Source organism: Tinamus guttatus, unplaced genomic scaffold, assembly GCF_059628265.1.
Source record: "Tinamus guttatus ecotype Peru unplaced genomic scaffold, ASM5962826v1 Tinamus_guttatus_pri_ptg000749l, whole genome shotgun sequence".
In the NCBI taxonomy this organism is placed as follows: Eukaryota; Metazoa; Chordata; class Aves; order Tinamiformes; family Tinamidae; genus Tinamus; species Tinamus guttatus.
Genome location: NW_028289283.1, coordinates 2307078 through 2595435, shown reverse-complemented (window position 1 = coordinate 2595435; position 288358 = coordinate 2307078). Strand labels below are relative to the sequence as shown.

At 41.7% G+C, this 288358-nt stretch overlaps 4 protein-coding genes across 5 annotated transcripts; 3 read left to right on the top strand and 1 right to left on the bottom strand.

Moving 5' to 3' along the window:
- Positions 1-25016: 25016 nt before the first annotated feature.
- On the top strand, positions 25017-59843 carry DUSP16 (dual specificity phosphatase 16). The gene is made up of 7 exons (XM_010214949.2): positions 25017-25132; positions 32183-32783; positions 33846-33984; positions 49516-49679; positions 55853-56012; positions 56693-56816; positions 58578-59843. The coding sequence occupies exons 2-7, from the start codon at positions 32553-32555 to the stop codon at positions 59749-59751; spliced, it is 1992 nt and encodes a 663-aa protein (XP_010213251.2). The 5' UTR covers positions 25017-25132; positions 32183-32552; the 3' UTR covers positions 59752-59843.
- An 11577-nt stretch (positions 59844-71420) lies between these two features.
- Positions 71421-136512, bottom strand: BORCS5 (BLOC-1 related complex subunit 5). The gene is made up of 4 exons (XM_088537376.1): positions 136451-136512; positions 136156-136299; positions 87515-87672; positions 71421-71655 (listed from the first exon to the last, which is right to left on the bottom strand). The coding sequence occupies exons 1-4, from the start codon at positions 136506-136508 to the stop codon at positions 71425-71427; spliced, it is 591 nt and encodes a 196-aa protein (XP_088393502.1). The 5' UTR covers positions 136509-136512; the 3' UTR covers positions 71421-71424.
- Positions 136513-139429: 2917 nt separating this feature from the next.
- Positions 139430-145395, top strand: MANSC1 (MANSC domain containing 1). The gene is made up of 3 exons (XM_010214957.2): positions 139430-139649; positions 140495-140635; positions 144211-145395. Exons 1-3 carry the CDS (start codon positions 139430-139432, stop codon positions 145152-145154), a joined length of 1305 nt encoding a protein of 434 aa, XP_010213259.2. The 3' UTR covers positions 145155-145395.
- Positions 145396-161905: 16510 nt separating this feature from the next.
- LRP6 (LDL receptor related protein 6) lies at positions 161906-276134 on the top strand. Of its 2 annotated transcripts, XM_088537360.1 has the most exons (23): positions 161906-162031; positions 176413-176806; positions 208021-208218; positions 220412-220608; positions 221331-221462; positions 230362-230758; positions 231280-231451; positions 245084-245300; positions 246850-247139; positions 248799-249025; positions 251119-251303; positions 253026-253352; positions 256656-256858; positions 258661-258872; positions 259051-259241; positions 263344-263553; positions 264950-265075; positions 266476-266712; positions 268372-268482; positions 270336-270566; positions 271731-271867; positions 273002-273099; positions 274863-276134. In XM_088537360.1, exons 1-23 carry the CDS (start codon positions 161977-161979, stop codon positions 275149-275151), a joined length of 4836 nt encoding a protein of 1611 aa, XP_088393486.1. In that variant the 5' UTR covers positions 161906-161976; the 3' UTR covers positions 275152-276134. The 2 variants fall into 2 exon arrangements, with proteins under 2 accessions (XP_088393486.1, XP_088393487.1); XM_088537361.1 differs by lacking the exon at positions 268372-268482.
- The last annotated feature ends 12224 nt before the right edge of the window (positions 276135-288358 follow it).

Below are 288358 nucleotides of genomic sequence, written 5' to 3'. Positions count from 1 at the left end.
TGACCTCTGGTTAGAAACCTGAGTTTGTCCTGTCGATTTGTCTCTTCAGATTAGTTGTTTGACTAAACAAATGACTAAAATTTTCTGCCTGTCTTGTAGTATTTTGTTGATGGTTTTGTACTGTATGCTCATGATGCTTTAAAAAGAAATATTGAGGAGCTCACTTTCTGGGTAATAGGGAAGTTACTGTGTCCCTAATACATTGAAGTGAATGATTCCCTTTCCCCAGTGGTTTCTTGCAGATTGCTTCCAGTTTTAGTGTAGTGACATGGAGATTTTCTGTAGAATATTTTAAATACCGCTACTTGGTATTTAAGAAGCTTATTTAAGGTGAGAGTTTTTTACTTCTCTGATTTATTTGGTGTCTGTTCTTGCAAGTGAAGAGTAATGCAGCTTTCTCTGTGGCTATTAGTTGCTTACATACATGGCCTCCGCTTTCTTCACAAATCCCAAGTCATGCCTGGGTGGCCTGGTGATGAGAATCAGAATGTCTATCTGGACTGAGGCCAGCAGTGCCACGGAGCAGGAGTTGGCCGTGTGAGGGAGAAGCACATGCACGGCCTCAGGCCGCTTCCTGGTGCTTATCTGATAGACCCCAACCTCAGTTCTTCTGCATCACTTACGTAAGGGCATTGCTGCACTGATGTCAAAGTTAGTTGAGATAAAACTGGCTCTGGAGGGTGAGGAAACAAGCCTGGAATCTGAAATGCCCTGTAGTACTACATGTTACTCTTGGTTGAAGAGTGCTGCCAGAACAGGGAAGTTACTATTACCACTTCTTTTTCTTGCCTTATGTGATCTCTAGATTGGTATTGGCCTCACAGATGCAAATACAAAATCTTCATCATAGTTACATAGTAACTTCCTATAACACCCAAAGGGAACCTGAAGTATGTGCGCAAGGTAAAGTTTGGCTTTGCAAGTTCTGCGTTTCTGTAGTTGTAATCAGAGCAGTTCTTGGTTTGCTTATGGATGTGGCCTCTTGACAGGTATCGTTCTGTCCAGTGGAGATCTTGTTGGCTACCAGTGAATTACTTTTCCTCAGCAATCAACAATGGTCTGAATCTCGGGTGTGCGGGTGGAGGACGAGATGGGAGCTGGGTGTGAGTTCAAGGCCTTGTGCTTCCTTTCGCTGCATTATGTGGTCTGCTGCTGAGCCAAGACTGACCTACTCAGAATTGGCTCTGGGAAGACTGGCGTCTTTCCACTTATGTCCCTATGAAATGCTCCTGCAGATGAAAAAACAGAATTTAGTAACTGGTCAGGATAGTAAAGAGGGGAAAGAGTGTTGTCTCAACAATAGGAGGTTTCCTGTAAGGATGCAGGGATGCTGGATGAGCTATTCTGAGACTGACTTTCCCTAACTTCTGTGCTGCTATTTTTCTAATCTTTTACTGTATAAAGCTATTGCATGATGGTGCATGAAGATGTGAAAGGAACTGTAGAACCAAGGCTCTTTACAAGGCCCAAGGAAGTTCATTATCTCTGCTGTTTGTCACATTATAAACCATATGTAGCCAGTGCAGATTCTCATGAGTCGTGTTACTGAATCTTACTCTGTGCCATACCAGTCTTTGGTCTGTTTTTCAGAAACCAAGAACAGTTCGTTGCACAGACGTCCTCAAACAGGTTTGCAATGTCAATTTTGACTCATGTTGTACACTTCTGTCAGTTGTTTAGTAAATCACGATATACAAGTGGATGTGCACAGAGATTTTTCATTATTTGAGAATAAACGTGATTGTTTTTCTTCCATAAGATATTTTTACATGCCATCCAAAGTGATAACCCTACTAAAATACTATAAAAATTTTCTTCATCAAATGGTAGGTACATTCCATAAAGCTATGGTTAGCAGGAAGCTGGGAAACAAGGCATCTAATGTTAAACAACCTGATTTCACTGTATTCCACTTGATTTGTACTATAATGATCTATGAAATGAGTCTGATTAACTAAATCATGGATCAAGGATTGGTGCCAATACTATATACGTGTGTGTGTATATTTTAAAGGCAGCCTTGACTTCTTGTCTTAATGCTTTCATGCTCCCAAAACATTGTGGGAGGCAAAAAAAGATGGGCCTGAGTGTATACTGGTAGCAACACGGGAATGAGAACATAAACCAGAGAGCATAAAATGAGGACAACAGAGACTAATTGTATGAAATTCCTTTTATGCACACGTTCTTGAGTTTGAATAACTAGTATGTATTCAGGCTGCTGGATTAAAAGGCTTTGGTTCTGCATGTATAGCATAGATGTTGCTCTCAAAATAGGAGAGCAGCTCTCCCTTCCCCCTCACTATTTCAGATGAAGTTGATTCTGTTCTGTGTTTTTCTCCGACTGAACTCTCAGTAAAGATGTTTAAGGGCTGAATAGTTCATAATGTTAGGGATATGAACACCACATTTTTAATAGCCTGGGTGTTGTTTTGGTTTCTTGATTGCTAGATGTGAGTAAGAATCATTCACCGTAGACTTTAAAGACTTGGACGCCATGCCAGGGCTTGGGTTTCTACCCAGTGATACAACTGCAAGATGGTGCTTGTAGGGGAGTGACTTTGTTGATAGTGCATATTTTGCTAGGCCTATTCAGTCCTGCATGGCCCTTAAACACAGGAGCCAACCGTTTTCCAAAATACATTCAAAGAGCCTAACGTACAATTGAGAGGGCTTCTTGCAAGAGGCCAACTCATTACTGAAACAAGATGGATTGTAAGCACTGAGAAAATATTTGCCTGAACAATGGGCATGAGATTCTTTTCCAGTTCATTATATTAATGCTATCTGGAGTAAGTATAACATTTATCATCTCTGATGGTTCCCACAAGCATTTGGTTACAGGTGGGAACCTGCCTAGCGCTTGGGGTTTATTTCTTTAAAAATTACACTTTAAGCACTGGGACTTGGCACATTCGCTTGCTTTCCAACTCTGCTATCCCTGATGGCTAAGTGGGAGTTCATTTGAACTCCAGCAAACTGGGAGAGATGGAGGGGGGAGGGATCTTTCTGCTAAGTTTCTCCTCCCTGCCCCATCATGCTCAGAAGTACCTTGCTAAAATTAGAGAATGTAGGTATATATCTCTTTCTTACTAGAAAAACTTGCAGAGCACCTAGAATAAAATTAATCTTGGTTTAAACAAAGAATTGCCTGTCTTCTCATAACTCAAAACTTTGCCAATTTTTGAGTGAGGAAGAAAAAAAATCCCACAAAAAGTCTATTGCTTATCTTAGTGTAGTGGTTTGACAGATGGTTAGTTCCAGATGAAACTGAAGTTACGCATCTGATTGAATCCAGGTTAGGAGGAGACAAATGCTGTTCCCACCTTCATTGGACTCCTTGTGCCTGCCTCAGGTTCCTGGCTATAAGACAGATGTGCTCCAAAACGAAGGCAGGCCATGGCCATGTCTCTTCCCATAGTCTGTATAGGGTTCAGCATTGATGGCAAGTCATTTCTTAAAGAAGAAGACCATGTAACTTCTTGCCCTTTCTGCCAAGGTAATCCTGTGTCATTTTAATTTCCTAAGAGCTCTTGAAAGGTAAATGCTCAAGCTTTATGCAGAGAGTGCTTTGAGGCCTTAGCTGAAGAGATGTAATCAGCAATGATTGTTTTCTAGGTTCATAATCACATATTTCCAGGAAAGCAGGGCAGCTGCAGGCGAATGGGCACAAAGTCTCTGTGAGGGCTGGGAAGATCTTCTGTCTCTGTGATATCCAAGCGAGCAGGAGACTTGGGCAAATTTAGACAGACTAGAAAACCTGCTAGTACTTGTATTTCCTTTTGACACCCTTCTTGTTTCTTTCTCTCTCTCTCTCTTTTTAAAATAACTTCTCATCTGGGTATGGATGGTATTTCCCACCCACCCAATCTCTCTTGTCAGGAGCGTCCACTCTCCTGTTTAGTCCCTCTCTAGTATAATTGGGAAAAAATTCAGTTTTCTCGGGGTTGACTTGCTGTCAGCATATTGTCAGCTTTCTATCTTCCAGTCTGCTTGTTAGATGATCCAGGCCTGGACATCATCCAGTTGACATAGCCAGTTTCCCCAGTGTGGTATATTTAGCCTACTTGCTGTGATTCCCACATGGACCTGTTTGAAGATGTCTGGTCACCTAGCCCAGACATGATTGTATGATTAGTTCATTCATTGCCTGTTTCCTCTCTTGCAGGGAATATTGCTAACTCCTTATATTGTTAACTCCTTCAGATCAAAAAGCGTAACATAGATGAGAGAGAACAATGATCCAAGTATTGTAATCATTTCAGAGATATTAGCCAGGACAGCAAAAAAGTCCAAAAAGTACTAATCCACATCATTGTGTATTTTAGCAAATTACTCTTGCCGCAAAGAGGTCCACATATTTTTGCCCACTCAGATTTATAGGACTCAATCTTTTTCTCTGTGTTTGAAGCTGTCTTGCAGGTGTGAGCGGTTCTGGAATGAGGAGATGGCTCGTATCTTTTTCCCGTGCTGTTTCATCTGTGGTTAAGCATACAGAAAAATGTGGAGGAAGCTTAGGCATTCTGCTCCCCTGGCAATCTTCTACAAGTACAAGCTGTCAGTGGCCATTGCCTTTAATGGACAAAAACATTACTGGCAATTCCTTTGTGCACTTTATTTAACGGCATAACAAGCAAGCACATTAGCTATTTTTATTCAAACAGCCAGACATAAGCCTGTATGGCAAACTGGCTATGAAATGTCTGCCTAACTAAGTGAAAATATGTCTGTTCTTTAAACCTAAATCTTTTTTTTTTCTTTTAGTTACAATATTTCAAGAGGGTTCAACCAAAAAATGTGTGATGTTTTTATCTGAGCTGTGGCAGAGATTTTTCAAGATTTCCACCTTAAAATGGGCAAATGTTCTCTTCAGCCCCTAGCTTTAGTCTACTCTTTCCAGACAACAGTAAAGCCTTAATACAATAGGAAAGGTGGTTGGAGAAGGGGGGAACTGATTCAGGTAGCAGGCTCAGTCCTTCTCCTTTCAGGAGGCTTCTGAGGTATCTCATCTCACCTGCTGCTTGGTGACAGGCACACAAAAATTGCTGAGTACAGTAAATGCTAGTTTAGAGGCAGTGTTTGGGGAATTTTTGAAAGCTGCCAAGTCCTTCCTCCTCCCCCTGCTCAGCTCAGCCCAAAAAAGGCTATCTGCTTTGGCAGGGATTGGATTGACAGATCTGGATTGACAGATAACTTAAAAAAAAAATCAAGGTGGCTTTGATAATTTAAGTCTTTAAATATTTCAAAACCAAGAATTTGTTACAGATTAACTTTGGGGCTGGTGAGAGGATGTTGAGGATTTAACTTTTTGTGTGCATACATGCTCAGTGAATAGCTGAATGCTAGTATTTGCATGTGTGGTTTCTGGTCCAGAGTCAGTAAAAAAAAAAGCTGTAAGTCTGCCATAGGCATTAAAAGTCCTAAAAAAAAAAAAAAAAAAAAAAAAAAAAGTCTTAAATCTCTGCCTTGCCAGACTTGGACCTCTCTGATATCTTGTAATAGCACATATTTTCACATCTTTGCTTAAACATAAAGGATATATATATATATATACATATATACATACATACATATATATAATGTGCTTATTTGCCCCCATCCAAATAAGACGTTTCTACCGAGAGCTTGATGTGTGACTGAACCAGTGGTGATGTTCTTCAGTACAGCCGAACATTTTTCTTGGGCAGCTGTTTATCACTTGTTTACCTGTTTTCTGGCAGTAAAGCTAAGACGTGCAGATGCAGCCTCCTCCTTGAAAGGTCTCTCCCTTTCAGACATCAACTGTTCTACATCAAAACACAGCTGGAGAGGTCTTCCTATGGATTGGAAATACCATCACTTTTTTGGAGGGGTAGAGGGGATAAGGGTCAAATGGATCAGCTGCCCTGGTTTATTATAAAGATAAGGTAATGCACAAATGACCACTGTTTTCATCCAGTAGTTAAAATAGGTTTCCTTAAATTTCCAGTTCTTCAGAATCGGTGCTGATTTGTGTTTAAACACTGAACTCGAAGTGCAGTGCAGACATCTTCTGATGTCTGTGGCCAGAGTCCTAACCCTTCTGCTTTTACTCAAAGTGTGGTGAAGTTGCACTAGAGAAGAAAAACATTCAGGCTCATCATTTTCTGCCACTCAGGTTTAAAATGTTCTGAAATCTGTGTGTTATTAGGGACAACTGTTTTCGCTGCTTATTAAAAGTACTAGAAGAAGGAGACTTGCATAAGGAATGTAAGTGGGGAGAGAATGAAGGAACAGGGACCAATGGAAAAGAAGAGGTACTGTTCCAGGAGAAACAGATCCTGTGGACCAGTATGGGGGAGAGAGGAAAAAAAGGTTGAGGCAAAAAAGATGAAAAGTATTTAGGAGAAAAAAAAAAATTCTACATTGGTTGTAAACCACAAGCCCTTTAAATCATAGGAAACGTAGTTCTAGGCTGACAACAGGATGGGAATGTTCCCTTTTGGCTAGCAGTGCTATGCTTGTACTAGTAGATAACAAAATAATTTTTTATTTTATTTTTGTGTGTGTGTGTGCATGTGTGTGTGGAAAAGGCGCTTGATAGGCCGTCTCAATAAAGACTAACAACAAGTCATAGGAAGTGCTGGGGAAGGTATGATTTCCAGTGAGTTCATAATAGTAAATACTGTTTGTGTATCTAGAAAGCATCATGTAAAGGTATTGCTGATAAACATTAATTTGTTTGAAAATTGTCTGGGGAGCATGCTCTTGTGCATTTTGCCATTCAAAGTGCTTATTTTGATTTATAGTTCATGCAATTGAAGATATATATTTAAATATATAAGTTAGGCTTGGAATACATGGAGGCAGTTTGAGAATATGTGTGTGTATATATGTATATTTTACCCCTATAGCTAGGCATTTAGAAATTCTTTATTTCAAAACATTGCCCTTCTCCATCTTGGAAGTGTAAAGGGTTCTGAGACTTAGGTCTTAGATTGCATGTTCCTGAGTCCTCGCAAAGATATGTTTCACTGCAACTGTCTAAACATTTCAGTTAGGATTTTCTATTTTTGTGTTTTTAGTAGTTTATTGTTAGAAGTTTTTAAATCAAGTATGTAGTTACTGTAGGTGAAAGAAGCTTTTATATTAAAAAGTAAGTTGGCAAATTTTGTGTTATATACTGTACATCAGTAGTGACTTGTGTTACTTCTAAAATATATCCCATTTTAGAGGTTGATGCTTTCTGCCTACCTTACAGGTACAAATTTACACACTTCTCCAGTGCCTGCTGTTTGTTTTCTAACATTTTTGGGTTATGTTGTGTGCTTCCATTGGAGTGAGTGCTCTATAAACATAACTGGTCAGTGTCCCAAGGAGCTTTAATTTAAACACACAAAGCAGAAGAACAGTAGTCTAAAGGGTATTGACAGGGTGTCTTTTTCCAGCTGTGCTAGTAGAAGAGGTTAGTGCCTCCAGCTGCTTGTCGCAGCCCGTTCACTCCCAGTTACTGCACTGAGTCTGCTGCTGAAATAGTTTCTCTGAATCTTCAGACTTTGGGTTAACTCAGAGAATTAACTCACAAGTTGTTCCTTTTGTCATTTGAGCTACCCTGTTTATCTTTTATTTGATGCAGACTTGAAGTCCCTTGTATGGATTGCTCCATAGGCTTTATTTGGGTGGTCATTCATTTCCGTAACAAGTCTTAAATTAAATACCGTTTTTGACCCATAAACAAGTCCTAGAAGTAAAATACTTTGTAGATCATTCTTTCTTTGTTCTGGATTCTGGCCAACTTGCTGTACTCTAACTAACCAAAAGAAATAGGTCCAGTGGCAAAAACAAAAGTGAAATGGTAAAACATCAGCTCTGCTGAAACTGGTGGAGCTCTATCAAGTTCCTTCAATGCAGTGTGTGTTTCTATGGCAGATAATACCAATAAAGTCAAATAAATATAGTCAAAGGACTATAAACAGGCTTAGTGGTTTACTAGCCAAGAGTGTTCCAACAACAAAAAAAATCTTGTCTTCAGAGTCTGGTCCCTTGCCTCATTTGTGGGCTTTCATAAGCCAGAGGGCTAGTGAGGGTATTCTTGGTGTTACCTGGAGCTTGTGGTGTGCATGTGCCCGTTGCCTCTCATGGCACTGAAAGGAGCTGCTGAGACTCGAGGAATTTCCTTTTGAGCTTGTTTTTCTGCTGAGGCAGCAAGGAGTGTGCTCATTATGTGGGCTTGTCCCCGGGAAGCTAGACTGGAACCATTTCACAGATTCAAGCTAGCAACCGAATAGCAACTTTTCATCTGTCGCTGTGCGCTCCAGTTGGATTAGAGTTGGTGTCTAGAGGTAAAAGAGCTCTGCGCTCTCCTTAAATAACTTGCTTGTGTGTGTGTGCTCTCACAGATTTAGGAGTTGTAGTTCTGAGCGGATGCCTGTCTTTTAAAACAGTGGCAGGATGCTGTACATATGTGTGCGCACACAAATACACTCTGTCTAGAACTGATCATATTGTATAAAGCATTCATTAATATTATTAGCTGTTTTATAGGATAAGAAAAGCAGTTTATTAGCTAGCCAAAAAAAAAAAAAAAGTCTTCCTGGGCTATGTCCATGTATCTCATGAATCAAGCAAAAAATGATCTTTGTGAAGTGTTTAGCTGTAACCACCAAAGCTATTTCCTATCTGAAGAAGGTGGATTAAAAAAATACTGAACACCAATTTTACCTCATTACCTGATCTTTTGAAAGAAATTGAAATGAAAATATAGTGCTTTTCATACTGGAGATAAAAAATATTTTAGAAAGGTTCTACTGCGCAGAGCTTTTGTCACTGCATGGCTTCTGCCATGATGGCTGTGTTGCAAGCACAAATGCATGCTTGGCACCCAGCATCCACACTTAGAGAGATGGTTTTGCAGGAGATGGTGTGTAGGGGAGATTGGAAACCAGAGCATCCTCCTGATGAAATTGCTGCCCTGACAGCATGTCAACACTGGTCTTGTTCCTGGTGACACTTTGTCATCTGAGGGCTTGTGGGAAGGAGGGAAGAGCCTCCTTCTGAGATCATGGAGGGGGGGTTTTTGCAGGCTCACATCACACTTCTATCTGTATAGACAAGTCAATAGAAGTCGCCTTCTGTTGACACAGCCTGCCAGTCAAGTGTATTAATTAGAAGTGGTTAATTTCAGATAACTTAGTCCAATATTGTTTCTAGCAACATAGACTTCCTATTTGTCCTTTTTTTTTTTTCCCCTTTATTGCTCTTCTGTTTGTGTTTTTTCCCTATCTCATCAGTGGTGGGAAATGTTTGTTTGAAATATAGTTGCAAATATTATTTTTTAGATTCTTTGAGACGTCATTATAGGCTACAGAATGGACAGTAGCAAGTCTACTTAAAGTTCCTTTAAACAGATAAAGACAATAGAGTTGCCAAGGTCAGAGGAACATGGGCGACTTTAACGGTGGGTCTGGGTGAGAGGGAGAGGGCTGGCTCTATGTCCACCTCTGTGTTTTGCCTATCAGTGTCATCAGGGCTTCCAGGGGGTGTGTGCCACTACTTTTAAACCAGGTTTCCTACTACTGAGGCTTATATTATATTGTATTTATATATAAAAATATAAAGTCACATGTTTTATGTTTTACAAACACTTTGTATCTATTTCGGAATAGCTCCCTTTAGTGAGCAGTTCTGTATTTCTGTTATCAACTCAGCCATTACATACTTTAATTCCCTCATAAACCTTGGGGATGTGGTGATATTTTGTTAGTTAATCAGTTTGTTTTATCTTCTCTTCTTTTGACACCTTGGTCCTTACAGTAGATCACTTTAGTCTAACTTGAGTTATTCTGATGTAAGCTTTCTGATCTTATGTCTTTGCTGTCTTAAAACTTTTTTTTCCCCCTATCTGTAGTGGCTTATTCTGCTTTTTGTTTCTTTTCCCAGCCTTGGATTCACATTTTTCTGGAATATACTCATTTAGCCTATGTAACCTCATGAAAATGTTACCATTTAAGCATAATGCCTCTTTTCTTCCAGGGCTTCCTGTTCCCATTCCTTGTGAAGTGGTATGTGTATACCCTCTGTAACTTTGAGACTCAGTTGGGAGCTGCTTAAGCATACAGCTTTTAATTTCCTCTCTTTTGCTTGAATTGAGAATCCTTTGGATTTTCTAAATCCCCATTTCTGAAATTTAAGAGTATGGTACTAGGTTTGATAGGGCTTTTTTCCATGAGCGTGGAGTTGCATTATGACCGCTACTGTTTAGTAGCGAGCCGTAATGTGAAAGGCGAACTGGCACTCTGACGTAAAACCAGTGTGTGGAGGAGCAGGGGGGAAGCTTGGTTCATTATTTTTTTTGTTTGTTTGTTTTTACCTGGAAAACACATAAAACAAGGAACTGAAAAATGGCCTTTGGCATTTTCTGTGACGGTTAAAAGACAAAATTTCAATTTAGGTTCTCATTTGTGAAATTTAAATTCCGCTTATAGTTTTGGTGTGGTATTCCCCTTACTTGCTTCTCTAAACTTAGCTGAGTGTACTGTCAGCTAAGTTAGCCCTCTTCCATAGTGACAGTGTGATTCCTTTTAGTTTGGAATTGCAAGAGACTGATATTTTAAAATTAAAGATATCAGTCTTAGTGATTTCTTCTTCCTTTCTGCTATTCTTCCCCTCCTCCCCACTGGCATATGCCTGCTTCTTGGAGATTTTTTTAATTTCCCCTAAGAAAAGACTCTTTTAATCATTCTTCATTGTCACTTCTGCATTTTTATATACAGAGCTTTTCAGCAGATCTCAAACAATTTCAAATGCCAGTGCCATTTTTCTCACTAAAGGAGAAAAGAAAGTTGGACTAATGAAGAGCTCTCCACTCCCACACCAGCTGTCTCTCCTTCAGTGGAGGAGCATAAGTCTTAATTATTTACTGATAGGTGTCTATTTTGAAAATATACTCTATCCAGAAACACATGCTGTGTCTGCAAGCCTAAAACTAGTCAGTATGAAACATTAAGAGAGAGCTTGCCATCAAAATACCCATTTCTTCCTTTCTGTTAAGGTCACTCATGTGCAATGGATTGATTAAGAAGTATGACTCTGGAAGTCAAAGAGCTTTAAGGGATAGCATCTTCTGCAAAATTCAGTGCTGTATTGAGGCCAAATTACCCCAAAAACATTTATAATGAAAATATACTAGAGTCCTGGGCCTTAGCTTGATTTTATCGAATACTTGGTAGAACTCCAAAGTGATAAATAACCCAGTTATTTTTTTTATGGGATACAAATCTTGTTTGCTTTGGCATCTAAAACTGAAATCGCAGCTTATTTTTATTAATATGCATTTTCAATTAGAGTATGCAGTAAGGCGGTTATTTGTTATAGAATCTAGCAAGCCAGTCCCAGACCAAGGGTTCTGCTGTCCTTAGTGGTTGCAGAGGTGGAGAGCAGCGGTGTTCCCCTAGGCAGTGCTGGTCAATACAACAAGCTGAAGTCTTAGTACTATGTGAGCTTTGTGGCAAAGAAATCTGCTTTTGAGGCAGAATTGCAAAGGTGTGCAAGGCAGGTTTAGTGAGGTAACATGAGAGGTTGCATAGGCGGAATGCAGAGATGTTTCACCTCAATGCAATAAATAGGTAATGAGAAGTTGGCAGCATGAGCTAACTGAAGGTAGGAGTCAAATTCTGAGCACTGAGTGAGGAATGACAAGAATAAGGGATAGGTCTTGGAAGTCTAGTTTTAAGCTGGACTTGATAAAAAGGAGGGAAGAGAGGAAGATGAGCAGGGAGCAACAAGCCTCTTCAAAGGGACAAGGCTTTGAAAATTACATTTGTGAAAATTACTGTTCTGAGTGGATCTGAACACAATTGTCAAGGGAAATGTTGCGCTACTAGTGAATGGAGACTATGTGTCTAGGTAAGCTTTTTTCTTCCATCTATGTTGTTCAACCTAGCTTAATGCTAAGCACGAAAATGGGCAGGATGCAGCTCTAGCTGTGATTTAGAGGTCTTGGGGGAAGTCCAAGGTAAGTTGGTGATATTTCTCCCAGTGAATGAGAAGGGAGGATGCATAGAGGGAGAATCTCTCAGCTTTTGAGTTTCATCAGGAGGAATTAGTCAGGACTTAAACATGAAGTGACCTGAATCTTAGGTGGAGCTGTTAGCTAGTGACGCATTTTTCTAGACCGGCAATTTGTTAATCCTGTCTTTCTTTTTTTGTTTTGTTTTGTTTGGTTTTATTTTCTTTCTCTCTCTCTCCCCTCATCATCATTTTTATTGCAATACAGTGGTAGTTAAAATCCAGAAAACAAAGTGGAAAAAAGTGTAGTAAAATGGTAAATTGTCTATCTTTTCAGTCACTTCTGTTAACAGCAAGTATTTATTTTTAATAACTGGCAAAAATTGGCATGCGGAAGCTGGCATCTTCAAAGTAAGTCTTGAAAGAGCCTTTCAGCAGTAACTTCTGGTGTTAATTACTGTCTTTCCACTCCTTCCCTCCAGCCTGTATTTCAAGCAGTGACCATTTCCTTAACATGGGATTGGATTTGGTATAGAGGTTGTGCAGATCTAAATTTTGAGACAGCTCTAAATTTTGAGACAACTACCAGGTCAAGTGAGGTGTCAGGCTGATGGGATTACTCATGTTGTCTGCAGACAGTCCCCCAAAGATAACTTAGATAAACTGGTTTCTGCTTTATCGGGCTGCATGCCTTTTACTACTGTTTTTAGTGTACAAACTTATTGAAATAGTATGCATTTGTGCATTCAACTGAGATTTGCTTTCAAAGTTTTTTTTTTTTTTTTTGAAAAGTCAAAGTTTTGTCAGTTTTTGAGAATTATCTCTGAATTTTCAGAGATATTGCATTCTTAAAAATCCACTGCTTACTGTAGTAGGTTTTAATTGAACTTTTTTACGGAATCCCACAAATTCATTCATTTCTTAAGGTGGGCATGAACTTCAAAATATTTAGCTACATGTATATGTTATATTTGAATAAAAAATTTAAAGCACCACTGATTATGTAACACAAATAAGGTAGCATAGTTACCAGCTTCTGCCTTCCAGGAGTCATCATTGCTTATTCTGTATGACTTAAGTGAAACCCGCAAAGCATGAAATGTGGCCCAGAGTTGCTCTTGTCCTTTATATATTCAACTTAATGTTTACTTAGTTGCTGTGAGACAATCAGAAGATGCCTGTCTAAGTAAACATGATGGCAGTGTTACACTCTGCCTCCTTGTACATTGGCAGCACTATTTGCAAGATTTGTACCATATTGGACACTTCACGACATTCCTATTTGGGGCACCAGTACTTCAGAGGGGGATTTTACAACTTTGCATCAAAAACTCTTGGTTGTGTTACAGCTAGACTCAGACATGGGACTTGTTCTTTAGAGGAACTTTCCCACAGACACACCTGAATGCATTTCAGTGTTGAAAAGACCAAGGGTTCGGTCGAGTACACTGGAAATCACCTTTAGCCTTTGGGGATAGGTAAGCAATCAGCAGGTTTTGGAAGGTTTGCCCATGTCAGCAAAGAAGTCATCCTTAGCTGGAGTTTTTTAGTTAGTCTGCTCTTTTGGGTTCATTTACCTTGAAAAGAAATGTTTTACATTAGTAAACTATTTACTTGAAGTCAATTGTTCACCAACTTTACGAATTTTGACTTATAAGAGTTTTGGATATATCTGTGGTTTTGTCGAAAGATAACTTTGCCAGAAGATATTTACCTAGACTGTCAGTAGCCTGAGAGCTGCTACTTTAAGTCTTGCTAACTATATAAATTGGTAGGTACAAAATACAGTGAAGGAGTATGCCATATTTTGCACACCTCTCTCTTTTTCTAAAGGTGACTGTGATCGTATTCTTGGATGTTCCTCTTGGAGCTTACAAAGTTTGTTCACTCTTCCCAGAAGAAACATGTCAAATGTCTTTAAGTAGCTAATGGAGAACAGAGTTGGGCTCTTCTGCGGCTATATGCTCTGGTTCTGGTAGTAAAGGTATTGCCTAAGTGTAGGCAGGAACAGAAACTTTTGTCCCTCAGCAGATCTGTGCCACTTACTGTCTGCTATCTGGAGTTGTGCTGTTTCTGCGGGGAGTCCTTTTTACATGCAAGAGGGGTTAAAGTACAGCAAGAGAAATGATGGTGCCTGCTGTTTTCTTACTTCCCCTCTACCCAACGTGGAGAAAGCGTGGCTCTGGAGTTGTCGCTAAGCTTCTTCCTGAAGAATACCTTCACTAATTGCATTTGTCTGTATAGAACAGCTTCATAAGTTTAGCAAAGCATGGCGAGTCCTTCCTGCTGTTAAGTTTCAGATTTTTCTTTTAATGATGAAGTTCTTCACATTGAGTATAGTCTGCATGCTGCAGGCCTCTGAAGTACAAACAGCAACAATCAGACAAGCAGCTCAGCACTAGTAAGAGAATATTTGGATGAAGGACTCATAGCCAAGCTCTTACCTTTTCCTCAAGACTTCCTTTAGTGGGAATGCAAAGCAGATGAGATCTTGGTTAGTAATTACTCACTGATTGAATAAGTACTGGGCCAAGGAACAGAACATGATTATGTAACCGGCGTCCATATTGTACTGCACATGAACAAGGAAGCTGGAATGAAATTGCATGAGCAGTCTTCACTTTGGTGCCTTTTAGCTTGGGTGTACATGACTCTATAGGGATTTGTTGGAAGGAGCTCTTAAAACATACCTTGTTTTATTTATTTTTTTTAACATTAAACTTACTAACAGCTGCTGACATCTAGCAGGAGGAACAAGGGTGCACTTTCAGCTGTGCCACTGGGATTTGTGGATCTGCAAGCTCCCACAATAAAAGTGCAGGATTTGTACCAGGATTTTTCCTTTTTCAGCAGCATTGTTTAAAGCTAGGGGTTCATAAATTCTGGGGCACAGCTGAAGGTTTTGTGGATAAAATCCAGTGGTCATGCTCATTGTTTTGAGGTACTGCTGTATTTCTCCTTCTCACTTTCAGTTACCCTAGTGTATTTATCATTCCACTTATACGAAACTTTTCCACCACTGCTGTCCTCAACAACTTTGCTGTGCGAGTGCTAAGTTTATTCTTAACTCCTTTTGCAGTCCTTGTGGCTGAGCAGGAGTAATAATACAAGCTTGAGAGATCATCATTTCTTTGGTGTTTGTTTCTGTGGTTGCACATAACAGCAAATGCAGAAGAAATCACTCTGAAAGTGGCAGTGAGTGGGGAGCAGTGAAGCTTGAGGTGTTGAGCCTCATCGTCTACACTGCACTGCGGAGTGCTTGTGGAGAGAGAGTCTAGGCCAGGTTTGGAAAGTCCTGCAGTCATGCCATGGGGTACAGCTGCACAAATAAACTCTCCTTCTTATTTAAGGCTAGTCTGAGCACAAAGTTGTTGGTTTAGTTCACAGCTAGCTGAACTAAACTCATCATTCAAAAGAGTCTTGGATTTGGGCATCTCTCCACTGCATGACAGGAAGCCTGTCCCTGCATTGAAGATGCTGAATGAAGATGCAAAGTCTTGGGAGAATTTAGCTGTCAGACACTTTTCTTCTTTTTTCTTTTTCTTTTTTTATTCTTTTTCTTTTTCTTTTTTTAAATAAAAAGCTTACTTTTCGAGCTAAAAAAATTAGATGCCATAGGCATAGCAAAAGGCATACCTTTAGATTTGGCAGGTGCATCAAAACCATTTCTCAAGAAGTTCTTATGTGCTTAGGCTTTCAAAAAAGTGCCAGAAGGCCGAATCTGGACAAAACTATGCTGATAGTGGTGATGGTGAGAACAAGATGAGGAAAATGTTTTAGTTCTGGATTGGCAGTGTTTTAGCTACAGCAGGCTGGATACATTGAGATTTAAGTCATGGATTTTATTTTGCCTGAACTAAAGCATTTTAAAACCTTGGTATTACTGAAATGCTTTGGGGCCTATGCTTGGCTTTTCCCAACTTGCAGGTTATGTATTGTTTAGTTTAATTATTCAAGTGTGTGCATAGGCACGTGTTGCTCTACCTTGACCCTCCTGTTGTTGCTGCAGAGGAAGAAGCCTGAAGGCTTGGTGGGAGGAGCGCTTTTCTGGCATTGCCTTGCTGGGGAAAGCAAGAAATGACCTTTGGCTCTGTGGCGTTTTCATGCTTTTCCTGCGCACTTTGACCGATGCTGTAATCCTGTCTCAGAAGGGCAATTTCAGGCAGAGATGAACTCTTTCTGGAAAAGATTTCCCACCTAAGTCTGCATAACTGAGATGCTTTTGGCATTTATTGCTAGAAACGGACTTCTCCTGATGTCATTTTGTCATTACTGGGTCTACTCTTGGTTCCATCTTACTGATGGTTCAAACCATCAGTCAGTTTTTTTTCACAGCCAAAATTTCCAGTGGAGATGCCAGGTTGGATATACCAATATAGAAGGAAAACTCTGGCAAACATTTATTTGAAGTTCAAGTAGAAATAAAATAATAAAAAAAAAGTAACAAACATCAAGTATATCTGTCACTATCATATAACAGCAGATGTATTTAATCTCACATCTGTGAATAGCAATTAAATGTTTGCTAGATAGTTACTCTTTTACAGTTGGATGCAATTCTTCTGAAGTCTACATCTCTTCCTTTGTCAGATAGCTGCAATTCAGTGTGGTGCAGAAGTTACTGTGATAAGTGTGCTTTTTTCTGATAGGAGGAAGCTCTTCTAACCATGCTAATAGTTTGTGCCGTAGCATTGTTCCATAAAAGATCGTAAACTATAGGTTTGAACATACTGACATAATAGTGATTAAAATTTTTTTTTTTATTGCACTAGTCATAAATTGCAGACATGGGGACAAAATGGTGTGGGAACAAGAGAAAAACTTCAGCAAGTTCTAAATGATTGCATTCCTTTTGCTTTTGTTCCACCTAAGTGTTTTGTGGCGGAGAGTTTCTATTATGGTTGCTTCAGCGGGAAGCAGACTTAACTGCAGTTAAAACGCCCCTAAATGTTAATTATAGATACCTAATGATGGATGCAAACTAAGTTGAACTGTGAGACTTAGGCTTCTTAACTAGCTTACAGGTGGTCATTTTCAGTAACTTCCATGGTATATTTAATTATCTTTATTAGTTATATTTAGGATGGCTTTACCCTTTTCCCACCTGAGGATGTGGGTTTTTTTGTTTCATTTTGTTTAGTTTTCCTGAAGTTAGAGAGCAGCTACATTTTAGGGGATGAGGAGGGGAATGAGGAGGTAGAGGAGAGGTAGGTGGCATCTTGAAGTAAGTCTCCAGTGGCCACAAATCTGCCCACCTGCTATGCCTGCCCCCTTGGCTTTGCTGCCTATCAAGGCATCCCACTGTCCCCTGAGAGACTGAACAGAAGGGATGAGAAATTGCTTTTAAAACCTGTTCTGTGTCTTTTTCAGTTTAGTTTTACTGCTGAGGCAGAACAAGCAACGTTTGTTCAAACACCTGCTTGACTTGAGTCTACTTAAAGATGCTTGCAGAAGCTTACTGAGGGATCCGAGGCTTGTTTGAAGGTTTTTGTCTGGCCACACTTATTGTCTCAATATCTTTGTGCCCACTAAGTTGTCAGCATTGCTAATGTTTAAAAAAAAAAATGCAAGTTCTGTGTCGGAAGTAATGAAGTCTGCAAAGAAATTTTTCCTTAACCTTCAAAGTTACACAGTGCGATTAGCTTGTTTTTTGAAGGGAGGTTGTGCTGGAAGCATTTCTGCATAAAGTTCTAGTTCAGTCGGATGCTTTCAGCATCAAAAGTTAACCAAGGTCAGGTAGAATACAAGGACATTTAGGATTTCTTTAGATCAGGTTAATGGGAAAAGATGGGTTGAAATCATTCAGAGCCCCCATTTCCCAGACCTTGCAACAAACAGTCCTTCTGGATGTTGTCTGAAGACGCTGAGGCCTAAAAAGATTACTTGAATAGCACCACATGTTCTTAAACTTCAAGTGAGTGATTTTCTTTTTTTTTTTTTTTTTTTGAAAGCAAATGCAGGGTTTGACAGGAAGCCAGTGCAACTCCCTTGAAGCTGGAGTGGCATGCCTGAGTCAGTGCGGCGTGAGCTAAGAGTCTGGCAGAGGCCCTGAGCACAAAGGAAGGCTCCAGGAGTCTCTCAGGAAGCCTGCGTGCAGCTAAATGTGGCATGTTTGAACATGAGACTGACATCATCATGAGTTCATAGCAGTGAAAGAACAAAGTATCAGCCACAAATTAGGCTGACCTGATTTTTAAGTCACTTCTAAAAACTTAATAGCATGGTGTGTTGCTTGTGCAAGCTGTTTATTTCCATCCCAGCTTTAATACTTAATTTAAACTGCAAGTTAACATGCCAAAATGTCTCGGGAGCTGTTCAGGAAAGTGCGTGTGTTGGGGGGAGAAATAAAGGGGGGTGCTACAGACTTCCTTCCTTGGCTCTTTTTCCATTCTGACCTCCATCTTCAAATAAAGGAAGTGATTAAGGACCACCCATCATATACCTTTATCCTTCAGAATCAGTTTCCTGGAGGTAAAAACTTAGGATTGCATACCAGGACCTCACTCACTCGTGTGTGCCTCTCACATATACAGTTCTTGATGTAACTGGAAGTCTGTCTAAATACTGGAACACTTGCCAGCAGTTTCAATAGGAATTTATTTGTAACAAATTTTATTATAAAGCTAATTGGACGTTACCTACAGAAGTGTCTATGTTTGTTGACAACAGTTGCTTCCACTGCATACCAAAGAAATAAAGGCATCTTGGAGTATGGAGCTCATTTATTGCTTCCTAAGCATTGATTATTTGTTTACTCCTGCTAAGTTTTTGTTTTGATCCATTTCTTCAGTTATTGCAGAAATATATTGAACTTTTTGAAGATGAGATTACTTTGACACAAATTAGTGCTTTTTCAGTTATTAAAGTACTATGTAAAAGAGCATTTAATCAAATAGAGAAGCATGAAATCTTGTTTATAGGTATATTTGGAACTGAACACTTTAAACAGTGTAATACAAATGAACTTAGGCAAATAGCTTTTGTTGCTCTCTGCTTTTCAAAATCCTCTAGAAACCCAACAAGGATGCTACAAAAATTTCCTGAAGACCCCAAATAACAACAGTAGAATCTCCTTCCCCTTTTTGGTGTTGAAAGTTCTTGTGATTGAAATGTTTTAACATCCTGATCCCTTTAAGCTCTTTCAAACTGAACATAATGGTGGTCATGTTTTGTCAGTTGCTTTTAAGAGGGATTAGTATATTTTGTGGTTATGTCACTCTTCCTCTACTTAAATGGTAATGTTTATAATGATGTAAGAGGCACAGCTGGGAAACATAAGTTACCCTCTGCTCTTTCCTTCTGTTGTAAAGATATATATGGCTTCTTTTTTTTCAGTTGTGTAGTTATCGTGCTAGAAATGTGGCTTTGGCACTGCTCCTGATCTTCTATAACATGGTTCAAATTCAAAGAAACACTTAGCATCCTTTGGGAAAGACATACCAGAACATAGTAAGTAGAGTATAGCTTAGTGAGCTACCATGACTTGAGCTGTTAATGCCGAACTGAATCCATGTTACTACTGACATGCCAATGAAACGAAAATTTTGTAAACATCTGAAATACAATGCAGGCTGTAAGAACGACCTTTGTGGCTAGAAATTACGTGTGAAAATGTTCTCTCTTCTGAGTGTCAGAACTATCTTATCAGAAGTGTGTGTGTCATGGTGAGAGGTTTGTGTCCTCGTCTGGGATCGATTTCTGGGCCAGCTACTTACCTCTTGACTAAGACTTGCATGCAGGTCAGCCGTTACTCCATGTCATAGTCATCACCCCTTCCTTCTCCATATGCCTCAGAATGGGATAGCTCTTTAGCAGGATTACTGCAGATGTCCAGTTTCAGCTGACAACTTGAATTATTCCAGCATGTTCATTGGGAGCTGTAGACTATATCACCCTGCATTTCCCTTCCCTCCCCTCACCCTCACCTCCTAAGATAGTCAGACTGTACTATCACGGTTGATTTAGCATTCTCTACCATGTACTACCATTAACTTGTTGCATAAGTGTAATTTACGGAAAAACACAGTTAAACTTAATTATATTGCTGAGTAGGAATGAGCTTACATAGAACCATAGAAACATTAAGGTTGGAAGGGAGTTCTAGAGATTATCTAGTCCAACCCTCCTGCACACACAGGGTCGCCTAGAGCACGTGGCACAGAGTGGCATCCAGGTGGGTTTTGAAGATCTCCAGAGAAGGAGATTCCACAACCTCTCTGGGCAGCCTGTTCCAGTGCTCTGTCACTGTTAAGAAATTTTTCCTTAAGTTCCTGTGGAACTTTTGGTGTTTCAGTTTGTGGCCATTACCTCTAGTTCTGTTGGTGGCCACCAGTGAAAAGAGGCCAGCACCATCCTCTACACCCCCTCTCTTGAGGTATTTATAGACACTGATTAGATCCCCTCTCAGCCTTCTCTTCTCCAGGCTGAACTCTCAGTCTCTCCTCATAGGGCAGATATTCCAGGCCCCTGAGCATCCTCATACCCCTGTGCTGGACTCTCCAATAGCTCCACATCCCTCTTGTACTGTGGGGCCCAGACCTGGACACAGTGCTCCAGATGTGGCCTCACCAGGGCTGAGTAGAGGGGCAGAATCCCCTCTCTTGACCTGCTGGAGATGCTGCTCTTAATGCACCCCAGGAACCCATTGGTCTTATTGGCCACAAGGGCACACTGCTGCCTCAACTTGTTGTCCACCATGATACCCAAGTCCTGCAGAGCTGCTCTCCAGAAGGTCAGTCCCCAGCCTGTACTGGTGTCTGAGGTTATTCCTCCCCAGGTGCAGGATCTTGCACTTGCCCTTGTTGAATTTCATGAGGTTTCTCCCTGCCCAGTTGTCCAGCCTGTCCAGGTCCCTCTGGATGGCAGCGCAGCCCTCTAGGGTATCAGCTACTCCTCCCAGTTTCGTATCATCAGCAAACTTGCTGAGGGAGCACTCTGTGCCTTCATCCAGGTCATTGATGAATAAATTGAACAGGACTGTCCCTGGGGGACACTGCTAGCTACAGGCCTCCAACTAGACTCAGCCCCATTTATCATCACCCTCTGAGCTCTGCCATCCAGCCAGTTGTTAATCCAGCTCAGCATCTGCTCATCTAACCCACACTGCTGGAGCTTGCCCAGGAGGATGCTGTGAGGGACAGTGTCAAAAGTCTTGCTGAAGTCCAGATATGTGTAATATCCACCACTCTCCCCTCATCTACCCAGCCATCCAGATCCATCATAGATGGATTCCATCATAGAAGGCTCTCAGGTTAGTCAAGCATGATTTCCCCTTGGTGAATCCATGCTCTTTACTCCTGAACACCTTCTTATCCTCCACGTTTGGAGACAACAGCCTGGATGAGCTGCTCCATGACTTTTCCAGGGATGGAGGTGAGGATGACTGGCCAGCAGTTGCCTGGGTCCTTCTTCTCACCGTTTTTGAAGACTGGCATGACATTGGCTTTCCTCCAGTCTTCTGACACCTCCCCCGTTCTCCAGGACCTTTCAAAGATGATTGGGAGTGGCTTAGCAATAACATCTGCCAGCTCCCACAGCACTCTCAGGTGAATCCCATCAGGGCCCATGGATTTATGGCTGTCAAGTTTCCCTAAGAGCTCTCTGACCCAATCTTCCTTTGCACAGGGAGGTAGAGGAACCTACCCTACATTTGTATTTAGGTGTCTTACAGGGCCCAGCATCCTTTCTGATCCTTCTGGAAGCCTGAGAGGGTAACTGCTATGGCAGGTCTCTTAAGGATCTCCTATGTGCTTTTATCACTATGCAGTATGCAATACTTAAAATATTAACTTGCCTTTGAACTTGCAGAGGGTTTTTTTGAATGAGCTTGGCAGTATGTATAATTAATGCTTCTTGAGCAAGTTTAAAAAAAAAATCTAGATTTTTCTCTATACAGCTGACAGGATGCGTATGCAGTGTAGTTCAGCACTGTATTTTCAGACAGAAGCAGGAAGAAACAAAGTATTAATGTTGACAGTTTAAAAAAAAAATTCCTTCCAAACTTTCTCATGCCCTGATGAGAACGGGTTGAATGTACTTGTTGCCTTCCGGGAGAACTCGTGTCATTTCCTCAAATGGGTGAAAAACCATTGCATTTTAACCCGCCACTGACCATGGAAGCAGTTTGCCTATCTCTATCCCTAAGGGAGATCATCTCTCTGTGATCTTTAGTCATCTGATTTAACTTTAGACAAGAATCATTTAAAAAGTCTGATGCAAGAAAGACACCCTTGCCTTGCCCAACAGCTATTCTGATTTGTTCCCATACTAAAATATCATTAGGATCCCCTGCCTTTAATGCATCCCTGTTGTATGAAGACTTCAGATTCCTCCTGTTTTCACTGTACAGTGATTACAAAACAGATCAAGGCTGCTTTTGTTGATGGGGGTATTTTTGTCTCCTTTATTTACAGACCCATATTATTTTATCACATCTCTCAGACCGTCTCTAATTTAAAGCCTGTCACTGGAGACTTTAGCTCTAAAGGTTAGCCACTACTTAGACTCTGAGGTCAACTTATCTTTTTTTTTTTTTTTTTTTTTTTTTCCTTCCTCCTCCTCTCATGCAAAGAAAAGTGACATGGACTGTTAGAATTACTCTGCTTACTTAGCATTTCTCTTTAGAGTTTTCCTCCTCATTTTACTCTTTTGTAGCAAAATGATGTCTATATAAAATGCACAAGTCGCTTTATTTTGCTCTGTGTAGCTGCAGAGCACTGTTAGCTGATTCAGTAGGCTCAGGCTGTATAGTAGATGGAAACCTGGATGCCATGAATGAGGCTGCTGCAAAAGGTTCCCTTTTATGAAGAGTAAGGAATTTTGAGAGCTTGGAGATTTATAAAGTTCAACCCTTCTGAGGTTTTATGTTTTGTGGCTTTTGGTCAAGTGCTAAAATGTACGTGCCAATAAGGAATTGCAGGTTTGGGATTTGCCCACTGTCACAACTAAATGTTGGATCTCCAGCATCGCATGCACAGGGACAAGATGATGATTGTGCTGTGTGTTTGCAAGATAGGGGCCATCTCCCAGGTTGAAGAAAGTTTGTGAATTACTATGTCCTGTGCTAGGGGCATAAGGACATACTTGGACTTCTGTGTGGTAGCTCTTCAGGCACTCTCAATGCAGAGTGTTTGTTAGGCTTGCTCACTCTGGCCAAACAAAGAGGCTTTGTGCCAGGTACCTCATAGAGCATGAAACTTTAGGTAGAGGAAAGGTGCTGTTGTGCTTGAAAGTTCAGTCTCCTCTTAGCTTCTTGCTTTTTGTTGTGGCACTGCTATATACAGCTGAGGAAGGGAGGAAGGGGTGCTCCCTGTGACCAGACTGGTTGGTTTCTTTAGCTGCAGTTTAGGGAAGGCCTTTACGCAAGAACAAAAAGAATGAGGCTTCCATTTCTAATTCTGGAGAACAAGAAAATCAAAAGGTATTTAAATAAGGCCCGGAGGAGTGCTTATTTGCCAGAAGTCAGGGGAAAAGTTTATATCCTTTTGTAATTTGACTTAATTGAAAGGATGTATATTTATTTTCTTGAAGTCAGCAAAAAAAATCCCGGGCTCTTAATGATGAAAGACTGCTGCCCACCCCACCCCTGTTCTTCCTTCTCCCAAGCATGAATTGCTCAAGTTTCCACTTTAAACTTGGGTGGCTCATTCATATTTCACTTAATTGTAATGTGGTATCCTCTGTTTCCCTCTCCCTTTAGCCATTTTAGCACCAAGTCTAAAAAGGAGGAGGAGAGATATAAAATGTTTCCGAAAATTACAGGAAATGTCTGTTCCTTTAGCAACGTTGCCAGGGAATTTCCAAATGTGCTTAATGCTTATGGCTGAACTTGTAGCGGCTCAGTCTTCAGTCATGAGTGGGTCTTGCTCAAAAAAATGACACTTCCAGTAAAATATGTTGAAGGGAAATAGGTGGTTTGTATCTTGTCTGGTCTTCAGAATGAGTTCCCCTAGGGCAAAATGGGTCTGGGCCTTGTTTGGTGTGTCCACCTCGGTGAGTAGACTCAGGTAGAAGACACTTCAGTTATCTACCTGAACCTCTCTAGTCCAGTATTGGGCTGCTTATGGTTGCAAGGGTTTTAAAGCCGTTACCCAAAGACAGTGAAGTAATTCCTGTATTTTTTTTTTCTTGGGAGATGACGTCAGTTTTGAGCCTGTTCGCTGACTTTCATGCTACGCTCTGCCCTCCTCGGGGTGGCTCTTCCCGCTTTGACACCCTCGGCCATGCCTGGATTGCGTCATGCGGGCCTGGCCCGGCTCGGCGGTGATGGTGACTTATGTTACAGTGACTAAGCAGAGTTGTCATCTCTTGATAGTGATGATTTGAATCTTGCTTAACTGCCTGGGGAACAGTTTGGAATTGACATTAATGTGCTTGTTTTTACTTCCCCGTATGAAGGTTATAATTTAATCTGTCTGTGCAGCAACGTGGTGCTTTGCATAGGGGCTGTACAGGTATGACTACATGCAGTCATCGGTAACGTGCAGTTTCCAGTGTTGTCTGAGGCCTATTTTCAGTCTGGGTAAAGGTGGGATCCGTAACCCAAAATGTTCTGTTTCATCAGCCTTTGCTCACTTCAAATGCAGCCATAAGCGGACTAACTTTTGGCCGACTCCTCTATCAATAGATACTGAAAACAACGTGTGAGGTCAGGTTTGCTTGAATTCGTGCACATATATCATCTGTAAATGTTAGTTAAAGATTAGCTTTCCATCAGGAGGGAGATGGGTCAAATTGTTTTCAAGGCTACTGTGCATGTGCATGTTTTTTGTGTTTTTTTTTCTGTCTTGACTCTTCAGCTTCTTCAGTTTTTTTTCTTTTTTTTTCTTTTTGTTTTATATATATCTAAACTTGAGTGGGAAAATACTTGCTGTATTTTTTTTCTTGTCTTTTAGCAAATGGGCATAATTATTTTCTGACTCCTTCCACTTGATTGAATGCTAGGATTTACAAATCTCTTCTCATCTAGATTTTCATATGTTTGAGGAAGTTTTACACTAAATGACTACACTGAAAGTGTGAAATCCATCTTCTGTTTTTTGACGTGAAATATTTTTTATTCTTTTTTCTCTTTTTTCCCCCCTGTATTTAGGTATTTCCTTCTCCTGGCCTCCATATGTGGATGACACTTTGTTCTGTTCAGCCTATTTAGAAGTTGACTTAAATGCAGGTGAGTAATTATTTTTGATATGAAACAATAATGAGTTAACATAAAAGTAATCCAGATTTTCCATTGCTTTGATTTAAAGATCATATGGAGAGAATGATCTTTAAAAAACCATTACAACTCTTCATGGTTTTCTAGTGTTGCCAGCATTAGGAAACTGCAAATGTTTTTGCTACAGATTTTTTTTTTCAAGTGGATTAGGTAAGAATTCATTCTACATGTCACACAGAGTGATATGCTGGGAATCTATATAAAAGTAAATACTTTCAAATGTAAAATCTTGTATGGGTGGAGAAGGGAGTTCTAGAATAAAGAGCTGTTAAGTATGGAGTGATGTAATGTATCAAGAGCCTATTCTAAAACTTCCCATGAGCTCACACTGTGGCAATCAGGTTTGTTTGCTATAATACGTAATTAACCTTTATTATTCCACAGTGAGTGTCAAATAGGTTGGCTTCTTGGTAAATGCAAGTAAGGATGACCTGGCTCATTGCTTCAAGTTAGTAATGGTGCACGAGTGAGATTTGCAAGAGCATTGCACATAGAGGGGTATATTGAGTAGGACACAATGGTCTTTTGGGCAGGAGAATAGGTTATCTAGTATGTGAACAGGCTATCTGTTTTTTCTAGTATCATTATTTATTACAGTAAACAGTATCAGACTGTTGTCTAAAAGGAAACTCCATCCATTCCTGCCTAGCACAGCTAACTGCATGATGATCAAAAGCATACTGAGAAATAGATGTAGAAGTAAATAAAGAGCTTAATCTAAACCAGGGCTGTATTTCTGCAGTTTGTTTGTGGAAGACTGATAAGATTTTTTTTTTCTGACCTTGTCTCCGCATGTCTTAGTTCTCAGATTGGTGAGCAGAGTGAAATTGGGTGACTTTTCTTTAGAAGAAGTAACCAGAATTAAGAAGCAATTAGTCAAGTAGAATAAAGTACAGCAGATCATGAACAGGAGACTCTCCCTCATTTCCCCCCTCCTCCCACAATGGATTATACTTGCCTTTATCATGAATGTACATTTTATAATCTAAAATATATGTAACCTAGTTTTGCAAAGCAGAGAAAATAACAGTATTCTGTTCCGGATGCATATGTAGGTCTAGAATGCAAATACACTGAAAATAGGGGAAGAAGGAGCAAGCAGTTTGATCATACAGAAAAGCATGGGAGAGCAGGGTAAAAATCTCAAAACTGTTTATCTTAAATACCATGTTCATGAAAGTGGTGCTTTCAAATAACATCAGAAGCTTTTGCTTTGCACGAGTTCCTCACTGATTTCCATCTTTGCATCAGTGTGGAGCATATGAGGGAGGGAGGAGGAAAGTCTGTTCTGCCATCCCCTATCCGACTTGAGGAAATGATGTGCTTGTGAGAATGACGATACGACACGAGTCATCAGGAAAGCCAGGAAACGCCCTCCTTTCCCTAGTCTGAGGAGGATGAACCTGATTCTTGTATCATCTTATGTACAAATGTACATCTTGTGTACAAATACCTGAGGGGATAATGTAAAGAGGATGGGGCCAAACTGTTTTTGGTGGTGGCCGGTGACAGAACAAGGGGTAATGGGTATAATTAAAGCACAGGAAGTTCCATCTCCATGTGAGGAAGGACTTCTTTACTGTGAGGGTGACAGAGCTCTGGAACAAGCTGCCCAGAGAGGTTGTGGAGTTGTCTTCTCTGGAGATCTTCCAAACCTGCCCGGATGCCACCCTGTGCCACGTGCTCTAGGTATCCCTGCTGGAGCAGGGGGGTTGAACTAGATGGTCTCTAGAGGCCCCTTCCAGCCTTAACCATTCTGTGATTCTGTGATCTTCTAAATCACAGGCATTTGTAATTTCACCCCGTGGTCTGCATAGTAGCACTAAGATAGAGGCTTCTTCTAACTTGGTCAATTTTCTTTTCGCAGATTTTACACTTTACGGTTGTTGACCTCTGGAATTTATTTGTTTTCTTGCTGAATTCGGGGAAAATTTTGCCATTTCTTACTTACTACAAATCGTATTTTGCGTACGCTCCGTAAGCACTATGCTATAACTACTGATGATGAGTAGCAACCTAAGGCAGGGATTAGCATTCTCTCTTCTTGATTGTCAGCCAGTCTCCCAGTAACTTTGGATGGCTATTATTTCAGATCTTTCTGAGGCTGGTGAGGGAATGTTTTAGGTAGGTGTTGAGTGGAGTAAGGTGGGTAGTGTGGAGTGTCTTACAGGAATCAGATTTTCTTCTGTGATCTTCAAGTTACGAGATCTCCTCTGCTGCAGGAGAGGTGAGGACCACATGCAGCTATGGTGGTGGGGCTAGTGCTGATAGTGGCACAGCTGCTGAACCACTGGCAGTTCCCAGCTCTGTTATACTAAAGCCAAATACTTCTTTGAAGGAGGTGATGTGCCAAGTTACATGCTGTCACTGCTGTTTAGGAGCTACAATCTGTATTTTAATTCAGCCCTTGGGGCTGTTCTTATTTTTTTTTATCCTTTCACTGTTGTCCACTCTGGGAGGCATCAAAGTGAACTGGATTGTGCAGAGGATACTGCTTGTCTGTATTTTTTTTTTGACTTCTTGTATGTGCATATGTTTGCCTGTTTAGCAAGTGGAAGAATGCATGATTTTTAGAATAATCTGTTTTTCAAGTGTCTCAGGATGGGTATCCAAAAGGCTCCCTTCAGACCTTCTAATGTTCAGATGCTGTGAAATATTTCTGGTGTTTTGCCACATAGCAGGGATGGATGTGGGAGCCTTGCTTTAAGGAACCTGACAAAGCAGCTGTTAGTGATGTAAGCAAAATTGCTTTGTGTTTATTACACCAAAGTTCAACTTCAAGGTTATTTTCTTACGTAAGCTAGAGATCTTTCAGAGATTGTAGCAAACTTTCTAGAAGCTCTTTGCTAGTTCCGTAAGCTGGAAGAACTGAAGCGTAATTCTGAGGGTTTTTAACGTGGATTCTTGTGAGATATACTTCTTCAGAAGTAATTTCTATAATCTGAGCCAGAGCCTGAGATGCCTAAAATCAAGATCCTCCTATGATATAAGGGAATAGCATGGACTCAAGTTGGTAGAAGTAGAAATTAAGGTTATATACAAAATGTGAATTATTTTGACTGAGGAATCAAACACAGGTATGATCTGGTACTTAGGTACCAGATTCTCCATTATGTGATTGTCTTTTCTTTTACATCCAAGTCATTTGTGGAATGGGGTAAGGATCCTTGAGGGGAAGAAAGAACCTGTAGTTCTGTGATATCATAAATATTAAAGAACCCAGTTTTGTTTGCCTGGAAGATGGCATGCAAACATATAGATAGAATTTTGGTTGTCTTGGTACTTTAAAGAACATGGAGAAACTCTAAAGATAATGGGCAGATTTAGTTTTACAGTAAATTAAAAGTTTATGTACACACACACGCACGCACACACAAAAATATATGAAGAAAAGTAGTAGCAAGCAGGGCCACAGGTTTCAATCATGCACAGTGAGGAAGAAGCCATGCGAAGCTGCATGTGGGTGACTTCATGCAGTGCTCTCGTAGCTGTGTTACGTTTTACTTTTCCCTAATGCTGATTTCGGTGTAGAACATCCTGTGGCTAAGCTGGTTTCCTAGCTTGAAGATCAGCAACATAATGGCCTCTTGGGCAAAGGGTTATATTGCATCACTTTGAAAGCTAATTGTCAAGTAGCACAGAAAGAAAAGCAATTGAAAAACTTCAGTTTTGCCTGCTTACAAACTTGGATTAGAAATGGAACACACATTTCAACACCTCATAGTAGTTGCCAAGAAAGGAAAGATACTTGAGTTAAAATCAGTGAATTTCTCAATTCCTTCATCTCTAGTTTCCACCTAAAGCAGCGGGCTGCTAATTTCTCTTGGGTAGGTGGGCTCCAAGGAAGAGTCTGAAAGCAGCAGGAGAAAACAAAACAAAAACTTTGTGGAATGCCTTTTTTTTTTTTTTTTTTTTACAGAAATGATCCACGTGAGGAGGGGAGGAACAAAATGTTTATCATTCACAATAACTGGAGATTATATTACTGTGAAATTTACTTTCCTGTCATGTGCAGAATGCTTTCATAAACTTAGTGTTGTGTTAGTACATAGTTAAATATTAAAGTAATGGTAATATTTGAAAGGGTTCTCACTGGTAGCCCACTTGTATGTCATTAAGAAACTTGTTCTTTCTCAACCACAATGTATGACTGGTTTGAGTTCTTTTGATGATCTCCTAGAAGAAACTTTTTTCATAAGAGAACAAAGGTCCAGGCAGCAAACAGAGGAGTTTGGAAGCTGTGAAATGTCCCAAAGTTAAAGTTGCAAATTAAATGTTACTATTATTTAGCTGCCTCTTATTTTAAAATTCTGTATTTTCTTGCTTCTCAGCTGATTTATTTTACTGTTGTTACTTGGACTTTAAGTCAGCAATTTACCCATCAAAACAGACTGTCAGTTCATGAACACACTGTCTAGCTCATAGAAGAGCCGAAGCCAATTCCCACTCTAGCCACTGGAAAAGTTTTCATTGATTTCAGTTGGCTTGGTATGTGGCAGCCTTTGCAAAAAGAGGAGTCAAAATTCATGGTGGACCATGTTAAGAGAAATAAACAATGCATTTTTCCTTTCTCTCACTGAAAGATATTCAACACGAACTATAAAGTTTTGACTTTTTTTCCATTATGTAACGATAAAATCTTTTGATACCTCCTAGCCTGTCTGCAGAGAGCCTGAGGATTGGGTACAATCACTGCCATTTGAGGCGAAACTTAGCCGCCTGTTAGGCTACATATCTAGGTGTAGAGGGCATATTCTTAATAGATTTGGTTAAAGACTGATATGTTGTTGTTTCTAATTTAAAGCAATATGTACTTCAGTACTATGTGTTTCCGTTTGGACAGGCTAAAAAACATGGTGGCTGCTAGCTGTACACCACAGTTCAGACAACCAGATTTTATTAACCCATTCTATCAACCCAATGGCTATTTGTATGAAACCTGGCATTCGTCTTGTGTTATTACTGAAACTCTGTTTTCTTCAGAACATGGAACAAGTTTGTTTTAATTTTGTTTTCTGAATTTTTTTAAGACTAATTGTTTCTGTTAAAGTGAGGCATATACTTTTTAAAATGAATTTAATTTATGGCTTTGTATATGTAAGTTTGTATAATTCATCTAATGAATAGAACACCTGCTGACCTGGGATTTCCAATTGCTAAACACAAGTGACTTGTTGCTGCAATAGGACTTTTAGTAAGTGATTTATAGATTAGCTGGAAGAGTTTTTCTAGTACCTAGAGGGTCAGGATGCATGCACTATTGCTGAGCAGAGTAGAGAAATGCTTCAATTCTTCTCACATTTGTAACTGAACCAATTACTCAGCATTGCAAGTAAAATATATGTTTTTTCAGATGAACCCTTTTACTGAATAGTTAAGGGTTATATGTGTTTTTTTTTTTGTTGTTGTTTTTTTTTTTTTTTCCTCCCCAACAGCTTTTAAGTATGTAACTTAAAACAGCTTCATCTTTGTACTTGAATGGCTGTTAAGTGTTCAGGAGGCTTGCTCTGTTTTGCTCATGTTTTAACTACCTTAAAGAAGAGTGTCAATCAACTGGACTTCTTTTTGTCACTCCTTTCCATACCAGCCTGCTTCAGTGGTCTGACAGTTGAGCTATTGCTTTGTACCATGCAATAAAAAGTGGAGGCAAGAAGATTGCTTGGGTTATAGGTTTAGATGGCACAGGCCAGAACTGACCAAGGCATTGCTTGAGTGTATATTTGGCTTCATACAAGAGGTGTGCTTCATAGTTTTGCTCACCTGAAATCACTTTCCAAGCAGGAAAAGGGGCCACTGTGAAACGTGAGCTTGAGAATGTGGCTCCTTGCTGAGGCAGCTTCATCGAGTGCTGCTCTGAGCCCTGACCGCTTGTCTATAAGCAGCATGCCACGTTAAGCAGGAGAGGGCCTCATTAAGCTTTCTCCTTCGGCACGCAGACACTAACTCGAATTCTGCCTTGGTTGAATAACAGTGCTCAGAAGGCTCTTTTGCTGGAGCCCATCACCAGGGCAGTTGAATGTGGAGCCCGTACTTGTTGCCGAGTTGTTCTCTGCAGCCTTATGGGGACTGCTGCAAGTATGCATGACTGAGCCAAGAGAACAAGTTTTGAGCAGTGGGAGCAAAGCATCTTTGACTCGTGATTCCTGTTGGATCTATAGCTGAAGCAGTAAATGTACTAAATTGCAGCTAGACTTCCTGGGGATGGAGCCCTATGGTGGTTCCTTTCTCAGGAGTGTTCCTCTAGAGATGTCTTCCATGCTGTCACTCTCTAATTTGACTGAAGGATAGTTTGCTTCTGGTATTATTTAGCATGAAAAGTGTAATGCCCCTCATATAACTGTCCTGGGTGGGCCAGGCTATGCATTTTGTAGTGTGTACGAGGCCCTGGTTTCATATCTGGTGATTAATCCAAATGAAATGTTTTTGCTCTGATGTAGCATCTTGTTCTTCTGGTTTTCTTCGATTGTGCTCCCAAAAGAGGGAGGTGGATATAAGATTTGTCTTTTGCTTTTGTGCAGTGTCAGTTCCCAGACATGCAGTGCTGCTTTATGAAATACTTTTCAAGTCATTAAATTTTTAAAAAAGTATCCTAACAAATTTTATAACTTTTTACTAATGCTGGCAGAGTGCAGAAACACATCCAATTAGTTTTGCTATTGAGAAGAATGCCATGATTTAGGGCAGTATCTCTTAATTATGTTCTAACAAAGTCTTGTGAAGAGGCAGAGTTAGTAGCAACAAAAGTCTGCAATTAAGACAGGGTATGTTGCCTGAAATCCAAGATAATTGTACAGGCAGGACTGTTGGAATAGATTCAGAGATTGTAGTTGCAAAAATTATCTCTTAGTCTTTCAGAATACCCATCAAAGGTGGGAAACTTGTCAGGGATATATTTATTTTATGGTACGGAGCACTGCGCGCGTAGTCACAAAGTTGCATATTTTGTGCTGCAAACTTTGACAGCCTCATCTGGTTCATGTTTTTGTCTTTCCCTTCTTCCAGGCTCTTAGTCCGGTGCAAAGCTGATGGGTGGGAGCAAAGGTAAAGAATGATGTAATGCAGTGGCAGCCAGAAAGCATCTTTTGTTTGAATTGTGAAATGGCCACTCCATAGTCATCTCCTGATGAATCAGATGTGAGGCGCTGCTTTGTGGAGCAAACCCTTTGTAACGGCACATGGACTGGAAGCAGGAGGAGACATTCAGCTGAAGAGCTCTTTCTGAAAATGGGCTTAACTTTTCTTTTGCCAGTCACTACCAGCATGACCTCATACACTTCTCGTACAATGGTGTGGCTAAGCCTTTGAGTACACAGCCATTACATCATCGCAGCAAATTAGAGAGGGAGGGGGCAAAAGAAGCCTCATTGTTGTCATGGCCGATGAGATGATCAGGACGCAGCTCATTGTTGCTGAGAAGTTGGTGGCTTTGCTAGAGAGCGGTACAGAAAAATTTCTCCTCATCGATAGCCGCCCCTTTGTGGAATACAATACGTCCCACATCTTGGATGCCATCAACATCAACTGCTCCAAGCTGATGAAGCGGAGGCTGCAGCAGGACAAAGTTTTGATTACAGAGCTCATTCAGCATTCAGCAAAACACAAGGTAGGAGTCATTTTCCTGTTATTTCATGCATTTGTTTTAAAGAGTGTCTGGAGAGCAATTTGTAATGATTTCCCTTAGGTAATTTGTTTTAAGAGAGAAAATTGCCGGATTTTTTTACCTGATGTAAGAGGCTGTCAGTTACTAGAAGGTTTATCTTTAGCATTCTTTGTCAAATAAGAGAGAGCAGCTACAGAGTAAGGTGTTGGGACTTTGAAATTACCCGGGCAGATCTTTGTTTGCGAGCCTTGTAAAGCACAGTCCCTTATATGTATGGAATTAATGCACTCAACATTCACCTTCTAAACTTTGAAGGAGTTTTAGGGGTCTGCAGTAGCAGGGATCATTCTGTAAGTGGTCATACAGTTTGGAAAGAAACTGGTAGCTCTATCAGTTCTGGCTGCTCTTTACTGTTTAAAATGCTTCTCATGTGAATAGCTTTGGTGGGGGTGGTTGTTTTCTTGTTTTGTAAGTGTTGCTAGTGAAAAGAAAATAACCAAATTCTTTAAACTTATCTGTGACTATTTTTAGTCAATTAATAGTTGGTTTTTAATGTCTTTAGATGACAAAAGTAATCTGCACATGGTACCTCTGCATTCAAAGGTTAAAAATACAGCCATTTGATTATTATCTGAACATACATTATACATACTTTTACAGATGGCTCAAGTACATATGGTTCTAGGTAGTTTAAGGTTCTCTTTAAACAAAAAGCTTAGAAGCAGAAACTGAAAGTGGACTTTCTTTTAACAGTTTAGGTTAGGGCAGGGGAACTAGCCCAAAGTAGTGACTTTTAAAAGTGATGTTACCCAATGACTGAAATGTACAGAGTACACTTCAACTTGGATCAGATAACAAGTTTTAAACTCTCAAAGGAATTAAAATTATTTGAGAGTATTAAGTATAAAATAAAAGCTGTTTTGCATGTAGCTAGGTAAGAAATACAGATTTCTAGAATATGATATAGAAACAGGTAGGAGCCCTTGGCCTGACTTCATGCAGCTGATAATGTGCTTCTAATCATCCTCCTCCTTCCTACCTTATTTTCAATGACTTGTATTTCAGATTGAAATTGATTGCAAGCAGGAAGTGGTGGTGTATGACCAAAGCTCTAAAGATGTGACCTCTCTCTCACCTGACTGCTTTCTTACTGTGCTTCTGGGCAAACTGGAGAAGAATTTCAGCTCTGTGTATCTGCTTTCAGGTATGATGTACCAAAAAAAAAAAATCTCTAAAAAGAAAGTGCTTTCGATATAATTGATGTGTACAAAACTTTGCAAAAAATGTTGGTGTAACTCTTGAGTTGTAGCTTACTTTTTCATTTGTTCTTTTATGGATATAGTTACATTCATAATACATACCACGGGTAGGAATTATATCTTACAGGGGACATTTTACACCTTTAGCGCTGTGTAAATGGAAACCGATCACTCCGTTTTTCTTTAGATGCATAGGTTTGCTGTTTTAGGGTTAAAAATCCTGTTAAGTGTAGTACTGTGCTCTTAAGCTTTATGAATACCAGGAATTGTTGCATACTCTAACAATAACAAAAACGATTCCCCCATACTTAAAGAAGCTATTTTGTATAATTACCTAAAGTTCATTTTTTTTTATGATACTCTATTTAGGACCTTCCCCATAGTCACACTTTTTTTTTTTTTTTTTTTCTTTGAATACCAGGTCAAAGCATCATTAGAAATTTAAGTTCTTGTAATATAGGATTTGTTAATGAGCGTTTTTGTTGTTTCTTCTGTCACAGAACAGTAGACTCAGTGCTCCTGAGAGGGAACAAGGAGGGGTGTGAAGTAAATCCAGAGCAGAAAGGCGAGGGGATGACGCATAGAAGTAGGAAATCATTGCAGTGACTGATTCAGTGATCTAAGGAAGCATGCACGTGTCTGACAACTGTGCGGAAAATCTCGCTGTCAAGAACTGAATGTCCAAAAAGGAGACAGAGGAGTCCTAAAACTTTGTTCGAATAAAGGGAGAGTCCACCGGGCATATCCCTGTGGGGTCTCTCAAATTGCTGGGGGATGCAGCCCCCCTTTTATCCTAATTTCCCGACCGAGGGACGCCCTCTCCTTTTCCCCATTGGCCAAGGTACTCAGAAGTTACAGCCTTCCTGGCCCACCTACACCAAACTCCGGCCTCCCGCCATCTGTTCTCACCTGAGCTCACCAACTCCTTTGTCCCCCTTGCTGAAGAATGTGGGGGAATTGCCCTATTTTCCTCCTTTGTAAAGGCTCCATCTCCTTGCAGATGGCTCTTTTTGTCCCATTCCCTCATGGCTACGCTCAGTCTCCCCTCCCTTTGTCCTGCTCTTCAGCCAAACTGTGGAGAAACCCCCTTATTGATGAATACAGAAACTTGAGCATTCTGCTCACAACTATTAAAACTACAGTCAGAGATGATGAGAAGAAGGGAAGTAACTTCAGAGAGATGCATCATTTCATCAGGAGAATTTCACTGAATTTTTAGGGACTTCAAATGAAGTGGCTTCAAAGGGAAGTGGTAGAGGTGGTTGTGTTACTGGGAGAATTTTCACAACTATTTTGAACGTGAGTGCAGTGAAGAAAAAAATAAAGAAAAGATTGCTGCGCATAGGTTATTTCATGCTGATATAAGCCATAGTTTTATAAAGTTTATAAAACTTACTATATATATAGCAAGCATATAGGCTAAACTATGGTAGGTAGGATTTTAATATGGCTGTGTTTGGTGCTTCTTTCTTTGCTATATTGGTAAGAGTTATGCTTGTGGACCGTAGACTGCAATCTAGGATGAAGTAGCTCTTCTTTCATTTGAGGTACGAAGTAAACATATAGTCTCTTGGCACAGTAAATACCGACTGAAAAAGTGATGAAATGTGTGATTAGTTCTCTATTAAAATTAAACTCTTATTTCATTATATTGTTATTTCATTTGAAAAAAAAAAAAAAACAGACGAATCAAAAAGAAATTCATGCCTCTTAAATGCTTTTATTGATCAGATGCCTGACTGATCTTCCTGATCTGCCCTGAGGGATGTTTGTGTGTGTGGTGGGGTTTTTTTCTTTTCTTTTCTTTTTTTTCTTTCTTTTCTTTTTTTTTTTAAATACCCTGGAGCAGATAGATCATAGCTCTTTGTGGTAATACAGACTATTTGCAGTTCCTTTTTCATGGTGGGAAGAGAAGCAGTCCTCTATAACTAAGATTTGGATCTCATGGAGGAGAGAGAAAGCCTGAGTAAGGCCAAGCAGAGGAGGGTAGCACAAATCTTCCCTCCCAGAATTGCCAGGGAAACATCATCCTTGGGAGGAGTTGGAAGAAAAAGGTTGCTCAATTTGTCAATGCTGCTGCTTTTCTGCAGTTTTAAGATTGGCTTATAGGAATCATGGCTTCGGTCCTCTTTTAGCTCCACTGGACTGCATGAAGATCATGTTCATAGTGTCACCATCCTCAGATTTAGGAGGGGGATAGTATCAGAAATGGAATATACCGCACTTCTGCATCATCTCGGCAAGCACCAGTTGTGTACCTCCTAATGGATGCTGGGAGAAAGTGTTACAGATTTTTTTTTCTTATATCTGTATATGGCAGTTGCCTGTTCAAGCCAAAATTGCAACTTAAAAACCCTATAAGATAAAAGTGCATATTAGCTAGCTGAGATTAATTTAGCCATGTGCAGATGGAGGATTAAGTAAGGTGTTAGCATAAGATAATGTGTTTAAAAACTCTCCTATAGAAAGGAAAATATTTACTTTCATATGTCAAATGCATTTCTCTTGACAGAGATTAGAGTTGAGAATTTTATCTTTTTTTGTTAAATAGCTAGGAATGGGGCAATTTCTGAACGCAAAAACAACTGCTAGTAACAGAAGAGAAATACAAGTGTTTACTCTTGTAAACAAAGACAGTGTTTACTCTTAAACTGTCATAGGTAAGTGTTTATTTCATGAAATACAGCCAGCTAAAATGAATTGTATTAAAGTAATTGGCATCAGCTATGCTCCTTCCACTTTGTAGTGTTTCCTTCTCTTATAATTCACTTCCTTCCTTATGTGAGAAAATTCTTTTTCACAATTCTTTTGGTTTTATTACATCTGTTAAAGAACTAGCTACTTAAAGAAGCAACCTCACAGAGGTGATAAATACATCTGCTGTTCTGTCACCAGTTGCAGTCTCAGCAGTGTTATTTTTCTTGCTTGTGTCTTGATTAAGGAGAAAAATCTTCATCTTCTTTTCTTGGAGTCATGTGGGGAGGGCCATCATGCAAGATTTTGACATATAAAACATTTCTTGGAGTTTGTTGATGTGCGACTATGGAAAATGAGATAAAATGTGTTGTCTCAGCAAGCTGATGGCAAACTCTCGTAAACATTTATGGCTCATAATGAGAGTAGGGGTCAATGCACTGAGCAGAAAGAGAAAAAAAACTTTGGATTTGAATATTCCCTAAGCCACTCAATGTGGTTTACTTAAAACAGTGACCTTAAATAAATGTTTTGGTATAGGAAAATATTTTTTGTTGAGATAGAATAAACAGCAATTAACAAATATCTGAAATTCCTGTATCTGTTCTTGCTGCTTCCTGGTATTACTGGGCATTTTGTGAGTTTTGTGGAGTTTTGTGTTGTTTTAATTACTGAGGTTGTGCACAAAGGTTTGCTCTAACCTGAATGTTGTTTTTCAGTGAGGTTACTAATGTAAAGACCTCAGAGGAACCCTTACCAATTAGTTTAAGCTTTTGATCTAACCTCATAGAAATACTTATAATCTGGTGGGGAATGTTCTCAGGAATTTAAGTATTTGTTTTGATTCTTAATTTTTAACGGTGTGCAAAATGCTGAAATGTGGGTACTGAAGGCTAATCCCCCTCTCATTTCCGTCATTCTGCTTACCCCACTCAGTTACACAAGCACAAGGGTTTGTCTTAAACCATTCTCTTCCACTATTTTGAGAATTAGATTTAGATCTAAAAAATATTTTTAAATTAGGTTTTTAGTTTGTTTTGTATGGGCGTGGGTGCTTTTTTTAAATTTGTGATGTGTCTGCTTGGTTTACAGAAACAGGAGATGCTACTGACGTTCTTGCTTAATGCCACAATATTATCAAGGCAGTAAATAGCAAGAGTCTTATTTAAATTATGTTCCGCTATGCCACTGGAAGTTACTCATTGTCTGCGTTACTAGTGCACTTATTTATCCCTACTTTTCCTGTTAATCAGACTTGTTCTTATAAGCTGGATATCCTCGCAATGGTTACCTTTCAAATGTTGCCTCTGATGTAGTGAAGGGTTATATTATGCTTTCTGTGCGGAGAAATCCTGCGAAATGGAAGGATTTCTGAAAAAGCAAGTAGATATCCTTACCTGTCACTCTATCCAACCTGAGTTTAAAAACTGCAATAGCCTAATAGAGAGACACGCTATTGGCAATGGACTGAAACCAAAGGCAGAATACTTCTTCTCATATGGACATGGAGCAATGGTAAATGTCTAAGGAGGATTAGATAAACATCCGAGTTGTGTAATGTAGGGTCATAGAAACAGTTTGAACTCTTTGTAAGAATTTCTTAAAGTACTGCAAAATATGGAGCGTGTTTTGCCAGCAAATAATAAAGGACACATTTTTCTTGTTTTGTCAGTCACTGAATTGCCACTTAGACTTAGTATAACTGGGTATTCAATGCCACTGAGAACAGTCAGTTGTTGTTGAGGAAGGGGAGTAAAATATACTAGAAGTTTTTGTGAGCTTCTAGAAGTCCCTGTACAATTTGACCGTCCGATGCTATACTCTGTTATGAATTTGTATGCAGTTGTGTTGTAATGACCCATGTCTTTCATCAAATAGTATGGGCCTGGTCTGTAGATGGAATCAGGGTTGGGTATACTTGCATCTTGTCTGTAGAAAACTTGTAGAAAGCAGTGTCCAAACACTGTTGGAAACAAAGGTGCCTTTCTTCAATGGGTGAAGCAAAGACTACTGGATAAGAAAGAGTGATCTTTCCTGCTCAGGTCTAATGACAGCTGTCTTGAAGAAATGGAAATGGAGCATAAACTACATAGTACACAGGTCAGCTCAACAGTTCTCAGGGTCGCTAATGGGGAAGTACAGTTCTTCTAGGTGGCTAGCATAAAACCTTCATTTGATTTGCAAGAACACTAAACACTGAAGTCAGTGAAGTTTTACAGAACCACCCTAAAGCCTTTTTTTGGGTGCAGTCATCATGGTCATGCAGTCACGGTGACTGTATTACCGGTGAGTTGTCACCTAATCTCTGCTGCACTTCTGCCTATGAGATATGAGCGATAATATGATGTAATGGGTTTCATCTTCTCAAGGTCTCAGAGCTCTCATTGAGCACAAAGGTACTGTGATAAGCAGAAAGACATAAATTATTAATTTCATATTCAGTGATAAATGCAGGTGACATACAGTAGACAATAAATGAAGTCTTTAACTGAGTAAGGATGGAAAACATAAAAAGCGAACAGGATGAGTTCTAGAGACCATGGCAAAAAATGGCCAAGCCACTACTTCCTTCTGTCCCAACCCTCACCTAGTAGAGAGTACTTGCAAAATGGAAAACTCACATGGAGGATAGAAAGAAGGAAATAAGCTGAAGAATTCTTCTACCAACTTATTTATGTTGGGATTTCTCTTAATTATATTTGAAACCATCTCTGTTCAAAGGACTCTTAAAAATATGTGCATCTCGAGAGTATGTTTGCCATTGTGTTGTCTCTACTTGCTCAAAGCAAAGCTAGATTACAAAAAAGTCCTATTGCGAGGAGCCACAGGGTGAAATTTTAAGAATATACTCTCCATGAGTGGATCTGGGCATTTCCACCTACCTTTGACATGAACAGGATTGTGGAACTTGAGATTTTCCCTACTTCTGCTTTCCCTAATTCCAAAGGCTAGTGTGTGCTGAAAGATGGCATGAGTTAGCTGTTTGTGCTGCCTGATAATTTCCTGTCTAACACCTTTTTATTTTGTTTTCTCCCTTATCCACCTCCACTTTTTAATGTTGGAGATGAACCTTAATAACCTTTGGTTGTGGCTGACTAAAGTTCTCTGCATTCTCTGTGTACAAGTATTTTGAGATCACCTCAGGGAGAAGAGCACATCTCCAAGCGGTGGTAGTTGATTACAATTTATTTGTGAGTTAGAGTTATTGAGTTAGCAGTAATTTGCTAGTTTAAATAATAAGAAATAAGCTATCAAAATATTCTACCAGTGCTCAGAGGGAGGAGGACAGTTGCATAACAATGCTGGTTTCCCTGATAATCTGAATGTGGACAGTGTTACCAGCAAGTCTGAAAGGAGAAAAAGTAAAAGCTTTGCATAGTGGCTGCAAGTCCTCCAAGTGATCTTGTAGCCTGTGGAGTTGAGCCTGTTACAGAAGGGCAAGGAAGGAGTTTTGCTTTGAAACTCCCTCTGTGAAAGCCTCCCTTTCTGTCAGCCTTGGTGAAAGAGAGCCTAGAAAAACTAGTACCCGTGGCTACAGCTGGCGCAGTGCGAATATCCTCCCACTCTTTGTACTTAGAGTGAGGTTTTGAGTGTTCATCTAGTGCCATGATTGTTTTAAGCACTTGAAAAATTGGAGAGGATGCTTTATTACTTTCATATGTGAATCCACTTGCTGCCTTCTGAGAGAAAGCAAAGTTTGACGAGTGTGATGCTCTCATAATACTTCTCCAACCAAAGAATAACTTTTGAACTTTGCTTTTGTTTTGGATACTTCTAGATGCTTATGAAACTTAATTGACTGGAATTATGACGAAGATATATATATATTTTTTTCTTTAGAGGCAGAAAGGGCAAGCGAATAACCAGGATGTTCTCTTTGCTTGCGTTTAGGTGACTCTTATTTGTAGAGGCCACTATTGCAATGAGGCTTGATCGATTCTCTTTTTTTCTTCTTTTCTTTATTTCTTCTTTCTTTTCCCCCTTGTTCCCTCCCTTGTTTGCCTAACTTCTCTATTAACCTTGTCTTAACCACAGACTGTAAGCTCTGCAGGGCAAGGAACTTGCTTTGCTCCCGTGCCACTTACTGAACGCTGCCGTAGTAAAGCCAGAGCTTTTGGGCTGAGCGGCGAGTCGCGGTGGCCGCGCTGAGAGGGGACGGGAGGCGAGCGCCAGGGGAGGCGCACGCTGCCTGCCGCAATGGCAGCAAGCCCAGGCGGGCTCTGCAGCCTGAGCTTGTGTAATGGAAAATGGCAAGCGGCCCTGTTCTGCGGAGCTGGAATGCATGAATTGTAACGGCCTGGGTAGGTCTGCAGCTCATTTAAACAGTCGAAACGTTGCGGATTCATAAAAACGCCCGTCGGGAAGCTTGCGGCCCTCCTGTGCTACAGCTGAGGGGAAAGTCTGTACTGCAGCTCCTAGATGCACATTTTATTGTGTCTCGGCAGAAAACGTGCAGTGGGAATATGATTGTGAAAGTGCAACAAAGCCACAGAATAGTGTCTGCTCCGAGACAAACATTAATGTTAGTGTTTTGTGTATCTTCTGTCTTTGTTGTAGTGTATTGTAAATTCAATTTTTGCATAGTTTTTGGTAATGATAGACAGGTTGTATGCCAGGCACTGATAAGCCTGTACAGTAACAAGTTCCCAATTGCTGGGAGCCAAGGTGGAGCTAAACATTAATGTGCTCCATTACGTTCCTTTAGTGAATACAGAAGGTTTGGTAAGGTTTACTTAAATGTACAGGCAGGACCTAAACTTTATGCCATAGAGCTAGTTGGAAATTTTGCAGGGTTTTGTTTGCTACTGGGATGCCAGTATGCTGTTCGTTAGTATATAGGCTATATAAAATGCATGAGTAATTGGTACCCTTAATGAAGAACTTAATTCTGGATTAAAAGCAGGAAGGGGTGAATCTTCTGTCAAACAAGCTTCAAAGTCTTCCTCAAAGTCTTCTACAATACTTTTCTAGTATATGCATGTCTTCTATGCCTTTTTGACTCATCACTTGGGTCCTAGACTCTTTCTACTCCCTGTCTCTGCTCTAAAATAATTGTGTTTGATGCTGACTTAACACTGATGAACTGTCAGACAATTAGGTCTTGTGGGAAAAGGAGTGGTCACTACTAGTCTGTTTTCAAGAAGAATTAATTGAGAGGAAAAGTAATTTCTCTCTTTGGCCTTTTCTAAATAGTCAGAATCCAAAGAGGAAGCAAAAAAGCGAAAGAAATTGATTTGAATGGCAATTAAGAAATGCCAGTTGGCAATGCCCAGTGTCCTGTGGATGACCAGTGTGTATGGACTTCTCTAGCAGCCTTTGTGGGTTGTGGCAAAACATACTCACTGTCTCTTCCATCTCCATCAGCAGCAAGAGGAGGAATTCTTGATGCATCTTCTGAGGCACACAGATCTGCAGGGCCAGCTGGATCGATTGGGACATTGTACAAAACACATTCATATGCTTATTTCAGCCTGCAAGTTTTGAGGAAGCTGTCTGAGTTGTCATGCTGTCTCTCTGTCTGCTGTCACCCACAAAGATTTGTAATCTTGTTGCTCAGTGTGGGTAAGGTTTGACCAAAGGAGTAACAAAATAAAATATGGTGGAAGTTCTGGCAAGTCCAGTGAAAGTAAGCGTTGGTACAGTGGAGATCCTCAAATTAGTGTGTCTCCATGAAAAATATTTCCAGGCTGATCTGAGCAGAGCAGTGGTGCTGTGTAGGCCTCAGCACTAGAAAAAGCCATTTCGACCTCACTCTAGCAGCCATTGGAGATTCCTGACCATGAGGCCGCCTCCAGTGTGATTTTTAAGTTCTGCTACCTCTGGAGTTAGTGGGCTTACCCTAAGCAAGGGTATTTTTACAAGCACAAAGATGCTGCTGTAGTCTTTACAGTGTGTCTCCATTGGTTTGAGAAGGTGGCAAAGTGCCTTATCTTGGTGTCCAACCTGTTTCCTTGTCTTTCTGAATCTCTTCTCTTTTCCCCTCTTTCTTGGCTTTGCTGCAGGTGCTTGACATGAAAGGCAGTTGTGTGGAGCTGTCTTCAGAGCCTCGTTTGACAGGCTCATAGGAAACTGACAGCTCTTCACATCACTTCATGTATTTTCTCAGCTTTCTTGTATTTGAAGTTGTATTTCATGGCTGCCTTTAAAAAGAAATGCTTTCAGGACAAATGCAATTTAAGTTAGTTCTTAGAAATGGAAGCAGTGCTGCTGGGATCTGTACAGGCACGAAGCTCTTTTATAGGAGTTGCATCCACATTTGGACAATTGTACTAGGAAAAAAAAAAGTTACACCTAATAGGAAGGGCCCCAATTCTCATATTTACCTTTCACTGCAGAGTTGTAGGGACATCAGCTGTCAGGGCATGAATTTCATGCCCTATCTCAATCCACCTTATCTGTGAAGTGTAGTCAAGTATCTACTCTTTTTTGTGCTTTGTCAATATGCACTTATTTGAGTTGTAAGAGAACAGCTAGCGTTAGGCAATTAAAGAGAAAACTTAGGGGTGCAGAGCTCTGAAAATATTTGAGAGTGCTAAGGAATTACAGGGTGGGCTGTTGCAATAGTAAGTTTATAAGGAATTTTAAAGGGATACTAGGATTGTCTAGCGATCAGTTTGTTCATATTTTAGAAGTACATGAAAATAGGATAAATATGTCTATGAGGGAACTGCTGTTATGCTAAACTTACATGCAAAGAAAAAAAAAAAAAAAAAAAGGCCCTAAGGCCATAAAGGCTGAAGACAATCTCAGAAGGACAGTAAGAGCAGATGATGACAGGCTGCTCTCTGCCCAGCACCCTGCAGAGGAGAAGGTGGAGAGCAGGCGAGCAAAGGAGTCCTGGGCTGGTGCATGGGCGGATGTCTGCAGGATGGGAGCAGGAATGTTCTTCTCCAAAAGCAGATGAAGTTTCCCAGGGCCAGACCTAAGAACCTCAAACTGAAGATGGACGACTTGTGCTCATGCGAGGAAAGACAGTATGTTGAGTGTGAATGAAGACCAACATTTGCATTTTGAAAATGGTATTTTTGTAGATTGGAGTTTCTGCTTAACTTTTGTATTCTTCCTCATACTAGATCTATATCACAAGTATTTGCATTTCCATAAGCCAGGGAAAAATGCTTTCATTTCTTAATCCAGAATCTCATCGGATATTTTCTGAAATCGTCATGTTTTATTGTTATTGGTTACATCTTTAGCATGCCCTGAACCCTCTGAAAGAAATATAAAGAGCAAAAGCAGGGGAGGGGAAAAATAAACCAGAAGAACATGGGATGGGCATAAGAAATATCAATTTTATATCCTGTTAGAGTGTTATTTATCTTGAATGGTTTACTGAGTGTTGGACATAACCAGAAAAACAGTATTTGCACTTTGTAGTTCTCTATGAAGTGTTCAGATCAAGGATTAAGGGCTTAAGCAGCCTTTTATTTGCAAAACCTCTCCAGTAGTTCATAGAGCTACTGGCCCCAAAACTATAGCATGGTGGTTGACAGCATCATGCAATACTCCAAGCCTGTTCCCATATAAAATAAAACAGATGAGCTAAAGTAATTTTTGTGGCTCTCTATTAATATTATTTCTCTTTATTAATTTAGAAATTGCCTCTGCTGGTGGTTAAACTAAATAGCCCTAAGGATCTACATCTGCAAGGATTCAGTTCCCCTAATGAAACATAGCTGTTCCCAAGTCAACAAAATTTCTTTGGCTGTCATTTGTTGCCACCTGATTCCAGCTTCTCTCCTTCTTCTATTCCTGCTGCTGACAAAGTTACTTGGGAGATTTATTTATACAGGGATTTATGCAATGAATCTATAAGGAAAAAAATAATAAATTTTAGTGTGGAAGTTTGTTGAAACTCTTTCATGTCTTCTGGGCTTGGCTCTCTTTTGTTTCCTGAGTTGGCTGGGAAGGGAGTTGAAACTTCTCCGGTGTCAAGACTCCTTTAATGATCATACCTTTATAATGATAATCCTAACACATGTATACTGTATTAGGAAACTATAGTGTTTTGATGAAAGGAAAGTGTGTAGGCGCCACTTTGTGGAACCATAGCAACAGGGTAATTGAGTAGGACACTGCATCTTGCCAAATTTCTGTTAATGGATGTGCAGGCTTGTAAGCCAGCAATGCAGGCTTGACTGTAAAGACCTAGGAGGTATTGGGTTTTCTGCCACACACAAGCATTTAGGCTGCAAACCTCTGACAGCTTTTGGCATCTTACCGTGATTTCATAGAAACGCTGTGTGAATCGTAGCTACATGAAGTGAGCAGAACAAGGCAGCACTAGAATGCAGTTTGTTAAACACACTGCAACCAAAGGCTGCCTGTCACTTGGTTAAAGCAAAAATCCTTTTACTGATCTTCATCCTAAGACTTTGCTCAAGCGAGAGCTGAGCTGCCTTGAAGCATTTGTGTCTTTGCAATCTGTTGAGGGACCATCTAAAATCAGAGCAAAGTTAAATTAGTGGATTTTTTTTTCAAAAATATACCAGACAAAACCAACTGAACATCTCCATCAATTTATTGCTGCCTTATTTTTATGGGGTGCGCGGGGCGGAAGTTAGACAAGGAAGTTTGAAATCACTTCTGTCTTGGTTACTTCAGTTTGCTCCCATCAGTTTGCACAGTAGTCATCATCCTCAAAGATTTTTTTTCCTTCAAACTTCTATAGGGCCTGTTATGCAAGGAAGTCAAACTCAGAGCAATGTTAACTACTTGCTGCCAGCTAAGGATTCACTGACTTTGCATCCATGCAGTTATGGTAGAAGCAGTTGTATGCTTAAAGGTGGGAAGTGAGATGCTTCTTCTATCCATATATTCCAAGATAATAGGTAGAAAATTTGCTGTAGGTTAAGTTACTGTGTATGCCTATGTGTGTGTGCATATATATATTTATGTTTATATGTTGTTGTCATATAAAAGGTACTGTGTAGCTGCTTGAACGTCGAGGCTTTTTAGAGATAATGGAATAATTGCAGTAGTGGAGACTGAAGAGTCTTCCGTTTAATTCATTGCTACTAGTTGGGTTCACTGAAAAGTAAAGGGTGATAAATTTCAAAAACATCCTTTAGGGTGAGGCAAATAGTTTTAAGCATAAGCATTTTTTTCAGATATATAAAAAATGTTTTTGTTTCCTCTTTCCTCTGTCATAACTTCCAAATAGATGAAAAGTGGTTTCATCCTGTTGAATGTCAAGACAGCTATTTCAGTCTAGCTTCATGGTGAAAAATAGGGAAAACCTGTGTGATTTCGTAAGCTATTTAGGAGAGAATCTTTCAGAGTTCTTTGTCGGTCATGTATTTCTAGTGCATGGCACATTTGGCAGTTGTGCTGATTGCTAAGGCTACAAAGAATAGCCTGTCAGATATTTTAAGCAGGGAGAGGATACCCTTCTGGTTGAGACACTCTTGGCTGCAAGATGTGGGGAAGATTTACTAGATCTTGCCTATCAAGGCCCTTAAATCCTATTAGGACTTAAGTGAAACTTTAATAAGCTGCTAGCTCAGTTTATGACCTGTAGATGTGTTTGCCACAGTTTTAATATGCTCTTGTGATTGATTGGCCGTTTGCAGAGGCTGGAATAGTAGTGGAGATAGGGTGTTTTTTGTGAACTAGCTGCAGAAGAAAAGCATACTTTTTCATACTAAAACTCCAATATTCCAACTGAGGTAGTTAAGGTGATTTAAAGATGAAATATCCCTTGGTACAAAGATGTTTTTCAAAAAATGAAATTCAAATCTAAACTGCTTTTAATGGTCAATTTTCTATTCTGTGTTCCCATCTGTACACCAAATAATTTTTCCAAATGCTTAAAGTTTGGTTTTGCGCACTGTCCGCTGCTTTTACGGCAAGGGAGTCCAGGTAGTCTTGAGTAGTTAAAGAACTTCTCTCCTAAGAGCTTCTTTGGATAGACTGTACCTTGCATAGACTCAGATCAGATCTCTATACAGAATCTGTATAGAGATCAAAGAAGCATGAAGTACGTGTGTGATTTCTTTTTCCTCTGCATATTCCAGTGCAGTCATTTATTGATGTATATCTATATAAATACCATCTAAGCATCTAAGCTTGACCCACTTGAAGGTTGCCCTGACAAAGCCCTAAAATATAAGACTACTCCTTATGCTTGCTATGATGGGGTATGATTTCTACCTGCTAAAACCTCAATTTTCTGAGATTCTTAGATTCTTTCTGCAGTATTCATGGAGAAATGAGTCCAGTCTGTAGGTAGCCGGGGAAAAATGTTTTTTATTCCTCCAACTTCGCCTGCCTCTTATGATAAAAGCACATAAGGAAAATCTGTTCTTTGCTTGTGCTGCCTTTTTGTAAGGAACTTGAGTAACTTTTCTATTTCCAGATATATCAGAGGCTCCAGAAAACAGACAAAAAGCTTCCCAAGAGATAAAGCATAGGCAAGCGAAATCAAAATAGCTTCTCAAGGAACTCTGGTGCCATATCTTATAATAAATATATTCAAGAGTCATGACCTGGCATGCAGTGACTAAGAATTCAGAGATAGTTTTCTGTAACAGAGGAACATAACGTTACTCAGTATCTTGGAGGATTTATCAAATGTATGGGAGAATTGATCTGAAAACTCTTTCTATCCCTTGATTAGTACAATGGAGAGCAGTCTCTGTGCCCCTGAGCAGTTCAACCACTGTAGAGCGGTGCTTATCACCTTTGGGACTCTCCCAGCAGCTTTTCGTGGGCTGGATATTCTCAGGATATTCTGGATGACAGCCTGTGCACAGAGGTGTTTGCTTGTGCTGCTGCCAGGGGTTCCTTGCCACAGTCCTGAACCAAACCGCACTTTTTGTTCAGGCAGCACAGGAATGCACTGAGTGGGGGAAAATAAGAATTCCTGTACAAATTTTGTTCCTCTTCCTGTTTGACTCTTGTCCCTCTGCTATGAATGTCTGCCCGTCTGCTTCTTTCCCTCCCAAGCATCTTCTGCTCTGTGCTGTTCTTCAAAAGTGAGTGGTTTGCAGTGGGAGGGTGTTTGATGGGTGCTTTGTGGTTGTGTCTTTTGAACAGGCTTTCCATTTTCCAGCTCTGTCTCCATGAGTCCTGGGCAGATGCTGCCGGCTCTGCCCTGCCTGCTGCGCACGCTGAATCTGCTCGTGGTGCTTCAACTTGCATGAACCTTAAACTGACTCAAGGCCTGCTTGTAGTACTGCGAACCGGGATCTATAAACTTAATATAGATTCTCCAGAGAATGACACCCCACAGCATTTTCTCTCTTTTTTTCCTAGCAGATTATAGAGTAAAAATGAATATAAAGAACTATATAGTTATGACATGAAGCCTGATATTAAAAAAAAAAATTCTTACAGCACATTTAAACTATTATCTCTTATGACCCAAAAGATGAGCATTGTCAGCTTTCTAAATTCACTTGTCTACCAGAATAAGGAAGAGTCTTTGTGAAAAAGACTATAACCAAAATGGCTGTTTGTGATGCTTTTATTTTTGAAACGTGCTCATTGGCTTTTCTGTTTATCAGAATGAATTGGGCTGTTCAGCAATTTGGTGGGAGTGAGGAGGAAAGGAAGCAAAATACCTAAAATGAGTGACAGAATATTTATATTTTATTTATATTTTTTCTGAATTTACCAAATCATACAAAATATCAAATACAAAGAATAGACATAATTCAGGCAAGGTCAGTGCAAGTCTTGACAAAACAGTGCATTATCTTATTGCTGAATAATTTTAATTCATGTCTTCAAACTATAATAATAGTAAACATAGGATTTGGCAGATTTAGCACATTAATACTTCATTTCCGTGATGATAAAAAAAGGTAGCTTGTTATGAACAGATTATAATGCCTCTTCCTTCACTTTAAAAGTGAGCAGGGGGATGGAATTTCTAGGTGAGAAAAAAGCCACAGACACTGATTTGTGCCTTTGACCCTTACTGACTGGCTATAACATGATGCAAATATTCAAAAAAAAAAAAAAAAAAGGGGGGGGGGGTAGAAAGCTTCAGTTTTTAGACTTTGTTTAACCTAAGTGCACGTTGATTGCTGGAGATTTCTTTGGTTTTGTCAGGAGAACTGTAGTTTGCCAGGGAAGTCCCAGTGGCCAGTCTTCAGCTCTTCCCAATTTCTTCTGTATTCCCCACATGGTGCCTCCTCTTTGCTTGAGGTGGAGACGCCTCGGCTTGGTGTGGTTTTGAAATGTAAAACCTCTTGGACTCTGTTTTATGTTAAAATGTATGAATTATTAAGCAGCATAGAAAATAATGATGTGGGATTCAAAAGCAAACATTAATCAGAATAACCACATGTATTGATGTTTTTACCAAGTTCAGTGACCATGACTTTTTCTTAATGCAGTAGCAACCACAGAAGACAATTATAGATTCAGTATAAAAGGAAAGAGGTGTTTAGAAAAAGAGTTTGTGGGGGAGAGCAGAAGGTGTGGGTGGGTTTGGTGTTCTGGGATTTTTTAACTTTCCCTTCCACATATGATCAAGCATGAAAAATTCTGAGGAAGGAAGAGAGTCAACGAGAGACAGAAAAATAAATGTCCAGGCAGAATGGGCAAACAAGGCAGGCTATGACCAATGTGACCGTCCTGCACAGTCGCGATGCATCTGGAAGAGGCGCCCGTGCACGGTGCACGTTCCCCTGCCAGGGCACCTGCACCGCTGCAGGGCGCTGGGCTCGCAGCCTTGCCTTTCCAGGCACTGAACACTTGCTTTTAAGCTCTGAGGTAGGCACCGGTGCCCTCAACGCTGCGTGTAAGTAAAATGCATGCTGTCTTTTTCACAGGTGGTTTTGCTGAGTTCTCCAGTTCGTTCCCTGGTCTCTGTGAAGGAAAATCCACCCTCGTCCCTACTTGCATTTCTCAGCCATGCCTACCTGTCTCCAACATTGGACCAACGCGAATTCTGCCTCATCTCTACCTTGGGTGTCAGCGAGATGTCCTCAACAAGGTGGGTGTTCTGAATGCTGTGTTGTTTACATGGATGAGCATGCAATTTCCACGTGCCTTCATGTCAAGGCATTTGTTTTACTGCATCATCACAGCTGCAAAACATTTAAAGTAGATACAGATGACAGTTTTTCATCGTTTATGCACAGCCAGCTCTGTGAGAACTAATGCCCATATAATGTCCCTATAATTAGTCTCTGTCGTGTAATCTGAAACTTGGTCTTGGAGAAGATATCGTCCTCCATAACCTACTAATGGAAACAAGCTATTAAATCTGCCATTACAGAAGATTGGGGTAGTTGCCTGAGTGTAGTTTTGGCTGGTTTGTTTTGGCAAGTGTTAAATGTTAACACAAATACGTAACCTTTAGGCTAATGTTAAATAAAACAAAGTTTGCTTGAAAGATTTTTTTTTCTTAAAAAAAAAAATCACTGGAAAAAGTACCTTAAATACCATGATGAGGGAGTATGGCAAACAAATATTTGTTCACCTAATGTTCAAATTTGGATAATCATTTGGGTATAATTTAAAATGAGCCTTTTGGGTATCACTATACTCAAAAAAACAAAACATTAAAAACAAAAGCAAAAAAATCCATTTACTGCTTCTAAATACATGCACATGTAATAATTTCTGTTCCTATTAAATAACCCATGTGGTGTATGAAAATAGAGGGCAAAGCCTTCAAGTATAGCACTTGCAAGGTGCTGGACCCTCAGTTATCAAAAAGAGTCAGTCTCAAATTGCTGTATGTCTGTATTCCTATGTGATTTGACAGGTATTTTCCTCCATAAGGAGAACAAGTCTTATATTGCTAAGAATCTGCATCTTAGATCACTTCTCAAGGGATTTTTTTTTCCATTTCTACTGCATGTGCCCTCTTGCCTCCTATTATTATTTGGGAGAGATATTTATTAGTTAAGCTTTCAACAGCTTTCATAAGCTGGTATTTAAACACACAGAGTGGGGCAGGGGGTAAGAGGGGCACAGAATTCTTCTCCCTAAAATGTTGCCTTTATTGCGTAATGTGTGTGAGGGTGTGTGTGTGTGTGTGTTTTTTTTTTTTTTTTAATCCAAATATAAACCTTAAGGTAGTTACTGTCTTAATAGACCTGAAATTGCATCAAATACATTTTCTTTACAATAATGATTTTCATGTATTTTTTTTTACTCCTCACTCCATTCCAGTAATGCCTTAATAGGCAATTTCTGGATTTTTCACAATTGTTTTAACGGTGTCTGTGATATGCAACTGATCTGCTGGAGAGGGGTTGCACTTTAACAGTGTTTGGAGGAAAAGCTGATAATATGGAAGGCAGTCAATAGTCCTTGTCTTTATTTCATACTTCAAAATCTCTCACATCTTTGTTGCCAGGTAACGAGTAAGAAATTTAGACTTGATTCGTTTACAATGGATGTCAGAGCAGCTTATTATCACAATGTGGTAATAAACTTGTGGTTCCAAGACAAAAGAAATGAGGAAATAAGTAAAAAAATAAAATCCTCTCTGTAAATAGTAGAATATTAGAAAGATGCTTTTTATTGCTGTTTGTTTTAATATGAGTGGAAAGTGCTATCCTTAGTCACAAGTGGTTGGTGGGGAGAGGCAGTGAGGATCCTTTACTCCCCTCCAGGGCCAAGGCAATCCCAAACTTCATTTGGGATGTGGCTGGAACTCCACGCTGTTGCTGCCCATTTGTTGTGGCTCCTAAGCAATGACTATTCCAAAGGGATGAAAGAGGCTTTTCACTCTACTGGCAGTAAATTGATGTCTATGAAAAGGATGTTATGCACAAGTACAGTGAGGAGAAGGATCCAAATTGTAGCTGTGGTCAGGAGTTTGATTACAGACACGGAGGAGTCCCTCAACACGACTGCTACTGGTAAGCCCCAAGTATGGCAGAGCAGGCTACAGGAAGAGTTCCCAACTGGTGACATCTCTCTTGCATCCTAATTTATAGTCATGATCTTATTTCAGCATTTATCAGGAAGCCTTGTAATTGTAGATAACTTGGAATTAATGTAGGATTCTTGGGAATGTACAGGTTCTGTACTTCGTCACATATTTTGAGGAGTTACGATCAAAGATTGCTGTTTCTGTTTTCCCTTGGAGAACCACAGAAATAATAGTCTATAATCCACAGAAAATGTAATCAGTTCTTATCTCCTGGTGTTATTCTTGATGGTCAATCTTTGGAAATTCTATCGCAAATAGTAAAGGACCACTTAGGTTTCTTATCTGTTTTAAGACAAATATGCATGTTATAATTTCAGAGCTGCTTGTCTCTCCTACCTTCTTTTCTCTTACTTTGAACCAATAGTGGACAATGCACTAATCTGAAAGTGCTACTTATTCACTACACTGAGATAAACCTTCATGTCTCAGTAACTACCTGATTCCTTCAGTTGGGGCGATTGCCTATGGAAAGTCTGAAATGGCTTCTGTCGTAAATTTTGGTTCCTTTACTAGCTTTAAAGAAACTGTGGGAACACTTAAAGATTCCTTAGAATTCACTTGATGAACTACTGGCAACTCCCAATTTCCTGTTATTAAACAGTTTCTTGATTCATCTCAATGTTGACTATAGCTAGAGGTCAGAAAGCTAGAATTTCTAAGGGCAGAGAGATGCTACCAGGTACCTCACCTTTTCCATTCCTCTCTGTTTCACACACTGTGCTTCTTGGGATGCCGGCATCCCCAGGTACTGGGGAAAGAAAGGAGGATTTCTCTCACTAGTAATAACAAAAAAAAATTTGGGAAGCACCAAATATTCAGGAGGACCAGAAGCAAATCTGAGTGATTTGCTCACCAAAGAGCAAGAAGATGTCCAAGAAGATGGTAAGCAGTTAAGTTTGCATGCTCTGGTTCAGTGGCCTTCTGCTTTTCCAGTTACTGGGGATGACTTCTGTTAAGATTAGAATGGGCTTTTTGTTCAAGTTCAGATTTTTTTTTTAATAACTTACTGGAATTTTTCAGAAAAAAACATCCCAAACTATAAAAGGTAGCTATGTATGTTGACCTTATGTTTTGCCTTCACGTGCTTTCTGTGGAATGCCCTTATTTTTCCTATTGACTGAATCTATTTTCTAAAACCTAAATGTCTGAAAAATATCTTGGCAAAAGAACTGTTCATCTGCAATACAGTTCAACCCACTACTGAAAGAGGTGGATTTTCAGTGTGGTTTATGAGGATGAGCTAATATTTTCAGGATCTCTGTAGGCTTATCTCTGAGTGCAGGGGCAGTGGGGGGTGATAAAATATTTGCCTTCCTGCAGGAAGGTCAGTATTCATGATCTTTCAGGAATATTAATGCCATTTGCCATTTATACCTCTGCTGATAACATTTTATTTATGAAACATATGCAAACGTGAATGTTCTACTTAATTTCCCTGGTGAAACTTTGATTACTTCCAAAAGCCTTAGGAGGTGCTTTATATTATTGCTTTGCAAATTTCTTTTTAAATACTTGGTCTTGAAATACCTATAATTTTTCAGTGTTTAGATACTAAAAACCTCAGGAAAGGTCTTCCCCCTTGCTCCCCCCCCCCTTTTTTTTCTCCCTTCCCTCCATGTGTTCTTCAATAATTTGGTGATCAGTAGTGCTGCTTTACCTAAAGGTGTATATTTGCAAAATGTGGACTTTTTTCACCTTTACCAGTTTTATTTTGCTCCATTTGGCTAATGAGTTGCTGCACTTTTGCAGTTGTTACTGTAATACTGTGATGGTTACCAATATCAAGAGGGCACTTGTTTTGACAGGAGATCTTTGATTTTCAGATTTGTGAAAGAAAGAGATGGACTATGTTTGACCTGTATGGGAGTGGCAGTGTCCTTTCTGAAAGAGAGCATAACAAAAAAAAAAAAAATTCAGTGTGGTGCTTACGGGCCGGAGTGCCTCTCCTACTTGTATTCCACATTTTGCGGCAGCATTTGAGCTGTAGAACTTTCTGCTTTGCTACTTAACTCTTTTTTTTTTTTTTTTCTTCTTCCCTCCCAGACCTGGATTTTATTTCCTGGAACAAAATAACATTTTAGGGTGAGGGTGCTATTAATTTTAAGATTAAACAAGTCATAAAATGTAAATAAGCTGACAAAAGAGCATTTACCTTCTTTTCCCAAAGTTGTTAGCATTAGGATTTCTGGATCTTCCTTCCATCATAATTCATTTCTTCCTCTTGGGTGCCTTACAATGAAGTCACTGTTATGGTTATTATATTAGTGTGCTGCACAGGGAATGATTGATACCTCAGAAGAGAAGGAATCATAACTTTTTTCTTTAGCCTTGCTCTCAAAGTCAAGCACTAACACATTTTTGGGTGTTTTTTTGGCTAGGAGATTTCAGACTTGGCGTCTGCAACCGTCCAATTCCCATTTGGACAATCAATTCCACATCAAAAATCTTACATAACTGTGGAATTGTGATGGTTGGACTGTGCAGCCCACCAGCACTTATGCTTAAAAAAAAAGGGGGGGGGGACAAAAAAAAAAAGGCTTTTCTATTCTTCTAAATGCATCAGCCTCTCTGCACCCCTTAGAGCTAATATGTGCTATAGTCTGAACAAATACGTGTTGTGGAGCTCTGCGTGATAGCAATGCCTGCGTTGCCAATAGTGGCGTTAGTGTGGCATGTACACCTAAGATTGTTCATGATTCTGCATGTGCTTCCTCATTTCTGCACTCAGGTTTTTTTCAGTGTATTAATCTGAAGTAGGCAATTATTTTACAGAAGTTGCTGTTGAGCAGTTTGGCTTACACTGCTTTTCAAGGCTAGGATGCAGAACAGGGAGGTGCGAGTGCTGCATACTGCTGATTTCCCTTGCACTCCTTGGATATAATGCGTCTAGCAATAGCCAGTTCCCTGCGTCAAGAACCCCTTTCTCAATACTTGCCCCTTTCTGGATAGCTCCAAGTACACCGGTGCTTCCTTACAGCACTCTGGTTTTCAACTGTAAAGGATTTTAAACTTTAAAGAGTGCATCAGGATATGGTAATGGCAGAGGTGAAGGAATAGGCTGTAAAAAGCACACGAGTCTGAAAGTGGCTTGAACTGGGGAGAGGCAAATGAAAGAGACTGAGGGGAAGTGGTGATGGAGGAACCTGACATTGGGCAGAGGAGCTAAGTGGGAGCATGATCAAGAAAATTAGTAGGGTAAGAAGGAGTAATGATGAGAATTTAATTTGTTGCATGTAGCTCTTTTTTGAACATTGCTGTGTTTTATATTTCTGATAATTTACTTGAAGAGTAATTGGTCACCTTTATGTGGAAAATGTATATACAGTAGGTTAAGGTGACCATGTCCTTAGGTACCTCTAAATGTGCTGGCGTGAGGAATTTTGAATGAAAGCTTGGAGAAGCTCATAAATATGGGGTGTGTTTTTGTCATCTGGAGCAAAGTCAACTCACAAGAAGAGATTCATGCAGACTCCCTATTTACAACTGCTGCTGAGAATCGTAGTAGTGCAGTAGGGCTGTTTTATACACAACCCTCTGCAGGTGAATATGGGGTAGGTCTCAATTATACTGACATGTGTATGTGCTCATCCTTTCTACACATACACTACAACAGAAGTGTGGTACACTCGTGTGCTTACAAAATGCTCGTTATTTAAATTGCTCTGGTTTGGACAAGACCGGAGTTCTGACTCTTTAGCTAAGTAGCTGTGGTCCACTTTGTCCTCTCCAAAACATCTTTACACTTGCAGGAAAAATAAATATGTGAAAGAATTAAGCATTTCACAAGTATATTTTTGTGCTGGTACTCAGGTCAGCAAACTACCTGTAGGAAGTGGTTGGGCATATTGTCATCTTGCCAGGTAAGGATTTTAAACCAAGGGAGGGAAACAAAAAACAAACCCAGCCTCTCTTGGAAATGATGATTCATGCGAAGAGAAGTTTGCCATTAATTCTCTTCATTGTTAGCTTTGTTTTTATGGACTCTGCAGTCTATATGTTATTTGGACACATTGAATATTCATTAAAAGTTGTTTGAAGACCCAAAAGCTTAGGGGTAATCTTTTTCAAAAGAGAATGTCATTAAAATAGCTAGAGCAATGGAAATATGAATTCCAGTTTAGTTTTTAGCTTTATCATTGGTTTTTCATTTGTGATTTCTTGTAACAGTTCAAGGTGTCATTTGATTTCTCTGGCCTTAACCTTTATCTTCTCCACAGGAGCTGATGCAGCAGAATGATATTGGCTACGTACTGAACGCCAGCAATACTTGTCCAAAGCCTGATTTTATTCCGGAGTCCCATTTCCTGAGAGTGCCTGTGAATGACAGCTTTTGTGAGAAAATTTTGCCTTGGTTGGATAAGTCAGTAGATTTTATAGGTAAGAATGAGATTGTCTCTCTCTAGCACTTTCTGATTTTTCATTTATGTGTTTGTCTCCTGGTTTAGCTGCAGGAGTCCTGAATGTTTTTTGAGTGGTGTGAAAGTATCATAAGGGTCTAGGTATATGACCACCATCAGTTTATAAGCACAGAAGCAGGAAGATTCTGTCATTGTGTGATCCAGCACTTCTGGAATAAAGACACTTTCTAGGAGTCCAACTGCACTTTCTGGCAGTCTGGGGAGATATCTGACACTCAGACATATAGACTGTGTTAGAAAATTACACATACGCAAATCTGGTCCTTAGCTTTGAGCAGTAAACAGAGAGATGAACTGGCTGAGTTGTTTCTAATTTATATGCAAGTAAGAGTAAGTATTTGTGATAGAACAGTTGGCTTTTCCAGGTATCTGTATGTGGCTGCTTACATGCATGTCAAAGTAAAGTAGGTGCAGTATGCTATAAATGCAGCGTATCCTGCAGCTGTACGTGTAGTAACACTATTTTCTTTAATTCAATAAAGAGAAAGTAAGTATCTTTGGTTTAAAGGTTCCATGAGATCCGCAATAGCGATAAATGTGGAATTTTAACAATTTTAAGAACAGTGGGTGGTTTTGCAAACTCTTCATCATGCTACAATGCTTCTTAGATTAACACTTGACAACTCCTTTGCTATATAGAAAAAGCAAAAGCATCGAATGGACGTGTGTTAGTGCACTGTTTGGCTGGAATATCGCGCTCTGCCACAATTGCTATTGCATATATCATGAAGAGAATGGATATGTCCTTAGATGAAGCTTACAGGTAAGGACAAAACTTCCATTCTCCCAAGACACTAATTCTTGCCTGTCATCTTGCTTTTAAGGTGAATGATAAATGATTTTATGAACAAGGGAAGAAGCAGACCCATTATTGTATCTTGTAGTCCATGACTTCCAGACAGTCTTGCTTTAAACATAGGTTTCTCCATAAACAAATTAGCTGTTGTATGCAGATATCACGCACCTAATGCTAGTTCTACACCTGCAGAATGCTGATGCTGCTCTCTGCTCTGAGTAGGCAAATATATGGGATTTAAACTGTAGTAATTGCTTTAGAAAATACATACAAATATATGCACATATACATATAAGTGTGTGTAGGTGGCGTGTAATAATGTGTACATGCACTTTAATGTATCTACACAAATGTGTGTATATGTGTGTGTATATATCTATTTATACATATAGCTGACTAAAATATAACACATGGGAATATCTTGCAAGCCCAAGAGAGAAAGAAATGGAAGGAGGATGAAAAAAGGACCTGAGGATATTTATAATCGGGCTTACAACAAATGCTAGACAGGATCTATTAACTTCAAGTTGGTAGTTGATAATGCTCTCAAAGAAGGGCCTTTTGGTGAAATGCTGTCTAGGAATTAAAAAAAAAAAGTTTTTTGATGGTAAACACAACCAAAAAATCTTGGAAAAAGAATATTTGTGACTAGCAGCTGTTTACAGCATCATGTTTTGCAAAACCAAAACAAAAACAATAAAAGTGTTTTAACCTCTCCAATTGCACTGTTTCTGTAGCTGGATTGTAAACACTTTGGTACATTTCAGGTAACTGGACTGCAATTTACTGTGACTTCTGTATTTCTCTAACAGACTGCTTTTAGTTCACATATTGCACTGTACTGCTTCTGGCTACTTCTTGCAGGGAGTTACAGGCTGATCGCCGTGGCTCATATGTCTCTATAGTACACATAGTTCAGAGGCAATTTGAAAAGTTGCACTGGAGCAGAGTGAGAAGAGTATCTTCCAGCTCTGCACTGTCTGCTACTGCTGCCTGTAAAACATTCATTATACAGGACAAAGGGCATGTGATGTTCTGTTTTATGGGGCATTTCCTTTAAGTTGAGGAATGACTATAACTATATCTGTGTAGGAAAAAGTGTGTGTATGTAATACCTGAACTGGAAACATCTCTCAATGCCTTTAAACATCTACACTCTATTGCTGGTAGTTGCTCACAACTTTGTCTGGTAGTTTCAACAGGTATAGTGACACAGGCTTAAATGAGAGGCATAGATGAAAACTCAGTTTTCATGCAGGAAATGACTGTATAGACAATGTAACTGCATTAATGGATATGGGTGAATAATGTGCAGTGGATTAGCTTGATTCACTGAAGAGACCATGTGATTTTGGGCTGCAGAGGTCTGGGGAATAGAGCTGTGAAGGACTGAACACTTCTTAAAAGACACATATAAGTGAATGGGTTAAAAGCAGTTGTTATTGATATAACATTGATATTGACACAGTGTCTTTTAAATTTTTGCATTACATCTTTTTATTAAATTCTAGTTTGTCTCTTAACCAAACCTGTCTCTTAACCTCTTTCTGCTCCCCCCTCACCAGCTGTAAGTTCCCTGTGCTTGGCTGAATCTGAATTCAACAATTCAGCTATCCTGACAAGTTAAAATTAGACCATTAAGCCATGGGTGCTTATTGTGAATATTATCTCAGATCTGAGCAGCAAGTTTTAAAAGTAATTCTTGTTTTGTTTTTTCACTCTTCTCAGATTTGTGAAAGAAAAAAGGCCAACCATTTCTCCTAACTTCAACTTTTTGGGCCAACTTTTGGACTTTGAGAAAAAGATTAAGGGCCCGAGCGGTCAGCCTGGGCATATTAGCAAGCTGAAACTTCTGCACTTGGAAAAAGGCAGCGAGCACGTCCTGGTGCCAGAAGGTGGGCAGAGCAGCCTCCCCAGCGGCCAGCTCTGCTTTACCTCTACCTCTGAGACTGTGGAGCAGAAGTCAGCGGGCTCCGGGAGCGTGCCGGGCACATGCCTGACGTCCTTGGAAGACACCCCGCTGCTGCAGGGCATAAACGGACTCCATGTGTCCCTAGATAAGGTAGAGGACAGCAACCGGCTGAAGCGCTCCTTTTCTTTGGATATCAAATCGGTGTCCTACTCAGCAAGCAGCAACTGTGTGACTGCATCCGTTCAGGGCTTTGCCTCCTCCGAAGACACCCTGGAGTACTACAAGCACACGACTGCTTTAGATGGTGGTAGCAAGCTGTGCCAGTTCTCCCCTGTCCAGGAGGTCTCGGAGCAGACACCAGAAAGCAGCCCCGATAAAGAAGATGCAAACCCCAGCAAGGAGCCACCGAGCCCCTGGCAGCCGGACAGCCAGAGCAAGCGGCCGCACCTGGGCAGGGCTGGCAGCGGTGCCGCACAGCGGCCGCTCCTCTACCCCCTGCACCGGAGCGGCAGCGTGGAAGACAACCACCGAACAAACTTCCTCTTCGGGCTCTCCACGAGTCAGCAGCACCTGGCCAAGTCCGCGGCAGGGCTGGGCCTCAAGGGCTGGCACTCGGACATCTTGGCTCCTCAGACCTCCGCCGCTTCCCTCACCAACAGCTGGTATTTTGCGACAGAGTCCTCGCACTTCTACTCTGCCTCTGCCATCTACGGGAGCAGCGCCGCTTACTCGGCTTACAGCTGCAGCCAGCTGCCCACGGGCGGCGAGCAAGGCTCTGCTGTGCGCCGGAGGCCCAAGCAGGGCGATCGAGGTGACTCCAGGCGGAGCTGGCACGAGGAAAGCTCCTTTGAAAAGCAGTTTAAGCGCAGGAGCTGCCAGATGGAGTTTGGGGAGGGCATCATGTCAGACAACAGATCCAGAGAGGAACTGGGGAAAGTAGGCAGTCAGTCGAGCTTTTCGGGCAGCATGGAAATTATCGAAGTATCTTGAAGTGACAGACTTGTGTGACTGTATTGAGTGGCTCCCACTCCAGGCTGCTCCCCCAGTGTTCGAGAGTTCCCGGTAAATCTGAAAAGAACAAATTTTATACGAAAGTGTGTGTGTGCACAGCATGGCGGGGTCGGGAGGGGAAATGTGGGGTTTCAGCATGAACACAGTGACTGGATGAACACAGCAAAGAAATGGCAAGTGAGCATCTGCATGAGGAGACCAGCTCTCTCTCCAAGCTGGTGGGCTTTCCCCCTCTCTTTTCCTGGAGAAGGGTAGAGCATTTCAAAAGTTTTCCCTGGCAGATGAAGCAATTATATGCAATGGATTGCACATCCTTTCAATGTTTCTCACGGGAAGCTGTCCGGTGTCAGAACATTTCTGTGGTTCCAATCAAAGCGAGTTTGCTTCTCTCCTCCCCATGCCCCAAGTCTTCACCAATGCACCTTAGCCCTGACACTGAGCCATCCTCTGGAGGGAGACCTTTCTCCTGCAATAAGGGAGATGGAGAGCGAGGCCAAAGGAAGTGGGGACTGGTTACAGCAAGGCTGGTCTGAAAATAGGGTTCAGACAACTGTAAATACTGGTGTAACTATTGTTCTAATGGGTAGGCTTTAGGTGATTTGCTAGAGAGCTGCTTCAGAGAAAAACCAGTACCTCAAAAATATAAAAAATAAACTTAGGGCTTTATGGCTGCCAGATGCTGGTAGTCAGTTCATAAGCAATGTGAACAAGTAACAACTAGCCACATCTGATGCATTTTTTTTTTAAGCTGTCTACGCACAATTTAGCAGTTTTTCTTAAAGACGACAAGTGAAAGAGACTTATAACTATTTTCCCCAGTCTTTTTAATTATAAAATAGGCAGGATTTGTATTTTTTGATATTGGGTTACTAAGTTGGCTTCTGGGAGAGGGGTAGCTTCTAAGCTGTAATGGAGTGGTTAATAATTAGGGCTATGTGCAAGGGATAAGCAGATGATTAGAGAAAAAAAAAAGGATTCTGCAGTTTTTTTTTTTTTAAACTAATTGACAATTTAGTGGATTAATTCTGAAGGGTTATTTTCTTCCTCTGAAATAAAGAGCAGGGCTTGGTGGGATGAGCAATAACATTAAGGAACTGCTCCGCTCGTACGGTTCCAGTCGCTGTATCCTAGAAGAGGGGAAGCCAGTATGCTCCCTGCCGGCACGTGCGGCTCCAGCGGAGTTGGCTCTGTCCCTGGCCGGAGCCTCAGTGTCCGCAGGTGCTGCAGCAGTCTGGCTGTGGCCCCTGCCCCTTCCTGGCCTGCCCGAGCCAGGGCCCTGCCGACTCTAGGGGGTGCCAATCCCGGAGGCAGCAGGGATGTTTTGCGGGGAGCAGCTACCCCCTTTTTTGCGTGGCGCCCTTGGTGGTGGAGCAGCTGCTTTCCCTCCAGCTCGCGATTCCGGTGGTACGGTGGCTGCCGCTCTTGCCGTTGCCGTGCGGTGCTGCGAGAGGCTGAGCGTCAGCGAAGAGCGGCACCAGCGCGCAGGCTGCGCGGGAGCTTCTTCCCAATGTGCGCACGGTGTGAGCAGGGCCTTAGGCCTCAGCGCTTTGTGCAGTTTCTGTGCAGGCAGCTGAAAATTATAAATCAACATGCTTACCCCGACCAACAGCTTTTAGGAAGAAAATACTGTCAGCGGAGGTTGCTGAACTGAATCCCTAGTTCAAGTCAGCAGCACTTTTTGTTTTTTTGTTTTTCTTTTTAAAACTGTAAATTTAGCTAGTTTCTGACTCAAATCTCAGGTTTTACTATATTGAAAAGTGGACAAGATTTTGTCCTTTTTTTTTTTTTTAATTTGTTTCGTGGCTAGTATGTGACTTAATTTCCTACGATGGACTGCTTAAAAGAGCACTGAAAGCTACAGCAGTGATTAACTTGATCCGAAGAAGTGCAAGAGATGCACAGAGAGGCAGCAAGAGGAGTAATTGAACCCAGAGGCTGTGTTCGTGATGTGCGTATGAAATGCCAGAAGAAGGGATAGTCTGGACCAGGGATAGGTTGACACCAAACTGTAAAGCATGTCAGGTCTTGGCTATCCATTAAACGTAGGGCCACTTGTCTATGTTTACATACCAAGTGAAAGTGATTACATTACAACCATTTTCAGCATATATACACACTGTGTGTGTGTATATACACATATAAACCATTTAGCAGTGCTCCTCTCAGCCAGATTTCAGTTAAAACCCATGTCTGTCTTTGATTTGAATTGGTTAATGGGCGAAAACCACACAATCCCTACAGGCAGGAACAGAATCTTCCTGGGTTTTGCGCTCCTTCATGTGTGTGTTCTTCCCCCTTCTCATGCGCATGCACGCTGTGTATGTAAATATACACACACACAAACGTGTATGTTTAGCTTTTGTTTGTTTAATCTTTTTCTGGGGAACTGAATTGTGGTCTTTGGGGTCCTCATGCTTTCCAACATGCTGCACTGTCACTGACAGAATGGGAGCTGAGGCTTGGCATGCCAGGGGCCAGGGTCCTGCAGGACGAGGCCTTACGCTCGGGTCCTGGGCAGGGCAGTACCCTGCTTCATTCCCGAACTAGTGTCCTGTGCCTGGGCTAATGCTGGAAATGGGTTTTAAACATTTGGAAAGCAAAGTGAGGATGAGAGGGGGAGAAACGTGTACATGTTCAATATGAATATAATGTTCTTCAGTGTATGGCAAGCTGGTTAAATGGTTCAGAGAGATGTGAGTTTCTCATCTTGTTGTGTCCCGAGCATTACCTGTATGTTATGATGAAATAAAATCAGACGTGGTACCTGTTTATATAGAAGAGCTGAGGAAAGGAGCCTCTTTGCTGGTGGCTGTGGAGCACGTGTCACCTGTCTGCAGCAGGACCCGCTTCCTGGGGGCCAGGTGGATTGTCCCTATGGTGTGTTATTTTCTGCAGATGTGCCTGCTTATGGGACTGCCCTTTTTTGCATTAACATTTTACAATTTCTCTTACTAAGGAGTGCAGCAGTACTGCTTCATTAAGTAGCAGTTGTATGGTTCCCACGTGCATAAATTGGTTTGCAAGACAGTTGTGCAAGTATTTCAAATTGCTTAACTTACCTGAGGTGAAAGGTGTGCCTGTCCTGCCTCTCAGACTTCTTATTTGAATGAGAGTTCAACTGCTGTTGCATATGTGGAACTCTCAGGGACCTTCTAATGCCCACAGTTACTCCTTCTGAAAATAGCTTTTCGAGGCTGAGTCTTCAGCTAGCAAAGCCCACACCTTTTGTTTGTGTAATGTCACCTTCAAACTTAGCTGCAGCAGTGGAAGCCCTAGGGAATTTTGAAGCATTACCCCAGAGTGGGAAATGCTGCTGTACAAGAGGCAGAAGGGTCTGATACTGCATGAGCTTCTCTTTTACAGACAAGAGTTGCTAGCTATAAAATAAAAAGCTTGCAGCCATCACACAGTGAAACAAGAACCAACACACTTCCCTCCCCTGCCCTTAAGTTCCCAAGAGGTCAGATGGCTCTTGTATGAAATCTTTGTCCTCTTTAAGATCATTGTCTTAAAGCACCTAATGCCCCCCTAGGCTTAACTTCTTCTCTGTCGTATGCTTGCCAGAACTTGTCCTGCTCTTTCCAGAGTGGCTCCTCTGTGGTCTCACCGCTGCCAGCAGGTACCTCTGAACAGAGACCTTCCAAATCATCGGGAGGCAACCACCTTGATGTGGTGATGAGTGGTCACAGGAACTTGTCATGTCCTGCTCATCGGCAGTTCTTTAGCTCTCCATGCTCTCAATTAAAAGCCTACATGGGAGGGGACAGAGAAGAGGGTAACTCCTTCCAGCACCTATTATGGTAGCTGCTTTTTGGTGAAAGTGGGAGTAATAGAGCAGAACAGTGGAAATGGATGAGTTCTTACTGACTGCATCCAGAGCTGTGAACTACTCCTTCCACTCTCACTCATGGCACAGGATTTACACAGGATTTGGTTACCAGTGAATGGTGGTTTCAAAAGCCCAGAGCAGGGGCCTGGTCTTCCTCCTAATAAAGCTGTTACTGCCTAGCTTTATTTTTTAAAATAAAGCAATAATAAGAATTTCTTTATAAGAACAAAGCTCAATTACCTAGGTCTTTTAATTAGATGGACATACCTTGACTAAAACCAAGTTATCCTGCATTTGTTCTAAAAGCAAAAATTCCTTTTAAGATAAAAGTGGAGTTGCTGAAGTACTGTTATGATATGATACTATCCAGAAGTACTCTTAGAAATACAGGAACACAGTTGAGAATTCTGCTAGAACTGTGTTCATAATGTATCAGCGTAGACCAACAACTAAGCGCTGTCCCTTTGAATGAAGCCTCTGGAGAACTGCATGGCCCTCAGGCCCAAATTGTTGCTCTAAGGCAAACTGAGCTGTTTCTGCAGCTCAGTCTTTGGTTATGCTGTGCTTGGAGAACATTAATAGGAGTTGCTATATAGAGAAAAGGGAGGTAGTTCTAACTTTCTGCAGTGCCACCTCCTCTGAGAGCTTCTGAAAAAATGTTGCTTTTCTAGCATGTAAAATGCTGTAAACCAGCCTTTGAGGCTGCTATTCTGCTTTGCAGAAGTGCTCACTGAATTGCAGATTTCAACTGCTATTTGTAAGGATCAGCACAAACCTGCACTGCTGAACAAATTCTGTGCCTTGTTTTAAGGGGAACCATGACCCTGGGCTATCACATCACTATTAAAAAAAAAAAAAAAACACCCTTACAGAGTAGCATTGCTTGTCAAGAAGCCCAGGTGCAGTGGGTGGAAGCACCATTCACCTCTTACCTTCCTGATGCTGGGAGAACAGCAGTCTGCTGCAGATAGGGTCATTTATCTTTCTCTAAGCCAGGAATTTTCTACGTTGATTGGAGTAACTTCTTACCTACAAGTAACAGTTCACAGAATGGTTAAGGTTGGAAAGGACCTATAGAAATCATCTAGTCCAACCCCCCTGCTCCAGCAGGGACACCTAGAACACGTGGCACAAGGTGGCATCCAGGCGGGTTTGGAAGATCTCCAGAGAAGGAAACTCCACCACCTCGCTGCGCAGCCTGTTCCAGGACTCTGTCACCATCACAGTAAAGAAGTTCTTCCTCATATGGAGGTGGAACTTCCTGTGTTTCAACTCGTACCCATTACCCCTTGTCCTGTTGCTGGCCGCCACAGAGAAGAGTTTGGCCTCATCCTCCCTACATTCTCCCCTCAGGTACTTATACATGTTGATTAGATCCCCTCTCAGTCTTCTTTAGGCTAAACAGGCCCAGTTGGCTTAGTCTTTCCTCATACGATAGATGCTCCAGTCCCTCAATCATCTTCATTGCTCTATGCTGGACCCTCTCTAGAAGCTCCATGTCCCTCTTGTACTGGGGAGCCCAGAACTGCACCCAATATTCCAGGTGCGGCCTCACCAGAGCTGAGCAGAGGGGCAGGTTCCCCTCCCTCAACCTGCTGGCAACACTCCTCCTCATGCAGACCAGGATCCCATTGGCCTTCTTGGCCACGAGGGCACACTGCTGCCTCATGGTTAACTTGTTGTCAACCAGGGCTCCCAAATCCCTCTCTGCAGAGCTGCTTTCCAGCAGGTCAACCCCTAATCTGTACTGGTGCCTGGGGTTATTCCTCCCCAGGTGCAGGATCCTGCACTTATCCTTGTTGAACCTCATGAGGTTCCTCTCTGCCCAACTCTCCAACCTCTCTAGGTCCCTCTGAATGGCAGCACAGCCCTCTGGAGTGTCAGCCACTCCTCCTCTTTTGGTGTCATCTGCAAACTTAATGAGGGTACCTCTGTGCCCTCGTCCAAGTCACTGATGAACAAGTTGAAGAGCACTGGGCCCACCACTGACCCCACTGGCCACAGGCCTCCAACTAAACTTGGCCTCATTTATCCCAACTATTCTAGGATGTTTTCAAAGCCAAGTAGGAACCAGCTCTGCTTATAGCAGTTGACCCATTCTCATTCTTTGGTTTCTTAAAAGAAAAACGTTGCTAGTGTCTTGCCAAAAGCTGACTGCTATTCAAATACCTCCTTGAATACTGCACCAGGACCCCCCACTCCCCTTCCTCCCCAGTAACCACAGGAATGATTACAGCATGATTTTTTTTCTTCTTTATTGGTAGTAGTAAAGCCAAAACAAATGACAATAAATATTTCAAGTCAGGTTTCCCTAAGCCAGGAGGGCACCTTAGCAGGGAACACAGGCCCTGCATTCAGCAAGCGCTGGTGGGATGATCTGCCACCTTGCCAAGAGGGAGAACACAGGGCTCATGAGGTGCTCTGCAAGCCACAGGGCAGTGAGCACCTGTCCATATTCAGCATCCCAAAACTGGGGCACCAAAGTCATTCTGCTTATAGATGCACGCTTGTTGGCTCAATACAAAAACTGATAGCTAGAATCCTCTCAAATCCACGCTGGTACAAGCATGTGCTCAAACAGGGCAGAATCATGTTTTTACAGCACTCTAACCATCATTTCTTTCTAAGGTCTCATTGCTGTCCTACAGTAGGACATATGTCCATCACACCCTCTCATTGCCTTCGCAGTTCCCCTATGCAGCCAGGAGTCATCCTCCAGCTGTTAAAAGACAAAGCTTTAAAGGGACAAAAGGGTTATCACTTTTCCTCAATATTAGGCTCCCGACATGAAGAGTTGCCCTTTGAGTGCCCACCCCTCTCTCTCGTGCCGCAGCAGGATTACCACTAGCTCAGGCACCCAGCTCTGGGTGCTCTGAGGAGACACATTTAACACCTTTAAACCTAAAAGCCAAGGGGCTCTGGGCATCTGCAAGAACCCTCACTACCGGGTCCATTATTTTCTGCATTAACCTAGAAATAATCAGGCTGTCCAATACGAGCTCAGGGAGACAGCCCCAACCGTGGTAGCTGAAAGCAAGCTAGCAAGAAGCAGAGAAGCACCAGAAGCCAGCGGAAAAGAAGTCCAGATCTGGCCAAAATGCAACCAGCCCTGTCCAGTGATGTGCAGAGGATCGGTGGGAGCAGCCACAAAAAAATGAAAAAAGGCTGTCACATTATTAGACAGAACAAGCCTTTTCCCAGCTCATTGCTCATTCTTGCAAGGCAGGGTTTGTTTGATTTTGTTTGTTTGTTCATTTTTGTTCGTTTTATTGGAAGGCCAGACTAGCTAAGCAGCACTAACCCCAGAAGGTATTTGCAGAGGGGGAGCCCATGGCCTTCTCGGTTGGCTGACACAGCTCAACTACCACCAGCGTCCACTCAGTGCAGCCCCTGTTCCAACACCGCCCTCTGCATCCTCATGCTCGCTCTCCTGCTGCGACGCCCGCCCCAGCTGCAGCTCCTCCCCACAGCTCACTGGTTTTGCTGGCCGTGTTTTCTCTCTTCGCCTTCGTTATGGCCAGGAGGTGACAAGCAGAGCAAAGAGCAGCAGCCAACTGAGCGCAGGTCCCACGCTGCCGCTGGCGAGGCCACCAGCATCACTGCGCACATTTTTTATTGTAAGCAAACTGAACAGGGGTACCAACCAGAATCGGGCCTGCATCCAAAAAAAACCCAATGTTTAGTAATTTCATGCTGGGACACACGTTTTCCTGCAGTCACAAGAAAAGGCAGGCCCAGAGGACCTGAGACAGGCCTTCCCCGAGCACAAAGATAGATTCGCTATAGCTGTGTCCAAAGGAGGGAAGCCGTTATGACCTCACATACTCTAAAAGCCACAACTAGGAGCTGACAGGGAGAAAACAAGCCAACCACCTTTAAGTATCTACAGGTCTATAGAAATGACAAGAAGAAGTGGTGTGCCATAAATGAAGCACGAGCATGGCTTTCAGTGGAGCTTGGAAAAGAGCATTATCAGCCATTTAATGGTGGAGATGTGGAACATACAGTACGTGCAGCTGAAAGCAGGGCCAGGGTGTGAACAGGCCGATAACCCAGACCGCAAGGAGTGCTCAGTCACCAGTACCTGCTCCCGCAGTGCAGGACGAGAGGCAAGTCAGAGCAGCACCTCGCGGGGACGCAGGCTGGTTACAAAAAACGGAGGAGGCTGGTTCATGCAGTGTGAAAATGCACACCTTGATTCCTTTTGCATAGAAGCTTACGGGAGAGGAAAGTATATTTAAAAATATTTAAATACAATGAATTCAAAATGCATATATTCAAGAAAGTCCTTTTTGTCCCACCACTAGATCTTCACAGAAATTGACCTGCAGCAAGGCTGGCACTTTAGCACCACATCAAAACACTAAATTACAAAACAAAACAAGAAAGCAACAAGCCAAAAAAGTGTGACCACCCAGCATAGAGTGCAGCAGAGCCCCAGAGGCAGCACAAAGGAGAAGGGCACAAGCAAGAACTACAGAGCACCAGAGCAGCTTGGGCCACTGAGAAAGAACAGCCCTGGGGACTCACCTTGTTCCCCAGCCCTTCAAGCACATTCCCTATTAGGAAGCCTCTTCTGCACTCCTATGCCAGATTTAGTTTCCATGTCACAAAGCAAAAAAAAGGGCAGAAGCAGTTCTTTTCACTGAGCCCTACCTGGGCATTCTCTGTTCTTAGCAAGCCGTCCTTCTGGCTGATGGATAGTGTGTTCACGAGAGAGGGAGAAACCCAAGGCCTTCTCCAACAGTGTCTGCTTGGAAAGGAAAATCTCCTCCCTCACTCCACAAATCTCGTGCTAGGCTGTGTGAAAGGGAGCCAAGCAACAGCCTCAGCTCGGGCATCGCCCGCAGCCAAGAGGTGTCCGCGGGCTGGCACGCGGAGCAAGGCGAGCGCGCAGCTGCCAAGCAAGGGAACTGCAGCTCAGCAACACACGCAGCGGGAAGCACTCGCCCTCGGCAAGCGGGCCAGAGGTAATAAAGCTTGTAACCAAGATTAAATAAAACTGTAAACCATCATTTGAGAAAGGATGAGAACTAGAGGGTTCATCATGTTACAGGACACAGAGAGTTTGTATCACCTGCTGAACCAAAGTAGGTGGCTGTGCACTTTGGAAGAGGCTGTCTTCAAGTTTCAGCGCTGATGATACCTAGTTTAGCTCTCCATTTTTTTGACAGCTTAGCCTCGCTGTTCAGATAGCTCCAGGTGGGATGCCCAGACTCCAGAAGTTTAAAGGAACATGCACTTTTTTTTTCACATTATCAGCCCAAGTCTAGGTGTTTCATTATATATAAGGAAGGACCTGATTTGTAGCCCTAGTCCTGCACATTTCAGATAGATAGATAGATAGGGTAGTATTATTCCCTTACCCTCATTAGCACTGCAAGGAGCAATGCTTTGATCTGACACTTAATATTAGGAGGCCAAATGCCTTGGGCTTTGCAGGAGCGAGCATCTGCAACCTAAACCATGCCTCAAGATCCAATATCAGGATCGTCCCACTAAGAAAAGCTTCCAGCACTGTGGGGCACGGGGTATCTATTATCACATTTGACAGAGATCGATGGCTGCGTGTTGCACGTTCTAAATTTCCAGACAGCACAATCTGGAAGAGAAGGACAGAAATGCCTCCAGCAGCTATTTAAAGTCACCAAATATTCTAGTGTGTCTGATGGCAAGGGGCAGAGGAGTATTTCATGGCAGATAACAGGAAGCCTTACAGCATGGTCATACACACTGCAGTGATTTTGTCTCAACAGTATTAAACTAGGTTTTCATGAGTTTGTAAGTCTTACACAAGCTTGAGACCTGCTTACAAAACAAGTGTGAAATACATAAGCAGGGATGGAAATCTGATTTGCACAGTGCTATGTCCTATACAACATAAGGATACGCAAACATACGCACGAACATAGTCGCAACTCCAGGGTGGACAACAGCGGAGAAGTAGGCCTATTCTGCTGCTTTTGCTAGAAGGTCTCCTGCTCTGGGCTTTACTGTATCTGAAGTACTGGGTTGTTCCTTCCCAGAAATCCTCCCAAAGGCTTCATTTCTGAGGGATTCATATTCAGAGGGTCCCAAAATCCAGTCGCTGCTACACTGCAAATAAATACAAACTTAAAAGTGGGCTGCAATTTGCATAATAAAACTCAATCTATCTATCATCTCGGCTACCCAGCCTTCAGTAACGCAGTGAAACAGAGGTGCCTGTCACTACCTGCCACCAGGCACCAGCCAACATGACCAAAATGCTACAGTGCTGTTATCTCCAAGTGCTCAGAGACGACCTCTCACTGAGCAAACACAGGTCCTAGGAGGTATTCGAGCAAGTCATCTTTGGCAAATCATCTAGCCTTGCACTGTGCTGGCAGGCGGGTGACACAGCCATCCTTCCAGCAGGGCCGCATGACCACGGCGGGCCCAGGCCATGGCAACATCTGCCTCACGAAGGGAAGCCCAGGGGTGCACTTCAGCCACATCAGCCAGCAGCAGGACCCTATGATTAACGAATACATGTGAGCCTCTGCTTGACCCAATGAGCCCGAGGCTCCTCACTTTTGGCTTCTTTCTGCCAGGGACAAGAACTGCCACACAATGGCAGCATGGGCTGATAAACACTTCATTTCTAGATCTGTGAATATTTTACAACACTGTGTAAAATACCCCGTTTTACACAGGCAGAAACCAAGCCTCAGGGAGGTGCTGCAAGTTACTCAGAGTTAGTAGAGCAGGGACAGACCTGGCAGCATAAGAGTTTGCCAAGGCCCTGGCCATGCAAATGGGCTGCCTGCCTTCCAACAGGCCCTCTGCTTGCAATAACGCAAGAACATCCTGCTGCTTTTGGAGCAATTTGCTCAGCACAAGGCCAAAGGGTTTCAGTCATCAAACATGGTGCTCAAGCAAACTCTCAGCGTGGCAGCAGCAAGGCCAACACACTGAGCCCAAAGAGCTTCAAGTCTCCAACTCCGCACACGGGGAGCTAAGGAAACAACTGCACCCCTCTGTATAGAAGACAGTACTGAGCAAACTGAAGCACCCTGAAAGAAACACCTCCAACCCACTTTTGGGGGACAAAGTGAACAGCTAGTGCCAGGGCCTGTGTGAACTGCTGTGAGGCGAGGGACACCGCTGCTCCCAGGGACGGGGCCGTTCCCGGGCCAGGGGAGAGAGAAGCTCCAAGGCCCGCTTAACAGCAGCAGACATACGTATTTGGAACAGTTATTCATTTACAGCCTCATAAATTAGTGAGCCCATAAAACCAGGAGCCTCGAGGAAGGAGATGCCAAAACTCTGCCATGCAAACCATGTTAATTATGATAATAGGCAGATTTTAATAAGCCAGTTCCTGGCTGTCACCCTGCCACCCATAAAATGTGCATATTTCCAAGGCCAGGAGATCTCAGAAATATCTGCCAGCCACCTAATTGTCTAAACCCCGCTGGCACAGAAAACATGCAAGAGGGCTCGTCACACCCGTAATCCCTCTGCGTTTTTCTAGTCAAAAGATCAGATGAAAGAACCCCTCCTCTGCAAAACCTGATCTAGTTTGAGGAATGAGACAACTGTTTCAGCACAGGCGGTGGTAACGGTGAAGGAGACAGCGGGGCAGGAGGAGGGAGACGCAAGAGCGCTCAGCTTCCTCCTCCAAGCGTCGGCACGAGGGAGCTCCTGGATTCCCGGCTGCGCAGCCCTGGCAGCTGACGCCGCTCCTGCTCTGGCGCCCTGGCGAGGAGTCAGGCTGCGTGCGCCCAACATCTGCGCGGCGCGCGCGGGAAGCCAGTCCGTGCGGAGCACTCGAGCGCGGGCAGCGAGGTCTGCTGGCTCGGCTAGGCCTTCAGCTCCCGTTCAGGTTTCATGCTGAAGGGCTCCAGCCGCTCGCTCTCTGGCAGCATGCTGTTCAGCCGCTCCATGAGCGGCACGGTCTGATCGATGCCCATCTGGATGCGGCGCAGGATGGCAGACATCTCGTTGACCTTCTGGATCTGCTCCGCATACTTGGCATACCTCTTCTGGCGCTCCTGCATGAAGCTGTACAGAGTTTCCACAGAGAGATCCATCTGTTTAAAAACAACAAACGGAGCGAGCTGTGTTAGGCCAACTGTTACCACAAGCCTTTCAGCACAATATCTTTCCTACAAATTTCCATGAAGCATGCTAGCAGCCCACAGGAACCCCTCTGCTGGCCCATGACCAGTTGGTCCTGAACATGAAACGGCATAATTCATAGCTGTTTGACGTGGAGGGTGCATGACCACCTAGCTCTACACCCGTACACTTAGTATTGACCTACTAATTCTTTATTTACAGGGGTTAGTGCCAACAAGCACTGGCAGGGATATCCTAATAAACCATAAGAATATCCGAACTCAGTGAAATGGTGCCTTCTCCCTAAAGCTGTACATTTTCAGTGGAGATTGTTCACCTGAAAGCATTAAATTCCACCTTACTTGCCAGGGCTAATTTCACTGGCTTAGCCAGGTTACATGGCAGCTAAGTTCCTGGTGTTACTGCCTTCCTCGTCTGGGAAATGCCTGCCTTGAAAAACCACAATACGTTACTAGTGTCCCTAATTTCCCTGAATCCTAAAAATAAAAGTGTTATGAGTGACCCCAGGAGAAACATTAAGTAAATCAGTCATACAATTAAACATGGTAAGTAGCAAAACACGGCCGGAGCACTATTACAATCACAGGAACTGCAGTTCCTGCCATTCCTGCCATTTCTGCCACCAAGCTGTGAGGATAACTTTTGTAATTCACAGTCTAACTTTCTCTTCTGCTGTATCTGTATATTCGAGGAGTTCATCTGATCCCTTAATACTTCACCCAAAACAAGCTCAGTCATTATTGCTTAAACTGTTCTGCACATTGGAAGATCAACCATACACCTTTTCACTCATAGCACTCTGTAAAAAAAAGAAAAAACACCTAAAACCCAGTTGCTACAGTTCTGTTGGCTATTCAAGCCCTGGTATTTCAGAGTTGCAGGCGCATGTCTGACTCCAAGCACACGGTGCTAGTGAAACAGGAGATTCTCCTCAGCCAAGGCAGGATGAGCGCTGGGGACCAACTCTCACTTCGGCAACAGTGGTGACCCAGCATGTGCCCAGGGAAGCAGCAGCCAAGGGAAGGGGAGAAACCACATGTTGGGTAGTTTTAGCCCTCTACCTCTTGTATTCCTCAGCATGTTTCCACATCTCTCCCATCACTCACCATACCAGAGGAAGAAGGTTTGTCACGAAGCAGCCCCCCATCAGGTCCTCAGAAAAAGAAAGCACGGGTCCCACCAGCATCACTGGTTTTAACTCACTAGCAGAGTCAACCCATTTGGTGGCTTGGGGAGGTGACAGCATCTATCATCAGGGACTTAAAACAGCAGAGCACGCTGACCCGATGTCATTGCACACTTTTACACACAGTGCACATGCGCACGTGTAATCGTGGCCCAGTGCTCAGTGGCTGGGGTCTGTATTAGGAGAGGATTCCCTGGAAAGGCGAAGGGCAAGGGGCTTCCCTCAGGGGAGGCTAAGAGCTTCCACGCTGTGGGGTGAAACCCCATCGCTGTCACCAGCAGGACAGCAACACCCAGAGAGAAATGGGGGGGCTGGCCTCTCTTTCCGGCTCCGAGGAAGGGGTAAATGCAAAAACAGTCATTAAGAAAATGCTTTATTGAGAAATGTATGTTTCAAACTGCATTAAAAACAAATACCCAAGTTTCTGCTGAACTGACATGGGGATTAGGAAGTTATTTTTTCCATCACCTCCATCAGAGGTGGATACAGGATCAATTAACCTTTTATTTCTTCTAGATTTTCTGTTCTTTCAGGCTGAAATCTTCCCTTTGGCCTCTGTGCTTTCCTGTGAATTCCTCCTTCTACACTTTCAGGCATGGAACAAAATAAAAACCATTGGAACAGGAAACTCCAAATAGAGTGGAAACAATTTAAGCTTACATAGGGGTTTCTATTAAAAACCTAGCTTAATAATTTAGTAGTTTGGCACTAGCTCTGCAAATTAGACTGTGTGAAAGCAGACCACCATCAGGTCTGCACAGGATGGAAGTAAATTCAATCCAGTACCTAAAAACATCCTACCTAATGAGAGACAGCAGCTGGAGTCCCTTCAAAAGTCAGCATGCCTCATGGAGCACAACAGAACAGGGACTGAAGCACAAGTCTGCCCTGGTTTTAAAGTTTTCTTCTACTGACAGGTTTTTTCGCATGGCCTCTCACTTCTATGCAAGAGGCAAATCTTTTATCTACCCAGCTCTGAAATAACAATAACAACAACAAATTTCCATCCCTATTCTCTCAGCATCAATCCTGCCTATTTGTTGACTCTTAGGCTCCTCGCAAACACGTGTGAACATGAGTAATGCCCACCTAGGAGAAGAACCCAGAGACGGTGACCTGCAAAAGGAAAAAGAAACGCAGAGTGGCCTTCCAAGCTCTTGGCTACTTTTGGATAAATTCACAGTGTCTGTAAAAAAAGCTGTCCCACAAAAAAAGGAAAAAAGAGAAAGCGGAGAAATGCGTTCTTGCAAGGGTTTCCCTATATCGAGTATTGAAGTTTGTCTGCCATGGAGGCCATGGCAACTGCACAGCTAGCAACCCTGGAAGCTGCGAGAAACACAGTTGAGTATCTGGGAGGAAAGGCCAATTTTTACTCAAACTGAATTTGCTCATTTTAAAAGGAGGAAAAAAAGAAAGAAAACCATGTGTTAAGACGGCCATGGCTTCCCTTTGCAGTGCCAATCCCTTTGCAGCTTTCCTTGAAACAGGTCTAAATATGCACTTAGCTCCTTCCTGCCTCCCCCCCATCCAAGTGAGCTCCCTCCAGTGCCAAACCTTGTGCTTTTGCCTCTCCAATTTCTCCAACACCCAGAACGGACCTTGAGTTTGCAGGACTCAGGGGGGTCAACCATAGACCCACACAGAGTCTAAAACCTGTCTTGCTGGAATCTGTGATGGACAGGGAATGCACATAGGAATCTGCTTAATCCCAGTACTGTTTAACTCCCTGCAGTGGCAATAAAAAACATCTGGAGGAATGGAGCTTACGCAAGAGCCGATTTGTTTGCATGCAGCCCACGATTTTTCAAGACATCTCAAAAGGACAAGACAGACGAGTCTGCCCTCCCAGATCAGCCCCCACCATTTCCCACCTCTAGGGACCAAGTCTACCAGAGCGCCTGCGCTAGGCCAAGGCTGAGGCCTCAGCCTTGCTGCCTGTCCCTGGCTGGAAAGCTCTCTGGGCAGCCTGGGTGGATTCACAGATATGGCAGCTCCTTTACCACCCTAACTTCAACTTGCAGATGCAAATGTTTGTTCAAGCCACTGTTTCTGCTCTGCTCGCCTGCGGCTTCCTACCAAGCTAGGCCAGCACAGTCACTAGCAGCTCCCCAGCGGGCAGGCCACCATTGTGTCCTCGCAAGCTGTGATGGACGTGGTGCTGCCCTGCCACCAGCCCCTCCAGGGTGCCACCCCCGCAGCAGCCAGCTTGCCTTGGAGTTCAAGAATTCCTCTTTCAAAATTGGTGGCAAGTAACCAGTTCACGGGTAGGGAAGACAAATTGAGAGACTCAAAGGCTGGAGCTGAAGCCTGTTAAAACTGAAGGGACAAGACCGAACCAGTAGAGTCAAGCATGGAGCTATCCAACCTGCTTAACAGACAAGATGAGAACTCTTGAATAGGTCTTGGAAAAAGGGAAATCTGTTCTTAGAGAAGGGGTGAGAGCACTTATTACACTTCCTATATTTTTTCCAAAGCAATTTGTCCTATCAAAGCACAAAACATGAGACTGGGCATCCTGAGATTAGAAGACAACACTTTTTTTCCCTCTTGCAATCTATGAAACATTTTTTCAACTTTCATTTCATGAATAAAATGTATTGAGAAAAAGGACAAACCTGAAACTCACCTTCCACCATAATACGTTTTTTTTTTCCCCCGGTCAGTGATATTCTGAAAAAGGATCCAAATTCTAAAACCAGGACTCCCCTATAGATCGACATAAGTGAGATAAGAATTCACGACTTATCCTCCTTATTTTGAGCATGAAATGACATCTAGCAGGCCTTCCTTTCTTCCCACGAAAACAGATTCATAATTACTTCCAACCACAGTGCAACTTCAGTAGATGCTTCCCCACCCAAACGGCTCCGCAGGGCCTGTCCGCGCTACACCAGGCACAGGCCGAACCAGCAAGGCCTTGGAAGCTCTCTGCCTTACACAGGCCCACTTGTAACCCGCTGACAAAGCACAAAAGCAACTGAGGGCACTTTCAGACAACTGCACACCATGCATTCTTGCATTTATTTTAGAATTCTTTTTCCCACACTGCCAAGCAGAATAAAGACATTAATTTAGCCCACCCAAGACTGAGGTCAGCACTGGACACTGCCCAGCTCTTCTTGAGGCCATGTTCAAAACAAACCCAATCTCTATACACACACACACACACACACACACACACACAGACCTCTTACCTAGTGCAATACTGCAATATTGCAGGACATCTGGCATGGACATGTTAGTGTCCTGAGCTCTGAGAAATAGAGGCCACATCTTTTCAGTTCAATGACTGGAACTGAAAACTGCAGCCAGACACATTTTCGGTAATTTCAGAATTAAAAGAGGTGCATGCAAACATCATCATAAATTCATCAAACTTGGAACCAGACGCATTGGCATTACTGACATCGGTAACAAACTGATACATAATCATAAGAAGATCCTCTGCCCACCCACCTTCTCCATTCCCTCCTTAAAAAATGGCACTGAGGCAAAAAGATGCTTTGCTTTTTTTTCCCCCCCATTCAGTAATTCAGCCTTCCAGAGCTCAGCTGGATGTCCACTCTTTTACTGTGGCTCTGTTCTAATCATTTCCTCCCATCCTCTATGGCTGTTGCTCAAAACCCACCACAATTAGGACATAATCCGCATTGCAGAAAGCTACAGCAGCACTCCTGGCACAAGTGACCTTTCCCTCCGCTATGTCAGGTGCCCAGTGGGGTTTCGATGAGCTCCTTCCAGCAGCTGTACAAAAGTCACATCTGAAAGTGCCAGGCAGGAACATGATTGCAAGGAACATTAGTCATCATGTGTTAGTGTGAAAATACTTCTCAATCAAAGCACTCAGAAATGAAGACAGCTCCTCTTTCTGTGCTGGCTGGAAACAAATGTACAAATGTGCTCAATGAATGGTTTTTTTTTTTTTTTTTTTTGCTTTTTATTCCCTCTCCTCTCTTGCTTTGATAATGTCACGCAAACCTAGCACACTAGATCGTGATGACTTCCTGATGATGGAAATATCCTCCGTTTCCTACTTCTCCCATGAGAAGTGACAAATTTACTGGATGAGCATCTTAGCTGGGACAGAAAACAGCAGAGAGGGCCAGGATCCCGCATCCAACTCCTCAGTATCAGCCACAAGTACAGCTCCTCTGCCAAGTAAAAAATTCCCTTTGTTTCTAAGTTTTGCTGATCACATCTAAGACTCAGCCCTGTACTAAAACACTCCCTTTTCTCCTTTGTCATTGCTCTGATCAACGGCCAAGGCATTACCTAGTCTGAGCACTGCACAGGTCGTGGCCACAGTACAGAACATGCACTAGTCATTTTAATGAATTTCAGTAACATCGACAGCTATGGCAGGGTCCAGCCAGTACAGCCACACAACCTCGTTTCAAAAGATGTACAGTAAATCCAAATCCATGCCTGGTCTCCTAGAGCTACAGCAGATATTCTATAGCGTAAGATGGGCTGCTGAGCCTGCAGCCCCAAATTTAATCTGTTTTGGGCTTTGAGTCGCACAAATTAATTCAGAATTTAAAAGAATAAGTAGGGTCATTCTTGAAATTAGCTATTCTACTTTTATGTAATCTTTTCCTCTATATTGCATTGTCATCCAGGCTGTTTTTGTAGCTACCCTGAATCCCAACTCTGCAGCCCTCTCTCCATCATGGCTGTTTCAAGGCTGCTCTGCTTGAGAGCTACCAGCATCCCTCTGCCAACTGGCAGCCCTCCAAACCTGAGTTAAGACTATCACTGTTACTAATAAAAGGATCCTAAATCTACGATCAAAACTGTACCTACCTCTCACCCAACACTGCTGAACAAGTAGACTTCCACGCACTTGAAAAAGCAGCACCCCACGTCACAGATGTAGAAAAGAGGGCCAGCAAAGCCTGATCACCTGGTGCTGCAGATACTACAACCAGCTCTCTAGCTTGAGTACATCCTGGGGATACATCACAGTTCTGTTCTACTGGACTTTTCTTACGAACCTTTCCCTTAACAGCACGGTAACAACCAGCCTTCCCTCCTGAGGCTCTCTTTTCTTCAGGTGTTGAGGTCTCTGTCAGATCAGCTTGCTGAATCAATCAGCAGCAGCACAGTCACCAAAGTGCCATCAAGCGCTGCCAGTTCCTCGCTCATAGCCTCCTATGTCAATCACTCACTGCTTTCACAGAATAAATACTTGCATCTAAAAACTAATTTCTGAGAAGTAAAAGTAATGTACAAAGATGCACCAGCACATTCCACCTAACAGCGCTGCCTTAAATCTACTTAGAAATAACAGGTTGTCCATAAAAAGGATCTCACATACTCAGTTATGATACACTCAGGAACTGCACTGGTGCTCATTTATTTCTTTCTGTGTGGAAATTAAGAGTCTGGTTTTGATCTCAAAGTTAAGAAAAAAAAAAAGGAAAAAGAAAAAGAAAAGGAAAGAAAAAGAAAAGGAAAAAGAAAAAAGAAAATGACAAAGTGGTATTGGTGGTATTTTTCACAGCTTCACACTTGAGACCTGATATTTGTATCCCTTCTTTTCCTATGTTCTACAAAAGGTCCTTCAAAAATCTGAATGTTTTGCCATATTTACTCAGGGTTAGACATTCTGCAAGCCACGAATGGAGTACAGAAAAATATTGCCTTAGGAGAAAGGCCTCTCAACCCACTGTACTCTGAAATGCCAGAGCTGAGTTTTAACTAGTTCCTACAGCTCAAGAAGGAAGCGGCAAAAAGTTACAACCATCTAGGACTCCCTCTTCTTTTTGTCTGGAGTACTGCAGGCATAAAGACGGGCTCAAGCATGGTGCTGCACTCAGCAAGTTAAACCCTCATCAGACCTCCTGCCACGTGCTGGACAGATGGGCTGTGCACACGCAAGTCTGAACTGTCCCTGCTGGAGCAGGGGGGTTGGACTAGATGATCTCTAGAGGTTCCTTCTGACCTCAACCATTCTGGAATTCTGTGAGAGACACTGAGGCACAAGCGCTGCTCAGCAGTCACAATGTGGGGATTTCTTGATGTCTGGCAGCCCACATGAAGCTTGTGCTATTTCCCTAACGCCCTCACTTCTTATACAAAACGTCCAAATCCAATTTCTTCTCCCCCTCAGGAATCTCAAATATATGACAGCTGTAACTGTAATACAAACTGATAATATAGAAGATTTTCAAAAATTTTTTTTGAAGCTCTATACTGGCTGTCTTGTGTCCAAACAGAACATGAAGGATAAGCAACCCACATCCTGAAGATGACAAGAAGTGGAGAAACACCTTAATTTCCAGAAGTGTCACCTTTAAAACCGACTCCTCCATTGTACTTCCATGCAACTGAAGCTCAAATGTCCCAGAGCTCCTCTGGAGGTCAACACAACTCCCAGAGTGCCTTTTGCTTCAGGAAGGCCCCAAGGAAATCTAAATGACAGCAAGATCTTCTGAAGCCACTGGCTGTAGATTACACTATGATTCCTAGTACGATATCAGAAGTATGCACCATCACCAAGGCCAACGACGCGGACAGGAGGTGGACAGGCAATCAGCTGCAACTCTAAGCCACTCCGAGTCTCCACCTTTATTGTATTGAGCCTTCAGGAAAGGCTGAATTCCCCTCTCTCCTTGTTCATGTCTACAAATAGCTCTCTAGAAGAAAATAAATGTCAAAAGGCATTTGAAAATTTACACCGTGACACAGCAGGACAGCTTTTAACTGAAAAAATAAGTAGTCCATCTTCAGTTCAATTGAAGTTTAGCAGAAGGCATCATCAATAATTAAATAGTATGGACTGGGTTAAACAAAAGGGAAGGATACAATCCAAGAATCATTTAAGACCTTAAAAAATTTATAAATTCTTTTATTGTATACTGCTGTTATACAAGTACATGCGCATCTTCCTCAGCTAAAATTGGTCTGATTTGAGATTTTATTTTTTGAATAACTTGCCAGTCTCAATAATTGTTCCTCAAATGGATCACTTCCTCTTCAGGTAAAAGGCATTTCTTGCCCACTACACCACAGTCCAGCATAGCTAATATTCTTGACTATAAGGTATCCTACTATACTGTATTCAGTGTCTAATACTAGGTCCCACAGGCAGAGATCACATCAGTTAGGAACAAGGTCCACAGCAACTAATTACCAACAAATTATAATTTTCATATATCCAGATTAGTGCTGAAATAACTGCTAATGGTATTCTCATATAGAAACACTCGTGGCCCAGTGTCATGCAAACATTAAAAAACAAATTCTATTCATCATAAACAGCAAGATGGACAGATTACTTGCATCGAGGCTTAGCAATTCTTTTAACATGAAATCATCTTTGCAGATCACATGTGATTTACATCCAAATGCTAATTTCAGGGTTGCTAACACAGGGTCAATCCCTGCCCCCAAACTACAACTCCAACTATTTGCAGATAGTATCAGCCGAGATATCTAAAATAAGTGTCAAACTGCTGAGCAGCTTTTAGTTAACATTCCAGAAAAACAAAACTAAACAAAAGCCTAAACAAAAGCGATAAAGACGAGACCTTGAAAATTTCAATTGAACAGTGAATCATCATGTTATCATTAAGGATGAAAGTCTGTAGATGACCCTTCCTGGCATTTTTAACCTGTGTGAACCCCAGACTAATTTAGAGAGACAGGTGATTCCATTTTTGGTCTTCTTCATGCATAGCCAAACAAGCAAAGCAGCCCCTGTTTGCTCCCAGAGGGTTTCCACTCGCCAGGCACCCTTCTGTGCTGTGAGCTCTCCTTCCTCCTACATGCCCATGAGCACTGTGCACAGCACTACTGCATGGGAGCTCTCCACAGCATTTTGGGGCCCAGGGCCTTTTTTGTTTTGTTTTGACCTGGGGTAACAGAGCTAAAATAAGATATTCAGGCAATCTCCCACAACTTAAACAGGCCCCGAAAGGAAACTGGACACTGTTTCTTCTTTCACGTCATAACTATAAGCTCCATTAACTAATATAGCTAAAAGAGTTAACATAAGGCTTAGTGTGCTAGACTTTCGAGTGCCTATGTGTTATAATAATGCAAATCTTTCTGGCTGTATGATATTTGCTTAAGATTTATTTTCTATCCTTTCTTGGAAATCTGATGGTGGAAAGGATTCCGTTTCAGACCTCATCTTTTCCCAAAAGACCATAAGGAACCAAAGCACAGAAAGCAAGAGACAGGAGAATGGTTAAACTGGTTTTGCACACATACTGTAGGAATGAGGAACTGCTTTTTAACGATGCCTGATGAAACGGTGTATGTTCATAAAACGGATTTCAGTCTAAACAATCTCTCTTCTTCCTTAATAACTGCAAGATCCCTTCATAAAGTTCATGTACAGAAGAGCACTGGCCATCTGCCTAGGGCATACACAGCAAGACATCTATTCTGTGCATTAAAATGGTGATTGCAAACCCACTTCAAAAGCAGATTTTCATTTTCATTTTGGCTGATTGAAACATCTCTCCACTACTCCCTGGCTCCAGCTACTAGTACACTGGGCTAGAGGAAGAAAAACAATATCAACTAAAGGACATGATTGCAGCTCCCAGCTCAACAACGCTGCACATTTATTTCTGCATGACCGTGCCTGCTCAGCTAAAATTCCTTTCTTTATAAATAACACTTCATCAGAGAAGAAAAGAGAAATAAAGAGCCTGATTGCCATGGCTGTCGTCAATCTCATAATTCCAAGCGTCTGAAGAATATATTTAATGCACCTAATTGCTCCATTCTCAGGACAGGTCTGCTGAAAACACGTTTCATAACTAGTTCTGGAGACAACAGCTCTGATACCCTGAAATACAATCACCTGCGGGGAAACTAACTAAATAAGGGCATCAAAAGTCCAACATTCAGAGTACTAAAAAGCAAGCTGACCTGAAAGAAGAACAGAAACACACCTCCACACTACTTACCATATCTTTAGTCCAGTCTCAGAAGGGAAGCTGGTCAACTGTGACCACAGCACTGCACAAATCCTATAGGGTCTGCAGCTCTCTTCTCAGGAGATTCGGAGCTAAGAAAAACAACTAACATCGTACATTATTCCATGCAAATCCTCTGTGCTTGCAGCACTTGCACATCCTGAGTCTAGCTGCTGCACAGAACTCCAGTCCCACGAAAACAAATATGCTCAAATACAATCCATCCAAAAATCTTAGTCAAAGCAGCCTTGTAAGACAGGCCATGTCTTTCCAAGGTTTCTGGCCCAACATTTATTCTTGTTGATCCACTTGCTTCTCACGCTTAGAGAGCTTTTTCCTTTACCTTCTACATACTTTGTCCTTAAATCCCCACTGTGGAATTTCTAACCTTGACAGGCTCTCCCTACCACTTCCTACTCCTCCAGCCTCTGGAAAAACAGGGTTCCAAAGCCAAATGGCCTACCCATTGCAAATCCATCCTCAGGATAGAGCAGTTCATGACCTTTATAGGCCACATTTTCCAGCACATCTTTCACTAGGTAAGAGGTCTATTCTAAAAAGAAGAGGCCACAGAAACAACGTGTTTGCAGTAAAAGTCAAAAAGCCACAAGGCATTCACAAAAATTAAATTAAAATTCCTAAGTCCACAAATTGCTGAGCATATTTTACTTGGAATGTGTGGTGACATGGATGGCCAAACAGAAGTTTATGAGCCTTAAATATATGGGACAAGTTGAAATGTGCTTGTATGTAAACACTTCTCAAAACTATTGGGAGACACTGGTGTATCCAGAGCTGCAAAAGGTATTTACTTGCCAAATTTTAAACTTAGCTACAAATTTTAAATCTTAACTACATATGAGAGAAATCACAGTAAAAAGTAATTACAATTACTTTTTGCAGCAAGCTGTTAAAAGAAATCCATGCACATACTATTCGAGAATATTTGTTCAATAAAATCAGCCATTACACTGAAAAACTGTAAGTATGAAAAAATCCATACACTGCAATTTGCTATGTGGCATGCCAGAAACTGACATGAATATATAGAGTCTAACAGTATTCTCCAAGCTTCATTTATTTCTTCCCTCTTACATCATACCTAATATTTAGTGCTGGTCAATGTTTATCTTCAAACGCATCTTCACAGAAACCCATTTTACAGATCACAACTGAGGCAGAGACTCCTGGTCAAGAGGGCCCACAACCCCCATAAACCCCGTCACAGCAGGACTTGCCCAACATTTTAAGCTGGTTATTACACAGACCTACAACACTGCCACAGCAGAGACAGAAATGGGATGCAGAGATTTAAGACCTTCTGTCTGCAGCCAGGATCCTAAATCCACCACAAAAGAAAACAAAACAACAAAAAATACTGCAATTCAGCCCTTTTCTTCTCTTGCAGACTTATACTGAAGAGATATACTGAGGAGATTTTGTGATTTGGGATCCAGTGCAACACTCGAATAAGCCGACCAAGGCTTGTTTGACCTCTGTTTAGTGTGCCAAGGTTCAGCAGTGATTTTTAGCCTTAAGTTATCACATCCTCTATAGCGTGCGGCAACTCTGCCACCATCATTAAACACTGTGCAATAGAAGCCCCAAAACGTAGGTAAGTTTAACCTGTTAACTAGCTATTACTGCTTTTTTTTTTAATCTTAGCATTGTGTAATGCATTAGCTATTTTCTTAATAGACATTTTTCTTAGTGTACACATATTAACAATCTCACCCCTAGATAAACCAGGTACTGATTCCAGATCCATCTGAACAGCGTGTTCACATATATCAACAGTAGGATGATTAATCCAAACTAAGAATTTTTTACCCTACAAAATATCAAAGGGCGGACATACCCAGAAAAGGCAAGACATAATCTTTTTCCTTGTAAATTGTCAAATGTAGTCAGATGCCATAAGCATGAATTAGCACACACAGATATCTCAAATTGCTGTTTGGTTGTTTTTCAAACAGATAAGGAAAGGAAAAAAAATATTTAATTGGTGCTGGAATTAATGCTGTATTGCAAAATATGGGGAGTCAGCTGCCAAAAAATAATACAAAACATAATATTTAATGCATATTAGTTATGTTTCCCTGAAAAGATTCAAGCACTTCCCTTTTTATGGCAGTTAAAGCAAAGACTATCATGGTAAAATCAATCTCTTCCAAAACTGGACAGTTCAGGTACAAGTAAGTGTAGCTGCCGAAGATAAACAGCTGGGCCAACAACCTTCCATCACACCTTCAATGCTTTCCCCTCCAAGGAAACGCTTGGTGAAAGACAGTTCTTGGAGACAGAGAACAGCCTAAGGAAGCTGGAAAGCACCAAGGCGCTTGGTTTAGCATACTCTGTGGCTCTGGCCACTGCAAGGCACTTCTGGCTACCCTTGGAAACAGGATAGAGAGCCAAGCCAGACTGCTGTCGTCCCCAAAGTATGGAAATGCACAGATGGGACTACTTAGCGCAGCTCTAGCAACCGCTGACATGCAAGGTCTTGCTCTCCTTAGATTATTCTCTTTTTAGTTTAGAACCGTGTTAAATTTAGGTTGTGAACTGATTTACAAACTACTCCAATCAGTAATTAGTTACCAAGAACCAATAAATTTGCAGCAGGACTGTGAATTTTGCCAAAAATGAGAATTTTTTTTCCTGGATTCATGTACAACAAGCACAAGATACTTGCCCTGGATCATTAGGTCATGGAAAAAAAAAAAAAAACCTAGCTGCAGTCAATGGCACTACAGCATACCATACAATAGGAGTGAAGATAGTGAAATTCTGTGATAGTGAACAGCCCTTAAATAAATAGCAGAAATGAAGGACCAACGTTTGGTAGGAAAGTTAAAAGCACTATTCCCTTGTTAACAGTTTTTAGAAGAAGAAAAAAAAATACTCCAGTATATCCAAGGTTAAAAAAAAAAAAAAGAGAAAAGAAACACTAGTAATTAAAGTGAGGATGAAAACACAGTAATTTACTCATTCTAGTTCATGCACACAGTATGCTTTTTGTAATACTCTCACATTCTTTTTCATATTCTTTTCATCCTTTACTCCTCACCAACAGTCAAAGTTTTGTCTACCCTGCAAAACTAAATCATTGCTGACAAATGGGCGCAGTCAAATACGATTTTCTTTGTCCACGCTTGCAGCTAGAGACCTACTTTGCTCCAGTTCAGCTACACCCTTTGTTGTCAACAACTGTCAACAGCGTTTCAATTTAATGCACTAAAGAGAGCCCAAACAATTCGGAAAGAATGATTTGAGCCGAGCGGGTCCCACCCAGCTACTCCAGAACACACACGCAGAACAACCACTGCAAGAAAAACATTTAAAAATTATTATGAAAATGAATAGTAAAAAACCACTAGATCTGGCAGCAGGATTCAAAGCATCTGAAGTTACTTAAGTGCTGTGACAAAAAAATAGGGGTGTACTTGACCAGTTGCCCAAGTTACAGACCATTTTTCCTTCACTTTGTTATGGAAGAGACAGTGATCAAGATGTCAGTGACAACATCAACGCGATACTACTATGTATTTTCTTTTCATGAAAAAATGTTAACTTTATGAACTGTTTGGAAAGACCATCACTGATTGGAATGGCAATCTGCCACGAGTCCAATAGGAAGCAAATCCAACTAATTAGGGCTGCACTTTTATAGAAAACCAATGGTAGACTCCACCATGACTTTAAATCATGCTGATATTCACTCTCACACTTTACGAGCCAAAAGAATTACAATCTGCTTGGATTAATGCCGTACACTGTCATTAGGTTGGCAATTAAATCCCATTTCTGAGATTGTGTGATCTGAGTCACCAACATCTGCAAACATCTTTACATCTTGTGCAATAGCTGGCCTCGGAGCTTCATACACCAAAGGAAAAAGGGGTCTTTTAATGGCTCCCATGTTACTTTGGAGTTACCACTTTATGGTGACAGCAGTTTCGCAAAACAGCCCATGAATCAAATTTATTGTCCAGTTTGTCAGGTGGGATTTCTTAACTCTAAGCCAATAAAACAACAACAAATCAAGGTCGCTCTTTATAGAGCGTGAGTAAAAATTAACCACCTGTTCAAATTTTTTTCTTTTGACTTTTAAAGGTATTTACTCTTAGACTATTGCCAAATGCAGCATTCACTGGTTCTTCAAGGCACCTGTGAACACCTAAGAAGCCACTCTGAAATATCATCTCCACTGGCACCAGTCTATCCTGACTTTAACAAACTGTTAGCCATTCTGTTGCTTACAAGATCACTAGTTATGCACACAAGAAAGTAGCAGGCTGACCATCCAAGGAATTTACTTCCTCCCCATGAGCATGACTGACTATTTATGCAGACCAGTGATTTTCAAATGATGGCGTTGTGGTAAAAACATAGTCCCTCCAGTCCACATAAAAACGTGTCCAGTAGACAAAGGTATTCTCTCACTGAAAATCTACTAGCTAGGCAGCAGCACAAGGCAAAAAAAAAAAAAAAACAGTGAAGAAATTATGGAAATCTTTCTCTCATAGGATTTGTCTTAAGTTCTCTGTGTCTGATCAGTAAAGTCAATGTACTCCATAGTAGCACAGGCAGATCTCTAAAAATAAATCAGGACTACAATATAGCCACAGAATGGGAAGAAACAACCCTGTAATATGCCTCTGGCAGAATAAGCCTGTCTTTCAGAGTGATAAACCACAACTCTTGTCTAAAGTGTTCAGAAGGGCACAACTCAAATAACCCAAATTCACACCCTAATTGTATATATATTCAACAAAGAGCTTGAATATCCAACTGTGTAGTTGGAATGACTACTAAACAACAGATCTTTGTATTTGATTATAACTTTATATTTGATTATAAGAGGAGACAAATTCAATTCCTCCTCCTCCTCAGTTGCTATCTTCCTCACTTTGTGGGGAACCATCCAACCATCTCTTCAACTACAGTCAGTCCCAGATCCTTTTTCCCAGCTGGCATTTTCAACCCTACTTGTGGTTCTTGTTTCTGATGACGACACCTTCTCTTCTCCGCTTCTCCCATAAGGCATATGGAATAAGGATTTGCTTGTTGTTTGCTTCCAATTGTTACTACAGACATTCAGGTCTATAATGTGATACGCTGTGTCCTGATATGGGCTAAATTTGAATCCTTTAGGCCTTCTAGAGGAGATGGAAAGCAAAAGTCGCATGGTCAGAGAAGAGCAGCTTGCTATGAGCTTAGAAACAAGGTCAAAGCTCCACAAATACATTAAAGCAAGAAACACTACTTTTGCTAGCTATAAACTATTTCTTTCTTTGAATTAAGCTGATGCTCTAATGATGCAGAATGAAATGTTAAGCATATAGTTGTAAACAAAGAACATTAAAAAAACTCAAGACATCTTTTCCTTCTTTAACAGTTACTTATGGTACTGAAGAGGTACTGAGGTACTAGAGGAACACGCCATGTTTAGAGTCAGGATCCAGAGATCATAACCAATAAATATACCATGCAAGAGCAACCACACTGAAGCCAGGAAGTATCTCTGCTTGAAATGCACACATACAGATTCTCTACGGGGTTTATTTTCAAGTAGAGTGCTACTGGCGACCCAAGGCCACCTACATCAAGCACTGGCATTCATAGATCCAAGACAGACACGTGGGGGCCCCTGAGCCCTTTCCCAGCAGGAATCACCCTCTCCATGGGCAGTACCTCCTTGATTCGCTTCACTAACGCATTCTGGTCAAAGGCGACTGCTTCCGCACACTGGTGAAGATGGTCTTGGTACCGGAGACAGAGCTGCAGCACCTGTTGGGGGTCCAGCTTCTCCAGCTTGGCGTTGGTCGGAGAGGTCTGCCCGCTGAGGAGTCCTGTAAGGCACAAGAAGGAAAGGTGTAAACCTGACTGCTTATACAGCTAAGCAACCCAGTCGCAAGCTGAGAGGCAGCGGACCAAATCCAGAAGGAAAGCTTTCAAAGAGGTCACTAAAAATTAATTCAAGATCGAGGACTACTGAATGGACTTAAGTGGTATAATAGGAGAGCGCAGGGAAGAGCAGGTATTGCAGACTTACGGATATTTTGGACTCACAGAAACAGTGCCAACAACACTTCGCCATACAGCTTGGCCCTCTTTTACAGAACTTAAACACAGACCCTAAAGGCAGTGCCATAATGTACAAGAGACTGGTTTTCAGTGATATGGTGCATAATGCATGTTCCTGTTCATGTTCTGTTTCTTCTCTTCACAAACTATTTTAAACTCTTAAAAATTAACGCCCTCCTCATTTAAATACTCATCAGAAGAGAAAGGTGCCAAGTTCTCCATTTCCCAAAGGCATGGAAATTGCACTATTTTTACTAGACTCACTTGGTCGCATCCATAGTTAAAAAACCATTAAAACCACACTGGTGCCCTAAAAGAAAGTTGAATAAGAAATGATATGCTAAAGAAAAAGTTAGGGTGAAGTGTCCATGCTTTGCCGGCCTTGCATTTTTTGAGACTTCAGAACACTTTCATATTTTAAGGTTTTCTGTTTAATCCCAAAGACTAAGAATGTACATTTCTTTAAATTAAGAATCTTACCTACTCACATGACTTCAGGCTTTACAAAAACACAAAGGTCTAAGACTTAAAATTGTGACACTGCAACATCTGAAGGAGCAAATGGCAAAATTGTCCAGAGAAATTTCTTCTGATCCTTCTCTGTCGCTTGCGTAGTGCAACTTGAGAGCCTTTACTGAGCTAAATTGCGTGTGTGTCATTCTGTCAATTTTCCCTACAGTATCTGGAAAAAAGCGATGCTAAATGCTAAGGCTATCCTTTTATGCTATTTTCATTTATTTATTTTCATTCTGCTTTCCTTAGAAGACCCTTTCTTGAAGACCTGCATTAGAAGACCTTTTTCTTGTTGGGATACCAGCTGTGACAAACAGCACATACATACAATTTTCTTTTTCCAAAACACCCATCCAGCTTTAAAAACTGAACATTGTTACTGCATGCATGTGCCTTTTGGGGATCTCAGTTTACTGACAGGAAAAGTCATTAAAGAGCAAGTCAGCATTGCACTAAGCAATTAAAAAAAGTAATAAATGTGAGGCATTTGGATTGGAAAAGTACTTCTAAGAACGCACTTCCCTGGGAAATGGAAACTATTTTGGATGGCCTACATGCCTATTGGAAGCTGCAAACAAACTGGGATCTTGCTTGCCAAGAGACTCATGAACAAGACTGAAACCAAGACTTAGATTCAGAATTATCTTAATTCGAGAAGGTTACATCTCTACAAAAAGATTCACAAATAGCAATTACAACAAAACTAGGACAATGTTACCTGCAAAGCGAGGTTGCTTTGAATCAGCTCAGCACTATTCTCTCAAGCTGCTCTCAGGGTTTTATGCAAAATAAAACCTTTCTTTCCTCATAAGGAAAGAAAAAAAGACTGCTTTGCTGACTTGTTGCCACCCCGGTGCCTCACCCGAGCCAAGAGGCCAGGGGAGAAACTAGACAATTTCCTAGGTGGTGTCCCAACCCTATGCTGGCAATAGTGCAATTATCTTCACATTACAGGAGGAGTCATCATTAATTAATTAATATTTAATTATATGTATTCTTTTTTTATATATAGATAAGAGATATATATACGTATATATCTTACATGTTCCAGGGCTTCCTCAGTTTAATAAATGAACTATTTGCAGATGGACTTGCTACTGCTACTTGTCAGAATAAATATAAGTAACATGGTCAACTTTTAATATCCTGGATGTTCACACAAGCAGTAGAAGTTCACCATACACCTGAGGCTGTCATACTGTTCCCACCCTGATCAAACACATCATACAACAAACCCACTAATTTTCTTTTATTACGAATCTCTCACCAAATTTCTCCAAAAGGAGAAAGAAATCAGAAACTATTTAGGAGACTTTTAATTCAGACCAAGGTGTATTAAGGCTAATTTAGGCCACCTATAAGAATTCGGAAACTAAATAGGTCAATAACTGTAAGAAGAGCTATAAATAAGTATGTCACTCAGAATTACATTACGTAAATTATATTATGCAAAGCTAGACTATAAAGAGTGTGTGATTCACTACCCAGAAAAACATGGGCTCAGGTGAAAGAAGGGAGACAGAAAATGGAATTTCCTTGCAGGAAGTTAGGGGATGAAATACAATCCAGTACGAATGTTTGCAAGAGTAGGACCAAAGAGCAGACGCTCTTGGAAGGCAGAGGATGTGGTGGTTTGGGTGATGCAGGAAAAAGAAGTCAAAGGAACTAGCTCAGGCTCAGAAGACTCAAGGTGACAATGTTAGGGGAAATTTTTTCTTAGAATTGCCATCTGTAAGGGAGGAAAAATTAAATGACGCAATAGCAGGAAAAAACACATGCAGCCTTTTACCTGACCATGACAAATTCCTTTCATCAACAAACTGATCCCCTGTTCTTCGTATACAGGGATTATCTTGCTATAGGATACATATTGTAAATATTAACATTTTATTAATATGTTAATTTTTTAACATATTGCAGATAGCAAATTAACATTTTATTAATGCATTTTACTTTTTAGCAAATCAGTAGCCTTGGTACAAGAAAGTGTGTGGCTACAGAATGTCCTCTTGAGCCTTTATGGTAGAGAGGCTTTGAACACACCGACTCCAGAGAGATTTTCCCAAGGGAGGACTGTAAGTCAGGGACGAGATATGCCAGACATTGAGGGCACACCATGCCAAGAACCCCAGCCCTCCTGCCTCCCATCTCTGAGCAGCTGCAGGCAATAAGCCCAGGTGGTTTAACACAACTCCTACGCCACAAGTGCTCACACTCCAGAGACACGAGGGTGCTTCTTGTCATCCCATGACAAACTTCAGGCCCAGAGGAAAAGACCAAAACCAAAAAGTAAGCCACACAAAAAGAACAAGAGATCAAAATGAGTACTGCTGGCATCCTGTGTTCTCATACTAATGGACAGTTGAGGAAATCATCAAAAAGCCTCTAGCAATTCAGTATTGAGAAAGTTTCATTTTTAGAGAAAGGGGATACCCAATCATTCAGAGTGATGGCTATCATTTAACATACTTCCTCTTCAAAATAACTACTTGCTTCTTAAAGCCTTGTCCCACCCTTTGAACTCCTCAGTAAACAGGGCCATCCTGAGTCCTGGGTCTACATGCAATTTGCAGGAGGATATGAGATCATATCTGTTGAAAGACTGACTTCATAAATATTTTGTTGCAAGTGCCAGAAAGGGGGAAGAGAGGGGTGGGGAAAGAGAGTCTGAGAGTTTCAGGCTTGCTCCTGCATCTGCCAGAACTTGACACTGGCCACCAGCACATCTCAAGAGTACACTAATCACCGAACTACTATCTCTTCACTAAGGAAAGGGTGTTCCTGTGATTCCAATTATATGGTTATTACATTTGCTTCTTCTTGAAGGGCTTGAAAGGCACAGTTTCACTCTCATAAAAGAAGAAAGCAGAAACTAAAGCTTCCAATCTCTTATTAAATGGAATATTCATTTTTCAAGCTGTTGACCTTCTTCCAAACAAGACAGATGACATTACATGCCTCCATTAGCAAGAGAAATGAGGATCTCACGTTTACTCTGGCTACATCAGTAAGCTGCATACTCTTGAAGGTGCTAATCAGCAACTGGGACAAACAGACAAGGATTCACATTTCATCTCCTAAGGGGTGGTTAACAGTATGTCATGCATAGAGAACTATCATATATCACTACAAGGTTAGCTGACCCACAGACTTAACAAATCTGTTATTGTTTCCATATTCCTTGGCAGAGCAGAGGCATGTTATAACCATTTTCCTCTTACTTAGTCATCTCCTTGCTGGTTCCAGGTCAATGTACACTTCCAACAAATCACATCCTACCAAGCAGAAGAAAGCTGATAGCTTAGAAAGCATTTTTATGACAACAAGGAAAGCTTTTAGAAAAAAATGCTATACTAATTTACATGCTTTTCTGATGCTACATACACAGTCATCAGCCATGGTCACGTTCAAGTGCTTAATAGATAATCCTGAAAATAACTGGTGCACCTTCCAACTTGAAAAACATTAACATTTGGTTTTGACTTACATATTTTCACTTTTCAAACCCCCTTTCCAGCAGTAACACAATACATTACAGAAAGAAAACCAAAAGGTCCACTGTTGTTAATTCACATATTGCAGATAGCAAAGCACATGATGGTGTGGATTTGTTATTTCTTTTAAGACCAGAAATGAAGCTGTCATCAACAAGCCATCATTTTGGTAGAATACAAGAGAGGACTTGAAAAGTAACTCTTTATTTAAGCAGACCAGAAGCTACCTTGCCCAGGCTACTGCTTCCAATATTTGACAAGAGCAGACAGTTAGAGAGGAATGCCTTTTCAAGTGCCTCCTGCATTCTTCCTGTCTCCAAAAATTATTAAAAATTTCAGAGGCAAAATACTGTGCTCGGTAGGTACCAATAGAGGTATGATACTTGAATTTCAGTAATCTCTTCTTAAAAGTGTACTTTTATCTTGACAGTATACTGTAGCAATGAACAATAATGCTTAAAATTTTGCATAACGTGAAAAATATTCCTTTACTGGTTTTATACTTGTTACTTTCAGTTCTTGTGCTACAGTAAACACCATTTTAAAGATTCCTATTGTGTATCTTTCAACATCTTTCCCAAGCTCAGGAATCCCACCATTGAGTCTCATCTCTCACAAAAGACTTAATTTCTCTGATTATCTCTAAACACCTTCAAAGAGCCCTAATTTGTGGCTTTACCTTCCATTTATTGGAAGTCAATTCTACAATGTATAACATTTCCATAGCTAATTATCCAGTTGTTTCTATAATACTTATCCATTTGCTGGACCTACCAATGGGTAACACCCCTTTTCAAGGGCTTGCTTTTTAAAGCATTCCATTTGTCATCACCTTTTCTCCTGAGAGCAAGCCAAAATGAAGCAACAGATTATAAACCATGATTAGCAGTAGCTCAGCAACTTTATAGGGGAGTTTCTGCTTCTGTTACCCATTTCTGGAGTTTTATTACTGTGTATGTTACCACTTCTTCTAAAACCTCTTCTGGGAACATTTCTCTTAGCTACCCTTTTAAAGAATGAACTGCTTCTTTTGTAGTGAATGTTAAGGAAATAATTCATTTTGCTTTCCTATAATTCTTCTCTGAAGATGACTCTGCAGACTCTTCAACAAGCTTATGGCAAATCTAAAAAGCTTTTATAAATGGTTTTTAGAAATATGTTCTTAAGGAAGTTGCATGCCAGTCTTCTTGTGAATTTATATTTTACACGCTGGAGTTTAAAGACTCTTATTATCCTAATAGGATATTATTGCCTTCTTTTTTTAAAGTTTTTTTTTTCTTTGCCTACTGCCTTCTTAATACTTCTTTCACTCCCAACCTTCAAAGCCACCTGTGCTGTCTGCCACTCACATTGTTTCAGCTGTTCCTAATTCTTCCTCTTACTAGTCTCTTCATTTTTATAAAACTCATCTTTGTGAAGTAAATGTAAGACACTTTTTTTCAGCTCTTCCACTTGTCACTGAATTTACATAGATTACGGTTGCTATTAATAAAACACCTTTGAATCATTTCCCTTACCCTTATTTAAGACAGCATTAGTTTTAGTTTAAAAAGCACTACTAGTGTTTCCCAAGTTTTCGGGCATTTTTCCTGTGTTCCAAAAGTATTTAAAAATGAACCACCCAACAATTTCCCTTGTTGAGCACTTCTAAAACTCTTGGGATAGAAATTAGCAAGACCAGCTAGCTATATAAACTGGGCTCTCCATGGCCACAGTTTAAGTGCTATAATGACATACACTTGTTTTTCTTACTGTGATTGCAATGGGAGAGTGTTTTGCCAGGCATCCCAAGTAAATAACGATTTGCAGAACAAGTAGGTGAGATAACATCCCTACAGACTGGGTCCTCTCTCCTGAGCTCCAATGTGCACAAATTCGGAGACAGCTACTTGCTAGCAGTGGAGATAGGGAAACTCATTTCCATATATTCTCCATGGAGGAGGACTTTAATATGACATAAAAAAAGAAAAGTTGTGCAGCATGTGACAGGAAGAGGCATTAAGATACCTCTAAATAGATAAGATAATCATAATTACAGGGTTCTTCCTAATTACATCTTTGAACTTTAATTGTACACTATGTTTCTTGTTCTTGAAAAAAGGGTGTACTTTCAGCAAAACCTAAAGAGAAAATCTGTATATATATATATATATATATATAAATACATATTATATATATTTAGAGCTGCAGTTAGGAGATGTCAAAAAGTGTATTTGGAAATTTGAGGCCATGCAGTCCTTAAGAAAAGGTCACACACCATGGACGCAGGCAAATGTTTATGCAGCAAGGTAAGACCTTCCATGTGCCATACTCCAAACGTTACAGCTTGAAAGGCAGCACAGTGACCCTTCTAAACATTACTCAACCTGAAAACCTCATTAGTAAAAACTCAACCATAAAGAAACTCAACTTTAAAAATATACATACGTATTTGCTATGCTTGCATCTTTATGCTTAAATGTGGGTCACTTTGTCTTTTTCAAGTCCGTTTATTTTCTGTAATAGGGCTTTTAAAATACTTTATAATAAAATATGTATTCAGTCAAGGACAACATTTGGCTTTGCCAACTGTGTATTTTCAATTGCTCTGCACTTTAATGAGGGAACACAATGACTGTAGGCAAACTGAACGGCTATTATGTGACTAAAGAGCATATTTTTATGGTGACAAGGAATGTTGGCTGCAGCGGCAGTTTTTCCCCTGCTTTGGAGGCTGTACCACATCATCTCTTACTTCTGCATGGGTGACAGATGGGCTAAAGACTCTTGGGTGCATCATTTAACAGGCAACCACTCTAGCCACAAAGCACAAATGCCCTCTCAGTATCACTGCTATGCCCCAGCCTCCTAATAGAATGTAAACTCTTGCTTACAAACTGAAGATGTTCCTCATGAAGATATAAAAAACACTCCGCTTTTGCTTCTGCATCATTTTGTCTTCTTTAACATGTAGTTTGCTATGATACTAAGACCAAAGAAAAACACGCTCACAGACCTCCACCTGTTAGGACCGTAGAACTTAGATAAGAAGAAACGGTGATTCCTGCACTAAAAAGATGTTTGTTTATTGCTATTTCTAACTTCCTATTGAACCTTACTTATATTTAGACACTCATCCTAACACTTTATTCCACCTCACAGGAGAGATATATAGACTATACATTATCAGTAATGCACACCCACAATTTTGTGCAACACCGAAGCTCTTTATTTCTCCAACATGATGGCTTTTGCCTTGCAGCTGGTATGAGTAGCCGTCTTAGCACAATGGAGCCTGATCTGGACTGGGACTTTGAATGCTGCTGCAAAACACAAATGTTTCAGTGATGCAAAGGATTTATAGCATTAAATTTCTCAGCTGCAAAGAAGCAAAACAAAAATGACTGGATGCTTCCCCATTTGAACACCCCCATGAACACCCAAAAGGGAGAAACAGTGAAAAGCCTGAGATTTCAATCCACAGTTATTTAGTTATGCCTCTTTGTGATTATGGGACTATTAAATGTTACACCTTGGAAAAGCCACGAGTGGTTGCCAGAAAACATGTCTACCGATAACTTTCTTTTGAGCCTCCAGGTAGGGGAAAAGTATGCAAGGTATTCTGCTAAAAAGCATACAGTTGTGCTTAGGCAGCTAAAAGTAGCCAAGATCCTGCCAACTTCACTTCCTCTCAGATATTCCTTACCTCTGAAGCAAAGCAGTAGTTCCTAAAGGGCTATTTTTGTCTCTGTAGCTGCTCTTCCCGCCACAGATCCAAATGTATAAAATTAAACCCAATATTAAAGAGAAAGCATAATTCACAGAAAAGGTGAGAGACAGTGGTTTTGGGGTGTATCATGGAACGAGCTGTATTTAATCTGCAGCAACATTGTTTTTGAAAACATATCAAGACAGACCTAAGGCCTGCCATCTTTTGGTTGTGCAAGCACATGAGAGCAGCAGGCCATAACTGGCCTCATTACCACAGGCACTACACAAATCTAAGGAGAGGTATCATTTAGTAAGTTGAAGAACTGAGATACCAAAGGATTAAGTGATTTATCTGAACCACAAGGAAATGTCTGTGCCCCAGCCTATTGACACAAGAACATCCCTCGCCCTCCTCACATAACAAATTCCAGCAGTGCTGGACAAGCCTCAATACAAGCCTCCTCACAGCATTTTACAGAGTCTCTCCCACAGAGGCATCTAGCAAAGGTACATTTTTGGAAGACAGCCAAAGCCAAGTTAGCAGTTTCTTCGCACTGTCCCTGACATGTGTGCCCCACACCAGGGAAGGTCCATCCTCACTTTCCCCACCACAAGCCAGCACTGGAGAGAACAAATCGAGTATTTTTCCCCTCCTCTAGGATAGCCAGGGCAATCAGCTCACCAGGAGATCAAAGACTAAAGCCAGCACAGGCAGGACCAAGGGGAAAAAGGAACATTTTAGCATCAGCAAGGTGTCCTTTCAGTTTTTGCTGCACTCAAGACATTGAGAGGATCCCACCTTTGCCGGACCTGTCTTCTTTGAAATAAACAGACCTTAACTACCTTTCACATCACTCTCCCACTGCAAAACCTGCAACATGGACATTTGCCAACACATTCCAAAAAAAAAAAAAAAAAAAAACAGTTTCCAGATGGAAAAAAAAAAGGGGACAGTCTAAGCAGAAAAATTCAATCTCTTAAAAAAATAACCTAGCACACTAAAACTGATCAAAATGATTCTGTTGCTAGCAATAAGCTAGTTTTCACCTTAAGCTAGCTCAAGTGTACAGGTATTTATATCCTTAGCACATACTATTATAAAAACAAAGAACAGTGTTTTGTGGCTTCCAGAGGAAAAGTGGCCTCTAAAGTCACCCGTAAGCACAAGGGCAGCCACACAACGCTGAGGCACGTTGGCTGTTCTGCAATAGCCTCCCTGCGTGCACACGCTTTACTCAGGTAGATTTGGTGGGGGAGGAGGACACTGTGCTGTTTTTACCATGAGGCAGAATGAGGCAACTACTACTGAGCACCTTCTTCAGCTATCATTTTCACAGTTATAAATTGCAATGCATTGCTACAATGTGCCATGAAGCAAGACGGACGAACAGACCACTTAGAGTGAGCAAGACCTGCACTTCATTTTCAACACATGGAGAAAACTGTTTTAAAAGCATCAGAGAAATTTTGAAGACTGCTTCCCTGAAAGAGTTCCTTGGAAATGACTATTAGGCTCTCTTGATAAAACCTTTTACTGATGATATATAATTGCAAATGAAGCACAACACTGTTCAGGCATAACCACCAATGGTTACATTCATGAAACACATGAATAAGCATGGTCGTATACCAAACAAAAACGTGCGCTTCTGATCTTTAGTGTATTATCAGAAACAAAGTACATGGACACTTACGATTTTTTTCTTTTCCTTGTAGCAGACTTCTGAATCAGAACAAAACACAGCAAGCTCCAGGCCTACACTCAGTTCCCACTGTCCTGACAAGCACTTCTGAAACTAGACCCTCAACTAAACCTGCAGCCCCAAACTTTTACGACATCTTGTGATGTCTGAGCCAATATACACTGCTATAGCAAAATAAACTCGTGGTTCACTAAACTGAAGTGCAAAAGGCCTCCAAACTGATCATCCAGCTTCATCATACCACCAAAAGGACTATCTGAGGTCCCGATGCCAATCCTGAACACAGCTGCTTGAACACTGATCTGTACACCAAGTTTAAGAGCACAGCAGGTCTCCACTGAAAATGTAACCTCAAGTCTGTGGGCTCCGTGGATTAGATATAGATATATTTGCAGCGTCACCACTAGCAACTGAACATACTTCACCACATCACACATGCAATCAAAAAAAAAAAAAAGTACACTCTTAATGATGACACCAGAGTTTTTTTTCAAATTTCTAAAAACACACTCTGTGTGTTATAGCATGTAACTTCTTAAGAGCTTTTAACAAACTGTGGTTGTCAGGTTTCTTTCTCTCCACACTTCACTCTACATTCCTGACCCTGCTTTTCCAAGCACTTCCCGGGCTTAGCCTTATTCATGCTTGGCTTGACGTGAATCAGTTTCTTTCCCTCAACCAGGGAGCCCTGCTCTGACTCCATTCTTCACCCTGTTTCACATATGCCCACTTCCTCCTCACTAGTCACAGCCTGCAGGTAACTCTCCAAGCTGCAGTATCCCAGAAATATTGGGGGTGATGAGGAGAAGAACAGGAGCATCAAGCTGGCCGCTTGCCTTCTCCTGGCTACTTGCCTCCCCTGGTTTTATTTGTGGCACAGAACTTAGTTTCTATGAGCTGTGAAAGTACCTCCAAATACTTTCTCCTTCTCCTTCCCCTTTCCAAGAGGGTCTCTTAAGAAGCATTACCTAACTTTGGCACTTTCTGGCCACAAGAACTAGACCAGTGATTTCTCTCTATGTGCACTCAGGAAAACTTAATAAATAACAAAAGGATCTGTGGATGCTACAGTTGGCATTTTCTGCCTCAAATTATTTTCTCAGCTGTAAATCTAATTTATCATTCAGCCATTTTGCTGGCAATGTGAGCAGCAACTTTGCAGGCTAATTTTAGTTTGGATCATACTTATTCCTCTATCTAGGTAGACCATTATTCATATACATAATGCTGTTATGATCCAAATCTATTAATTGCCTAAGCCTCCAATTTTTAAAATTCTGGATTTGGGCACTGCTGAAAGATGTCCTCTGATCTGCTTAACTTCAGCACAGCTGAACTACTCAGGAGTGGCAAAGCCCAGGAGGGGCAGACGAAACTTCAAGTGATACAACCCATAGCTATGAAACTCATAAAACACACTCTTCAGAGAAATTAAGTAGTTGCTTCTCACTCTTTTTTAGAACAAATTTCAGTAGACTACTTTGTTTATAAGGACAAGTGATTATTTACTACGAAATCCAACAGCAATAGAGGAAAGTTCTGTCCTCTACATCCTTCCCATTTACAGTGCAGCAAGATACCACCAGACTAACTTCTTTGTCTATGCCTGGTGTCAAAATCTAAACTCTCTCCCACTTGTATATGAATAGATGGATTTTGTTCCTATCTTCACAATTCAGGTTAATCAAGTTTAAGCAGTCTTTCTCAGTCTGCTTTTTACTTTTCCTCGTATCCATTAGAATTGATTTCAGATGCAAATCCAGTGATACAAAAGATGTCATCTTCCCTGCAGTATTAGTATCTAACTGGCTATTACTGTTCCCAGTATTGTATTGCAACATTATAAAGGTATTTTCCAAGGCTAGAAGGAAATATGGAGCTGACATTGGCACAAAACTATAATAAGCAAGCTCAGGATATTGCAATTTACTCAAAGGTTGAATTGGGGAGAGCAGGAGGAGACAACACAAAATTTACTTTTAAGAGTGGTTAAAAATATATTACTCAGTTGCATGTGGTTTATTAAGTCACCTAAAACATTCAATATCTACACAGAAATAAGTGGACTGTTGTGCTCTCTATTACTTCTATGTTTATTATTAGTTATCAAATACTGTCAAGTGTCAAAGGGCCTTGAAGAAAGACAAAGCACAACAGGGAATCCACTGCACCAAGTGTTTTAAAATCCCTGAAGGAAAAAAAAAATCCTACCATTATAAGCTAACTGTACTCACAAAAATCTTTGCAAGACAGTTCACGTGAAATAATGGCACAGATAACTCCCTCCCAGCCATTGCCCTTCCTCCTTTACTCATGTCTGGAAGTACCACTTTTCCCAGCTAGGCATGTAACAAGAAACACCCTGTTACATGCAAGCTTGGGAGTTCCTCAAGTCCTGGCTCCCCACATCCTAAGACAATGACTGCGGATCCCCGCGTGGCCATAAAGCCGGGATCCGCGTCTCTGAAGCGGCAGCGGGGGCTTCTGCATTCCAGCGCTGCCAAGCGCCTGCGTCACTCCCTTTGAGGTCACATAGACCCACAAAATAACAATTCAGTTCTCCTGCCATTTATTCTCCCCCCATTTTACAGTGCAGCTGTAAAAATATGCTCCCCTTCCCCGCTTTTTTAATAGTCTGCTGATGGTCTGCTCATACATAGCAATGAAGCTCTTTCCTAATTTTATCATGGAAAATAACAGTCATGTTACAGTAAAACTTCTTCCTCACCATAGCATTTCAAAATAGATACCTCTCCATGTATACACGCAGAGTGAAATTTTATTCCTCTTAAATCACACCTCTCTCAAGGCACTTACAAGGTTCTTTACAAGAATCAGCAGCCTCTATACCCTCTGCCAGAATGCCCCTTACTAACACAGAAAAGATCACTGTCCTTTAAAAGAAGCCACTCACAGAATCACATCTAACAGAGCTGATCTAATAGCGCTCTGTCACTGAACATGGAAATAAATTTCTTGCTTTTCCACCTCCCCTTCCCCGTACAGCCCAGGCCCCTTCCTTGGACTTCAGGTTCTCTCTGAGCTTCTCCACAAATTGGTTCAGCTCAGTAACCTACCTGAAAACCTCTAGCTAGCAAGTGAAACTGGCTCCTAACAGGGCCAGCCGGCCGTAGAAACAGCACAAAACACAGTTACTGGTATCATCTTCCTCCTGACCCTAGGAGACACATAGGCAGTTATCCTGGGACTGGGTCAGAGTCAGGAATGCAAAAGAACTACAAGAACCCCTAGGCTCAGAGCTACCTCACACCACCTTCCGACTGCACTAAGGAAAAAATATATGTCGTATGTCAGATGCCTACAGTGCCAGGACAATACCAGTTAATTATGCGTACATGAGGACATCTGTCAACTCCTTTTGCTCATAACACCAGAAAATATGCACAATTGCCAAAAATACTTAAAACATGGAGTTGCTCAATTGCTGAACATGTCATCTGGCATGATTTAAGAAAAAAAAAAAAACACCGTGACTTGACATACTACAATTGAAGCTTACTGCATCTCATTTACCTGGTGAGGGACCTGTGCAGCTCTCTCAAATATCTAAATAAATTAATAAATAAAAGCAGCCAAAACTCCCTTAACACAGGAAAAAGAAGGGAGTTTTTGCAAATTAATCCACAGCCTGTGCATCATCTCCTTCCACCTTGACACCCTGATAATGCAACTCGGTCCTCCAACAAACCCTTGCCTCCAGCAGCCCTCAGAAAGCAGTCCGACATAGGGGACTGGTAATGGGCAAGTAGTTCAGGAGCAAAATTCAAACTGAGGAACAAGAAGAAAACAGAGCTGTAAAAAATTTGTTCTATATTTATATTCATATACGCAGAAGTATAATTGCTCTTCCATCACCGTTCATTTACCATCTGAAAGTACAACTCTGTAGTTGATACAAACAGCAATTAATTCTGATATTCTCTGCGGACAGTTCCGACTTCAGATAAGAACTAAAATACCAGGAAGGGATGAGCCTTACATCCCCGTTGCCAGGCAAATATTCTCCTTTGTTACAAAAACGGGGTGGGGGGGAGGGAGGGTAGAACTACTTCCAAAAAGGTTTTAAAGACTATTCATGAAAAAAAAAGAAAAAAACAATCAGTGGGACCTATGCTTGCTGTTATTTTAAAATGCCAGAACTAAGAATGAGTTATTCTTCAATGCTTCAGAGATTTCTAGGCTTTTAATAACTGCACCATTTCTGTAAATTGCAGGCTCTCAGCATTCCTGTGAGTCACAAGCTAAGAGTTTTTCCTTCACAGACGGGTGAAGGTTTAAAGCAGAATAAGGCTCTGACGCTTGCAGGCACTCAGCACTGCCCTGGCAAGAGGCAAGGTGTCCTCTGCAGCCAACCACCTGGGGGTTTAGATCAGGCTCCTCGGGCATCGGCACTCGTGCAGGGAGGAAGCCCAGCGCTGCCCCCAAAATGGGGAGTGATGCACATGGGGTAAAGGATAGCTCCAATTGGCAGCGGCTTGAACTCCCCCAGAGCCCCCGGCTGGCGCTTCACTCTCACTTCACAGGCAACCAAGCACATGCAGATGCCAAAGGGGCAGCCCTGCTCTCCTCACACCACCTTCCCAACGGTGGCTCTGCTTTGGGGAAATACAAGGTAATTTAAAGTGACTTCCCTGCCAAGGAAAGAAGGAAAAGCTGCCTGACCTGAGCCGTACTGGGACACGGGTTCTGGCAGATTCTGGCACAACAGCCATAGCCTGTACTGCCTGTTGCAGCAGGTTGCCCATGTGTGCAGTCTGCAAGCTTGGCAACTTCAGTTTCAGAAAGCTCTTCTTCCCGTTATGATAATACTATACTACTACAAAATACTGAAGTTGTAAGAAGGGAAAGTCCAGGTCAAAGTGATTTCTAATTGCTACATCTAACACTGATTCACTGTAAGTGGAAGATGATGCTGACACCAGGTACTCTATTTTCTGGAGATGCTCTATATTTTCTTATGTCTCATACAAAAGTAATAGATTTTGCATGTTTAAAATGTGTTTGCATGTAAGTCTCATGCATAACATCAGCACAGCTTTGCACAAGCTATTAACCTGTTAACTTAAAGTAGGTATTCCAGATGCCTTTTTGATACAGGTCTTATATAAATGTTGCATCAACTCTTACAACCTGCACAGAAGTGAGGTTGTCAGAAGCGGATTTGAGAGAAGGGACACAGAAGGAGATGAACCAGATTTTTTTAAAGTAATAGAGGAATTTTTAATAGGCTTAGAATCTCTAGCTATGGAGACAATTAAAGTGCCGTAGGCTTTTTTGCCCCCACCCCCCCAAAAAGACTATTTCTTATTTTCACTAATACAAATAAATAGCAACATGTTGAATACATGAACATCTTCATTCCAACAAAAAAAAACTCTAAAAGTGATATGAAAACAAACCAACAACAAGCATATATATAGCTCATGGGTTAGGGGAGACAGATGACAAGAAAACTATAGAGAGCACATTAGCATCAGTATCCTGCAACAACATCCAACTCCTCTATGGTCTTGAAAATAAGAAAATTTAGAATAAGTTAAAACCTAAAAACTCACAGCACTCGATTCTTAAGGCTTTCTTCAAAATGCGTTAATATTTTAAATGTTTTCAAAAAATCCTGGGACCACCTGTGATTTTTTAATATACTCAGCACTAGTTAGTAAACACATAGCTATTTTTTTTCTTCTGACATTATTTAGAAGATGAATGTACTTGCAGCAACAGAAATGATTAATTTGATCCTGACCTGATTTGAATCTGATTTCATTTTAGGGAAGTAGAGCACAGAACAAGTCTGGCTGCTTCTTCTTCCCTCCTACAATGCCTTTATTTTTAGGTGACAACAACAACAAATTCAACAGCTTTTCTTTGTCCAGTCTACCCCAATCTTAGATGTGCTGTTCTTTGCCTACCCCTTGCGGCGAGGGATTTGGGAGTCCCGGCTGACAACAAGTTAACCATGAGGCATCAATGGGCCCTTGTGGCCAAGAAGGGCAATGGGCTCCTGGGCTGCATCAAGAGCAGCATTGCCAGCAGGTCAAGGGAGGGGATCCTGCCCTGTCCTCAGCCCTGGTGAGGCCACATTGTGAGTACTGTGTGCAGTTCTGGGCTCCCAGTACAAGAGGGACATGGAGATTCTGGAGGCGGCCAGCGTACAGCAACACAGATAATTAAGGGACTGCAGCATCTACCGTATGAGGAAAGACTAAGCGAGCTGGGCCTATTTAGCCTGAGGAGATCTGATCAGTATGTACTTGTGTACCTGAGGGGAGAGTGTGGGGAGGATGAGGCCAGTGACAGGACAAGGGGCAATGATATAAATTAAAACACAGGAAGTTCCATCTCCATGTGAGGAAGGACTTCTTTCCTGTGAGGGTGACAGAGCTCTGGAACAGGCTGCCCAGAGAGGCTGTGGAATCTCCTTCTCTGGAGATCTTCCAAACCTGCCCGGATGCCACCCTGTGCCACGTGCTCTAGGTGTCCCTGCTGGAGCAGGGGGGTTGGACTAGATGATCTCTAGAGGTCCCTTCCAACCTCAATCACTCTGTGATTCTGAGTTACTGTGGAAGAAGTCAGAAGTGTTCATATGTCTAGCAAGGTCTTTCACCTGATGAGCGCACTCAAATCTATTCAACCTACACCACATTAGCAGGACTTCTTTTTGAATGAGATACTGGGTGCCTATCAGGGAGTTATCAAATCAAAAAGTTTCTGGAGGACTGCATACACCTGAGGAAATTGTATACCCAGTAAGTCAAATGTAAAGCTTAGACCAACTACACTAATACAGTGGCTTTAAAAGTGAGATGACAAGAAATTGAGTTTTGGTGATAAAGGGATCTGTAGCATATGTACATTCCACTCCCCCCGCCCTAGCTGATCCAGTTTTAAAATCCTTTTGCACTCTAAAAAGTAAAGATCTGATATTCCCTGTGCTCAATATCCTAAAAGTCTGTTTTCTAGCTTTTAGAAGAGAGAAGCAGTATCACAACTATACTGCGCATGAGTTGGTAAGTGTACCAGTATGGACAGCCCTTAGATTAAATGCTACCCATTGCCTGTGTTCTTCTGTTTTTAGAAGAGCATATTCCTACAGCTCAAGAGAAAAATTGCTCTATCACAACATTCACTTGTATTCACTTTTCTGAAGAGCTTTCCAATGCTGCTCACTGGTCACATTCATCAGGCACTGGTAAATCTTCACTGTAGCGTGCTAGGTGGTAGAAGGCAGTCTTCACTGTTTCAGTGCCTTACATACATATATATATATATATATATATATATATATATATGTATATATATTTACCTCCAGTTAAAATCTTGCCCTGCTCAAATGATAAAATACAATCAAATTTTGAAAGAAGAGCAGGGAGAGGCTGAGGGGGCAAGGGGAGGTGCTGCTTTGCACTGGCCGGGCACTGAGGCTACCACAGGTCACAAGAGCTGAACTCCTTTATTCGAACCACAATTCCCATTTAAGCCAAGGGAGGTCGTGTTGAATAAGGACCACAAGAACGAGCAGTAGTACCCTGGCTGCTGGGAGCCAGGCAAATATTCTCCTCTCAAAGCAAATTACACAACGGCTGTCAGAAATCTGCAGCGGAGGAGGAGCCCCAAAGCATCCTTAACCTTTGTCTATTTATGTCCCAGCACTGAGACTCCCTCCAACAAAACAAACCAGGCTTTGAGATATTTTTATTAGTTAGATTTATGGCAAGCAGCTCACCCTTTCTCTTCCTCTGCCCCCTCCTCTCCCTCCCATCCGTCCTTTTCCCCTTGCCATGTTGTGCTGTTTGTGTGGAAAAAACCAAGCTGCTGCTCTTGCCAAGCGTGACATCAGCTCATTCTTATCCAGTGATGTCCAGCAGAATTGCACTCTGATAAACATTTGCTCAGTTTCGGAGCCCCGAGGTTACTGGCTGCGCTTTGTTTTCCTTGTCGCTCACTTTCTGACACTTGGCCATTCCTCATACGTTAACATCCCCACACGTCCCGGACCTGGAGCCGGAGCGAGGCAGTGAAAGGACATTCCACGGCGCTTACATGCTGCTCCCCCCACTTGGGAACAAGACTCTATTTGTCTCTTTATCAACAGCAAAAAGCTGATACTGTGGAGAAGCAAAGAAGAAAGTACAAAATAGGAACAAAGTACAGGCAAAAAGCAACGCAAGAGTCCAGACCTATGGATTTTTGACACTTATGTTCTTTGGCCTACGTATTTTCTAATGTCTTTCCTCCACACGCTCAGCAATCAGGAACACGCACGGCAGATGAAGGAGCAGATGTAGCGTCCCCTCCTTGCACAGCAGCCGCCTCCACCAAGACTCAGCAATGCTGCCTCCAGTTTGGCATCCATCTTGTCTCATGCTTCAGGACTCACTCCCAGCTGACAAAGCACCTCACATTCCTCCTCTCTTCTCTAATTTTTTTGTTGTTGTTGGTCCTCTCCTCATCAGCAACCACATTATTTTTGGAACAGAGACTATCCTTTTTCTCTCATGCTCTCTAGTGCTTTATCTACACTGACTGCTATCTGAAGTAGACACCAACCTGAATACAATCCATTGCTGTTTGTCCTGCCAAAGAGGAAGCCACAGTAGAACTACTAGAGTGAGAAGGATGGAGCATTTCAGCAAAGACAGGAGAGTTAGGTAGGAGTGAAGGAAGGGTCAGTAAATTGCACTGAAATGTCTAGTAACAAAGAAAGAATGAAAATAGCCACCTGTTACCCTATGATGGATCCCATCCATAAGTACAGGAAGCAGCAAGAAAAGTCTACAGAAACTTCAACTTACAGGCAGACGGACACATTGTGCTCTTCCCCAGGCCATCTGGGAGAGAGAAAAATTTATACAGTTCTCCAGCAGGAAAAAAAAGTGCTATAATTAGAACGAGATGTCTTGGTAGCATCGACTTACAGATTGCCTCTCTCCCAGGAAACTGGCCTTAAAGTCTCCTCTGGCACTCATGAAAAGGTTGAAACGGTCCTGAACAGTTTTGAAAAATAACATCCTTTTAGTTCAATATGCTTGAGAATGAGGGGCGATTACCATCAAAATGCAGGCAAAGAAGAAATCACTTTCAAATGTTAGCATTATCACATACCAACTATACTGGATCATTGTGAGTACTGAGAAAAATCTACATTTCCTACCATCACATCTAATGAAGCCTATAAGAAAACTGAAGATGATGATCTATTTAAAAAAATTATAGTAATCCATAGTCCAGGCAGGTCAGTCAACCTGTTCTCCAGTTCTTCAAAGGCACAACCAGCAGGCAAAGCTAATATCCCTTACATCCAGCTGTTCTGCAAAGTCACGAATGCTAATGATATCTGCTGCCACTGAGCTATCTGCAGCATCCTCTTGCAAAATAGCAAGCTGTTTCCTTGTGTGGATGCCAACTGCTTTTTATGCTTTCTTGATTGTTATTTCCTTTTTTTTTTTCCTCCCTTCGCCCCCCTTTCGAGGAGAAACTGTTTACATACAAGATATTTCTCAACCAAATAGTCTGGTTCTCTAAAGAGAACATAATAAAGGCTAGACGAGGAGTATGTTTGTAAACCCTGAGGAAGACAAACAGGCTCCCAAATACACTTTAAACAGCAAGATGTATTTTAAAACACAGTTTCCAATAGAAAAGACATCATCATAAAAGATGATCCTTTAGAAAGAAACTAGGAAAGAACTATGATGGGATCTAGCTCTTATTTACTCTTTAAATTACAGTACTTTTGAAAATGTAAATCATTTGTTAGCTAAGCTAACAAATAAGGTATTTATACAAAAGTCTAGTAGATTAGTTTATGTGCAACTTACAAGAAAGAGAGAACTGCAACAGGACAGCCACCTAAATGAACTGAAATTCTCCACTTGCCTTGCTTGACACAGATTGCCCTTAAGGTTGTCAATATCAGTTTTTCACAACTGAGCAGACTGAAAGATGCACAAAGACTATACATAGAAACAACACTACAAATCTATTATTGAACACAAAACACCATTCCAGGGAAGCAGTACTGCATTTAAAAAAAAAAAAAAAGGCAAAAACAATACATCAGTCCTTAACTAAGAGGACAAAAAAGAGATTTTTTTAAAGAAAATAAAGGAAACTTTTAGCACCAAATTCATTACAAGCATTTGCACTTAATCATATCTTAAAAATTCAGTGGTCAGTTTGGGTGAAAAGAAATGGGTAATTTTTTTTTTCATTGATTGTTCTTTTAACATCAATGTTAAAAGATGTTAAGGGGGAACAGTTTTTAGCTGCCACATAAGAACATATCTTCCATATGAAATTCTTCACAGCTGCATTCATATTAGGGCTGATTTTTTTCTAGGATACTGTAATTTATGATATTAACACATGCATTGCTAGCCTCCGGAAATGGGATGTTTGGTCACAGAAATACTGAGATGCAGAAATTCCCAACGACCTTGACTATAATTAACCATCTAATTATAGTGGCGTTTGGTCTACTAACACCTCTCTGGCAGTCTGGCTGTTTTGTCTCAACAGATAGACTGAACAGGAGAATTTGCCAGCGCTGCCCTTCCAACAAGATAAACCTGTGCAACAAGAGAGGCGACAGTTGGAGTATAGCAATTCATATACCTACGAACAAAACATTTTTTTTTTCAGAACAGGAAGAGAAAAAACATATAGTAGAGCTGTCTCAGGGGGTTATTTAGCTTAGCAGGAGCACTGATAACAAGGTATCTTATCAGAGGCTTTTGCTTTCAACAAAACCAATTACTATCAACTTAAGCAGAACAAGCCGAGATAAATGTGAAAAGAACATGCATAACCTTGAGGTTCACAATGCCTAATAATAAAGTTTGGATCATTTCCCATACTCCTCAGGAGAGGAAACTTTGTATAAATCAACAGTAATCAAAGGCAAGCACTTCTCCTAAGGGGATGGGAAGGGTTAGAATTCGATCTGATGATTTCAGCCAGTTGTCCTTGTGAGACTGAGACACGGGAAGGCTGGAGCTTGCAAAAGGCTGAGTTCTCAAAAGCAGATTGCAGACTTTTCCCTCCTATCGTTTTGACTTGTTTTCAAAGTATCAGCCCATACTTCGAAGGATTCTTGCAGACAAAGGAGAAGCTGAGCTACAGCTCACCAGCACAACTCCCTCTCCACCCCAAACCGCACTCAAGTGCCTCCATTCCCCTCCCTATTCTTTTGCAGCTTTCTCTGTCTGGTTTTAAGTCTCTTCTTTCCAGCAATATTTATCTGGATTTTTGAACTGGCAATAATTCAATAGCTATTTATGGATACGAGATTTTAAGCTTAGACATCCCCTAAATAAGCGATCTAGATGCACTTAAAGTGCATGCAGCAGAAGCAGGACTTCTGACATCCCCATAACATCCTCACAGACAAACTGAGGAGGTTCAGGCTAGGCAAGCAGTCAGCAAGATAGACTGCAAACTGGCTGAAATGCCAAGGCTCAGAGGACCATGATCAGCAGCACAGAGACAAGTCACTGGTGGTGGTACCCCAGGACTTCATACTGGAGACAATATTGTTTAACATCTTCATTAATGCCCTGGGTGATGGGACCAAATGCACCCTCAGAAAGTTTGAAGACAATGCAAAACTGGGAGAAGTAGCTGATACACCAGATTGTTGTGCTGCCATTCAGAGGGATCTCAACAGATTGGAGAGACAGGCAGCAAGGAACCTCAGGAACTGGACATGGATTCATGAGCTTCAAAGGGAAATGCCTAATAACCCTGCACCTGGGGAGGAAAAAACCCATGAACCAGTACAAGCTTGGGAGTCCTGGCTGATAAGTTAAACATGGGCCAGCAATGGGCCATTCTGGCAAAGATGATCCATAGTATCCTGGGCTGCATTAGGCAGAGTATGGCAAGCAGGTCAAGGGAAGCTCCTCTTCCTATCTGCTTAGGACTGGTGAGACATCTGCAGTGCTGGGTCCAGTCCTGGGCTTCCCAGTATGAGACACACACATGGATATACTGGGGCGAGTCCAGCAAAGGGTCACAAAGATGATCAGTGGCCTGGAGCATTCATCACAGGAGGAGAAGCTGAGAGAGCTGGGGCTCTGCAGCAGACATGACCTGAGAGCAGTACTTCTGTAATCCCTACTACCACCATGGACTGTTATAAGACTTGGAACTACTCTGCATGTTACCTCAGCCTCATGCCTACCTAATTTGGCAGAGCATAACTTGCTGAGAGCTCCCAGGTATCAGCAGCAGGACAGAACTTTTTAACTTACCCTCAGCTCTGTCTTAGTGCTTGCACCAAACTTTTATTCCCTTCGATTCATATAAAATAGCTAAGACTAGTCTGATTTAAAGAAGTACTCTGCCTTCTGGACTACGGCAGTGAGTGCCGGCACACATAAAATGCACATGTTTCTTATAACCTGAAGGAATGCTTCTGGATTATTCAGTCCAATCAAGTCTTTCAAATTCATTCACTGGGCCAAATTCCTTTCTTAGTTACTGAAAAGCGGAGCAACACCATTGTGCCTGGGATATGAGTCTTAGGCTATTGTAATTACTGTTGTGTGTGAACGTATGCACACACCCCACTTGCTTAGACTGAGAGCTACTTCCACAGCTGCACTGAAAGTTTCACAATATTTTGGGGTTTTGTTTGTTTTTAAACAGCATTAAAGTTATAGGACTTACATAGTTCTGCACTTCTGGACATCCTGGCTGCACAGATCTTGAAAACACATGTTCTTTGTATTAGAAAAAGGCAAATGAACATGTATTAAAAGCAAAACTCCTAAGTGCCTAAACAAAATTCCAAAAACTTAGGAAATCATAATTTTTGTGATTAGCACACAACCACATGACTCTTCAGTGCTTGGGGCAGATAAAAACAGCTGTCATTCATACAGAACTCTCCAATCCGCACCAAGATTTTTTTTCTTAGAGCTATCCGAGGTAAACAAAGGTGTTCAAATTTAGAATCCCCATGATACTCACACAAGGTCTTAAGAACCATCCATGACTACAGTTCAGAGCTGTAGTAGGCACATGTATTGCTCCCTCTGTCACGCAGTAGCTATCTACAACACTTCCCTCTGGTGCAACATCCGCCACTCAGCCACTTTTTGCAATAGTCATGCTGAGCTTATACTTCAAAGAGCAGCACCTTCCCCACTGCCTTCCCTCCTTCAAATTAAGCACCCGATGTTCCTCCCTGGTTCTTCAGACCAGAGCCATCCTAATCTCTAGACCAGAAAGCTACACTTTTTGGCTCACGTGTCCCAACCTCTACACACTTAGAGCACTCTACACTTCAAAACTATTTATCTCCCCTGCCTTCAGTCCTTAAGAAGGCACTCATTCATATTTCGTCAGGCTAATGCAATAAGAACGGACTTTGCAGGCTCCACCGTTTGGAGACCTGAGGAGCCTGATGGCTCTGAAGAGTTTAAACAGAGGAGGCCTCTGTATGTTTTTAAACAGCTGCCTCATCTCTCTGAAGTGGCTTGCTCAGTTGCAACTACATACTTAAAACACGCTGTCCTGTTGAAGCACATGGAACATGGTTAATTAGCAAGGCCTGCAGCTGAGTGTCTCCTTCAGGATTCACAGCAAGAGCATGAGTGCCATTGGAGAGGGGCGAGCTCTGCTCTGCCGGGCTCAGCACAGAACACACAGACAGCGAGCCCACACCTCACACTTTTTGTGGGTTTGCGGCCCACACCTCACACTTCACTTGACCACTAACAGGGGTTCCAAATACAGGAAACCACAATGCAGAAAAACTCTGGCTCTGGAGAAACTAAAAATGTTAAACACTTAAAAAAAATGTTAAAAACAGTTAAAACGGAAGATTACAGTGCAAACAAACTTTAAGTCATCTAGCACTCAGCATGGTTTATTGAAGATAACATTCCCTTTTCTTCAGGTCATCCAAACCAAAGCGATTTTTATAAATGGACACTTTCCTTGTAGACACATGCTGACTTCAACAGTCATTAAGATTTCATCCATCCACGGTGCTGCACATGCTGCAGTCCTCAAAGTTTCTTTCTATATGTTGTTCCCTAAAGAAAATTCTTGAAAATTGGAAAGAGCTTACCATACAAATTCCAAAACAATATGCTAATGCTAGAAAGAGAAAACATTACTGAGCACACCTTAATAATATCACTGCCTTTGTCTGCAACAGTTCTTTTTCCAGCAAACACAGACAATGAAGATATTCTCCTTTTCAATTTCATCCAAAAGCATTTGAATTAACCCATAGGACAGCTTTAAAATTCAGGCAGCAGTTTTAGCAGTTGTCTTTTATCTTAAAATTGGCAGCACTGGCCTCTAGTTGTAACCATAAATCAAATAACTAACCTCTGGGGGATGCGCGCAGTTCACTGAGGCTTGACAAGAGGCTCCAAGAAAGTTTCTTTTTTTCCCTCCCCCCGCCCCGCTTAAGGAGCTGTATTTTTTATTAAAAAAAAAAAAAAAGAAAAGAACACGGCATCCCAGCCTACACATTAAACCAATTTAAGTCAAATATGCTCCCCTACCCACCCTAAATACATCGGCCATGCCATCTTGACCTCTCTGCGTGGGACTCTTGTGGCTCGGTGAAAAGACAGTTCAGGGAACAGAGACGGGGAAAGCTTACCTTGCTTTTAGAAAAGGGAAGGAGAAGTAGGGGTAAGTTTTGTGTTGGCTCTGTTCCCTGCTGCCTGGCTGCACGAGAAGTGGGGATAACACAAGGGAGGAGGGGAAACAACACAGGCCTTCAACCAGCTTTAAGCTCAAACGGAAGTCAGCAATCCAGCTGGAAGGGTAGGAGATGAAACCTGCTGCACTTATGGCATTCCCCAAGAATCACTTCATTGCTTATGGTGCCTACAATGTGTAAGTGAGGCAAATGTATTTAAAAATAAAGCGCTTTGTGGAGAGGGGCTGGTCAACTTGTGATGTCCAGTAGAGTGTCCTGCACAAACCCAGGCTCCCGCCCGAGGAGCGGTGCAGCCCCAGCTCAGCAATGCACTCAGCAGCTCTACAGACAAACCCGGCCCTGCTTCCCCGGTTTGACGCGACCCTCCCTCGCCCTGCACTGCACGGTATAAAGCACATTAACACGGCGCTCCTCACAAAGGCGCCGTGGGAGCCCGCTTGGGAGCGGCACTGCTGCCCACGGGGCAGTGGAAGCATCGTCCTGCTGCAAGGCAATCTGCCCCAAAATGTTTCAAAGGAAGGTCACCCCACATCGCAAGCCAAACCTACAGGTGTGATATTCCCAGTCCCCAAAAGCCTGCAAGGGGATTATAGATAGCAACATGAACACGGAGCTGCCAAAGTAGACCTGCTTCATTTCTGCAACATTAAGAACCCGCAAATCAGACCAAGCACTGCAATCTAACCCGATACCTGAAAACCAGCACACACTCGAAAACATAACGTTTCCCTTCCCAAAACGTTGAGTAATCATTTATCCTGACAACTCCCTCTTTTCCTAGCTCCTACACAAACATCCAGCTCCTTTCTGAACCTTGCTAAAAATTCTTGGCCTTCTCAGTATCCTGTGGTCGCCTGTTCCAGAATATAATTGCAAATCCCAACTTGGGGCGCAGCCCCCACCTCCCAGCGCAGGCTCCCTCAGTCAAGCCCCGAGTCTGCTCCACCCATGCACAGATGACGAATGTTCCTGACGCTCCTTCTGAACACATCTGCTTCCAACCTCCATACCCATCCATCGGACCAGCAGGAACTGCAGAGGGATGCGAAGCAGCACGCCTATGGCAGCCTAATGTCCTGAGCAACGCTTCCAAAAGCCATTAATTCATTCTGCCAGCCAAAGAAAACACAGAGGCAGAAACCAGGAAAACTACATCAGAAAACAAAATACTCCAGCAATGAATAATAGCAGTGAGATGCTCTGTACTTAGGAGAACACACCTGAATTACGGACGTGTTCTCGTAACACTGTAGTCCCTAGAAAACAGACCGAATAGATCAGGCACATATGTACACTTGCATTATATCATCTCCCCCCTTGCATCCCATAGAGCAAGTAAGCCACACTGTACTGGCCAGTATCCAGAATGAAATCACATAGTCCGCTATCAGCGCTGTGAATTTATTTTTCCCGAAAACCCTGATGTCATAGCCTGAGAGCAATTATCAGCAAGGAGTTATTGATGTTAATGTCAAGTTGTGCAACCCCTCAAGAGGAGGAGGAATAGAAGAAATGGCCAAGAATGACAGGCTACTCAACGACTTAAAAAAAAAAAAAGTAATAATCTTTGATATCCAGAGAAGTCATAACCCAAAAAAGGTCTAATTTTATTCCACTAGAGACCTACTGTTGGGTCCAAATTTCTTACTGTACTTTGCTAGAAGAGAAAAATCAAGTAGCCTGGCTGAAATGATCAATATAGGCGTTGATTGCCCATAAAAGCAGCAAAAGCAGTATCTGAAAATTAGACCAATTTCACCCACTAAACACTACAATCAGACCTGAAGGACATGACTTCATCACAAGGGATGGATGCACGCCAGAGTTGCGAGCCAGATCAAGGGGGAGATGCACATGTCACTATGTGCCTGCTAGACCACAGCTAGCGAGGAGCTAGCCCCCGACAAGCGCCTGCCTCACCCCAAGAGGACTCCATCGGCCCCGGCATCTAAACCAAGTTGTCCTGTGAGCGACAGCACCACTTTGATGGTTGCCCGTTCATCAGCATGTCAGATGTACCACAAACCTGAGACACAGCCCACAACTAAGGAATGGCCAACATTGCCCATGGCACTGATCCCACAGGTACAGCCCAAGCCAAACACTTGGCTAGCACACGCCACACTTTTTGTCTTTGGGACTGCCTCACTTTAATACAACAGGGCTATAAAATTTCAGTGCAAATGTCATTTTGATAGGAATCAAACGCTCGTTTAAGAAAATGAGAGGAAAAAAAAAAAAAGGCAACACATTTCCTTATTTTACTTCTCCAAAACCTACATGAGGTGAGAGTTTGCTAGACATAGCCAAAAAGCAACCCTAGCAACAGTCCCATCAATCCTAAATGGAAGGGTGAATTTAAAATGTCTTGTGAACTCTTTTCCAGGCCTCCTCCCCATTTGGGAATTAAAAATTCAGCAATGTGCTGGACTGCTTCCTAGGTAACAGATAGGTTGTATCCACTTGCCTTCCAGAGATATCAGGAACCAATTATATAACCACTATTTATTAATATTTGAAGCAGAGAACAACAAAAAGTTAACTTTTAGACCAAGGTCTCTTATCGTAAATACTCACTGAAAAGAGACAGTCATTGAAGAAAAAGTTGGAGTGGTTTAAGATATTCCCATAATTATTTTTTTGCCCTTAATGGGTCCAGAAGCAGAGAGAAAGCAGAGCATACAAGTTCCCTTTATGTGCTTCAAAGCAGAGTTACCTCCTTTGCCTTCACCTGTGAAAGCTGCTAGGGAGCCAGTCCAACAGCCCAGGTCACTCAAAGAAAGTGGCTTCTCCCCTCATCTCCTCTGAGTTCCAGCTTAGGTGGTCCCATCGCTATCAGTACTCACACAGACCCTTCCACGAACCAATCCCACTTCCCAGCTCTACAGAAAACCCAGCTAACGCTTTCACTGCTTTCATCTTTGGTCCTGGTAGCAAGTTGGACCAGCCCACGGGTTCATCCAGAGCCATCACTGGGTCAGCAAGTAGGACCTTGCTGATTTCTCCCGAAAATACTATCAATTATTTGAAGCAAGTTCGTAGAGGGAAGTATCTCAAAAGGGATACAAACCTAAGGGCAAGATTTACCTCTAATAACATCTAAATAAAGCCAGAACTAAATTAGACAGAGCTAAGGAGCCTTGTTTTGCCGCTCTATTACACGCAACATGCTTCTAGATCAGCATCCACTAACACTTTATCTAATCTATTCCAAACACTTCAGAAAAAAAATCTTTAAGATGCTAACATCAAAAAAAAAGAAAAAGAAAAAGAAAGCAAAATCTTAAAGAACCTTAAAAAGCAGAGACCTGTGCTTTAATTTAAGGAACAGCCTCATCAATAACACCTTAAGTAGTCTTCTAACTCAAGCCTATAGCTACTGTCCCAAAATGGGGGGGGGGGCGTGTCTAAGGGGTAGGTAAACACAAATCTCTCAATTTTTGTTCTATAAAGCTGTTACCTACAGTATCCTCTTCAGAGCCTGTGATGAACTACAAAACAAGAACCTGCCATAGGCAAGTATAGTTAATGTCATGCCAACTCCCTCCAGGAGAGGGCTGTCTGGGACAAAGCAACCAACCGGTTTCTACATAACACAATCTCACCATACTTGCTTCCCTTTATAGTTCTGGAAATTATACACTTTTGGACAGAGATCTCCCCTATACTATTGCCATTTCACATAAGAATGGAAATATAAGCATCCCTCGACCTGAAGTGCTTCTAATTTTACTGTTTGTTAACTCCTGCATTCAGGCAATGAGTGTCTAAAATCTTGCTTCCTTTGGTGGATCATCCAACTGGGAATTTTTTTCCAGTGAAGACACTATTTTACCACATTTGCAAGGAACTGAGCAATAGAACTGAGGATCCATTATTACTTAATGTTAATAGATATAAATAGATACCCAAAAAGGCCATTTATGACAAAAAATACAGAAGAGTTAAAATTTTAGAAAACTCAGGTTTTATTCCAGGCGTTCATAAACCAAACAAATAACCCCAAACACAGCCAGGTATGAAATATATGAATCCAAAATATATGCAGGTATGCAGAAGTCTCATTATGCAGATTTGGAGAAAGTTTATTCCTTTTTCTTTTTTTAATAAGAAAAAAAAAAGAATTGGACTATAAACATGAAATAAGGCACTATTTTAAAATAATTTATTATATTTTCTGTGAAAAAATTAAACCTTTTTCTTTCAAACTTATCCTTGTGTTTCATGACTAACATATTTGCTGCAGGGAATTTCAGACTTCCTGATAACAGACACTCATGGCAGCAAACAGCATCTGAGCAAGGGCTCAGAGCAAAGTGCCACCATCCAGTTAAGTTTTCACCAGCAGGACTCGTGCTCCTCCCTGAAGTTACATGGAGTGCTTAAAGCAGATAATACAGTAGCAGGATAATTTTGTGACTGGAGATGCTACCTTATCCTACCATTACACAAAGTAAGAACCCCTGTAGGTCAAGACATACTATAGTTAAGACTTCCTCACAGGTTTTCCCTTGTGCTAAAAGAATTCAGCCCCCTTTCCCACTGCATCCCACCTCAGCTCTCCATTCCTTTTCTTTTCTTATTCTACCACAGGATAGCACAGTGCAACTAGCTAAAAGCAAGTGGGTAAACTCTCCGTCCTGTTTGCTGCTCCTCAGGATGCAGGATCAGCTTGATTGGCAAGTCACTCTTACTGTAGACACTCTCCTGGATATGTTGTATTAAATGAGAAGGATTGAAGAAAGATAAGGGGGACTGGGGGGATGGTACAAAAAGTAAATATTATATCTCAAATGAAAGCAGTCAAAGTGCACTGAAGAATGAATATACACACTCAATTTGCCCACAGAAAATGCTGGTTTGATAAGTGCTTTGGAGAAATATATCTTTCCAGTAGAAGTTCTAAAAGGAGAGTTATCTAAACACTTCACATCTGTTCATGTAATAAAGACGATTACACTGAAATCCAAAGACTTTTAACCAGCTATTTGAGGGAAGTAAAATCATTCTTATTATAATAACTACCCACAAGTACCAAGGAAGTACATGGTTTATAGCCTGACATACAAGCCTGAATAAAGAGGCTGAACCTTTGGGAACCAACATTGGGCTAAAACTTGTTTAATCCCATTCAAGACTTGGCTTCTTTAATGACTAGCATAGAATGAATAAAAATATTTAAACAGCTTGCCATTTAACTCCAAGAAGCAATGCGCTAACTATACTTATATGATGAAAATAAGAAGTGCACTGTGACATACTTAATTTACTATGCTTGAGGAGCCAGGAAAACAGATAACGTCTGATGCCTGAACAATCCCACCACTTCTAAGAAGCTTTTTTATGTTTTAAACCCAAAACTCAACCCAAGTTCCCTCTATCGCATGCAAGGGTGCATTTGCGGGCTCATTTTCTGAAGGATAAAAACTCAGGGAAGTTGGGTGGGCTACAGAGAGAGAGAAAAACCCCTAACAAGAGGTCACAGTTGCTTTGATACTAGGGGCACGCAGGCTGACAGAGACCTCAGTCAGAAAGACAGTAACCTGCCACAGCACAAGCCTCATTTAAAATATGACAGGGAAGCCTATAAATTAGGGAAATGAGAGAGAAGTTTCTGCATTTTTCCACCATGTGGTAAAATCTATTTCACTTTATGATATTCAGGACTTGAATAATATAATAACAGTCTTATCTAAATTTCTAGCTTTTGATAAGCTAGAAAAATAACTTATTCAGTTGGAAAATAAAGAGGCAATTCAATACAAGATAGTCTGTAATCTGCCCTCAGAAATGAGATCAGTAATTATGAAAAAAAAAAGGAGGAGTAGTAAAGATCTTGTTTTCTTGATTTTTCTGTTAAGAAGAGAAGCCGGGGCTGAGGGGGGATCCAAACCATCAAAATAGAGAGCATCAAAACAGTTTCTAAACAAAAAGTTCATGAACAGAGTAAGTGACTTATTTCTTTAACCGCAGTTCCTTCAAGACTGCTTTCCAAACAAGTGATTAATTCTGCTGCTTTCAAAAATAAAGCTCCAACCATTAGCTCAGTCTGTTTGGTTTACTCCCCCTTTGGAGAATAACTAAACCAAGCAGACAATCAGAGAGCAGAATACCAAATATTTGCACGCAGACCCGCAGAGGTGCAAGGTCATGGGTCAGAGCAAGACGGGAGAATCGCTGCTCCCGGCACTGCAGCGTTGCAGCCGCTGCATTAGGGCCACCCTCCTGTCCTGCTCGGCATTTCCAAAGCAGGGAGCTCAATTTCACAGGGCCTAGCACGTTTCAAGGGAAATACAAGCTACACAGCAAATTTTTTATTCATTATCTTCTCCACATTGAGTCCAAAACCTCACTTGGTAACATGCTTGCCTTAAAACCACCACGGTAAGTGTTTCATTAGCTCTGAAGTACCTTGCTGCTCAAGTTAGCTTGAATCAGCCCAGGGCTGGCTGTTTCAAGATGGAAATCTTTTTATGGAGATTTATGGAGAATGACTTAGTAACCACAATCCTAAATCTGCTTTGCACTCGAGCATTATTCGGTCGCACAAGGTTTCGGCTCCACAACCACTGAAGCTGATCTCAGCTGGCCCTGACGCGACCTCACTCCACATCTCAGGAGACTTCTCTCCCCACCAGCCCTGGTGCCTGCCTGATCCCACAACAAGCCGAATGACGTTCCCAGACTGCCAGGAGGTTTTTCTTTTTTATTTCCCAGATAAGTTTTCACCAGCTCAGCAAGCCAGGGCTAGATAAGCACCAGTGTAGGCACAAAGGTTAGCATGGAGCTGTCAGGGGAATGGGAATGGCACAGGGATGCAGCAGACTCCCGGCTATCGCTCCAGAATCACACAACCTGCAACACAGAGCTGGAAAACATATGCAAGTTCAAAATAACACATGCCAGTTCAAAATGACCTAGCAGCTCATTTAGAGCCTGTTGCCATAAGAACTGCTGCATTCCTTGGTTATGCCAATCACGCTGTCTTTCATCCTGAAACTGCATTTATAAGGAACAGATAATAGAGACGACTGCTGGTTAAAAATTACTTGATGCAAGATTGGAAAATCAACAGCTTCATTTTCTCCCATTTCCAAAAGTATATTTGAAGTGACAAAAGAAAGTGGAGGAACTGTCAAACAGTGACCTGTATGCACTACCCTTATGTTTTCCCATTGCACTTTGACCATGATGTTGCATATGAGCACAGCCTGTTTTCAGCCAGTTCACCTAACTGGTTTTCTGCTTCTCTATTTAGAGACCAGCCTTTTTCACATCAGTCATACTGCTGAGGTACCTGTGCCTGTATGTACAAAATCACTCTTGTTGACTCACGGCACAGTAAATATACTGCATATTAATTTAGATTTGAAAAATATGATGCATTCAAAATATTAAGCAAGAAATCTGCAACTCTGGACATTCTTTTCTGAGGTAGCAGTAATGTAGACAGGACACTTGGCTTTCCTTCCACAGGCAAAAATGTGGAAAATAAACCCACTTTCCTCACATTCGTGCCATACCCTTGCATTAACGGCTAGCTTGAGTCGCTACACTGTTCACCCATGAAAAGATTCAAACACTGACCCCAAAAGTAACTGGACTGAGATACTGCTACGGCATTGAAAGAAAGGAATGGGAAGTCTGAACGCAACACTCCAGCTCAATCATCAGCAGCCAAACCACAGATCATTAGACAGAAGAAACAATTTATGCATTGCTTGTTTGCTTTTACACTTTCTGGTCAGAATTTCCTATTTAAGACAAGTCTGTGTGTTCCCCTCAAAAAAAACTGTGATTTAGAGAAAGCCAATGCCAACATCACCAAAACACCATCCTTCCAGGCTCACTAAGCCCAGTATCTCCCTCTGCTGCTACAAAGGCTGAGGCATATTGGTAGGTTTAAAATAGCAGAATCAATGACTACATTTTTAAAAATGAGTCCAAATCCATTTTTGACAATGAAGAACTCCTGCCAGCCTCTGCATTTTAGGTCAGAACAATCTGGCTGTTTTCTGCATTTCAAGTCTATTAATTAAATTTTCTACAGTGCCACTAACTTCAGATAGATTTATTCATATGTTGATACTCATTAAACATCAGTGTTACAATACCCATTTTGGTACTCATTAAATCCCACACTTAATATAGTTGTAATGAAAACAACCTAACAAACGCATGACTTAAGTTTATAACAAGTACCCCTCAAGCCATTGCAAGTTTATAAATTTTAGCAAACTACATCTCCAAAATGCATCACATGCCTGTTTCAACGACCCATAAGAGTTGATTTCTCAGCAATTTTATATGTCTATAGAACATGCAGAACATGACCCCTTATGAACATAATTACTTCTTCCTAACTTTTCTTTTTAAATAGGTGGAGCACAAATCTAATTTGAGATCTGAATTAAAGTTTTGCAAGTATCAGGCTATTTTGCATAAAAGACATGTTCATGTGAATGCCAGAGTAGCAGATAATTTTTAACAGATCATGGAATGGCTGAGGTTGGAAGGGACCTCTAGGGATGATTTAGTCCAACCCCCCTGCTCAAGCAGGGACACCCAGAGCACGTGGCACAGTGCTCCAGGCATATATACATCCAGGCAGGTTTGGAAGCTCTCCAGAGAAGGAGACTCCACAGCACAAGATCTAAAATCCTGTTGTTCCAAGTAGTACCTGAGCAGCAACAACTTACCAGGTCACAGGGAACAGCTGTTTCTTCTACAGCAGAAGAAAACTTTGCTAATGAATTATCTTCATTTCTTGGCCACAAAGGTGCCAGCAGATGTTCCGATACCGAGGCAGCAGAGACAGAAAACTTGAGGGCTAAGCAAGGACAAATAGATGGCAGGCACTTTCGACTCCTAACCGGTGCAGGACAGCAAGGAGGTTGTGTATATGCATTAAGTTGCTCCACAAGCAGCAAGGTAGAATGAAAGACCAAATAAACCTGTGTGACACTTTATTCTTCTCTTTTTATTGGTCATTGGACAAGAAGATGAAAGTATTGCCTAACATCTACACAGCAATTTGTCCATGTCAGGATCACAGTTAGTTTAATTAGACTCATGGTGTGAAAAACCCATCTATCAAAACAGCCATCTGGACCCTTTAAATGATTACAGCTGGGAATCAATTTAATATGTGAACCAAACTAATTCATATCTCCTGTTGTCTTTATTGGGAAATTAAGCAAGTAAATGCCAACTGCCTGCAGTGAAGCTTATTCATACCACCCAGCATTCGTTACTGTGTTTTGTTTTGCTGGGGAGACCTCAAAGCATGAACAAAAAAATAGTAGTCTGTGGGTTTGTGCTTTTTTTTTTTTTTTTTTTTTTTAAAAAAAAAACTCCTGTGTAGTCAAATTCAGGCAATAGGCCAAACAGTCCACAGAAACCCAAGATGCAGCCAAGTTTCCTTCATCTTTGAAGCAAGGCCCTGCAGTGCAGCATGCACGAGGGCTGACTGGAGTGAATCCAGGCTGACACCTCGAGTCCCTGGACCTGCCTGCATTAGCAAAGAAGAGAGGCACAATCAACTCCATTTTAAAGCTCACCTGGGCTCTCAGCTCTAAATAGGATACAAAGCAGTGCAAAATTCATCTGCTTCCCTGATAAAGCAGTGGGTTTGTTTCTGCCACCAAGCACTCACACACCCAGGCACACTTCTGAGCTTGGGAATTATTTCAGATAACAACAAAAATATACACACACACACAGACACACACACACATATATATGCAAAGGTTCAAGAAAAGAAACAAAGCCTCTCATCTCAGCAACCAGGGTCCGCTTCCTCAGCTGCCTACCACGGAATATAGCAAGACAGATGGGCAACCAAGGAAATGTAGAACAGGGGAGAATTTCAACCCACTGCAATAAAAGCAGCTCAGACACTATCCACTCCAAGTCTCAAGTAATTCTGGAACTGGTGATAGCACCCCCAGACAGGAGATGAGAGAAACCAGCAGGGTTTGTCATCCTTATGTCATCTTGTTTATCCAAAGGTAAAAACACAAACATCTGTTCGCATTACCATCACCTACTTTCTGCTATTTTTATATCACAGAAGCAAACAAGATTTATTCTCATAGGAGGTAAATAAACCTGTATCACTTAAAGAGCAGCTACATCTCCTGTCTCTTCTATTTCTTATTAAAGATACAAATTCTCTTTACTCACATGAACTCAAAGGCCTAATGAGCTAAAGGAAAGTCAAAACCTCTTCTTCCTCCATCTAACTTTTCCCTTAAGTTTAAACTTCATTTTGCTGAGACAAGGATAAAAAGTGATACAACCGCAACCAATCTTCTGCTCAACATCCTTGTCAGCGGGCAGAACACTGAGACATTCATTCCTTGTGAAGAGATGTTATAAGCACGAAAACATCACCACCTTTCTGGCAATTTTATCTGTGGTTGATAACATAATAAAAAGAGTGGTTAAAAAAAAGGCTTTTTTTTTCTTAAAACTTGCAAAACGGGTCATCAGGATAACCTGCATTATCCCATTAATACCCTCCTCCTGTTTTTTAGAGGTCATCATATCCTCTCTTCGGGCTTACCCAGACAGAATAAAAGCAAAGGGCTACTCACTGACACACATGCACATTAACATTATTAGCTTTACTTATTAAGTGTCAGCTGATCACTATGACTTACACGGCCAAGCCGTAAGAAGATCAACGCTGTCCAGAAAGCTCTCTCTAGAAATCCCATTTACCTGCCACAACCACAAACATTATCTGCAGTGCAGCAAACTCCACGTCAGGTTCACACATGGGTTTACAGGATGTGCAATAGGCCACAGTACAGCTTGCACCAGGCCAGAGTTACAGCTGTAAAAATCTCCTGTGCTATAAGGATTGTCCATACGCACACATGTATATACATGCGCACACACACACGTATACATGTATATATACACACACGCTCTCTCCCAGCAGACTCCATGGTGGCAGAGCAACAGAAGCAGCAAAGCTCAGTATCCCTTGTGGAGGCCAGGTAAAAGCCAAGCCAGACTGCGGCCCTTTGGAAGAAGGGTTTTTCTGGGCTCTCTGTTGTCTTGATTTGAAACACGCCTTCCTCTCGGCTGGTGCACAGGCTCAGAAGGAGTTCATGCGAGCGGGGCGTTTCACAGACTCACAGAACGGCTGCAGTTGGAAGGGACCTCTAGAGATCACCTAGTCCAAGCCCCTGCTCAAGCAGGGACAAGCTTCCTCGAGCTCAGTGAGCTTCCTCCTTTCAAACAAGGAAGCTGAGACTCCAGCAATGTGACAGTCAGGCCCGAGCGCTGAAACAGCACGTGCTGCAGGGCACCTCACTTTGAGCAGCAGGGAGATGAAGGGGAGCAGGACACACAAGCCATTTTTTTGTGGTGTATCACTCAGGACAAGTTCAGGCAAGCATTAGAGCAACTTTAACCCTTGCCTACATGAGTGTTTTAATTTTGAAAAAGCAGTTATTTGCCAACTGGTTGTAGCTTCAAGTTTCTGGAAAGCTGCCAACACCTCCCTGAGCAAAGGGGTACTCTATAACAAAGCACAACTCCCAGGTGATGTCCAGTTGTTTTGGTACACACCTCCCATTAAGACATTGAAAGAGGTCACATAAACCCCTTGCAAAGCCAAAGGACTTTTGATGGCATTTTAAATTCCAGACAAGATGCCTTGGTGACATTTCCAGGGCAACAGAGATGAAGATTCAAGTAAAAACCCTTCCACTTTCCCTTCTGCATGTGTAAGACACAACTTGCAAATAAGTTAGCAACCATTGGACTTTATGCTGAGTAGACACACCTGACTGATACAACCATTTTCACCAAACACAAGTGTCCATCAAGCGGGAACAGCTTTGGGAAGAAGGAGGGGGAAAAGATCCTGCAATTCTAGTCCATCACTTAATATTTACATCAGCTGTTTCCTTCTTCCTCCTTTCTCATTTTACCTCTCTCTCTTCCCCATTAGTTAAAGGGTCTCAACTCATACTGCCTTGTGCACTGTGCCAGCACCAGCAGTTTGCAGGGCTGGCGCTGAACTGGAGGAAAGAGCCAACTGAGCCGATTTTTTTTTCCGGTTTTGTTTCCTTGGTTTTGTCTTTGGTTTTTTTTTGTTTTTATTTTGTTTTTTGAGGGCCGCTGGGGGAAAGCCTATTGTGCAAATCACCACACCTGTTTCTTGGGATGAGAACTCTTCAGCCTGCAGCACACCTCCTATCACAACAGGCCTGCCAGGAAAAGCCCTGCTAACTCCATGGGACAGATGAAGTGAGGCAAGGACCAGCAGGCATCACCAGGAACTGAACTCAAGGGCTTCCGTCTGAATTACTGCCAACTTATGCGTTCAGCATCCATACACTCTTAGAAAAGGCTTGCATCAACAAGTTGCATCAATAGCTGCAACTAAGCATAGTAAAAAAAAAGTACACATGTATTTTTGGAAGATCACAAAAAAGACTTCCAAAATACATTACCATTCCCTCATCCCCGACTTTTCAAACTTCCAGCCTGTGGTCACCTCTCCATTACCCACCACTGGGTCCAGCTTGCAAAAACGCTGCAGCTCCTGCTAGTACCAAATCAAGGCTACTAAGACCTAAGTCATTTCCTACAATTACTGTGGCAAGAACATAAACGTTAAACAGAAGCTTAAAGAGAAAGCAGTTTTCCATGCACTTCAAGTAAACTCTTGCAGCCATTTTCAAATCCAGTATATATATATATATATTTTTTTTTTTTGTATTGCAGTGACACCTGGTGGCAACTGCCTAGACCGTAGCCTTCAGTTCTGCACTTCACAGAGAATGGAAACAAAAACGTATCAGAGAACAGAGAAGCAAAGCTGCTGAGCTTGCTGAGGAGGTGCACGTCTTCCCCCCGCACAATGCCAGCAGAAAGTGCCTTTTTGCACCCTCCAGTGTCACCCTTTGATGTGCTGCCTTTCAGTCACCACCTGCAGCACTTACTTTTGCCTTTCAGCTGTTCACCATGTGAAAGGACAAACCAACATAGGCCTTCAGAACAGCTCACAGGGGCTCTCTGATACAACTGGCAAGGCAGGACATAATCCATGTGTGACATTTTGCATTTAATGCGCACATTGGTGCCAAACAGGGCACATGTCTTCCCTGAAGTTGTGTGCTACAGTAACACCTAGCAAGAAGACAGGTGAAAGAAAGGTAAAAGTATCCAGGAACTCATGTGACACGTAAATAAAACAAACTCGACCAAAAAAAACTTCATGAGCATCCAAGACATTGGTTCATATAAGGCACTTTTATCACCCCAGTGCCATGTGGGTTGAGCTCATGCATTACTACAGCATGCAATACATTCAATTTCCTACCAAAAATTACTAGTAGTAATTTTGTTTCTACTGCAAGTTGAAAGGAAGGATCTTGAGAAGATTACCCACACCTCAGAATTTGCAGTTGTGCATTTTCTGGCTTATGCATGCAAGTGTGCGACAGTCTAGCACATCATGATCAGGCTCACATGAAAAACAGAGCAGATGTTATAAAATTCACAATATGGCAGACTTCAGTGTTAAAGACAAATGAACCACAAAAACTCCTGCTTTTGTTTTTGTTAAACTTCCCTTGGAAAGAAATAAAGGCAGATCGATTCAAAACTTGAAGGTTTTATAACATTGATCGCACTGGACTGTTGCTGATTTCACTCACATCATTATACATAGAACACGATTAGACTAAGCTCCCACCATTGTAACAAGATTTAGGGATTGAGCAGACTTGTTTTTTTTTTTTTCACTTCTACCTTAATAATCTTACCTTTTTATAAATAATCTTACCTTTTTATAATTTATAATTATAAATCTCTTGGTTAGAAACAGTAGGGGCTACAATGCACATACATCTTTCTGGAATGTTTTTCTGTTAACAACGTCTGAAAGGGAAACTAAAGAGAGCAGAGCTTTTCCATGAGGGATTGCTATGGAAAATGTATAGCTAATCATACACAGGCAGTGGACATAAAAGTATCCACTTACCCTTTATCTTGACCACATTCTTGTAATTGGATCAGCACAGCAATATGTCAAGAACCCATAGCAAACATCAAGAACTGCGAGCTTTGACTGTTGGCACTTTACCTTGTGCTCTTGGTTAACATAATCTCCCTCAATAAATTGATTGGCCTTTACTGAAGTTTTCTGAACTGATAAACTTCCTATTTTGGAAGTGATGTGTGCTTCCAAAACCTAAGATTCAAAAGCAAGCCCAGCAACAAGCGTGACGCATTGTAGCAATGCCTATCAATCAGAACTAAATAACACAAAAAGGGAGGAAAGGGGCACCATCAAAACAAACTAGAATTAAACAAAGGTGTAAATCATGGGGATGAAAATTAGGGCATGCATTGGTAAGTACTTTAAGAAGCTTCTGTATGTTGTGCTAGCGTATAATAAACTATCTTTTACAGTATGGAAGAAAAAAATATTGAAAGAGATATATCCTGCCCCTGCACATACCTGAATGAACGAGATTTAGAAAGCATACTGTGCTCAGCAGCTATTTTCTGTCAGCAACCTCTGGCGGATGAGGACATCATGTTACAGGACCCTCAAAGAGGGACTTTGGACAATTTCTTTCTTTTATTTCTTCTGCGGGGGGAAGGTGGAGAGGGAAATGGGCATTCTGGGCTGCAGGGAACATCACAGAAGCATTTTAGACATCGTTACTTGCTGCTTGCTATTGACAGTTTCATCATTCCTACCGGAATTCATGCCAAAATGATCTTTGACATAACAGACTGATTCTCTTACACTTCCTTTAACTATTCAACACCACAACACAGGCAAAACTTCGTCAATGACCACTGATGAGGACAGAGGAGAAATCTGTCATATTTATAAGCAGAGAGAGATCCCTTAATAGGTTTTCTAATACATGATTAATGCTCGTATTTTCCTCCAACTAAGCAGGTATTTCTCATAAAGAAAAATTTTCCTTCAGAAACTGAGGCCTTTTCCCGTGCATCTCTGCCTGAACATGTCTATGCTGCTCATTGCCACAGTAACTAAAGACAGGGCCCCTGTCCCTGTGTTAGAGCTCCCCTCAGGAATCGCGTCACCATTTCCGACCCCATCGTTTCCCTCATCTATAATTCACTGCAGTCCCTGCTTGGGGACACAGCGCAAATGAGAAGATTAAAACCTGCCCAGATTTAGCTGGCTGGAAGCCATGGAGGACTCGGGTGCACTCTAGATGCTTTCCCAGCACAAGCTTGTCTTGCATCCTAGAAAGATTTGCCAGAGATGCTCCACTGGAGCACAGCAGCTCCTACAGCTAAGCACCCAGATCCCCGCTCCTAAACACTCTCCCAGTCGCTGGTGAGCACACTGCTTGGACAGAACTCAAATGTAGGCTCAGATCCTCTCAAGCAGTAAAAAGGAATCAGAGCAAGACTCGCATTCCTGGATAAATCTTCTAACCACTGAGGAACACACAGAAATAGGACATTGTTATTCTCCTTTTCTTTTCCAGATCTATTTTGAAAGGAAAGCTTCTGTCATGGAGCCTAGCAACTTCCTGGAATATAATTCCCTAACCTGTACTATTAGCTAATATTTCCCTAGACTGTAAATGGAACAAATGGCATTCAGTGTGACAAGGGAGAGAAGAGAGGATGCATCTTGGCCAGTAAGAAAGCTAAGGAGGAAGATGTGACCAAATCTATTTCACTTGGTTCCATGAGATCAGGACTCTGGATACCTAAATCTTTCCTGTCCCCTTACAAGCTGTTCCAAAAAGGAAAAAAAAATGTAAAGGAGTAGAGTTTTTTTTTTTTTTACATGAACTTGTATTAAGAAAATCATATAGGGATAAACAGTCCTTTCTAGCTGCCTAACGCAAACTCAGGTTTGCTGATAGTGGGAAACAACAGAAGCACAGGCACAGCAGTACAAACTTGACCTCTGCTTTGTCTTGTGAGGCATCTCAGTAGGCTCTTCTGCTCAAGACATCTCCCTTCAAACTATACTGAGAAAGTCTTGCTGTCCTCATACTGGACCTATCCTGCAAAATTTTCTGCCATATCAGCTTTGATCTTCTCACACTAGTCAAGTAAACTATAATCTTCAAAGCAAAAAGTTTAGCTTTATCTTTCCTGATAAAATAACGAAGCAACAAAAATATGCAGCACGTATAATAAGCAGCATGATAAAAAAAAAGAGATCTCAGTAAATTAATCTTAATCTGTTCACTTGTCTGATTAATCTTTGCTTCATGGATCCTTAAAAGTATTAGTGCTAAAAATGCTACTAAAGTGATCTCTTTCCAAGCTTAGCTCTTCCATCAGCAGCAGCATCTACAGGACACAAATCAACTTATATTGAGCCAGCCGATACAAAAACACCTAGTGCGATTACCTTGCACCCCAAAATTTTCATTTGGCCATAAACCACAAGATGCACACTAAGTCTGTTTGACAGGAAAAGAAATGATACGCACCACAAATGATGTGCAGAAGGCTGAATTCAAAGGTCTGCAGAGGTGCTACTTCTTCCCCATACGACAGGCCTGGGAATGCATCGAGCCTGAGGTAAGAGGCTCAGCAGGCCTTGTTTTTTTCTTCTCAGTGCTGTGGCTAAGGGGTTTCCGTGACAGAAGACGCACCGTGTATGAGACCCAACGCAACAGGCAATCTCAGCACGGGGCCCACACCAAAACTGCCCATCAGCAACAGCTGCCAGATCTGTATCTGCACATTGCCTCATGCACAGAAATGAGCCTACTCTCAGAGCTTACAGCAAACCAGCCCAAAACTGCCAGCAAGCACACCAAAAAACAAGCACGAGAATGTGATATACTGCTCAACAGAAATCAACAGCTGCAGCAATTAAATATCTAGCTTAAAACTGATTATTTTAACTAATATTTCCTTCACAGATAATGTAGAACATGAGGGGCCTGCTGAATTATTTCTACGTAATCACATGCCTACCTTCAGCTACCTCATGGCATTTACAAAGCATTCTGAGCCACTCAGCACCACCAACGCTTCCAAGGAAAGCTGCCTCCCTACTGGCAACTGTATCAGAACAGCTGCAGGTTCAACTCTCCAAATTAGAAGAGAAGGGCCAGGAAAATGGTGGCACAAATGACTGCCAGTATTTACAAAGAATTGCTTACCTCTCGTTTTATTAACTTGCTGAAGGGGGTGTTCTCGTTACCAACGTGTTGTTTGAAAAGTGCAAGAACACCCACCTAGAAGAACATCGCGGTCTTTCCAGCACCACTGCACAGAGAGCGGCCCCAAGAACTGCAGGACAGGACTTCAAACGAAGCACATCAGAAAAGTATTTACCACCAGGCTATTCAACCAAATCCAGAATGGTTATTAATCTTTTCTTTTACTGCACATACATCCAAACTCTTAATGCTTCAATGTATTACAGAAGAATAGGATAAAAAATTTAACTTCTTTGACCGTTAAAGGAAACAAATGTGCTTTACTCTTCTGGAAGCCAACAGGATTCCTGTAAAAATGAACAGTTTTCTAGTAACAAATGGTTCTGAATACATTATTTAAGGTACTTAATGAAGCTCGTATTTCAACAGAACTCAAAGCTTTCTGCAAAGGGAGTCTTCTTCAAGTTGTCTCAGTTTGAACCTTTTAGGACAAAGGCATCTAGAAGACACTTGCCAGTTATCTCGAAAATTTACAATCTCTATTTCAGACAATCTATTTTACGGTTCCTATGCAAATAGCATGAAAGGCATTCACAGATGAACCACTTTTATGTTACAATTCATAGGATTTTTACCAAGTTATATCTTTTAAAGTATATTAATGCTTTCAAAACTTAAGGTACAAATTAAAAAAAAAGTATCTCCATCTGTGAAAAGTAAATGCACCTTTCCTCGAATAAATCTCCCCTCACACAAAACAGGTCTGGGCAATATTAGCAAGAACTAATTTGGCCAAATGTTATATAAATTATCTGATTTTGTTAGTACTTTAATGGAAATACAGTCTGTAACTCCACAGCAACCTTAGCCAGACTAGTGTGAGCTGCTCTCCCTCTGTGCATTACACATTTTTTGCAACAGATCCAGCATTTTTCTGACCCCACACCGAGTTGTTTCAGTGTGCTAGCCCAGAAGACTAATCCAATGAAAGCAGAAAAGAATTGACTAGCTTTCTGCCAGTTTTAACATGCTGAAATAGCTCAGAAGGGAAGCAAAGGAGTGTTGAACCATGACAGCCAACTGTCAGATCAGCCCAAGGTGGAACCACAGCTTAGGGTGAGAGCAATGCTACAGCTAAAGAAAGGGAAAGAAAAAAGAAATATATATAACTGCATACCAGACTTTCCTTGTGTCAATTACATCCTATGGATGGAGGCCCATTTGTTTGCTCTCCCTTTGGTGGCACCATCACCTGTTTGTCCCTATGCTCAAGTTCAAGGAATTGAGTTTGCGCTACAAAAAGCCAAGTTTAAATTTCACACACATACACACTCAACCCAATGTCTTTTGGTTTAGTTTCCTGAAATGGCCCATCTTGGGTACAGACAAGAACCACGCTGACATGAGTGATGCAGCAGAAGCAGCACAGAGATTGGGGTTACTTTTTTTTGATAGAAGCTCACAGGTAAATTGCCTTTGATGCAAAATCAAAACACACCTCAGAACACCGTCACATATTCAGCACTACTTCCTTCTGCTGCCCAACTGGACATTCAATGACCATTCAATGATACTCAATACAGTAAGTACCAAATACAACAGGAAGCTGACAACCATTTTTGCAGTGTGGAAAACTGCTGTATGAAACAAACATAACTCCCTTTTTCATCTCTCTGCTGCACACAGCTCACGCAAGATGATGCCCTCTGGAAGAATCCAATACTTACTCTGTTTCCACAACACAAAATTATAATTTGTGTGTAAACACTCTTAAACGAACTTCTGGGAAGCTTAGTAACAATGTTTAATCCCTTATAGCACTCATCTCGTTCTAATTACCAGGAAAAATTCCACTGAGGGGGAGGTGGGAAGAAGAAAAAACAACTTCCATGTGTAAAAGACCACTTTTGCCTACAATTCTCAGAAGATGACTTGGATTTTTATACACAGCTGGTTACAACTTCACACAGCGAACACACTGTACAAATCCAGGACCCTGAACAGACCAAAACTTAATTTTCACACCAATGTCCCCATTAAATAGCATAAAGGAAAGAGACAGTATATCACATTTTTTCCATTGCATGAGCAAAGTGGCCTCTGTAGGAGACGCCCATAAGAAAAAAACATCACGACACACCAGGGAGAAGGTTGGAAACTTCCTCTGCTGCTCTCAGGAGTTTCAATTCCATACTTTTCTCCCAATTTCAAAAAAACAACTCTTGCTTCATCAAGTTGCAGTCAGAAGAAATACTTAACTTCCCCCCTCCAAGCATATAGCAGTCACTGGTGCATATCCGTCAGACTCTTACTGCCTGGGAATACTTTTTTATCCTGTCAGCTTGGATGAAATTGGGACCTCATATTTGTAAATGGCAAAACAAGCTTCCTCAAGCCCCCCATGTAGGGGGTACTCTCTTTACATGAACATAGCATTGGAAAAAAATATATATACACGCCAGTCAGAACCATCATACTAGATGCTGCACAAGCACGATGAGACATAGAAAACACACGTGAAAGGTTCAAACACTGGAATCAATAAAAGCTTAGACCTGGACCTCTCAAAGGCTCCGCATTAAGTGTGATCAGTCACCAACACAACAAATCATGCATAGCTGCAGCTGCACCTCTGAGGTGCATTTTTTGTTGCAAGTATCAAGAAAAATCTAACATGAAAGACATAACAAGCATGATACTGGTATTTTCTTACATGGTATATAAATACCACCAATTTTTCTGTGATCCAATTCTGTGATCCAATTGATCTTAGAAAGCTTAGCTCAAAATGGCTCTTTGACTCTTACATGCTTTGGCTTTTGAGATCTTCCAGTCCCTTCTAAGATCAAAAATAAACTGCCTTGGCTTTGCCTACTCCAGAAGAAACTGAAGACTAATGAAGCCCACATGCGATCATGACGTGAGCTTTTAAAGCTGGTAGACCATGAAACACAAGTTTTTTAGGATTAACTCCTAAAAAAAAAATATATCTAGTATTCTTCTTTATCCATCCCAAGAGCAGGATCTTTCATTTGAAGAATACAGAGAAAAGAAAGAAAGCCAATGTCACGCCAGTCTTCAAAAATGGCAAGGAAGATCCAGGCAACTACAGACCAGTGAGCCTCACCTCCATCCCTGGAAAAAGTCATGGAGCAGCTCATCCTGGCTGCTGTCTCCAAACATGTGGAGGATAAGAAGGTGTTCAGGAGTTAAGAGCATGGACTCACCAAGGTGAAATCATGCTTGACTAACATGAGAGCCTTCTATGATGGAATGACTGGCTGGGTAGATGAAGGGAGAGTGGTGGATATTATATATATCTGGACTTCAGCAAGACTTTTGACACTGTCCCTCTCAGCATCCTCCTGGGCAAGCTCCAGCAGTGTGGGTTAGATGAGTGGATGCTGAGGTGGATTAACAACTGGCTGGATGAGTCCAGAGGGTGGTGATCAGTGGTGCAGAGTCTAGCTGGAGGCCTGTAGCTAGCAGTGGCTGCCAGGGGTCAGTCCTTGGTCCAGTCCTGTTCAATTTATTCATCAATGACCTGGATGAAGGCACAGAGTGCTCCCTCAGCAAGTTTGCTGATGACACGAAACTGGGAGGAGTAGCTGATACCCCACAGGGCTGTGCTGCCATCCAGAGGGACCTCGGCAGACTGGACAACTGGGCAGTGAGAAACCTCATGAAGTTCAACAAGGCCAAGTGCAAGGTCCTGCACCTGGGGAGGACTAACCTCAGACACCAGTACAGGCTGGAGACTGACCTTCTGGAGAGCAGCTCTGCAGAGAGGGATTTGGGAGTCATGGTGGACTACAAGTTGGCCATGAGGCAGCAGTGTGCTTTTGTGGCCAAGAAGGCCAATGGGATCCTGGGGTGCATTAAGAAGAGCGTCTCCAGCAGGTCGAGGGAGGTGATCCTGCCCCTCTACTCAGCCCTAGTGAGGCCGCACCTGGAGTACTGCATCCAGGTCTGGGCTCCACAGTACAAGAGGGATGTGGAGCTGCTGGAGAGAGTCCAGCACAGGGCTACAAGGATGATCAGGGGCCTGGAACATCTGCCCTATGAGGAGAGGCTGAGGGAGCTGGACCTGTTCAGCCTGGAGAAGAGAAGGCTGAGAGGAGACCTGATCAGTGTCTATAAGTACCTCAAGGGAGGGAGTGAAGAGGATGGTGCTGGCCTCTTTTCAGTGGTGGCCACTGACAGAACTAGAGGTAATGGCCACAAACTGAAGCACCAAAAGTTCCACAGGAACTTAAGGAAAAATTTATTGACAATGAGGGTGACAGAGCACTGGAACAGGTTACCCAGAGAGGCTGTGGAGTCTCCTTCTCTGAGATTTTCAAATCCTGCTTGGACGCAGTCCTGTGCCACGTGCTCTAGTTGACCCTGTGTGTGCAGGGGGGTTGGACTAGATGACCTCTAGAGGTCCCTTCCATCCTTAACGATTCTATGATTTTATGATCAGTGCAAAACTGGATAGCTTCTCAAGCAGGACTGTGGCAGAGCTGGGCTGTCTCCAGGCTCAACATCCTCCACAGACCGTTCTGCTTTCTGCATAATGTTATGTATCAAAGTCTTGTGGAGCAAGCAGGGGTAAAGTATTGGAGACAGAGGAAGCAGCGCAAAGTCGACGCAATGGAGGATGTGATACCCTCCAGCAGTCACCAGATGTCATCATATCCCAAGAGACTGGTAAGGAAAGAGACTCCAATTAGAGCAACTAACAAGCAGAAAAAGCAGCTGCCCACAGCTACTCTGCTTCAGGCAGGAAGTAAGACCAGCAAAAGCAACTCTGTGACCTAGAGGACTTCCCCTCAAACAACTCCACAAAAGCATTTTTAGGACTAAAAGGCCTGGAGCAGTGATCTAAGGCAGTGCCCCCCAACCTTTTCACCTCAGCCAGAGTCCTGCTGCCACCCTGCCCTTCCTCATTTCGCACCTGCAGCCCAGTACCCCTGCTTCCCAGCCAGCCATGCAGGAACACTGCCACAAGGAGCTGGCAGCAGCCCCGCCGTCTCAGGCCCCCATGCGGATCTGGCTCTCCACGCTTGCCAGCCACGTGGAACTGAAACTCCTCGTCATCCCCCCTACACACATGCAGCAGGCCAGGGCCAGCTGCTGGTGACACTTCCCAATTTGTTCTCTCTGATGCCACCTAACCCAAGATCACTGCTGTGCCCTGCTCCCTCTTCCATCCCCCAGCACTGCTGTTCTCTCCTATTTACTCCCTTCACTGCTATCTGCCATCTACAGGTTGCTTCCATCAATTGCTTCCACTTCAGCACTTTGCACCAGTAAGGATCAGGGCTTTATTAAGGACAAGAGCTCCCTCAACTCCTTCAGATTTGGGTTGTAGTATTTATACCTCCAGCTACCACTGGTGAGGTCCTGGCTCAGCTCCCTGCTTTGTGAATTCAAACTCTGGCAAAGACAAGATTTACCCACTGTTTATTACCCAGCCTGCTGCTGAAACGAACATCACGCAAACATCAGTGGTCATTTAAAATAGCAGAAGTGGTGTCTGGAATAAATCCATTAAGTTTTTTCTTTCTTTCTTTTCAGACTGCAATGTCAATCTCTACAAGCAACACATACACTCCTTTGTCAAGGGAAGAACCAGTCCTATCCCCAAATATACCCAAATTTATGCCTTTCTCCTACTCTGTTCTTCACTCACCCTCCCCTCCCAGCTTTTCAGCTCTGTCTGTTAGAAGCAGCACTGCCAGTGCTCTAAATTCCTGTCTGGCCATACCAAATAAAATGTCAACTGCTTGGCTCATCAGTCTTTCTCATAGTGCCCACAAGTCCTATTGCTGCTCCAGCATCCTCATGCAATAGGCACATTAGGAAAAGGAAAAAAAGAAAAGGCACAAGAGAGACAAGAGTCCCTGTCTAAAAAGACAGCACCTAGCGATGCCCGTGGGGCAGGGCGGCTACCGTGCCTGCCCAGCAGCAGTGCAGGGGCAGCGACACCCCAGCCCCTGCCCATGCCAGCCCCAACAGCCTCTCCCAGAAGCAGGGGAGAGCCAGGCACGCTGTCCTCCCTCCTTGCTGCAGCAGCCACTCCATAAGACACGAGCAAGCAACACAGCCGACGAACACATGTGCAGTCAGCCTAAAACCTTCCCAAAACATGGGCTCATGGAGCGCCCATCATGCAGCGCGTGCACACTGGTGTGCACATGCACGCTGCTCCAAGGAGCAGCCTGCTCCTGAATCCCTTCCCTTCCTGCAGGCTGCTCCACACCCCAAAGGGGGCTATAGAGCTGCCAGAAACACGAGGGCTAGAGCCAAGCCACCGTGCATGAGCAACTTGGGTACTCTGCAGACGAGCCAATTGTGATTTACTGCTTCACTTGGAGCAGAGCAGGGACCACAACCAATGGAGCAGGGAATAAAAACTGGGAGCACAAGAGAGAGAGATGGACAGACAGACATGCAGGGGTAATTTAAGAGGATCACTGATGGGCCAACACCAGGCTTGAGGATGCTTCCCCACCCAAGCCTCACTTTCTATTTTTTTTCCTCCTTCCAAAACAAGGATAGAAACTGTTGCAAGTTGGACACCACAACAATAAATCTTGATTTCAAGCTTAACTGAAATCGTACATGCGCAGAGCCATGACTCTGGGGCAGTAACACATGGAGGCCTTGGAAAGCCTAGAGCAAAACTGGAGACTGCACAAGTCATAAGCGGCCTTTAACACTCCGACGTGGACAAGCCAGCACATGCAGGGCTGATCCAAGCCCACTGTAATGATCCTACCTCCCACAACGTTACCAACACCTCTGGGATAGCTCGCCAATCATTTAGAAAGGCCAGGCGTAATTATGGAAAACACAAAAGGAAGGAACGTTTGAAACAGGCATGGTGAGAGCAAAAATATGGACAGACACAACCTTCAGCTGGAAGCTGCGAATAACCAAAGCACGTGCTCCACCACCCATAAAGCGGGCCCTTAAATCCAGAGGGGGAATAAGCCCCTACCTTTTAAAAGGGGCTGGAAAGTTGGGATCTCCTGCAGCTTGATGACATCAGGATCGTTGCTCACGTTGCGGGAGGGCTGCGTTCCCGGCGCCACCACCACGATGTCGTCCATTTTCGCCCGCTGCTTGGCTGGCGAGGGAGATGCTGGAAGAAAACGGGAAAGAAAAACAACCGGACGGTTAAACTGAAACGACTCCACCAGCCTCCGACCCAAGCAGCAGGCAGCGCACGGAGCCGCCGCCGCTGCAGCCGCGCCCGGGCCCGCGGCGGCCCCGGCCCCGCGGCGCCGCCCGACCTGCGGCGCCCGCCTCGCCGAGGCGGCCCTCGCCCTCCGCGCTCTGCTCGGCCCCCATAGCGGCCCCGCGTCCCGCCGGGCCCGGCCGCCCGCGCACGGCGCTTCCGGCCGCGGCGGCGCCGGCTTCTGAGGCCGGGTCACGGCGAGGCAGCGCCCCGCCCATTTGGGGCGGGGATTCCCTTAACGGGGCGGGGATTTCCTAAAGAGCGGGGCTGCCTTAAAGGGGCGGGCTTGCCTTAGAGGAGGTGACGTCATCCCCCCTCGCCCGCCTTTGCTGCTCCCTGCGGGGTTTGAGTTTGAGGCAGGAACGGCGGGAGCTGCCGCCCAGGGGAGGGCCCCGGGGAGCAGCCCCCAGTGCAACGCGGCTCTGGGCCTTAAAATACTAGGTCTGAGCTTATTTCCTGCCAAGAAGAACAATCTTCGATAGTTTCAAAGCATTTTTTTTTTCTGGGAAAAGAAAATATTGCTTGCCAAATTCAGTTTACAGTCTTGAGCGCCGTATCTGCAAATATTCACACATTGATTTCACTCACTCCTATGAGCATTGTCAGTGGTTTTCCAGGCAGGACTTGCAGTGTGTATGGACATGATGTGTGTGGGAGGAGAATCTGAGCAGAGCTTCTCATGATGTCACTTGACATCATCCATCAGCCTCAAGACAAAAAAATAAAATTAGCTTCTTTGGATCAGCACAATTAACTTTGGTTACCTTCATTTCCACCCCTAGATAAGCCTTTGTACTATATACTTTGCTCCTCTCTGAGATGCTTTCTTTTACTGTTGTTGAAAATGTGACTTTGTGTATGCCATGACCCTTGTAAAACTTTTCAATTTACCTGTCAGTCAACATGTGTGTCAGTCACATGGAGTTTTATAGTTTAAAATGTTTCTAAAATAAAGGTGTATTATGTCAGTGGCATAAATGAAATACTTATTTTGCCTTTAATGCAGCCATCAAACTTAAGTCCTCTGTGGTGCCCCTTGTGCCTAAGTTTCTGTTCTTGAAACTACAGAGTATACAGTTGTAGATATATTTAAATGAGAATATATAAATCTAACACAATATTGCCAGGGTTCAGGCTATATAGGGGCCTTTTTGTAAGCTTCTTCCATCTCAGGAGATGGAGAGGGTCCTGCCCAGTTCACAGCCCAGGTAACTTGCGCTTGCCATAAATATTTTTTCCCATGGTTCATGCACTGTGTGATATGGATTTATGTGACATTTTTAAGTATTCACATTCTTTTACATTTTTAAAAATTATTTTTACAGAAAAAATAATTCCACCAGTTTATCAAGTTCACCAGAAATGGCTACCAAAATCACTCCTCCACAGCCCTAAGAAACAAAAGTAAACATTTTCACACACACACACAAACACACAAAGTGAGATCTTAATGTGCTCATACATTACCAGTAGCTGAAAACTTCAGAGAAGCAGCAAGAATGTAAAAAGCACAGCAAAGCCAAAATTGTCCATATAATGTGCAGTGAGATGGTGGCTTCTGCCCAGCACATGCATCCATACAAAGCCACCTCCTGGCTGCCTTAGCAAAGGAGACGCGCCAGGGCTGCACCCATTTCTTCAGGGGATCTCTGAGATGCCTCTGAAGAGCAAGAAACCTTATGGACATCCAGGAAATTGTGGCCCAGATGTCTGTCTGAGTGCCTCCCCTCCACTTACACAGCAGGTCTCTTCAAGAGACAGGACCAGCCGCCCTGTTTTCCTTACTCTAACCATTATAAAGCTACAATATGTAAAATAACCTGGTATCTCATCTTTTAATGGAGCACCCCCTAAAAGGAAAATTCCTGTCGCTTACAGGCAAATGCTACAGGTGGCTGGTGCTCCGCAAAGAGCAATATTAAACTTGCTGGACTAGGTCCATGACCTTGACACTATCAAGGTGATCAGAACATAGCTGTATGTGACACAGAGTGCCTTGTTCAGGCCTCAAGGAAGGAACATACTTATCAGTCCTTCATTCCCCACACCCCTTTACTCTGCAGGCCGCTTCTACACCTCAACACTGCCCTAAAAATAAATAAATAAAAATAAATAAAGGAATGGAACATTTCTAAGTAGAAAGCATTACTGAAGCAAGCAATTGAACTAAGGAGGTGCGGAAAAGCCTGTCGCTAATCTCAGTCCAAACGTACATAAAACTGGTCAGCAAACACCACGTGCTCCATTTGTCTGCGATGGTTTGCACAGACTGGCCCAGGTAGCAAAGTCGGTTCCTCTGCACAGATTGGCATGGGTGCACATTCACACACCGCCCAGCGCCGTGCGCACGGCGTACGTACACCGACTGCGTTCGGTGGAGCCTCAATAAGTGGGTGCAACCTGGGGAAGACGCACCAGATTAAGTACAAAATAAAGGAAGAAAGAAATCATAAATAAATAAATATATATTAATAGTTTTAGCAGAGTTGGGGTTTTTTTTTTTGTTTTGTTTTGTTTCTGTTTTGTTTTTTCTTTCGCTCTGCAGACGAAGAACCCCGCAGGGATCAGCTGCAAACGCCCTTCCCGCGGGGCCGCCTCCCGCAGCGGGGCCGGGGCTGGGAGCGGGGCCGGAACCGAGGCCGGAACCGAGGCCGGGGCCGGGAGCGGGGCGAGGGCCGGGGCCGCCTCCCGGCGGCGGCGGCGGCAGCAGCGGTGGCAGGTGCGCGGTGGCAGCGGGGCCCCGCTGCTCTACTCTGCTCTGCGCCCTCCGCCGCGTTTTCGCTGCAGGGCTTCAGCGAGGCAAAACGCCACCAAAGCGCCTCTCCACGCAGCCCCCGCTCCGTAACTTCTTCACAAAAAAAAAAAAAAAAAAGTGAAAAACAAGCTCGGCGGGTGCTTCCTATGCAGAAAGTTCCGGGACGCTCGTCTCAAACGCCTCTTTTCAGCCAAGGAGAGCTGGGCACCAGCGCTGTGGGAAGCTGTGTTGCCTCCACGAGGCCGAGCCGGACGTCTGTGAGCAGCCGCCGTGGCCACCATGGCTCTTGGGAGCTTCTGGTGGCCCAGCTACCTGCTGGTCATTGCCTGCCTGGCAGCGGCACCGTCCAGAAGTCAGGACTGCTCGGTGGAGAAAATGGACAACACCATCATCAACATAAACCTAGCGCTCTCCCAGGGCGTCAGGGGCACAGAGCCGGTTTACACCTCAAGCCCGGGAGCTTGCGTACGTGCTTGCTGCTCAGGAAAACCACTGCCAGGTAACGCTTTGTTCTTTGCTGCTCTCTGTTACTGCTTACGGAACACTTGGAATTTGTCCGGGCTTGTGCGGCTTCTCCACGAGAAGGCACAAGGCATTTCTGCATACCCCACACTGAAACATTAATCTGTTACCGGGAATATTAATTGCTTAGAGTATCAGCCAATGATGCAAGATGTTAATGCTGGACCCTGGAATGAAGAAACAGCTCCGATTTTTTTTTGAGGGCTAAAACCTCTCAGACGCCCACCCCGCAAGGTGTCTAACCACAGCTAGCAGCCGGACACACCACCAAGTAACTGGCACCGGGTGCTGCATTTAATTTCAGCCAGAAAAGGGAGCGTTTACCCTCCCCTGTGCCTGCTCGCTTTCATCGAGCCCTCAGAGCAGCGTGAGGTCCAGCAGCAAATAGAAACAACCGTTACCGAGCCAAGAGACTCCAGGGATGTGGTGGGAGAAGTGAACAAATAATCCCCCTCCCCAGAAGTAATAATGGGGAGGTTTTCCTGTCTATCTGGATTTACAAGCAACAAAGTACTACAGAAAGTGGTGCTGATGTGGTGGGATCTGCACACAGGCCTTACATGAGGGGTGGATAAGGGCTTAGACTCACCACCTCTTTCCCAGAGTCTGTTTGTACAGGAAGAGGAAGGGGTGACCCTTTGCATCCTGGCCTTGGGCCATTCTTTTGCCGTCCCCGTGCTGCCTTTCCTGGAGCAGTGTGATATACGAGCTGCTTTCCTCTTACTCACACCAGGAAAATTTTAAGTTAACAGGATATAGCCTATTATCAAGATGCTATAGAAGTTACTGCTGCTGAAACATGTACATATTATTTTTTTGCAGGAGACAAAAAGTGTAACCTGATGATTTTCGATGCTCGAAGGACAAGCACACATCCAAACTGCTATCTTTTTTATTGCCCTAGCGCAGCGGCCTGTCCAACGAAACCAGCAATGGGACTTGTGAGCTACAAGATAACTAGAGGTAAACCATACAAAAAAAAGCTAGGGATCCCCATGCTAGATGGCTTTTGCTCTCATGACTTCAGGAGCAAGCAGGTATTTGGGGGTTGCATTTTTAGCAAAAGCATATAAAAGAAGCACTGTAAAACCTGGAAAATGCTTTTCTTTTGCTTGCTGGACAGGAGTGTGTTCAGAGAGTGTTTGCACAGGCTCAGCTTCCAGCTAGAGTAACAACATCCCACCATTGGAAAGTTGCCATGCGTAGTTTTTACTTGCTTAAAACAAAAAGTTGCTTCTATTTTGATATTTTCTATTTGAGGAAAATTTCCTGTACATAGTGCTGACGAGTATTGCTGAAACAGATAGCAACATGGTGACCTTGTAGCTGTCTGCATATTTAAAGGGTTCACACGACTGATGAAGACCATGCATGTACAAGGAGAAACTCTGAGCAAATGTTCGGCAAGCCACAGAGCATTGCTGTGATGTTAGTAACTGGGAAAATTAATAATTGATTTCTGTTTCCAGTTAGGGAACCTGAAGCACAGATGCGAAGTGACTAAACTCAAAGTTTTATGGCATGTGGGCTGCACACTCCAAATTTTCTCTCTATCTGTGCTCTGGCAATTTGAATAGAAAGTCTCACTTGTTGTCTGACATCGACTTAAAACAGACCGGTTTGAACTCCTCAGTGAAGCAACTGAGAATTAGGCTGTCCTGCCAAGGGTACATAAGGTAGTTTTAGTGTGGCTGCTTGAGAGAGCAGGAATTTTGTATTTCCAGAGGCTGAACTTCTACTGAAAAAGTGCACTTTTCCTAGAGGAACTATGCATATAGCAACAGCAGGGATATGTAGAAGGATTATTTGCATAATGCTACCAAATAATTTTGTGCAGACACAATCGCACAGGAATTGGGCTAGTGCAGTGTGCAACAGGCGGGTTGCACACCTGTAAGGTTTTCATTACATTCTCTTTTCCCACCCCCCCAAATGCATACAGGGTCTGAAAAGACTCCATTGCCTGTGCTGTCTGTTTTGCATTTTGCATTTTTTGGCCTCTGTGAGCATTGAATCATGAAAAGATTATGCCAGCTTATTCACATTGTGTTCCTATAATAAACTTTCAAAGGTAGCTACCATGTGGTGTCAGTACTGACAACCCTTTCAAGCTTTGTTTTTTCAAATGAGAATATGCGTGTGGTTACACAGAAACCCAAACTAAAAGTGAGGACTACAGCTATTGGTCATAAAGAAAGCAACTTAAAATACCGAAGATATCAAGTAGTGACATTTTTTGTTTTTAACTATTCTTGCAGCCTGTTAACTAATGGAAACAACCTATGGCTTGTGAAGCAAGGCATATCCTGGTTCCTGTAGCAAAGAGCTCGAGCTGGAAAAGGAAGAGCATTTCTGGTTTCTGCTTTTGTGGAGCTTGGATTTTCCACCCTATTAAGTTAGCTAGGCAAGACCAGCAAATTCCCTCAAAGTATGCTAGTAGCATGGCCCTGCCTTGCACACCGCACTGCTGAGCAAGCACATCTGGGAGCTTGTAGTCTAACAGGGAGACAACAAATACCTTACGGTCCGTGCTTCATGCTGAAAACATAGGGTAGAGTTAGTTAATGCAGGCACTTACATTGGTCTGAATGCTGCAGAGCAGCAACGATGCTCAACTCCTGCATGGGATTTGTAGCTGCCAAGTGTTGTTACGCCTGTCTTGCAGAAAGAGATACAGAGTCCCGGGGAGAGGACTTGCCTTGTAATTTTTCTATTGAAATGTGCGACTTCAGCCTGGTCAGAGTGTCCATGGGAGAACCCTGGGAACAGGGAATGATCAACAGGTTGGGGGCTGGCTCGGTGGCAGTGACCGGACATTTCATTGCTGGTGCGGAAATGTGCTCTGCCTTTGTCCATATGGTTTCTCATTAGGTAAGGCCTGAGCAATTTGTTATTTCCTAAATCACTTCCTAAAATCAATATGGCTCTTCTAGAAGTCAGCCCTTGTGGTTGAAGCCCATTTAGGGTCTCGCGTTACTAACAAGGTGGTGCTTGGCCACAGGTTTATTATGAAAAGTGATGCCTCTGGTTCAAGTTAAATCACGATGCCTTTGTTTAAAGCACTTTTTTTTTTTTTTTCCCCTAGTGGAGTCAGAAGGCTCGAAAGTATATCGGAACAGTAGCCCAATAGGTTTCTCTCTATGTGTAGTAAAACTGAGAAGAATCCCTCCAGATATGAAAGAATTGCGAGCTGAAAATGAAGTGACTGAATATATCATGACTTTTTATTATTTCAATTCCATGAGAGTTAGCAAGCGTCTTTCAATAAAGCGAGGAGTGAGAGTCAGAACTGCTCAAGAACATGTCTCCTTTCAAAACTCCCTGTGGCAGCTAGACAATAACAGTATAAAATCCTGACATAGGATCTGTGCCAGCAGTCTTTCCAAGGACTTTTGGTCTATGGCAGGATTTATATTTGAAAAGCATGTTTTACCATGATCATGGAAAAACGGAACTCACTGCCAGGCTTTACCTGGCTTTTGGGAACTTGAGCAATATTTGTTTGCATTCACCATGCAAGACACTAAATCCTTGAATTATTTCAATTGCAATTGCATGTATCCTGTAGGGAAAACACTTTGCTGTGTGGTAAAAGCTCAACTAGCGATCTTAGGTCCTTCATTGGCCAACTATTTGATCAGAGATTTATTTTGTAAGTTGTACAGGCCTGGTTCACTGCCATGTAGTATATAAGCTGCAGGAATACAATCTATATTGTTGCAGTTGAGGAGGACTAATCTCATAGAAATTAGCAACTGTTCCTACTTTGTCTGTAAATAGATGTCTCAGGGATCTTATGTAGTATAATATCACAGTGCTAGTCGTGCATGGAACCAGAGTAGCGCACTTTTACATACTTATTCCAGGTGATCCTGAAGCTTGAGAGACTTCTCATCAAAGCACCCAGACTGCTACAGATGTCCCACATGGCTTTTGGCAAATCCCTTAGCTTCTCACCACTCAGTTCCCAGCTTGTAAAATGGACATATTATTGCTACCCTTGATCCTAAGACAATTCTTGCATGTGAATTAAATTATATCCAATAATCACAGATTGATATTACAAGAAAGGAGAGTATCTAATTATCTCGGTGGAAATGTGTAAGTCAAATGAATAAAAGTGATGTTTTATCTACTTCTTTATTGAATGAGTCTGAGAACTGATTAAAGGCAATGGGCCTACTCATTCTGCTTTTCACCTCCGAATACACACTTACACGTAGGCAGTATATTCATATTGCATAAAACTTGACTAAATTTGGATGATGGTTCTGCATGGGTGAATTACGTACAAAGCTGCAGTCAGTCTGATGTACCCAGGTCTGAAGCTGGGAGGTCTTATGTCATGGGCAGAATTTCAAGTCAGTCTGCATATTTTAAAATAAAGGACAATCTCAATGCCTCAGATTGACCAGCATTACTTTTTGGATTCCCTTTATATTCCTTTTACTAAGAAAAAAAAAATGATGAGAGTAAGCCTGTCATAGTCAAAAAATAGATTGAATAATTAAATACCAATATTTCCTTTCTGTTTCTAGACATCCAAGCTCTGGAGGATACAGCCTTCAGAAATGGATACTCTTTGTCTTTTGGTGCTGGAGACTTTACTTCTCGCAGTCCAGTGAGCCGTCTGAATCATGCCGCTGCTTTGCAACAATCTGATTTTCACCCAACACCTGAACTCCCAAACCATGTGGCCAAGCAGGTAGACAGTAGTGAATTTCCTACAGATTCACTTAAAATGCAAGGTCAAAAACATCCTGAAAGCTTCAACTCCACCCCATGGCAGAAAGTCAATAACTTGCTGCCTACAAAGGCATCCTTCTCTGTTCGAAGTGGAAATTTCTCAACTTCACTCTCCATGGCTCAGCCCAGTGGCCCTGAAGCCAGCAGTGCTCCTCTGCCTACAAGTGTCACCAGGCTGCAGTCCAGTACGAGCTCTCTGCCAGCTGCTGCTGCTAAACCTGGTGCTCTCACCACCACCACAGAGACCTTCCTGCCTAGAGCTGAACCTGGCAGACCAGCTGCCCGCACTGCTGCTACTCATGTTCCTTTTTCAAGTCCCAGGACTTCTACCCCTACAGCCAAATGGGTGACCACAAATGGCAGCACCGAGCCAAGGTGGAGAGGGGCAGCCACCCCTCGGACACCAGCAGCTGTCTCCTCCAGGGACAGCAGCCATGTCACCCTCCACTCTTCAGATCTCACTCTGCCTGGTAATGAGTCCCCCGGGGCTTTCCAAAACACCCATCAGAGTTTTGAGCCATCTGATTCACCAAGCTACTTGCTGGAGGGCCTTCTGAGGCAGGGGGATGTCATTCGTCTGGGAGAAAAAAACAGTCTTGTAGCAGCTTTATTTTTTGGGGTGATATTCCTGTTACTAGTTATTGCACTGACAGGGAAGAAAGTCCATGAATCACTTCAGAAGAGACGCTACACCAGGCTGGATTACTTGATCAATGGAATATATGCGGATGTGTGATGGGAAGGGGAGAGGGAAATGGGCAGGTAAGGGGAAACCTGCTTGTTGGTGAAAGGTCTGCTCTGAAACTGAGCAGTAGATGCTGGAATCTTGGAAGAGGATGTCTTCTGTTTTCCCTTGTGGCCACAAATGGGAAAGAAGCAAGTGATTTTGGTGGAAAACAGAACTGCTTTTTCTACACTGTGCTATAATATATAACATTTTGTGTATTACTAAATCTTAAAAATAAACACTCATATCCCAGGTAAACTAAGAAGTTATTTATTTTATGGAAAAAACTATCTAAGAGCTTAATCTGTACTCTGTGACAAGATTAGTGGAATGGAAGTACATCTAACATTGAGCACTTGTACAGCATATGAGCATTTTAGTGCTGTTTTGCCCCCAAATTCCGAAGTATTTCACAGAATTCTGGCAATATTTACTATATCTGTGGCCTTCAAGGTGTACTTGCCAGCAGAGTTTTGCGTCTGAATGGTTTGGGGTTCAAACAGTAAAAGTTGCACTCTATGTACCATACATTGCTTAACTCTCCTTAGTTATGTGAAGTTTATTGATCTTTTGTGCTTTCAGCTGCACACAACATGCCTTTGTCATAGCTATCCTTAGAATGACATGCCACAAATTTGTGTTTACCCTTTCCAAAGAGAAAGGTAAGACAATTATTTTTTTTCCAGCATATGTCAGAGAGGTTTTATCATATCGAAGTCTAGGAACCTGCAAACAAGCTCTTCTGTGGCAAAGGCCTGTCCAGGTGACTTGGCACCTGTATGAAAGAGAATCCATTCTAGCCAACCTAAATCTGTTACAGGTGAGACCCACCAGCTAATCACAGAGCAGAAACTCATGAAGGGGGCTTAGCAAAGACAGCAGCTTTTTCTTGGATAGAAGACACAATAGGTGTGGTCTCCAGTTTCCTAATGTCTGGAAGGACCAAAGGGTAGTGAGAAAGTTTGAAAGGCAATCTGTGCTCAAGGCTGCCTACCTCAGAGAAGCTTCCAACAGAAATAGATGTATGAGCCTGCAAAACTTGGACTTCTGCACTACCTTGCAGCTTTTGAAGAGCTACTAGCCTTGGTGGTGGGCTTGCTGTCCCTCCCAAGCAGCAGGGATCGCCCTTCTCTGACAGCACATCTTTTTTGTTTCTAGAGTCGTCTTCATGTGTCTGGCAACAATCAAACCTGCTATGAGTTTTCCCATCTCAGGCAAAGGAGATGAACAAAGATGTGTGTACACATCCACCATTTGCCATGCAGCTTCCTGTTCCATATTATTTGTGTTTTTTTCCCCCATCGCTACCCAGTCTAAATGTGTTTGCAGAATGCAAGACTAGCTATCAAAGCATCGGTGTGGCAGGCAGCATAATCACTGGCAAACCTGGGGACAGGGAAGGAAGGCTGCCTCCTGAATACAAGGAAATAATGTTATTACAAAATGTGAAGAGTAACTCATGTCCAAGAGGTTCTGAGATCTGTCAAGTTTAGTGTGGTGGCAAGTAGACGTGTTCCAAAAAGGGCCTGTGGGCCGTTTTTTTGAGAACTCCAACAATAACCTCATGCAGAAAATTTTCTGAAAATTCCATTATTCAAAGATCAAAGAAAAGTCATTGTTCCTTATGTCAAGAAGTTGAATTCTTACTCTATGTGGGCTGCAAATTGCTTTATAGATAGAAAAACAGCTGGTTTTCTACGTTGCTTAAGCCTTACAGTGCTTAAATGAGAACCATTCTGGGTAACTTCTTAAAAGTGAACAAAATAACAAAAGAAAAGTATCTCAAATTCAGTGTACTTTGTTTAACCTTCCTCCCCCCCCCCTTTTTTTTTATATAACTATTTCCATGGGTCTCTGGTCAGGGAATGTGAGGAGGGGAGGAAACATTTGGGGAAAATGAGTTAATAAAATGAAAAGTATTAGGTCCCGTTGTTGGCTGTAATGTTATAGGCACAGACCTGAGGTTCACTGTTTTTCTTTATAAAGAAAGGCAACTTAGAAACCTTGTACATTGCCTGGGCCAGCAGCTCACTACAGGAGAGGTGTTGGGGAACAACCCCGGAATCCTTATCACTTATTTCTACTGTAGTAACAGATTTGTTTTGAATCATAGAATAGAATCATAGAATCATAGAATGCTTAGGGTTGGAAGGGACCTCTAGAGATCATCTAGTCCAACCCCCCTGCATACGCAAGGACACCTAGAGCACGTGGCACAGGACTGCATCCAAGCGGGTTTTGAAGATCTCCAGAGAAGGAGACTCCACAACCTCTCCGGGCAGCCTGTTCCAGTGCTCTGTCACCCTCACTGTTAAGAAATTTTTCCTTAAGTTCCTATGGAATTTTTGATGTTTCAGTTTCCGGCCATTTCCTCTAGTCCTATCAGTGGCCACCACTGAAAAGAGACCATGACCGTCCTCTGCACTCCCTCCCTTGAGGTATTTATATACACTGATTAGATCCCCTCTCAGCCTTCTCTTCTCCAGGCTGAACAGGCCCAGCTCTCTCAGCCTCTCCTCGTAGGGCAGATGTTCCAGGCCCCTGATCATCCTTGTAGCCCTGCGCTGGACTCTCTCCAGCAGCTCCACATCCCTCTTGTACTGTGGAGCCCAGAACTGGACACAATACTCCAGATGCGGCCTCACCAGGGCTGAGTAGAGGGGCAGGATCACCTCCCTCGACCTGCTAGAGATGCTCTTCTTAATGCACCCCAGGATTCCATTGGCCTTCTTGGCCATGAGGGCACACTGCTGCCTCATGGTCAACTTATCATCCACCATGACACCCAGGTCTTTCTCTGCAGAGCTGCTCTCCACAAGGTCGGTCCCCAGCCTGTACTGGTGTCTGGGGTTATTCCTCCCCAGGTGCAGAACCTTGCACTTGGCCTTGTTGAATTGCATGAGGTTTTTCACCGCCCAGTTGTCCAGTCTGTCCAGGTCCCTCTGGATGGCAGCACAGCCCTCTGGGGTATCGGCTACTCCTCCCAGTTTCGTGTCATCAGCAAACTTGCTGAGGGAGCACTCTGTGCCTTCATCCAGGTCATTGATGAATAAATTGAACAGGACTGGACCAAGGACTGACCCCTGGGGGACCCCACTAGCCACAGGCCTCCAACTAGACTCTGCACCGCTGATCACCACTCTCTGGGCCCTGCCATCCAGCCAGTTCCTAATCCACCTCAGCATCCACTCATCTATCCCACACTGCTGGAGCTTGCCCAGGAGGATGTTGTGAGGGACGGTGTCAAAAGCCTTGGTGAAGTCGAGATAGACAACATCCACCACTCTCCCCTCGTCTATCCAGCCGGTCATTTCATCATAGAAGGCTATCAGGTTAGTCAGGCAAGATTTCCCCTTGGTGAATCCATGCTGACTACTCCTGAGCACCTTCTTGTCCTCCATGTGCCTGGAGACAACGGCCAGTATGAGCCGTTCCATTGCTTTTCTGGGGACGGAGGTGAGGCTCACTGGCCTGTAGTTGCCTGGGTCCTCCTTCTTGCTTTTTTTGAAGACTGGCGTGACATTGGCCTTCTTCCAGTCTTCCGGCACCTCCCCCGTTCTCCAGGATCTTTCAAAGATGATGGAGAGCGGCTTAGCTATGGCATCTGCCAGCTCCCGCAGCACTCTGGGGTGCATCCAGAGTGGAGGAGAGGCAGTATTAATTGATATGGTAGATCCAGAGTGGAGGAGAGGCAGTATTAATTGATATGGTAGAACACAGTAGAGAGACATTCAAGAGAAGGTTGGCACAAGGTTACTGACAGCATTCAGCATGTATTTGGCCAGTGTAGTTAAGAACACTCTCTTTAGACAACCAACCCATCCCGCATTGTGATTAAGAGGAGTATAGCAGTCAGAGAGCTGCATGTGTGCCACAGGTGATTTGGTGAGGAAGCTGAGCTGCTTGGCTTCTCACTATTTTTAAGTGAAAGAAATGAATTTAGATTTTCTTATATCAATCGTTTTTTATGCTGGAGCAAAGAAGGGCAGATACTAGGCAGGTGTACTGAAAAGCTTACCTTTTTATTGCCATCCTTAGGAGCATATGGGAAGTTATGTTACCTGTCTGGGTCTGGGTTCTGCAGGGGAATTTAAATACATTTGAACGCTAGAGGGCAACAAGAGTTTATTAAACAGAATCGAGAAGTTCGTGGATGTCAATTTATTCTTTTTTTAGCTATCTCAATTTTTAACTTTCCAAGCAAAATAATTTCTAAGAAAGCTGTCCTGTTCTTGGTGCAGGACACTTTTAAAGCTACCTACTATATCACATAGTGGTAGTGAACCAGTATAGAAAAAAAAAGTAAAACATTGAATGTATTATCTTTTGTATTTTAATAATGTTAAATCGGGATGTATTATGAGTTACATATTGACATTGTCATTTAACAAAGCAGGATAGAGAGATTTCCTATAGCCGTTCTTTGAACAATGATGCTAAGGGTATGTACTTTGGAGCTTACTTGTTTGTCTGGATTATGCTCTTGCAGTACGAAAGAGTAAAGATGTAAGATGTAGTAGCTGCAAAATAACCATCAAGTTTCTGTTACACTTTTCAATGCTGCTTATGTAAAATTGCAGTGCACTCTTCCGTTTTCCATTGCTTGTTCCTTTGGTTTCAAATGTGCCCCACACTCACTGATGGAAAGTGCACAAGCAGCAACAAACCTTTGCAGATAGTTCAGCAGCTGAGCAGATCTGTTTGTGTTAGGGAGAAAATTAGGTATAATCTTCCCACCCTAAAGTAAATAAAAATGTCTTATTTGTGACCTAAAACGAAAGAACAAATCATGTGCCATGATCATCAACCATTATGCTCTGATGACAGTCCATGCACTTTGGGCAGCTTTTTCTAAGCCTTTCCAGTTGTGTTATGGCACAAGACCAAAAGTTGATTCACTTTAATCACACAAAGATTGTAATAAATGCTGTAGCTGCTTGTTTCATGTTGTTGTTTTATTGTGTTGAGCAAACAACACGTGTAATATACGAAGTTATATAGACTGTCATGATCAAAACCGTTTTGTGGTGCTGCGCAGTAAGGCAAATGGCCCACATTTTACCATAACCAATGGAAACAATTATAAAGAAACTTAAAAAAATGCACCTGTACTTGAGGTGGGTGAGGAAAGAGCACATAACCCCGACCTCAAAGGACTGCAACACTTTAGACTTGCTTTTGCTCTTAGGCTTCTGCAGTTCTTCAGAATATCAAAGGACAAAACGTAAAACCACGGTTCGTTTTCCCCTTTATTCTTGATGGAGAGTTTATAAACAAATAATGAATGTATTTTTCACTTTCAGTGTAGCTATGCTGGATCTGTGTTTTCTGTATGTTATATTACCTGTCTTTGTGAAAAAATATCTGAGTTGTGCATTAACTCTTCTCTATTTCCTCCACCATACAAAGTATAATTTTCTTCATTATCAAAATAGGTTTAGATATTCAGTGCCTGGGAAGCTTTTAGGGCTTGGGTTAGGGGTTAGGGTTAGGGGTTAGGATTAGGGTTAGGGGTTAGGTGTTAGGGTTAGGGTTAGGTTTAGGGGTTAAGGTTAGGGTTAGGGTTAGTGTTAGGTTAGAGTTAGGGTTAGGGGTTAGGCTCAGGGTTAGGGTTAGTGTTTAGGGTTTAGGATTAGGGTTAGGGTTAGGGGTTAGGGTTAGGGGTTAGGGTTAGATTCGGGTTTGGGTTAGGGGTTATTGTTAGGGTTAGGGTTTAGGGTTAGGGTTTTAGGGTTTAGGGATCAAGGCTAGGGTTAGAGTTAGGAGTTAGGAGTTAGGGTTAGGGTTTTGTGGTTAGGGTTAGGGTTAGGATTAGGGTTAGAGGTAGGGTTAGGTTAGGGTTAGGGTTAGGGGTTATAGTTAATATTATGGTTAGGGTTAGGGTGTAGCGTTAGGGTTAGGTTTAGGGTTAGGGTTTAGGAGTTAGGGTTAGGGTTTAGGGTTAGGGGTTAGCGTTAAGGTTAGGGTTAGGGTTAGGGTTATGTTTAAGATTAGCTTTAGGGTTAGGTTTGGATTATGTTTAGGGTTAGGGGTTAGGGTTAGGTTTTATGCTTAGGGTTACGTTTTGGGTTAGGGTTAGAGTCAGGTTTGAGGGATAGGGGTAGGGTTAGGGTTAGGATTAGGGTTAGGATTTAGAGTTAGGGTTAGCTTTAGGGTTAGGATTAGGGTCTTTTTTTTTTTTTTTTTTTTTTTTGCTTCTAAAAAAAGAATTGAAAATTTCATCACACCAACAACAGAAGAAATACCCCATAGTTACTAGATTATCTGTGCACCACGTAGTTTCTCTAAGAAATTAGCAAGCAATTTACATCTAGAACCACTTCAAGCTGTGAGAGGTTAGACTGTCTGAGCCATAGGCATATTTTGAAATATTTGTAGTCCTCATGGAGACCGCAGAGGTGTTTTTTAAAAACACTAGGATTGTCAGGGTGGCTATTGCGCCTTCAAATCTCACTGAAATGAGTCTGCTGTTTAGTGGAGTTTTTGAGTCTCTGAGTAAACTTTCCTGTTTGCCTGTATGAAGGAGCCTTTTTTTTTCCCCACCTCTAAATCCAACTTCCACTGACCCTACGGAAATTCTCTTGTGCAGCCCAAATAATTTATGAATGAGATGGTGCCTTTATTTCAGTGGCCATGTGCTGCCAGCTTTGTGCATGCAGCTCACATATATGTCAGTGGGAGGTCCTTCTGCACGTGATTTATAGCTATAAGTCAAGTCCTCCCACTTAGTGGCTCATAGCTTTCAAAAACAATTGCCTTTTAGGATGACATGGCTTCTCAGCCCAGAGGTAAAATTTATGAAAGAATCTGAGGACAATTTTGCAGCTGCTTCTGATTATTTAACTATGACAATGTTTTCCTTGTTTTGTTTTGGGGCATGAAATAAGGAGTTCAAATGTTTTTCCATCATGTGATAACTCAGGCACTATTTCTGGAATGAATCCAGATTTGGCACATGCTATATGTTGCCCTTATTGAGCACTCTGCTTCAGAAAGGCCAAAAATAATTTGTTTGTGAGATAGAGTTTTAAACAAGTGAGAACAGCTCGTGCCATGCTGCTACTACTAAACTTAACCAGATACACATGTGGCTTTCCTACATGGACAAATACATAAAACGACAGCATATTCCATTCAAATGAAGACTGTAAAGGATTGCACCTTTTCAGAAGTGACAAATATTAACACTGAAATCTATCCATGTGTTTCATGTGGCAAAAGGCGCAAGCTTCTTGAGATGTGTGTTGGAGACTCCATCTCAAAGGTAATTCAAGTGCCTTGATGTTTTAGTTCCTTGCAGCTGCCAAAAACGGGTGTCACTAGTAACAGCAGACCAGGCAGTACTGATCCCATCAATTGCTAGCTAAAATTATTTCCAGGAACTCCATGTGCACAATAGCTGAAGAGCCACCACTGAACTGCATGTAGCCCACATGCAGTCCCAACACAGCTCACTTCCTCATGTCTGGAGTATCTCCCAGCTCTGTAAACACCACGGATGAAGGTTATCATGGACAGCAGAAGCCATAATCCTGCACAATGGCAAGTTACCATGCAGCAGTGTTAGTTCTTCACAGCAACTAACTCAAGATACTCAGCTGTGTGCTGACATCTACAGCCTAGCTGAGGCTATAGAAAGAACCTGGGCTTGAGAAGTGAGTTAAAAATTTGAGCTTGGGTTCTAGGGTAAAGTCTATAACTTTGTTATTGAACAAGATATTTTTTTCAGTTTAGTTGTTTTTTTTTTCTCTAGGCATGTGAAGGAAAAGAAGGTGATCAGGCAGGAGTAGTCAGCATGGATTCACCAAGGGGAAGTTGTGTTTGACCAACCTGATAGCCTTCTATGATGGGATGACTGGCTGGATGGATGAGGGGAAAGCCGTGGATGTTGTCTACCTTGACTTCAGCAAGGCTTTCCACACAGTCTCCCATAACATCCTAATGGGGAAGCTCAGGAAATGTGAGTTAGATGAGTGGAAAGTGGGGTGGATGGTGGCAGTGGTTGACAACTGGCTGGATGGCAGAGGCTCATGATAAATGGGGTCGAGTCTAGTTGGAGGCCTGTGGCCAGTGGTATCCCCCAGGGATCAGTACTGGGCCCAGTGCTGTTCAACTTCTTCACCAAGGACTTGGGTGAGGGCACAGAGTGCACCCTCAGCAAGCTTGCAGATGACACCAAACTGGGTGGAGTGCCATTCAGAGGGACCTAGAGAGGTTGGAGAGTTGGGCAGAGAGGAATCTCATGAGGTTCAACAAGGAACAAGTGCATGGTCCTGCACCTGGGGAGGAATAACCCCAGGCACCAGGACAGATTAGGGGGTTGATCTGCTGGAAAGCAGCTCCGCAGAGAGGGATTTGGGAACCCTGGTTGACAACAAGTTAACCATTAGGCAGCAGTGTGCCCTTGTGGCCAAGAAGGCCCATGGGATCCTGGCCTTCATGAGGAAGAGCGTTGCCAGCAGGTTGAGGGAGGGGAACCTGCCCCTCTCCTCAGCTCTGGTGAGGCGGCGCTAGATGACCTCTAGAGGTCCCTTCCAACTTCAACCACTCTGTGATTCTGTGATTTTTGCATGAGTGAATGTCAATTGTACCCCAGTTAGATACCCCTTTCATTGCATGTCTTTTTATGAACGAACTAAAGTAAGATAGGTCTCCCCAGGAATGATTTTGTGTATTTCTCATGTGTTTTTTTAATGTAAAATGTAACTGATTTTGTTTAAATCTTTAACTCACCTTAACAGCAAATTTTACCCTACCGTTATCATTTGTGACAGCTCCGTGTCTATCTTCTACCTTTATTTGTTGTGCAGCCCTCCAATTTTCTATCCAATCCTGCTCAAAATATAAGGTTTTACACAGGGAGTGAAAAGGGCAATTTTCCCTTAAATTTGTGGGGTTTTGTTTTCCTTTTGTTTTCAGAATTTTCTATTTAAAGCTGTAGAGTATTTTAAACTTAGACTATAATATTCTAAACTTTCCTTCTTATGAAATAGTGCCTATGTAACAGAGTAATTAATGGGCGATTCACACATCAAGGAGCCAGCACTGCTTTCTGCTCCTGAAAAGATCCTTCTGAAACTACTGAAATGAAAAATAATAGCTCAGAAAAAAGCAGACTTTGTTCTTTGTTTGTCTTAAAGAACCATGACAAAGGCTCCAACTACACTGTAGGCATGAGTCTAAAATGTTTTGTGTTCACTTAAGTATAAATCTTGGCACATTTCTAATGGACAGATCAATAAGAAGAACTGACAGATGCATAGTGAATACTATAAACTTCCCATGTGGGAACTGGGGGAGCTGCAGGGCACGGAATGAGCCCAATCATAATAGCTGTTCTGCTTGTACACTGCAATCAGATATGATTGCATATCTGATATGCAGGGGAGTAAACCGAGTACATAAAGCGAGAGCAAGTGTCAGCTGCACAAACCTTGCTGTATTGTAAATAAAACTACAGAAGGTGCAGAATGAGGGGTAGTGGACAAAGTAGAAGCAGCAAGTGAAAAACTGAATATGCATATATGAATGCCCTTCAAACGTCTCTTTTTTTCCTGTCCTTAAGCGCTTTGTATCTTTCACTCCCCTCGCCCTTTTGTCTTTTTTTAATATTGCAGCCAGGACACATTTTGATATACAGCGTTCACGACTTACTGCTTCCACAGTCTACCATAGGAAGCACATACCCTCAGTAATAACTCCTCCAGTTAAAGTGCCAAGATTCATAAACCACAAATGAAGATGGGCCTCTAAATTGGCATTTCTTTTTCATCTTGAAGCCTTACTTATTTAAAAAAGTGTTTGGTGAAAATAGCATTTTAAATGTATTGTTAAAAGAAAAGATCTCTTAATGTGCCAAGATTAAATGGGGATTTTGTTCTGCATAGCTCTTTTCAGATCATTCTAAAGGTTTTTACAACTGTAGCAAGGAAAAGAAAATCAGTAGAAGTTGCATTAACTGCGAAGCCTGACACTGGAAAAAGCATCGGAAGGAGCTTTATGAGACATGGCTGTTCAGATACTGTCTTTTAGGCAAAGATTCATGTGGCCAAGTACCATCTTAGTGGGCTTGGTTGGGGAGAGAGGGGAAGAAGGAAGGAAGAGAAATGGTTTGGATACCCTCTCTTTAATCACTTTTGTTCTTGAGAAGAAAAAATAGAATCTATTTATTACTCGACTAAATATGGTTGCTCTTTGAGAATATCTCTACAGCAGGCATAACTGCTGCAACAAATATACTGGGCAAGGCGGCATCTTTCTGTTGTTTGCCTTTGTCACCTACCTAAATTTAACTGCCAGCTGTATTGGAAGAGTCTTTATCGAAGTCCACAAGGAAAGGACTTTGGACACGACTTTGGACTTTGGACAAGAAAGGACTGTAAGGAAATTATTCAAAGAACTAATGAAGATGGAAAAAACAGCAAATGAGACTTCAGCCAAGGATAATAGCCTCTCCCACCCCCTCAGCACTCAAAGAAGGAGTTCCAGGTCGTAAGCTGTGGAAACCATTATAGACAGCTCAATCTTGAGGGCGTGCATTCACTCCCGCCATAAGAGGCAACACAATCAATGGGAGATGTTGTAGCTAGTGCCAATGGTGAGTTTGTGTGGAGCTTTCACTGCCATGTGCCTGCATTTCAGTATCTTTTGTAGGGGCATAAACTCAGTGCTTAGTGCTGCTGCCAGCTGATAGTGGGGCAGAGCAGAAAACACAGCACTGCATTTCCCCTCCAAGGGATCTGGTGCTCAAGCAGAGATCAGAATAACTCCAATAAATCAAAAAGCAACTAATTACACTAATTACAATAAAATTATGGGCTGAGCTGAAGGTTTTTTTGCGAAAAAGGGTGGATTATAGAATCTGACGCTACCAATTGTCTTAGGATTTCTTAGGTTATGCCCACTGAAATGTAAGCAGCACTACTTACATCTTCTAAATCAATATTTTGAGCAGTTGATGCTAAGATTTTAAAAAGCTAAAAGAAAAAAAAAAGTAGGGGTTTTCTCTTTGGAGGTATATCTCTTGAAGTGGTATCTTATTTTAAGCATTTTTAAGATTCTGAATTAAACTGGGGACATACACGTGTCCTATATGTTGTTCTTCTGGGGCTTGCAACATGCTTCCCAGAATAAAACATAAATCCTATAGAAGTTCTGAGTAGTTAAAGATGTTATTTTTTCAGTGACAAATCCCTGGTAATGATAGTATAATGAAAGATACATTCTTACTAAGAATGTATCTCCATTCTTATTTTTACTTGCTACCTATGAAAAAATTAAAAGGGCTTAAAAAAAGGAGGGGGGGGGTTGGTTTTCCTTGAAACATGAACTGGCCCAACATCTTCCATGTTTGTGAACTTACCACACAAACCTCTTAAACGGAGGATGGTTTCTTGATTAACCATTAGAGGGCACTCTTCTCTCCTCTGAAAAGGAAGCATACCAAAAGCCTCTTCAAGCTTTTCCAGCGTATTTTGAGGCCTTAATCTAAAGGTAAGCGAAACAAAGCCCAACAGAGACATAACTCTTGATGATCCATAGCTGCTTTCTTGAGAAGCTTAGTCTTTTGCCTGAATTGCAGGCTGAATTTTTGTATCTTCTTCCTAGAGTTCGAACTGGAGAGGATGATCCTCTTGTCCAAAACGCACCGTCATTCCAATGCACTGCAGTAGTATTGTATGCTAGCCCAGAAGTGGCCATTTCCAGCTGCAAATGAGCTCTTTCCGTGCATAGATGGTGTATTGCAATGTGTATGCTACATAAACTCTGAAAAGTGCTGCATGAAAGATGCTATGGGATTGCTAATTACTGTGACACAATGACTTACCTTTCTGGACCATAGGCCTAAATTCTAGTCATTAATCCCCATGACTAAAAGAGTATGAAGAGATGCACAATGTTTTACCAGGAACTAGTTTTCAGACTTCAAAGGCTACAGTACAAAGCATAATTGGTAAATATTATGGATGTGTATTGCAAAATGCTGAGCTCCATGAAAGAATTCTGAAAAGGAAGTATTTTAAAATTGTTGTTGCTTAAAAAGCATGCACGTTATGGTTAATAGAGCCCAGATGCTTGCTGTTTTTTGAAAATTTTAGCGAAGTAAAACAAAATAGTGTTTTGGTGCCTGACAGCCTGAAATGTGATCTTTTTTTAAAAGGATGTTTTAGCTGTATCAACCTAGCATTAAAGTACTTTACAAATTTTAGAACTGTAGCTTTCTCAAATGCCATTTTTATAATTCGGCTTTGAAATGTAGCCAAGGGTAAATATTCATAAGGAAAGCATTGGGTTTGCCCTGTGGTCTGGTGGGCAGTGCCAAATTAAAGTCAGAATCCTGCACAGTTCACGCTACAGCTGAAGAAGAGTATCCTGAGGCACTGCTGTTTCCAGCTCACTGCGAGATGGAAGACGAGAAAAGAAGCAGAAGGCAAATGGCCTGGCCTTGGACTCATCACTGGTGCCTGTCCAAACATTCCCCCAAAAGTGTAAAGAAAATGATCAATGCTTTGGGGCCATCTCTTTTCCATTTCCCTCAGGACATGTCGCTTGTCTCCTGCGGGAATAGCTTGCCTGGCTCAAGCAGCTTCTCCTCCATGAAGTTTGTGTTGTAAGCATTTGTTTAGCCTCAAATGCACAGATGTCACTCTGAGCATAAGGCAACATCTTCTAAGGATGGTAAAGGAGATGAGAAAGAAAGAATGGATAAGGAAAAAAATAAGATAGCAGTGAAGAGCAAGAAGAGGTGACGAGGTGTGATAAAAGTGAACTTCATGAGATATTTGATGGGAAAATTGCCACAGAAGTTGTGGGAGTGATAGTTTCTGCTGTGCATTGTCAGACTCTGGAGAAACCTGCAGATAAATGCGAAGGCAGATGAGGTCTCATGGCCTGGAGGAAACTTCTCTTACACAGAAATGACTATTGGGCCAACGAAATATGTTGGTAAGTTACCAAGCTACTTGAAAAAGTGTATGCATTGTATGCAAAAGTGTAGGCAAAAGTGTATTCATACAGTATGAGAGTGAAAGAGAGAGACAAAGTACCTGCACTTGGTATCGAACTTTAACAAGGAGTTAACAATCTGATACTTGGTTCCCTAAAAGGGGATACACTCTGGTGAGCCTCTGGTGAGTTCCTCTTGGAACAAAATAAACCTGTCAGGATCTTCAGCACTAAATGACGGTTAAGTTTCTTAGAACTGACCTTGTTTTGGGGAGGAGAGATTTTTGTTTATAAATACCAATTGGATTACCTAGGCAAAGCGGCAAGGTGATGATGCAGGAAGTCATCAACGAAGCTGTAACACAGACATCACTGGTGAAGTCATCACTATATCATATCCCATTTCCTCAACTACTGTGCTCCAGACTTTCCTACCGGGGGCAAGAGAGGACTTGAGCTGGAGTTTCAGCACGGAATCTTGGCCCTTTTGAAGTTGGTGAGAGTTTTGCCATGGACTTCAGTGGGACCAAGATTTCACCATGCCATGCCCATTAATTCTCATCAAGACATTCAGTGAGGGAGCTAATTATAACAGTGGTTTCTGTGATGTGGGCAGCCACAAATTCATTTGCTAAGCATCCATCTTCTACTAACAGCTTTTCCTCATTAGGGACTTTAGTCCTAGCCCTACAAAATCCCATTGCCTTCACTGGAACACAGGGCATAGTCCAAAGTTGTGGTCATTTGGGCAGTCACTGCTGGCTGAAGGAGCTCCATCTTCCATTCCTTGCTGTCCTGTGAGCTAACATGACTGCTAGTCCAGCTGCACTAGGAACCTAGCCCGGGAACTAATCTGAGTACAAAAAAATCCCTGCAAAAGCTTTTGTATCATTGAATCCTCCTCTGAGGCTGGAGGTAAGGGTATGCCTGTGCAGTAGATTTTGTAGATGGTCATTCAAAGGCTTCGATTGCTAAGCTGGGAGGTAAGGAATGCCTTACAGATTTCCTAGCTGTTGAAGCCTTTGACTGGATTTGAACTGGCAAACCACGATTTCTGTTTCTAAGGGTAATGAAAAAAATACTAATCAACAAGAAACTCTTTCTAACATAAAGCAGGCATTCTCTCTATTCCCACTTGCTTCATTCTGACTTCAAGCCCCAATAAAGGAACATATAAAATATCTCTGAGAAAGCCCATCTGCCAGGGGCATGTATGTGTGAGGTAATCTTGCCTTCCATCTTACTTCGTAAAAATATCAGTGGAGTTTATTCTGTGTGTATGAATTGGAACTAAAGATGAATGAGAGTGACTATATAGGCTTGGCCTCAAATCCTAAATATAGATGGGTAAACAGGTTTTAAGAAGGCTACATAGATTTGAATAGAAGTAGAAGCATTTGACTCTACAAAGACTGTGGGAAATAATGGATAGGCTGAGGTAGGGGAAGGCGATAATCATTAAATAACTTAGAGGAATGGACTATCATTAATGACTATCAGGAAAGGAAGATGTTTGAATTATACCAAAATGGTGAAATGCATGTATGAGAAGGATGGGAGCATATAAAGTTTGAATACTAAAAATAAAACCAGTCATCTTGGACAGCAGAGAAGATGTCTTCAACAGTGACAGCAAACAGGCGGGTGTTCAGGCTCCCAAGGGAGATAGCCGAGGCACCAGAATGTTTCCAGCAGAAACAGGTAAGATGCTAGAGAGAGTAGCATGTAGAAAAATGTTTTGTATGAGCAACATTATGACCTTGTAGTGTAAGCTGAAAAAAAATCACCCAACCCTCTTTGTTTTTAATCTGATTCCAATTAAACAGAGCAAGCAGAACATCGTTCCCTCCGCCAGTTTCTGCAACATCTAGTTGTGACACCAAGGGGAAGATGAGGGTTATCTACTGTATGGATGCATTTTTGCGTGGGAAGTCTTTACCCCTGAGCATCCATCTGGCTCTTGTTCGAGTTTGCTCAGCCTCCCAGCTGATACTGCAGTAAAGAGGGAAACTATTTCACCCAGCAGAGTCAAGGACAACATTTTGTAACGCAGACATGGCCTAAGGCAGATGCTGCTCTTCAGCTGCATTGTTTACACTCTCAAGATCTCCTTTTGCAACCTTGAAGACTGGAAATACACTTCTTTTTGCATATAATTTTGACTGTTACTCTTTTCCAGTAAAAGTCGAGTCTGGTATTATCACATGACTCCAGGAGCTATACAGCCTGATGGGAGAGTCAATCCACAGTGCCTGGACCTTTAATCTGACCCAGATGTTATCTCCTACTGTAATCAGAAGAAAAGCTATGAAAAAATATGTTCAACAGATATGAAATTAAAAGTTAAATGCCTCCATAAGTTTCTAATAACTCTAAAAATAATACAGGCCTTTGAATGTAAGGATTTCAAATTTTGCTTCAAGTTGTTCATGTTGCCTCATAGCTTTACGCTACTGAACAGTTGTCATATTCTGTGAGGGAGTGAGAACGTGGCATGTATACATTTAGATTTAGCAGTCCTTGTAGAAATCCTCATGTAGTCCGTAAACTGGAAGAAAAGCAAGAAAGATGGCATTTGTATTGCTTAGGAGGAAAGAACAAAATTTGTAAAGAGGGAAGCTTTTTTTCCCCATTAGGGCATGTTAGCAAGTCATAAACTTTTTTTTTTTTTTTTTTTTTTTTTAAGAGTGTGTTTAAATAAATACAGTTTGGGAAAAGATCAAGTTCTGCCAAAGCGTGGCACATTAGCTACACTGTGGTGTTCATTTTGCTCAGGTTGTAACTACTGCTCACATCGGCGTTAATGCCATTTGGTTTAATAAGGGGGAAGGGCGTAGGGAGAAAAAAAAAAAACCGCCCCAAAATGCTGCGAAATAAATCACGTGTCTGGACGTCCTTCGGTTAAGCAGCAAAGCAAAGCCCTACGGAGAGCGGAGCATGTCTTAAGCGCGGCTCTGGGCAAGACCAAGGTTGCCACTCCTGAAAGCGCAGGCAGTGGGGGGAACCCTCATAACTTAATTCTCCAGTGCCGCCTGCGGGGCACTGCTTTTTTTCTTGATACTTCAACATGACGCACCCCGCTGCGGGGTGCCCCTAACACTCCCGTTCCCCGGGAGAACTCCGGTGCGGGGCCGGGCACCCCGCGCCACCGCGGCCGCTTCCCCCCGGTTCCCACCGGGCCGGGCCGGGCCGCGCCGGGGTAGCCGCCCGGCCAAGCCCGTACACGGCAACCCCCGGTCCGGGCGGCCCCGCAGCGCCCACGGCCACCTGAGGGCGGCGGAGGAGGAGCCGCAGGGCGGCGGCGGGGCCCTTTGTCCTGCCGCCGCTCCGCGCCTGAAAGTAGTGCCGTCCCTCCCGGCGCCGGGGTTGTTGTTGCGAGAGCCGCATCGCACACGGGAAGAAAAAAAATAGAAAAAAAAAAAAGAAAGAAAGGAAAAAAAAAGAAAATAGAAAAAGATGAAGGGGAGGAGAAATGCTGCGGGCGGGAGGCGCGTCGGGGGAGGGGCGCGGGGCGGGGCGGCGCGGCCGCGGGGCGGCGCGGGGGCGGCCGGTATCCGTGCGCCTGTGCGCGCGGGGCGGGGCGCGGCGCTGCATGGGGGAGCGGCGGCGGCGGCGCTCGCGGCGAGGCGGCGGCGGCCGGGCCGGCATGGAGGGAAGCGGCCGCGGCAGCAGCGGCGGCAGCAGGAGCAGCAGCAGCAGCAGCGCGGCGGGGCAGCCGGCCTGCTAGGCGGCGGCGCAGGACGGTTTGCGCCGTTGCCCTTCCCCGCTCCCCCTCTCCTCCCGCTCCCCGCTGCCTGCTCGAAAGTATGAACTGGCCGCGGCGGGGCTGCCGCTCTCCTCCTCCTCCTCCGCCGCCGCGCCGCCGGTGAGAGGGGAGCGAGGGAAGATGGGCGCCGTCCTGCGCAGCCTGCTCGCCTGCAGTTTTTGTTCCCTCATGAGAGGTGAGCGGGGCGGCGGGCGGGGGGGAGGAGGGAGAGAGGGAGGGAAGGGGCGGGCAGGAAAAGTTGACGGGGCTGTTGCGAGGGGCCATGTTGTGCGGAGCCAGCCGGGAAAGGCCCCGGCGGCCGCCACGGGCGCCCTGCGCCGCCGCCCCGGCCCGGCCTTGCGCCGCGGCGGCCCCGGCGCCATCGCCTCGCGGGCGCCCTTGGCCTCGCCACCCGCAGACTGCCCCCAAGAGCCCCCCGAAACAGCCCCCCGCGCCCGGGGGCTCGTGCTCTGCCTGTCCGCCCGCCGAGGTCGCCCCCGTCGCCGGGGAGCAGCTCTCCCCCTGCCTGCCGGGGAAAGACCCTACTTCGTTATTTATCTTCTCTCCTTTTAGTTCTTTTCTCCCTGCGGGGAGCCCTACTGCACCCCGCCCCCCAGCCAAGTGGGGAAGTCCGTCTGTTTATTTCATTATTGCTATTATTAAAAAAAAAAAAAAAAAAAAAAAAAAAGGCAGTACTGCGCTGAACGCCGCCGCGGTGAGCGGCCCCGCTCGGCAGCGCGGGGCCTGCGGGAAGTTGGTGCCGCCGCGTCCCCCTACGGGGAGCCCCGCGCGCGCTGCTGCCCCTGCCCCGCTCGGGCACGGCCGCCGCTGCGGCGGGGGGGATCCCTGCGGAAAAACGGGAGCGTTTGTTCTGGTGCCGCGAGTAAACTTGAGAGCAGCGTCCGGTTCTCTTTTGTTTGCTGCTCTTGGGGTGAAAGTGGCCGTGGTGTTTGCATCCATCGTTTTGCAGTTTATTTGTATGTTTTTATTTCACACCAGATGGGGGAGATTATTAACTGTTAATACTTGCAGAAAACAGTCACCTTTTGATTTAAAAAATTAGTCTGTCACTGCCAACAGTCTGTTTTGAAAGCTGGAGGGAAGGTAGTTTGAGTTGAAGGAGCTGGTCTATAGCCAGTTGCTTAGGTCTCTAGAAAATATATATTTTTTCCTTTCCATAACTTTTTTTCCCCCCTCTTTTCCCCTATGCATCTGTTTGCCATATTGTATCCTGTTTGCAAAGATTCAAGTACACTTATTTAAATAGGCTGTGTAATATTTTGTAGTCCTCCTGTGACAGTGAAGACCAATTTTTGAAAAATTTGGTTGGTTCTGGACCATGGAGAAATCAGTGTTCCGATTAGTTCATTTTCTTGTATAGCGACTGTTCTCGTTCTTGATAAAACGTTCACCTGGCTCCAGCTTGGTGAACCACCTTAAGCTTAAGTTCAAATGACAGCTCCACGAGTTCCTGCACTCGTGTTGCTTGGTAAGCTGCCTGAAATCTCCCTCTTCTATTTGTGATGTGATAATAATCTATTTACCTATATCCATCTATATAATTTATATCTACCTATTCTAGGTAGATAATAAACTGCAGGAACAGCTGAACTCTGAAGAAACAGAAATCAAATTTTATTGCCTGCAATCCTCCCTAACAACATCTATACCAGCAGAATTGGTTTAAAGAAGTTTGCCTTGTAAGAGGTGTCAGCAGCTCCTTAATGAGGCAAAGGCAGCACCAGCATGAGTATGAATAAATCCATACACTAAAGTAGCGGTATAGTTACCAAGTTCACTATTTAGTTTGTGAGTTGAGTGTTATGAAGAGTTGGGAAGCGGCAAGCCAAGGTTTTGGAGACTGAAACCCAGAAAATGTCATCGCGTGTATCTGTGGATTGCAGCATCCACTGCTTAGAAAAGAGCCTCCCTGTTGTCGCTGACTTAGAAAAAGCAAATGGACAGAGGTGCACAGTAACTATGATCAGTAGGGTAAGGAAGTGGTGATAGATGTGTTTACCAATCTGGAAAGGATTAAAATGGATAACCTGGAAGTGCAGTGTCCTGTAAGCTTATAGGGATGTGGAGAAGTACCAGGCAGTTGCTGTGCAGAGACAGATGCGCAGCATAGGGCACCTTTCTACGAAAGCAGTCCAAGGATGGTGAGCCAGACTGTATAGCCACTTTCAGGGCAGATACCTGGATTTGTGAGGGCCAGAAGGTTAATGTCACTGCAGCCTGCTGGGAAGGCTCTGTAATTTCTTTCGGATTCCGGTTGCTGGAAGAAAAGGGGTCACTTCCCAGGAACCGCCAGGCCATCGTCACAGTCTGGCATCTCTAGCGCTCTCTTAGCCATGGTCTGACGTTGGGGATAGAGGTTTCTTCCCCTCCAAACAGGGCATGTGGGAGAAAGCTTGTCCTGCTTCCTGGCTGCTCTGCTGTGCTCGTCGTGGCAGCTGTGAGTCCTGTCGGGATCTCGCTGAATAACTGACGGCTGCAGAGAGGCCAGAGCTGTGACATCCTATCTGCCCGATACTTTGTAAGTGGGAAGCTGAGGTTTCATTTTTTTAAAAATACATGATAAATAGATGTTTTTTTCTTTTGCAAGTGTTCATGGTTTACTTTTCTTCCAGAAAGAACTCTCCAGTCAGGATGTGAGTGCAGCTTTGTTTTGTTTTGAAATGCTGATCATGCAAAGAGTGTGTGAAGTTGTTTGAATAGAATCTTACAAATTATATTTGTGCAGAGGAACTGAATGTTGCAGATCTCTGGGCTTAAGGTCAGTTTTTGAAGAAGTGAAAATGCCCACTTGGTATGGGCATTTAAGGGGCTCTTCTCAGCCCCTCAAGTGCTCAGAAGTTTGCTGTAATTTGTTGCTTTCATTAACTTGCTTTCAGTAAACAGACTGTCTTTCCCTTTTTTGTCCTTTTAGACGAGGACTGGTTTGTAGGTAGCTTAGAAGCACTTAATGGTCGAGATTTGCTAAGTTGTAAGCAGCCTGAAGTGTTTGTGCGTATTTTTCTGCTATATAATACTTGAGTATTAGCAATGAGACATGCAAATATTCTTTTTGTAATCATGGTGTGTTTTCTACCCAACCTCGAATCAACCATGTTTTATTTGTATTTCTGTTTCTACTCACAATCTACATGATTGCTAATTCATTTCTTCCTCTTCTGTCTCTCCATAAGTTATCTAAGATTAGTGTGATCTAAGGTGCTTTAATTAAATCCACAAGTACTTTCATAGGTTTTCCATTTGTCTCTGTAGTTTCACTGTCATCAGATTGACTAAACAATAAGTATTTTTTTTCTTTTTAAAAAATTAGGATATCAGAAGGCTTGATAGTGTTTGATGTGTCTGGGGGATGTGAATAAGGTGAAGTAGCATTTATGGAAAGATGTTCTGAAGGTATGTGGAAACTGTGGGTATATGGAATGGAGCTGCAGATCTCTAAACACACGTATATAAAGGTGATGGGCTCCTTATATCCTTCAGTTGGAGTTTTTTAAAGTTATCCGGCTGAAAAGCTGCTTATGTTCATAATGTTTTACAGAAATACTGCTTAAAGGGGTGTTAATCTTATTCAGATTTCATTTTTCCCCTGTGAATTGATTACCATCTGTTTTCCCTGAGTCACAGATAACAAGGGGATTTGCCTGGAATTTTCAGGATGGGTTAAGAAAGAGGGTTTTTTGCAGGAAGGTAGGGCAGGAACTAGTGCAGAGGAGCCTTTTAAACTGTCTGTCTTTGGGAACTGGAGAAATCTGATTCCTTTGTACATTTGTAATCCACCTTCATGATGTCGCGTCTCAAAAATGCCAGTTTCAAAAAAAATAACTGCTGTAGTGCACATAATATGAAGTTTACTTTTTAGTTTGAAATCAAGCAGGTCTCTCTCTCTCCCCCCCCCCCCTTTTTTTTTTTTTTTTTTTTTTTCTTGGGGAATGGGTAGGGGAAGAAAATGGGAAGAAGCGGCTCTCATCTGATCTGTCACCATTCCATCTCCTCTGCCAGTCTTCAGAGTTAAACACTGTGTTCTTTGTCCCCAGCATTTTTGGCCTCGTTAATTTCCTGGAGGATGCTTGCTAGTAGGGTTGCTTTCCTGGTGGCTTCATCAAGAGTCTGCTTCGTTGTAGGATGGGGCGAGCATGTGTCACTCTGGAGAGTCACCTGAAATGCAGCTGTTACTGCAGCTTTGCTGCATGCTGCTGCTCGTGGCTGAGCTGCTGCTGGGTCCCCTCTCTGTGCCTGGCAGAGCTCTCTGCTCCTCCTGGGAGACCCTTGCTCTTCACCTGCTTGACTGGAGGGAGGCTTGCTTGCTAAAGTGCTGCGTTGAAAGCAATTGCTGCTGGTGAAGAATTTATGTGAGTAAGGAATTATTACAAGTTCTTGCAAATATCAATAATATTTTTTTGCTCATATTAATGTAAAGCAACTGGCTTGTCCCCTTGCAGTTTAGCCATTGAAAGGCTGTAGTTCACAAATGTTGATTGCTGATATGGGAACATGATGTATACAATGGCAGGCAGTGACTGCTTACAGTTTTTCTGAGTCATTGTAGTGAAGGTCCTACTAGTGGGTAATTGCTCGTGACTGACTTTATTAGGTCAAATACATTAATTCTCCTCTAATAACAACTTTTGTTTATACAACTTATGCCTCACTTGTGCAGTCTGACCAGAGTTCCAAAATATACACCACTGTAAACAAAAAAGCTGCATGATTCTTTTGAAATGCAATTGTCCAAGGCTTGGAAAGAGAAAACATTGCATCTTTAATGCCTTTTGCATAAAGGCTGGGTATTGACACCCTAAATATTAAATAGCTTTTTCCTATTTATAGTTGGCAGACAGACTTACAAACTTGAAGAGACTTCATTTAGCTGTCCACATATTCTTTTACTGTATTTCTTTTATGAAGAGAGATTCACATTGTGGCAAGGTGCACTGTTTGCCTCACATGAGTAGAATTTGGTCGAATACAGTGATGCTGTAGAAATTATTTTGTCAGAGCTGTTGCTTCTTACCATCATGTTTGCCTGTGTTGGTTATGAAAGTCTATTTCCCCCCCTAGTTTTTGTGATTTACTGGCTAGAGGCATTTCTATTTCGGTGCAATTGGCATAGTCTCCCACCAGCTTCGAAATGCAGTCAAACCTACCAGTTTATGAATAGAATGTGAATATTGTTATATCTTCTTCTATTTGATTAATGATATACTTTTAAGATCGTACTATTCAAAGTGTAGTTTAAAAACATTAGTTTGGTTAGTAACTTTTGTTGTTGTGAAACAAAGTATTTAGAGAAAGAGAAACATATCAGTTCAAAAGATGAAATGCTTTTTGGGCTTGATGCTATTTCTCATTATTTATATGGAGAGAACAATAACAAATGTTTTTAATATAAACAGAGATGGAAAATGGCAACATTTGTGCAGATTTCTTAAGTATCTTGTTACAGGATCACATTACTAAATGGAGTTACTCCTTTGTGATATAATCAACATGGCAGAAATGGAATTATAATTATAATTCTGTTTGAGGGCCATGTGTGAGCCCTTGATGTCAGCTCTGAAAAGTAATATCCGAGACAGAAAATCTTAATCAGGTAGCGACATAATTTTGCTTAATCAAAAATCACTTGTTTTCGGTCCCTAGTCCGACACAGAATTATACTTTTCTCCTTTATATTTGTCCTTATTTTTTTTTCCCTCAGCCTGTTCCCAGAGGGAAAATGTACTTCATACATAACTCTTTATGCTTAGCAAACTTATCAATAATAAACATTCTCTTCTCTGTTATCAAATTCCAGGTTTCTAGACAGAGAATGTTTGCTGTAATTCTGGAAGTTAAGGTTGCGATAAAAGTAACAGAAGCATAAGGTGTCTTAGAATTTCAGATTCTTTTTCTTTAATTGTTCTGTCAAAGCAATGAATCAAATGCTTGCACTTGTATCATTAGTCTTAATTAAAACATTAGCTCTTTGCTGCAGAAATCCAAGAATTATTTTGTGTTGACATGGATTAATAGAGAAAGAGTAGGGGTATTAAAATTAGTAATGGGAGAAGAATAGGAGAAAATAATTTTTAGACCTTGTATTAGCTTCTATTATGTTCATCTGGAAAATCCGGTGGAAATATTAATTCAAAAAACAACAGTTAGACTTTCTAATATAGATATTAGTGAAGTTCATAAAATCATTAAGAGTTTAATTTTAATTACTAAATCAGGTTATATTTGATTTGAAAGAAACTGTCATTCACACTTTTCAAAGGATCATGTGTGAGTTTATGTGCATTTTTCATGTTTTACTGTGTGTCATATAAGCCTTTTAAAGCTATGTCATTAATGAGGCTGGAGTATAAATGTCTTTGATTAAAAATAATGCAGGAACAACAGCATTTCCAAAGTAAAAAGAAGTCCCAAAGCAAAAACAAATGTGTAGTGATCTTCTAAATTCTTGAAGTAGGTGTGTACCTTTTTCCTTACCCTTTGGCCTGGAAATAGCATTTATTAGATTAACTTATAGTAAATCATCTTAAGACTCAGTTTTCAAAACAATTTTAAACAAATACCTTTGGCTGATGGAAAGTTTGGTTTTAAGCTTGTACTTCAAGCACTTTGTTTCTGTTTTATGTAAATGATTTTTCTAGTTCAGTGTGCAAAGCTGTTGATAGTTGCCCTGTGTTTCGAGGACAGCTATGTTGCTATACAAGGAAACCATGAATTTGTATGGAACTATTTTTTCACTAGTAGGAGGTAGAACTTTCTTGATTCTCAGTAGTTGTAATGGGTCAACTCAAAAAGATGCTGTTCACTGGGCTTGATCTGGAAAGTATGCTGCAAAGAAATCATTGGGCAGCTCATCTGGTATTTGGGAGGGAGGGGAAAAATGAAGTGGGGATGAAAATGTGATGCGCTTCTGAGGCACTACTGCTGCTTCAAAATAATAAAAAACAAAACTTGCACCATAATGTCACAGCTGGTCAGTCCATGTGCTGACAGTATGTGTGTGTGTGGTGTTTTTTGGTGTGTGTGGTGTTTTTTTTTTTTTTTTTTTTTTTTTTTTTTGGAGTGAATGTGGGGTCACTTAGCCCTTCAGTTGGGATCCTCTGGGCTAAATTCTGAGTTCATGTTTCCTAACAATTTCTGAATAATTCTTTGTGCTCTAAAAAGCAACAATCAGAACAAACTGAACTGCTTTTCTTTTCCGTGAAGATACAGTGACTGGGCCTATTCTCATGTCTTGTCTGTCAGCACAGTTGGAGTCCCTCAGCTGCAGAAGGAGGTGAGCTGGCAGGGACAGCTGAGGGCAAACGCTCCTAACCATTCTGGGCTCAGACATTCGGGCAGTCCTTACAGTGACTGTCCTAGGAAGCCTAGGAACAAACTTCATAGCCTCCCTATTGCAGCTTGTCAGGGTGTGAGCAGTACCCAGGCTTTGGGTACTGGGTTACCTCTGACACAGCATCACAAAACTGTGCCCCTGTGCACTATTCAGGGAAAGGACATGAACTCCATTTGAGCTCCATAAGAAATCATGGTGTTGAAGGTGTGAAGGGGAGGTTGCCTTATGTCATCATGACTTCATGTTTGGATTGCAAAATGTTGGTGCTGTACACATGTAGAACACAAAGTGGTGTGGAATAGCAAACCAATTGTGCATGAGCAGAAGTGAGAGCTCAGGGGAAGTGTCAGGAACACAACTTGCCAGCAAAGGAGATGCTTTGAAGTTGCATGCTATCTTTGTTGTTAAATGATCTGTCCAGACTAAAACATAGGTGCTTCTAGTAAAACTAGGGAAGTATTACTGCCAATGTACATAGAATAGGTGATCTTCATCTACAGGACTGTGCATAGTTCTGACCACCTTTGGAGAGACTGGGAAGACCGACTTGAAGGAAGGTTAAGAGGACACTTGAGGAAGTGGAAAATCTAATGCTGAGATTTTTGTAGGCAAAAATATGGATCATGGTGGTACCTGGTCACATATGCCTATGAGCCTTCCCACTTTGCAGGGTCTGTTACTGTCCCAGTAAAGTGTGCTGTTCTGCTGGCAGGTCACCTCTGTTTTCCTTCTGCTTTGTGAAGCCCTCATGCAAGTAGTGAGATAGTAAGGGAATAGTGTTGTGGATGGTGGTGCAGAGCCTATCCATGTAGCATACCTCTCTGCTCAAGCTAGATAGCAGTCAGCAAGAGAGGTTCAGCAGACTGTTACAAAGATGTCAACTGCCTGTCAGTGTGGTGCCTCTTATCTCCACGAGGGTGCAATGGGGAGAATTTCAGGCAGGAGAGTCAGTGTCAGGGAAACGCGAATGGAGTGGCCTCTCTCTGTAAGGCGTTGTGAATGTGCTGCTGTGCATGGAGACTTGCTACAGCAGTTAGGAGGTGGCCTACGGTGGCTGGATGGCTGTGTTGCCGATCAAGGTGATGCCTGCTGCTCAGGAGGTCCCTTGCCTGAGTGCGCTGGGGTATGTGGCGTGCTTTGGCTGCCCTGTTCTGCCAGCCCCGTGGGCTTCGCGTGCCCACACCTGGCACTTCTATCCTTCACATGTGCAATTTTTTTTTTCTCTCATTTTCTTGACTTGCACCCTTCTGGTCTTTTAGGAAAGGATTTTTTTTTTCCATTATTCTGCAAGGTGATTTACTGCCCTTGTATCGGTTAGTCTGGGAGGATGCCTGGATTTTCTACAGCTCCTGGCTGGTCAAAGTTCTGCAAACTAACAGTAGAGTCTGAGCACGTAATCTACATACCATTGCTGCTGCTTGGTGCCTCTGCTTTTTCACTGATGTTTTGACTTATGTCATTCCCTGTCAATCCTGACCATCCCTGCAGACTTTGCTATTATCATCCGAACAGCTTTAGATTGTGGAAAGTTCTTTAGGTTAGCTAAAGAGGAAGGGTCCTCCATGACAAGCTTGGGCTGCTTCCTGCTTAATTGCTAAAGTCCAGGTTGCCTGCTGTGTCCTGCGAGTGTATTTGTGAGAACAGAGAAGTTCAGATAGAGGAGAGCTCTCCCTAGTGAAGGTGTAATGGGGGCTGATGTCAGTGCTGCTGCTGTTCGTTATTCTACCTGATTAAAAATTATATGGAAGAGACGGGGAAGTTGTGGCAGAGCACTCGGTGCAAAAACTCTGGCCTGCTGCTTGCTGAACTGAAACACCCATGTCATTCCTGAAGGTGGTGTGTTTTTTTTTTTTTTTTTTGGTGTGTGAGTTTGAAAATATGAACCATCCCTCTCTATGTCTCTTGGTCCTGGGTCTCTGCCTTTTGGGGAAGCTTTTGTTTTGTCTTTCATTGCAATGTGAAATCTTCTGATCAATACAATAATCTCCCGGACTCTTATTCCTGGTGTTGCCTCAGCCATCCACAACAGCCCTGCTTCATTACAGACGCTGCCTTCGTTTGTGTTTCTCCAGAGGAAGATGACGATGATTCTAGTTCTTATTGCAGTCTTTTTGCACCCCCACATTGCGGACAGGAGCCAAAACTTAAAACCCTGTACAAATCCCTTCTTCCTTATTCTTCTAAATTAAGGAACAAAACACAGGCATTCACAGAGGACAAATAGACAAAATTCCTTATCATGAGCAATGCTGAAGGAATTTGAAACCTGCGGAGTGAAAAGTCTTCTCCGCTGATCTGGACAGAGCCCATGTGTCAGCTGATAGTGGTGTGTTGGTCCCCCCTGCTCCCTGCGATGTTCTTGTGCAGGCTTTCTGTGGGCTGTGGGATATAAAAGGTTTTTCTGTAAAGAACAGTTGTGCAGAGGTTATAATTTTATAATTAATGGTCTTGTCTTTTTTTTTGGTTCATCTATCCCTGTTCACCTGTCCTCCTTACCTTGGGGGCTGGATGTAGGTGCATGTTACCCCACCAAGGCATTTTGCAAATCCCTTGCACTGATGGAGCCTTATCTAGGTTGGTGTGTCATGTTTTCAGTGCTGCATCTTCTCTTTTTTAGTTCTTGTGTTTGCTGCATAGTTGGAAACTTGGCAATATTGAATCACCTTTGACTGCTCCAGGTTCTTCATGAGCAGATGAAAAGTGGGGGAGTTTGTAGCTTGGTGAATACCTGCCTGTGGTCTTCCAGTTTAACAGACTCTGGGTTTTGTGGAATGGGCTTTCACAAGGATGTCACTTTTAGCACTTGGGCCCCATGTTAGTGGCTGGACCACACTGGGAGATGTTGGCACAAATGAGCTTGGCCACCTCTGTTCTCGTGGCTCCTCTTCCTCCATTAGAGGTTAGCAAGCCACTGTTTCTTGCCTTTGCTTGGTGTATCACTGCTTGTGTTGTGATGAACTGGTTCTAGGTGATGTTTGACTGAAAGCTACTTTTCTTTTCTCTTCTTTCTTTCTTCTTTTTCTGCTAATGTAGCTGTCTGCACTGTCTCACTGTGGTGTCAAGCAAGCACTCATGCAAAGTAGAGGTCAGGAACGTGCAGCTGAAGGTGGAGCCGGGGAGAAAGCAGTGTGTGGCTCCAGTTGCTTCTTGAGCAGATCCAACAGGCTGCCAGCAAAAGGGGGAGAGCTGCCCCTTTCCAGCTCCCTGCTGATCACCTCATGTTGGTTTTGGAGTTTGCTGGACTCGTTCTTGACTTTGACTCGCTAACCCCGTTGAACCTTTCACTGATGCAGTGATTTCAAATCAGCTTGAGGAATGGCCCTTAACTAAGCAAAGGGTAGAACTGCCCTGCCGGGGTTTGGAAATAAGATAAAAGGGAGGGGAAAAAATGGAAAGATGCTGAATTGCCTCAACCAGTCTGAATTCCTGCTCAGTGGAGAGAAGAGTGGGGGAGGGGAAAGAGAGAGACGGAGGCGAAAGAAAAAGAAAAAAAGTGCCTGTTGTAGGTAGCGCTGACCTCATGGCACCCAAAGGTGTCACAGAAAGTGGAAGGGACCAAGTTTGTGGGAAAAGCCTCTGGTTGTGATAGTCTCATTACAAAAAGGGTGTGATAAATTCTGCCAGTTTAAAGATGCCTTTTAATTTTTCAACTTTTCTTTTTATTCTAGTTCTGGTGAAATGATTTTATTCTTTATGTTGGATCATCCCTTTTAATCCCGTGGCTGCAACCTTTTAAATCTAGTATTAGATGTTTACAAATAAGATGTACAAAAAGAGACTAAACTAAAGTTTTAAGGAAGCAAGACTTGCTTGTCTTTGGGATTAGCATGTTTCAGTACTGGGGAGGGAGACGATTTTTAGCTAAGAAAAAAGATTAGAAAAGATTTTAGCTAAGAGCAGTATCTTGGTATAAGATGTAAAATTAGGTGGTAAGGAGTGAGATTTTGATTTGCAGCTCTAGAGGCAGAGGTAGGTCAAAAAGGCGAAGGTTGAATTTTGAGTCTGATAGGACTCAATATGAATATGGAAAGCACTATGTGATTAGCTACATTAAAAAGCGGGTTCAGTGACGGAAGCTCTGTGACTCGAACAACAGACTTTTGTGGTTGAAGTATGTTTAATTTTTTTCTTGTTGCTTATGTTTGCAAAGGAAACATTCTTGTTGGCTGATGTGAACAATGAGAACACTTTTATAGCTAAACATAGCTCTTAATCTGAGTTGAGCTCTTTGTAATTGGAAGAATAAACTGCATATTTGAACATGCATTATGGGTTTCATAATTTCGGGGTTTCTTTTTCTGCTAAAGATAGACATTTTTCTTTTATTTTTCAAAGTGTAGATATACTTTTCAGTGTGTTACGATTTGATGCAGTTGTTATTGTTTGTGATCTCTACAGAAATATAAGAGAATAGAGAGATCTGCTTTGGCTTCATAAAAGGGAGGAAAAGGCTGCATCTCCTGGTCCTATCAGAAATTCAAGTGAAACAGGTGCTTAGCTTTGAAGGAGTGTCTTTGGGATACCTTCCTGCAGGTGGTTAGAGTGGTGCATGATGTTATTTGAGAGCCATTCTTTTCAGGTCCTTTGGATTTTGGGTCCTACGTATCTCAGTCTTCCGCAACAATTTTCCTTTTGGAAAAAGATGCTTCTGTTTGATTCAAGCAAGTGGCAAAGACGATACTTGATAACAGTGCTGCTGGCTTCAGTCATTTGGCTTCATTGGCTATTAAAGCCTTTGTGATTTCTGGGAACGGTTGGAAAGGGTAAGGGAACAAACCTGTTTTTTATTATTTTGGTGCTGCGTGCTTGGTTCCTGAATGTCGCAACAAATTGGAGAGCTTCACGTCCTCGTCCACCAGGCCCGCGAATGTGCCGTGAGCCGCGGCTCTGAACGCGTCTGCGCACAGCTGCATCCTCGCTGGGCTGTGTCCAAGCCACCGCTGAAGACCCGTACCGCTTGGAGGCGGATGTTTTCTACAGTTAGGTGCGAGCTCTGGTGTGAGCGAACAACCTGTGCGAGGTGCTCGTGTTGGGCTTGGCAGTGTCCACGCGCTCAGGGGTGACGCTCGATGTGCTGGGTGTTCCCATCAGGCGTGTGCTGCAGATCCTGGTGCGCTCGGCCGCATGTTGTACGTAATAACGCAGCGCGCATCTGTGCCTGCACTTACCTTGTTCCTAATGCGGGGCTTGCTGTCTTGTTGGAGAGAGCTCTACCAGATGGCTGCACGCTTTCCTGTGCTGCACTCAGTGACACTGAGGTGGCTAGTAGGTGCCTTTTTCAGGTTACGCTTGTATGGGGGATTTTTGAAAGGAGGCAGTTACCTTACATATCTGTGGGGGGGCGGTTAATGTATATACACTGCTTTAACTTACTGATTTCTTTTCTTCTCTACATGCGCATTCTTTTTAAGCAACATGTAGTTAAAGAAATTCTACTGTGCTATGTCCTAAGTCTTTAGGAGGCGGGAAGTTAGGCAAGGCATTAAAAAAGTAAGATAATAAACCCATTTAATGAAAGGATCCTGCTCTATAATTTAGAGGTCTACTGCTTCTCTGTGGAAATAGGTTCTCTAAACTGATGTTTTTTGCACAGTCAAGAATTTTCTACACATTAAGGATATAAATTTAATGCAACAATGTGTCCCCTCTCCCTCCATGTCCCGTGCCCCCTAAATTACTAAGGTAACTTTCTATGGAAAGTCAGATGATCATCATAGATCACTTTACATTCAGAGTTTCTAAAAGTAGGCAAGCTAAACAGTTTAATTTTCCAAGGCAAGGGGAAAGGCTTCCAAGCACATATAGCAGCACTTGTTTAGCTGCAGGTAGGTTAAGGAGTATGCAATGTCTTTGGCACTTCCTAGTATGCATGCAGCAGTGTCTTTGAATAGCTTTCCAGTAAGTAGGGTAGTAGTCTGATCTCAGAATTGTGATTTTTTTTTTTTTTTTTTTTTAAAATGTGTGTATTTATTGTGCAATGGTATTTTTAATTTCATTACGAATCCCCCATATAAGAACTGTATCTTTTCTGTCAGCAAAGCCTATTGGTTCTCTAAATGTGGACCTTTCTGTTAGGACATGCTTCCCTCCTGTAGTGGATGTCCTGTAGTCCACCTGTAGTGGTGAATAAATTTGGAAGTCTTTTATTAAATTGCTGTGGTGATAGGTACGTGAGCGTTTGGCATGCCAGTCGCAATGTGTGTCTAGATGCTGCTGCTAGGCTTTACCACGGTAGTGTCCATGTAATCACAGTGAGAGACAGGCATGTGTTTTGACAGTGATTTTTAAAGGGATGTTTTTTTTTTTCTCCTTTTTAAAAACAAACAACCACCCACCCCTCACACACGCACGCTTTTTTGAAGTAGAAACATGGCTGGAATTTTCAGGATCTTATACCTTGCTGGTAGTTAAGGCGAGTTTAACAGGCACATTACATTTTTAAAGGTGTATTTTCAGGGTTAATATTAGTCATCTTATTGAGTGAGTCTTCATATATGTTATATATGAAAACTGCAGCGTGTGCAAATTGATAAAGCAGACTAAGACTGTGAACGTAAAGGCTTTGCATTAGGGAGCTAAACACAAGAGTGGGGGAGTTTCAAAGAACTCATTGTCCAGCTTTGTACTTTTATCCTTTTCTCCACCTCTTCATAGTGATGCTTTATAAAATATTGTTTATCTTGGGCTGTGTAGAGCATTTTGTGTTTTCTTGCTTTATATAAAAAATATCTAGGATGTATGACTTTAAAGAGTAACAATACAAGAATGTCTCTTGCAGCCTCATGTGAATTACGTTTTTATGAAGGTTTGTTGGGCATTTATTACTATATTCTAACAAAAAACCATTGCACTGATGGCCAACGCTGAAGGCTTAGAAAGCTGCTTTACCTTCATCTTTCAGACTCTTATTTAAGCATACAGAAAAGAGTCATTTGGGCCCTTCAAACCTCTGTTTTCTTTGTTCTCTTCCTTTTCCTTTTAATCTTATTTTAATAATGCACAGCCCAGAATAATGAGCTGCCCATTACAAAGTTACCATCTTCAGTTGTAGCGCTGTTGAAAAGCACTCACTTAAAGGCTTTCAGTCAAACTTCAAAATACCCCCATTTTCTTTGATTTCTTAGTTTAGTAGTTGCACAGTCGTGTTGTGGCAGCCCCTAAGTTGTACTTGATTGGCGCGGTGTTAATGTCTCCGTCTAACCCCCACCCCTGATTTCTCCCCTTTAAAGGCGCCCCGCTGCTGCTGTATGCGAACCGCCGCGATCTGCGCCTGGTGGACGCCACGAACGGCAGGGAGAACGCGACCGTTGTCGTGGGCGGCTTGGAGGATGCGGCGGCAGTGGACTTCATGTTCGCGCAGGGCTTGATCTACTGGAGTGATGTAAGCGAAGAGGCCATTAAGCGAACAGAGTTCAATAAATCTGGGAGCGTACAAAATGTGGTAGTTTCTGGGCTCTTGTCACCTGATGGGCTGGCGTGTGACTGGCTGGGAGAGAAATTATACTGGACAGATTCTGAAACAAATCGGATTGAAGTTTCTAATTTAGATGGATCACTGAGAAAAGTTTTATTTTGGCAAGAATTGGATCAACCCAGAGCAATTGCCTTAGATCCTGCAAGAGGGTAAGTCTTTGCAAATTACTTTTTTGTTTGTTTAAGTACCAAAATCTCTGCTGCTTGTTTGTTAAATGATTCTAAATAATTAATTATAGTGTTATAAAAGGTATCTTAAATTGTTTTGCATTATTTCCTTTTCTTTGAGTGTGTTTTGAAAATAATTTACACTTCAGATTTTTCTTTTTGATTTGTAAACAATCTGGACTTATCAGACATGCAAAAATGTATGGGAGGAAATGATGCAGAGCCGGAGATAACAAATTTGAAAATGGGCATAGCCTGCTTGAAAGGCCATTACCTGCTGCTGACCAAGCTTGTCCCTCACTGCTATGTTGAGTGTGTGAAGTTGGTGGGGCCTTGTTTACTGTTGATGTTTATGCTTTACTTCAGTAGCATCATAACTGTGAGAAACCAGAGCGTGATGTTGATGGCGAGACATGTATTAGCAGTTAATTAGAAAACATACTGAAGGACTCTGCTGTCCACCTGTGAGGACTGTGTGTGATTTTTTTTTTTTTTTTCCTGTCTCTCCTTTTTTGATGTTCCATCTTTAGAATTAACCAGATCTAGAATGGATTTAATTCTTTCCAGCTCCTACTTCAGTCTTTGTAACTCACTTTGAGTAATCTCTTTTTTAGTCCGTTCCTAGGACTCACTGTGGCTGCCAGAAGTACTAAATTCAATTGTGATTTGATATTATTGAATGGCTAGCATGAGTTCACCCAATATGTAGACGTCTCTGATAAAGGATATACCATTCGCCTTCCACTTTGAGGGGATCAGTTCCTTTTATGCTGTATAGAATTGTCTGGTACTTTATCTGTAGTATAGAACTTACTTACTTTTCTTCATGAGCAAGGAAGTCAATGAATCTATTGTGCTGCCCAGTTAAGCTTTTTTTCCACTCCTAATGGTTTGGATTTTTTTTTTTTACTACCCTAATATTTTTCTTTATATTGTAATTTGTTGAACTTGGGTGTTGGAATCTTTTCCCAAAGAGAAGAATGTCCTTTATAAAACATGGCTTCCTCCCTGAACTTCCTAGAAATATTGTAAATCAGTGTTTTCTTCCACAGCTTCAAGAAGGCTTTGACAATATACAAGAAAAATGACATTTATTGACAATTTTGGAAATAGCAAGAGGATGGACTTGGTCTTTTTCCATTTCCTAACTACTTGAAACTGTTATCATTGGTTTTGGTTTATATTTATTAAATTCTAAAACCATGTAAGGATACAAGAAAAGCTATAATTTGAACCCATCCCACTCTAAAACAGAGCTAGAAAAGAAAGGAGAAAGACAGTCAAAATGCCTTCGTTTTGGCTTGTAACCAGAGAGACACTAATTCTGTTTAGTTAGGGAAGAGTGTTTCTATTTTCTGAACAGACATAGTAATGTGCAGATGCTTACAGTTTTTCATAATGCTTGCATGAAGAAGAAAATGCAAAAAAAATAAAGTGGAATAGTTCAAAGACCAAAGGTAAAGTCTACTCGTAACTCTTTCTGTTCTGATGATCAATTAGAGCAGTGGGAGTAAAATATATGTATATTTTTGCTGCAAAAAAAACTTGATTGGAAGATACTTTTTTCTAAATCTTCCTAGAGATAATTTTTCAGTTGTTAAATGTAGAGCATGTTTCAGGAAGGGATGAAACTAATACAGTAATATATCTGCTTTCTGTCTTGTTGTGAAAGTAGCAACTTTTGTATGCAATTTTATGGTAGAAGACTTCAGTGTTGTTAATAAATCTGTTTACATTTCAGAACTTTCTCCAAAGCTTGAAGTATAGGTGGCAAGATGGCATCAGCACAGAGATATAAGTGGGTTTTTTTTTTTTTTTTTTTTTTTTTTTTAAATCCCAAACCTTTTCTTATGTGTGCCTCTTGCCAATGTTTTTTTTTCTGTGTAAATATATTTGGGTTTCATAGTGTTCTCTGGCAGACAGTGGTAGGAAGGGGTCTAAGAAGAGTCAGAAAAATCCAAACCTTAAAATGAAAACTCATCTCCTTTTCCTGGAGTCTAGTCTGTCTTTGTCTGCAGATGATGATTATTTCAGATACAAATCTATATGCTCTTGCAATTCATAGGAAGTGATGTAGCAGTAAATTTAACACTCAGATCGTAACTATCCACAAACTCCAATATTCATTAGAGCTTTTTTTGTCATTAAAGTTATCTAAAGTAGGATACTTAAAGTACTTAAAGCTGAAGTGTGCTCATGCGTCTTGTGCGAGTGTGCATCTGTATATTTATTAGGCATATCTATGTTGCTAAAAACATGGGCATGACTACAGTGAAATAAAACTTAAAAATGATTTAAGCAAACACAAATATCCTGTAATGAGTGATGCATTTCTGTGGCAGTGTTCCATAGAGGTCAAACCCAGTGTTTTACCAGCGTTTCAGTCTTTCAGCCTTCTGTCTTTCCAACTTTTTCCAGGGAAAAGCAGGAAGCAGATCAACATGTGCATAGGAGCAGTGAGTTTAGAAATTGCTCACTTAAAATCAAGGAAGTAGTAAAGCTTTCTATATACATTGTAAATCCGTAAAGCTCTGCGTGGGGGGTAGTTTTTTGTTTGGTGGAGTCTTGTTGTTGTTTGGTGGGGAGTGTTTTTTTTTGTTTGGTTGGGGCAGGGGGAGGAGGTTATTAATTAAAATAGCCTTAGATCTCTATGGGAAAAGACTCTATTATCACGATTACATTCCCCTCACGCTCCAAATAGCCTTTTAGAAAAACTTGCTTAGCATTCTTGTTAAGCACTGCTATCAAAATGAACTGACTTCTCTCACTTGTAGATGTGTTCTTCAACCCAAGAAGGAATTTTAAGTGCCTCCTAGAAGTGCTGACTAATTGCGTACTTTTCAGGACCTGTTCTAAATGAAGTCACTCTATAGAGTTACCTTAATTGTTAAACTCTTGTTAAGCTTTCAGGTTAGAGGGTTTTCAGTTAATGAATAGAATTAGAGTACAAAGAGCTCCAACACTTTTATGACGGTCTAGGTTAATTTCTGGATGAAACAGTTTGCATGTTCGAAAGCTCTTCAGATTTGACACTTTGCCTAAAGACTTCTTTTATTTTTCATTTAAAAACTTTCCAGGGAATTCAAATATACACACATATATATATTGTGTATATATTTATTTTTTCTTCCCTCCCCCCCCCCCCAAGATGGAAACTGGCATTTAAATATGTAAAACACAATGAATTCTTGCAGTCATAGTACAGACCTTACCTGCACATCGTATACCATCAGTTTCCATGAAACTTGATTGGTGAGTAGTGCATGTTATAAAACAATATTATAATTGATTATTCTCCTTTTTATATAAGTTACAGTATCTTTGGTAAAAAGTTCATTAAAATGATGAAAGTTACTAGGTTTTTTCTAAGTCTGCAGTGAAGATTTTCTTGTGTTTGCACATGAGTCAGTGTTATATAAGGTAGCACCCTGCATGCAAGCTCTAACAGTGCTTGTAACAAGAGGTTTTGCTTCCTGGCTCCTCTTGCCCTGTTAGCTCCCTTAAGCTGATTGCTTCTGCCTGAAAGTTGTTTTCTGAGGCTCCTGCTGATCTTGACATATTTCACAGGCAGCAGATTAGGGCACTGGCCTTACCATTTCGTATATGGCTTGTCCTATGCAATGAGGTTTTCCTTAAGGTTAGTCAATGAATCATGTACAAGTTTCAAGCTGATTTTAAACCTGCAAAATGCATGGCTACCATACATGTAGCTTTATCGCTGTATATGATTAGTTTTCATATTAACAAACTCCATTTATCAGTGGATATTGTTGCTGTCAAATACTGCACTGTTCTATAGGTTTATTAGTTTTTGCATTCATTTTATTGTTAGAATATCGAGGCTGTCGGATCTGTCTCTTCTAGACCAAATGACGTTTGTTGTTTGGAGAGGAGAAAACTAGTCTAAATTCTGATAACAGCTAGAATATTAAACAAAAACATGCTTGTTATAACTTAAAATTAATGAAGGTAACCCGAAAAGTAGCAATAGTGTTGCACAGGTTGTCCTGATTTTGCTAGTGCCTTCCCCTGGCTTTTGAGTTGCACATGACACTTAAAGATCGAAATTGCAACCTATTGTCACAAGTGGTAGGAGGAGCTAGGGACGCTTGAGTGATCTGAATGTCCGGGTGCAGGAGAACATAACTCAAAAGAGATTGCCTAGGCTGATCAAGACATTCCCAGACCTCTCTGCTTCTGAAATAAAAGGCATTTTTGCTCTTGGTCATATGAAGATCTTCCTTTGTGGCTTGTGGGACCAAGAAGATTGGCTGCTGTTCGCATACTGTAATAAAGCATTTGGTAGTATCTTCTGGAGTTTCACTTGCTTTTAATTTCATTGGGTATATCTGTTCATTTTGAAGAATTCTTTTGCAAGGCTTCACCTGGTTTGAAGTCTTTCTGAAGTGCTGTTCTCCAGCCTGTCGTTAGAATATTTCTGTGTGGGGAGATGCCATGTAGTGAAGGTGCTGTTATTTTGCACAGCTCCAAAAGCTCATTGCTTTCTTCTTGTCTCTCCTCCTGTCTGAAGGAGGAGAAGGAAGGTAATCAGAAAGTAACCAGAAACCCACATACTTAAAGCAGTGCCAAGGCTCGGAGAGGTGACCGCTCTTGTAAATCTTGCTGTGCTGGTTTACTGCCATTAACTGTCTATCCTCAGTCTGCTGCTCCAGGTTGCCAGGAACTCACAGGAATGCATTCACTATGTTACTTTCCTCACTTTTAAGACATTTTATCAAATTTCCTCCTTGTGGGAGGAGATAGGAGAGACTGGCTTGTTAGGAATCAAACTCAAATGCACAGAATGGACCTTTAGAAAAGGAATATGCTTCTTATAGACTTGTCAACCTTAAAATTCTGGATGTTTTTACCTCTAGGCAAGTTGGAAAATACCCTTCTTTTACCCCTTTACCTTCTTTCAGTGCTTGGGCTAGCGAGCAAGACCTGCAGACTGGATCAGCTAGGGGCTCTGCTTTCCTTTCTCCAACTTCACTTTGAGTAAATTTGTAACATCTTGAAGTGCCGTGGAGAGTTTCTCTGTCAAAACACCAAGTCTGCTCTTTTCTTTATTTCCACTTTGTTGGGTTGTGGGGCTTTTCCTTCGAGGCGTGTTAATGTGGTCTGTTGCATGATAGCCTGTTGACTGTTGCTACAGACACTTTCGAAGAGGATCAGCCAGCCTGTCCCTTAATGTGTAACTCACTGCTGCAATGGTAACAGAGATAAGTATTTGTTTTGAAATAAATAAGGTGCATACTTAAGATGTTTACCTGCAGTATTATTTAGTAAGCTAGAACTAAGTATTTAAACTGAGGGAGTAATTTCTGGTCTTGGAGAATAGCTTCTGGTGATGAGTCTCCGGGCATGCTTCTGCATCTGCATTTTCAGTTGTTGCAATTATAACTAGCATCCACGTCTAGACTATGAAGACATGTTTTAAAAAGCTTTATGAACAAACAAGTTTGTACTAACAACATTTTGAATGCAAGTTGGAGTGAAGACGGGAAGCTATATTTTAAAATATGATTTTAATTTTCTGGTAACCATTACTGGTTAACATGCTAATTTTTTAAAGGTATGTGAACTTGTTTTAAAAATACTCTGAGAGAATTTTTAATAACCTAATAGCAAGTCAAGAGGGGGCCAAATCAATTTACTGTACCTGGAATGTAATTTGTTCTATCTTTTTGCTGAAGAGTAGTAATATTGTTGTAGTACAGTGGTTTTTTAAAGAACATCCATCCTCTTTCTGAGGAGAGGCAGCAAAACAAGGAAATAATCTCCCTTCCCCCTCCAAAATATTACTTTTCTAACTCAGAGATCTTTATCAGGAAATCAGTGATTTAGAATCCATCACATTTTAGATTTCTCTCTTTTAGGGGAGAGAGAGCTTTAGGTTGCCCTGTAAAATAATTGGAACTGGCTCAGCTTAATAATTGGAAACTGCTGTAAGAAATTTATTTTTAAATTTCACCTTAAAGGAGAGGTTTGTTTGTAGTCTTGTAGTTTATTTACTACTTCAAGGCTGGCCATTTTAGAGCTTTCTGGAAACACTGATGAGTCTTACGGAGAGTGCGTGCTAAAACCAGACCTACGTCTGGCCCAATAAGGGGAACATTATTGGCAGCTCTCTGCTTTTGCTGATGCAGCTCGTTCCAAGGTATTTTAAACTTTCCTCGTTCATCCTGCTGCTGCTCCTCTTCCCTTTATAAATAAGCTTTGCTGGTAAAAACACGTTTTGCCATAAGCTGAGCTTATACTCAAAAGTTCTTGCTGCAAAATATTGGCCACTGTGTTATACATTCAGTGAGCACGTCTATAGCATACAGCAAAAATATATAAAGCACAGAGGAGGAATGTAGTGGTTTCTTGTTTTATGCAGAGGTGTGGCGGTGGAAGGACGAGTGCTAGAAAAAAGGGGATTCTTCATTCTTAAATGAAAAGATGTTTCTTCATTTAATATCGCGATAAAGCTTTTTGGATTTTTGTTTTATTCTCTTTTAAAGATGGTAACATTCTTTTTTGGGAGACTAAAATGTGTTTCTAAGCCAATTTTTCAATATGTATTGTAGAAAATGTAGAGGAAAGTGATATTTGTTCCTTGGGGGAAGCATTTTGTTCCTTTGGTGGAAGTTCTTTAGGGTTATTTTGCTGATGGAAAGGATGGATTTATCACTATTTGCAAATAGCTGGTATATTCGCTTGTTGGTGTATGTTAGAAGAGACTGCTCACATTCTTTCAAGTGTAGATTCTTCATTTAAAAAAAATCGTAGCACTTGACTATGTGAAAGATCAGCATATTTAACATGCATAATAAATAAAAGTCTGTAGAAGAGCCATCTTGGCCATGTTTCTGGAAAAAATGAGACTACTTCTATGGAGAATATTTCTATACAGTCGTCTCTATAAAATGCTCTGATAAGAGGTAGCAGTATAATATACCGTACAGAGGATATGGGCCAGATACTATTTCAAATGCAACTATTAAGAAAAGAGGACCTCTGGGGACATAAATTTTAAATAGTCCTAATAAGATATGTAAACAAGGATTTATGGCATCTGTATGGTGACCCCAGGATAGGAGATGTCTCAAAAGTTACAGTCAGTATGCCAGGCTTATAGCTGGATCTATAGGCCAAGTGGTTCAGTTCTACTGCTTTAGGGTCTGTGTGAAAGACCTGAGAAGGAGCTGAGCAAAGCAAGCATGGGTGCTTTTGATTTCTGCCTGATAGCTGGAGAAAATTATTTTTACCTCTGTTTATCAGTCTCTGTTGTAGCCTACACGGTAAGTTTCCAGTCTGTCCACTTCAGTAGTGGATGCCCCTTTTAAGCTGCTTTCAAAACCTTTGGTATTTGTAGGTGTTCCATAACAACACAGTAGTTAGTTTTTTTGTTTGTTTGTTTGTTTATTTATTTATTTAAATCCCTAGGGGAGCTGATGGACCTCAGATGGACTGGTGATGCTGTTCCACGACAATACTCTAGTTTTTAAATGGTGTGCTTTAAATGCATATGTGTGGGTGAGAATGTATATGTAATACTATTTGCGGTGTCTGGGTATAGTTAATTGTATCTTATGCTTAAAACATGCTAATTGTACCTTATGAAACATTAAAAAAACCCACACCAAAACCATAAACATGGAAATATTTTTTCCTTGGATTGATGAGGAGTAATATAAAGAATGGTAATATATTTTCTGGACTTCAATATTTTTTAATTAAATACTTTTAATGCTCTTCAAAATTATCAACATCCATTCTGAGTCCGTCTCTTACCCCCCTCCTTTCTTTCCCCAAGGTTGTCTAACAGGCACGTTATGCTTTCATTTCTCATGGGAGTCTTGTTGCTTCTCCCTTCTGCATCTTAAGTCCATGTTTCAGCATGAAGTATTACTTGTATTAAATTTTCTCTGTCCTTTCAAGGAAGAAATCATAAAGATAGGAGATTATGTAACTAACAGCACTGAAGTCAGAGGGCTTTTTTCTAAACAAATGTGTGTGTAAACTTATTTTTTAGCTCTTGAGGGTTCTCTTGCCAAAAATACATTTATTTGGCATAAAATACAGTTTTATACTTTAGTGCTATCCTTTCAGTTTAAAGAGTGGATGATCTCCTGAGTATGCTCAAATAAGACATGTGCTTTTTAATTATCATTTTCAGCATACATTTTTCTTGTGTACCTACTTTGTAAAAATTCTCTCCAAAATGAGATGTACATATAAGTTTGGCTGAGGTAAAAATTTAGAGAAAGAAACATAGGACATATGTGATTTAATAAAGCTTCTGCTGATTCCTGCTGACTGCAGTGTAAGAAGATCCTAAATGAGGACTTTCAGATGTGCAAAATAAAACGCACGTACTTCTTCCTACAAAAATGTTTAATAGTGGAGCTCAAGTAGTTCGTGAAGATCCAGAGGTGTGTGCACATTTGTTGTGTGTTCATATGTGTATGGCAAAGTATTTTTATATAGTACTTATGTTTGTTACCAATTTCCTCAATTAGTGAAAACCTAGCCTAAATTTTCTTAAAAATTTTAATTAAGTGGTGAACTGCTGCTTTACCAGATTATATAGGAGCACACCCAAATGCTGTTCTAACTGTGTAGAAAGCAAGGGGTTTATGTGTTGATTTTTTTAATCTGTTTTCTTCATTAAACAATTAGTTGTTTTATCGTGCTGGTCTGACACTGTTTAAAACACTATTTAATAATGTGCTTATTGTGGCCAGAAATGATCTTGGGAGATTCTGACTGAGAACCTCTACTGGCCCCCAGACATACATAAAACTGTAGTGGTTTGGTGGGGGAGAAGGGTTTGCAAAGGCGACGCTCCAGCCAGCACTCGGTGCTGGGCTGGCAGGCTCCTCGCTGCTTGGCTGCGTAGCCAATAGTGAAACCAGAGATCTGTTTTTAGTGAAGGTCTGATCACTGTTCGTAACCACTAAACGCTTTAGTATTAAATAAATTATATAGAGTCCTAATCAACAATTTATAGCTACAAACCAAATTTGGATTTAAGGAGCCTCATGCTATGAAAGCATGAAGGTACAATGTGTTCTTGAGGTTTGACAGAAATTTGTTACTTAAACTAGAGGAGAATCATTGTCTTGCATAAAAATGTTCTATTTCAAATCAGAAATGAGACAATCCTTTATTTTGCGTATTTGTTTTAGCTTCATTAAAATTTCATTGGTTCATGTAACCTGAGCGTTTTGCCCACTGTTTATATAGCTGAAGGATGGTCATGTTGGTAGCTGAAACAGAGGGCAGCTCTTTGCTTCCAGTCCCGAGTTTCCAGTTCTGGAGCAGATATCCTTTAAACCATGGCCCATTTCCATGGTGGTGCCTGTTACGGCTTCTCCTGTTGCTTGCTTCCCAAAAAATGGGTGCTGATCTTGCATAGCTATTGAGCTAATGAAGGCTAAAAAGGAAAATCTAGGGCAGAAAAGAATAGCAGATTTTTTTGCATAAGCTTTTAAATGTCCAGCAGGACATACCTGAACTGGAGCCAAGCAATCACTGGGAGAGAGGCTCAGGGATTTTTGAGTTTTGATAGGCTTCATGGTTTCCAAGGGCTGTACAAGTACTTCATAATGTGACAGAAGTCTTCCCATTTTCTTCAGTGAGAATAGGATTTTAGATGCCAAAGGGCCACCCCTTGAACAGAGTGGAAAGACCAAGATTTCTGAGCTCTGGTTCCTATTTAAGTTCTTTGTCTCTGTCACTCTTCTGCTTTTGAAGCCTGACCCTGTGCAAACAACTGCAAGTAATCTAAAGTTGAAATCTTCTAGCTGAATTTCTCATTGGTGGCTGTGAAGGGATTCGTTCCTCTATGACTCTCCAAAATGCACACAAAAAAGAGAGTGACTGCCTATTTTCCTACACATGTACTGTTTGTAAAATGTCCCAAAGCACCTCGCCCATCTCTTTCATGAGCACATTTTAAAAGTTCTCTTGGATAATTTTGTAATGGGTGGCAACCTGGAAAGATGTAACCTCAGGTGAAAACTTGAAGTATAAGTTTGTGACATAGTCCACCATATTTGTGCATCTTTCCCCACTACTCTTTCTTAGGTTTCTTTGGAGCCTTCACAGTCTGGTCGTCTAGCTTGATTCTGGCAGCAATGCATATGGCTGCGTGTGCACTTTGCCTATATAAGTATCTGCTGAGGTCACCGGTGTAAATGCTGCATCTATTGGAAGATTTACAAGTAGGAAGTGCCTACAATCTGTTACAGAAGCTGTCCTACTGAAAACTGGATGGAGTTTGCAGAAAAAGAATTGTTTCTGTTTGGGTGTTAAGTCTTCCAGCTTCCAGGATTTATCTTGAATATGTTGCATGTGGCTGTTCTGATCTTAACAGGGCTACTCATCGAAAACAAAAAATTTACCTAATGTTTCGCAGGACTCTGAATATATATATCGGTGTTTAGATCTGTAGCTAAGAGACGGAGGTATTTGTTAATATTTCTGGGTGGTTAAAAGATGGGAAAAGACTTCGTATGATCCTGTTTTCACAAAGTGGTGCATACTGTGAGAAATAACTTCTAGAAAGTGAGAAATAAAATGTCATAGTGGTGGCTATTTGACAGAGTAGCAGAAATTCTATGTTTAAAAACAGACAAAAGAATGAAAACAATCCTGAAAAATTAAACAGGCTTAAAGAAAACATTTTTGAAATTAGGTAGAAGGTCATCCATAGTAGTTACTTCATATTTAAACTTTGCTTTGAGTGCTGCCTGTTATACTGCAGATTAAGAAATCTAATCTTGGGCTTCTGATCCTGAAGGACTTGGCACAAGGACTCTTCTATTGCTAGTGCCAAGCCTGAGTTTGGTGATTGTCATCTCCAAATTCCCAATTGCCAGCTCAAATGAGAACAAATCTTTTCTGCAAATGGAAGAATTTGCAGAGCCAGTTAGCTAGAAAGTAAATCCAGAATTTTATATATATATAATTTATATATATATAAATTTTTATATAAATATAAATATATATATTATATATATATTTATATATATAAATATATATATAAATTTTTATATATAATTTATATATATATAATATATATATAAATAATGTTATATGTGAAATATGTTTATTGAAAAATTGGAAATATTCTGGAAATGGTTGTAAAGCTTCTGAAGTCAGTAAAGCTGCCTTAAAAAGGGTTGTGTAAGTAAATGTATCTTTTCAAGTGCTTCTTGGAAAGTGCAAGAAGGTGATAGTCTTTTCTTAAAATTGCATGTCCGGTGTACATTATCCACTTTCCAGACTAAAGTGCTCAGGTTTCCAAGTTTGCTTTTCTTTTACTTTTTTTGAGGGAGCAGATGTAATGCAAATGTTAAATATATCCTATGGTGTTGTAGCTTTTTTTCTCCTGAATTTCTGTTTTCCAAAACATCTTAAATAAGATTCCAAGGATCTGCCATGTGATTACCTGCTTTTGTTGTTGTTTTTGTTGTTGCTTTTTTGTTTTCAAGTTCCTTGTTGTGAGAGATCATGAGGCTAAGAAAGACAAATTCATAGTATTAATAGCTGTTTTGTCATACTAGTATTGAGTATGAGGGTTAGGTAAGAACAGTGCATTTGCACAATGATGATTAGGGGTATGTATCATGTGTCCACACTGAAATGGTTCTCTTTACCTGCAGCAGGACTTAGGTGCTCTTGTTTTAGTAACTTCAGTATTATATCAGTATTAACTTCAAGTTAATTCCCTTCAGAAGGGATATTGTTCACATGTTTATTTGTATAAAGATACAAGTAAACTTAATATGTTTATTTTTCTGTTACATGAGAAAAGATTAAAACCATATTTAAAATGGTGTGAGGGATGACTGTCTGCCCTATTTAACTATATGTCAGGTCTGCCTAGTAAAATGAAGTTTTGCTGAGTACTTGAAAAATGATTGGTGACGAGCAAATATCAGTACTATTCTATGGGTGATAATAATGAGTGGCAATTTTCAAGAATGTCTTTCTCTTGCACTTGTATCTTCTCAGCAAATATCTTGTTCTGGTGGTGACTTACAAGTCTCCAGGAGACTTACGTACAAGCTACAGGGAATTATATTAAGTTTCCTTTGGTGTGACAATGGCCAAGAAGTCAGTGTAAAGCATATTGAGATGTTGCTTGTCAAACATATACTTGGTGACTGCTTGACAAATGTTTTTCTGATGGAAAAGCTCTGGCTTCTTTTTTAGAAACAATACTAAAAATCTATGGGAACAGTTAGCTTTTTTTATGGCTGGCTTTGAAGAAGTTACATGACTCGTTTCTTCCTTTTTAGACTATCCCTCTGGGATTACAATGTCATGAAGTGCTGGCATTTCTTTTCTTGTCTTTGGTACTGTTGAGAGCTGGGTATTAATTCTAGCAGAGTTGGTTTGGGCCTTTCAGTTGTGTGGCTGATTGCAGAATTGTCAGTCTTTTAAAACAAAAGTTATTCTCCAAAATTATAAAATGATGTTGTTTATCCTTGCATTCAGGGAGCCAACGGCTGAGAGAGTGGAGGTGAAGTATGTACGGTCTAAGGTAGCTGTGATTCTGTGCAATGACAAGAAATCATGTAATTTAATAAAGTGGTAATTTAAGGTCTGGTGGAATCTCCACCTAGGTATTTGTCGGCTGAGTTATGCAATTTGCATGCCCTGTTACTTTGATTACAACACCTTTTTCAATATTTCAGCAATAGAAACTGTTGACAAGAATGGCCATGCCCAATTTTGTTTCAGTGCTGAAGTGTCTTATGTAGCCAAGACATTTTTTTCATGGGTAGCTTTACCCGTTCTAGAGCTTGAAATGTTTGACCTTTCTCAGACACCTACATTTTCTTGAGCGCGACAGTGAATTTAGAGACAGTAGTGCGTATGGGCAGTATTTTGTTTTGGGGCAGAGTTGCCCTTCAATAAGGCTAACCAAAGTTTAATTGTAGGGCTCTGAGTTCTGTCAGAATCCAGTTTTGTTTTAATCTTGATCTTTTTGGTAGGTTTGACTGAATTTTAAGTTTGTGTCTAGTGCTAGACAAGCTATTAATTTGGCAAGGTTTGAGAGTCAAGTGGAAAGAGGTTTTAATTTAAATGGAAAAAAAAAGTTTCAGTGAGAAAAATGTGACTTCAGCAAAAGCATGGGAAGGCCAAGCTTCTTTTTTTCCTTCCTTCTACCATTTTATTTGTACCCAAAACATGTTACGATTGCTAATCTTATGTGAAGTAGCTGAGTTGACCTTGGCTGTCTTAAGAGGAGCCAAACTTGCTTTGTCAATCAGTTTGTCCAGTTCTCCTCAGCTTTTTTAGCACTTAGTTTGCCCTTGTAGTGTTCTGTGTTGTAGTGTTCTGTTGACACTTTTCCTAGCACATTGGTGAGTGTAGTTAGAGAAGTGGTGGTTCTGCTTGCTTTTGTCTCTTCTGCTGACTAGTTTTGCTTACTTCTGTGAGCTCTGAAATAAGTTAAATGATCCCCCAAACAAGGTTTTGTCACTGCCAGAAGAAAAATATCACCCACTGGATGGATGTTTTAAGGGGAGCGTGCTCTGCGTTGAGTGAGAAGATTTTGTGAAGGTTACTGTGCTAAAACTAAATAGCAGAATGGCTGGGCAGCCCCTGTGTGAGAAGGTGCTGTGGGTGAGCTGTAGGGTCTGCCCAACAGGTTTAGGTCTGAGGCAGGGCGCTTTGGAAGCAGTGAATTTAAGGAGCACAAAGCGAGGTGTGGTGTGTTCTGAGATTCCTGATCTTTTTTGGAGATGGCCAAAGAATGGTTTCAGCTGAACTGCTGATATTTGGTTTTGTGCTATTGTGGTGTTGAGCAAGCTCCCCAGGCAGTGCTGTTGAGCAAGTCGGGGTAGATTGCATGGGGTCTGTGGTGCTGGACGGTGTACTGAGTCATGAGGCTGGGCTGGGTTACTTAACCATACGTGTTTTCTGAACGAGACCAGAGTAAGCTCTGTGGTTAGTGGAAGATATTTATTTCTACAGAAAGTTATTTGTGTTCTAGAACATAAAGGTGGTGGTTGTAGAGTACATGTGGCCCTGTTTATAAGGGAAATATTTGTTCTCTGTGTTTAGGTCTATGGATAATAATTGAAAAATCACAGCACTGCACAAAGCCTAAAATAGGCAATTGGTTAGGAGAGCATTTAATTGCTGTTTGTCATCTGTGAGGGCATGAGCTGTGAATTTTCAATATAATGAAGGTCTAAACGTAGCCTGGGGAAAGGTGGTAGTATAGAGGCAGGAAGCCTAGCAACAGAGTATTTTAGTTCAGGGTCAGGTGGCATTTAATTTAAAGTTGAGACCTGTCAAACCACTTCTATAACTAGAACATAACTGCATAGATAAACAGGCAGTCTCCCAAAAGAAGGATTTCTGTGTGTAACCTTTGGAGTAATGAAAGCTTAACTGTGATGTTTAGGAGCAAATCGGCCCATGATATAAAGCAATAGGCAGCCAGGCTGTGTAGCCACTCTTAGAATGTCAACAGGTGCTTTACACAAGAAGGGCAAGCCTGGGGAATAAAAACGGTGTGGATGGGTTGCATCAGCTTAGCTAGCAAAGCTCACTACTTAAGGTAAAGGGATGGTTATGTCAAGATTTAGTTGAGAATTTTATGTCATTAATTCCCAACAGCCATAAGCATGTAATTTGACAAAAGCATTGCATACTAAGTGCCCTGTCTAAAGCAGGGTTTCAGTAGTTTGCTCTCTGACTATAGCTGGAAGGAAGGGATGGCTTGTGTCTCACTGAGCAAATACACTGCTCACTGCATGCTACTCCCTGATATGTTATATTAATAGATGGATGACTGAAGATTTTTTCTCCTTCTTGTGTGTTTCCTGCCCCCCCCCCCCCCCAAAAACAAATGTTTGGCAAGTTTGTATGCATACCATAAGTTTCTTCTTTAATGTTATGTCGGTCTATAAAAACCTCTCTCAAATGTTGTTGTTGAGAAGTTTTGCAAACTCGGTGGTGTCTGTGCTTCTTTTTCATTCTCCTACTTGTTCGGATGCCTGCTGCAAGAGGGACAGCTGAAATCACTTGTCTGAGTAGCTCTGGCCAAGATCAACACTATTGCTACCTTTTGTCATTATGTTTTAAAACATGAAAAAGCAGCTGCCTGTTGCCCATTCAGTGTAATGGTATTATTTATCAAACAGCTTAGAGAAGTTAGAAGGAAAAAAAAAAGGTGAAAAATGTGTTTTAAAAAGTACAAGAATTATCAACACATCTGGGTATATGTGGGGAGGGGAAAGATGAGGCAAACTGAAGAATGTTAAAAGCTCTCCTGTCGAAAGCTGCAAGTCCAAATGCAAAAACCTGGTGCTAATGTGCTGCTGAACGGTTTATAAAGAAACAGAGATGCTGATCTGTCTTCCTAGTTTGAGAAGATGGATTATATAGACTACATTAAAAGGGAAGTAAGAGCTGACTCTCTAATTCACTCAAAATCTTTTAATAAAAGTTGGCGTGGAGTTATCTGAGAGTTATTTCTCTTAAAAAAGAAAAAAAGCGCTGATTCATCAAAATTGACATGTTTTTCTGGAAAGATTTGTTTTGAAAGCTTTTCAGCAGACCGACATCCTGGTGTTGGCATGCTTGGAGCCTCCAAGTTGGCAGCTCTGTTGCAGCGCTAGTGTGCTAGCGAGCCCTAAGCCAGGCAAACAGCGAAGAATTCCTAGCTGTAGTAGTGCTGTGGCCTTCACCTTGCTCTGAATAATCTACCTGTCTGCCCTGCTCACTGCCTGCTCAAAAGGCAGGAATAGTGATTCCATTTGTCCTCCAGACAAGCAGAACCTTTCAGTTCCTCCCTTAATGGTGTTGGGAGGGGAGGAGAGGGATAAGGAAGAAAAAAAGAACAAAATCTGGCTGAAAAAAAATAAGCTTTTTCATTTTTTCCGGTGTTGGGAAGAGAGAGCTGGGGTAAGGTGGTATTTCTTCTCCTTGGCAGAATTTCTAGTTTCATGTGCTGGTTGAGCTCTATAGCCCTAGTTTGTAGATTCTGTTTCTCAGCTGAGAATGCAAATTACTGTGTGTGTGTGATGTTGTGGGTGTGTGTTTTTTTTTTTTTTTTTTTTTTTCCCCCTTCTCTCTCAGACAATTCGTTTCAGAGTTCCTAAACTGTCAGTTTTGTAACTGTTGCTCACTGCTGTGTTTTCTGCGAGTATGTTGGGCACATCCTTAATGTGGGTTGCTTCCACTAAAGGGTCACCTGTCTCTTCTGTACCAGGTCAGAAAACTAGCTCCTAGTAACAGTGCCAACCTGAGACGTTTCCAAATAGTTATCGACTCTGATTCAGTGATACAGAACTGAACTGCACTTGCTTTGGACACCTGAGGTCATTACTGATAAAACTGATTACTGTCTTTTTATTTCAACTCCATTGAAACAGTGGTTTTATCTATGAAGCAAGCTGACGCCTATACTTTTTCGTCTCCCTTACCGGGCATCCTCATAGTAGTTACGGCATTCGCTTCTGGAGCAAATGCGGAAAGCTGTCTGTTATGCGCTGCAGCCCTGTCTAGAGGAGCTGTCGGGTTCTGTGTATAGACAAATACTGTACTAGAAGCTGTGTGGAAGTAATACAGCCATTAAAGAGCATAAGCCTCTCATTCTATGTATTAGTTAGAACTTCAACTTCTTCCCTGCGCAGAGAGAACTCTACACAGCGTTGTGAAGAATATCTTTTATTCCTGTCCTAGAACAAAACAGTCAAATTCGGTTACAGAATGAATCTTGGTTTGCCTGTAATCATCCTTCATCAGGTAATCTTATCAGCTTATTCAGTTGATCCCGAAGACATTAGATAATCAGAATAGTGTGAAAAGAATATGTTAAGACTCCCTTTTCTTCAAAATCATGAATTGCAAATTAAGCAATGGCATTGTTGTTGGTGTAGAAAGGGAGCTAGCTAGAAGAAAATTCAGCACCACACTATTTTCCTACTACCATTGACAAGTCCATTTTCTTTTCCGAGGCTACATAAAAGCTCAATGCCTTATTTTCTTGGATTGTTAATTAGGCAAGTTGAGATAACTATGCATTTATTTCCTTACTTGAGTAAGGACTCCTCCTAGTCTAGCTATTCCTTTTGTGTGATTGTCCTGATTCTATCAAGCTGTCTTTAGTACATGCCATTGAATCACAGGCTTCTCTGCTCTGTGTGTTTTTCTTCTGTTTTTTTCCCCCGTTCACTATGTAGCACTGTGAAAAATCAAGCTATTTTAATACATGGTGCAGTCCACAAAAAAAAAAAAGTATGAAGAGTTAAAACTCCTCTGGATACAGTTGCTGTTGATGTTTCTCACATACTGGGGGGAAAGCCTTACCATTGCCATCACTTCTGTATACTGTTAATACAACTCATTTTATTTGAATATCTCCATTCACTGCTTTTCCAAACATATGTGTCTTCAGTGGTAGTCTACTGCTGTTTTTTTCTTTTTCCCATTTAGATAACTGGAGATCCATTCAGTTACAGTTACATTCAATTCAGAAGAGGGTAGTTTAACAGTAATTGTCAATAAAGCAGATAAAAGCCTTTGGTAAAATTGGATAACAAGCATGAAGGGATTAGTGTTCATGACTTATAACAATACTTTCTGTTGTTATCTCAAGCAGACCATGGAATGGACAGGCTAAATTGAACCTGATATGAAGGGAATAAATCCAGAGCAAAAGCCAAGTGTTTGGGTGTGTGTGTGTGTATATATATTAATAAAATCTTCCAAAATTGTTGTATTTAATTTGTTGTGTCTCTCAAATACAGAAACTCAATGCCTGGAAAATAAGTAATAATACACATACATAATCTGGAATTTTCCTTTTTTTTGTATTTTATGGTGAATGCTGCCTAATGCAAAACTTCGAGGGGTTGGGTTGAATAAGCATGTTCCTGCATTTCAATGGGTAATGTAAACTTAAAGAAAAACCAAAACCTAGATGAATTAATCATGTGTTGCCTTGGGACAGAAACCATACACAGTAAAATCAAGTTATGCATGGCTTGGACGCAAGTCTCAAACTGTCTCTGTGTTCAGTGCTGTTATTATTAATGAAGCTATCTCTCTGCCCTGATCTTTTTCACCCTAAAGATTGTGAAATGGCCTCTTAATAGAGTTCTCAAGTAGAAATGGAAAAAATAAAAATAAAAAACATGCTCCAATGTTTAGTAAAGAGGTGTTCATCACGCCTATTTTCAGGCTTATGGAGAATGGATGTAGCCCCTGGTCAAAATTGAAGTTACAGTTAAGTAATACTACAAAGGAATAGTGTTAGAGGGGAAAAAAATAAGTAAAACTCTGATCTTGGGATGTCATAGGGATATAAAGTTGCAGTGTGGGGACAGTGTAGTGCATAGTGGGAAGGCCCTCATACGGGCACTTTGCGTAGAAAGAAATTTCCTCTCAGAGGAGGCTTCCAAAGCCTGATACTTTTTATCCCTTCACTTTTCTTACTAGTGCAGTTCCTGCAGTGCAAACACCACCAAATACAAAGCTGACTCCCCCCCAGTTTGTATATCGGTGGTCAGGGAGACTGGGATAGTGTGGCAGATGAAAACAGCACTTTTATGCCTTGCATTTCCAATCCTGGAAATTAATGCTTCTATATTAGAGAATAATAGATCTTATCTAGTGTAAAGACTATAGGTTAGAATACAACCTGAGTTAACATATTAGTCTGTGAATTAGTTTAAATGCTATTTTGTGTGGCTTTAATTACTCATTATAATGACTAATCATTGAATTAGTGGTGCTTTGGTTTAACTGTAGCCTGCTCTCTAAGGGCGCAATTGCACTGATGTGGTGAGTGTATCAGGATACTTAAGCTTTCTCAACTCACTGTGGAATCTGCAGCTTTCTGTTTATTGTTCCTCACTTCAGATAAACTTTGTAATTTTAGGATACATATATATAATACATTATATATACAAGTAATTTTGTCAAGGTTAGCATGCTTTTCTGTGCAGTATCTTTAAGACTCAGCCCCCTGCATAACTGGATTCCTGGTTTGTAACATTTCAGTACATTGGTTTTAGGCTTAAGACAGGATCCATAGTAGCTGCCAGGTTTTCTTCATCTGGGCTTTGCTGCCCATTTTTCCAGTATTACCATGAGCTCCTCTGTGCTTTTGCTCAGTTGGAGGTTGTGTAACTAGTGCAAACTTCTGCCAAAGCAACTGAAGTAGCTCTCTCAGTTGTATTAACTTCTGCTGTGAAGCCTGTTTAAGGCTGGCACAGCCGTGAGGAAGGAGCCAAATTTCCTGTGCACTTGGGACTGCTTTCTTCTATTGTTATCTTTTTTATATATTTTATTTCATATGTGTGTGTGTATGTATATATATATTTTCCTGCAGCTTCAGCTATTTCTTCCATCTACCTTTTGCTGTGGATGTGAATTTAAACTGCTAAGGGTTACAGAACTTCTGTGTTGCATGTTTGCAGATCCTCTAGCACACTGGCTGCCAGGTATAAAGTAGCAGTATGTAGCAGCTGATAGGGAAAAATCCTGCCTCACTCTCCACTCTTATTTTTGTAACATGCCCAGCTGGCAGGTCAGGTTTTGGTCCTCTTTTTTCCAACTTGGGCCAGAGCACACCAACCACTTACCATGCTCAGCATCCAGCTCTACGTTTTCGCTGACAAACTGTGTTGCTCCCTCCTTCATGCCAAAGGCGGGGCTGGCTCAAAATGCAGGTTGCAAAATGACACAGATGGCTGTAGCCTTATTAAAACAAGACCGATACCTTTGTCTTTCCATCATTCTTTGTTAAGAGACCATTGCAGCACTGGAGAGTTTAGAAGAGGGAAAACCATAGCAGCTTCAGGATATGACAACAGTGCTCTGTATCACCACGTGCTCTTTGGTGGCGGTGGGCCTTGCAGATTTAAAGCATTCTAGGCCTGAACTTGTTTTTTCTTCTGATTGTTTTTGCATTTTAAAGTAGCTTTCCAAATATTTATTCTAAAGCTAGCTGAATATGTTGAATTTTTATTGAATGAAACATTAACTTTGGCACTAGAGCAAAATCAACATTAAAAATCAGTTTGCAACAATGATAAATATGTATGTACAGGCAGAAAGGAATTTTCATATATTGCATTGGCTCCTGAATGTGGCAGAGGGACTCTTCTGCTTCTCCTTTGAAAACAACCAATAATGATGAACAACAAAGGTTGTATTCTGAAAGTTATTTTATATTGTGTTTATATATCATGGCCATAAAATGAATTAACCATCATTGCACTGAATAACTGCAAATTACTAAAATTCAAATGTAAGAGAAATTAATTTTTACTTTTTTTTTATTTTTTTTTTTGAACAAGCCATGTGGGTTTTTTTGCCTCTTCTTTAAAAGGCTTAAAGTGCAGGGTAGAGAAGGTGGGGAAAAAAGGCACATCCTCTAAAACTTCCCCCTTGCGATCTATTCAGACAGGGTTAGTGCTGGTATTCCCCCTGCACTGCTCACTTTTATAAGCAGGTTTCTCCCACTAATTCCTGGCAGTAAGAGATAATTCCATAATTCTGTGTGTATCTTCCATAACTCTCTGTGTAGGCCTTGGCCATGCCAAAAGGGTTAATGTTCCCCTTTTTGAGGACTTTTAACAAATGAAATACAGTAAGTGACCATTTGGCAGCAGGTGCTGTTATATGTCAAGTGAAATCACCTGTTTAAAGCTGATGTTTTGTATTTCTGCACAGAAAATCTTGTGTTTCAATAGAAGTGTTTTATAGCCGAGTTGAGACTAAAGGCTTTCGAAAATAAAGCAACTGTATACTAGGAGGCTGTCATATCTAAAAGTGAGCCTTTAAGTACTGGACTGTAAATTCAAATATATTGGTAGAGATGTTTTCATTTTTGAGATTTTTTTATTCTCATTGTACATGTATTGGCATATAATTTACTTTATACATGGTTAGTATTATGTTTACTGTGACGTCTGGCTTTGTACTTTTAATACAAAGAATGTTTTTATTGTTTTGTTAAAACAGCTCTAAAATAGGCTTATGAGTCTTTTTTTGGGTGCAGTCTCTGCAGTGATAATGCTCTGTGGGAGAGGCTTTGAGCCCAGCAGCGTGTGTTATCTTGCAGTACTTCACTCTGCTTAGTGCCTTCTAGCATCGCGTTCTTCCAAACTGCGTCACGTGACGCCGGGTTTGGCCGGGTCTCGGCGTCGATGCGATAGACTCTTAAGCAAAATGTCTGACTTGAAGCACCGCCTTAGAGGCTGCCAGGAGCTGCCCAGGTGCCTTCTCCTGTCCCCATGCTTTACTGGCACTTCTGAAGATGCCCATGAGCTTTTCTCCTGTTGCCCCGTTGTGAAGCCTCCTCCCATACTGTGAGCAGCTTCAGGGAGGAAAAGGAGCAAGTGGAACTTGTCCCGCCTCTGTCCTCCTGCGTGTGGAGCTGCGTGAGGAAGACCATCCTTGCCCCACCAGAGTGCTGGGCGATGTCTTCGTTGATGCCTTCCTCGCGCGTGGCAGCCTCTTGTGCCAGATGCCTGCAGGCCTCTGCGAGCGCAGAGGTGAGACAAGGTGGAGGAATTCTTCTCTGCAGGCTGTGTTTATATTCGCTGCAAAATACGTGAGGTAGAGGGTAGTGGGCAACGTGCAGGAGCAAGGAAAGGAGTAGTTCAACAAATGCCTACTGGCGGTGCCTTCTGCATCGGTTACTTAACTGTCCACCTGCCGCATCGGCGCAGCAGAGAGAAGTGGAAAAGCGGCAGCCTGTCATGTTGGGCAGGTGACAAATCTCTCCTGCAGCTGCAGGTAGCTGGGTGAGCCTTGTCCTTCTAACATCAACTGGGCAGGAAAGCCAGTTTAGCACTTAAGACAAAATGTTGCTCCAATCTTCTTGTGGATTGTGGCTGACAGCAGTGTTTCACAGGAAGAATACTGCTGAAAACTCTGCTCTTATTTCCCTTTTTAGGAAAATGAAATGGTTCTGAATGATTACTGGGGAGAAATCCGCACACAAACTGAACCTGTAACTTCAGCCTAGGGTGCTGTTGTGGATGATGTGCGCAGTAATTCATGAGGTGCTGTTTACCAAGCACCTAGAAGAAATCTTAAGTGACCACAAGAGAACATGGCAGTCACGTTTGTTGAACATTTGGTTCTTATGGTATATCTAAGAAGTAAACTTAATGTTTTGAGTAATACACAGACATTGTCTGCTTGGAGCGATGATGGATTTAGTTTCAAATAACCTTTATTTTTCAAATAAGATGCGTGATCTGTAGATGCTGGTTGTTTATGTAGTAGTTTCTCAAGCTGTTGCCCATTACCTTTTCTTTTCCCAAAAGGTCTAACAGTATATCCTTTATGTCATTTCTGTAGTACTTGTTTTCCCTTCTCTGTAACCAGTTTACTTTCAGAACTTGTGGTTTTATCTAGTCAGAGAGCTTTTTTGGAGGGGAGGGGAACTATATCTTCTTTTCCAGATGTAAAACATAATGTTATAATAGAGTTGGGGAAAAGTGTCCTCACTACTGGTTTGGAAATAGCTTTTTTGTAGTGATCCCTGGTATAATTATTTAAAATTCTGTGAACTGGTGGCAAATAACAAGCACTTTTTCTCCCAAGCAACCCAAGGTGGAGCTGAAGTTTTTGAAGCGACGGAGGTTCCTGTGATTTGGAAGTCTGCTCCGTTTCCTCCCTTCAGCAGAGCTTGGTGGAGATTTTCCTTGCTCTTCTCTAGGGAAGGTGTCAGGGAGCGGAGCGGAGCTGGGTGCTCGAGCTGAGAGAGCAGCGTAGGGGGCAACGTGCTAATGGCTTGGACTTGAAGCTGTTCTAACGTAGGAGTGGAAAAGCAAAAGCAATCTTTTTATTGCAAATCACCACCTTGCAAAAAAAATGAGTCAAGTCTCTGAAAATCTCAGTTGCTTAAAAATGTATTCAATATGAAAATGAAGGGACTTGTGTTTCAGCTGAACATGAGGCCTTTGCCCTGCATTCAGACCATACTTAACAGCTCTTTCTAAATTTCCCCCCTGCCAGGAAAAGCCAAACCGACCTAGACTCCTATTTCCAGAATTAGACATCTGAGCACATCTTCACTGCCATGTGGCCTGTATGTTAATTGCATTGGTTCCTGTTATTATTTTTACTTTTTTGCGCTCTGTAGAGTGATCCTCTCTACTTTCTATTTTTGTTTTGTTTTTTGCTCCTCTGTCCAACTCCCCCAATTGCCATGAATGTCATGTAGTTTTTGATGGTTAAAAATATGGCTTTATGCCATAGTATGAAAAGATTAATCACTGTATGCTGTTTTCTTACAGGAGAGTAAGCAATTTAGTGAGTCAAATGATGATCAAATTGGAGGAGGAAGGAAAAAAATAAAAGGCATTCTAAGCAAATAAAGCTATTTGAGGGGAAAAACCTGAAATGAATGTTTTGCCTCCATATTCCTTATAGAGAGCATCAGGTTGGTTTCTATACCAACAAACTGATAAACAAATTGCAAGGACAGGAACTGCACTGTAAATTTACTGGACTGCTAAATGACACTGTCAAATCATAAGAAAAATCACCAGTATGGTTACCTGTAAGTAACACTGATTTCCATACCAAACCCTATGATAGAAACTGGGAAGAAATAATCAGCAGGCTGCAGGAAATATAATACAAAGGGTAAAAACCATTGGTCTGGTAGAGAATTAAAGTCCATTAGAATTTCTTAAGTGAATCGGGAATCAGAAATCAAGAGCATAAAAATGGTGGAGCTGGCAGTACCGAACTGAAAGAGGGTCTGAATAGCAAAGGGATGTTTTACTGATGAAAGACTTAGAATGATGTGAAGAATTGCGAAAGGCTCTCGTGATGCTTCACTTGCGGATCCGCAATGGCAGGGATAGAAGGCTGCATGTCTCTGCAGCAGTTTTTAAACTAATTTATTTCCTCCTCAGTCCTCTTCTTACTGGCTATGCCACTCTACCGAACTGTCTTTTGGAGCAGGTATCCATTTGGTGCTAAAGTGATATGGCTGTTTCAGGGAGTTGACTGGGCCAAAAGCAAACCGAGAGTGTGAAGTATGTGGTGAGGTCTTGAATAAAAAGTGCTAATGCCTAAGCAGTGTCTGCAGTAAGGACTGCTGGGATAGTTATACCAGCACAGTGCAAACAGAGTTTATGGAGCTTTGTAGTTTGGGCAGTCCAAGGCAGAAAATATCACGTAGTGATGTATGGTGGGATGGCTATAGCTTTCCTTCAAAGAAACAGCACAACACGCTGAGTTAAAGCCTCCTCTCTCTCATCCTCTTACACTAGACACTGTGATCTGGTCGTGCTCTCCTGCCTTGGAACCTGACATAGATACGTTCCTGATGCTTCAGTTTAGGATATAAAGATGGGGAAAACTGGGAAAATCCATTCTTCTGTTTAAAAATTCTGAGACAAAAAGCTTTCTCAAAACTTCTTGTGTTATAGGATGTCTAAAGGGATAAGGAGAAAAATTCTCTTGAGATTTTTTTGAGAGAAGAAAGCAAGTTTGATTATGACTTCACTGTAAAGATTTGTGTGTGTCAAAGTAAGGCACTGAAAAATTTATTGTAGCAGCTGAATTACTTGTCTAGTTTCAGTTCAAGGCTCTTTGAAATTACAGAATTCTAAATTCATTTACAAACTAAATATTTACAGTGCAAATGTTGGAAGAGGTTTGTATATTTAATATATGTCATTTTAAGGAAACCTATTATTTTTCATTTACAAAAGACTTATTTATCTTCAGAACTTGATGAGCAGCAGTCTTAGCATTGTATCCCACTGCTTCCCACTGCTAGCAGTTTAAGTGTAGGTTGTTACTCTTTTATTCTTAGCATTTTGTTCAGATCCCAAGTGCATGGAGCTGAATCTTTTAATATCATCTTAAAAAGTCATTTTTGGCCTGCTCTTGAGCAGTGATCACACCAAATGAAGCAGATCTTTCTGCTTGAGACTCAACTCTGAGGAATTAGGCTGCAGCAGCAGCACCCCACTCTGGCTCTGTTTCTTACCACTGGAAGATACCGTGACAAAGGTTTCCTGAAAGTTGAAACTGTCAGCTGGTTCATTTTCCTTTGTTGTTTCCTTGTTACAGTTGAAAAATTAAAGTAGCTGATAGGCAAGTTTTACTTCTGTAAATTTGCCCATCTCCTCTTATGTTAACTTACGTTTTAGTTTTCTGTTGGTTTACCTGCTACTGAAAGCAGTCTGACCTCTGCGGGGTTTGCTGCATTTCGTCCGGAGTGATTCCTGTACAGAGCGCTGGCAGAGGCACTCCAACTAACATTGCATTTTCACTTCCATTTTTCCAGTCAGCTAGAGTCTGGCAATGGTGCTAAATAGGTAACAGAAGGAGGAAATTGTTTCTTTCTGTGTTCATTTGGCTTAAACTGGGGATTTTGTTGTTTCATTTTTTTTTTTTTTTAGTGCTGCTAAGTTCCAATAAGCTCCATTTCCTGCTTGCTGTATAATAAACTAAAAAATGGCTTTGGTTTTGTAACTGTGGAAGGCATGTTGTTAGACCTTCTGTGTGTGCAGCTAGGAAAGGTTAATTTGCAGGTTCAAGTAGGAGACCTTTCCACCTGCTCTGACAATTGAAATTCTGCTTTTGTGAGCACTCAACCGAAATAGCTTCTGCATGTTTTTTAATGATTCTCTTTCTCTTTGGCTAATTCCTGGGGATCTGTGACCAAAAGGAGAGCAGCATGCATATGATTCTACAGGGCATCCATGGATGTTTTGTTTTCCAGTTAAGTCAAATGTCATTTCCCCTAGATTCTCAGGCAAGTCTGGGTGAAAATGGAAAAGCAATCTCTCATCTGTGTTTTGCTCGTCATGTTGCCCAGTATATTCTTTAAACTAGAATGCCTTAAAACAGACTGCTTGATGGGTTGGAGGTACTTTTGCATATGGCATTTCTTCCTGTATAGGAAGTGACAGAATATCATGCTTTCAGTCTACCTCCTGAAGTGATTTTCCAAAGATAATTGCTTTTACAGTGGGTAAAGACCATCACTAAAATCCTCTTCTGGATTTATACTTCATTACTGATATTGAGCTAGAAAGAAAGGATCAGCTTGTGGCCGCTTCATCGTAGTTTTTCTTCTCTTCACAATAGAGTATTTGGATTTAGTCACTTATTTTGAAAAATAAAATAGAAGTGAATGATCATAGAAATGAATTCCCCCAAAAAGGTAAGATATGATGTGTGCTTTTCTTTCTCTTGCTAGATAAGGTCTCAAGACGAAACCAAGGCCAGGTCTAGAGTGGGAATTCCAATGCTGCAACTATCGGTAGTTCTGGGCCTAATACATGTACTGCAAGAAGTCCTAGGATGCATGCAGTTATTTGCAGAAAAGTACTTTTACCAGGACAGCTAATTTATCTTGGGAGATTAATATAACACACACCAGGAAAAGTATTCCTATGCTTCTGCAAAATATGTATTTCAGTAGATCTTTTTTTAGTGTATGGTAGACAGAAATAGATGTGGAATGCCTCAGCGCTCGTTTTGGCAGCCTGAGCATTACTATTCTGTGTGGTGAATTGCTGTGGGATGAGGCAGAGATACCTGTGAAATCTGCCAGGGGGTGAAGTCTTCAAAACCAGCCACTTCTGCCATGCGTTTTGAGTACGTTTAGGCTGTTCAGCCACTTGCTAATTAGGTTTGGGTTTTTGTGATGAGTGGATTAAAAAAGACCTGGTTTTCAATTCAAGCAAAAGTTTTTATTATTTTTGTGCAGTACCTTATCAATGAGTGGTTAAGACAAGCAATTTTAAGCCAAATGTGCCTTGCTGAAATGAGAAACTGCATCTTTGGTAGAAGCCTGTGGTCTAATGTGCGCAGCAGGTTTTGGGTAAAGAAGCTGAGTATATGGGGTTCCGAGAAATGGGAAGTTCACGGCAGGGAAGTTCAGCATGTTAGGAAGTTAATAGGCCACTAGTTACTTAATACTTGCTCCTTCTGTTCCTGCTGTTAGCTGTTCCTGCTGCTAGCATGTGCACGAGGGATGTTGCACAGGCAGCTGAGTCAGCATTGGGTGAATTAACTTGCATAGAGATCACTCGTGTGTGCTGAGTGTTAACATAAGTTACTGTAGCAAAATAAGTCTGACTAATATCTGTCTTTGCTTACTTGGTCATAGAGACAGCTCTTACAAACGAGTACAGTTCTCATCTAGTAAATAGCATCTCTCAGTTATTGAATCCTAAAGAGGTATCTCTCCTCTTTTATAAAGAATTATCTCTATAGTTAACTGGCTAAGTGCATTTTTTGCTTATTTACTTATTTTTGATTATTTTCTGAATTTTGCAAAGCCTTTCTGTGCCTCTGTGAACCTTTTTCAAGAAGTTTCTGTGGATGATTGTTTGAAATGTCCATTCCTAATGTTTGCAGGTTCTTGAAGGTCAATGAGCACTGCTTCTTCCAAAGTAGAGAGCTATTTCAGAAGGCCCATCACGTGTTTATTGAACCTAATTTTCACGATCTCTACTGCAGCGCCTGCCATGCAGCTTCCTGTTGCCTCATTGGATGAAGTGGATGGTGGTGCTGGAGCTGGGGCAGGCGGAGCGCTCGGCTCCCCCCGGGCCGCCACAGAGCGGAGTTGCTCCATGGGGCTTGCTGCGCTTCTCGAGCCTTCCTTGGCTCTCTGGTTTGGCGGCTCTTTGGGTGCCCGTAGAGCTCAGAGATTCTTAGGGCCTCAAACGAGCATAACTGAAAAGTGGGCACGTTCGCAGAGCCAAATAATTGGCTGTCCCAATTAAGCAACTGCTTGTCCCACTGAATAATACTCAGGAAGGTAAACGACGGCCTGCCCTGTTAGGTGTCCCAATGAACCACTTTAAAACCAGCTAAGCGCCGGGTTGTGACGCTGGCAGGTGCCGGGAGGCCAAGGTATGCACACTGTCGGGAAACGCTGTTAAATTATAGCATTTAATCTTGGTATTTGTTCTCTCCAAGCTTTTCTTCTATGCACGTGGAATACTCCGGCCTTGTAGAGTAAAGGTACAGAGTAAAGTCAAGCGTGCCTTGACTTTATGGGCTTTTCAGAAAAGAAGCTCCATTGCTTACTGGAGTTGTTCATCTCATGGAGTGGAACCGTGTCGTGGGGAAACCTTTTAATTTGGGGCAAATGTACAGCTGCTAAGTTGCAGTGCTACAGTATGTAGGAACTTTTGACTCCTTTACAGGGAAGGTTTTGTTGCCTGGTTTCAGCTTACCATGCCTATCCGAGACACAATAATTAAAAATGCTGAGTCTAGCCATTCCTAGAAAAAAGTTTCCAGGGGAAAATGATCAAAGTTTTTTTTTTTTTTCCTCCTTCTTTTCTTTTAAATAATTGGTTTAATCTTATAAGATAAGGATTTATAAAACCGAATAGGAATAATTAACATTCTGAGCCTCACTTAGCATCAGCTGTGTATTCAGGCCCGTCTTCTGTATTTCAGATACTTGAGGTGCCTTAATTTCCCTGTTTTTAGACTAGATTTAAAATCTTCATTCCTGAATTAAAATTTTTGTAGCAAGGTATAAATGAGTGAGAAGAGCAGCAAATAGGACATAATCCTTTGCCTCAATGTTTATGCCACAGTATTCCTCCCTTGACTCAGAGGAAGTGTAGTTTACTGAAAATGTGGTTACACAGGCTTTTTTTCCATGGGCTTTCAACAGCTCTCCCGTCCCCTGCTGCTCCTGCAGCCCGTGCCACTAGCTGAGCTGCTATGGAAAACGGCTTAAGTGCCCTTGCTTGGGAAGAGCCTGAAATCACGTCGTGGCGGAGGCCGCTGGCACCAGGGCTGTTGTGAGCAGCTGTGGACACCCGCATGCAAGCGCACACGTTCACAGAGCGGCACCCTGGAGTGCATGCAGATTGAGGACTGGCCAGAGCCCAAACCTCTTCAGTCTGCTTTGCTCCATAGCCGAGTAAGCGCTGTGCTGGAAGCAAGATGAGCAGCAAGAAGCTGCTTGAAACATCCCATTACCAAAAGAAAGGGTTCCCCAGCCGTGACCTGCGTTGCTTGCGCAGTGCTGAAAGGCCGCGCGCTTCCTCTGTGCAGCGCAGCTCCTCGTGCTGACAGTCGCAGCGCCACCGCGTCCTCAGGGCTTTCATGGAGACACCAAAACTCGGAGAGTTTTACACAAAGTAGAGGGAAGCAAACCGATGGCAGTGAGGGAAGAAAAATGGAGCAGCAGAGCAAAGGTCAGCCAATCCGCTGGGCAGTGCTATGAAGTGTCAAAGGGAGTTGCGCGTGTGCTGCGCTCGCAGCTGAACAGGGCTGGTTTTCTGAAGCCTTGGAGGGGTTGCCCTCGTCACCAAGCTTCCGCTACCTGTTTTTGCCTGAATCATTCCAGTGGGCAGGAGAGGTGAGAGGCAGGCAGGAAGATGAGGCTGTTTAGCAGCTAATGAGCTGTCTGAGCCTGAAAAATTGGTCTAACAGGGTGGCCAAAACCTTGGACCTCATTAACCTTGATGACATATTTGGAAGAATTTGGCTTGACAGCAGGAAGAAGGGTTGTCCTAAAGAAGTTTTAAATAGTTTCCTTTCTTTCTCCCTCTCATGCTCTCCAATGAAGTGCTGCCTGACTTTTTCTAGCTTTTTAAAATACATATATATATTTTAAAATATATATATATTTAATATATATAATATATATTTTTATATATATAAAATACATATAGCTCTTTTATTGCATAACTTGACCAGCTGACATGCTGCTGAGCAGTTTCACCTTCCTGTCTTAAGATTTTGTTTTTTCATCTTTCTGGTAGATAAACAGTTTCTCTGTAGCTCTCCACATAGAAATCTCACACATTCGCTTCACATATTTGTTCTCTGTGTTTAAGGCAGAGACGTTGCTCCATAAAGAATGACTCACTTGGGATTGAATAGGGCAATGTTTGTGCTAATCAGCTGCATTTCTGTCTGCAGATATGTCTGTGCATTAAAGCAAACATGCTGTAGACATGAATTAAGGGGGAAAATATGACATGGAATTTCCTGACTTTTTAAAATGAAAAATAAATAAATAAATAAATCTTTGCCAAGAATAACTTCATCTGCAAATGTTTCTTAAATGTGTTGCACATTTGTTTTTCTTTAAAGGATGGGTGGCCAAGCCTCTTCACATGTGGGCACCATATAGTGACATACTGTGGTTGTGCGATGATTTGGGCCAGTTTAAAGGCCTCAGATCTTTCCTAATCTGGATTGTTTTGACAGAGGCAGGTTAGAGAGCACTGATACAAGCAGGTATTTTGGCAGATCCCATGGGGTTTTGACAAGTGGCTTAGGACAGTAGTCTTTTAGCCTATCACAGCTGTGTCAACAAAACAGAACAAGCTTCACTGACACACTTTGCCTCATATATTTACATTATATATTATTTTGGTCTAGTTCTGCCTTCTGTTAACAACCCAGAAAAGTAAATCAATTTTCTACCACCTGCGGAAAAAGGATAAATATTCCCCTCCCTGCTGGTCTCCAGCCATAGTGCAGTGGTTTCCCTGGCTTCACCTCATTCTTAAATGCAACTAGATAACTTCTCTCTCCTCCTTACTTGCTAAACATTGTTTGAAAGTGAGCCAATATATATGCCAACATGTTTTAAAACTTGCTGCTCTAGTTCTAGAAGATGATACCTAGTGTTTTCCATGGTCGCTCGGTGTAAACTCTGACTATAAACACATTGCTTCTCTTTCTGTGAATTTCTGCGAGGAAAAAAGACATAAATTGTCTTCCATAAAATTGTTATTGCTTCATATGCAGCTCCAAAGTTTGCTATAAAGCCATGTTTTCTCACTTTTTTCCATTATCCCCTGGTGCTCTGGCCCATTTTGAAGTGGTGGATATACTTTTACGGCAGCCTAATATTCATCTTCTCTAATTCTGAATTCTGAGAAGGCTTTTGACAGGATCTGCTGGATATTGCTAACATTCTTAGTTGACCTAAGGAAAGGCACATCTGGAAGTATAATGTTAACTTGTACTGTGGGTTTGTGTCTTAGAAGTTGTTTTCCTTAAACAGGCACCGTAAAGTGCCTGTTTTGCTGTGTTTCCCAGAACAAACGTATCACAGCACAGCTCCAGAGGCAGAGCCCTGCAAGAAGAAAGGCAGTTTTTACCTTTACCAAAAGAAATATCCAGGAATCTAACTACAGATTTATACGTAACTGTCTCTCTCTCTCTCTCTCTTTTTTTTTTTTTAAATAATTACAGGTTCATGTATTGGACAGACTGGGGAGAAGTGCCAAAGATAGAACGTGCTGGGATGGATGGTTCGAGCCGTGCCATTATAGTCAACACGGATATTTATTGGCCAAACGGACTGACATTGGATTATGAAGAACAGAAACTGTATTGGGCAGATGCTAAACTGAATTTCATCCACAAGTCAAATCTGGATGGAAGTCATCGGTAAGAATATTTTGTCTGATCTATGAAATTCTGTGTTTTTCTTAGTTGTTGCTTAAGCCACATCAGAAGCCCTGTTGCAGCAAGTTTGTCGTGTTAGCACTCGCAAAATGTTAAGTAAACTAGTGCTATCAGACACTTTCATCCTTTCGCATCCTCCTGTTTCCAACACAGTGAAATTGAAAGCGTGCTCCTCTTTTGGATGTCCCCTAGCTAAGTGCCTGGGGTTTTTGGGTTGTTTTTTATTCTCAAAATTTATACCTTAAAGGGATTGCCAAATCCTACTCTTAGCTGTGTTAAAACTACCTATCAGACTTACCTCTTTTCAGTCAGTCTTCCATGCCTTATTTCTATGATATTAAGAAATGATGAAAAAAAATCTGATGAAGTGGTTCATCATGTACTTTTTTTTTCCATTATCCTAAGGAATGAGATTTAGTGGAAAACGATCTTTACAGAGAAGTATTCTAAAATGAGAGTTTTCCTCTAGCAGCTACCATGAGAAAGTAATTATTTTTGATGCAGCTGTACCCACATATCATTTAAAGATATGGCTGGTACTTCGTATGTGCACATTTATCCTTAGTTTGGAGGATGACCTTCCTCTTCCCTAAATGAAATGGTTTTGACAAGTACTGTTTGCACATACAAATGAATCACACTTACCTTGCGCTCAAGATACCATAGGAGATATGTTCAGTTTTCAAGGCTTTTCTTTGCACATTTTCCTGTTGCTTTGTCTGGTTTGCCTAGGCATGAAATATCCTTTCTTGTGTCCTTTCTTCCAACATCTTTATTGGCTTGTCCCTTCTTTCATCACAAATGTTAATCTCTCATGAAGAAATGGGGCTCTCCTGAGAAAACTCCACTGACAGGTGTTTTGTGTTGACTTGTGGGCAGGAGCATAGCCAGCGTGTACAAAAACATTCACTGTTCTGTGATAATTATTTGCTGGTCTGTGGTTTCTTGTAATGCTGACTTGAAAGGCTATGTCATACTCTTCTAAATTCTGCCTGCTAAGTGGGCAAAAATTTTGTTGATTTGTGCAGTATTTCACAATGCTGTTTGCTTAGAGAAAGTATCAGGTCTGTGTTTGATATGTATGTTTGGATATAAATACTGTAACTAGCTTGGGTAATTCAAGATGTGAGATATGGGAATATATTTTGAAGTGCTATTGATTTGTTTATCTTTTGCGGAAAAGAAACCTTAACAGCACCCCAAAAGAATTATTTAAAATGGAACACTATGTTTTAAAGTAATGGGAAGAAAAGGCTAAAAATTGTCATGCACAGTGACTTCAGTCTTTATTTTTAATCAATTCTGGTAAACAGAGAAATAAATCCTAGGGTTTCCCAGTTAAAAGGTTTAGAGACTAGGAAAAATATTGTCATATCTCTTTGGATAAGAATGGAGATATCGTGAAACCAGATGAATAACTGAAATTAAAAAGAAAAGAAAATCTCCCAAACTGGTAATGCACAGATTTCAAAGTGACAAGCTTGTGTCCTGAAAAACTACAGTGCAAGTATGGGTTTTATGCCCAAATATGAAGTGCTTACAGTTGGTAGGAGTTTAAAAAATAATAAAAGGTACAATCAAAACAGAAACAACTCCACCCTGCAAAGCACATAATAGCAAGAAAGTACAACTCCAAAATGACTGCTGGTATGATCACGCCTAAACCCCACATTATGCATTTGTCCAGCAGGATAATTAGGTGGCTTGTTTTTTATTTTCGAGTCATCTTTCTTATGCCCTTGTCTTTACATGAGCAGGAAAGGAACCCCTGATTGTAGCCACATGCTGCCGCGCTCTGCCTGCTGAGCCTTTGCAAGGGGGGTCTCACAGGCTCTGCGCAAAACTGCAGCAGTTTGGATAGCCCTGGAAAATGAGCCGTGATGGGGCAATGCTTTTGAAATGTTATTTGTTTGGGAAAATGCCCTCTGATCGAAATTAACAGCAGCACTGGCTGCATCTTTATTTACATTCTTCCTGCAGAGCACAAATCTCCCCGTCTTATCTGGCGTCTCCAGCCTTCCCGGCTCCGCAGCTACCTCAGTATTTCCTGCAGTCGCTGCTGCCTCCTCAGTCGCCCTTGGCTGCAGCAAAAACAGGCTTTTCCCTTCCGGAGGGGCCGTTGCACAGCGCTGTGCGTGTGCTTGGCTTGGTATTTTGTTTTTATTTAAGTGCATCTATTCCCTTGCCTGCCTTTGGCTACCCTCCCAGTAACTCATTCTGGCAACTGGGCTGTCAAGGTTTCCGTTTTTCATGGTGCAGGGGGCTGAGCAGCTCTGCCTGCAGAGAGTCTGGTTTGCTGTGTAGCAGTTGTGCCTCATGGCGCCGAGTGGAGATCACCTGGGTCACATCGGTTACCTCATTCCAGAGTGTAAATTCTGCAGAGTCGGTGAAACCTGTATTAAAGACCTGTATAGACAAGTGATGTAGAATTTAAGATGTGTTAACTCTTACGTATTTGTTAAAATCAACAACAAAAATCACCCTAATCCTTGAAAGGAGCACCTTTTAAAAATACCATTTAAATTTTACAGAAATATTTCATGTGATTATGCTAATATGCTAATATTTAAGGGGGAGAAGGGGGAAATGGTTTTTAGAGAAGAAAGTACATATGATTTCCCTTAAGCACTCTGGAGCCCACTGCACTTTCAAGAGCACCTGTTTGTCCCTAGGCATGTGCGAAAGTTCAGAAGATTCAGAAGAGAGTCAACATCTGTATCCAGGCGTTTTTGTTTTGTTTTTTACTCTTTACATTATGGAAGGAAAGAAAAGGGCTTGCAGGAGAAGTTAAGCTAATCAACAGTGGGCTTTTGTGTATCTCTCTCTGCTGTGACCTCTTAGCTTCGGTCTGTCTTAGGAAAAGAGATCTTTTAGGGCTGCTTAAACCAATTCTTTTTTTGTTAAATACTTTCTCAGTTATTTAGCAAAACCACCTTTCTCTGTCTGACATACTACAGCAGCAATAAACTGTTTGTTTTTCTATATATTGGCTTTTAACTCAAAAAATCTTCAGCAATAACTGCTTTTCTGGTATTCAACAAGACCAGAAAACTTCTGCACACAAAACAGGAATACCAGAAAACAAAAATTCTCATCTCGTCCTGCCTCTTCCCCCTTGCCCTCCTCCTTGCCCATATTCCCACGACTCTGTGGAGTCCTTCACAGCACATCCCTAGTCCCTGTGCATTTTGGCTGCTGTTTCTCCTGCCGCTTGTCTCCTCAGGTGGGCCCGTTGCAGTGGCCCTTTCCTGCGGTGCCCAGTGCTAACGGGATCCCTCACGTCCACACATCCACACTGAGAGCAGCTCTCACAAGCTGAGCGCCTGTTGGGATCTCTGGGTGCTGGAGTGAGGGGCCAAGAGATCTGGTGTGTGTTGGGTGCCGAGGTGCAGGAGGAGGCGGGTGTTCGTAGCTGTACCCAGGGCAGTTTTGCCTCTCCCCTGAAACAAAACAGTGTCGGATAAGGCCAGTGTTGCCACCTCCCGCTTTTAAAATGCACCTTTTAAAATATCCCCTTTTAAGGGGCCACCTTAATTTTTGTGGAAGAAGATTCTAAATAGAATGGGGAAAGACAAAGAATTTAATTATCTACTGTGTCATCTGACTTAAAACAGATTTTTTGAGCTCATTTATAAGCTGCTAGCTTTAGTGATTCAATCTTGGTATTTAAACCCTTCTCTGACTTTTTTGTTTTATATTTAGAAAATAAGGGGTTTTGTTACTGCTGCTATCTAAGTTACTCTTGGCTATACAGTTTTTGTGATCATGGTGGAGTGCTGCTAATTTTTTCTGCTGCTTTATTTGCTGTGCTCAGGAAAAAAAAAACTGCTTCTAGAATCTAGAGAACTTCAGAACTGCAGAACAGAACTAACAGAACTGCAAAAGGCAATTGATTTATTAAAAGAAGCATAGCTTCATAAAAACTGTCCTAGATCCAACTAGATTTGGTCATATTGTCAAAAGAACTAGACAAGTAAAGCTTTTATTTATTTTATTTTTATATTACACAATGTGAGGTAGGAAAGAAAGTCTATGGCAGATAAATGTGATTATAAAAGCTTATTGTAAAGACATGGTGTAAGAGTTTTCATAACTGTGGGGCAAGTAAGAAATAATCAGAAGCAACTAATGTCTTTGTATCAAAAAATATTTTTAAAGAGCCCCCAAACCCCTTTTTCTGAGGTTGGGATGGTGAGAATTATTGATTGAATAGGTGAAGATTTTAATTAGCTTCACATTTTGAATTACAGATGTTCAGATCATGCTCTAATATTTGGTATGACTGCAAGGAAAAAAAAATGATGTACTCTTATATACAAAAGAAATCTTGTTTTTCTTTTTGTATTTTGTAGTCTATCATGTCTACACCTGATAAGCAAGCAACTAAAACTTGAAGATTTACATGTGTGGATGCTTGCCTTCTTGCTTGCATGGGTCAGAAGGATGGAAGAGTAAAGTAGGCAAGTGGGAGCAAGGTGCATGGCAAGAAGGAAGGGATGTCTCGAGTTTGTCACCTCACAGGGCAGGAGCTAGATAAGCACCCGTTAGAGTCTGCGTCAAAGTTAGTCAGCACCATGACAGAGTTGGCAGCTTCTCATCCTCGTGCATGGGCAGTGAGCTAGCGTGCAGTGCGGGGCGCTCACTGAGCTCACAGCTAGTGAGCGCGTGAGGAAATCGGTACTGCAGGTTTCACGGTGATCATATATAGTTACCTGGTAGCCCTGAGACTGATCAGCCCAAGTCACTTCATGGTGATGGGCTCAGTAGGCTAAGGAAGAGGGCAGAAGTTGAGGACTAAGTGCCCTTGGTTTGCCAGCAAGAAAAAGGAATGAACAGTTTTTCATGTCAGAAAGTAATAATGGAAAAATTAAATTGGTGCATAGAAGAGATGTTTTTTTGCAGCTCTTGCTCTGCTCTTATCAGAGTGAACAGTTGCTTTTTGTGGGACTAATTAAACAAAACTGAATTGCAGGCAGCTCTCCTGTGAGTAGAGTACCCGAGATAGGTTGGCCTGCTAAGGCAGCTCTTGAATTAATTTTCTCTTCCTTTACCCTGCAGCAGCCGTTCTAATTAATAAGTTAACACGTTACTGGCTGAAGGGAAGTGCGCTTACATGGTCCCCCAGGAAGTGTTGGTGCTAATGAGATGGGTTTTGAGGCCACTGTGAGAAAACATCCTTTCAGCAACTGCCAGAAAGCTGGGAAGCTCTTGGAAGGTGAATGTCTGAGGTTCGCACTCCAGCGTTGCTTTCCTGTTTTTGAGCATCAGATCACCTCTGTCAGATGAATAGTTGCAGATTGGATGAAAAGCTAAAAATATTATGTCTTTACATTTAGAAGAGCATTTCTTTTTTGTTGAACAATATGTGATATCACGTGTAAGCTGTGGCATATACCTTTGTGTACAGCTGTGTGAGATATAAAGATTGAATTCCCTCAACCACTGAAGAGGATTTCTGGGTTCTTCGCCCAGGCTTCTGAAATAAGTTGCTGGAAAGGTGCGGCTTACAAAGATCCCTATTAGAGAGCGTGTGTGCACAAATAGGTGCACATACCTCCGTATGTGCCTCTGCTAAGAGGGAAATACGCAGTGCGGGACTAGCGCAGGAGGAGCAGCAGAGCAGCAGCTCGTCGGCGCTGCGGCCGCGAGCTGAGGTGCCCTAAGCAGAGTTAGCTCCGTCCTGCTGCAAACAAGGAGGAGCAGCTCCGGGGGATGAAACATGCAGGGGGCACTCGACAGGCTGCACATCTGTCCGTGCCCCCCCCTCCTAAGTGCCCTCGTTCCCACCCTTCGCCTCGCCAGCTTCCTCGCCTCTCGCCGGAGGCCTTTCAGCTCCACAAGGTGGCTGGACTGAAGAATGATGTACCGAATGACTTAACTTCTCAAGCATTGTTTTACAAAACTCTTCTTTCAAACTTTCAATAAAGCTGGAATTTGAAGTGTTGTGGCTAGACATGTTATTTTTTACATGTACTTTCTGGAAATTCATGGCAATTGTGGCTTAAAGTGGCAAAAGAGAAAATATTTGGGTTTTAAAATACAGTGTAATATCCAACATAAAGTGTTTCCTGTTTACTTTTTCAGGTAATTAAAACCAGGCTTTTGGTCTGATAGGAATATTTGGGCAAGCATTTATGGCAAAAATCCATTTTTCTCAGCCTGTGTTGCAAATGTCTTTGTTAAATTGGTGGAAGAGGAAACTGCAAAGTTTGTGGGGGAGCTGGAGCTCCCTGCCCTGCCTGGGGCATCTGTGGGCTTGGATGGGGGTATAAATTCAGTTGTCTGGTAGTCTCACTCCATTTGGTGGTGCACAGGATTTGTGTTGAAATTGCTTCAGCCATTTGCTAGTTTCCCCAAAAGTCAGAAGTTAGGGTTGTGTAACTTTTGCCATTTTCTGAATGTGCTGGCATTTTAATCTGTCAATGGAAAGAACTGCTTCTGTAAAACACTATTGATTTGCTTAATCAAAACCTTTCTCTGTGTGCTTTCTGTCATATACTATAAGCTCAAAAAGCATGCTGCAGAGTACAGGCCTTTCCGTTTATCCCTGTTCATCAAGGAAGGTAGTGCAGGTTTAAAAACAGCATTCTGTGTGTTTTTCTTATACTGAGGGGGGAAAAGATGCCTCAAAAGATTTCACCTCACAGGTATCTTAGATGAAAGTAGATGCATATGAGGTAAGAAGTAAAATAAAACACAACAAATATAGATGTGAGCATCCCTTAAATACTTTCTTCAACGATATCTAAGTTAATCAGAAAGCCTTTACCTCTGGATGGTGCATATTTCCAGTTGGGAATATCGTATTGTCATTGGGAATCAGTATGGTAAATGTTACCTGCTAGTGCATATGAAATTGTCCATTAAGGCATAATGCCATGCGCTATTGGAGTGCCTTACAGTGCCTATAGCAGCTGGAATTCAGGAGTATAACTGGAAAACAAGAAGTTTTGGCCTCTTGTGCTTGTTCATAGCTACAATGCAAATATCCTGATTTGACCATGGCAGTAGGTTTTCCTCTTAATGGGTATACAAAGAACAGCGATAAATCCTAAGAAAGGTGGAAGTCTTGCTACGTGAAAGTTGTCCTCTTGGAAAGTTGTCAGATAATCTTTTTTCCCCTCTTATTACTAACTGAATACCCAAGCAAGGACTTACCTGCCTGAATGAAGCTGGTAAAGAAAATGCAACTGAAAAGCGTCTTGTCACATGGTTTTTCAGGGTAAATAGTACAGACACTATGTGTTCTCGCTTCAGCATCACTAGTGCATTGTATTTAATATGAGCTGCAGTTGAAGACTTAAATGTCCACTCTGTTCTTTGCTCCTGTACCAATTCTTTGCTTCATAAAACTCTAATCTTCAATTGTTTGTTATAGCAGTTGTATGGAATACTTATCTAGTATATACTTATCTAGTGAATATATCTAGTGAATTTCTTCATTTCCATTTTTTTCAGACAAAAATACTCTGTTGCAAAAGCAAATAGGAGTGTATCTCTTAAAAATAGTCAATCCTTTTTTTTTTTTTTTTTCCCCTCCAAATCAAGGATCTGTGGTAGCCTAATAAGCAGATTCTCGGTTTAATTCTTCATATTACTGAAACAGACTTTTGGGGCATAAATGCTCTGGCAGGAGTGAAATGTCTGATGCAGTTAAAGTATTTTATATGTGCATTTGCTTACGTTTTCCATACACTTGTCTCATTGTGCTTTACCACTGGAGAACTGGACTAGCTATCCTCAAGCCTAGTAACTGAACTGAGCATCTGAGCATTCTCATACATCTCTCTACTAGCCGTGATTGTTCGTCTTTACTAACGCTGCTTTCAGTGAGTTGGATTTAGAGGCCTCAGAGATGGATGTAATGCAGGTCTGTTTCAAATAATATTTCTGTAGCATTGAGAATATAGCAGTAAATTGAGCCACTTCCCCCCCCCCCCCTCCAGTTTTCACGGTTATATTTGAATTTGGGTAGCAAAGGCAACAATAGGTTTGTTCCCGTGCACTAGCCTAGGAGATGGTGCTAGGTGTGGGATCCTCCAGAGGGGGGAGGGGTCTGCAGAAGGGAATTCAAACATAAATGTGGAAATGCCTTGGCCCTCCTGGGCACCCTTGGAGGTGAAGGGAAGGGAAGGGGGGGCAGGGAAAGGCTCTGTGAGACTTCTGTCATTCACTGACCGACAGAGAGAGTGAATATTGCTTAAATAATGATCACTGATTTTTGTATACAGTGGTGGATGGTGGGCTCTGGCTCTCTCCTTTTTTGACCTCCTTTGTTCAGATTTTGTGATTCATGCTCTCAGGTGTGGATAATGTGTTTTTCCCCTTTCTGTTGGGTTGGAAACAGCTCCATTGTGTTTTGGATTGGACGGGTAACAGTGCTGAAGCAAAATGTTATTTCAGCTGGCTGTTATTTCAGTGTAATGTTAATTCTGACTATTATGTCTGTATACTTACATGTTACATGATAATAGAGCTGGAACTGAGTGTTGCTGCTGTGGAGCTGGAAAGTTAATGAGTTAGAGCCGTGCAGGCCGGGGTGTCCGAAGCTCCAGGTGCTTTGTAGCTATCCTGGCTTCCAAACTGGGTAACTGGAAATAAGCTACAATAGAAGGAATTTGTTAGATGTAAAGTTTTATTTGTTTTCATGGAGAGAGGCAGCATCTATAATTAAATTTGCTTTTACGCTATATTCTTAGGTATAAGATATTTTTCTGTTCTAGGGTAAAAAAAGTCTCGATAGTATATTTAGTTATTTTTGTATCTTGTTTTTTTGTGGCTTTTTTTGGTATGAAGAGTAGTACGAAATATAAAAATGGTTAGGTAGTCTGTGAACATTCTCTTTTTAATTCTGTTTCGGAGTTCAGGAGCCCCTCATTGCATCTGTTTCGCTTATTCTTTGTATTCTTTCTCTTTCACAAAGTATTTCACAGGCCTTTCAAGCAGAGTAAGAGTAGAACAAAGGCGAACAGAGTTAAATTGGATCTATGTTTTCTTCAGGCTGTAGGAAATCCTTTAGCGTAATATGTTTCTTTTATTGTAATTGCATCTCTGATTACCATGATGATACTATAAATAGTCGTGTTTAGGAAGTCCTGATATACACAAATGGAGTTTAATTTCAGTGGAAATTCTTGTTTTCTTTCTCTGTCCTCTTCCCACCTTTCCTTCCCAGACCGTTAAATAAAGATTGTGACGTTCTGCACGTCAGTCACCGCCAAGGTTTTTTAAGGCAAACTCGTGTAATTATATGCCCAGCACAGGAAAGATCATTGAGGTTCCAGTGTGTTTAGTGCCATGTACATGTAATATGTAGCCAGTTTCCATGTTGTTGAAGCCCTGGAGATGTTTACTGAACTAGCAACACAACTCCTCCTCCTCACCTCTTGCCAGTCACCTCTGGGGTACCGTTTCAACAGCACAAATAGGCTGAGCGCAGACTTTGAAGGGCCTGCGAGGCTGGTGGCGGCCGGGAGGATGTGGTGCTGCTTGCGGCGTTCGCTCGTCCGCATCCAACTCGGGGCTGGCGACGTCCCCATCGGCTGGACAGAGTCACCCCCCACCAGCAGCACTCAGGGTTGTCAGTCCAGCCCCCCTTGCTGGGGGGTTGTTAGTGGGGCCAGTGCTGATGCTTGTGTCTGTGAGGAGCCGGTGTGGTTTGGTGGGGCGTGTGCCGTGCACGGGAAGCTCAAACACTGCGTAGGTAGTTCTATTCGCTCAGCAGCGGGTGTTCAATAAATAACCATGTAAGAGTGAAATCGTTCTGCCTCTCCTGACCTTCTGAAAGCCAAGCACTGGCAGTGGGTCGCGCTGGACGCGGTTGCTTTGCACCAGACGCAGCAAGACCATTCCTTGCTCCCTCCTCTGCTCCTTCCCCTGCTTTCCACGCCTGGCCCTGCCAGCCCTCCCCCATCTCCTCCTCGTGAGCCCGGGGCTGCCAGCCCCGGGAAGGCCTCGCCTGGGCGCTGATGCACCTTGTGCAGCTGCCTTCCAGCAGAGCTGCCCTCTGGTTGTGCTGGCTTGAAGCGAGCTGTCGCTTTGTGATTGTGATAATAGCCCTAATATTACTCATATTAATGAAATACAAGGAATATGTATCGGTGTATTGGGCCAAAAGCCGCTTTCATATGACAGCCCTACCTACTAAACAAATAATGCATGTTTAAGAGCGTCCCCTTCCAGACTGACAGCACAGTCAGAGGAAGCAGCTCCCTCCTCCTGCTGAACCATGCCCCCTGAGTGCTTGTTTCCATGAGGGTCACCCTGAGCACTGCTACAGGAGCAGGTGGCTGTCCAAGTCCGGCGCAGCTAGCACTGTCTGCTGGGCTCAGAGGCTTATCCTCTCTGGGTGCTGACTGTCACTAGTCATACTTAAAAACCCTCTTAAAAATTTAACTTTTCGCACTTTAATATCCTATGTATATATATATGAATGTATATATTTAATAGGGTAGTAGGAATGCTTCAGAAAATGTGTTTATCAGCATGCTTCAGTGTCAGTCATTCTCCTTCGCAGAGGTTTGGCTTAGATTTCATATTTACAAAGGCGTCAGATAATCCTAGGTCCTGCTGTTAAATAAAACAGTTCATATTTGAAGGCATTTAGAATTTGGGGGGTGGAATCTGTACTGATTTTGGCATAATAAGAATTCCTTTACGCTAAATAGCATGTTTTGTTTTTCTGGCTTCACTGCTTGGCTGGTAGGTTTTAGCTGTAAATTATATTACAATAGTCTTTTGTAAAATGCTCAGATTTTGCATTTAATTAGAAACAAATGCGTATCTGACTCTGGACTGAGGTAAGCTTCTAGTACAAAATATCAAGAAATAGATGCTTTGTTTGATTCTAGAATTGGAACATTATAATGACAACTGAGGGAATGTATGTGTTTTCAGGAATACAAAACATAGAAAAATTAAAGGTAATGGTTTTTTTTTTCCAGAAGCTAAGGGGAAAGAATGGTAATGATTGTAGCTTCTTTGTATTCAGAATCATTTGTAAAATATGCCTTCAGGTTCCTTGCTTTAATGCACTCCTCTGTTCTATTTTAACATTCATTTGGAAAGCAGGAGTAATTCTGTCCTCTACTAAACCAATTCAGTGCTGGCCTGCTTGAAGTGGTGCATGAGCATTTGGGTACTTTAAATATACAGGTCCTCTTTCCCCTGCAAGGGACAAGTTGGGAGCTTGGTAATCAGTATTCTATATACCTGAAGAGGAGCTATGTATGAAACTTTTGCTGGGGAGTGGGATGGATGTTTTAGTATACATTGGGAGCTTACGCACAAGCGTGGGTGCACAAACCCTTATGCAGCTGTGCAGTTATGATGGAGGAGAGAGATGGGGAGAATCTCTCATAAAAATAGTGCTTGTGCGGCCAGCTTGGGGCAGGAGCAGGTGACCTCCAGAGTCCCTTCCATCCAGAATTTGTCTGTAATTTTACAGAAAATAACCATGAGAATTGAGCCGCTTAATTCCAGTTCTGAGGAACCTGGGTATAAATAATTAGATTCTACATCACAAGAACCTGGAAAAAACTGTCTTCAGCAGTGTTTGTGCTGTATTTTTGTGATGGCTAATGAGCGTGTTTATGTATATCTACATAAAATATATGGATATACCCTTTAATTTTATGAACCTGGAGACAGGCAGTGACCCAGATTGCTCAGAAATGATACCATTACTGTAGCAGGAGATCAGTAGAAGTCTGTTTAGTGGACTGATTTTAATTAAAAAAACCCAAAACAAAAAAAACTTAGTATTTATCATAATAATGAATCGTGTAAACTAAGTTTACTTTTTTATGCTAAAACTTTTTTTTTTTTTTTTTCCCTTTGGGTTCAGAACAGGAAAACTAATAGAGCGCCCCACATCTTTTGAATGTTGCAGGAGTCCTAGTCAATAGTTGCAGACCTGCTAAGACTTTGAGCGGGCATTTCTTGGGCTTGCCAACTTTGGTAGGCAGCCTGAAAAAAGACTTCTGTCTCACCTCCCCTTTGCTCCCCCGAGTCATCCATCAGATTGGTTGCACTAGGTTTGTTGCCCGTAATTAAATAGAGAGTCTTGGTGAACAGTACTTCCTCTGTAAAACTGCTTTCCACAAGGGCTGTGTTCAGGCAAAGCTGTAACATGAGTTGTGCATGAATATTCATTTTCTTCCTTGTACCCTGTTAGGCAAGCGGTGGTTAAAGGCTCCCTTCCACATCCCTTTGCTTTGACGCTGTTCGGGGACACGTTGTACTGGACTGACTGGAACACACATTCGATCTTGGCCTGCAGCAAGTACACTGGGGAGGACCTGCGTGAAATACATTCCAACATCTTCTCTCCCATGGATATCCATGCTTTCAGCCAGCAGCGACAGCCGAATGGTAAGCTGCCTCGTTTTCATTCCCAACGTGCAAAAGTCTTAATTAATTCTGCTGTATATTGGTGGGTGGCTTCACTTGCATGATGACACAGCTTTTCCAGTGCAGTGATTGGGAAAACACCCAAAGAGAACTCAAATATTCTTTACATTTAACATCCAAAAAAAAATCTTTTGCTGCCTTTCTTTTTTTTTCCCTGACTGCCGCATTTGTCCTATTGTTGTATTCCTTTTTCTGTTTCATGTGTAATGTGGAGACAGCTTGATTTTTTTTTTTTCTGAGTAGTAGTTCTTGAATGGAAAATACTGTTAATTTGGCAGATGGTATAAAGCAAGATCAGCTTTGTGTAATAACCACTGTCTTAACCATCATGTTCATTTATTGTGTTTGCATTTTGTTTTTATATATACAACCTACTATGCATTCAGCACCAACATGTTGAATAGTTTGTGAAACCAGGAAGAGCAGGAAACAAGATTCTTGTTTAGACCTTAATGCTTCTTCCCCAAGAAAGGAAACACTCAACATCTATGTGTTTTAGTATCATAAATACCCCACTGCTCAACACTCGAAATTAATTTTTTCTTGTTCTGTGTTTATCATTTCCTCCTTTAATCTGTGCTGCTGCCACCAATTCTGTCACTCACAAGCCGTACGCGTCTTGACACATAAGATGAGGCCATTTGTTATCAGAAGCATTAATCTGTGTGATTTATGTTTAACAGCTACAAACCCATGTGGAATTAATAATGGTGGCTGCTCCCACTTGTGCTTGATGTCCCCTACCAAGCCCTCTTATCAGTGTGCGTGTCCCACTGGTGTGAAACTTCTTGAGAATGGAAAGACCTGCAAAGATGGTAGGCTTTATTTTTTTAAAATCTTTTGAAATTAAGTGCAGAGTAACTTTTGGAGGGAAAGCAGTTCTTTCAGCTATGACATAATGCACATTAAGGGTGGGAAACTGCAAAATGATTTATGCTTTTGCTGTTCAGATGTGATACAAAAAAAGCCCTCTATTTTTCAATACTTTACAAAGAAGAAACTTGGTATCATTGAAGGGTAGGCTTCTTCCAGTCACAAAGTTTAGGTTATACTTGTTGCTTGCCTGCTATTTTTTGCCCAAGATTTTGGTGGAGTGTACCGTTCCCTTTTAGTAAAGATGATGATGTCTGTCTGCCTCCTCTGTTATGTCTTAATGTTATTCATTTTGAATTTGTCTTCCGCTAATATGATTAGAACAATTTCATTTTTAACAGCTGATTGTCATTTATACGCATACACACAGCATCTCTTTCTTCTCGCTCGTATAAATTGAGCACCTACATCAGTATGTAGAAATCGAAATGAATAGCATAATTTTAGAGATGTTGGAGGTTTTCTAACCTTAAATTATTATTATGATTGAGGCTTAGGGATGCTGATGCCAAAACTTCTTGTAGTGTCTCTTTATGGTTTAATGTGCATGATTTCAGTTTCTTACATTTTGCAAATCTGGGCCCTCTCGTGAGATTGCATTGTGGTTGCTGTAGCTCTTTAAACAGTATCTAAATAAACATTGGAAGAAAATTAACTCTCTCATAAATAATCTTTTTTTTACTCAGTGTTTCTCTATGACCTCTATGACAGGGTAAAGCTGAGGAAAAAACAAAGATACAACAGACTTAACTGTAAATAGAGTAAATAAAATATATATAATAATAATTTTTATGCTAAACTTTCATTTTATATTTAAAAAAACTACACTTGTCAGCTACCATTCGGTGTTTTCCATAATTCTACGCTATTTCATGCTTTCTGCTGATTATTTTTGTGTGTTTATCTGTGTCTGTGTGAACGTTGTTAAAATAATTTGCTGCTTTTATATGAAAAGACTCAAAAGCAGCTCCTAAATTAGTCTTGCAAGATTGTTGTACGAACCTACCAATACTTGCACAGGTATTTCTCTCTCACTTCTGCCAGCATAAGGAACAAGCTTTAGTGATATTTTGGATTGGTCTTTTTTTTTTTTCACAATGTAACACAAGTCACATGTTTTTCTTAATACTTCATGAGCAAGGGTGAAGTCTGTCATGGAACCAGAGAGCTAAAATAGCTGCTACTGCATAGAGGCATCTTCCCAGCAGCAGAACTGCATGAAAACCCCCTGTAGTCATCAAGCCAAGCAGAGGCTGGATGATGAAGCACAAGAGTTAAACAAGCTGGAGAGCAGGAGAAGAGAGAATGCGAGAGAAGTAGTTTCCTTTTGATCCCCTGGTAACAAGAAAAAGACCGTCATCTTTAGCCAAGATGGGCTGTCTCTCTTCTTATTTAAGAAGGAGGTCTTTCTATCCAAGACGTGCCGTGCTCCTTCCTGAGGTCTAGCACTGTGTCCTCACTGAAACAAACGATCACCCTGGTTAACTGCCCCGTGCTAAAGATCTTGGTTCTTATAGTGTGGCAAAATAGTCCAGTAAGGTGAATGCGTGGACTCCTGAAGAGCTAGTCTAGACTTTAAATATAAAAACCTTGTAAAAGTGTTTGAACTTCTTATACAGAGATAGTCAAAATTATCAGTTCATTTCCTTAGCCATTCTTAACCTCTCAGAATACTCAGCTTGAACAGATGAGAATCCAAACTGAGTGTTCTGCAGCCATAAAGGATTCATTGCTCACAAAATAAATCTTCCATTTTACCAGAAGTTTTATTGTACAAAGACATTTATTTATGATATCTGTGTTAATGTAATGGGGCACTTTTGCCAACCATTCTGTCATTGCGTTTTCCAAAACACTCTTCCCCTCCTTTCTTGAGAAAAACAGGGAGGAAGGGAGGGGAGGAAATGGAGACCATGTGTGTTTAGCTTTATGCACGTTGCACACTAGTGCTTTTTGGCTTTAGTGACACTAGCACATACCCGTGTCACCTAGGCTGCTCCTCAACCTGTGCGAGATCTGTTGTTTTCCCTCAACTTAGCTGATCCTGCACAGAGCTCATTCTCAGCAGGAGCTTAAAGGCCGGAGGGAGCCTGCTGGCTGCTCAGCCCGTTCCAGCGTTTAGAGCTAGGCCTGCCCCAGAAACATAACAGAGTTGGGGCTCTCTCACTCCTTTCACCAAGAAGAGTTGCAGAGGGTAGCTTAGGGCTTTTGTGAGTGACCTGTGACTCTCCAGAGCTCTTCAAGTTTCACTCTGATTTCTTACATTTAGGGAAGGCTACAGTTACTAAATTCATGGGGAAGGGAAATAAGGGGGGGTACAAATGGCATCTGCTCAGGAGCAGATTAGGAGTAGTAAACGTTTGTGTGTCCACTTCCGTTCTTAGGCTTCTTACTGATACTGGTGAAGTAAATGTACTTTCTCTTGTTTGGGGGTGGGAGTTTGGGGTTTTCTGGTTGTGTTTTCTGTGTTTTTGTTTTGTTTTTCTGTTAAATATTTACCCTGAGAGTGGAAAAATCAAAACTTAGATGCCTTCATTATATTTGTGTTATGCTGAAATCGGCCAAATTACTGAATAGTTAAACCTGCGGCTCACGGAGCGAGAACACGTAAGTGACTTTGGGGGAAGCAGAGGGACAACTTTCTCAGTCCTCTTTTTACTTTTCTTAATGTGAATTCCTTTTCTTAAGAGAAAGTTCTGTCTTCTGGCTGTAGACTGAGATCAGTTCCTAAGCTGAATTGTTTTATGCCCAAAGGAGCCTTTCCGAGAGGAGAACTCTTATTTCCTGCTGTGCCGATGAGAGTGCCGGGCTGGCCGGGAGAGGTTTGGAGGGGTGAATTTTGAGTGCGTGTTTGTGGTGTTTGCCGTGGCTTGGCAGTGACGGATGATCCTTGCAGCCAAAGGTGAGGCTGGCTGACCCTCCCAGAGCAGTTTCCATGGCAACTTAGCATTTTTGAATAATCTTGGTTTATAGCGAATCTTCTCCCTCCCTCTGTTCTCCCTCCCTCCTTTTAGTTTCTTGGCTTTTCGTTATTTTTTCTTCATTGCACCTTAGAGGAATTTCACCATTTCTCACGGGGGTTAGGAATAATAATCCCCACTCTCCATTTATGAATGCCTCTCCACAATGTTGCAGAAAAGAGTAATCACTTGGAATCAGATTAGCTATTTTCCTAGTAACTGATAGTGCTGGCTGCTTGCTCAGTTCTTGACAACCATTCCCCTTGCAAAACAAAGCAGCTATTTAATTGAGATGCGGGCTAGGAGCAGACACTTCACTCCCCCAGTGTCTAGGTGAAAGTTTAAAAATACCCATCCCTCAGAGAAAAGAGAGGCAGAATAACCAGTTTTTACAGGCAACTGTTTCTTGATCGGCAATGTCCAGCACCGAGTTAAGAGTTGTGTCTGAGCATGCAGCTCGCTCCTAGCAGCGCACTTTTACCTGCACTGCTGCCGTGCTTTGGGTAACGTAGCTTGCTGTCCTGAAGGACACATTCTTTGGAACTGCAGGCACCACTGTTCCTTTGAGTTTGCCAGTGATACATTTAGATGTCCAGATTGGTAGACCTTTATGTAACAAAATTTAGATGTGTTTTACAGGTTTGTCTTGGGAGTTGCATTTTCCTTAGTTTTTGAAGTTCTCTCCATTTATGGGCTTAACATCTCTCTCTGCCTGCGGTGAATTCCACCTTTTTATTTCCCGAATTTGCTACTGCCAATTCAGATCCACGGTTTTTATTGAGGAAAACCGATGATGGCTTCTGCTGAGCAAGGAAAAGGAAATGCCAATGTCCTCATGAAGAAAAAAGCATGTGTTCTGGGCTTAACATGAGTCTTTGGCCACTGCTTATTTCCAAGGAGGAGGAATCATTATATTGCTCACTGGCACTCACATCATACTTCCTTCACAGATGAGGGGACAGTGACTAAAAATTGGCGCTTGCTTTTGCAATCTGTGGCTGTGCAGTGGGAAATTCACCTTTCCACTTTGCTTGGAATAGCCAGAGTGCTGATTTGACTGCACATATCAAGATGTTAGTTTAATAACCTATCTCTTCTTTTAAATGAGAGTGAGAAAAAAAAAAAAAAGGTTTATTTCAGGCACTTCTCCTTTTACCTTTCTAGTTTTAAGGTTGAGCCCATCTAGTTTCCTGTTCATATTGTAATATGGTGGGTTCTTGAACAATAGAGACTCTGTAACTGGGCAAGACATTTAAGAAAGAAGTATTTATAAGGACTTATTAAAGATCTCAATTTCTAAGGCACAGAGAAAGAATTATATGTGTCCTTGGTTTAGCATTTCTTCATTGTATGAATTCCTGCACGCGTGCCTGTGAAGCAGGAATAGCCTTAGCAACCACCGACGGTTTTATAGACCAATAATTTACACAAGATTGAGGGAAAAAAAAAAAGAAAAAAAGTTGTTTGACATTGAGAAGATGTAATTCACTGCAAAGTTTAGCAAGGCATTAGACATTGAACTGTAAAGCTTTGTCATAACATATATCTGCATACTTCTGTTATGCATCCGCTTTTCTCCCCTTTCCTCTGACTTGAGCTAGACCAGATTTAAATTATGATGATTTTTAGCTGTGACTTTTTGAGGAAGTATTAGTTCTAGGACTACTATAATGCACCCTCTTTGAGCTTGTAATCCCAGCTTTCAAACTGCATAATGAAAGTAAGCTAAAGCTTTCAAAAATAAGAGATGGAGTAAAGCCTTTATGTCCATATTTAGGCATCTGAAGTGGTTTTATTTTTTAAAAAATTACTAAATATCCTGAGTACCCCCTGACTTAAGGCACGTAAAAATTTGGACATGACCCCCGGTTTGAATAGGTTTGAATTTTAAATATTTTTAAATTCTTTTTTTAGTTAGTTTTGTGTTGCTAAGTTCATTTAAGATGGTGTGGGAGATCAGCAAGATGGTCAGCAGAAGGATCCAACTTTAGACATGGCGCAGCCTTGCTCTGCTTGAAGGTGTTCACAGGGGCTCTTGACTCGGGATAGTTTGCCCCATGTGAAGGCACTCCCTGGGCCAGTGCTGCCAAACCCGGCAGGCTGCTGAACAGACGGGGCTCTCCGCATGTGGTGCCTCCTCTGGGCTGGCTGCAGTGGAGATTTCGGGTGCGCATAACAGGGCGGGCACTGAAACATCAGTGTCATCAGTATATTCTTCTCCAAGTCCCCCTTGTGTGTTTATCTGAAAGTCTATCTGCTTCATCTTTTTCTTATATGCAGTCTAAGGCATCTAGAGAGAAACATTTCCTGTCTGCAAATATGTGCTGAAGTCAGAGCTCTGGTTGCAGCCTTGATGCACCTCTGTTGAGTTGTCAAGTTCATGGCTCATTACAACACTTGGCAAATAAAAACTGAGGTGCGCTGGCCTGCAGCCAGAATTAGTTGTCCTTTCCTGCTGTTTTACTTATTTTCAAAGCACGATTCCACACTCATGATGTGCTCCATCAAGCTCCCCGTCAGAAGAGGCAGTGGCTTTCTTGGAGAGGCAAAGAGAAGATGAGTGGAGATAGGGACAGGCTCATGGTAATGAGGGCAGCAAGAGAAGAGGGGTAGGGGAGATGAGAGGATAGAGCCACTGGCCTCAGTGTGGTTCTGATCTTACTATCAGTTTTTAGCTTTTTCTTCTTAAGTGGTCTTTGGAATAGAAATTAAGAAGAAGAAAAAAATTGTTTCTGTTATGTTCTTGCAACTGTGAGCATCTTGAATGTTCTTCTGGCTGTGTTGTTACTTATGCCTAATCATGTAAAAATTTACAGCTGGTGATTGTCACAAGCTCAGATAGTTTGTTTTATTTCAGGGAAATCATTTTTCCCTTGACTATGGTCAAGGGGGTAATGTGGCCATTCCATAGATGAGTCTGGATTTTGCATTTTTGTGTCTTGCTGTTGCCTGGACAAGCCTGGGAGAATTTGAAATGTGGTGTTTTTTTTTTTTTTTCTTTTTTTTTTTTTTGTCCTTCAGCCGATCTTCAAATGAGATGTTTCTCTGCTACTCCCTTTCTCTTCCTGAACAAAATGAAATGACTGGTGATCTAACTAAGCAGCTGGGGTATCAGTTTGCAAATGGGTGGATAATAGCTTTCAAGCAAGCTTTAAACTTTTTATGGCTTGATTAGTGCTGTGTGTGTGCGTGTGTATGTGTTTGAGAAGGGGCTGGAATGTCAGCCAAGCCCCTCGATAAACACCATGAAATCCTTAGCTCAAGGATCCAGTGTGCAACATGCGTTAGCTGAAAGCCAATAATTTCCTGGTGCTGAATTAAGGCTTCGACACAGTGTGTTATTTGCCTAAACGGAACTGGTGCAACCTGAAAGGGTGCTGAGGCTGTCCAAGTGGGTCCTCTTGGAGGCCAATCACAAGGTCAGTTGATCAATTTTAAGGGTGAGTTTCGGCAAAGGCACGGCTGTACTTGAAGAGTCTTGTTGGGGAATTGGTATTGGTGCTTCAAAATGATTTTTCTTTCCATCTGGAGCAGACAACGTATCTTTAAATTATGCCTTAAGCTCCTTATATCTGATGGATTTTAGATAGTCTCATCCTTGTACAGAAATGTGCGGTTAGTGCATTCATACAACCTGCACATTCCTACAAAAAATTACATTTTTTAAACAATACTGTATTCACAATTTTGTTTAAAAGGTAAGTTGGATAAATGAGCATGAAGTTAGTGAGATTTCTTTTTTACTTGAGCCTCTAACGAGTTAGGATTGGTTATATTTCATTGTTTCATATGACCACGATGGAGCTAAATGCTTGGATCTGGATGCTCAATTGTTTGAGATTCTTGAATGTAAATGTAGACTCCTGACAAGATTAGTTGCTTCTGTAATTTTAGAAATCTTATTAACATGCCTCATTTCCATTTACTGTCACAAGCTTTAAATTATTTTAAAGCATGCATAGACACGTAATTGCAGGTTCTCTTCCGTCCTTCCCTTGATACTCATTAATTCCTAAGAGTTCTTCCCTAGAAAGATAACTGAGTAATGTGTCTACCTGAGGGAATAATGTAAAGAGGATGGGGCCAAACTCTTCTTGGTGGTGACCAGTGATGACAGGACAAAGAGGTAATGGCTACAAGTTGAAACACAGGAAGTTCCACCTCCATATGAGGAAGAACTACTTTCCTGTGAGGGTCACAGAGCCCTGGAACAACCTGCCCAGAGAGGTTGTGGAGTCTCCTTCTCTGGAGATCTTCCAAACCTGTCTGGATGCCACTCTGTGCCCCATGCTCTGCGTGTCCCTGCTGGAGCAGGGGGATTGGACTAGATGATCTCTAGACGTCCCTTCCAACCTCAACCATTCTGTGATTCTGTGTATATGTGTGTCTCTGAAGAGAAGGAGTATTTTAGGACAGAGGATGCAAAAGCTGATCTTAATCGATTCTGTACCGCCAATAAGGACACTTGTATTAATGTTCTTAGTTTCAGTTGTTGAAAAGTGCTGTTTCCTGCAGCTCTGTGAAAGTGTATTGTATATTTTTAATGCCTTAAACTTAGAGTAAGTGAAGGCTGCCCTGGCATCAGTCTAAAGTTTGACGTGCAGAAAGGCTTCATCTGACACCAACCACGATTACTGATTTTTCAAAACGAAATTCGGCATCAGACACCTTTTTTTTTTTTTTTTTTTTTTAACATCACTGACCTAGCTCCTTTAATTGTTGCTCTGCTATGCGTCTAGCTGTTATTTATACCTATATATATGTATATATACCTATACCCACCTATACTTATGCCTGTACTTTCTTGCCATTACATACCTATAGTTATACCTAGCCTGTTATTTATACCTATATACCTTTTCTCCTGCTGTCCTTGTGTCTACCTCAACTCCTAGCAAGCTCTTTCCCTGCCCTTGGGGTACATACACCCTTACCTTAGCTCCGGCTTCCCTGAGGACTGAGCTTTGCCTTTCTCCCCAAGACTCCAGACTGATAGGCCGATTTAATTTGAATAGGGGGCGGTGGTTGTGTGATATAGAACGAAATCTCATAGCTTGGGCTAGAAGAGGAAATGAGATTTAATTGTAAGAGCCAGTCAGTAAATCCCTCACTGATGAGAGGCAGCAGCCCCTGCACCACTGAACAGCTTGTGTTGTGTGTTCAGACACTGTCTGCTTTGCAGGCTGGTGTTCTGTGCTATGATGGTTACATCTGACCTAAACGCCATCAGGGCTTTTGTACACCTCACTAAATGACATTATAAGCCACTCTGTTATTGATGTTCACATCTTCGGATAAGCTTGTGCTCATCAAGTAGAAGGAAGCCGTCCTGCTTCACGTTGTTGCTGGAGTCAGTTCCCGTCCCGACTCCGGTAATAAAAGTTTCTCGCAGGAGATTTACTTGTGGTATTTGCTAGCTGCATTTTCCCCCCTCTGAAAGGTGTTGAAATAAGTAGCTTGTTTGTCGTGGTTGTCCCATACTCCAACAACAGCAAACAGTCAGTAAATTATTTATTTAATTAATTTTTCATCTAGGAGGCTGCTCCCCATCTGTTGACTTGCATAAAATTAAAGCATAGTCACTAATCTGTTTCACTGCATTTGGCGGGGAGGATAGAAAGCATGTCCAACATAGTCATTTTCTTGTCAAAAATGAATTGTTGAATTTTTGCTGTAAACACAATTGACAATTTCTGGAAAAAAAAAACACACACACACATTTGAAGTCTTTGAGTAGAACTCTGCTGCTGCTGCCAATCAGTTTGGGCAGTTCTGTGGAGTCAAGGTAGCTGGATTACTTTGCAGCAGGACAGAATCTGGTTGAACTTCTGCAAGTTTATTAGATTTGTAAGATGCTTGTGTCTTCGTTTTGTATGTATAGGTGCCACTGAATTGCTGCTGCTAGCCCGCCGAACAGATCTGAGACGGATTTCTTTAGACACGCCAGACTTCACAGACATTGTCTTGCCCCTGGAGGATATCCGTCATGCCATCGCCATCGACTTTGATCCTCTGGAAGGCTACATCTACTGGACCGACGACGAAGTTAGGGCCATCCGCCGCTCCTTCATTGATGGCTCAGGCAGTCAGTTTGTGGTGACCGCGCAGATAGCCCATCCTGACGGCATCGCCGTGGACTGGGTTGCCCGAAACCTGTATTGGACTGACACTGGCACAGACCGTATTGAAGTGACAAGGCTTAATGGGACCATGAGAAAAATATTGATATCGGAAGAGCTGGAGGAGCCCAGAGCGATTGTGCTGGATCCAGTGGCTGGGTGAGGAGCTGTTCGTGAGCATGGTCAGAATACTAGTTGTGTAAGAGAAGATGCCTCAGTGTTGCTATATGGAGATAATGGGCAGTGGTGATAGACTGCTTCTGAGTCTCCAAAATTAAAGCATTGTTTAAAGTTAACTGCCTTAAGGCCGAAGGTCTGCCATTCCCTACTGACTGCCTAGCTGGTTGTCTTTAATGTGCCTTTGTGTTTCCTTCTTCTGCTGTTTGAAAATGCTTTGGAACCGAGTAGAACTGTTTGTTTATCCTAGTTAATAGCACTGGTTATACAGTTTTTCTTAAATTTCATGTAATGGTTCAGTATGTTTATATCACAGTGCTGCCTTGACTGTTGGGTATCATTATCTAGATGAAGGAGGTTTATTTGGTTTGGAAATGCCAATTTCTCTGCAATGTGTGTGCACTCTAGCTGTGTGGTTTGGGAAGAGGGTAGTCAAGAAGAAGCTAGGTGAATATTGAAACTTTAGATTGATAGTAATTCTTGAGATTTTGTTTCTGTCGCAGGTACATGTACTGGACTGACTGGGGAGAAATCCCAAAGATCGAGAGGGCAGCACTAGATGGCTCAGACAGAATAGTGCTGGTGAACACGTCCCTGGGGTGGCCGAATGGACTGGCGCTGGATTACGCAGAAAGCAAAATATACTGGGGTGATGCAAAAACGGACAAAATTGAGGTTTGTAATTATGTCTGCATTTTTAAATCCACGCTGCTGCTGCTCTCTTTTTCTAGGTATTTTCATTCCTTTTTGCCTTAAAAGGGTAATATGCTAATGATTGCTTTGTGCTTTAACAAACTTTTTTTTTTTCTAAAATGCCAATGCCAATGATCCATGTAGTAGATGGTTCTTTTAAAAGGTGGTTGAGCATTAGATAAGTCACCTTTCAGATCAGCTGGAGTAAAGACTTTATTAGGAGCAACAATTGTTTCTTCTTTTTTTTATAGCTTATTCTTTGTGCTGTTTGGCTTAGATGTAATTAGAACGTATTTGTAAAGAAATAAATTTCATTTCACTTATAAACATCTTCAAACATCTTCTTACTCCTAAGAATATTCTGTATTTAGTCTGCCTTGTCTTATTAGGATTCCAACAGGGAAATAGGTTTCATTACTTTCTAGTATGTTCAACTGAGACATTCAGTTAAAAACAAAATGGAACAGAGGACAAGCAGCACTTCTGAATTTTGGATTTATTTTGTTATATATATGCTCATGGAACAAATTTGATCATTATGTCTTTGTCAGTCTGTGGGAATACAGTGTTGTTTAGTATTTACTTAGCTTATTAGACGCAGAAGTTTGTTTACCTTGAAGCAAGAAGCCTGCCTACCACCAGGTGCAAACTAGCACTAGCTGCCTTTGCTATAGCCTGGTAGACTTCATCTTCCTTTTGTTGAGCTATAGCCTCCCTTAGTGAGTCCTTAACACTGCAAATATTTTTCAGCATTTATCAGCTCAGGCACAAAATCTTCTCTAGGCTTATAAAAGGTAGTTTTATTTATTTGTAACATCAAATAAGACAATGTGAAATCATAGTCCCATGCTGTAAGGTCACACAACTGTTTGTTCTCCCTCAGAGCCAAATAACTTCAGTCTTGCAAGGTGATTTGCTTTGAAGTGCTCCTTGGGAGAGCCTCGGGGAGCATGGTTTTCCTCATCCTGAGAACAAGATTTATTGCCTATAATTCACCTAACTTTTTAGCAGCTCTGAGAAAAGAGGGAAAAGAGAGACTTAGCTGTACCTAGAGATTTATTTATAGCAGATAAATAGCACTTCAACTGTGATACTGCCTAGAACTTGAATCTGTTTTGCAAAAGGAAAGTTAAGCATCCTGCATGCCTGGTTCCACATTCATTAATTATTCTGTTCAGAGCTAGATCAGTTCGTGTTAGAAATTTTTGTCTAGATCAGGCATGAACTTGTTGCTATGATTCTGTCAAACTGTCTGGAACACAGATAAAATAACAATGATAAAATATTTGTGCCAACATTATCTTCTCTTCTGCCACGGACTTGGATCTAATCTTGCATAAAGTCTGTTGGGACGATTAAAATTTTATTGTTAAAGTAATGTAAGCCCACAGAATAACTTTGTCCCAGGTTGTCGTGTGGCGTCTATGCAGGGCATCAAGAGATGATTTAGCATTTTAAGATTTCTGAATTATTAGGTTGTTTTTCTTATTAGGTTTCAAGTTAGGATTTTGTTGCTTGGTTTTAGTAAAAAGATGACTTTTTCAACTGTGTTATGGATGTGCAAAGAATCTTGAAGAAAACTGGGCTAAGCTCTGTAAAGCATCAAAGACTTTTTTCCCTACAATTTTTCTTTGGTTTTGGATTTTAATTTGTGCAGGGGTGGATTTTAATTTGGGGCAGAAGGTGTCAATTTAGAGGTGTGTGACAGAAATCTATAAAACAAAGAAGTATGGATAAGGTGACTAGAGGTGGGGCTTGGCCTCTTTTGATGCAGAAAAAAAAAAGGCATTGGTGAATGCTGCTGGCAGGTGGTAGATGCAAAACAAACAAAAGCAGATGGTTCTTCAGTGTGTGGCAAGCTGGGGGAATGGCTGTGGATGTTGAAAGTTTACATGTGTTCTTGGGAAGACTGGACAATTTGTGGAAGGGAATTCCACTGAAGTTTGCTGATTAGAAGAAGTGTCTTCTGAACCACAGCTCACAGAACTGCGAACTTCTGCAGAATCAAAGAATTTTCTTGAAAGGTATCAGCATGTTTGCTCAATTCTTACGCTGTTCCCTAGTAATAAGTTTTAATTAGCCTTTGAGATGGGTCCGTGGATCAGGGTCTCTGGACTGAACCTGTACAAGCCCATGTAGGTCCTTTAGGCTGAGACACATTGTAATTGCCGATGGTGTGGGAGGTCATAATTCTGCTAGTTTGTTCCATTGGCTGCAGAGAAAATGTTCTTCCTTGCAAGTAACACTACTGCTCACCACATGCAGAAATGGGGTGGAAAGTGATGCTGACCATGATGGGCCCACATGCAAGTTGAGCATCCGTTACAGTTGCCGTGGTTGGTAAAGCCACGGGAAGGGGCTGCAGGATGGAGCTGGGGAGTTCATCCAAGAGGGCAGTCCCACTCAGCATGGGGTACTCTGAGTGAGTTTGCTGGGAGGAAAAGAAGGTTCTTGGGCGACTGCACCCCCTTGTTCACTGCATGATCAGCTACTTGTTTTTTACCCAAACGTGCCAAGTAATGCAAAGGTAAGGGTGAGTGTCTTTTGTTGAATATTAGTGATTTTTTTCTACAGAATCTCATGTGGCCTCTCTGTAGCCTACCAGATACAATCTCAAACTGTTACATTTGTTAAATATATGATAGTTAAGATGATATTAACATTTTGAGTCGTCTTCCCGTTTCCTGCCGCTGCCTTTCTGTCCTATGGCAACCATGAATTCTGAGCAGATTTGTAACACCATTCTTGCCTTTCCCATACATTCCAGTGTAGTAGAAGATGCTTTGACTTTCAGTAAATCTTTTAAACTTACATTTGAGGGGAGAGTAGAGGAGGGCGTGCAGCATGTCACAGGAGACCGTTTGTGGCAGGATCAAATGGTGCCACTTGGAACTGGACGCCAGAGCGTTCGCCTGATCCCTGCCTTCCTTGTTTGTCTGTGTGTATGTCTGAGGGGTGGGGATGAGAGCAGGAAGAACATGTCTGTGTACCTGCATGCTGTTCCATGTGAGCAGTTTTCCATACTTTATGTTAAGTAAAGGGTACTTGCCTTTTTTTTCTTTTTTTTTTTCTCCCCTCTTCCCCACTATGCAGTGTTGCTCAAAAATCATGATTTAATTGCCACCCCAGTGTAGCGCGCATTGCTTGCAAGCTATGTTTCTGGTTTGTTTGTGTGACACATGAGCTTTTATTATTTATTTTTCACACACTGATTCATGCTCTGCTGTTCTGGAGCCCCCAGACGATAATAAAGCATCAGCAGGGGTTAATGGAGACTGGTAGGGGGTCCAGCGGGGAGCTTTTGTTCCCATTTTATCTGGCAGCCTGCAGCAGGCAGAAGCAGGCTGTGGCTCAACAGCTCCATCATTTATCTCGGTCAGGTTTCACTGCTGATAAACTTCTATTGAAATGGATGGCTGCTATTGTGCTTACCAGTAGGGAAGATTTCTCATTGACTTGCTACAGGTTTAAAGCATTTTCCTGCCGTGCTATGAGGTTAAAAATGTATGATCTGCTTTGTTGAATTGGTCTTGTGTTTTCCTGCTCAAGCACGTATTTGTCTTCCAAGCACGTACGCTACCTGTTTTAAGGCACAGGTTGGTTTTAAAATGGCCAGCAACCCTCATATTGCTAAAACGACTGTGGTTCTGTATGTACATGTGGCTCTCTGTCCGTGTCCATGTGTGTTGGGAGGAAATAATAACAATATGACTGTTTTCTCACACAATTCTTCAGCCTTTGCTTCATTTTTCTTTATTCTTCATCTTTCTTAGTCTCCATTCTGAGACAGAGATGTCACCCACTGACACCTACTAGTGGTGAGCTTAAAGAAAGGACTCACTGCCTCCTATACGTATTCCAACCATTACCTAGTGATTTTTGAGTGCAGCTTGAACTTGAAGTGTTCCTGCATTCCCAAATCTATTAGCCGTGCCTAGCATTACTGTCTCTAATCCTCGTGATTAATGTGGCAAGTCTCATAGCCTGCTGTTTCTCAGCATACACACGCGCCTTGGAACCGAGCCTTGCTGGACAGCAGAAGGCGGATGGTACTAAGATTTTTTTTTTCTTTTAGCAAAGAAATCTTGAACAGAGCAGACCTTTTTGTCACTGACTCAGGAGCAAAAAGCCTGGCATCTAGAGAATGCTCTAATTCATATTCTAATCCTGAAATTGCAGGGCTACATTTTCCTCTGATGACAGCTCCCTCAATTTTACCACCAGCATAATAAGGAAATTCTGTTTGCTAAGCATTCGGCATCTATTTTCCTGAATGAGAAATTTTGTCTCATAGTCTTTGTATTGTTAAATGCTGATGTCTTGTAAGCCTGACTACTGATCCCACCTCATCCACCCTACTTTGAATCAGTGATTTGAAAACTAAGGAGAAACCACTAAGGAGAAATCCCTGCTGTTGAGCACATCTGCTTTTGTGTATTTGCATTAAATTTTTGCGGATATTGGAGATGAAGTGTGTGCAGCAAATACTTCAGGTTGCTTTTTGTCTTTGTTCTGCCCACAGTTTGTTGTCCACCCTGGTTGAATAGTGGTAGCACTTGGCAAGCTTCTCTCAGTGAAGCACATCAAGGATATGCTGCAGGGGGTGGGGTGGATTCCCCTCCTCCATCCCAGTTTTGGCAGTTTAAAGCCGACTCTGTTACGGAATTTGCAGCAATTTCTTAATGCATGCTAGAATATATTAAGCAAATCAATGACCCTTGAAGTGAGTACTAAAATAGGGGCATATTTTTTGAGAATAACTGGCTTAGACTTTAATTTAGACTATAATTTTCACTTGGAAACTTTCTTTCAAAATTCTGAGTGAACTTTTGAGAAGAGTTAAATTTCATGACACAGGTGAGGACAGGAAGCCTGTATTACAAAGCAAACAAATGACAGCCACAGATCACGTTGCTGACTGTCAGAGTCAGATCTCAAAATTTGCGTGGTCTCTTACCGATGACTGTAGTCTGGACAGCGGTCATTTGGGAGGGCATCGGTGGCAAATACTGAGCCAGGACTTTTTTGACATTGTAAACTTGTCTTTTTAAAAAAAGTCCTTTTTTGGGATTTTAAACATTATGCTACAAGATTATCACTTAAGGCATGTGCCTTCTGCTGCTCTTCCAAGTGCTTCAATAGGCAAGGAGAAAAGACAAAATATATTTAAAACATCCGTGTTACTTTTAGATTCAAGAACATAAAAAGTCAGTTTGTTGCCTGATAAACTATCCAAACAAAACTGAAATGTGGGAAGATTGATTCCTGGGATGCTTATTACAAACCACCTCTGTTAAGAAGTTTCCAAGTCAGTCTTCAGGGACCTACAGGATGCCATTCTTAATGGAGTAGGTGAGAGGTTTCCAACACCTCACAGCAAAAAAAGGAGAACATAGAGGAAAGGGTTTGTGTAGATACCAGCCAGGACTCCTGTCTAAGGCTACCTGATGCTGTGAGCTTGATATCAAGATTGATATTTTTCTGAGCAGTAAAATTATTGTCCTAAAAATAATGTGATATTATGAAAGACTTAGACATTCAGTATAAAAGCATTTCTCCTGTTGGAGACCTGCACTTTTCCCTGAAGTGTGCAGCTGATTTTCATCTAATGAGATGCAGATATTGTCATCTCATTAACTTTCCCTGTGTTCTCTTTATAGAAAATGTCAGAAATCACTCCTGAGATGTGACTGAAGTAAATGTCTGAAGTAGGTTAGATGAGCTCTGCTTTAAAACCACCTATTTCTTTCTTTTAACTTGGTGAGGACATGGAGTGGCCATGTCAGAGGTAGATCACCGCCCTTGAGACAAATTTCAGCCTGGAAGTCCTGCTGGCTTCTACAGCCTTTTGCACATTCTCGTTAGCAGTGAAGGTGTCCCTTTCTCACGCTGGGTTGTTTCTGAGCTGTGCAACTTCAACCTTTCTGTGCTGGAAATTCAGAGATGTTTCTACAACCTTTGATTACAGATGAGCGATCATGTTTTCTTAATGATAGCTCTGTAAACCTCATGGCTCCCAACAGAATAGCATGAAACTCACTGAAATACAACCTTGTATGCCACTAATGCACCCTACATGCGTTAAAGGGTTTTTTTCCAGCATAACTAGGATATTACATGAGAATTCACATTGTTGTTTCATTTAGAAAATACTGCACTTAGGCTGTCAGTCAGTATCGGCTACCTCATGAAAAAGACAAAAATTCTTCTTCAGAAAAGCTTTTTTCCAAACTTAGTAAGAGTTTGATATACCTAAAAGAATGTTTGAAGGTAAGCAGGGGAGTGATATGCAAAGATATTGAGCTATCTCCTTGCATTTTTTCATTCATTTGAGTATGTTTGGTTTGCTATTATTCCATATTCTCCGGTATGTATGTATCTTTTCCAAGCTTAGTTGCATTCCTGTGCAAAAAAAGACAGTAGCGTTCTTGGACCTGGACTCCTTCAGAAGTATTCCTTGTGCTTCCTTTCAACTAGCAAATTGATTTTTTCACCCAAGGCTATATTTTGGCTCTGAGTTACTGTAGTCCTAGAAAAATCTAAATATACTTTTTGATTCTGGTATCTACCTTGATGCTGTAGTGTTGCAAAGGTCTAATGTCAGTGAGGAAAAAGTCTGTAGGAGAAGTTAATCTCTTTCTTTAGCCTCATCATTCCAAGGGTGGAAAAGCAGCTTTTGGTCATGCAAAGACCCTTGGAACTGAGAAGATTCAGGCAAGGGTATGGCTGGACTGATGTAAAAGCTTATGCCACCAGAAGTGAGAATTGACCCAGCGTCCTCCCCACTGCTTTGTGCTGGCCTTGGTTACTCGCTGGGCTCTAATGCAGACTATTTTACTTGCTTGAACAGCAGGAGGCTTTGTGCATTTCTTCCTCTATAAACAAACAAAACAAAAAATCAGTTCTGTCTGCTCATGGAAGAGTCTGAAAAGCCTGGAGAGGACAAATTAAAGAAAAGGGAAGCGCTGGGAAGAAGTATCCTGTAAGGGAAGAGGAAAGAACAGGATTTTTGTCTGTGTTCAAAAGCTTTAGGGATCTAATTTCCTCTTGTAAAGCTGGGGGTTCCCCTTGTTTTGAGCTAGCCTCCTCGCTTCCTGTTTGCAGCCCACCAGGAGCAGGGGTGCAGCTGCCTGAAGGAGGCAGCTGACAAATGGTAACTTGCAAAAATCACAGTAACTTCCCTGCCTCTGAACCTTGCTCTGTACTGAAACTCTCCTGTTCCCCTAATAACCTAAGCACACGTATCAAAATGTGTCAGAATTAATTTCCATTGCCAAGCATCTGTCTTCTCCTGAATTTTATTTATGGATATATTTTAATTTACATAATGGACCATGTTTTCCTAGTAAACTGTGTTCTTTCCCAATCCCCACGTTTTCTGTGAAAATCTCTATTCCTGGTCTGCTCATTGTTGCAGATGTAGTTTTTGTCTTAGGCTGTATTTTAAAGTTGCAGAGTTGGCTTGGAGCTCTTTGGTTTCAAGTTCTGTGCAAGGCATCCAGGCATCTGTTCTGTTGATTTCTCAGCATTCACCACAGTGGAGGAACTTCTGCCCGTTTCGTATTTAGAATATTCCTAAACATGCTGTTGACAGGTTAATGATACTGACAGAATAATTCCCTTGAGTTTAAAATTTTGATCACTCAGTTGAAGAAGGCCTAGCTGTTCAGGGCTTCTTTCTTTTATAGGGAAAGACTAATTAAACTGGAAATTTAAAAGAACTTTTTCGTCCTTGAGAGCTGCTGTTTAATAGCAGGTACTTATTTTAATTGTGTGACATTACTGCAGTCATAGCAGTAAAACCGTGTTGATTTGTTTCATTTATATTGCTCAAGGAAGCAAGTTAGTTGAAAATATTGAGTTCTCAAACCATCTCAAAAAATGCTAATGTAATATTCAGAAGGCATCCTAGCTCTTTTAAAGCTATTTTTAAGTGAGATGTTGCCCCAGTTTTCTTTTCTTCCCTTAACCAAATAGATTTAATGAGTTGGTGTTGCTTTTCAGTTCTCTGATATAGTGAGATACATGTACGATTAGGTGAAGATGAGCAGCGTCATGAACTAGGTCGCTCTGCGCTTAACCAACAACGCGGCGCACGTGAGTACCCCGCAGCACATGCTCAGCTCTGTGGTACCTGAGCCTGCAAACCAAATGTCCCTAAACTACTTCCCTAAATGTCCCTAACCTACTAATGTCCCTAAACTACTTTTGAGCAGGTAGTGCTCAAAAATTTTTCCATGGAGTTTTGAAATCTTTGGGCTGTATGTATTACACTCAGTACTTAACAGCTATTTTACAGTAATACTTCCTTGAAGGCATCTCATGTAAAGTAGTGGTGTTCATGATGACACTCAGTAGAATTTGACTTTTTCACTGTGTTGTTTTTTAGTTATAGCTGCTCCTAGAGTGTGTTAGCATGACTGGAGCTCGAATTATGAAGGTGGTAATGCATTCTTACGTGTTTCTGCTTTCTTTCAAGCTATTGCATGAAACCCAGCTTGTCATTAGAATGTCTTCAGTGTTTAAGGTCTACTCAGGAAGTGATTATTTAAGCCTGTGGGAAATAGTTGGTTGTCTGGGATTTTTTTTTTCCATGCTGTAAAGTAAATCATAGCTGTATCTGAGAATGTATTTGAACATGTACAAATGAAACAACACGGTAGCGTCCTTTAATTTTTTTTTTCCATAGGGCAAGGCCACAGGACACGCAAAGCCTTGTTATGGAGTCCCAGTGTTCTCTTTTTCCTTACTCTTCCAGAAGGAAGATAAGCTCTACAGCCTCATCCTCCTTTTGATCTGGGGAGAGATGGTTTCCAGCTGTGTTCCCTGCTAGGCAGCCGTGGATCCGGCACAGTGATAGTGGGAACATTGGAGCAGGACACCTGAGGTTCTGAACATTAAGTGGGGCGTCCTGCATCTCTCTGGAAACCAGTAAGCCGTAAAGGGTCCTGAAGGAGCCAGTAGAAGGCTAAGATCTTTGTTGTTTAATTACCAATATTTGGGTATTAATTTTTAAAATCATGGCTTATGTTCAGATTATTCCTTATGTTTTGTGGCAAGATGCTTTTATCTGAAGTTGGAGCAGTTTGTGGATTTGGAGTGAGGGGAGGTTTTTTGGTGCTGGATAATTATTTTACTGATGGTAGTAATAAAGTAAAGTTTTGTCATCATTCAGTATTGCAGCCACTGACTTTCAGTACATCACAGAGGCCTATTCAGTTCTTTTAAGTCATGTTTATTTTTTTTAAAGATAGTTACCCGTTCTTATAAATTTTCATCAATTACTGTCTCTCTCCAGTCATTCTGAGAGACAGCTGAGCAAGTCTGACATTTAAATGCTCCCTGGTTATTTATAACCACATCCTAAACTAAGCCCTGCTCATAAGGTAAGACGAAAGGTAGCAGTTTGCACACTGACACCATGCTTATGGCACTAGGTTAATTATGAGTAAATCACATCTGCTTGGTCTAACACGATCTCCTAAATTTGCCAGGGAAGGGGTGTTCCTTCTGGGGCCTATGTTGCTGTCTTCTCCTCTGGAGTCTCAAATATTGAGATTGTGTAGCACCTATTAATGTCAATTTAAGTATGGCCTCGTACGGACAGGCAATTTCTATTATTAGCGTTTTCTCAGTGCTGTGGATATGTGCTAGTATGCAACTTCCTGGTTCTGCTGCTATTTGCCTTGATTTCTGGACCTGAATAAACTGCTGCTCTTGTTTGGGGCTCTACCTAAATTCACCAGGGCCACTGTACCAGCCCCAATCAGAGCTGAGTTTTCCTCACAGTTATAATGATTGAACTGTGGATTTAAACCAGTCAAATGACAAGTGTAAATTACTCTACATTCAAAACCCAGATTATCGGACGGGTAAATTTGCCACATTAGCCCATTTATCACTTACTGTGGGCATTCAAGAGTAAACTGAATCCCGGGTATTTGGCGACAAGACCCATAGAATATATATGTGACTTGCTATCTAGTCTTTAGTTTTAAATAGAATAGAAATTATGCTATTAAGTTAGTTATTATTTTTTTCATTGTTAATGCTGACCACTAAATACAACATTGTGAAATATGACCACATTTTCAGCATTAATTCATTTATTTTGAAAAAGATATATTTTTGAGGCCATAGTCTTGTATTCATTATTGTTCTAGGATAAGGCAGGCCTTTATCCATCAGGCAGGGCTTTCGGTATTGCTTCCAAGTGCTCTCAATTTTTGTCTTTTGCTTTATTTTTCGTGGAGCTGCTCGCCCTTTCAGTAAAGGTAGGGTTTGTGGTTAGGCCACATCTGGTTTTTGTTGCAGTCTGTATTCTCACTGTGGTTTGCAGTATTCCAAGCGGCCTCAGACCGTGAAAGCTGCACCACGTTGCGGTCAGAGCGGCGGGAGCCGCTGGAGCCGCTGGCTCGGAGCAGGACGCGGGTTTCTCGGATGGGCTTCCGGAGGGGTTGGGCTTCCCTGGGATTTGGGACTGCAGCAGGGCAGCGACTGCGTAAAGCCCTGTCAGCTGGAACTCTGAATTTCAGCTGTTATCTGAATTTCAGTATGTGAAAAGATTATGCCCAAATCCTTTGGAACGGGTTGATTAGTGATTGTTTCTTTTTCTTTGTGCATGCTGCATGAATCATTCCTGTATCCCTTGCCACTTTCTGCCAGCCTTTAGAGAGTCTGCTAGGTTTGATAGCCGATTGATAAGATTCTTTTAAAATCTAAAATGCAGCCAAAACAAGTGCAGACAACGTGGTGCCATGGAACTATTCATATGACATGAATTGGTGATGCCCAGCTCCTAGTGGGCAGGTGTTTTTGTTAAGTAATATCACATAGATGGACTCAGATAAGATTGTAATGGGAGTACGATGGCAGATGCAAGTACTTTCAGATAGGCATCTGTTTTGTCTGTCTGGCACAAGGTTGTCTTTCAAAACAGTCTGCATGTGGCAAAACAAAAATCCATAAAAAACAAAATTGACACTTATATCCTCCCTTTTCCTCTCCTGGCTTTCTTTCAGAATAAGCAGAAGCTTATTTGTTCAGCTCCCTACTTAACGTTTAGCAAGAAAAGTAGTTCACCTCACGTGGTGCAGCTCCAAAATAATGATTTTCTGCCAGTAGCCTGAACACAGAAGTTGATTCCTTTTTCAGGTACAAGGCAAAAGTATAAAATCTTAAGATACTGTTTTATGACAAGTGTTCTAATGGTTTGAACATTGTGTTTTTAGTCAATCTGCTTTGCAAGACCCATCCGTTGCTGTATCTGCCTGGTCTTCCTCACCCACCCTCTTGCCCATATATGAATCATTTGCAAGCAAATGGCATATGTCTATAGCTTAAGGGAGCAGAGGAGAGTCAAGTCATCCTAGAAATGTGGTCTAACTATGTTATGGCAAGAAAGGGGTGGTGAGCAAAGGGACTGTCAGCTTTGCTCAGTGCTGATGGTGGAGGCAAGGAGTGTAGGTCACAGTTTACATTAGAGGTGTTAAGGCTATGTCCCTTAACCTGAAGCTAACTGTTAGGCTGCTGTGTAGCAACCTCGTTCCTCCAAGCAGAACAAAGGAGGCCTGCTGCTAGGAGCCTAGAGCCAGCAGATGCTGAAATGTTCTGAATAAATGTAATAGCAGAGCCTGTTTTCTAAAGGAAGTCCAAAAATCAGGCAATTATGCCGGGCTCTGAGCCCAGCTAAACAATCTGTGAGAGGAAAAACAATGTTTGGAGTTGGTTATCCAGATAAAGGACATAAACTACAGTGTTAGGATGGTAAGTGTGCCCTAATACAAAGTGGAGCTGCAAATACTGTGCTTGAAGATCTTACAGCAGTAGAAAAGAAAAACATTGCACCAAGTGATGCTCACTTTATGCATGTGCAAAAATGTGATGCACACATTAGTAGAGAGAAGCTTTTTCAGAAGGCCCATTGCACAGAAAAACTATGAATTTTTAAAAAGTAGATATGGAGCTTGTACTCATAAAACAGCAAGGAGGCAGAGCCTCTCTCTCTCTTTCTCTGAGATATACTCACAAAGGTTCAGCTCCCGCCCTGCTGTGCAGACAGAGGATGGAGCACAAGGATGGTTATGATGGGATTCATTTAGGCCGTAGTTAAAATGATATAGTGTATAGTTGTTGGTCTTGGAGCTTTTCTTTAGTGAATATAGAAATAATTCAACTAACTTGCACGTTATAGCATGCGCTGAGGAAGGAAAGGATTTCATTCCTGTTTCTCTCTCTCTTTTCTTTCCTCCCGAACTTTGGTAGGCAGAACGTGGGAGTTGTTCCAAACTAGCCCTGTCCTTTCTCATGTGCTAGGAAACTCTTCTGACCACAGAATATCATCCATCTAGCTGGAGTTACTGCACCCATTGATCCTGAAGGTTGTCATTGCACAAGGTTTGAGCCATGTTCAGGCTTGTCTGTGACTATCTAATTCCACCAAGGGAAAAGTAAGAGAGATTTGAAAATGGAGATTTAATAAGTCATCTTTTAGTCACTGCTAGTGTTCCATGACTTGTGTATCAGAAGTCCTTGGATAATGGGAAGGATATTCTTCCAAGGGTTAGTATACTGCCTTGCGTATTTACTCTGAATTGTGAATCAAGTCATTTTGGATGACTTTTAGACTGAGCGTTTTTTTTGTTTTATGAAGGATAATATGCATATAGGGGCAAAATTATTTCCTAAAAAGTTAAAACAAGCAGAAATACTTTGAAGGATCTTTTCCATATCTCTTGCTTAGTAATTTTCTAAAATTGCAATGCTAAATCATTTTTGTAAGCTTTTCTTAAAACAGGAGGCTCCTTTCACTCCTGTCAGTATGATAATTTTTGTAATAATACTTGACATTCATAAGATACTTCATCACTTGAACATGTATGTGTATATTTAATTAATCCTTTCAGTGCCCCTTTGAGGAAGTTAGGTATTCCTTCTTTCTAGCAGTAAGGTGTCACAGTGAATTCAAGTGTCTTGATCAAAGGCACACAATTATTTACAGACCATTAGTGTTTCTTCTAGTACAAAAAAAAAGAAAATTTGAAGACTGTAAAACTGGTTCTTTATTCAGACTTGGGAGCATAAACATATTCTGTATTTCTTTTTGTCTCCCAGAATGTAAGAGTAGCTTCTTACTGCTATTTTTGTTCTGGGCAAAGCAGATTTGGGAGGGACTGGTGACTACTGGGACTGGTGATGTTGGGCTAGGGCTTCCTCTAATATTGTAAGCTTGTCTTCGGCCGTGTAAAACAGTGTCTCGCGTTTAAAACTGAACCAAGAGAGGTAAGTGAGAAATAGCAGAGACAGACAATCTACCAGGTACGTGCAATATTAGTCCAAAAGCATGTATGGTAAGGATTGCCCAGTCATAACCTCACATTATGATCTGCTTGTATTATGGACAAGATGGTTTTCATAATAATGAGTACCTACAGATGTGTTTTATTAGATGTTGGGTAACACTGCCAGCATTTTAATGGCCAGGAGATAGTTTGAGCTTAATGTATGAATGTGGAGCAGCCGATTGATTAATCTCCAATAAACAGTGGCAGAATTTGTCTTTATGCATGGAGACGTATTTCTCATGCAAATGCTGGGGCATGCGTGTACCTGCAGGTCATGAATGCTGATGGGACTGGGAGGAGAGTGCTCGTGGAGGACAAGCTGCCGCATATCTTTGGCTTCACTTTGCTGGGAGACTACGTGTACTGGACAGACTGGCAGCGGCGCAGCATCGAGCGCGTGCACAAGCGGACTGCGGAGCGAGAGATCATCATAGACCAGCTGCCTGACCTCATGGGCTTAAAAGCAACGAGCGTCCAGCAGATAACTGGTAAGCAGGACTGCAAGGCAGGCGCAGGTTGGAGGAAATGAAGAAGGGCTCTGGGAGCATCGGACACAACTACATTCAATTCTGGTAATGATAGGCAGGTTTATTTTAAAAAGCAAAATAAGAGAACAACTCAGTTTCTATAGGCATCGCTCCATACCAAGTCCTTCTCCCTCTCTCCTGTTTTTTTTTTTTTTTTTTTTTTTTTCTTCCCAGCCCCAGTGGTAACTTGTATCTCTTCAGCATTAGGAGTGCGTTGAGGAAGATGCAGTTCATGGGATGGGGTGATTTTTTTGTAAACTGCTTCAGTTCTTTAAGTTGAAATAACATTCAAGGCAGAAAGCAAACAAGCACCTCCCATAAAGGGGTAATTTTCTGCTACACAGGGAGCTGGAGCAGCTCATGAGTCTGAACAGCACTGAATCCAGTCAACAGAGAGGAAGGATCAGAGAAAATGAGCCCATCTCTTTCTAACAGCAGCTATTAGATTAGCCCAGCTGCTTATGAAACTGCAGCTGTAGCAGCTTTTTCATCTTGCAATCTGAACATGTGCTCTCAGTATGCAAAAGCTCAGAATGAGCCAATTTTAGTCGATTCCGTGCTTTTCAAATGAACACTGCAAAATTGTTTTTAAAAATAGCTAGAAGTACTTTCTGCCCTGTAATCTCTGTGGTAAAAACCTGCAGGATCTAGCTTTAAATTGACTATCAAAATACAGATAGCAGCATTACTATAGCATCATGGGCACATCAGACTGTCTGAATTATGCCATGTGCTCTAGGTGTCCTTGCTTGACCAGGGGGGTTGGACTAGATGATCTCTAGAGGCCCCTTCCAACCTCAGCCATTCTGTGATTCTGTGAATTATTGTTTTGTATGGTTGCTGACTTGCTGCCATGTCTGGATTGTACCGCAGATTGACCCCAAGTTAAATGTAGTTGGGGTACAACTTTGCTGCTAGCACATTAGCAAGTTGTCCTACAGTACATATTTTAAATAAAGCTCTCTCACTGTTTAGCTAACCTAGCTTGATGGTGCTGGGCATCTCTCAGTAGGTGGACTTCCAGTATGTGCGTGTACGCAGGCTGGTATTGCAAAGAGCTTTTTTCTTGGCATTGTGGAGGAAAGAGGCTATTGAATGGATGCAAAAATAGATCTGCAACTTTTCCAACTCTAGGAACTCATCTTGGGGCGGCGGTATGTAACTAGGCTACTGTACTGTAAAAGAAGGCAGAACTTCCCTTTTAGCTACTTACTTACCTTAGATTCAGTGCTTGTGTTGTGAATTAGGTCCAGTAGCTCTGGATCCCAGGTCCCTCTCCCTACTGCTAGGTGTGTTTCAAACAATAGGGAAAATACGTGTTGGCCTTCCAGCCACATAGAGTAATGCCTGTCTAGTGGATTATAAGAAAAAAATAATTTGGGTAACCAAAGGTGAAAAGCTTTGTGTCTGTCTTAGTGAACTCAGTGTCACTGATGTGCGTGACAACCGGCCTAACCTTCCAGATGAAGTCAGTTCACAGTGATTGCTGTTACTTGTGTTGCATGTGCAGGTACAAACCCTTGTGCAGAGGATAATGGGGGCTGCAGTCATCTCTGTCTGTACCGACCGCAAGGCCTTCGCTGCGCCTGCCCCATCGGCCTAGAGCTCATCAGTGACATGAAGACCTGCATTGTCCCAGAAGCTTTCCTGCTCTTTTCTCGGCGAGCGGATATCAGACGAATATCTTTAGAAACTAACAACAACAATGTTGCTATTCCGCTCACTGGAGTCAAGGAGGCTTCTGCCCTGGATTTTGATGTGACAGACAATCGGATCTACTGGACTGACATTTCACTGAAGGTAGAGAGGAAAGATGATCTTGTTTATTCCATATCTGATATTATTATTATTAAAAAGCTCTTAGATGCTTAAGAATGGATTGACAAATATCTTTTACAAGATTTAAAGACCTGGTAAAAGAACAAAGAATGGCATACACTTTCATTACACTGACAGCACTCCCTCATATAGATTGTTTAAATCTGATGTGTACGTTCTCACATAAAGGATACATTTGCAAAAATAATAAGTCAAGTTTTTTGGCAGAAAGCAGAAACCTGAGTAGAAGGCCATATGGCAGGAGGTTTTGGGGATGACAGATGTTTTGCCAAACACGTTTAATGGGGGAAAGCTGTTTCTTGGGTCAGGAAGTGAAAACAGGTCTTACCTATTCATTATCTTACATAGCTACTGCACATGAGATATGTTATGACTCACAGGCTTTTGTAAATAGGCCTAGGGTCTACACTGGCAAATCAGAGAAGGTTGAGGGTGAGTGTTTAAAAGTGGTAGTTAATGCAGTGACAGAAATCTGTGTGGTGTTCTCTCCTCCCAGAGTTACTTGCTTTGTTTTTCATGACCGTAAATGTAGTGAGAACTGTGAACACCAAGAATTAGTTTTTAACAAAAGAAAACTTTTCTGCATTTGGAATGAGCTATATAAGCAATAATTGATGGCTCTTTACAGTGAAGAATCGTAAAAACAGTGATTGAGTTTGAGAGAATGGCAACTTGGCTACATTTTTAGGCACAGTGTTTAAAGTGAAAAGGAAGAAGGGAATCCCCAATGAGATTGTAGGATGGTACATATAAAGACCGAAAGATATGCATTTCACTCCTGTTTACTCTCACATACTAGCATAGTGGGTAGTCAGCATTCAAACTGGGGTATAAACCAAAAATATACCTTTGCGATAACTTGATGTGTTAAGAATATGTGTGGGGAGGAAAATTAAAGTACTTAAAGGAACCCCATGTTTACCAAGCAGAATTTTGTACCATGCTAACATCGTTCTTTGACTTCCAGGCTTCAAAGTGGTCCTAGTAAATCTGGAAATGCCTAAACTCTGATGTATTATAAAAATATAATTCTGACTGTATTTGTTCTCACAGTCTAGTCCAGGATGACAAAAAAGAGTTAAAAAGTGTTCTGAATAAAAGACCAAGAAGAAATGATCTCTGCTGAAATTAAATTAAACCATCAGTTCTGAAGCACTTGCACTATTGAGCTACTTGGCCGTTTGGTGGTTTTCCTCTGTTTGCTGGTCTGTCCCGAACACTTTTGTCAGGCTCTTTGAAATATTCTTCTGTGCTATAACATACGTGCTTAAATATAGGCCTCGGAGAGCCAAAGTTTTTCCCCCTCCGGAGCTGGCACAGAGTTGCTAAGGTCACATTGACACGGAGGCTGCTTCCCTGACCCAGGCTGGTCGTCCCATTGATTTCCCCAGTGAAACGCCATTGTAATTGACACAGCAAATACTTCCAGGGAGTATAGTAAATCATCCCTTCTGAATAGCTGCATTGTTTGCCTTGCAAATAAGTAGCATATTGTAAGATCCTCTTTCCTGTGAGATACCTAAAATCTGAAAGTGTTTAAAATGCAACAAAGGAAACAGCCAGCCCAATGACAGACGGGTAGAGTTTCTAATTTGCCTGTGTATCTTTGTGTCCCTGCAGACCATCAGCAGAGCCTTTATGAATGGCAGTGCCCTGGAACACGTCGTAGAGTTTGGCTTGGATTACCCAGAAGGCATGGCGGTAGATTGGCTAGGCAAGAACTTGTATTGGGCCGATACCGGCACGAATCGCATCGAAGTGTCCAAACTGGATGGGCAACATCGCCAGGTGTTGGTGTGGAAAGATCTCGACAGTCCCCGGGCGCTGGCGCTGGACCCTGCTGAGGGGTAACCTGCCCATCTAGTTTTATGTTTATGAATGATGAAAAAATAGCATTCAAATACTTACTGTTGGGCATGCTGGTTAGGCATTGCATATAAATCCTGAGAGGACTGGGCAGGGGAATGTAACCTGGTAATTTAGCACATGAAACCTGGAGGAATATGCCCTTAAAGTCCTGAATAATCGTTAAGAATACTACACAAAAATCAGAGAAGCTCATTAAAAAGAGATTTATATTTAGTTTTTTAATTAGCCACAGAATCAAAGTAGTTGTAGATTTATGGAATTCATTAATTAGAAAAGAACCATATTTGTCCTTTTAAAATGAAGCTTTTTTTTTATCATAAGTTAGGGTCCTATAATGGTATTAAATGATTTAACTTGAAAGTGAGGGATGAAGCTTATTATCTGAGAATAAGAAAGGTGTTTGTTTCTTCAGATAAGGCAGCCTTTTTTTGTTGGTATGGGCAAGGGAGACAAGGGTAGAGGAAGAACGGAAACAATTATACCCACCTTTCCCTGCAATGAAAGAATTCCTAAGAAACCTCTCAATTGGATTCAAATGAAATAGTAAAAGTAGGGCAAGCAGAGGGGGAGGATATGAAATTGTCTAACTTAAAAAAAAAAAAAAAAAAAAAAAACACCTCTTCTTATTACCATGAAATGCTCATTTGGTGTTAACTAATTACTGCAAAACCTTTTTGAGGTACCTATATTGCGTTATTGTACAAATGAGAGCTTCATTTTCAAGTACAGCGATATATCCTCCTTTGCATTGACACCATGGGAGTTAAAGCACTGCAGAAAATGCAGTGCCGTGCAAACACAGGCCTCCTTCAATTCAGCAAAGGGGAGGCTGGTGTCTCAGTGCTTAGTGCATCTGGGTGCTGCACCTTCCCCAGGGGAACATGGAGATGGGGTTCAGCCCTCATGTGCTGGGGCTGCCTGGACAATGCGTTGGATAGCATTGTGGGGAGGTTTGTGCAAGGAGTATGTTGGGTGTTTTTTGTTTTTGTTCTGTTCAACAAGCAACAGTAAGGCCCCTCACTGCAGAAAGGAAAAAAAAAATGAATTTAGGTTTGGGCCAAATAGTCTGCTTCATTTCTTGTTCTATAGCCGTGTTATGTAGCTGTAGTTTGTATGGATGTTGTCATGGCGTCCCTGCTATGCAAGCAGTTAGGACAGTTAGATTGCAGCTGTGCCCAATTTGCAAAATTTTTAAGTGCTAGAAAGAAAACTTTGTAAGTATCTCTAGTGGCTAAAGAATAACCCACCCTGTATCACCAGTTTATGCAGCAGCCTGTCCCATGCTTTCGTTAGGTTGGTTTTTATTTTACCCTTATACCCTCCCAACTTTAGTAGGTGTGCTTGTTGCTATAGCTTGAGCTTAACATGTTAATATAGCTATATCTCATTTTTAAAATGGTGTTAGCTTTATATCTTGGAAGAAGAGATTAATTGCTTGGTATCAAATGTCAAATATATATCTGTGTCTGCTCTACCTAAGTATGCCTGAGCTTCTGTCAAATGAGGCTAAATTGTCACGTGAATGTGTAATGATTTGCATGTTTGCTCCAGTGGAAATGGCATGCAGTTTTGTGGCAAGTGCAGTGTTCTGCTATACAGCTGATGGAATTAGTTGTGTGGAGATGAATGGTGACACCTCGCTAACAAATCACGCTGCCTACCCCTGCATTCCTACCATTTTTATTCCTGCACTTGCTGGGAAATTGAGTAGAAACAGAAGACAGCTCTTGCAAAGTAGCATGAAAACTGCCATGCTAAATGACCTGGCATGAATGAAATTTCCCAAGTGCCAGCTTTTTGTATCCTAACTGATGTGGATTTGTTAAGACCGAAGTGCTTTCATAAATAAAGATGCTGGTGAAAATCCAGCTTGAAGTGGAAAAAAATAAGGTTGGAAGCACTTTGAGGAAATCTGACTCTCTGCTTGTGTTTTGAAATAAATATTTACTGTAATGGGGCCTAATAAATGCTTAAATTCATAGCTCTTGTTTTCTATTACTCTTTCTAAGGATTTTATTTGACTTTTTCTGCTTTTGAATAAACATTCTTTTTTTTGTCTCCTTTTAATCAGGTTTATGTACTGGACTGAGTGGGGTGGTAAGCCAAAGATTGACAGAGCTGCTATGGATGGGAGTGAGCGGACTACTTTGGTACCAAATGTGGGACGTGCTAATGGCCTAACTATTGATTATGCTAAAAGGCGACTGTACTGGACTGACCTCGATACCAACCTGATAGAGTCGTCCAACATGCTGGGTGAGTCCTAGAGCCCTGGGCTGTGCCATAAAAATAGTGCTGCCCCTTCACAGTTTCTTAAGGCACGTATTGCTCAGCTGATGAAACATACATATCTTAAGACAAAAATAGATTTTCTACAAACTCTCACGCCTTTAGTATTTGCTTCTCTGCTTGATGTTTATGCAACAGAGAGCTCAGTGAGGCCTCAACTTTCTTCTATGCAGTGTAGTTGCTCACAAAGTTAAAATTATACAAGATGTGCATGTTTTCATTTATATGTAGGACAAATCTGTCAACTTTCAGTGTTTTGGAGAGTCTTGTTTTGCTGCTCTGAGGAGCATTGGCAAGTACAGAGCAAACACTTCATCATCTGTAGAAAGGTAGAGGGAAAGCCAAGATAACAACAGCTTATTGGATGCTTTTCACTATGTAATTTAATACTGTATGGTTTTTAATCTGTTCTGGTATCCTCAGGGTTCAGGCATTTTTCCCAGTATGCAGAATGCCATGGAGCTTTCCCTGGCCACCACTGGTCACCAGGGAAGTTCTCTCTTACATCAGGGCCCGCTTGAGTGTTTAATAAGGCAGTCCTTACAGCTAAATGGAGGCGCAGTGTGTTATTCTTCTAGGATCCCAGAAGTGCTGTACTGGGGTCTTGGGCCCTCTAGGATTGGCCCAGAACATGTTTTGAACATTGCTGCGGCCACAGGAGTGCAATGTGGTGTTGCATGCCACACCAGTCAGATGGGCGTTGTCACTAGCCAAGATTTAGCAGACTAAAGGAGTTCGTCTGCTTTAAACTACACGATTGTGGGACAAAGTTAGAAAAAGATAAAACAAAAAAAATGCTTTGCTAGGAATCATATATAATAGGAAAAAGACCAAGAAAAGTTTTCCTAGGTTTCCATGTGCCATTGAGGCTGTCTCAATGCTCCACCATCTCTCTTAGAACTGATGCATAGAGTTTCGTCTTTCCTGTCCCGATGGCTGATGATGGCAGGACACACAAGAGTGTGTTTCTTCTCTGTAAAAGGGAATGATTTCTTTCTTCATAATCTTCCACTCATTTTCTTAGAGCACACACCAGGACATCACATGGTAATGAAGAAGCGCTTGGCTGAAATCGTCCTTTCCTCATCCCCCTGCTTCTCTCATCTCCCCCTCTCTGAACATGCTCTTTAAGGGTCTCTTAGCCTTTCTGAGGTAGACACTGTTATCTGGTTCCTGTCTTGAGTTTTCCACTCCTCCTTCCTGTTACGGCATTCCAGAGACAGATTAGTTCAACTTTGTACACTTACTTTTTCTCATAATACAATGAAGAGTATTCATTTCTGGCTCTATAAGCAGTGAGCGAAGTGGTGGCAGAGACAGTGACCTGGGAATTCAGTGTCAAGATCCCAGGTTTCCTTCAGAGAGATCCTGTTTATCACAAAGAGGATGCAAAGGACAAGATCTTTCCAATAACTCTGATGATTTTCAAAACCGAGGGCTTTTTCTTTTAGTTAAGTGTTCTGTTCTGTGAATGACAAGCGGAGTTGTTAGTGTGTGTCTTGGATAGAGAAAGGACTCTTAGGCTTTAGGATGGTCTTCTGTAAATTTTGCATTGTTTTATAATTTACTTTTACAATGTTTAAATAGTAACTTCAAAGCAAGTATATTTTAACCTTTCTGCATAGAGGACGTGTCTAACAGCATCCCCAAATAATTCTGCTTTTTCTCTCCCTTCCTTTTTGGAACCAGGCCTTGACCGTGAGATCATCGCTGACGATTTGCCTCACCCCTTCGGCCTGACCCAGTATCAGGATTACATTTATTGGACGGACTGGAGCCGGCGCAGCATTGAACGAGCAAACAAGACCAGTGGCCAGAACCGAACTATCATCCAAGGACACTTGGATTATGTTATGGACATCTTGGTCTTCCACTCCTCTCGGCAGGCAGGCTGGAATGAGTGTGCGTCCAGCAACGGGCACTGTTCCCACCTGTGCTTGGCCGTGCCTGTTGGTGGCTTCGTGTGCGGCTGCCCGGCTCACTATTCCTTGAACTCTGACAACAGGACCTGCAGTGGTAAGCCGTGACGGTGGCAGGTAGACTTGCCAATGGTTGCAAGTGTTGTCCTGAGGGGAAAAAAAGAACAGTTTTATTTTTTATATAAGATGGATGAGTTTACTTTGCTGTGAGAGGCCTAGTTAAAACTAGTTTTTCTTTTCGATACAGAATGTATGTTTGAAAACTTTGTCTTCTCCTAGCATGCCTTCCCCCTTGGGAAGCAAAGCATGTGACCAAATATATATGGCAGTACAAATATGTATTTTGAAGCATAAGCTTTTAACAGTAAAAACCTATCTACATTTAAGCAAAGGTAGGGTGTTAAAAGTAAGATACCTATAAGATACCAAAAATAAACAAACAAAAAAAAAACCAGATCTGTTGAATCCCTTTCCTGGCTTAAATAGAACACTGGAAATACTTTTCATTTCATATCTGTCCACATTCTTAGGCACTTGTTTGCTTGTTCACTTATTTCCGATTTCACCTGGCAGAGGGATATTGGAGAGTTTGGTGTATACTGTGCACTTCTTATAGCCTTAGGTGGGTCAAGATTCAATTCTGTAGTGCTCTTATTTGCTGGCTGATGAGTTGCTGAGGTGGACGGTGTTTCAGAGCTGCTGCTGGAGCCTCTAGAAGGTTTCCTGTGCGCCTAGGAGAGGCTCAGCTCCACAGCACGGCGCATTTCTGATCTTGGTGCAACCAGGCCCCACTTCTCTTCATTGTTGTGCAGAATACAAACCACAGGGCCCCTCGGGCTGTGTGTAATTATTTTCTAACCAAATAATTTATCCATCTCTCAATAACTGGCAGCCAGTGAAGCGCTCATAATTTTGGCAGCCATGCTGGATGGCTGATTTCCACTGGTGTCATTCAGATTAGTCAGTGGGTTAAGAGATGCATGGTACAGAGACACAGATTGTATCTCTTCTGCATTATGCGTGAGTAGAAAGCTCCAACTGTTGTTTTAAAGCCAAGAGCAGGGTTGCTTGCTCCACAAATGCCTCACAGAATTTTCTGAAAATTCTGCTCTTTGGAGAAGTCTACTTTTCATCTCCCCCATGTTGCATATTGCTTTCCTTTTTTATTCCAAGGGATGCTTGCATGATAACTATATCTTTGCATTTTATCATTCTCTCTTTTTTTAGCAAGTTAGAAGTACAGTTGGCACCACCCTGGTGGTTAGTCTGATTTTTCTAGGTGGAGGAATTTGAATTCCACTGCAAAATAAGGAGCAAAATGCTAAAAGATGATATATTCTTCTGGTAACAAAGGAACTAGAAAAGCACAGCAAATACAATGCAAAGAAATGGAACTGTTTTCCCCCTGTGCAGTTTAGAGTCTTTCAGGAGCCATATTCCAACCTGGTAACTTTCCAGCCTCTCATTTGTACGTAATTGGAGACTTAGGCTTCTCGGCTCATAATTTAATTTTTCTCTTGGCCACTATAATTGGAGCATGAATCGTTTCAACTTTCTCTTGCCTGTTTTGCTTGATTATGTATCAGCCTGAGCCCTGTCTAGAGGCCAGTTCTTCCCTTTCTGGATCAGACTTCTCGTGTGCAAATAGCTTGTTCTAATTGCGGGAAGGACTCAGTGCTCTGGCTCTTCAGGCCCACGGCGTGTTTTGAAGTTTGAATTCAGCCTTCCTCTGGAGACGTGTTCACTGTGCTCTGTGTGCCTTCCAAAAACACAGTGAAAATATGTGAGTGGTGGGAGGGAGAATGATGAAAACTGCGAGGTGGTTTCCAGAATCAGTGCTGGTTTTGGAGATGGAGGAATTTGAAGGAGGAGATTTTGCTGCTCTTTTTTGTAATGTACCATCTATTCAGTGTTGGAAGCCAGTGCCACTTAGACAGCAAGATGCAGTCTTTCGGGGGGGAACAGAAAAGATATTAAACACTTATGCAAGCATGTTTAGCTATATTATTTGTTTTAACCTAAGCTATTTATTTCCCTGCATTTCTCTTAGTTGCTTGATAAGAAAACTGATGTTTTATGAATTTACTGTTTTGCTGTATACATTCAGTATAAACTTTGGTTTGCTTTTATTGTACTTCCTTCCACAGTGTAGAGCTAAGTAGAAGGCTTAAATTGCAGGAGAAATGCTTGGAGGAGAAAGGCAGGTTTTCCGGAAAGCAAAAATAGCTTGCAACTAGGTCTGATTTTTATAGGACGTTAGGATTGAGTTTGTTGCCAAGGAAACTTTCCCCCCTCCATACTTTTTTTTCCAGCAGCCAGAATAAGCGTTCGAAGTGTCTGCCTAAAATAACACAGAACGATGATGTTCTGTGGAAGGCTCCTGCTCCGTCTCCTTCCCAAGGTGCTGCCTTACCTGTTTTATGGGCTGGGTTGAATGAGAGCAGTGTCCCGCTGCTAATCTCTCCAGACCAGAGCTATACAAAATGGATTATACAAATGCCAGGGGGACTGCAAACTGCATTTCTAGCTGCTGCTCTTGTGGTGCTTTGCACAGCAGTGGTTCCAGCATAGACCATTGTGGGGTAAAAAAAAAAAATCTGTAAAAGATGGAGATAGTTTCACTATTCTATGTGATTTGTGACCCAGTTGTGTAATACAGGCATAACTTTATTTTTAACGAGGCATTAAGTGTACTTGCCTAGTGCACTAACTGCAAGATGCAGCTGGTAAATTATGTCGGAGTGGGGTGTGGAAGTCTTATTTCTTACCATTTGATAGTACTTAAAGGAAAAAATATTCACCCAATAAATTTTGCTGGGCATCTGGAAAGCTGGAGTAGAACATTCGATAGCAATCCCAGCAGAGTGCTTAGAAATACTCAAGAAGAATCTGAGAAAAGTGAACAGCTTTCTCTCCAGAAACCTAGTCTGTCCTCACTTAAGGCAGTTTTCTAGTTGTCCTTTCTTTCTGATGGCAGAAGGAGAGTTTACAGGAACAGGATTGGACTACCCTAGTGGCCATCTCTGTGCATTGTGAGCTCTCATAAGAAAGTGCTCACAGTGCTCACTTTCGGTCCACTTTCTCCACAAGTAGAGCGTATTTAGCAAGGTAATTTTGACAAAGGTCTTCACATTCATTTAAACTGGGATGTATGAAATGATATTGGCTAGTTAAATCCACATTCAAACATTTATAGTAAAAAAAGGTCACTTCAAAGGCTTTCCAAACTGAAGAGTCTTTGTTGTTGTTGTTCTGTTATGGGTTTTTTGTGTGCGTGTTTTTACTCTGTTTGACAAAAGGAGGAGGAGGAAGTGATTGAGTTTTTACTCTGCTAACACTTTCCCTCTTCTCCCTTTTTTTCTTTTTTTCCATCTGTTCCTTCTTTCTTTAACCCACCAAGCTCCAACAACCTTTTTGCTGTTCAGTCAGAAGAACGCGATTAACCGCATGGTGATAGATGAGCAGCAGAGTCCGGATATTATACTCCCTATCCACAGCCTCAGGAATGTGCGAGCCATCGATTACGACCCTCTGGATAAACAGCTCTACTGGATTGATTCTCGGCAGAATATCATCCGCAAGGCACAAGAAGATGGCAGCCAGGTATCCTGTGGGTGATGGAGTTACTGCAAGATGAGGGTGGCGCATGCTTTATATCCACCTATGGATGGGTTCTACATTGATGAACTTTGTATGGATGGATTTCCTTAGATTAGAAGCTGCCAGTTGGCAAAACAAAAGGTCTTGGGGAGTAGTTGTTCTAAAGCAGTAATCTGGGAGATGCTGCAGGATAATAGACATTGAAGATATTAAAGGTACTGTTGTCAATGGTGCTCTCTGCTCAATTCTGCTTGTTGGCCAGGGGCTGTTGGAAATCCCTGGTGAAAGAAGTGAAACAGAATGGAAGATTCTTGGGAGAAATGAAGTGTGTCAGGAGTTTGAAAGAGAACTTGCATATGAGCCAAGTGCAGGGACATTGACTCTGACATGAGTCAACGGGACTCTGAGCGCATGGCTGTCTAGAGCCTCTGAAGTTCTGGCAGGCATGGGAAGAAAAATGTTGTCAGCTACAGAGGCCCTCGATGCAAAAGTTGAAATTAGGAACCTCTAAGAGATGTGAAAAGGTCTTTAACTGGTCAAACTTTACTTATTAGTTTTTAAACTGATTCTGCAGAAAAAGTATGGTGATGTAGAAGGAAAAAGGGAATATAGGCTTAGTGAGGTTAACTGTAAGGAATGACTGCTTATTCCTTTTCCATATTTTAAAATAAGTCTTTTCTTCCTCTATTTTTGGAATGGGGGAGGAGCAGGAGGCTAAGCTGGACAACATGGAGGTAGTACGTTCAGCTAAGCTCTTCAGAGAGTGCTGTTTCTGGTAGTGGGTGTGGAGTTGGTTGGACTCTTAATTTAGCAATGGTTTTAGTTTTGGAATATCTAGATAATTTAACACCCAAAATTAGTTGAAGGCACCAGATATTTTGGCCAACTTCAGCAGAATAAACAAATACAGGACTTTAGGCACACCCTTTCCTAGGAGTTACAAGCCAGAAAATAGGCAGATTTTTTCAGTGAATGTTTAATATGAGAGGTGAGGGGGTGGGAAGGTGGGGACTGGACATCTAAAAAGCATCAGGTTTTCCAGAAAGATGAATTTTGTAAATTATCATTTCTTTAGATTTCTTGGAAAAGTTTAGGCAAGGATGTCTGTTATGCTAATTTAGTTAGGTTCACCTTTTGCTACAGAGAGACTTCGCAGTGTTTTTCTGGTAAAAGTGTGTGAACTCAAGAGGTCTGGATCAGTAGAAGAGAAGAACTTTTGAGCAGAAAGGTGTTAGTCGGAAATGTAATAAAGTCCAAGTCACAGACTTAGCTGGTGTCCTTTCTGTCTGTTGGCCAGGTTCCCTTCCCACTTACGATTCATCTGTATATTATTTCCCCCAAGTGTAATGACAATGATGATAGAGTGGAATGAGGCAAGAATTTCAAGCCCTGTCTGGCCTCATTTTGCCTGTGTTTACATCTTTTCTAATGTTCAGCTTCGGGAAATCATTGGTGACACAAGTCTCTCTGTTAGAGCTAAATGTTCTGGGTTTGGGTCCATCTAAATGGAATTTAGGATTGTCAAGACAGCAGAAGAAACAAAGTTGAACCAGTCTTTAATATACAGACCCTTTTGACTTATTGGTCAAACTTGAAGAATCCTGTAAGCTGCAACCACCTTGCATAATCTTCTTTACCACAGACCATTAGGACTGGGTGTCTATCTCTAGTTGTGGTCTTGAGGGTCAACTGCACCTGGCCATCTCCTGTGGTAGAGTAGTATTTCGGAGCTTTCCTTTCCGTGTACAGTTGTTTGTTTACTCTTGATTTAATGCTCTTCTCATGGATGTTTTTAATCTTTTTAGAGCCTCACTGTTGTGACAAGTCCAGTTCCCAACCAGAACCTAGACATGCAACCCTATGACCTGAGCATTGATATCTACAGCCGCTATATCTATTGGACCTGCGAAGCCACTAATGTCATTAATGTGACACGCCTGGATGGGAGACCTATGGGAGTGGTGCTCAAAGGAGATCAAGATAGACCCAGGGCCATCGTGGTGAATCCAGAGAAGGGGTATGTAGCTGAAATGGAGTGGTGTGGGGGAAAGCCAGGCTGAAGGTCTTGTGAATCAAATTGTTTTCTTGCTGCCGACTGGTTTCTGTTTATCGAAATAAAAGCATCTCTGTTAAGTTGTCTTGGTCATGCCACAAAAATGTGGAAAGATCCGTCAAACTTTTATTTTCTTTTCCAGATACATGTATTTCACCAACCTACAGGAAAGATCTCCTAAAATTGAGAGAGCAGCACTGGATGGAACTGAACGGGAGGTGCTTTTTTTCAGTGGTTTGAGCAAGCCCATAGCCTTAGCTATTGACAGCCAGCTGGGCAAGTTGTTCTGGGCTGATTCAGACCTGCGGAGAATTGAAAGCAGTGACCTTTCAGGTAGAGTAGGACTTTAATTCAGTGATTCATTTCTGTGGTGTGGGTGTGGGGGGAATGCAGAGAAAGGTGTCTCCTTTTCCTTCCTACTATAAACAGCCTGTTCTGTGATTCTAATCGGTCCTTAAATTCCCAGCCAGAGAATGTGCATGATTCATGCAGCATACCATTTCAGTCTCATGCCTCTATCTGTGATTTGCATTATTAATTGCCGCATATGCTCTTTACTTCAATTTCTCATTTCAATAGCTTTGTGCAGTTTCCCAAAGTGAGTTCACAAATAAACTCCTCTAGTTTTGGAAAGGGGAAGGAAGAGGGGTTGTTTTTTAAAGGTTTTGGTGCAATAATCTCTCAAAGCAAAATGTTACCCATTAGTGGAAAAATTCTGTAGGGTTACAACAGATGATGTGCAGGCCACTTATGTATCTATTATTCAGGGGAAGATATGTGACAAGGGTAGAGCAGATTTAACATTTCACTGATTTCAAAAGGCAAAACTCCTTCCAGAAGTATAAGAAGTTGGGATAAGAGAGTAGGCAAAATCATACAGTCATATTGATATAGACAGAGATTTCTTTCTTTAACCTGCTGTATCCAGCGAGTTGCTGGCTCAGATCAGCTGTGGCATGCAGCTTCAGCAGGAATTTGCTCTGGTACTAGTTGGGTTGGATGTTGCTGCAGGAAGAGACAGAATGGTCTAAGCCGCACGTGTCTATGTTCTGTGTCACTGGGCGTGCAGCCCCCTTGACAATGCTGTGAGTCAGGGAGCAAAGGCAGAATTTCTCCTTCCTCTGCAGGTAAGAGTTGTATGGCTCCTTGTACCTCAGCAGAGCATTTACTCTGCGCTCTCAGAAACGTTTGTGTACATGCATAAGTGCTATGTAGGAATGTTTGAAAACTTAGGAAGAATCTCGTAGTTCTTCATAATGTGCTTCGCTGATGCTGTGATACCTTCATTCAAAGTAGCAGCATGTTGTCTCTTTGACTCCAGTGTGCTTTTCAGCCATATATTTAGCCTGCAAGAATAAGCTTTTGGAAGAGAAAATATTCTTTCAGTTTTCCTAGAGAGCTGTACCTGAGGCTCAGCAAGATAGTCCTTTTATTTGGTAACACACATGGCATGACACTGGCAGATTCAGGACCCCTAACCGGCTGGGACCTCCCAGCTGTTTGCTTGTGTAAATCACAACGTTTATACTATGTTTCAGAATTGTTTTGAAAAACCTGATATGGTGGGATGTTCTAGACTGTCCTGCATCCAAGATCTGAATGAGCTGACTGAGGCATAGCAGCATGCCATATCTACCAGGCTTCTTTTTTTTTTTAATCTGTTGGCAAAAAAGGAGATAGGTGGTAAATTCTAATTCAGTCATTTTTAATAATTCCACTTTAAAAAGGATACAATTCTTGGATCTCATGTTGTGTACTAAAAGCTCACCATTCTTTCCATGAACATGAATAAAACCTCTCCAAAACCTTTCTTGTTTTTTGGCTTTTGCACTAGAAATAGTTTGCTGTAATTGCCATGATAAATTGCTGACTGCTGAGGTGCATTCCTGTGCTTGAGACGGCTGATTAATAGGCCGTTTCTGCTGGCAGAGTTTTTTTTTTTTTTTTTTTTTTTTTTTTTTTCTCCTGCGCATTAGCTTCTTGAGAACACGCGATGTCTCTTGCTTCTGCCCATGTAGATGCTACCACCCGTGAAGAGAAGGAAAGGTAAATGCCTTTCATATGATGCAGTCACTCTCTTCCTCCCTGTGCTTCAGGCATGCAGTTAGGGCCCGGTTATGGGCCCTAATGCCCAAATGGGACATCCTATTGAAGTGTCACATGATTAAGGGGTTGGTTATGAAAAGATGATTGGAATTAGCTCCTTACCATTGAAACTATTTGGAAATTAGTCTTCTATTCCAGAATAATTAGTGTGATTTGGAAATGTCTAATGGTTCTGGAACAAAGTCATTTTTATTAGGAAATAAAATGTGCTATGTGTGCGTCCTATTCTTTTTGTTTGTTTTTAAGCCTTTTTGTAAAAGGTATTGCTGAAAAGAGAATGGAGATGTCAATGAACAAAGTTCCTCTCAATCACATTTCCCTTTCATGTGTAGTTCCCAGTAAAAGGGACTACCACCCCGATGAGCCAGCCTCAGGTTTTATTGTTGGTTCATGGAAAGAGGAAATTCAGTGACTTGGCTTAGTCAGAAGTAGTCAGCTACATTTGGTCACCAATATTGAAAGAAAGATGAAGCCATTAAGGGAGTAAAAATTTTAAACATCCAAGTTTTATGAGGAATACTACAGAATGCCATGCTGATTGACATGAGCATGGTAGAGCAGGGCATGTGCAGCCTCCATTTGGGTAGGTCCAGGTCTTAATTTTAAACTCTATCCCTCCCTCTTGTGTCATCTTCACATATCCTCCTACTCCCTCCTTAGCTCTCCTCAAGATACAGGTAGCTGTTTCTTAACTTTTCTCTGTTAGATGAATCATGTTCACTGGAGTTAGAACACCATTACGGTCATTTGCTTTGACTTACATCGTTCAGCCTATTAATTTGTACACCGGTCTGGGTATGGCCTCCTTGGGAATCCATCAACATCTTTTCCGCATCAGATCATTGTTGCTGGTGCTCCAGATTGGTGGGTGAGAGTCTAGTTTAGGATTAAAATTTGAACTTCCATGTTCTACTTTGGATGCTATATTTGCAAAATGTTGGGAAGGTTACTTAATTTATTAGTGCATTTTTTATATAAAGGAGCTAAATAAATTTATCACAGGTAAATTTGTTTATAAATCATAATCATCTGCATACTGTCAATTAAATGTCAGCAGGTCAGAAACTGATTTTGTTTTTCCATCAAATTGGGAGACTATAACTTGCTCTGGTTGCAAACTGGTAGAATAGATGCATCTTTTTGTCCCATAACAATATATTTTACAGGCCTGGTAGAGATGTGGTATAAATTTTTGAGCTCTGCTGTACTAGTGCATTTTCACAGGACAAAATACAGTAAGTTATAGGAGATTTTATTCTGGATAAACATATGTAAAGCTATTGCCTGCTATAGTAAAAGTAAAAATAAGCAAAACGGAGGTCCAGATATATGAAATACTAGGACTTTTATGTAAAACTAGGCCACAGCCGGAAAATTCAGATTTCACAATTGGCACATTTCAAAATCTTCACGATTAGAGCAAAATCATTATGTCTGCAACTAATTTTATGTTAAGAATCTGATGAACTTAATAATTGTTTTTTAAAATAATTTTAGTAATTGTCATGTAAAATAAATAAAAACTTGAATTTTATGCTCCTAGGTATTAATTTTTTTTTTTTTTTTGTACGTGAGTTTTAAACTCTTTATTATCTTTCGACAATCTGTAATGATAGCTCTAGGACAGATAGAGGCTGCCTTTTTTTGTGCATGTGATTGAAATCTGACAGCAGCTCTTGACTATACTTTATGCTAGTTAATCTCTCGTAAAAGTCAGCAAATATTCTTGCCTTGAGGTGAGGACTAAGTTCTGTTTGTTGCCAAGGGAGCTCGAGAAAATAGTCTTCACTTGGAATAAAGGAGTGTTCCCAGTTTAGCACGAAAAACAACAAAGTGAATGCAATTGAAATAGAAGAATATGCGAAGTCAAGTATTAGTCTCATCATTCATGTGAAAAGTACCCACTTCTTTGTCTCCATGAGGATTTTATCCTGTGTTGGTTAACTCAGACTGAGAATGCATCTTCTTACTTTCCATTGTACGCCAAAACAAAACAGTTGTTTTCTGATAAACTTAATTGAATAATTGGCTGTCATGTAACCTGATAGTCTTACGACAGTTAACATCTGCAGTGCAGATGTTTCTAAAATGCAATAAATATATTTGGAGCACAAAAACTCCTGATTAAAGTAGTGTTCAAAAAAAAAAAAAGTCACCTGGCTGTGAGATGTTGATTTTTAAACAGGAGGACCGAGAATTGCTTCTGTTTTTGCACTGGGTTACTTGTACAAAAATAGTAGATAAGTGTAATAAAGTAATGGTGTAAGTAGTGTAAACAATGGTTATTGTTAGTATCTATCTGAGTTTAACCACTCTTTTCCTTATGCAGGTGCCAACCGAATAGTTTTGGAAGACTCTAATATCTTGCAGCCTGTGGGACTCACTGTGTTTGAAAACTGGCTGTACTGGATCGACAGGCAACAGCAGATGATTGAGAAGATCGACATGACGGGTCGAGAAGGACGTACGAAGGTGCAAGCTCGTATCGCTCAACTCAGTGACATTCATGCTGTTAAAGAGCTCAACGTTCAGGAATACAGTAAGTGCAATGCCTGTCTGCACGGGAGAGCGGAGCTTGTGGCGCTAGAGGTAGGCAGCGCTCGCAGAGAGGGAGGCTGTTTCTCTTTGCTGCTGGTTGCTGTCAGCACGGGTCCAAGGGGCCAGCCGTTGGTATCAGTTTGTGTCTGTTGTGTTGCCTGAGTGGAATTAAATTTGTTTACCCAGCACACTTGGCAATGGATACGAAACCTGTAACAAACTCAACATCACACAACCCGTAGAGACGCCTGGGATTTGTGTGCGCATGGGCACAGGGGAAATGGCCTCTGGTTCCTGCTAGAGATTTTTGGGATTATGCCTGTGGTAAGGTAGTGATGTAGTAGCTAGTAGATGGTTACTCTGTTTAGAAAAGCACAGCTCAGGGCCTGTCTCTAGTAGTAAAGGCTTCAAAGGACAGGCAATCCTGGCTGCAGAGCTGTGAAGGCAAAGTGAAACATTTGTTAGTGACAAGTTGCACTGAAAGTAGATGGCAAATGAGCAACACTGAACGGTGTAAAGGTAGTGCATGGAAAACCACCAATTGTGTTGCTCAAGTCTGCGCTTTTAACTCTGTAGCAGGATATAACCTCCCTCTTATCCCTCCTCTTCTCCCCCTGCATCTGTTTATTAAATTGATGGGGAGCTGAATGTTTAAAACAGCAGAGCTGCAGTCATCATAGAAGAAAGAGGCCTGGTTAGCAGGCTGTGCTGCATGCCTTGGAGAAATATGTAGAAAAATGTCTGGGGATATTTAATTAAAGCATCAGTGCAGACTACTACTAGTTTTGTTTGCTGTTAGTCTCAGTAAATCTGTCAGGAGTTCCAAAAGTATGTTGTCCTTATTAAACATTAAAATGAAGAGATGTATTTATCTAGAGCGTGTTAATTTGAGTTTTGGAGACAGTGCGAAAGCCTCAGAATTTATAAATTTGAAAAGCTGACTTTTTAATGAAGCTTGATAGCAAAAATGAAGTATAGAATGCAAGGCATCTTTTTTAATAGTTATACAGCAAGAATAGCAGCAATAACATATTCCACTGCACCCAAGGAGCAAACACTCTTGAGTTTAGTTTACTGTTTTAGAAGACCACATGGCACAATTCTCACAGTGTTTCAGATCATGGATAATTACTGATGTGTGTGGAAAAAAGAAATACACTCCCTTTCAGAGCAGTTGATGCTAATGGCTGTTCGCAGTGGGAAAAGATTCAGGAAAGGGAGCCCTGTGAGCCCAAAGAAATCTCTGAAAAGATGTGGGGTTTCTTGTCAGTGAGCTTACCAAGTTTACTGAATGCATTTTGAAATAGGAAAGGGGAACCCAACCCCTCAGGTTCTCATCTCTTCACCCCCAGCATATGATTGCAATTGTACCATCTGTCTTATTTTTAAAATCACAGGGCTGCATCCTTGTTCTCAAGACAACGGAGGTTGTTCACACATTTGCATTGTGAAAGGCGACGGCACCACGCGCTGCTCGTGCCCCGTCCACCTTGTCCTGCTGCAGGATGAGTTATCCTGTGGAGGTAAGTCCCTCCCAGTCTCCGTTTCACTGAGCTCTCCACTTCTGATAGGGGCTTCATGTGGGCTCTATGCTGCCGTCTTTAGGGACGGCTTCACAGCAGAAAGCATGTGGCAGTGTACCAGCCACTGTAACATACTATTTACCTGTTCATCTCTTTGACTTGCCCCGAACTAAGTCTGTAACTACTGATAAGGGACAAGGAAAATTTCATTATCTTAAATAAGGGCTTCCATTCACCCTTTCTACTTAAGAGCACTGAATTATTTCAATTTGATTTTCTTTAATTGTGTCATATGCATTACACATTCTCCTTTTCCAAATCGCGGTAGCTTCTCATCTTTGGGGATGTTCCACCATTTGCTTATTCTTTGCTTTCCTTCTCAAATCGCCCTGTGTGCGTCTTTGTGAACTGCGATCCCAGAAGGGGTAATTAGAGAGAAGTGCAAGTTGCCGCCTCTGTGGTGATCCAGCCGCCGTAGCCCGCACCCCGGCAGCTCCAAGGGTGGAGATGAAACGCGGGAGAGCAGAGACGCTTTGGTGCTTGGGTCTCTCTGGGCCACCAGGCTGAATGGGTTTATTATGCAACCTTCTCGCCATCGAGGCGACGTGTGGTCTCACAATGGAACAAGAGCTAACATAATCCAGATATTTTCTCAGCAAGTTTTGTACTAGGCCAAAAAAAGGGAAGGAGGAATGGAGGATATGAGTGTTTTTAAAATTAAAAAAAAAAAAAAAAAAAGGCGGGGGGAAGTAAGGGGAGGGTTGCACGCTTACTACATGAGATTAGCAGTTACTGTAGTAAATGTTAAGTAACAGCTAACAGCTGTGTTGAGATAGCAGGACTTGACTAGATGGAGCAGGTTTTTTGTCATTTTAAAAGCATTCTGACTGAACAGATTTTTTTGAGGGCACATAACTAGACATTGAGTCACTGTGCATCCATCTGCAGCACATTACATCCTTCTAATGTTTTCTATACAATTACTGTTGAACATTGAAAAGAAAGTGAGCCTTCAGTTTTGCATGTAGTTGTGCTCTGGGAAAGGGGAAGTAGCAGAAAAGCATGTTGACTTTAAATGACAGACAATGAAGACCTACTGCAGCCTAAGAGAATGGTATTACAAGACTGAAAAAAGAGGGAGAAAAAGAACTGTGCTTTGAGTGTGCACATTTCTGCATCTGCTGTTGCTTGTCCACCGAGCACCCATTATCAGGAGCCTGTGTCAGTCCCGTAGGGCTCAGGAACGGCTCGCGTGACTGTGCAGGGTGTGGGGGGACATCACCTTGTGACGTGGCACATCTGTGGGGCGGCCGAGCTCTTATTGTCCTTGCCTGTCCTGATCTGCTGTTTGTTCACCTGTATTTTTTATTTCTGTCTGTTTGCCTGATTTTTTTTTAAAGAACCACCAACATGCTCCCCTCAGCAGTTCACCTGTTTCACAGGTGAGATTGACTGCATCCCCGTGGCCTGGCGCTGTGACGGTTTCACCGAGTGCGAAGACCACAGTGATGAAAAGAACTGCCCCGTGTGCTCGGAGGCCCAGTTCCAGTGTGAAAGCGGACAGTGCATTGACAGTGCCCTCCGGTGTAATGGAGAAGCAAATTGCCAGGATAACTCAGATGAGAAGAACTGTGAAGGTACAGAGGAGCTTTCAGAGTATGATGAGACTAGAGCTGCCCCAGGGGATGGTGGTGGATACTGAGGTTATTGCTGGGGGTAGAATTTGGCAGGATCTGAGCTTCTGGAGGTTTTGTCACTGGCCCCTTGAATGGGAAGTAGTTTCACAGCTCTGCACTTAATGTTTCTCCACCTGTAAAACTGAGATAATGCCAAGTTACAGCACAGGGGCTGAAGCTCTGTTTGTGAAAAATACCATTAAAAGTTTTGTTAATTTTTAAGCTGTAAAAAACTGCCTGCTTTGGAGTCAATTACAAAAGTGGAACAAATTCTTGCCATTGTTGTTTGGATATCTTATACGGAATAAATGTCTTGGGTTTATTTTATCATACCTGAAGAAAATGAAGTTAAGGTTATGTGAAAGTGGGAGTGAGACACAGATGAGATTACTGAAGAACTCTTCTTTCTGTAAGCTACAGCAAGACAGAGCATTCAACATGCTGAGAATTATATTCTTTTAATTTTGGAAGGATCAATATGGCACAGGTTTCACTAAATCAAGTGAAACAGCAGCAAGGTCTCCCTCCTTCTTCCTACTGTACAAGTAGTAGGAAGCTGTAGGGATGCTGCTTCTGCTTCAGCCTTTTGGTACATTTTCTTTCTTTGAAGAGACTGTCTGAGGGTCTAAATCAAGGTTGATTTTCTTTCTAAAAGATATGCTTCAGCTTAAACAAAAACATAGAGGCTGATGCAAAAATCCCTGTGACAAACAGAGATCATTAGCCAGATGGGATGCTAACATCTGGTAGTGGGTTGTGCAAGCTAGCTTCCCAGTTGTCATCCAGTGACCAAAGATACCAGAACAGTGGCTGTTTGTCTCCTTCAAAGTGGCCCTGTTATTCAGAGCGTTCAAGTTGATTACACATCACAAACATCTTTAAGTTTTACGTTTTTAATTTAACTGAAGTCAGAAGTAATTTCTGGGTTTACGTGAAACAGGAGGCAAAATATGTGTAAACAGCAGCCAGCACCTTGCCTGCAGCACCTTTTTTCACAAAGTAATAGTTTATTTTGTGAGTGCACTGGCAAAGCTCCAGGCTTCTCTTCCGTCTTTCATTTCAGTTTTAAAACATTATGTCAAGTGAAATATATTGTTCCATGATCAAGGAGTTTTCTGGTTTACATGTAGAGCGTAAGGGCATTGAGAAATCACATTTGTCTTTCTTAAACTATTTTATCTTCATGCCTTGGCAGATTTATTTTTAATAACTTAACTCTTCTCTTTTACTACAGTAAATGTTTAGAGCTGGGGTTCCTTATGATAATTTGATTTTAAAAAGTGCATTCTGGAGTAAGTGCCTGTAGTCTCAGTAACCTGCTGCTTCCGAGTTGTTCTAGCCAAGTAACTTTATCTGGTAGCATCCTTATTGTAATCAGGCAAAAAGGAGAAGGCTCCCACTGTGGTACCTTCTCCAGAACTTTGGATCACATTTTTGCATGCTTGGTGTGAGGGACCCTGATGTGCTACCACCTGCTTCAAGAAACGAAGCTAGCAGCGGGCCGAACTCTCCAAGATGCTCCTGTTTGTATGCCGTGGTGATTTGTTTTCTTAAATCATTTTAAAGAATAGAAACCTTTGATACTGAGTCTTGGTGTGGGGGGGGGGTTTCTCTCTCCAGTGCTTTGTTTAACCGATCAGTTCCGCTGTGCCAGCGGGCAGTGCATTGGGAAAAGCAAGAAATGTGATCACAACCTGGACTGCAGTGACAGCTCAGATGAGCAAGGATGCTGTAAGTGCGAAACCTGAGACTAGCAACTTGATTGCAGTATTTGAAATTTGTTTGTTTCTTTCTCAGTGAGTTAGATTTTACCAACTGGGCCAAACTATTTTCTTCCAAAATGGATGCTCCTGTTCTTATCTGCTGTCATGCGCCTAACACACAAGGCAGTGGCTGTGAACAGGAAAAATATCTAGTACTTTTAGTGAATTGTCTCAGAGGCAGAGCATGCTTGTAGTTTTTCCACTTAAATTTTTAAACACAACTAAAAGGGATATTTTACAATAATCTATTTGTTTGCTGAGGGGGGTGCAGTATTAAGGATTTTCTAGCAGCATGAAGCTTTCATACAACTGCTTTGCTTCATGGTTTTATCATCCTGAGAATTAATAGCAGGTGCTTTTAGAATCAGAGGAGCACACTATTTACAGACTAAACCTTCTAAAATGTTCTGTGTGTCTTGAAAATATGCTATTTCGAGTTCGATTTATGATTTGTAATGTGTGATACCCCCTACATTGAAATCTCCAGAGTCCTGCAAGAAAACCACTGCCTTTAAAATTCCAGCTTTAAGGTTAATTTTCATTGTTCATACTTTAGGAGAAATTGTAAATAATAATTTGAAAATTATTGAATTATACAGTTATTGAAATTGTAAATTAATCATTATAAATTCTCATATTGGAGATCCCCATACCACAGATGACATAAACTAACACAACTTAAAAATGCAAAGCCAGAGTTGAACCCTGATTTTAAGGTGTGATGGGAGACGACCTCTTGTGCTCTCAGGTTGTTAGGAGATAAGACTTCTGTAGTTATCTTTATTCTAGCCTGCATGGTTGGTTTTTGTTTATGTAACAGAGGATGGAAAATTAGCCCACCTGGAGTAAGACTTCAGTTATCACTGTCCTTCTTCCAATATGATCAGAAGTCTGTTTGTTTGTCTTTGTAGATGGTGACAGGATGGTTAAAGTATGAATTTGGTGTTCAGGAAAAAAAGGAAATGTGTTGAGTAAAAGACTTTCAGTAATGGATAAGATGTAAAACACTGACTAGAACAGGAAAATACTTTAAAGTCTGCTTTTCTTGTCACATTCATGAGGCACAGGCAGGGGGTTGTCAGTTACTCCTAGAAATGTCATTGCTTGGGATTGGTATTGTAGGGAAAGCCACTCATTTCAACTGTTGAATAATCGTACAGGATCCTCATATGGCTGACACCGCTAAGACTGATGCTCAAATACATCTGTAGCCATCCATGTGAAACAGATGTAGAGCGGGTTAGGTAGTTTTGTAAATACCAGCAGGCCCAAAATCGGTGATGCTTCGTCTTTACTGTTCAGCAGAACTGAATGTTACAGTCTGAATTATAAATCCCTAAATAATTGAGAAAAGGAAGATCTGTTTCACAGAATGATACCGGTGTCTATGTGATTTAGGTCAAACATGAAAAGTAGTTGCTGTCTTTAATGACAAGAAGCACCATAATTGGAGTCCCCAGTTCAGTGCCATCCAGAGTCATGGCCAAAGGACCTTTCAAAGATTGGCCCTGACTGTCAGCATGCATCAAGTTCAGGGCCTGGCTCATCAGACCCTCTGCACATGTGCTGATATGTGATTTAAAGTTGTCTGTGCATTTGTGAAGCTCTTTGCATGCACAGGTTGTGCTCGTAGCCCCTCACAGCCTTCAAACAGACCTGTCCCAGTGCCTGCTCCTTCCTGCCATGTTTTGGTTTAAAAGCTGCCCACAAGAGCAGAGACTTTCATTTTTCCTCTGTGGATAGGGTGTCACAAAAACCAGTGTTGGTACCTGGAGTTGTTAGATGAGTCTCTACGATATGATTTTCCCCTTTTGCTTTCAGACACGACAGAGGAACCTGCACCACAGTCCAACAACACAATAGGCTCCATCATTGGTGTGATCCTTACTGTTTTTGTGGTTGGAGCAATGTACTTCATCTGTCAGAGAGTGCTATGCCCACGCATGAAGGGCGATGGGGAAACCATGACCAACGATTATGTGGTGCATGGACCAGCGTCTGTGCCCCTTGGTTATGTGCCTCACCCAAGCTCTTTGTCCGGGTCTCTTCCTGGTGAGTAAACGGCATGTTCCATATCCTGCCCTTTGGCACCAAGTAATTGCAACCCAGCTTATTGTGCGTGTCCTCACAGTGGATATCTGTTTCAAAGACATAATTCTTGACATGAAGTTTCTGGAAGACCAGAATTTGAAGACTTGTAGCCATCCTTTCTAATAATCCTCAGCTGCTATTTTACTTGTAACCCATGCAGTCTCCATCTACTTATAGATGTATAGATACTTAGCTGAAAAATAAGTTCATGTAGATACACATGCTGTTGGAGTTTTCTTCTTTTCCTACTAATGAATTCTCTTTTGGTCTGTTATAATAGCTACAGTGAAGTGTTTTGACAGCAGAGAGTAAAGTAACACAAAAAGAGAGGATTTATTCACAGTATTTTAGACAGAATGTGATTACTGTCATCTGACTTACAGACAGGACTGGAATGCTCATGGAACTTCTTGTAAAGTCAGCAGCAATTGTAGTCTCAGCTTATTTCAATTGATAATGTGCAATATTGTACTTAATTTATATGCATTGCTTCTATGCATGGTGATTGTAAATGTACTCTAAACTGTGGCTTCAGATTCAGCAGGTTTTAATTAGAATATGTAGGTTCTAACAGGCCATTATAGGGTTAAAATGATGCACCAAAATTTCTTGGCTTTCTGTAATAACCTGCTTTCATAAGACGATCTTTGAGAAGAATTTTTGCCATTATTTGGAGCAGTTGCATGCCTCTCTGTTTCTCACTTGAACACCCTGCCAGGAAGCTTTAGTCCAGTCACAGAAGCTTGCTTAAGGGTAGAAATGAAAGAACAAGCCAGTTCTTCTTTTGCACATGTTTCAGTTCCTTAATTGAGGTGGTTAGAGGCAGTTACCTGTTTTATTCTGAGGCATGGAAATAGTGCGCAAATGCACTCAAGCCTTTTCCAGGCATTCAAGTGAAAGCAACCTGTCTTCTCGCAGCTTTAGTGCAGCCCAGTGCCAAGTCTGGGCCTCAGTAGCTGATATGTAAACCAACATGTTTATCCATTGATCATCTTCATTCCAGGTCTCCATCAAGGAGTGCTGTAAGGAGTAATTTGGGGAGTTCCATGTTTATACTTCTGTTACATGTTTATACTGCTTCCAAAATTTGAATATTGACACTTGTAAATCTTTCTTCTTCTTCAGGGATGTCTCGAGGTAAATCTGTGATCAGCTCCCTCAGCATTATGGGGGGAAGCAGTGGGCCACCCTATGACAGGGCTCATGTCACTGGAGCCTCTTCCAGTAGTTCTTCAAGCACCAAAGGCACTTACTTTCCTCCAGTAAGTCATTCTGTTAGTCACAGACCTTGAATAATTTTAAGTGAAGTGCTAGTGCCTTTCTGGGTATAATTAATTGACAGATTAATGTTTTGTGTCAGATTTCTAGCCTAATAAATCCATAAGAATATGGAGTAAATGATTTCGAATGGGAAGGGAGAGGGGACTGTGTTTTTTCAAAATAACATAGGAATTTTCTACATATTGTTAAGTTTTAGAGTGCTCACTATCAGAAAAAGAGTTTGAATTTCTGGGGAAAGCAGAAAGTCCCCAGTCCAGAGACTGGCAGAGCAAACACCTTTCATTGGTCTCTGCCACGTGCCTGTGGAAGTAAAACTGAATGGTTCATTCTGTATAAATCTTTGAAGGAATTAATATTTTTGTCCTGTTATGAAGTAAACAACTTTCTTGTAAATCCATAGCACCCCCATAATCATGTATGCTAAGCTAGATGTTGTATGAAGTTGGTACCATTCCTAAAGGACTTCTCATCTCTTTAATTTTAGTATTGATGGTAGTTGTTTGAGATATTTTCATCTTAAATGTGCTAAGCCACTAGCCACTGACTGGTCAGTCAGAGCAGGCTGAACATTTTCAGATGTGAGAGTCAACCCATCATTAATGTTATTAAATATTATTAAATGGGTTTCATCAAAATACTTTTTGTGCTATAGGACTATGACCATACGGGGAGTAAATGCTTGCATTGGACAGCAAACTGCAGATCCTACAAACAGGATAATAGTTAGGGGCTGCAAGCTTGTCAGGCCAGACGTCTGCCAGTTTGCCTAGAGCAGTAGCGTCCCTAGTGACAATCTGGTATTGAACAGCCAGCTTCAGTTTTACTTTCCAGCACTGGCTGTGTCAGAATATCCTAATAACAGCAGTCAGCATTTTTGAGAAGAGCTTAGTAACAGTTTCAGTGGGAGTGGAACAACAGGGGCTTCCAGGGAGGCATCTGTCGAAGAATTGGGGAATAAACAGCAAAAACAAATCCTGTTTGGGAGAAACCAGACATGCAGTTCTCAAGGTTCCTAATCAATAGGACTAAAAGGAAAGTCTATATAACTTGTGTTCTTTTAATTCTCCTTAACTTTTTTTTTTATTTTTTTTGAACTGTGACTCTCTCTTTCTTAGATTTTGAACCCACCACCATCACCAGCTACTGAACGTTCACATTATACCATGGAGTTCGGCTACTCTTCGAACAGCCCATCCACTCATAGATCCTACAGGTAATTATTGTTACCATAGCTTCCATCAGGACAAGAGCAATTACTATAGAAATGCAGAATATAGACTGTCCCTGCTCCATAAGAATTGCAGTCCAGTGCCCTAATTCTTCAAGTATTTATGCAAGTGTTTAAATTGGATCAACTGTATCATGTCGTTCACATGATAGATGTGGAAGTGCAGCACTGAGGGAAATCATGCAGTAAGGGGGTTAGTGATACACCTCTTGGGCACATTGCACTGAGGTACTAACAGCACAGACTTTTGTTGTCAAGTTATCTAAATGCCAAAGAGAATTGTTATTAGGATAACTTTACTAGAGAAAATTATTGAGCGCTGCATTATTTTAAATCTTTGTCTTAGATAACTTGTTATGTAATTATCAGGAACAACATACATAGTGTAAGGCGCTGGGAATGTAAAAGCTGGTATTTCAGAAGTAATGTTAATATTATGGCCTATATAAAGCACAGAAATTCTGATTTGATGTATGTAGGGTTAATCTCTAAAATAGGTTGCTCTGCTTATTTTCCCTGTGGTAAATATTTATGGACATGTAGGCTTTATCCCTGTGTTATCTGAATGTATCTTTCTCATCTTTTTTCTATGATTTAGAGCTTATTACCATTTTATTATTTATTTAACTGTTTACAAAAAAAAATAAAGGAAAAGAGCCCTACTACTGAGGGATGTAAAGTTCCCCCCACCATATTACTAGTAGGTCTGGTCAATGTGAAGAGGTAGCTATATTTGTCTATTGAAAGAAATGCCTCCCTAACATAGAGCCTTTGGGGTTTTTGGATAATGAGGTCTCTGGGGCTGAAAAGACATCTCTTCTCCATTAACAGAAAATATGGTCTCTGTTGTGCAGAAGGTCAGACCAGATGTTTATAATGGTCCCTTCCAGCCATATGAAAAATCCTTAAAAATGGCTAGTAATTTTGTAATGAAATCAAGGCAGACTTTGGCACCAGCATGAATCATGATGATCACTGCTTAACTGTTTGGCTTTAAATAGTATTAATGGTTTTAAGGCTGTAGTGTGAGAATGAATGGTTTCAGACCCCCACCCAAAAATAAGCGCTATTTTTGCTGTTCCTGATCTGCAGCCTTTTGTAATGTCTGACTTGTTTATAGAAGAGCTACATCTCCCCCAGTCCCCAGCTGCTGGCAACAGCAGCTACCAAACCCCTTCCTTTCTAATTACATCATCCCGGGCTCACTTCAGAAACAGTTTCTGGTAGCAGCCATTGCAATTCCTATCCCAGTTGCATTCTTCTAGATGCTTTTCCTGCCTGCTGCGAATGTGTCCAGTGGTTTTTCTCCCTCTTGGTCTTTCTCGACATTTCTCTCGACTTGGAACGTTATATCCATGAACTGGATGATGGAGGCAGAGCATCAACTCTGTACAAATGTGACACGGATGTTTTATTCCATTGTTCCATGCCCACCTCGCTCTCCTGGAGGCACCTTTTCCTACCTCAGCTAGGGCCACAGGGACTGTTTTTGTTGGTGATGAGTACAAGCGAGCCTTAGTTACTGTAGCTTGACAGGGGCTCTCATTCCCAGGCAGACTGTTGTGCTGGGGGGTGAGCTTTAACATTGTTGTTTGTCCAGGAAAGAGGAGCAGGATGCTCCGCTTCTGCCAGAGCGGGTTGACCTGCTGCACATTCCTGCCTTTGCTTGGCTTGTTGGCGAGCACAGTGCCCGAAGCGCACGGTCTTTTCCTCCACTCACACGTCTCCCCTCAATGTCCCTGCTGCAGCTACAGGCCTTACAGCTACCGCCATTTTGCGCCCCCCACAACCCCCTGCAGCACAGACGTCTGCGACAGCGACTACGCGCCCAGCCGGCGTGCGCCCGCCGCCGCCAAGGGCTACACGAGCGACCTGAACTATGACTCGGAGCCTGTGCCCCCGCCGCCCACACCGCGCAGCCAGTACCTGTCGGCTGAGGAGAACTACGAGAGCTGTCCGCCCTCGCCCTACACGGAGCGGAGCTACTCGCACCACCTGTACCCGCCGCCGCCGTCCCCCTGCACCGACTCGTCGTGAGGGCCGTCCCCCCCCTCCGTCACCTGCCTCCGCCACCAAAGTGTAAATACGAAACGCTCTGCTGGGGAGGGGGGAGGGAGCCCTCGGCGAGGGAGGACCGTGTACAGATAAATGTTATTAAGCAGGGTGGAGGAGGCCTGGAGATATTTGTACAGAAGAGAGAGAGAAAAAAAAAAAAAAAAGGATATTTATATATTTTCTTAAACAGCAACTGCTGCTTGTGCCATAAGAAGAGAAATTTTTGTATAAAAAAAAAAAAAAAGACCCAGACATTTGTACAAAAAGTTTTTATTTTTGCAAATGGAACACAAAAACATGCCTTAATCCAGTGAAGTGACTGAGCACATAAGGAAATGAAAAGACCAGGAGGTGTCACTTGTCCAGTGAGGTGAGATGTGGGGTTTATCAATACCAAAAATGTTTAAAGTAATTAATAATAAAGAAGTCCGTCTCAGAGCAGCATACCATAGATACTTGGAAGTAGCCAAATAACCTCTATGTTAACTACGGAGGGCCAGCAACTAAAGTTAAACTTGAAGAAAATGCAGTCAGGACAGATATTAACCTTACACAAAGGGCTTTGTTTTCTAGTGGAATACAGCAATCATAGCAGTGAATCCAGAAAAAAATCACACACTTCTTAAAATTATTACTCCTCTGTTAGTTGTTAACACATTTGCAAAATTGCACCATTCAGAGCTCTCCTTGCTTCTGGGATTTCAATGATTTCTTGAGGTATATTTTCTTTTCTTATTATACAGCTTTTCCTGTCCTTTCTGCATCCTTTCTTCCTTTCTGTGTCACTTTAAATCATGATATACTTATTTAAAGTACTGCTAGAACTGGGCTGCTATAAATATTTTCTTTTTACTTTCTTTCTATCTTTTTTTTTTCTCTGATTAGCCTTTTCATACAGTGAATGTCATGCTATACTATGTTTTCTTCATTTTGCCAACACAGAAGGATTCTGTTTTGTACCAGGTCAGTGTGATTTTTTTCATGTGATTGACAAGGGTAATATGCATATACCTGAGTGATTTCTAGACCGTTTAAAAAATATTTTGACCTAGTGCCCGCAAATGTCAAATATTTTTATACAACATATAATATAGACAGCATATTTATAAACTATAAATTTAACCATGGATTGTTAGTTTTACTGTAAATGAATAATATATCCTTGCAGTACTTTCAATGTATATTGATATCACAGTATACAAATCATATATATATATATAAAACATATATATATATAAATATATTATTTTTTCCTAGTAAGGAAGCATTTAACTTTGTCAGTGGAACAACTGTCCATAGGAAATATGTGTTTTTGTTTTTTATCCATTGGAAGGGTTTCCTTTTGTTGTATTAACTGCTCATGATTTCTGTTAGGCAAAGCCAGTTTTCTCAGTATGATTTTGACATACCTCCTCTTTTGCATGGTGTGAGTTTAATACCTTAGTATTAACCGCTGTGAATGTCAAATCTTAAGATATTCGTAACCGAACCATTTTATATTTTCATCCTCTATTTTTGTATATTTTGTTGTTTGGCTCCTCCTCCTTTCAGCCTCACCATGGTGATTTTGAAAAGAAGAGTGCTTAATCAAATAGAAACACTATCTATGTAGGTTGAGGGGCAACTTAGGATATCATTAACCTCTCTCTGATTCCAGTGCAGCGTTTTGAATTTGCTTTGACTATAGGGGAGTTCATCTTGGATGGCATTATGCATTTACAGCTGCTGTTGACTTCAAATCCATGTTGAAAGTGCTCATTGTCTTCAAAGATCAGTCCTCTAAATCTTCATGCTCAAAACAAAGGTACCAGGGAGCTTCTGTCTTGTGGCCTCTAGGCCCAGGATGGGTGACACATTCGTCCTAGGTACCATTCGGTTTTTATTGTTCGCTCTCTGGCTTATTTCCCAGACCATTTCAACCAAAAGAGAAACAGACTGGAAATGTGTCATGGGCTTTAATTCAGACTATTGACAGAATTAGTAACAAACGATTCTTGCTATAGTGCTGCCAGCAGCTCATGTCAGAGCCTCCTTTGATTGAAGCTCTGAGAAAAACAGCGATGTCTGGAATTCCAGCTACCGTAACTGGTCTCGCTAATAGTCAGAAATGCCCAGGGCTGTTAAGATTGATCTTTAGATCTGGTGTGCTAAGTTTTTGGAGTTTTTTGCCCAGCTTAATTCTAGGTATCTAGGATTTCTGGTAGCTGTTCTTCTGGTTCTTCCTTGTAGGCGAAGAAGGTTGTCAGTGTTCTCCAGCAGGATGGACGTGGCGGGTATTGCGAACCATAAGGGAACTCGAATCCATTTATATGAAGGCGGGAGGGTGGGTGTGCGGGGCGGGGGGCGTTGAGGCTGGCGTGCCGATGAGAATCGAAACTCGTGCGTTGTTTACATTTATTATGTGCAGCATTCCGTGTGGGCTTCACATGTGGAAACTTGCACTAATGAACTCAGAAGAATATTGCATTGTTGTATCTCAGTCCAAGTGCTTGTACTGCGATGGCAATGGTCTCTTCTTGCAAAATACTTCTTCAATGTGCCAATTTCTGTTTGAAAAACTCCAAGGTGGTTCAGCTTAAGGAGTGGTATCCTCTTTCTGGTGGAGGTGGACTGCTTCACTGGGACTTCTTCTGGGAATGGACTTGCTCTAGGTAAATCATAAGCATGTCTGCAAGTGGACGATGCTGCCCAAGTTCTGTGCTAATTTATGTTCACACAAAACTTGGTTGAAGCCAATGGAGAGGACATACACTGAGTCGTCAAGTCTCTCTGATGCATCCATTTCACTTTGGGCATCATGTAATTTGAGTGATCTGCTGCTGAGTGGTTCATGTGAAGAGGGGAAAGTGGGCAAACTGCCTCTTTCCACTGAAGAGGATTGGTGTAGGGAGAGGCTGTTTGTTGTCTGTATTAACCAGTAGGAAGCAGACATCTGCCTTTGCAAATACAAATATTTTCCCAGTGATTCTAGAGTAAAATTCTGCGTGAGTTGATGGTCGGTGAAGTTCCTGCTAGGTAGATACCTACATTACAAAAGCAGTGATGCAAGTTGCCTGTGCAGCTGACGTAATCCCAGGGAATAGCCACAGTCTGATTTGAAAACTGAGACCGAGCGATTTGTCTCTGATCGTCTCTGTCATTGAGCCAGTCATGATTTATATTCTCTGCTGCATCTCAAATTGACTGAGATGTCAGAACTGTAGATAACACCAGCGTCAGTTCAAGGAGATACTTAAGTGCATGCATAGCATGAGCACTTAAGTAGTCTCGTTGGTTGCAGTGAAACTGCTCATAATCTTGAAGCCAAGCACAAATGTCCCTATCTTGCAGCATCAGACACATAGGCAGCAGAGCATTTAACAGACATACTCACTGTGCGTTTTTTACCTGAAAGTGCTCATAGCCATGAGTTTGGCTATGGTAAATAGTGCATTGAATTGGGGAAGAAACAGTTCAGTGGAGCTTAAAAAAGACATGGTGGACATCACAGCATGAAGTCTGAGTATGGGCCGTTGCATATTTGGCAGGTGGTCTGCATGCTTAAATGTAAAATTAATAAAACCTACTCTTGCTTTTAAAATTATATCTACCATGTCATGCTGCACACATTTTGTACCCTCTCGAGAACATATGTCAATTTTCCACGGCTTTCAGATACCAAGATAGGTATTTTAAAACAACTTTGATAAGATTAAATGGATTATTCACCTAATATTTGCCTTTGAAATAAAGAATGGTTTCCATGAATTCATATGGTTACCATGTGGATTCATACAACCTGTACATGTATATTAAATGAAGTATTATTTACAGTAAGGCAGCATATGCAAACGAAACAGTTAATATCAAAGACTTATTTTGCGCTGAGGAGCTGTAACTTTCAGTGTCTTAAGTTCAAAATTACTGCCAGAACATTTCCCCGAAGGTGCTTGGGCAGGTACACGTATGCAGGAACACATACTTGGCTAATGTGAATTTAACTGAAGCTTCTTTCTTCCTCCATCCCTTCACATTCCATCCCAGCACTCTCATTCTGAAAATGACTGAAGTTCTCCTGTGTTTTCTGCAAATACCTACAGATCACTCCGCTGCAGTCCTAGCCTACTTTTAAAGAAAAGTGCAGCCCAGCTGCTGGATGGGGTGGGTGCCGCAGCCCGCTAGCAGTGCAGAAGCAGGCCCATGGGCTTTGGTTTTTAAATTGCACAGTGGTGGGGACATTGCTTGAACATTGAACATAGGTGGATGGCAGATACACCTTGAAAATAAATTAGGAATGACCTACTATCTTGAAAACAGGTACAAAGATGCCATTACTTTTTAGAAGAGGTAAAATAAAATAGCGTACTGATCTGATGTAAGCCATTTTCTTTTGTAAACTCATTTAAAAAGAACAGATCACTGGGTGGTGCTGGAATAACATTTATAGGGACTGTGTGATCCACTCAACCAGCAGGGCACAGTAAGTGTCCATATTACATTCAGGCCAGTGATTGTCGTAATGGAATAGACTGGCTGTGGCAATGACACTGTTGGAGAGCAGTCCTGGTCCCCTTTTTTAAACGAACAAGAAGCAGCTTTGAAGTCATGATAGAAATGGCTTTAGCCTTAAGCCAGGCAGTTAAGAGTCACTGAGGGAAAAATAGAAGTGTGCTTTTGTAAAGGGGATACCACCAGGCTTAAGCTGAACTAGCCTTGTTTGCAAGTGAAGGATCTGGTGCTGCTTTCAGATTTTTAATCTTGTTTTTGTTTTGTTTGTTCTTTTTTTTTTTTTTGTAAGCTTTAATCACTGTTGGTCATTGTCTTAAAGCCAGCTGGTGTCTCTTGTTCATCAAGTTTGGTACGATGGTGCTTTGCAAGGATGTATTTATATTATAATGACCAACATTTGGTCAGCCCTATTCACTCATTCACTAACTTTTTTTTTGTAAAATAAAGTGCTTTACTTGTAAGGTGTATATAGACCTTGTACAAAAATCCTTTCCAATTATTACTATAAACTGAGTTGTAACAAATGAAATGTTGATTTTTATAATAAAACTAAGAATGAAAAAGGGGAGTGTGCTGTTCATTTTATTTCAGCATCTGCAAGAAAGGTAGTTAAAAGTAGAAGTCCATGTGTATTTGCTCTCCATAAAAGCTAGAGTGTGTTCAGCTTTCTAATGCTCTAGGCTGCCAACTTGCATGCAAACATGGATGCATTTGCAAGAAACACATAGTTGATTTCAAGCAGTTCTTAGATTCAGTTTAAAGCTAAAAGTCTCCCATTTTTAATCACTTACCTCAATTTACCAGATAATATAAACCAGAGGCTTGTACCAAGTAATTCTGTATCAGACCATAGAAATAATGGATTCTTTTGGAGAATGCTAGTATTTAAATCTATAACTAAGTGTCTTCAGTGACAGAAGTAATGGAATCTCCCACTCCTTCTGCCTGGGATCACAGTCCTGTCTCTTTACCAAGGAACTGGGTGGGGAGCAATCCTCAATTTACAGCTCTGCACAGGAATTCCCATTCTGCAGATTTTGTAAACAAAATGTGTCTTTGTATTATTGTGGATTTGGATATGTTCTGATTGTTGTTTTATTTTTCCAGTTCTATATGGAGGTATCAACAAGTCTCATATCACAGTCTGTATTAGTAAAACGGCTACATTTACTTATGAAAATAAATGCTACTCTTAACTATATGAGGAGATATTCTACATTTATTCTTCCATGGAAAATGAACCATTAGTCTCAAGCTGATGGGTGCTACCATTCTCTCTCTTAAAATGCCAGTGAAAGTTGCTCCTGAGTTATAGATCACTCACTCTGTCCTTTCTCTTTAAATGGTAATGGCTGCCAGAGCCAGTGCGACTGTGATGCGATAGATGTGGGTGTGCAGCATTCACGTTCTTTAGGATTCCCTGATTCACATGTAGTTCTCCAAGATAGTATAAATGCTCTGGAGTGTGCAGTATGGATTAACAGCTGAGACAGAGCGCAGAATCAACCGTATCCAGCTGAGCCAGTTGTTTCTTTGCCCCACTCAAGATTCAATCGCTTTTGTTTCCTGATCTGTATCTCCTTCTAAAGCAAGCTGTGCTTCAGCTGCAGCTCCACCCTGCCTCCTTACTGTGCCTCTCTGGAGCTGGTTGAAGTCATGTCCAGTATGCTGCCAAGGGACAGCAGGTGTACTAAGGGAAACTGAGTTATTACTCACAGTTAACAAATATTTCCAGCCTCTGTTATAAAAGATCACTTGGAAGTGTGAAGTGGATTGGTTTTCATAGCACAGTTGTGTCATCCCTTGCAGGTTTCCACACAAACCAAGGTGACTGCAAGTGCTGGAGTCCTGCCACTCATTTTATATTAGGGGAAGAGAAAACTTACTGCATCTTTGTTTTGATAGGGGGAAGGAGAAGAATGTTTCTTTAAGAAGATAAAAGTTGAGGTTTTGAGATCCACCAGCATCCCCAACGCTCCTCTAAGGAACTGAGAATAGGAGCTCCCTCTTGTTCCTGGAGGGGAACTGTCAGACTTGTTTAACCTGTTCTTACTAAGGAGAAATGTTTGCATGGTGCTTGGTAGAACAGACTGTTGAAAAGTTGACACCTCAAAGAGAAAGTTTAGCCTTGAATAGGTTCAGCTCAATGCAGATTCCCTTTTTAAAGGAGAAATAAGGAGCACTCTGTCGCTTGTACCTTCCTTTCCACACTGAAACTTATTAGCAGAAGCATGTTTCATGGCTTGGGTTATGCAGCTTTGCGTTGTGCAGCTATAATTTTTCTCCTGCTCTGCTTTAACAGCAAGATATCTTTTCCTTTATTTCATAGAGGAATGCTCTACAGAAAATACAGAGGTTGCTTGTCTGGGAGCCTATGAAGGATGTTGTTTGGAACTGAGGAAGCTGAAAGATTTCACAGTGCTCTGTCTGCCAAAAATCCTAGTCCCATCGTCTTGCCAAGGAACTGATCAACACCTTGGCTCAGGACAGTAACCCACCCAGAATATGCTTGGTGAGGAATGACCAAATAACCCACAATGTATGCAAAGAGGAATTAGGAACAGGGAACACAGAAAATAGGTGTTGCTTGAGGATGCTGCAGTGTCAGAAGCTCAGAGAGTGAAGGATGGGGCGCATATGGCAAGGGCAAGAATGAATGAAGTTACACATGACGCTCTGAAGGCGTGCAGCAGCATAGCACTGTTGGGAAGATTCGGCTCCTCCGCACTGCTCGAAAATGACATGACTGGCTGGCAATGTCGGGACTTAAAAACAAATAATCTGGGATGAGTGAAGAAAGGAATAGGAAGAACAGCTGAGAGAAAAGAGCAGGGAACTCCAATAAAAAGAAGAGCTCTGTGTTTCTTTGTAGCCCATCCCTATTGTACTCCCCTGTGCTATGAAAGAAATGGGGTTCTGACTCCTGTGGGGCCAGGCAAGTTCAATTAAGGTAAAAGGAGGAGGGAGCAAAGGGAAAATCTAACCAAAGTACATGCCCTTATCCTAGATACGCACACTACGCCACAGCAGGCAAAAAAGCATGAACACAGGGAAATGGGAGTTGTCAACATAAATCCTCTCCCACCTCCACATCTCATACAGGGTGCAAGCTGGGGAGAACACGTGTGTTAAAATAGCCTAGAGCGCTCCCTTGTATGCACACACACAGTTGAGCATCTCCCAACTTTTTCCCAGACTAGTTCCCTTTAAAAACAAGCAAGAAATAGTTGAGGAATTTGCTTAAGTAACTCCTACTGTCTACCTCCATCCTCACGGTCAAAATCCATCTGCTATTTATGCTATGTGGGTGCTGGGTGTTCTACACAACTCCTTTCTGTCCAGTGTGGCTTGCAGAAAATAAATAAATGGTGAAGTATGGAAAAGATAAGATTGGGAAATTCAGTAAATTCTTCCAAGAATATCTTTTTATCATGTGTGTTTTATTTTGGGCAATGTAGCAGCCATGAGACTGGTACCAGGACAACAAGGGAAAAGTGCTTTTACCACACAGCCTGAACTTGTCCAGGCAGTACATACCAAAATGGTATGATCAATAAAAGGCATAACAAGAGTCAAGGATGAGCATTGGTTTGAGCATAGACTCTGAGGCAGGAGAACCAAATGCAGGTATCCTGGGCACTGGGAAAAATCATAGAGGGAATGAAGAAGGCAGAAGGAGGGAAGAAGAGCCACAGACCGTGCGGCAGATGGTGGGTCCCTGGAAGGCACCAGAGTGTAGCACTGTGGCAGGCCGTGTGGAGATGTTACTCAGTGAGAGGAGCTGACTGCTTTTGTGGCCTTGGAGCCAAGAACTGTGTTTTTCTGCACCTCTGTGCAGTCTTGTAGGTGTGAAAAGAAGATACACTGAAAGGAAGCAGCTGTCCTGAAAGGAGCTCGGGGAGCCTTGGAACGGCAGCCTTCCTCGCTGTACCTCAGCAAGGTGACTGCACTTGAGGCGTGGGGCAAAGGCAGAGGTTTGCCCTAGGGGGATCCAGGGATACTCTGGGCAGCTGAGATGCTTTCTGTTGGATCATTTTCATCTGGCGTGCTGGCTTCACATTAAACCAGCCATGTTTCCTTCATGTCCTGGAGACTGTAGCAATAGCATACAAATTAGCATCATAACTCATCACCTAGAACTCGTCAGCTTGTCAGCTTAGAAAATGTTACTGCTTGGGGCCCTTTTGCCTTCCTTTTCTGATATGGGACTCTCTGATACGGCTAGCAAATCCCTCCTCTCTACTGCTGGGCATATATTTTTTATAATTCAAGATTCAAAGCACTGTTGAGTTGAAGAAAGTTATCAGTTGACAACATTTGGGGCTGACTGGAGGCCAGCAAGACTCACGAAGGGAAGACAAGAGCAGGACATGAACAGGGCACTGCAAACGTGCATCGGCATCACGTGCACTACAAGCCCTTCGTGTCACGCAAGGGTCACCTTCCTGCTTGGCCCCTGCAGGCCCATTGACACTCGTGGAAAGTGGTGTAAAACCCTCATGCGCATGGTGCTCACGAACTGCCTGCTTCCTGTGCTTCACCTTCCCTGGTCCTTATTATGTGGAATATTTAACTAAAAGCAGCTTGTGGTTTCCCAGGGCATTTTGTAAGCTTTTGACATTCCCCGACTCAAGCAGCCTTTGTGCTGGCCGTGAAATCGCAATCACTTGCTGTGGTAGCGAGCGGGGTGTTGCTGACATGGTTATTTGGCTCCAGGTGGGAAGGCAGCAGCAGGTGAACTTGGGAGATAGAGATCCAGATTTTATGTAAATATGTCCTGAGTTGAAAAGCAAAGGAAGAAAGGATAAGATGATGACCCCTACTGTGGACAGGAGGAGAATTTGTAAGTGCATTTTTTATTAAAATTGCTCAGGAGGTAATAGCTACTTTTAAAAAAAATCCTTTGTGTATTTTTCCTAACTTCACCTTTTTCAAGCATTCTCTGTTTGCTGGAAGCACAAGCTGATTTTTCCTTCTCCTTTCCTTCACGAGGGTGTTTTGAGCCACTTTGCCACGGCAGCATGAGGGTGCCAATCCTTTAGTGCGGTTGTACTGCTTTGAGGCACAGCTGTGACCCACGAATTGCCTCACAAAAGAGAATCACGTACAGAGGCTTCTAAGAAGTTATTCCATGAGCAGCAGCAATAATGAAGTTTTATTATTATTTTTTAGACATAATTATAAAAAAAAATCCAAGCTCTACAGTTAAACACAGGCATAGGCTTGTCAGTCACAATCTGAGGGAAATTTGTTAGTTAAGCGGAAAGGGTCGGTCTTGGTTTTTTCAAGTCTTCGTAGAAGATGTGTTTGTGTGTGCCAGTGCAGGGTGAAGGGGAACAAGGGGGAAAGTGAGAGCTGTTTTTTCTGTCCTGTCAATAGACTTGGCTCCTTGTACTTCGTGCATGTTTTGCTTTTTGTTGTTTGCATCTGCTTTCTGAATCTTTCTGCAACTTTAGGTGGTTCCAAAAAAGGAGAAGCGAGTAGATGGGAGAAGTGATCCTCACAACCCTATTGCTAGCTTCTTTGAATTCATTTGAAGTTAGTAATAAAACCTATCTCTTTCCATGACTGTAAAAGGCAATGTACAAAGCACCTGCAGAACTATTTGGTGATTCAGATTCCTAATTTATTGCAGGCTCTTGAAGGCCTCCAACATTTGTTCTCAATTACTGAGTATTTGTCTTGCTCTTGCACATGATTAGCTGCTGCCGCTGCTGAAACCAGGTACTCGGTGGATTTGGTCTCCTGACTCCAGCAGGCCACTAGAAGCCAACTTTAAGTAATGAAAGAGCTTGTTTCAGAGAGGGGGTTATTTCTGGCAAGTCACTTGATTTTGTTGCGTAGTTGCACTTCATATTTGAAATGATCTCTGGACAGTTCTTTCCCTCTGTTATTTTGTGACATGCAAGGGTTTGGAGGAAAATAAAAAAAGCAGTATGTGCAAAGATCTTGTTAAATATGAAGATCTACCCTCTAGGCCCAAAGGTGCTTTACTATGCCTTACTATTTTAAGTCCAAAATTCCTTAGAAGGAACTGGATTTCACATGCATCATCAAGAGAAGGAGTCTATTCCTCTTCCTCGAAGTGTTACTGATGCATTACAACTGTGATGCTAGTTTTATATTTAATGATTCTTCCAAACACAATAGATTAGTAATCCTGGTACATCTTGTACATCTTTAAGATTTTTTTATGGGAATCTAGAAGATCTCAATACTTTTTTTGTATTAAAACCACCTCCACTTTTCCCATTACATTTTTTTTTCAAGAACAAATACAGATACAGGATTCTTTTAACATATTGTTTCATCTCTGTATATGCACAAAGAAGCTGACAGCTCATCAACCTTGTCATCTTGGGAACAACCACAGTAAAATACTCAATGCTGTAAGACCTGTGAGAGTACCTATCTTCATCAGCCCTTGGACTTCTAGGGACGCAGACCCTGAGGCTGTAAGGTAATTAGCTGACTTATTTTCCTGCTGAGACACTTGATAATTTAAGTATAGAATCATCATGACTGAACTGCAAAACTCGAGTGCATATTACCAAGGGCAAATTTGTTGCCACAGTGGTTATTAGCCTGTTTTCGTTGAGGTTCTATTGGAAGATAAAACAATACGACACCTTCCAATCCTCTCTATTGAAAGACATTAGCAGCAGCAGAGGCATTCCCAATACACTGGCAATTGCAGTGATTTGCAGGTTTCTCTGCTCCTCCTCCCCATATGAGAGACCCTGATCCTGGCAACCATAGGGATATATCTACACATTTCCCTGCTTTGTCTTCTCCTATGGTGAAGCTGCTCATTTGCCACTCTCACTGCCAGGGACACAAAGCCCTGCCCATATAGAATGTGGGGTATCACTCTTAAAGGACCCCATGGCTAAGCACACGGGATAAGTAGCTTAGTATCACGTGGGGCAGTGGGGAGAAAAAAAAATGAAGCCAAGCACCCCCCTCCAGTTAGAGCAAAATACAGTTTATGAATTTTAAAACCTTTTTCAAAAGCAGAAAGTAAAAAGAAAACTTCATCTTCAAAGTGATTGTGAGTCACTCTCCTTCAAAGCTTTTCCATGTATTTCTTGAAGTTTCTTTCCAGTGCATATTCCAAGCGTTTTTGTGGGGAGGGTAAATTCTTCCTGCTTCACATTTAATTTTGGTCCATCGAACTGTCTCTCTCTCTCTCTTTTTTTTTTTTGTTTTGGCACTAGAGGCTAATTTGCCTTCCCTAATTGAATGCAGACACTGCCTCTAACATGACAGCCACTACCCACTCAATAATGGGATATTGTCTTTCCTGACGCGTATTTGCCTTAATTAAAACCAGAGCCCTGACCTCAGTGCTGAACTCTGCCCTATTCCTCGCTAATGCTTTTACACATCGTCTCACGCCAAGGCTCGCCGGAGCGCGTGCACGGCCAGCGCTGTTTGCCAGCATTGTTTGCTCGCTTGTTATTGTTATTAGGAGTGCGTTTCCCTTCCTCCACAGGAGCCTTCTCGCTGCTTCAGCTGAGCTGCCTCTGTGCCCTGTGGGGAGGCTGCAAGAGTGGTGGGGACAGGTGCCTGGGTGCTAGCAGCGGGCAAACCCGTGGCTAAAAAGGCAGAGACTCGGGCTGAGCAACCATTTCTTCAGGAACATGTGTTTCTTAGCCCTCCTGAGGGGTGTTGGCTTTGCTCTCATGCAGGGAAAATACAGGGAGGATCTGGCATCTAGTAGGTATTTTGAGATTAATTAAATTCAAACCTGGGTTTCATATCAGGTAGTGACATTCTTAAACTTCTTTAACCTGTGTTCTCATATGGTCCGGGCATCCATTCTGGCCGTGTAGGTCCCCAGCACGCGATCCTGCACATCAGCTGGGAGAGCTGGCCACAAGGAGAGTGGAAAAAAGTATGATGTCCTATATTTTGGTAATCACTCAAGGAACCCAATATTTTGTTACGGATTGAAGCCTTTATCCCATTAACAAAACTCCATGCCCTGACGGAAGGACTCTATGAAGAGAACTTTGGGTGGGCTGTGCAAGGAGGTGGTGGCAAAGAGTCACTTGGCAAAAGAGATGAATCTCCTTTTGTGAGCACCAGGCTGAAAACAAAATAAAACACAAAAATCACCTCTTGGCGGACCCTGCTGGTGCAGTGAGGTTTTGCTATGAAATTCATCTTTTGTAAAGGATATCTCATCTCTAAAACTACTCCAGCATGTTTACAACAGTCTAAGCGCTGTGGTTTCACATGATATTCAACATTTTCCTTCATCTCCAACTCATGGGGAGGGTAGGAATGGAGAGCTCAACTTTCACTTAAAAAGCTTGTCTGGAGAGAAAGTAACAATGTGATCTGTATTTACCCAAAAGGATAAAAAGCAGAAGGCAAATATGACACCCAGCCTCCACAAAAATTTTGAAAAACCCACAATGCCACAAACGGGGTTTGGTCTGTAAGGGTTTCCCCTGTGAGAGTTTGGGGAGCTAACTCAGGGCTTTTTGACACTGGGATTGGCAGCACAAAGCACTAGACTTGGCGGCTATTAACAGCCGTCTCCAGCTTTGCCAGAGAAGGTCCATCATGATGTTGCCCTCACCTAGTTTCTGATGATGAAAATGATGATAATGCCTGGAGCAATTCTTGCACCCCCCACCTCCCAGAAAACCCAAGTCTCACCCACGTGCTTGTGAGGAGGCTCTTTCCCCAA

Coding starts and splice junctions, on each gene's coding strand:
- DUSP16 (XM_010214949.2), top strand. CDS start 32,553: ATGGCCGATGAGATGATCAGGACGCAGCTCATTGTTGCTGAGAAGTTG. Junction 32,784..33,845: donor AGCATTCAGCAAAACACAAG/GTAGGAGTCATT, acceptor CTTGTATTTCAG/ATTGAAATTGATTGCAAGCA. Junction 33,985..49,515: donor CTCTGTGTATCTGCTTTCAG/GTATGATGTACC, acceptor TCTTTTTCACAG/GTGGTTTTGCTGAGTTCTCC.
- BORCS5 (XM_088537376.1), bottom strand. CDS start 136,508: ATGGGGGCCGAGCAGAGCGCGGAGGGCGAGGGCCGCCTCGGCGAGGCG. Junction 136,300..136,450: donor CGGCGAGGCGGGCGCCGCAG/GTCGGGCGGCGC, acceptor GTTTTCTTCCAG/CATCTCCCTCGCCAGCCAAG. Junction 71,656..87,514: donor TAGTGAAGCGAATCAAGGAG/GTACTGCCCATG, acceptor GTTTTTAAACAG/ATGGATCTCTCTGTGGAAAC.
- MANSC1 (XM_010214957.2), top strand. CDS start 139,430: ATGGCTCTTGGGAGCTTCTGGTGGCCCAGCTACCTGCTGGTCATTGCC. Junction 139,650..140,494: donor CTCAGGAAAACCACTGCCAG/GTAACGCTTTGT, acceptor ATTTTTTTGCAG/GAGACAAAAAGTGTAACCTG. Junction 140,636..144,210: donor GAGCTACAAGATAACTAGAG/GTAAACCATACA, acceptor TTCTGTTTCTAG/ACATCCAAGCTCTGGAGGAT.
- LRP6 (XM_088537360.1), top strand. CDS start 161,977: ATGGGCGCCGTCCTGCGCAGCCTGCTCGCCTGCAGTTTTTGTTCCCTC. Junction 221,463..230,361: donor TGGAAAGACCTGCAAAGATG/GTAGGCTTTATT, acceptor TTGTATGTATAG/GTGCCACTGAATTGCTGCTG. Junction 273,100..274,862: donor TCCACTCATAGATCCTACAG/GTAATTATTGTT, acceptor TCCCTGCTGCAG/CTACAGGCCTTACAGCTACC.